Source organism: Ovis canadensis, chromosome 2, assembly GCF_042477335.2.
Source record: "Ovis canadensis isolate MfBH-ARS-UI-01 breed Bighorn chromosome 2, ARS-UI_OviCan_v2, whole genome shotgun sequence".
Taxonomy (NCBI): Eukaryota; Metazoa; Chordata; class Mammalia; order Artiodactyla; family Bovidae; genus Ovis; species Ovis canadensis.
In genome coordinates this window covers 37,815,663-38,018,774 of record NC_091246.1, presented here as the reverse complement: position 1 = coordinate 38,018,774, position 203,112 = coordinate 37,815,663, and the positions used below count along the sequence as shown (strand labels likewise).

The 203,112-nt window shown below is 45.1% G+C and overlaps 5 protein-coding genes and 2 long non-coding RNA genes across 16 annotated transcripts; 3 read left to right on the top strand and 4 right to left on the bottom strand.

Annotated features, from left to right (window-relative positions):
• Window positions 1–21,196: 21,196 nt before the first annotated feature.
• On the bottom strand, window positions 21,197–28,199 carry LOC138433368 (uncharacterized). Its single transcript, XR_011254285.1, has 2 exons — window positions 28,087–28,199; window positions 21,197–24,525 (listed from the first exon to the last, which is right to left on the bottom strand). It is a non-coding gene; the product is annotated as an uncharacterized lncRNA (long non-coding RNA).
• A 25,827-nt stretch (window positions 28,200–54,026) lies between these two features.
• On the top strand, window positions 54,027–61,450 carry SPINK4 (serine peptidase inhibitor Kazal type 4). The gene is made up of 4 exons (XM_069573696.1): window positions 54,027–54,087; window positions 58,809–58,849; window positions 59,661–59,773; window positions 61,343–61,450. The coding sequence occupies exons 1-4, from the start codon at window positions 54,027–54,029 to the stop codon at window positions 61,386–61,388; spliced, it is 261 nt and encodes an 86-aa protein (XP_069429797.1). The 3' UTR covers window positions 61,389–61,450.
• An 8,169-nt stretch (window positions 61,451–69,619) lies between these two features.
• BAG1 (BAG cochaperone 1) lies at window positions 69,620–80,647 on the bottom strand. Of its 3 annotated transcripts, none has more exons than XM_069575905.1 (8): window positions 80,557–80,647; window positions 79,892–80,174; window positions 77,908–78,036; window positions 76,559–76,641; window positions 74,925–75,038; window positions 72,235–72,342; window positions 71,110–71,172; window positions 69,620–70,622 (listed from the first exon to the last, which is right to left on the bottom strand). In XM_069575905.1, exons 2-8 carry the CDS (start codon window positions 79,926–79,928, stop codon window positions 70,533–70,535), a joined length of 624 nt encoding a protein of 207 aa, XP_069432006.1. In that variant the 5' UTR covers window positions 79,929–80,174; window positions 80,557–80,647; the 3' UTR covers window positions 69,620–70,532. The 3 variants fall into 3 exon arrangements, with proteins under 3 accessions (XP_069432006.1, XP_069432005.1, XP_069432004.1); XM_069575904.1 differs by lacking the exon at window positions 80,557–80,647 and adding an exon at window positions 80,398–80,468; XM_069575903.1 differs by lacking the exon at window positions 80,557–80,647 and having other exon boundaries at window positions 79,892–80,466.
• CHMP5 (charged multivesicular body protein 5) lies at window positions 80,399–94,274 on the top strand. Its single transcript, XM_069575902.1, has 8 exons — window positions 80,399–80,812; window positions 81,610–81,714; window positions 83,127–83,173; window positions 85,526–85,619; window positions 85,754–85,825; window positions 90,418–90,526; window positions 92,327–92,439; window positions 93,574–94,274. The coding sequence occupies exons 1-8, from the start codon at window positions 80,744–80,746 to the stop codon at window positions 93,622–93,624; spliced, it is 660 nt and encodes a 219-aa protein (XP_069432003.1). The 5' UTR covers window positions 80,399–80,743; the 3' UTR covers window positions 93,625–94,274.
• Window positions 89,405–105,208, bottom strand: LOC138433364 (uncharacterized). 2 transcript variants are annotated; one of them, XR_011254281.1, is made up of 3 exons: window positions 104,459–105,208; window positions 98,299–98,641; window positions 89,405–90,168 (listed from the first exon to the last, which is right to left on the bottom strand). It is a non-coding gene; the product is annotated as an uncharacterized lncRNA (long non-coding RNA). The 2 variants fall into 2 exon arrangements; XR_011254282.1 differs by lacking the exon at window positions 89,405–90,168 and adding an exon at window positions 91,791–92,512 and having other exon boundaries at window positions 104,459–104,803.
• NFX1 (nuclear transcription factor, X-box binding 1) lies at window positions 104,518–168,293 on the top strand. Of its 7 annotated transcripts, none has more exons than XM_069575896.1 (25): window positions 104,531–104,717; window positions 107,477–107,557; window positions 108,228–109,226; window positions 118,406–118,564; window positions 119,916–119,993; window positions 123,568–123,673; window positions 126,398–126,469; window positions 128,047–128,186; window positions 131,441–131,540; window positions 131,624–131,841; window positions 137,206–137,303; window positions 140,801–140,831; window positions 145,227–145,306; window positions 146,321–146,429; window positions 151,168–151,287; window positions 153,523–153,602; window positions 155,878–156,108; window positions 156,970–157,043; window positions 157,828–157,929; window positions 158,634–158,675; window positions 163,882–163,980; window positions 164,572–164,638; window positions 166,020–166,165; window positions 166,844–166,945; window positions 167,993–168,293. In XM_069575896.1, exons 1-25 carry the CDS (start codon window positions 104,693–104,695, stop codon window positions 168,063–168,065), a joined length of 3,432 nt encoding a protein of 1,143 aa, XP_069431997.1. In that variant the 5' UTR covers window positions 104,531–104,692; the 3' UTR covers window positions 168,066–168,293. The 7 variants fall into 7 exon arrangements, with proteins under 7 accessions (XP_069432001.1, XP_069432002.1, XP_069431997.1 ...); XM_069575895.1 differs by having other exon boundaries at window positions 145,224–145,306; XM_069575894.1 differs by having other exon boundaries at window positions 140,801–140,873.
• A 12,219-nt stretch (window positions 168,294–180,512) lies between these two features.
• Window positions 180,513–196,755, bottom strand: AQP7 (aquaporin 7). The gene is given in 9 exon segments (XM_069575893.1): window positions 180,513–180,606; window positions 180,609–180,841; window positions 181,230–181,447; window positions 181,647–181,765; window positions 181,973–182,110; window positions 182,482–182,605; window positions 190,630–190,747; window positions 195,427–195,475; window positions 196,593–196,755. Coding segments are annotated over 8 exon segments (1,020 nt in total). The 5' UTR covers window positions 195,453–195,475; window positions 196,593–196,755; the 3' UTR covers window positions 180,513–180,562.
• Window positions 196,756–203,112: the final 6,357 nt, after the last annotated feature.

Sequence of the window (203,112 nt, the reverse complement as noted above, 5' to 3'; positions counted from 1 at the left end):
CAGTCCAAGGGAATCAAGAGTCTTCTCCACGATTCAAAGGCATCAGTTCTTCAGTGCTCAGCCTTCTTTATGGTCCAACTCTCACATCCATACATGACTTCTGGAAAAACCACAGCTTTGACTATATGGACTTTTGTCGTTAAAGTGAGGTCTTTGCTTTTTAATACGCCGTCTAGGTTGGTCGTAGCTCTCCTTCCAAGGAGCAAGTGTCTTTTAATTTCATGGTTGCTGTCACCATATGCAGTGATTTTGGAGCCCAAGGAAATAAAATATGTCACTGTTTTGACTTTTTCCCCATCTATTTGCCATGAAGTGATGGGACTGGATGCCATGATCTTAGTTTTTTGAATTTTGAGTTTTAAGTTAGCTTTTTCACTCTCCTCTTTCACCTTCATCAAGAGACTCTTTAGTTCTTCGTTTTCTGCCATTAGAATGGTATCATCTGCATATCTGAGGTTGTTGATATTTCTCCCAGCAATCTTGATTCTAGCTTGTGATTCATCCAGCCTAGCATTTTGCATAATGTACTCTGCATATAAGTTAAAAAATGCAGCCTTGTATTGGGAAATACTCCTTTTCCAATATGGAACCAGTCTGTTCTTCCATGTAAGGTTCTAACTGTTGCTTCTTGACCTACATACAAGTTTCTCAGAAGGCAGGTAAGATGGCCTGGTAGTCCCATCTCTTTAAGAATTTTCCACAGTTTGTTGTGATCCACACAAACAAATGCTTTAGTTAGTCAATGATGCGTAATTAGATGTTTTTCTGAAATTCCCTTGCTTTCTCTATGATCCAACAGATCTTAGCAATTTGATCTCTGGTTCCTCTGCCTTTTCTAAACTCAGCCTGCACATCTGGAAGTTCTCGGTTCACATGCTGCTGAAGTCTAGCTTGAAGGATTTTGAGCATAACATTACTAGCAAGTGAAATGACTGCAACTGTATAGTAGCTTGTACATTCTTTGGCACTGCCCTTCTTTGGGATTGGAACGAAAACTGACCTTTTCCAGTCCACTAGCTTTGTCTGTAGTAATGTTTTCTAAGACCCACTTGACTTCAGATTACAGGATGTCTGGCTTTAGGTGAGTGACCACACCATCATGATTATCTGGGTCATTTTTGTACATTTTCTCTGTGTATTCTTGCATCTTTTCAATCTCTTAAAAAGTTTGGAAAATGTACCAAAAACCAAATTCTAAATGAAGTCTTTTTGACCTTGAACTAACTTTGGGATTTCCCAGAGGGCGCCCGATTATTTAACTTATATGCAGAGTACATCATGTGAAATTCTGAACTGTGATGCTAGAGAAGACTCTTGAGAGTTCCTTGGACTGCAAGGAAATCAAACCAGTCAATCCTAAAGGAAATCAGCCCTGAATATTCATTGGAAGGACTGGTGCTTAAACTGAAGCTCCAATACTTTGGGCACCAGATGTGAAGAGCCGAGTCATTAGAAAAGACTCTGATGCTAGGAAAGATTAAAGTCAGGAGGAGAAGGGGACAACAGAGGGCGAGCTAGTATTCTTGCCTAGAGAATCCCATGGTCAGAGGAGCCTGGTGGGCTGCTGTCCATAGGGTCACACAGTCAGACATGACTGAAGCGACTTAGCATGCATGCATGCATTGGAGAAGGAAATGGCAACCCACTCCAGTGTTCTTGCCTGGAGAATCCCAGGATGGGGGAGGCTGGTAGGCTGCCATCTATGGGGTCGCACAGAGTCGGACACAACTGAAGCGATTTAGCAGAAGCAGCAGGATACATGTATGTGTATGGCTCAGTCCTTTTGCTGTTCATCTGAAACTCACAACATATTAATTGGCTATATGCCAGTACAAAATAGAGTTCTTCTCTTTTTTTAAGGAAGTAATGTTTAACCCTCCTAAGTTATATTTGTAAGGATGTATATTATTATTGTGTGTTCCAGAAAGTATATGAAATTCCTAGAATCTGATACATCCTCATACAATGTTATCAGTCATAACTCTAGTTATCATCCTAAACTGTGTACAACGCAGAAATAACCAAATTTCCTTGTCAGTTATTCTTAAATGAACTTTCATCAAGTTTTTAACCACGGTCATTTTGTCAGTCACAGACAGTTATTGTTTTACTCTGATGTTTCCTGAAAGCTTTTGCAAGTACCTATGATGCAAAAACTCTTTGTCTTCAGATTCATGGAAAGGACTTATAAGTATGCTAGGATACCAGTTTCCAATAACTTTAAGATCATATCATTAAACTGGGTCAGAATTTCCAAAACTGTAATGGAAAAACAGAATGAGTCATAAAACTGGTAGCTCAAGATCAAGCAAAATAAGATTTAATCATAGGGGACTGAATAAACTGATGAGCACAGCTACAGTTTGTATTACTTTTTGTTTGAAATTTTGCTAGTTCTTTCATGCTTTGTTTTCTAGATTTAAGAAAGCTCTTTTCTCTTAAGCTTTTTTCTCTTAAGCTATCTATGACTTACTGCAGTTTGGTTTAGTATACCTTCATAAACAGAATTGAAGCATTTATCTTTTCTCCCTATCTGATCCCTCCAGAATTCATACTCTTAATGTGTATTCTTATTTTCACAGCAATATAGCTATTTGCATAAGTTGTAGAAGAATCTGTTGTTCTTGTGACAGGACACAGTTGGAAACAGTTATATTACTAAGGCTTGACTAGGATATCAAATTGGAGAATGATGTACGTAGAATAAGATATGACCAGACAGCTTTAAGGAAGTAAGCTTGACTTTACAGTGAAAGTGAAAGTGAAGTTGCTCAGTTGTGTCCGACTCTTTGTGACCCCATGGACTATACCTTGCCAGGCTCTGCTTTACCATCTGAGCCATTAAGCCCCTTCTAAGAAACTTCCTGGTTCCTTGACTTTAGGTTTTCCAGCCTTACCAAGTGAGTAAGGAAGATCACTTCCTACCAGTCCCAGGAATCTCAGTATATTTCGGGGGGGGGGGGGGGGGGACTTTGAGAAGAGAGGAATTAACCCAAATGTATAGATATGCATGTGAACTCTGACAATGAGTTCTTGGTTTGGCTTCCTAGCCTTGAAAGTCTTTTAAAAGTCCAATCTGAGATTCCTTATGAAAGTTCTAACAAAGCAGATTTTAAAAGCACCTACATGCTCAATTGCTATTCTTGCTGCTCTTATGTAAATAATCAGGTCAAGTTTTGCGAGCCCAAACTTGTTTTGTGAACAAATTTGCTTTTCTGTGATTATATTTTCTAGAAATGGGGGTGATTGTACAGCAAAAGATTGTTTCAGTAGAAAATTATAACAATCTTTGTGGATATGAGGTTCTAGCAAACTGGACTGGATCTTAAATTCTAGTTTTCTCTAATATCTGATTAAAATTCTCCAAACTAATGCTTGCAATTTTCTTTCACCCTTCTGACTGAAATCCCTAAAAACAAACCTGCCCTTTTCCCAAAGCCCTGGAAGCTGAAGCTGGACAACTTGATATAAACCTCAGAGAAATCACCACAACGGATCATGTATGGACAACCTTCATGTCTGTTGCTGTCTAGGTCACTCAGAAAGTTCACCAGAACACCCAATGACATCATCAAAAATATTAATATTAAACTTCAAAAGGTACTTCCAGCCCAATATATAGAAATCTTCTCAGGGCTGCTCTCTGGACTCAGACACTGACTTACAGTGTGCTCCAACCATTGTTTGTTTTGTTTCCAGAGAAATGCCTCTTATCAAATACCTGCTTACTTGTACCATATCAATTCTAACTTTGGGAGGATCCCACCTGCAATATCACTTCCTGGAATGAGACACAGTTGTTTAACTGAACTGACCTATTCTCAAGATTAAGAGACTGGTTGAGTGAGATCTACCAACTCAGCTTCTAGACCATGAAACTTGGGGAGTTTTCAAAGGTGGGTCATGAGGGTAGCAGAATATGCCACCCCAAAAGATGACTGCAGGAGTTCAAGACATGCTATCCCAAAATATGCTGCTTTGGTGTACTAACTATTTGGAGCTGTAGGCACTTGAAAAGTGGCAAATGCAGGTAGAGCTTTCTTTGAACCCTACTTATCTGCCTAAAGATAGATCCTCCAAAAAGAACTCGTTTATCATAAATATCCTCCCTAGAGGTATCATTAACCCAAGGAGATTGACTTATCACAGGAGAGGAGGCTAGAGGTTGACACAACACACAGACAAACTTGGTCACAAACTATCATTTCTTCCATCTAGTCTTTGAAGAGCCTATTCATCTTTCCTAAAAATCATTTCCTCTTCCCTGAAAGTCCTAAATGGAGAAGGCAATGGCACCCTACTCCAGTACTCTTGCTTGGAAAATCCCATGGACAGAGGGGCCTGGTAGGCTGCAGCCCATGGGGTCACTAAGACTTGGACACGACTGAGCGACTTCACTTTCACTTTTCGCTTTTATGCATTGGAGAAAGAAATGGCAACCCACTCCAGTGTTCTTGCCTGGAGAATCCCAGGGATGGGGGAGCCTGGTGGGCTGCCATCTATGGGGTCGCACAGAGTCGGACACGACTGAAGCAACTTAGCAGCAGCAGCAGAGCGTCCTAACATCCTCACTCTTCTTTCTCTACTAAGATGGTATTTAATCCTGAATTCTAAGTCAACTCAGAGTTACTCATTTTCTCTTGGACATCTCCCACATATGCACAAGGTATACATGTTAGTAGACTTCTCTTTGCTTTTCTCTTGTTAATCTGTGTTTTACTGAAGAGATCTCCCCAAAGAACTCAGAAAGGTAAAGGGGAAATTATTTTTCTTCCTTTGGAAGGCTTACAAATTGGAGTCCTCTTTCTCCCTCCTGCCTCATCCACTCCCACGCATGCGTATGTGCTAAGTTGCTTCAATTGTGTCCAACTCTTTGTGACCCTATGAACCATGGCCTGCCAGACTCCTCTGTCCGTGGGATTCCCAAGCAAGAATACTGGAGTGGGTTGCTATGCCCTTCAGGGCATCTTCCCAGCTTAGGGATCAAACCCATGAATCCTGCGTTGCAAGCAGATTCTTTACTGCTGAGCCACTGGGAAAGTCCTCACCCACTCCCATCTATCAATAAATCAGTAAGTTTTCTATCCTAGGTGCTAGGGATTAAGAATTGAATAAGATACCAAAGATGGTGGTGAGGGGAGACAGATTCATTTGAAAAGATCAATTACCACACAGTGTGATAAGTGCTGTAAGAGAGACAATTTCAGAGGCTTCTGAGAACTCAGAGTGGTACATCACCCAGACCCCACCAAACTGAGGAGACAGGGTAAGAAGATGGTACCTACACTGTCTCTTTAAGAACAAGGAGTAATTGTTGGACTTCCTGCTGGTCCAGTGGTTATGGAGTGTACACAGTTTCCATCCCTGGTTCCAGAAGATTCCACATGTCTTGGGGAAACTAAGCCCTACAACTACCGAAGCCCTCACCCTCTAGGGTTTGTGCTCTGCAACAAGAGAAGCCACTGGAGCTGGCACACTGCAGTTGCGGAGTAGTCCCTGCTCTCTGCAACTAGAGAAAGCCTGTACACAGGAATGAAGACCCAGCACAACCAAAAATAAACAGATGAATAATTTTTAAAAGGGACAAATAATCATTCATTAGCCAGATGAGAAGAAAGGAGGAAGCAAGAGAGGGTGAACAGATTGGACGGAAGAGGAAAAGAAGTCAAGAGCAACACCCAGGTTACTTGCATGGTGGGCAAATGTGGTGCAATCACTAAAACAGAAAAGACCAGATGAGAAACAGATATAAAGGAAAACAGATCAATTCAGACTAGGACATGCTGAGTCTCAGGTGCCTGTAGATATTCAGGGAAAGATAACTAAGTTGAATTTCCAAAGTGTGTTCTAGGAACCCAAGTTCTGGGAGATATTAATATTCCAAGAAAAAGGGTGGGGGTCTGTTGCAAGTTGTACTGGCCCAAGTTCCCTAGAAAACAGAGCCTGAGGCAAAGATTATGTGCTCAGGCTTTTTATGAAGGCACAAACCCAAAACCTTTAGAATGATATAAAAGGGAAGGGGCGTGGGATGGAAAACAATGCAAGATGCCAAGAGGAGTGGCTGGTTGGCCACACAACTACACTTGGTTACAGTGAAATAGTTAAGGAAAGCAAAAGGTCATGTGTTCAGGGCTCAGGCAGGACTGGGAGAATCTGAGGAAATGTACTGCTTATGTCCTATACAGACCTAATAAGTTTAAGAAATACAGAGTATTACATCAGTTCAGTTCAGTCACTCAGTTGTATCCGACTCTTTGCGACCCCATGAATCACAGCATGCCAGGCCTCCCTGTCCATCACCAACTCCCGGAGTTCACTCAGATTCATGTCCATCGAGTCATTGATGCCATCCAGCCATCTCATCCTCTGTTGTCCCCTTTTCCTCCTGCCCCCAATCCCTCCGAGCATCAGTCTTTTCCAATGAGTCAACTCTTCACATAAGGTGGCCAAAGTACTGGAGCTTCAGCTTTAGCATCATTCCTTCCAAAGAAATCCCAGGGTTGATCTCCTTCAGAATGGACTGGTTGGATCTCCTTGCAGTCCAAGGGACTCTCAAGAATCTTCTCCAACACCACAGTTCAAAAGCATCAATTCTTCAGTGCTCAGCCTTCTTCACAGTCCAACTTTCACATCCATACATGACTACTGGAAAAACCATAGCCTTGACTAGACGGACCTTAGTCGGCAAAGTAATGTCTCTGCTTTTCAATAGGCTATCTAGGTTGGTCATACTTCCTCTTAAATGTTTGCAATACCTTTTAGCACATTAACTGTTCTAGGAGCACTTCAGCAAAATAGTCAATTTCATTTTATTTAATCCAGTATTTTCCAAGGAGAAGGCAATGGCGACCCACTCCAGTACTCTTGCCTGGAAAATCCCATCGGTGGAGGAGCCTCATAGGCTGCAGTCCATGGGGTCTCTAAGAGTTGGACACGACTGAGCGACTTAACTTTTACTCTTCACTTTCATGCATTGGAGAAGGACATGGCAACCCACTCCAGTGTTCTTGCCTGGAGAATCGCAGGGACGGAGGAGCCTGGTGGGCTGCCATCTACGGGGTCACACAGAGTTGGACACGACTGAAGCGACTTAGCAGTAGCAGCAGCAGTATTTTCCAAACTTATTTGACCATGGAGGCTTTCTTTCATGTCCTATTTGTCTGTAGAACTCAATTTTGGTAAGCTGTGGGTACTGGAATCTGGACTCAGGGGAGAGTATTAATTGGAAATAAAGATTTGAGAAACATACAGATATTTATTGAAGTCTGGAGAATGAAGGGGATCATGCAGAAGGAGTTTGTAAGATGCCCTCTAAGCCAGAGTCTTCAGTTCAGTCGCTCGGTCATGTCCGACTCTTTGCGACCCCATGAATCGCAGCACGCCAGGCCTCCCTGTTCATCACCATCTCCCGGAGTTCACTCAGACTCACGTCCATCAAGTCCGTGATGCCATCCAGCCATCTCATCCTGGGTCGTCCCCTTCTCCTCCTGCCCCCAATCCCTCCCAGCATCAGAGTCTTTTCCAATGAGTCAACTCTTCACATGAGGTGGCCAAAGTACTGGAGGTTCAGCTTTAGCATCATTCCTTCCAAAGAAATCCCAGGGTTGATCTCCTTCAGAATGGACTGGTTGGATCTCCTTGTAGTCCAAGGGACTCTCAAGAGTCTTCGCCAACACCACAGTTCAAAAGCATCAATTCTTCGGCGCTCAGCCTTCTTCACAGTCCAACTCTCACATCCATACATGACTACTGGAAAAACCATAGCCTTGACTAGATGGACCTTAGTCGGCAAAGTAATGTCTCTGCTTTTGAATATACTCTCTAGGTTGGTCATAACTTTTCTTCCAAGGAGTAAGCGTCTTTTAATTTCATGGCTGCAGGCACCATCTGCAGTGATTTTGGAGCCCCCAAAAATAAAGTCTGACACTGTTTCCACTGTTTCCCCATCTATTTCCCAGGAAATGGTGGGACCAGATGCCATGATCTTCGTTTTCTGAATGTTGAGCTTTAAGCCAACTTTTTCGCTCTCCTCTTTCACTTTCATCAAGAGGCTTTTTAGCGCCTCTTCACTTTCTGCCATAAGGGTTTTGGGAAATACCAATATAAAGGGACAAACAGAGCAAGAAGATCCTCTAAAAGAAACAAGGAAGAATCAGAAACCATCATTCAGCAGACAAAGAAGAAAGGAATTTATGATCAGATGTAGGTTATCAGAGGACACGTTCGGACTGAGCTACTAAAAGTCCATCCTAGTTCCCTGGCAGTCCAGTGGTTAGGATTCTTCGCTTTCACTGCTGAGGGCCCGGTTTCAATCCATAGTCAGGAGTTAAAACTCATGCAGCCAAAAAAAAAAAAAAAAAAAAATTCATCCTAACCATCAGACATTACATAGGAGCTTGTTAAGAATGCAGAATCTGAGATCTCACTCCAGATCTACTGAATCAGACTCTACTCTTTAGCTGTACCCTCACGCCAATATGAACATTGAAATTTGAGATGCTTCAGCTCACAATGTTGCTGGTGGAGGGCCTGGAAGAGTAGACTTGAATGGAGCTTCCAGAGATGACTGTAAGCCCTCAAGATCACCATGCCTCTGTCTTCAAGATCAAGAAAGAAGCCACTACAGGAAGCTGCTGACCCAGGAAGATGGTGACCGTGAAACAAGTTTGCCATCATCCACTTCTGCAAAATTGATACCTCATTGGCTCCTTCCCCCCACTTAGCTTGGTTCCAGGTTCAAGTCTTGTGCAAGTCCATTTAATTGGCAATTCCTAAATCACATTTGGAATGCCAGCTTTAAAGGAGTCTAGGTAGTGTGGCTTCCCAGCTTTAATGTGTGAATCAGTCCACAGTATCAACACTGGCGATGTCACAGAAGCTCTGACAGGGGCTGATATCTGCCTCTCGATATCTTTTCTCCCCTTCATCCATGGCAAGAGACTGCTCAGAATAACATTTCCCAGCCTCTCTACAGATAAATATGACTCATGTAATTAAGTTTGGGCCAATAATACAAAAGTGAAAGGATCATACAGTCGCTCCTGGGACTCTTTGAGAGACAGCAGATGCATGTCCTTTATGTTCTTCTTTGTCCCTCCCTCCAACATGCTGTTTGGAGCACCACCTTGGACTTTTACACCTGATGTTGGGAGAGCTAGGAAGAGTCACTCCTCCAACTCTGATAACTGACTCTGTTTGCAAGAAGATCAAATCGATCTTTGCTATCTTGGATCACTCCCGGCAGAACCTAGTTCTAACCACTACAGATTTCAAGGCCACTGGTTCTTAACATTTTGGCAGATCATTGATCATTTTTGAGAATTCAATGAATGCCCTGGACCATCTTCCCTAGAAAAAATGCCATTGTGTGCAAACTTTGTGTAAAAATTGTAGGGACTGCACATTGTTTCTTCCTAAAGACAATCTAGGGACTCATGGATCCCTAATTAGGAAGCACTAGGGTTGAGATTTCTCAAGCAGAAATGATTTTAATCAAGTAAATGAGAAGTCAAAGAAAAATTAAGAGCTGGGAAGTGGCCCCTGGATTTGGCCTCAGATTGCTGTTGCCATTGGTAGGAGCAGTTGCAGTGGGTTGGGGTAAGGTGGGACAGAGCTACCCTGTAGAGTGCTGGAAGAATGAGAATCAAGAAAGTGGAGGCAGCAAGCACTGTCAACCATGTAGAGTAGCCTGGCCCCAAAGATAGTGGTGACCAGGAGACAGCAGAGGCCAGGGGCTCCAGGGAGGGTTTTCCTGGCCTTCCTCTGTTTCTAGGACTAGACCAGCCAGCAGGAGGGTAATCTGGGATCTCCACTACCCCTCAGTGTTGCGGCCTAACTGACCTTCACCGCTCTGGTGATGCTGATGCTGTGTCAGAAATGAGCATTGAGAGGGAGCCTGGAAGGAGGAAACATCCGTAAAGGAATAAGGCTGGAGGATGGTTTGGGCTCAGCAAGAGTAGATGCTTCCCCTTCAGACACTCCGCACTAGGGTGCCTCTGGGTGTCCTTCAGTGAGAAGACTGTCCCCTCTGCATCCAGAAGGCTGGATTCCAGACCTGACACCAGTGCATCCAACATCCTTGGCACATCCGTGGAGCTAATGTCCAAGCAGACAACTGCTTGTCTTCAAGGGGAGAGGAGCCCACACTACATGTCCTGGTTTCTCTTCTCACTGGAAGCTCTTCCACATTCTTCTGCAATCAGACCTTAGGTGGATGTTCCTGGCATGCCTCCATGACTCTCCATCCACACCTCCTCAACTCTGCTCTGTGATCCCAGGCTTATCCCTTTCTTGTCACCTTGAGCCCTTCCTTTTCATCATACATTTGCCACTTACATCCTCTCTTTTTTTTTTTTTTAATTTTATTAATTTATTCGGCTGTGTTGGGTCTTCATTGCTTTGTGCAGGCTTTCTCTAGCTACAGCAAGCAAGGGCTATTATGCTTCATTGCGGCGCTTGGGTTTCTCTCTGTGTTGGCTTCTCTTGTTGCGGAGCACAGCCTAGGGCGTTGGGCTTCAGTAGTTTCCGCACATGGGCTTAGTTGCTTCTCGGCATGTGGAAATCTTCCCAGATCAGGGATTGAACCTGTGTCCCCAGCACTGGCACACAGATTCTTATCCACTGCACCACCAGGGAAGTCCCGTTCTTCTTTTAGCATTGTCCTCTCTAATGATAAAACCACTGTGCTGGTGAAAGATTTATTGTGCAGGAAACCCTCCCCAGCCCCCCCGACGGTGGTGAAATTAGACAAAGGCTAGTCACTGTGGGAAACTGGAGAAGGAAATGGCTGGGATTTATGCCCAAGTCCTGGGGGACAGCAGTGTGAGGGGCAGCCTATAACAGAAGTTCCACACTGCATGGTGGGACCTTTATGGCGACACAAACTGCCCATTTACCTCCTCTCTTGGGAGGACACAAAGCTCCTTACTGGGGCCTGGCATTTGCTGGCTTGCTGATTGCTCAGCTAAGTTGTCAGGTTTATTCATCCCTCAAAGATATCCAGAAAGAAAGCAAGGGTCCCATGGGTCAGAACCAGAGGTGGGTTTGCTCTCACCTCTGTGGCCTCCTCCTCCCAGGACTTATTCCTGCTGCTCTGGATCATGGCAGCCTCCAGAAAGGAGACCGGGCTTATGAAATGGAAACTGTCTGGCAGAACTTATAAACATCCTACCGGACCCTCACCCCACTGCCCTTCCCACTACCAAGACCCCAGTGTTCAAAAAATACACAGCTTAGCTGCCACAAAAGCCTTTTAGATAGATTAGAGCCAAGCCAAATGTACAAATACTGGGGGACTGGTTCCCTAGGGCAGCAGTGTCTTCCTCCCCTCTTCTCTGGGTGAGGAGAAAGAATTTAGCAAAAGGAAGAAACCCGCTCCCCAACCCTGGAATTTTATCACAGAGCCTGGAAAGAAACTTGGGCTCTGGCCTCTGAAAAACTTCTGTGGCAATCCCATCCCTGCCACTACCTGCTTTGTGGCTTTGATCACATCCCTTAATTTCTCTGAGCTTCCTCTCAACTGCAGACTAAGAATTAGAATTCCTCTTATACATGGTTTTAAGACTTCAGTGAAATAAGGTCTGCACAGTTCCTAGCTTTTATTAAGTTACCAATCTGCTTGAAAATAAAGCCTCTAAGAGAACCTGTTCCCCATTTTCTGAAATGCTGTCTTCTCTGCTCTCATTTTTCCTTTCTCCTCTCTCATCATTTCTTTCCCCACCATGGAGAAAGATCTCCTGCGTGCGTGCTAAGTTGCTTCTGTCGTGTCCGACTCTTTGAGACTCTGTGTCCATGGGATTCTCCAGGCAAGAACACTGGAGTGGGTTGCCATGCCCTCCTCCAGGGTATCTTCCCAATCCAGGGATCAAACCCATGTATCTTGCATCTCCCGCATTGGCACACAGGTTTTTGTTTTGTTTTGTTTTGTTTTTTACCATTAGTGCCACCTGGGAAGCCCAAAGATCTCCCAGGTCCCTGCTATTCAAAGGTCCAGGGCAGTAGGTGGCCTCATCAGGAGCTTATGAGAAATGCAGAATCTCATGCCTCACCCCAAGCCCCTCTGAGTCTGAATCAGCATTTTAATAAGATTCTCAAGTATTTCTTATGTGATTTAAGGTGTGAGAAGCACTTGCATTAGGTTTCCCCTTGCATTTTTTATGGACTTCCCTGGTGGCTCAGCTGGTAAAGAATCTGCCTGCAATGCAGGAGTCCTGGGTTTGATTCCTGGGTTGGGAAGATCCCCTTGAGAAGGGAAAGGCTACCCACTCCAGTATTCTGGCCTGGAGAATTCCATGGATCATAGAAAAAGCAAGAGAATTCCAGAAAAACATCTACTTCTGTTTTATTGACTATGCCAAATCCTTTGACTGTGTGGATCACAACAAACTGGAAAATTCTTAAAGAGGTCAGAATACTAGACCACCTTACCTGCCTCCTGAGAAATCTGTATGCAGGTCAAGAAGCAACACTTAGAACTGGTATGGAACAACAGACTGGTTCCAAATAGAAAAAGGAATATGTCAAGGCTGTATATTTAACTTAAGTGCAGAGTACATCATGCGAAATGCTGGGCTGGATGAAGCACAAGCTGGAATCAAGATTTCTTGGAGAAATATCTTAGCAGAAAGCGAAGAGGAACTGAAGAGCCTCTTGATGAACGTGAAAGAGGAGAGTGAAAGAGTTGGCTTAAGACTGAACATTCAAAAAATGAAGATCATGGCATCTGGTCTCATCACTTCATGGCAAATAGATGGGGAAACAGTGGAAACAGTGAGAGACTTTATTTTTTTGGGCTCCAAAATCACTGCAGATGGTGACTGCAGCCATGAAATTAAAAGACACTTGCTCCTTGGAAGAAAAGCTATGACCAACCTAGACAGCATATTAAAAAGCAGAGACATTGCTTTTCCAACAAAGGTCCATCTAGTCAAAGCTATGGTTTTTCCAGTAGTCATATATGGATGTGAGAACTGGACCATAAAAAAAGCTGAGCACCGAAGAATTGATGCTTTTGAAATGTGGTATTGGAGAAGATTCTTGACTTGGACTGTGGGGAGATCAAACCAGTAATCCTAAAGGAAATCAATCCTGAATATTCATTGGAAGGACTGATGCTGAAGCTGAAGCTCCAAGACTTTGGCCACCTGATGGGAAGAACTGACTCATTGGAAAAGACCCTGATATTGGGAAAGATTAAAGGCAGGAGGAGAAGGGGACGGCAGAAGATGAAATGATTAGATGGCATCAGTGACTTGATGGACATGAGTTTGAGCAAGTTCCAGGAGTTGGTGATTGACAGGGAAGCCTGGCGTGCTGCAGTCCATGGGGTCGCAAAGAGTCGGACACGAGTGAGCGACTCAACTGAACTGCTTCTTTTATTGACACGAGTGAGCGACTCAACTGAACTGCTTCTTTTATTTACAACATGAAATAGCACTGAATTTCACACCACTTAATGGGAGTTTCCCATCACTTAACAATGGGAGTTTCCCTCTAGTAAATTGCTACACACTAGAATTAGTGTGTAGCAGTCTCCAAATTCGGAGAAGGCAATGACACCCTACTCCAGTACTCCTGCCTGGAAAATCCCATGGATGGAGGAGTCTGGTAGGCTGCAGTCCATGGGGTCGCTGAGGGTCGGACACAACTGAGCGACTTCACTTTCACTTTTCACTTTCATGCATTGGAGAAGGAAATGGCAACCCACTCCAGTGTTCTTGCCTGGAGAATCCCAGGGATGGTGGAGCCTGGTGGGCTGCCGTCTGTGGGGTCGCATAGAGTCGGACACCACTGAAGTGTCTTAGCAGCAGCAGCAGTCTCCAAATTGCTATACACTAGAATCTCCCTAATTGAGCAACAACAAATCACAATATTAAATAAATATTTACTATGTTTAATGCTTTGGTATTTACAATGCCCTTTTATATCCATATGGTGTATTCCCAGTTGGTTCAGTGGTAAAGAATCCACCTGCAATTCGGAAGACACAGGAGATGAGAGCTCAATCCCTGGGTCAGGAAGATCCCCTGAAGGAGAAAATGCCAATCCACTTCAGTATTCTTGCCTGGAGAATCCCACAGACAGAGGAGCCTGATGGGCTAAAGTCCATAGGGTCGCTAAGAGTCGGACACGACTGAGCACACACATGCTCACATTTATACCTACATAAATCTCATCTGATTCTAGAAGATGGGGTTATTTTCAACCAGAGAGTGTTTGAGTGAATAAATGAATGGATGACTTGACTATTTAGTGGAGAAAAATTGAATTATGAGAGGGCTTTCAGAGTTACACCAATGAAGAATTTTGTCCAGTCACTGGTGAAAGTGAAAGAAAGTGAAGTCGCTCAGTCGTGTCCGACTTTTTGTGACCCCATGGACTGTAGCCCGCCTGGCTCCTCCATCCATGGGATTCTCTAGGCAAGAGTACTGGAGTGGGTTGCTATTTCCTTCTCCAGGGGATCTTCCCGACCCAGGGATTGAACCTGGGTCTCCCGCATTGTAGGCAGACACTTTGCCATCTGAGCCACCAGGGAAATCCAGTCACTGGTAAGAGATTCAAAATAGCAATGGCCTATATAAGATGTATTCCCAGGTGGCTCAGTGATAAAGAATCCGCCTGCCAATGTAGGAGATACAGGAGACTTGTGTTCAATCCCTGGGTCAGGAAGATCCCTTGGAGGAGGGAATGGCAATATACTCCAGTATTCTTGCTGGAAAATCCTACAGACATAGGAGCTTGGCTGGCTACAATCCATAGGGCTGCAAAAAGTAGAACACGACTGAGCATGCAGGCATGCGTATAAGATAGGCACTTATTTTCCTCTTACGTGCTAAACTGTCTTCAGGCAGGTCAAGCTAGTATGGGGACTGTAGAAGGTCTCAGAAGCTGAAATCAGTCATCTGCTCTGCCATCCTTGGTACATGACATCAATCTTCAAGATCACATCATGCATGAAAAATGGCTGTCAGAGCCCCACCCCTCAAATTCATGTCCCAGGGACAAAAAAGGAAGAATAGGGGGAAAGTGAAAAGGAGAGCTTGCTAAGTTTACTCCTTTGAATAGCTTTCTCAAAACTCCACCCAGTCACCTCCACTGACTTCTCATTAGCCATTCCCATTTGCAAGGAAGGTTGGGAAATGTGTTTTTATTACCCAGATACATGCTGCCCCCAACACAGGAGTAAGGAAGGTGGGCATAAAGGCTATTAGGATAAAAGTTATATTCTCTGCCAAAAGGGGCATGAATGAAAGGGAAGAATGCATATACAGATCATATTCAGTGTCAAGCCTTCTTGGAACTGTTTTGTGTTTCTCCCTGTACAATAGTTCAATAAGGAGTAGAAGAATCTGGACAGGAGGGAATGGTCCCTGGTAGGCTGCTTCCAGGGAAAGGAAAGAGCCTCTTTCTAATGTAATAGCTAGGGCCCATGGAGAAGGCAATGGCACCCCACTCCAGTACTCTTGCCTGGAAAACCCCATGGACAGAGGAGCCTGGTAGGCTACAGTCCATGAGGTCGCACAGAGTCAGACACAACTGAAGTGACTCAGCAGCAGCAGCAGCAGCAGCAGCTAGGGCCCAAAATGGGGAGAGGTTAGATACCAGGCCCCTCAGCTGGTCTAACTCAGCTGGAGCTTTGCTTTAGGCAAGGAGCTTTCCTTTGTTCCAGAGGATGCTGCTTCATGATAGTGTTGGCATCACTCAATGCTCTTCTTCCTGCCTGGGACGCTTTCCCTCCTCAACATCCTAATTCCCCTCTTCTTCTACCCGACTCCTGCCCCATCCTTCAGTTCTCAGCTTTATGTTCTCACAACCCTGTGATATGTTCTGTAGGGGAGCAAAATTTGCCACCCCAGAATATGTCTCTTTGGCAAGAGGAAGAAACAAAAGACTTGAGAAGTGTTTTCTTTTCACCTCCCTGCTAACTGTCTAAAAAGAATTCAGAGAGAGAGCCTTCTCTAGGAAGAGAACTACCACCAGAGATATCTACTGCTGCTGCTGCTGAGTCACTTCAGTCGTGTCCAACTCTGTGAGACCCCATAGACAGCAGCCCACTAGGTTCCTCTGTCCCTGGGATTCTCCAGGCAAGAATACTGGAGTGGGTTGCCATTTCCTTCTCCAAAGCATGAAAAGTTAAAAGGGAAAGGGAAGTCGCTCAGTCGTGTCTGACTCTTAGCGACCCCATGGACTGCAGCCTACCAGGCTCCTCTGTCCATGGGATTTTCCAGGCAAGAGTACTGGAGTGGGGTGCCATTGCCTTCTCCAAGAGATATCTACAGTATAATACAAACTAGGTGTGGTACGTGGGGCGGAAACTAGCAAAGTCTGTTAAAATTCTTCTTCTCTGTGTCCCATTGTTTCTACATGGCCCAGCAAACATTTGTTTACTAAACATTTGCTCTTTTTTCATCTCCTATAAATTGCCTTCCTTCCCTTTGAAGTCCTGGGCAGCGCCCCCTTCTCTTTAGCCCAGAATGACTTATATATGCTATTTTTATGTGTCTTTGGAATCTCTCATGTTAATGTGGATTTCTTGAACCTAAGTGATTACATTTGATTTTTTCCTGTTAGTCTGTCTCATGTCAATTTAACTTTTAGACCAGTCAGAGGAGCTGAGAAGGGTAGAGGAACAATTTTTTTTTCTTTCTTGGCAGTTCTCATAAGGGCTTCCCTTGTGGCTCAGCTGGTAAAGAATCCGCCTGCAATGCAGGAGACCTGGGTTCAATCCCTGGGTTGGGAAGACGCCCTGGAGAAGGGAAAAGCCACCCACTCCGGTATTCTGGCCTAGAGAATTCCATGGACTGTATGTATAGTCCATGGGGTCATAAAGAGTTGGACACAACTGCGCGACTTTCACTGGTGGCTCAGATGGTAAAGAATCTGCCTACAATGCAGGAGACCTGGGTTCGATCCCTGGGTCAGGAAGATCCCCTGGAGAAGGTAATGGCCACCCACTCCAGTATTCTTGCCTGGAGAAATCCATGGCACACATAGGGGCTGATGGGCTATAGTCCATGGGGTTGCAAAGGGTTGGACACAAATAAGCAACACTTTCACTTTCACTTACACTAACTGTGGCATTTTATGGTTTAATATTAGGAAACTGCCATGTAAGTTGGTTACATTATCTATGAATGCTGAGTGACACTTAAAAGTATTATAAGAAACCGGCACTGGTTGGCATAAAGTTGAGAACTACAAGGAGTAGGTGACTCACTGCCAGCAGTCTAAGTGCTCGGTAAACAGTCAGTACCGATTGTTAAGAAGCTGTTATCACCCTTCATCACCTCCAAGCATCTTGTGTTGAGGGCTTAGGAGAACAGACCCGCTGGGAGTCACCAGCTCGGTAGGTCAGGGAGAAGAGGGCGCAGTCTGGGAGCCAATTCCCCAGGCTGTGGTGCTGAGTGACCTGAGTGACTTCAGCCTGGGTCTTGAGCAACCGACACTGACATCATAGACCTCTCCCTCAGAAACAGGGTGTCTCCAGAGGTAGGCACTTTCTCTTCAGCCCTGAAAGCCCCACTGCGTCCTTCAGCAGGTGCGCCTGCGCGGCACCCTGCCCACAGACCCTCACCCTGGCCTTTCCCCCAAAGCCGGGAGGCCCGGCCAGGCCAGCCTCCAAAACCGCAAGCCAGACACGCCCGGCCTGGCTGACGTCAGCGAGTTGGCCGGATGGGGGCGGAGAGCGGGGGTGGGGTTGGCCTGGATACCCGACCGTCCCACCCCCAGGGGAAGGGAGGAGGTGAGAGAATTGGGAGAAGAGCTAGGAGAAAGGCAGGCGGGGACGGGAAATGGGTCCACCAAAGTCTGACTCAGGCCAGTCTGGACAGCTGTGGGGAGGGGAAATGGGTACCGTGTTACCTCGCCGCTTGAAACGTGATATTCAAGGCCCCTGCCTGCCTCTGCATGCTCATCTCTCTGCCTTGCCTGGGACCATCCCACAGAACGACTGGTAGATCCCTTCAAAGGCCAGGCTAATCCATGCCTGTGTGCCTTTGGGTACACAGTACTTTGCCTGAATTGCTTTTCGCTTATCTAGCCTGGGGCTTCCTATAAAATGTCACTGTCTCCATGAAGAATTTCCCAGTCCAGACATAATTCCTCTTGTCTCTGTGTATAGATGTCTAAGATAGATGAGAATGTCCATTTATCACTTTGGTACAGTGTTTGAAAACTTCAGCAGGCATCAGAATCACCCAGAAGGCCTGTTAAAGCACAGACTGCTGATTCCAGAGTTTCTGCCTCTATACTGGTCTGGAGTGGTGTTGGAGGAGGAATGGAGAGGGCATGACCCCTGATTGACCTTCCAGCTGGACCCAAAGCAGTCGCAGGCTTCTCCCCCACCCTCTATCTTTGGAATGTTCGCTGGGCCTACTTTCCCACAGTGGGAGCTGTTTCAAGGTCACAGCCTTGAGAGAGAAAGGTGGTGTTGAGACTTTTGTGCTGAATATAGGACTGAATCCAGTTACGGTCTCTTTAACTTGAAGGCTTTGGAGCTTTGGTGCACGGATCTACTCTTCTTGCAGCTGCCCCACTACTAAGACAGGAGGTAGATCCACTCCCCCCACACCCTCCCCAGGGAAAGCAATTTGAGTTCATTCCCTGTGGACAGAAATTCCAAAATATCAGTAGCAGGACAATCCAGAGGGGAGGCTGGGCCCCGCCCAGGTAGAAGATAAGAGACCACATATTTCTCATTCTTGAAGTCAAGGAAACCTTCACCAGTAGAAAGCTCCTTGGACATCAAAAGGGGAGTGACACCTAATCTACCCATAGGCCTCTTGGGTGGAATCCATCTTGGCTGAGAGAAGTGTACACACACACACACACACACACACACACGAGAGAATCCTGCTGCTGCTAAAAGTCGCTTCAGTCGTGTCCGACTTCCACGGTAGGCCACCAGGATCCCCCGTCCCTGGGATTCTCTAGGCAAGAACACTGGAGTGGGTTGCATCCTGAGAAGTACCAAATATGGACTCAGAACCAGGCAAATCAGAATGATTGGCCAAAGGAAACCTGGAACACATGCCCCATAAACGTAATTCAAACTACCAGGAGGCCACGACTTTCTCTCTGAGTCCCTCCCTCCCCCCCACCCCCCCACCCCCCCACCCCCCCACCCCCCCACCCCCGCCCCGTGGGTCTATCCACATGTACTGTACTCTTTCTCTCCTGATAAACACTTTGCTTGCTTCACTACTTTTCATTTTTGTGGGAATTCTTTTCTGCAAAACCGAGGAACCAAGGCCTTGTCAATGACCAATGGTCTAGTGCCTAGAAAGTGGCGCTCTCACTGCTGAGACTCATCCTTAACCTCTGGCCCGGACACCCTGCTTCAAACCTCTGCAGGCCAAGGCCACCTGAGATCACTATCACAAATTATGCAACTGGGTTTCCCAGTGTTGCAGGGAAGAAGCAATTCTGACTCCATAATGAATCTGTTTCTTTGACTTTTAAAAAAATTTATTTATTTATTTATTTGGCTGTGCTGAGTCTTCACTGGGGCACTTGAGATCCTCGATCTTTATTATGGCATGTAGAATCTTTTAGTTGTGACATGTGGGCTATAGTTCCCTGACCAGGGATCGAACTCTGGCCCCCTGCATCAGGAGTGTGGAATCTTCGCCACCGGACTACCAGGGAAGTCCCTGTTTGCTTGACTTTAACCTTTGTTTTTCGTCGCTTTTTTAATTGTAATCATACATAGTGACCTGCCTCAGGAAACCCTGTTCCACATCCCCTCCTTTTCCTCTCTGAGTCTGACACAAAGAACATGGCCTGCCCTGAGTGCAAACAGGTGGTGAGTAAGTGGCAAGCCTAAGACAGTTGTGTTGAAGTAAGAGTGGCGATTCCGGGAGAAGTAAGAGATTGGCCGTTCCAGGAGATATCTACAAGATAACGATTTTTACTTCCTCAATTCCTCCTCTTCTCTGTCCTATAAAAAACTTTGGTATCCAGATCCCAACAAGATGGTTATTTTGAGACATCAGTTTGGCATCTTCTCAGTCAGCCAGGCTCTCAGTTAATTGGCCTGTCGAGGGGCAAGTAGACCAAGCTTGGACTTGGTAACATCACGTTTGTGGAAATCTCAACAACCAACATACCCAGAGTGCAATAGACGAACCTCTTCCTGAGAAATACCATCTTCTTGGCTATGGTAGTTCCCCTGGGCTGGTAAGTATACAAGAACCTATTTTAGACTGAATGGTCTGGTAAGGCTTTACAGGGAAAAGGGATGTATACAGGCGTATTTTAAACAAACTCCTATAGCATGGACTTATTGTACAATATTATGATCTATTTTTAAGTTGTCCAGCTAAATACTAGACTGCGTTCGCCTTGAAAGCTAAAATCTTTTCTTAATATTTGTGCCTTCAGCATGCTGCAGAGAGTAAGGCCTCCATAGATAATGTAAGAAGGGACAGAAAGGGACTTCCCTGGTGGTCCAGTGGTGAAGACTTCACCTTCCAATGCAGGGAGTGTGGGTTCAATCTCTGGTCAGGGAGCTAAGACACCACATGCCTCATGGCAAAAAACAAAACAGAAGCAATATTGTGACAAATTCAATAAAGACTTTCAAAATGAGCCACATTAAAAAAAAAAAAAAGGATGGAAGGACCATTGGAAGAAAGAATACATGAAGGAATAAAATGTCAGATGATGTATGCATGCAGGCATGGGTGGACGAATAATGGATGGATGGTGGATGGATGAATGGATAACTCTCTCTGGCACCAACACAGAGAACCAGCTTCCTGGTGGTACCAGTGAAGCCAGAGTAGAAACTGATAGAAACTTAGTTGACTCTTTTACCATATTCCCAAACCCTATTTATCATTTAAGGTGGCCACAAATGACCCCTCCTCCCCAAAGCTCCCTTAATGATCATTGCTCAGCCTCACTCCCCGTGTGAATGAATTGCTATCACCTCTCACACTCCCACACAGGCCACTTCAACACAACTATCTTAGGCTTGCCACATACTCACCACCTGTGTGCACTCAGGGCAGGCCTTGTTCTCTGTGTCAGACTCAGAGAGGAAAAGGGGCAGGAGGAGGAAGAAGAGAAAGTTTTTCTCCTGCCTCTGTGCTAAAGAAGGCGCAGAGCTCAGAAGGTGGTGAGGACATTCTTGCTCTGATAGTTCCTCACATGACTTCACAAAAAAGCACCCCAAATGACATGTTTCCTCTAAATATGTCTTAGGCTCCTAAGAGGGATATAGTTTATTTAGAGATTCAATTTGCAGGAAGAAGCAAAATCACCCAGGGCCCCTCTGGAGTGTTTAAAAATGGAAAGTGAAAAGAAGATTACATAGAGACCAGTTCTTTCTCTTTGAAAACTCTCCAAATGGGGATGAAAGTTCAGCAGGCTCTGCAGGCTTCAGACTTCCATACACTTGTTTCCAGCCCCAAAGAAGCTCTTAGCCACCCAAGCACATCCTCCTATGCCAAAGGAACTTGAATTCAGAGAGGAATTTCCAAAGGATTTACAGGTGGGAAAAGAGGACAAGATGGAGAATCTGGGACATGAAATTCCCCCAAGATTGCAATAAAATACTTTTCAATTGTGAACAACTTGAACAGAATGCTCTCAAAAGAGGACAAATGTGGGATGAATATCCAACCCCAGTAATAACTAAAGAAAGGTGAAGAAAGCAAGATTTCTTATGTATGTGCACATACAGTTCAGTTCAGTTCAGTTCAGTCACTCAGTCGTATCCAACTCTTTGCGACCCCATGAATCACAGCATGCCAGGCCTCCCTGTCCATCACCAACTCCCGAGTTCACTCAGACTCATGTCCATCGAGTCATTGATGCCATCCTGCCATCTCTTCCTCTGTCGTCCCCTTCTCCTCCTGCCCCCAATCCCTCCCAGCATCAGAGTCTTTTCCAATGAGTCAACTCGTCGCATGAGGTGGCCAAAGTACTGGAGTTTCAGCTTCAGCATCATTCCTTCCAAAGAAACCCCAGAGCTGATCTCCTTCAGAATGGACTGGTTGGACCTCCTTGCAGTCCAAGGGACTCTCAAGAGTCTTTTCCAATACCGCAATTCAAAAGCATCAATTCTTTGGTGCTCAGCTTTCTTCACAGTCCAACTCTCACATCCATACATGACCACTGGGAAAAAAAAATAGCCTTGACTAGACAGACCTTTGTTGGCAAACTAATGTCTCTGCTTTTGAATATGCTGTCTAGGTTGGTCATAACTTTTCTTCCAAGGAGTAAGCGTCTTTTAATTTCATGGCTGCAATCACCATCTGCAGTGATTTTGGAGCACAAAAAAATAATGTCTGACACTGTTTCCACTGTTTCCCCATCTATTTCTCATGAAATGATGGGACCAGATGCTATGATCTTCGTTTTCTGAATGTTGAGCTTTAAGCCAACTTTTTCGCTCTCCTCTTTCACTTTCATCAAGAGGCCTTTTAGTTCCTCTTCACTTTCTGCCATAATGGTGGTGTCATCTGCATATCTGAGGTTATTGATATTTCTCCTGGCAATCTTGATTCCAGCTTGTGCTTCTTCCAGCCCAGCATTTCTCATGATGTACTCTGCATATAAGTTAAATAAACACAGTGACAATATACAGCCTTGATGTACTCCTTTTCCTATTTGGAACCAGTCTATTGTTCCATGTCCAGTTCTAACAGTTGCTTCCTGACCTGCATACAGTTTTCTCAAGAGGCAGGTTAGGTGGTCTGGTATTCCCACCTCTTTCAGAATTTCCCACTGTTTATTGTGATCCACAGAGTCTAAGGCTTTGGCATAGTCAATAAAGCAGAAATAGATGTTTTTCTGGAACTCTCTTGCTTTTTCCATGATCCACCGGATGTTGGCAATTTGATCTTTGGTTCCTCTGCCTTTTCTAAAACCAGCTTGAACATCTGGAAGTTCACGGTTCACGTATTGCTGAAGCCTGGCTTGGAGAATTTTGAGCATTACTTTGCTAGCGGGTGAGATGAGTGCAATTGTGCAGCAGTTTGAGCATTCTTTGGCATTGCCTTTCTTTGGGATTGGAATGAAAACTGACCTTTTCCAGTCCTGTGGCCACTGCTGAGTTGTTGCACACACACATACACACATTTCAAAATGTAATCCTCCAAGTCAGGATGTCCTGAAATGGCCTCTGGTGGGACTGTATTTGGTACATTTCTGAAATCATTGGGCAGTATGTAAGTCTCAAGTGTCTGTAAAACATTCATGCTATCTCTCCCAAAAGAGGAAGATGCAATTTGATACAAATTTATTTCCAATTCTGACCATCTATCCTAAAGGAATCACTTGAAATACAAAAATAAAACAATAATAGCAAAAAGAACACTGAATATAAGGACATTTATCCCTGGGTTACATATATCAGTGAAAGACTGGAAACAGCTCAAAAGTCCAGGAACTAAAGAATGATTGTTGGTTGGGTATTTATATTAATAGAATATGATTTATCCATACACAATTATATGTTCTGCAGGGTTTCTAGCAGCGATGTTGTCTAGGGCGTAGGCTGCAGGTCCTTTAGGAGAACACCCTGATTCAGTCCCTTGAGTCCAAAACCTGGTTCTTAGCTCCTCAGGGTGAGAACCTAACTTCTTACTGTACCGCATGAAAGCAGAATCTTGGTCTGTCAACTTTCTCTAATGACACCCATGCGGTTAACATCAGACACTGATTTATTAGATTATGGTGGATGATATCCCTTTTCAAACAGCAGAATATGTAGCCACCACCCAAGTCTATCTCTCACCCAAGTCTAACTCTATCTCTTGGTTAGGCGGGAAGAGACATCAGGTTTCTTGGTGTGCTACATGTTTGAATAAAAGAAAACGGGTAGTCTTGAGGAAATGGCAACCCACTCCAGTATTCTTGCCTGGAGAATCCCAGGGACGAGGGAGCCTGGTGGGCTGCTGTCTGTGCGGTCGCCCAGAGTTGGACACGACTGAAGCGACTTCGCAGCAGTCTTAAAGAGTACTTTTTCAAACCATGGTGAGGCTTGATGAAATGTCCCTGATGTGTTGGACAGACAATTTCTCTAGCAACTGAGATGGTTGTTTCTCTCCCCTGGAGAGCCAAGGCTGCTTGGTGATCAGTTAGCTTTCTTGCACCTGCCTGTCCATGCTTACTGCTTCTCTTTTTATGAATGCAGTTCCATTCTCAGCACAGGTGACTGACCAACCCAGGGGTAGCACCGGCTAGACCAGTCATCGTTCCTCCTCTGGGCATATGGACCTGCGATCGTGCTACTTCTCAATCTATTGTCTCTCAACTTCAAATTCAATCTTCATTGTGCTGCAAAAATGTAGTGGATCATCTTAATTATTTTCCCCTGACCGCTGATGGGTGTTAAACTTTGTCTTTGTCCAGTAGAGGGCACTGGAGAGACACTGTGGAAGGGAATTTTCCTTCCTGATTCCGATGTGCTCTGCTCAGTAGGCCCCTGTGGCAAGCAGCGCCTGGTTCGTGCAACCTAGACTGTTTCTCCGGGTATCCAGCGCCGGCGATGCAAGCAACTTCTCCTGTATCAGCTTCCTGCAGGACAGATGGTTTCTTTAGCATCCAGCTCCTACAGCACCTAGTGGCCAGCATCATCCAAACGCCCCAACTTCCCCTGGCGCTACTGCTGCAGGCGGTTTTGTAGAGGAGGGACCCGCGTGAATGCAATCCACGCACTCTAGAGGGCGGATTTCCAGCACATTCTGCCATTACAGCACCATAGTGACATCTCTACCATCCCGTGAACCCAGCTCCACAAAGTCTGGATCTACAAAGTCTGGATCTTAGCTTTGAGCGTGGGATGGGAGTGGGGACCTGCCTCAGATGCAATCCCTCAGCCCTAGGCAGAGCAGCTGCTCTTTGGAGCTGTTGTTCCTTTACTCCTGAAGTCCACTGGGACTCGGAAGACTCCCTAGTATCCTAATAGTCCTGATAATTAAGGTTGTCCTTTTCTTCCACTTTTTTTTCCAAAGAAGATTTATCTGTTGCCTAGAGTGGGTTTCCGTTGCTGTGCCGGCTTTCTCTGGTTGGAGCTTGCGGGCTCTAGAGTACTGACTCAGTAGTTGTAGCCCCCGGGCTTGATCACTCTGAGGCTTGTGAGATCTTTCCAGACCAGGGATCAAACCGGTGTCCCTTGCATGGCAAGGCAGATTCTTAACTACTGGGCCACCAGGGAAGCACCTCTTTTTTTTTTTTTTTCACTTTAATCTAGCTCTAGTTTTTTTCTGTAGCTTATAAACAAAAGAGACTTAACTTGGGAATTCTTGACGAGGACTCTGTTCTCACTGCCAAGGGCCCCAGGTTCAATCACTGGTTAGGGAACTAAGATTCCATAAGCCTTGTGGGCAGCCCCCATCTCCCACAAAAAAAAAAAAAAAAAGATTGAGCAAGAAAGACTTAACAATAGAGTCTGACTCTGAGAGACTCTGCACCTCTTCTCATCATATATTAACTTCAATAGAAGATTTAGAGTTTGAGAGATGTCCCTGTTTGAGACAACATTATTTATAAAAGTGAAATAAGAAGCAACTTGGAAGTCCAATAATAGATATGATTTGGAAAGTGTTAATGTGCTTGTTTCTTTTGTGTTTTCCTCTTCGGCGCAAATCATGCAGGCTGGTTATAGTTCATTTGCCCTTTCAAATCCATTGTTCACTGTGTGCCACACCCTCTGTGCACTGGGAGGTTGACCTCTGCAGAATACCTGTTGCCCTGTCTTCCCGTTCAGTCGGGTTAATGGGAGGCACGGGAAACAGGTGGAAGGCAGGTGGAGGGAGATGTCAGAGTCTTTACTCCCCTAGGTCCCTCTCAGCCAGACCATAGGGAGGCTATGCCTGTATCCTTCCACCTCGCCAAGCTTCAGATTGTGCTGTTGCTCCTTCAGAACTAAGGGTGTTAATACCCTCGCACATCTCTGGTCTGGGCGCTTCACCATTTCTTATGCGTTAAACTAGCCTTGCTGGCACCTTTCTGGATAGTCTGCCTTGAGTAAGCTATCAGTTTTCTGCTGAGACCCTGGATGATTCTATATCAATGAGAAGACAAAAGAAGCAGGAGTTAGAATTTGTTACAGAAAAGATGCAGAGTGGGAATTCCCCAGTGGTTAGGACACTGCACTTTCACAGCCAGGGGCCTGGGTTCCATCCTTGGTTGGGGAACTAACATCCCACAAGCTATATGATATGGCCAAAAGAAAGAAAGAGAGAGAAAGAAGGACGCAAAGAGAAAGAATGAGGTTTCTGACATGCAAAATGGGATCACATAGAAGGATGGAAGCCTTAAAGGCAGGCTATTCAAATTATTTCTTCAGATTATTCTTTAGTTAGACTCATTGCTAATTTTGCCTATTAAGTGTGTAGGAAGTAGTGCAGGAGACTAGATCAGCTAGAGACAAAAAGTATAGAAATCACATTTTTATAATCAAATTTTCTGTACATTCCCAACTGAAGTGTGATATAAGTCTGTAACCACTACAGGGATGTGGCTAACTAAATTATAAAAGGGTAGGATGGAATATTAATGATGATCACAGCAAGCAAGAGCTTATAATGTACTGCCAAGTGAAAAAGGAAGGCAAGAAACTCATAGAAAGTATGATCTCAGCTATGTTAAACATGTATGTATATGCACGTATGTGTGTGTGTGTTCAGTCATGTCTGACTCTTCGTGACCCCATGGACTATATAGCCTGCCAGGCTCCTCTGTCCATGGGATTCTCCAGGCAAGAATACTGGAGTGGGTTGCCATGCCCTCCTCCAGGGGATTTTCCCAACCCAGGGATCGAACCCAGGTCTCCTGCATTGCAGTCATATTCTTTACCATCTGAGCCACCAGGGAAGCCCAATGGTGTCCCAGAGAGTGGAAAACACAATAAGGCCAGCTTCATCAGGACTGAATGAAGACATGTAAGTTGACCCCTCTTTCCACCCAGGGCCTTTTGGGCCTTTGGGGCTTTGTGTGGGTCCTTCCCTCTGCTTCAAATGCTACCTCCATGTCCAGTCTTGGTCTATTGCTGCCTGACTCACCTTTGGAGTATTTCTGTAGAATAGCAAACAGTCTTGGGGTTTCCCTGGTAGTCTAGTGGTAAAAAAATCTACTTGTCAATGCAGGAGACACGGGTTCAATCCCTGGTCCAAGAGGATCCCACATGCCTAGAGCCTGGACTCCAAAACAAGAGAAGGTATCACACCACAACTAGAGAACCCTGAGAACCCTTCTTAAAAGTCTTAATTGACTTTGTTACAATATTACTTCTGGTTTTGTTTGTGGTTTTTTTTATGTTTTGGTTTTTTGGCCCCAAAGCATGTGGGATTTTAGCTCCCTGACCAGGGATCAAACCCGTATCCCCTGCATTAGAAGGCAGAGTCTTAACCCCTGGACTGCCAAGGAAGTTGCTGGAAGGTCTATCTTTAGGCAATAAAGAGAGTTCAGAGAAAGCCTCTCCTTGTTTTGCTATTTCTCAAATGCTTACAATTCAAAATAATCAATTTATCAAAGCGTTCATTTTGGGATGGCGTATTCTGCTACCCTTCATTGTGGTTATCAATGTTGTGATTTTCAGTTTCCTCTGCCTTAGTTAACCGACATCTGGGCTAGTTAACCTCCACCCATCACAAGCCTAGTCTGTGGGAAGAGCCTCCCCCAGGCCCTCACCCTGCCTGCCTACAGTCTCACTGCAGCCCACAGAGCTCACTCCACCAGGGCCCAGGGCGACACCCAGACATGCGCATGACCTGCAGAAGGAAAGAGATTTCAAAACTAGGCCATCTGCTCAGCATCTAGGTGCACTCGTCCGGAAACTTCTTTGCTTGCTTATGGGTCAGGCTGCTGTGAACCCTCCCTGTATCTCCTCCACTAACCAAGGTTGCGGATCAAGAGGAAGAAGCTGAAAGTTCTCCATACAGAGCCCTGAATCCTGGGCTCTCTGGCTGGCCATTTATCTGGTCCAGAGCAGAGACGGTGTCTCTGGGAGGGTAATGGGAAGTATCTGCTTCCCCTCCAAACCTTGCTGTTTCCCTTCCTCCCAGTCAGACCCATTATGCCTCCCAGTCATGGCAGGTATCTAAGCAGGAAGGACCCCAGGTATGGCCTCATTACCTGTCCTCACTCCTGGATGACATGCCTGCAGCCTGGCCTTCTGAGTCAGCCATTGCTGGGTGAGGAGAGAAGCCACTTGCTTCCTCCACCAGCCTTCCCTTCCTGTTCTGTCTGACTGGCCTGGCCTGAAGGCTGCTGGGTCAGCTCTTCAGCTGAGACACACACAGAACTGCGTTTGTTTTTGTTTACATGCTTGTCAGAGAGTGCGCTCATTTCAAGGCAGTGCTTCTCAAACAGTAATGGACAGAGGAGCATACATACATACACTTCTGAAGAGCTTTTCAAAGCCTTTAATAAACTAATGGTCATTGCTAGTGTCCAAGAGCGAGAGATTCAATAGGCAGTGTTGTTCTCACTTATTTGACCACAGAGAACTTTCCAGAGACTTATCTTATAGTGCTGAGAAATATAGGTGACAGTTATCACTCCAGGTGCTCATCCAAGGACTGTAGATAAAAATTAAGTTTCAAAGGAGATCTAGAGAGATGAGGGGAGTGGAGGTGAGAATTGAAAAAACAGACACCACTTTTCTGTTCCCTTTGCAGACTGGTGTCACCAGGCTTTTAAAATCTTATCAGGCACTGTGGGGTTCTTCCTGCTCCTCTGGATTCCTCAGGGAAGGGAACACAGGAGAATTCTGACTCCTTCTTCCCCCCTCTGGTGCGCTGTAGTGTCTGAGAGAGGGAGGCCAGGAAACCTAGAGAAGACTGCCTGGTGTTCAGTCCACTAACAGACTAAAAGTTCTGGTACATTTCTCCAGGCAGAGCTTTATTCCAGCTGGAAAGTAGAGGCGGACATTTTTAAAAGGACCATGTAATACAGTCTGTAGCTGAGATGATCATTGTTCTTTGTCGCTAAGTCACGTCTGACTCTTTTTGTGATCCCGTGGACTGCAACCCTCCAGACTCCTCTGTCCGTGGGATTTTCCAGGCAGGAATACTGGAGTGGGTTGACATTTTCTTCAGGGGATCGTCCTGACCCAGGGATCGAAATAGCCTCTCTTGCTTGGCAGGCAGATTCTTTACCACTGAGCCACTTGGAAGCCGATAGTTGAGATTAGGGTTGAAATAAACTAACAAAAAGGAAGGCAGAGTCTAGCCAAAGGGTCCCAAGTGAATTCCAGAGTTTGTTTACCACAAATCAGTGCTTCTCAACTGGAGGTGTTTGTGCCCCCATCATTGGACATTTGACAACGTTTGGAAGCATTTTTGGTTGTCACAACCAGGGAGAAGGGATGTTACTGGCATCTAGTGGGCAGTGCCCAAGGACACTGTCAAACATTCTATAATGCACAGGACAGCTCCCTACAACAAAGAATTATCAGGCTCAAAATGTCAACAGAGACACAGTTGAAAAACCTTCAAAGTTTTCCTAGGACATCACCTGTAATAAACCTTTAGGATGTTACATAAATTCAGCTCTCTTACCACAAAGAATCAGGAGAAATTTATTCAGTAGAAGAAAATCCAGGATTATAAATTTGGACATCCAAATCTTAGTCAACAGTACTATTTTGTATATTTAAACATCACAAAGAGCACTACACACTTTGTAAGGAGACATACAAATAAAACAACTCACATTATATAGTTCCTTTCATTTAAAAGCTTATGGCTGTATGTCCCGGAACTTTTTTAGTAAGTTTCAGTAATATTAACTATATTTTCTCGCTTGTTCAGATTATTTCTGGTGAATCTTTGTCCACAGTTCCTTTTCAATACAGGTCAATAAAAAAAGTTTATGGACTTCCCTGGTTCAATCCCTGCTCCAGGAAGATTCCACACGCTGTGGAGCAACTAAGCCTGTGTGCCACAACTACTGAACCTGTGCTCTAGAGCCTGAGAGCCTCAACTACTGAAATCCTTGCACCTAGAGCCAGCCCTCTGCAACAAGTGTAGCCCCCTCTTGCTGAAACTAGAGAAAGTCCACTTACATCAAAGACCCAGTGCAGCAAAATATAAATAAATACATAATAAAAGTTTTGGATGATACCTGGATTCAGCTGTTTTAGCACAAAGAACTTAGGGAAAATTTATGAAGCAGAGGGGATAAGGAGGTAAAATAAATATTATGAGTGGAGTTGGGAAGGACCCTACTCCTGGCTATGTCATTAGAGAAATTCTCACACAGGTGCATAAAAAACATATAAGAGGATATTTTATCACAAAATTATTTGTGATGATTGAAGGGATGGACACAATGAGGCATCCATCATTGGAGTGTTATATCGAATAAAGAGCAATGAAGTAGATATACACACAATAATGTAAACAGATCTTTAAAACAACATGCTAAGTGGGTGGGGGCAGGGAAGAGTAAGGAACAGGAAGAGACCTCCAGCACAATACTATTGATTGAAATTAAAAATTCATGCTTATAAAATTGTGCCTCATGCTCTTAAGAACACTCATGGATAGCATGATTTACAAATGTTAGGCACTGCACGCACTTTACAGTCAAAGAAATTAGTTTCCACTGCCACCTGGTGATCAGTGCAGTTCAGTTCAGTCACTCAGTCGTGTCCGACTCTTTGTGACCCCATGGAGTGCAGCACGCCAGAACTCCCTGTCCATCACCAACTCCCGGAGTTTACTCAAACTCATGTCCATTGAGTCGGTGATGCCATCCAGCAGTCTCATCCTCTGTTGTTCCCTTCTCCTCCTGCCTTCAATCTTTCCCAGCATCAGGGTCTTTTACAGTGACTCAGTTCTTCCCATCAGGTGGCCAAAGTATTGGAGTTTCAGCTTCAGCATCAGTCCTTCCAATGAACATTCAAGACTGATTTCCTTTAGGATGGACTGGTTGGATCTCCTTGAAGTCCAACAAACTCTCAAGAGTCTTCTCCAACACCACAGTTCAAAAGCATCAGTTCTTTGGTGCTCAGCTTTCTTTATAGTCCAATTCTCACATCCATACATGACTACTGGAAAAACCATAGCTTTAACTAGATGGACCTTGTTGGCAGAGTAATATCTCTGCTTTTTAATATGCTGTCTAGGATGGTCATAACTTTCCTTCCAAGGAGCAAGCGTCTTTTAATTTCATGGCTGCAGTTACCATCCACAGTGATTTTGGAGCCCCCCAAAATAAAGTCTGTCACTGTTTGCACTGTTTCCCCATCTATTTGCCATGAAGTGCTGGGACTGGATGCCATGATCTTAGTTTTCTGAATGTTGAGCTTTAAACCAACTTTTTCACTCTCTTCTTTCACTTTCATCAAGAGATGATAGCAATCCAAAATTGAGACATAAATCCATTTTTTAAGAGATATAATTTATATACTATGAAATGCACATTTTAAAAAATTATTTTATTTGTTTTTGTCTGCACTGGATCTTTATTGTTGTGCATGGGCTTTCTCCAGTTGCGGAGAGCAGGGGCTACTCTTTGGAGAACAGGCTCTAGAGCATGGGCTCACTAGTTGTGTTGCATGGGTTTAGCTGTATGTGCAATCTTCCTGGAGCAGGGATAGAACCTGTGTCCCCTGCATTGGCAGGCAGATTCTCAACCACTGGACCCCCAGGAAAGTCCAAAATGCACAGATCTTAAATGTTTAATTTGATTAATTTTAACCACTCTATTCAGTGTAATCACTCTAAACAATATATAGAACATTGCCCCATGACCCTGGAAAATTCCCTTTTGCCTTCCCCAGGAAATCCTCCCCACACCCTTCCCTCAAAGAAAACACTGATCCTTTCTGTTATTATAAATAAGTTGTGCTTATTGTAGAACTTCATACCCATGGAATTATATGTCTGCCCTCTTTTGTGTTTGCCTTCTCTTTGAAATTATATCATGTTTTTGGTTCATTCATGTTATAGCACATACTGAGTTAGTTCATTTTTATTGCTGAGTAGTATTCCGTTGTATGAATGTTTGACATTTGTTTCACATTTTGTCCATCAATGTATGTTTCACATTTTGTCTATCAATTTACCAGTTGACGGACATTTGGGTTGTTTCCACTTTGTGGCCATTACAAATGAAGCTGCTGTGAATATTCATTCTTTAGCCACTTTTAATATTTATTAACTTTATTTGGCTGCATCTGGTCTTGGTTTCTGTACAGAGGATCTTTATTGTGGCATATGGGATCCTTCGCTGAGGCACGCCGGCTTCTCTCTAGTTGTGGTGTGAAAGCTCAGTAGCTACAACATGAGGGCTTAGTTGCCTGATCAGAGATCAAACCCGCATCCCCTGCATTAGCAGGTAGATTCTTTATCACTGAGCCACCGGGGAAGTCTAATAGTGGCTATACTGCAACATAAAATAAAAAGCTTAAAAAAAAAAAAGCTGCCCCCTCCCAAACAATTATATAAGGGTAATTTCTGAGGTTTAGTTTAAAATGCTTCAGGAAAAAAAAAAGATTGTTGGTTGAGCTGTGGCAAAATCTGGATAATTGTGGAGAACGGATACTACTTTGGGAATTTATAAAATGATTATTTCTACTCTTGAGTATGTTTGGAAATTTAAAAACCTTTTATTAGAGTAAAAAAATGTATAATGACATCTGCATATCCTAATTGTTCACTCATAGCCCTGTCTGAAACAACTTTATAAACTATAGTACAAATCCTTTTGCCTTTAATCTTTCAAGTTCTATTTATTTCCAAAGTTACTTAGGTCAGCATTTTTCCCCATTACCATCAGTGAGGTTGTTTTATATGTATGTCAAGGCTGTATATTGTCACCCTGCTTACTTAACTTATATGCAGAGTACATCATGAGAAACGCTGGCTGGAAGAAACACAAGCTGGAATCAAGATTGCCGGAAGAAATATCAATAATCTCAGATATGCAGATGATACCACCCTTATGGCAGAAAGTGAAGAGAAACTAAAAAGCCTCTTGATGAAAGTGAAAGAGGAGAGCGAAAAAGTTGGCTTAAAGCTCAACATTCAGAAGACGAAGATCATGGCATCCGGTCCCATCATTTCATGGGAAATAGATGGGAAAACAGTGGAAACAGTGTCAGACTTTATTTTTGGGGGCTCCGAAATCACTGCAGATGGTGACTGCAGCCAGGAAATTAAAAGATGCTTACTCCTTGGAAGAAAAGTTATGACCAACCCAGATAGCATATTGAAAAGCAGAGACATTACTTTGCCGACTAAGGTCCGTCTAGTCAAGGCTATGGTTTTTCCTGTGGTCAGGTATGGATGTGAGAGTTGAAGTATGAAGAAAGCTGAGTGCCAAAGAATTGCTGCTTTTGAACTGTGGTGTTGGAGAAGACTCTTGAGAGTCCCTTGGACTGCAAGGAGATCCAATCAGTCCATTCTGAAGGAGATCAGCCTGGGATTTCTTTGGAAGGAATGATGCTGAAGCTGAAACTCCAGTACTTTGGCTACCTCATGCGAAGAGTTGACTCATTGGAAAAGACTCTGATGCTGGGAGGGATTGGGGGCAGGAGGAGAAGGGGTCGACCCAGGATGAGATGGCTGGATGGCATCACCGACTCGATGGACATGAATCTGAGTGAACTCCGGGAGTTGGTGATGGACAGGGAGGCCTGGCGTGCTGCGATTCATGGGGTCGCAAAGAGTCAGACACAACTGAGCGACTGAACTGAACTGAAGACAGTTAAATTGTTTTATTAGCAGCCTTGACTTTTCCAAAATATTATATCATTGGAAACATATCGGAAAAAAAAAAGAAGAAACACATAGGATATAGCCTTTTCAGACAGTTTATTTCATTAGCAATATATACTTGAAAATTCATTAATGTCTTTTAATGGATTGATAGCTCTTTCTTTTTATCCCTGATAAAAGTTCACTGTGTGGACGTATCACAGTTTACCCATTCACCTACTGAACAGCAAGACAGTTGTGTCCAAGTTTCAACATTTATGAATGAAACTGCTGTAAACATTCATGTGAAGGTTTTTCTGTGGACATAAGTTTTAAAATTGAATAAATACCTAGGAGCACTATCATTTGATTGTATAAGACTATGTTTACCTATATAAGAAATGAATAAACTGCTAAACCGGTCAGTTGTGCCATTTTGCATCCGTCACTGTGTATCCTCACCAGTGGCAATTGATATATAATCAGTTTCATTTGTTTGGTTGAATTTTTTTTAGCCCATTGAGCAATGTAGCTTGCTTGGCCCTGCAACAAATCCTGTGTTCCATGGGTGTGGGCGTGCTCAGTCCTTCTGACTATGTGACTCCATAGACTCTAGCCTGCCAGACTCAACTGTCCACGGGATTTTCCAGGCAAAAATACTGGAGTGGGTTGCCATTCCCTTCTCCAGGGGATCTTCCTGACTCAAGGATCTATCCCTTGTCTCTTGCATGTGCATTGGTAAGCAGATACCCTAACTTAGCTGCAAATACCCACTGTCAGAGTTTGGCTTTTGGTGCTGTGGGCACAAAGGCCCATTGTTTTGTTTCATGAAAAAAGAGGAAAATAGGACTTCCTTTGTGGTCTAGTGATTAAGAATTTGCCTGCCAATGCGAGGGACATGGGTTTGATCCCTGATCCAGGAAGATCCCACATGCCACAGGGCAGCTAAGCCCATGTGTGACAGCTACTGAGCCTGTGCTCTAGAGCCCAAGAGCCATAACTACGGAAGGCTTTGCAAGTAGAGCCTGTGATCTGCAACAAGAGAAGCCACACAGTGAGTAGCCCCTGCTTACCACAACTAGAGAAACCTATGCACAGCAGTGAAGACCCTGTGCAGCCAAAAATAAATAAGTAATTTTTTTAATAAAGAAATACATTTTTAAAAAGAAAACAATAGAATTATTTAAAAAAAAAAGAGGAAAGTAGACCTCAGAGAGGTTTAGGAATTTAGTCAATGTTACACAGCAGCTAAATGTTCGTACCTTAATCAAACAAGGCTTCCTTTGTAGTTCAGTTGGTAAAGAATTTGTCTTCAGTGCAGGAGACCCAGGTTCGATTCCTGGGTTGGGAAGATCCCCTGAAGAAGGAAATGGTAACCCACTCCACTATTCTTGCCTGGAAAATCTCATGGACAGAGGAACCTGGTGGGCTGCAGTCCATGGGATTGCAAAGAGTTGGGCATGACTGAGCGACTAACACTTACTTAATCAAAGGTGGGCTTGCTCCAGAGCCCTGCTATTTACATCTTGCCAGTGTCTGTGCCTAGCCTCTTGCAGGAGCTCAGAATCCCAGAAAATCAGGGACAGAATTGGCTGGACAGTATCAAGAAGAGGATGTCCCCGTGAGAGTCCAGGACCCTCCCTCCTCAGGCTGGGGAGGAAGAGGTAGTCAAGAGGCTATGCACAGGAGACTGGACCACACCCCCCACGGAGGGAGGGCAGTGGGGATCTTTGGGTGCTGGCAGAGCTAGGGAGGAGACAATCCCTAGGGAAGGGCAGAAAAGACCTGAGGCAACATTGCCCACACTCAGTTCATTTCAGTTCAGTCACTCAGTCATGTCCGACTCTTTTCGACCCTATGAACTGCAGCATGCCAGGCTTCTCTGCCCATCACCAACTCCCGGAGCTTGATCAAACTCATGTCCATTGAGTTGGTGATGCCATCCAACCATCTCATCCTTTGTCGTCCCATTCTCCTCCTACCTTCAATGTTTCCCAGCATCAGGGTCTTTTCCAATGAATCAGTTCTTCTCATCAAGTGGCCAAAGTATTGGAGTTTCAGCTTCAATATCAGTCCTTCCAATGAACATTCAGGACTGATTTCCTTTAGGATGGACTGGTTGGATCTCCTTGCAGTCCCAGGGACTCTCAAGAGTCTTCTCCAATACCACAGTTCAAAAGCATCAGTTCTTCGATGCTCAGCTTTCTTTATAGTCCAACTCTCACATCCATACATGACTACTGGAAAAACCATAGCCTTGACTAGACGGACCTTAGTCGGCAAAGTAATGTCTCTGCTTTTTAATATGCTGTTTAGGTTGGTCATAGTTTTTCTTCCAAGGAACAAGCATCTTTTAATTTCATGGCTGCAGTTACCATCCACAGTGATTTTAGAGCCCAAGAAAATAAAGTCTATCATTGTTTCCATTGGTTCCCCATCTCTTTGCCATGAATTGATGGGATTGGATGCCATGATCTTGGTTTTCTGAATGTTGAGTCTCAAGCCTACTTTTTCACTCTCCTCTTTCACTTTCATCAAGAGGCTCTTTAGTTTTTCTTCACTTTCTGCCATAAGGGTGCTGTCATCTGCATATCTGAGGTTACTGATATTTCTCTCAGCAATCTTGATTCCAACTTATGCTTCATCCAGCCCAGCGTTTCTCATGATGTACTTTGCATACAAGTTAAATAAACACAGTGACAATATACAGTCTTGACGTACTCCTTTCCCAATTTGCAATCAGTCTGTTGTTCCACGTCCAGTTCTAACTGTTGCTTCTTGACCTGCATACAGATTTCTCAAGAGGCAGGTCAGGTGCTCTGGTATTCCCATCTCTTTCAGAATTTTCTGGTTTGTTGTGATCCACACAGTCAAAGACTTTGGCATAGTCAATAAAGCAGAAATAGATGTTTTTCTGGAACTCTCTTGCTTTATCAATGATCCAGCAGATGTTGGCAATTTGATCTCTGGTTCCTCTGCCTTTTCTAAAACCAGCTTGAACATCTGGAAGTTAATGGTTCATGTATTGTTGAAACCTGGCTTGGAGAATTTTGAGTGTTACTTTGCTAGCGTGTGAGATGAATGCAATTGTGTGGTAGTTTGAGCATTCTTTGGCATTGCCTTTCTTTGGGATTGGAATGAAAACTGACCTTTTCCAGTCCTGTGCCCACTGCTGAGTTTTCCAAATTTGCTGGCATATTGAGTGCAACACTTTCACAGCATCATCTTTCAGGATTTGAAACAGCTCAACTGGAATTCCGTCACCTCCACTAGCTTTGTTCGTAGTGATGCTTTCTAAGGCCCACTTGACTTCCCATTCCAGGATGTCTGGCTCTAGATGAGTGATCACACCATCGTGATTATCTTGGCCGCAAAGATCTGTTTTGTACAGTTCTTCTGTGTATTCTTGCCACCTCATCTTGATATCTTCTGCTTCTGTTAGGTCCCTATCATGTCTGTCCTTTATTGTGCCCATCTTTGCATGAAAAGTTCCCTTGGTATCTCTAATTTTCTTGAAGAGATCTCTAGTTTTTACCATTCTATTGTTTTCCTCTATTTCTTTGCACTGGTCACTGAGGAAGTCTTTCTTATCTCTCCTTGCTATTCTTTGGAACTTTTGAAATGCATACATTACCGTATGTTAAATAGATAACCACTGGGAATTTGCTGAATAGCACAAGGAGCTCAGCCTGGTGCTCTGTGACAACATAGAGGGGTGGGAGGGGTGGGAAGTGGGAGGAAGGCTCAAGAGGGAGGGGACATATGTATACCCGTGACTGACTCATGCTGATGTATGACAGAAACCAACACAACATTGTAAAGCAATTATCCTCTAATTAAAAATAAATACATCATAAAAAATATAGCTGTTCTCTTGCTTTCTGCACATCCCCTGCTCAACCAGTGTCTGTTTCACCTACACATGCTCACATGACTGACCTTCCTAAGTACTTGCCTCCAGGCCCCTACTAGTGATTGTTCTAAACTTTCCTTTTTTAAGTTTGTTTTATTAAAGTATAGTCATATAGAATGTTGTTTTACCTTCTGGTGAACAGCAAAGTGATACATAATAGTTAGCATTTGCTAATCTCAGACTCCAATCCATCCTTTCCCCAGCTCCCTGTAGCTCAAAGCATCTCCATCACAATAGTTTATCAAAAGGATGGTGGGGTGCATCCTCTTAGGCTGGTTTCCCTAGTAACCAATGAGCCAATCTGTCTTCAATTCCCCCTCTAACTCGTAATCTCTCTCTCTTTTCCCGCTCTAACTCGTAATCTCTCTCTCTTTCCTGGCACGAAGACTGCTTGGTGACATGTCTTGCCACATTCACACTTGGGGTGTTGCTCCAGGACTTGGCTTCAGACATATAAGCTCTCCCTGTCCCTTAAACCATTGACAGCTCTGTCACTGACTCCAGACTCTTTCTTCAGTCTTGATGCTGTAAGAAGATGGGATGTGAGACGATGGTCACATCCCAGATCTTGAGTGAGTCCGCCAAGTGAGGATCCTTGGCTTCACACAGGAAAAATTTCAAGAGTGAGCCATAGTAAAGTGAAAGCAGGTTTATTTAGGAAGATACACAATCCATAGATGGAGTGTGGGCCTTCTCAGAAGACGAGAGGCAGCCCTGGGTCTTGGGGTCAGCTTGGAAAGTGAGAGCAGCCCCAAAATATGGGGTGGTTAGTTTTTATGGGTTGGGTAATTTCATATGCTAATGAGAGAGAGGAATATTCTAACTATCTTAGAGGAGGGTGGGGATTTCCAGGAGTTTGAGCACCACCAACTTTTTATCCTTTGTGGTCAGCCCCAGAACTGTCATGGTGCCTATGGATGTATCATTTAACAGATGCTAATGTACTACAATGAGCATATAATGAGACTCAAGGTCTACTGGAAGTCAGATCTTCTGCCACCTTGGGCCTAGTAGGTTTCAGCCAGTTTTGTTTTGTTTTTTTTTTTTTTTTAATTGGAGTGTACTTGATTTGCAATGTTGTGTTAGTTTCAGGTGTAGAACAAAGTGAATCATTTATACATATACATATGCCTACTCTTTTTTAGATTCTTTACCCATAAAGGCCATTACAGACTATTGAGTAGAATTCCCTGTGCTATACAATAGGTCCTTATTAGTTATCTGCTTTTTTTTTCTTATGTAGACCATCTTTTTGTCTTTATTGAATTTGTTACAATATTGCTTCTGTTTTATGTAGTTTTTTTTTTTTTTTTGGCCCTGAAGCATTTAGCTCCCTGATCAAGAAGGATTGAACCCTTACCCCCTGCATTGGAAAAATGAAATCTTAACCACTAGACTGCCAGGGAAAACCCTGATTATCTATTTTATGTATGGTAATGTGTATATGTCAATCCCAATCTTCCAGTTTATCTCTCCCTAGACTTAACCCCTGGTAACAAGAAGTTTGTTTTCTACATCTGTAGAAATAGAGACGTCTATTTCTGTTTTGTGTTTGTACCTTATTATAGATAAGTTCATTGGTACCATTTTTTTGGATTCCATATATAAGCAATATCATATAATATTTGTCCTCTGTCTGACTTCACTCAGTATGACGATCTCTGGTGCATCTATGTTGCTGCAAATGGAATTGTTTCATTCCTTTTCATGGCTGAGTAATACTCCATTGTGTACATATACCACATCTTTTTAATCCACTCCTCTGCTGATGGACATCTAGGTTTCTTCTGTGTCTTGGCTATTGTAAATGGTGCTGCAGTGAATATTAGGGTACAAGTATCTTTTTGAATTATGGTTTTCTCTGGCTGTATGCCCAGGAGTGGGATTGCTGGATCATATAGTAGCTCTATTTTTAGCCTTTTAAAGAACTTCCATACTGTTCTCCATGGTGGCTGCACCAACTTACATTACCACCAGCAATACGAGAGGATTCCTTTTCTCTACACCCTCTCTAGCATTTATTGTTTGTAGATTTTTTTGATGATGCCATTCCAGCCCATGTGAGGAGATGATATTTCACTGTAGTTTTGAATTGCATTTCTGTAATAGTTAGTGTTGTTAAGCATCTTTTCATGTGCTTTTTAGCTATCTGTATGTCTTCTTTGGAGAAAAGTCTATTTAGATCTCCCACCCATTTTTTTGATTGAGTTTTTTTTTTTTTAATTAAGCTGCATGTTGCTGCTGCTACTGCTAAGTCACTTCAGTCGTGTCTGACTCTGTGCGACCCCATAGATGGCAGCCCACCAGGCTCCCCCGTCCCTGGGATTCTCCAGGCAAGAACACTGGAGTGGGTTGCCATTTCCTTCTCCAGTGCATGAAAGTGAAATGTGAGAGTGAAGTCGCTCAGTCGTGGCCGACTCTTAGCGATCTCATGGACTGCAGCCTACCAGGCTCCTCCATCCATGGAATTTTCCAGGCAAGAGTACTGGAGTGGGTTGCCATTGCCTTCTCCGTAAGCTGCACAAACTGTTTGTAATATTTTGGAGATTAATTCCTTGTCAGCTGGTTTATTTGCCAATATGTTCTCCCACTCTGAGAGTTGTCTTTTCATTCTGTTTATGATTTCCTTTGCTGTGCAAAAACTTTTCAGTTTAATCAGATCCCATTTGTTTATTTTTGTGTTTTATTTTCATTACTCTAGGAGATGGATTAGAGTTGACTCATTGGAAAAGACTCTGATGCTGGGAGGGATTGGGGGCAGGAGGAGAAGGGGACGATAGAGGATGAGATGGCCGGATGGCATCACCAACTCTATGGACGTGAGTCTGAGTGAACTCCGGGAGTTGGTGATGGACAGGGAGGCCTGGCGTGCTGTGATTCATGGGGTCACAAAGAGTCAGACATGACTGACTGAACTGAACTGAACTGAACTGAGGAGATGGATTGAAAAAGAGCTTTCTGTGGTTGGTGTCAAAGAGTGTTCTGCCTGTGTTTTCTTCTAAGAGTTTTTTAGTTTCTGGTCTTACACTTAGGTCTTCAATCTGTTTTGAGTTTATTTTTGTGTACGGTGTTAGGGAATGTTCTAATTTCATTCTTTTACATGTAGCTGTCCAGGTTTCGCAGCACTACTTATTGAAGAGACTATCTTTTCTCCATTGTTATATTCTTGCCTACTTTGTCATAGGTCAGTTGACCATAGGTTTGTCTCTGGACTTTTTGTGCCATCCCATTGATCTATATTTCTGTGTTTGTCTTGATTATCGTATCTTCATAGTATAGTCTGAAGTCTGTTAGCCTAATTCCTCCAGCTCCATTTTTGTTTTTCAAGACTACTTTGGCTATTTGGGATCTTTTATGTTTTCATACAGATTGTAGAATTTTTGTCCTAATTCTGTGAAAAATGCAATTGGTAATTTCATAAGGATTGCATTGAATCTACAGATTGCTTTAGATAGTATAGTCATTTTCACAATATTTATTCTTCCTGTCCAAGAGCAAGGTAATTAGTTTGTCTTATCCCATTCTCCTTAATGGCTATGTCATTTTTTTAATGGTTGTGCCCTGCCCGCTTCCTTCCTATCTCATCAAGGCTGGGTAAGTACAGGGCTTGCAGGCCTGTGGGGTACAGCCCAACATAGCTCCTGACTAGAAGCGAGCACACTGCCTCCAGAGAGTGTGCACCATCACCAGGGGCCACTGGACATGGAAGATAAGGTCTCTCAAAGGAAAGGATTCCCAGGGCTCCCAGGATCCACATTGAGGACTTTAGCCATTTGGACTCAGCTCCTGGTGTTTTGCCAGGCCAAAAGATCTATTGCTAATGACTTTATCCCACTCCTTTGGCAAAAACCCAGTGCATGTGACCCCAGCCTGGACAATCTAAGAAGCCCAACCCCCTGGCTGCATTGATTGGTCTAAGAAAAAAGCTCATGACTTGTCCAGTCCAGTCAGAGTCTTCTCTTGGGTTTTTATAGATTAAAGGAGACTGTGCAGAGAGGCCCTCTCAATACTTTTAGTCCACAAAGTTGGATGATGTAAATTCACTGAAGTCTGACTATGTAGAGTAAACCTCTCTATAGCAGGAGAGTATATGAATTTATATCTGGGCGTGAATGTAACCTCAGGAGAGCACGATTACAGCCCCCAAAGAGAAACATGGCCGTAGGAGATTGTAAGTGAAGCTCTGGAGTGCCCCAGCATGCTCCAGCGTCCGGGAGCTCCCTCCCCCTTCAGTGAGAATAACTGAGATGTGGGCTACACACTGTCCCAGCCATCTTGGGAGGATTGAGGCCTGGTTTCCCACGATGGAACCTCACCAGTGCATATTGCTGATTCCCTTCCTTATCATACCTTGCATATGCTCACACCCCTAACAGTGATTTCTAAGATCACCTCCCAGCTAACAACTTGGAATCTACAATCTCAGGGTGATATACTTCTGAGTCCAACCTAAGACTCATGCTGTCTGGAAAATCCTTATTTTCTGGTCTGTTTCTGTGGCTTGCAACCCATGGACGCTGTCAGAATTAATAGTGATCTGGAGTGGTCACATTGCACCTGGCCATAATAACCTGTGGTCTTCTTTCTAAAGATAATCAGAGCTCTGGAAGGGGAGGAGAGTCTCCTGAACCTTTGTTCCAAGTTCTTCTCTATGTAAGCTCACAGGACTTGAGCTATGCCTGTGAATGGAACTGCTTGAAGTGACACCTGATCCCAGAACATCAGTCTCTTGTGACCCCAGGTCATCTTAGGGTGAGGCCTGGCCTAAAATTTATTCTAGGTGATGATGATCAAGCCAGGATTCCACATACCAGGAGAGAAGACACATCCTGAAGCTGCTGTCTGTGAGCCCTGAAGATGAACTTAGGAAGGCTTTTGAAATGAAGCGCCACATCTCAGAATGGAGGAGATTCTGAGTTCTTAGGGGTCCAACTACCTGAGCCAAGAAGGAGAAAAATGTGGACCTTGGAATAGAGTGACACTTCAGTTCCCATATGGACATAGCATAGGGTGATCAGTGGCTGGAACCACTGGGCCAACTAGTGTTCAGCCTGGTCCTCAGAGCTCTCTGAAGCCCTCAAGTCCAGCTGATTGAGAATCTGGAGTTGGGATCCTTGTTGTCCTGAAGTTGTATTCAGTCCTGGATGTATTCATATAGTCACATATGACATATTCATATGTCAGGCCCCGTACAGGGCATTGGGGATAGGAAGCAAATTAGATATCCTCTATTCCTAACATCTTAGGAGTTGTTGGAGACAGTCACATAAGCAAGAAAGGGCCAGGGAACATTACAAGTGCTACTGGGACAAATGTATAGATGAGGGGCCCAAGTTGGGGAGGGCTGTGAGCTTGGGTGTGAGGGGCCCAAGCTTGGGAGAGGTATCACAAGGGAGGTGATAGAGGGGCATCTGGGCAGAGGGTGCCGCATGAGCAAAGGCTTGGAGGCATTAAAAACTTGATGGGTGGTTCTGTCTGATGCATAAAGGATTAAGTGACCAGAGATGAAGTTGGAGAGGCCAGTAAAGGCTCAGTCATAGAGGAACATACATGCTATGCCAAAGGGTCTGATTTCCATCCTCAAGTCAATAGAGATTGAATCATTTAAATTGAACTAACAATAATAATTGAATAATATCAAGAAAGAGATCATGTGCTCATTTTTGTATTTCAGAAAGATTGCTCAGGAAGCAGACTGGAGGGTGAGCTGAAGGAGGTAAGAGTGGAAGCAGGGAGACAATATGAGTCATGAAGGCAAAATGTAGAGGAGGAATGGATGAGTGATGAGGAGGAGATAAAACTGGCAAGACCTGATTCCCTGATTTCAGAGGCAAGGAAAAAGTTCAGGGTGATGCCCAGGTCTGCCTGGGGCACCTGGATGTTGTTGGTGCCCTCTACCCAGATTGGGGAAACTGGAGGTAGGACATCTCTGGATAGAGAGGAAATGGTAAGCGGACTTTTGGACAGATTGAGTGAGAGGCCCATGAAATATCTCTCTCACTATTTTTATCAATGCCCTAACCACAGAATTTTATAAATACATGCTCTGGTGTCTACAGGTCCATTCCACTTATCCCCACTTTTGAACTGCAAGCCTTCTGAGCATAGCCAGCCATGTCCCACTTATCTCTGTGGCTCCAGGACCAGGCACAACAACTGGTACCCAAACATAGGTGCTCAATAAGTATCCATTAAATGGCAGAGTGGGTGTTCCCATGGAGAGATGAGTTCAGCCATTTCCCATCACTGAGTTCTCCTTGGAGTCAGATCCCAAACAAGTAGATGAAATACCTCCTTAAAGAATTAGAGGGGTTGGACTTTCCTGGCAGTTCAGTGGTTAAGATTCTGCACTCCCAATGCAGAGGGCATGGGTTTGATTCCTGGTTGGGCAACATCCTACATGTCACATGATATGGCCAAAAATTGTTTTGAAATGAATAAAGGTAAAGAATCTGCCTGCAATGTGGGAGACATTGGTTCTATCCCTAGGCTGGGAAGATCCCCTGGAGGAGGACATGGCAACCCACCCCAGTATTCTTGCCTGAAGAACCCCCATGGGCAGAGGAGCCTGGAGGGCTACACTCCATGGTGTCGCAAAGAGACTAACACTTTCACTTTCAGAGGGGTTTGCTTTCCTCCCACTGCTGTCATGTGAAGGCCCTGCAACTTTAGACCAAGCAGAATGGGAAGTGGCTAGGCATGGAACAAGTTGGGTGGCTGAGGAGCCCATGATAAGACAGGCTGTGGAGCTAGCTGTGTACTGACTGGGCCTCCCTGGAATACATGCCCACACCCATTCCTGCTGCTCACAACAACTAGATGGGCTGGTAGAGGCACTTGAGGCTGGTGAAGGGTGGAGCAGGATGTGGGCTGAGGGGCCAGGTAAGATGGCCCAGGAAAAGCTGGGTGGGTTAGCCATGCCATCTGGCAGGCCCAAGGCCTGACTGAGTTCGGTTTATTTGCCTGAAGCCAAGCAAGGCATCTGTCCCCTCCACCCATGATCAGGGCTCATAACTCAGACCTAATGGATCCTGTGTCGCCATCATCAAGGACAGGTTGTTTTCCTAGAAGAGCTGGGCGCCAGTCCATGTCTCATAGTTGGGGTGAAGTCAGCTGGGTGAGGCTGGGGAGTGTCTGTTGGCTCAGCCAGTGCACACACCCCAGGCCTGCACCTCACCCTGGAGCAGGTGTTGGAGGAGGCACCCGCTCCCTGATCTGAGCCCAGATCTGTCCTTACCATGTTATTCCCAGCGCTTGTGTAGGTGCCTAGGTTTGAGGATTAGGGGTCTGTTCTGCTCCCAGGAATCCCCACTCAAGGTGCTTCCATGGCATCACAGTGGCCATACACATCTCAACTCACACTTTCCTCCTTGGGGCCCTCACTTGGAGTCAGGCTGGTGGTAGTACATACCAGTGGGCCCATTTCTCAGATGGGAACACGTGCAAGCCCAAAGAGAAGAAGTGAGGCACCCAAGTTCACCCAGCAAGTTAGTGGCTGGGCTGAGCCCCAAGTACAAGCTGGCCCTCCCCTCCGGGCACTCACTTCCTTGTTCACTCCTCTCCTGCCACAGTGTACTCCTGGGACTTCCTGAGTGTGCCAAGCTTACTCCCAGGACCTTTGCACTTGCTGCCGCTCCTCTTGGCAGGTTCTTCCCCCAGATCTCTACAGGACCCATTCCTTCTTGCTCACACGTCATTATCTCAAAGAGCTGCCTCCTTTCCTTCTGTCACTTTCTCCCCTCACACCATAATTTCTCTGCTATATAGCATATCATGTGCTTATTGTGTATTTCTTTGTTTTCTGTCACTCCATTAATGTAAGCACCTGGAAGGCAGGGACTTTCCCCACCTTATTCACAGCTGAATCCCTGGTAGCGAGAATAGTGCATAAAATATACTAGGCACTTAATACATATTTGCTGAAGGAATGGACATTCTCAGATCACCTCCTTTCTAGTCCAGAACTTTCTCCTTGTACATCTCTGCACCCCAGAGAAGCCAGAACAGTGGACAATGAAGGTGGGGTTGGCTCAGGCTGGAGGGAGGCAGTATTGCCCCATTGCCAGAGACACACAAGGCACTGTGACCCACCCAGGCTGTGCCTTCTGGGGTCTGACGTGTGTCAGCAGGCTTTCTAGAGTCCTCATGACCTCCCGGAAGCATGGAGGGACGAGTGGGGATGGCAATTGCCTTCACTGAAAACTGCCCCCTCTTTCTTGAAACTTGGACCATCTTAGTCCTTGGACCCACTGTCCTCTGCCCCTCTTGGAAGTGCCATTCAGTATTTACTGGGCACCTACTGTGTGTTGGGCTCAGGATTGGGCATTCAGAGAGCTCTTTACGAGTAAAATAGACAAGCAAACTCCACCAGAGCACCGAGCGGAGACTGATGGAGATGGGGGGAGCGGTGAGAGTAGGATGTTCAGGGAGGATGGCAATGACCTTGCCTAGGTGGGTAGAGGGCAGCAGGAAAGTTTCAGAAGAGGGGGTATTTGAGCTGGTTTTTATAGGATCGGGGTAACAGGGATAGAGACAGGAGACCCAGCGTTGCTGGTAGAGAGGATAACCTGTGCAAAGGGTTCAGAAGATCTGAAGAAATGTGGGTCCAGAGTGGGGCTGGGCAATGGTGAGGCTGAAAATGTGGGTTGGAATCACATGTTGAAGGGCCTTGAACAGCAGGTGGAGGAGCCAGCTTCATCCTGCTGGCAGTGGGCACCGTTACAGCATTTTGGGCAGGGATGACTTAGTGTGAGATGAGTGCAATGTGGGAGACCTGGGTTCGATCCTTGGGTTGGGTCCTCACATGCTAGCAAACTAATGCTCAACATTCTCCAAGCCAGGCTTCAACAGTACTTGAACCAAGAACTTCCAGATGTTAAAGCTGGATTTAGAAAAGGTAGAGGAACCAGACATCAAATTGCCAACATCCGCTGGATCACAGAAAAAGCAAGAGAGTTCCAGAGAAACATCTACATCTGCTTTATTGATTACACCAAAGCCTTTGACTATAGATAACAACAAACTGTGGAAAATTCTTAAACAGATGGGAATACCAGACCACCTGACCTGCCGCCTGAGTGTTCTGTATGCAGGTCAGGAAGAAACAGTTAGAACCGGACATGGAACAATGGACTAATTCCAAACCAGGAAAGGAGTACATCAAGGCTGTATATTGTCACCCTGTTCATTTATGAAAAAGTTGGCTTACAACTCAACATTCAAAAAACTAAGATCATGGCATCCGGTCCCATCACTTCATGGCAAATAGATAGGGAAACAATGGAAACAGTGACAGACTTTATTTTGTTGGGCTCCAAAATCACTGCAGATGGTGACTGCAGCCATGAAATTAAATGATGCTTGCTCCTTGGAAGAAAAGCTATGACCAATCTAGACAGTATATTTTTTTAATATATTAAAAGAGATATATTTAATTATATATATTTAATATATTAAAAGAGACGTTACTTTGCCAAAAAAGGTCCATCTAGTCAAAGCTATGGTTTTTCCATTAGTCATGTATGGATGTGAGGGTTGGACTATAAAGAAAGCTGAATGCCGAAGAATTGATGCTTTTGAACTGTGGTGTTGGAGAAGACTGTGAAAGTCCCTTGGACTGCATGGAGATCGAACCAGTCCATCCTAAAGGAAATCAGTCCTGAATATTCATTGGAAGGACTGATGCTGAAGCTGAAACTCTAATACTTTGGCCACCTGATGCAAAGAACTGACTCACTGGAAAAAACCCTGATGCTGGGAAAGATTGAAGGCAGGAGGAGAAGGGGATGACAAAAAAGATGAGATGGTTGGATGGTATCACCAACTCAACGGACGTGAGTTTGAGAAAGCTCCGGGTGTTGGTGATGGCAGCCTGGTGTGCTGCACTCCATGGGGTCGCAAAGAGTCGGACACAAATGAGCAACTGAACTGAACTGACTTAGTCCAGTTTGCCTTTTAGGAAGCTTGTCCAGCTGCTATGTGCAGTGGTCTGGACGAGGAGCCAGGGATGTGAGCTGGGAGAACGCTTGAGGTGGCCATAGATAGTCTAGGTGAGAGATGAGGGTGGTTAGAGTGTGGCAGGGGCAGAGAGGGACAGAGTCAAGAGCTGTTTGGGAGGGGACTTCCCTGGTGGTCCACTGCACTAACACTTTTTAGTGCAGGGGATGCAGCTTCAATCCCTGGCCAGGGAACTAAGATCCCACAAGCCTCAGAACTAAGCCTGTGAGTCACAACTAGAGAAACCTGTGCATTACAATGAAGATCCAGCACAGCCCCACCTCCAAAAAATTTTTTAATTAAAAAAATTAGAGCTGTTTGGGAAGCTGAATCTATACACTCAGTGGGAAGGTAGAGAAGGCCACAGGCTTGGCTTCCAGAATCCACAGATGGGAGGATGTGGGATGTGGGATGGGGGGCAGTCATTCACCCCCTGATTCATTCTGAGCTGATCTCAGGCCCCTCTCTACTCACTGACCCCACCGTGACTGCACTAGCCTCTATGTTGCCTGCTAGTGCCAAGCCTCTTCCTGCCTCAGGGCTCATTCATGTTCTGTTTTCCTCTGCCTCCAACGCTGCTACAGTCTGTTACATCCTGCCCCACGCACTCACCCATGACCTCCTCTGACTTCCCAGAAGGATAGGTTAGTCTTGCTACTGCTGCTGCTGCTAAGTCACTTCAGTCATGTCCGACTCTGTGCGACCCCATAGATGGCAGCCCACCAGGCTCCCCCGTCCCTGGGATTCTCCAGGCAAGAATACTGGAGTGGGGTGCCATTGCCTTCTCTGAGGTTAGTCTTGCTGCTGCTGCTGCTAAGTCGCTTCAGTCGTGTCCGACTCTGTGCGACCCCATAGACGGCAGCCCACCAGGCTTTGCCATTCCTGGGATTCTCCAGGCAAAACACTGGAGTGGGTTGCCATTTCCTTCTCCAATGCATGAAAGTGAAAAGTGAAAGTGAAGTCACTGAGTTATGTCCAACTCTCAGCAACCCCATGGACTGCAGCCTACCAGGCTCCGTCCATGGGATTTTCCAGGCAAGAGTACTGGAGGTTAGTCTTGGATCCCTCTAAAACACTGAGCATGTTTCATTCATGGGACTCACCCCAATGGTGATAATACAGTTCTATTGCTCAGTTAGTACCAATCACTCACTCAATCACAAGCTGCTTGCAGCCATTCCTGCCGCATTCATAAAGGTCTAAGGTCCAAAACAAGGGAGGTGAGAAGCTCTTTTGCTCCATTCTGTCCCCTTTTAATTCTAACCTGGGACACTGGCAGACAGGCCTGGGGACCAGGTGAGAAATGAAGAGAGGCCCAGGAGCTTCACCATACGCAAGGGTCGGGGGCAGGCAAGGAACTGGCCCTGCTCAGCCTGGAGGTTCATTTAGGGTTCAGGAAGGTGCAGGAGGCTGAAGACAGGGAAGCACTCCTTCTGTGTGACAAAGGGCTCTGTTCAAAACCAAATGAAGACAAATACTGTATGATTTCATTTATATATGGAATCTAAAAAGTAAAAGAAACTAACGAATATAACAAAACAGAAACAGACTCACAGATATAGAGAACAAACTAATGGTTATCAGTGGAGAGAGGGAAAGTGGGGGTAGGGCATCAAGGGGTACAAACTACTTGGATAAAATAAATTGGCTGTGAGGATATATTATATAGCACAGGGAAGATAGCCAACATTTTATAATAACTGTAAGTGAAGTATAGACTAAAAATTATGAAGCACTAAGTTGTACACCTGCAACTTATATAACATTCTACATCATCTATACCTCAATAAAAAAATAAATTAAAAAAATCAAACCTTAAAAAAAATCCAACAGTGAAACTTCTCCCCATCACTGGAGGATGAATGACTTCTTTGTAAGGCTGCTGAAGGAAGGCCTGAGTGGAAAAGCGGAGCGGACCCAGATGACCTTTAAAAGTTTCTCTTTTTTTACGAGATGACGTTCTTACATTAGGACAGGAAATCGTGGTTAAATATTTGCTCTGCCCAGCTAGTGATGGACGAACAGCTGCCACCTGTCCCTCCATCTCTGAGACATACCTGAGAAGGGGCAGTAGGAGCTCAAAGCTGAGTTATGGACCTCGGGTTGGGCTTAGTTGCAGATGGAGGCTTCCATCAGTCTGTAGAGGTGACTGTCTGGCTGCCTGTGACCCCCAAAGGGGCTATTCTTGAACAAGAGTCCTTCGCATTGGTTCACTTAACTATTTTTTCATCAGATTGGGTTAATTTTAATAGAAATACAATTAATAATACAATAGTAGCCATTTTAAATTTGTTTCTGAACTTATAGTACTGCTATGTTAGGATGAAAGACTATGGGCATAATAAATATGTTTGAAGCATCCCTACCATATCAGACTTACTATGGGGAAATATTTCTTTAACATTAGGATTCCTTCTTGGTATCTTCTCTCACAGGACTTGTTCTTTCATTGGAGTTACTCGCTATAATTAAGAATTATAAGACGACACAGTGGGTATCATCACACTGAGATGAAAATGACCAAAGTTTTTATAGACTTTTGTGTGGTAGGATGATGATGGCAAGCTCTAGCTTAATTTAATAGATAAAACAGTTCTATTTCTTAATCATTTAATTTTTTGCAACCTATCTGTAGGATTAAAACCATTCAAAATAAAAAGGTCTTTAAAAAAAAAAAAACCTAAAACTTTGATTCATGTATTTCAGGTTGGGGCTCCACACGCATAGCTTAAAGTTCTCCCCAGGGACATTTATCTGGCAGATGGAGCTGAAATCACTGATCTAAATGAATTAGAGGAATGTATATGTAAATAAAATTTAGTTATTCTTTTTATAAATCAGAAATTCCTTGAAAACAGATAACCAAATATCTTATTCATATATCCTGTATTGGGCTGGCCAACAAGTCCCTTTGGTTTTTAAGTAAAAATAAAAGACACATTGTTCATTTCACCAAGAACTTTATCGGACAACATATTCACTGTTTTGTTCCACTAGCTTCTGTCATTTTTTTAGGCAACTTCGTAATTTCATCTTCCCAAAACTTTTATCTTTTTGATCAAAGAACTGTTCCCGGTGCCTTTTACAATCTTTCAGGAAATTGACACTTTTTTCTATTAAAAGAATTTTGTAAAGACCAAAATAAATAGAAATTCAAAGTTGCAATGTCTGGTGAATATGGCAGATGAACCAGAACTTTTCCACCAGGCTGTGACAGTTTTTGCCTGATCATCAAAGCGATATGCAGTCTTGCAGTACCCTGATGGAAGATTATGCTTTTTCTCCTGATGAATTCCGGATGCTTTCCATCCAGTGCTGTTTTCAGTTGGTCTAATTGTATGTGCTCAGTCTCTCAGTCGTGTCCAACTCTCTGTGGCCCTGTGGACTGTAGCCCACCAGGCTCCTCTGTCCATGGAATTTTCCAGGCAAGAAGACTGGAGTGGGGTAACACTTCCTACTCCAGGGGATCTCCTTGACTCAGGGATCAAACCTGAGTCTCTTGTGTCTTCTGCAGTTGTTGGAATTAATCATTTGGTCTTCCGGAAGAAGCTCATTATAGAGGACTCCCTTCCAATCCCACCATATATACAACATCACCTGCTTTGAATGAAGACAGGCCTTTGGTGTGGTTGGTGGTGGTTCATTTCGCTTGCTGAATGATCTCTTCCATTCCACATTATTGTACAGTATCCACTTTTAATTGCCTGTCACAATTTGTTTTAAAAACAGAACGTTTTCCTGATGTTTAAGTAAAGAGAGCTGCATGGGGAAATACCGTCAAGAAGGTTTTTTCTCTTAACTAACGTATGTGGAACCCAAACATCAAAGCAGTTAACATAACCAAGCTGGTGCAAATTATTTTCATCACTTGATTTGGATATTTTGAGTATACTGGCTATCTGCCTTGTGGCACAAGATGACTTCAATTAATGTCTCGATTTAATTGCTATCAACTTCTACCCTTGCTGTGGAGGGGTAAATTTCCAGTGAGAAATCTCCAGCATGGAACTTCCCAAACTACTTTTGTTTGATAAGTCACAATACCCTCTCCATACAAATCTTTTTTGCATTTCAGTTGCATTTTTATCTTTCTTGAAATAATAAAGCAAATAGTATGCCAAAAATGTTCCTATTTTTCTCCATCTTCAATATTAAAATGGCTGCACAAAAACTCACCTATTTGATAAGTTACTTTTTTAATGCAGGTTGATATGACAGCTGTCACAATACAATCTAACAAAATTGTTTTGAATGAAATTAAAGACAACTAGGCACTACTAAAGCTGGCTGGTGACTCAAGATGGTAAAGAATCTGCCTGCAATGCAGGAGACCCAGGTTCAATTCCTGGGTTGGGAAGATCCCCTGGAGAAGGGAATGGCAACCCACTCCAGTATTCTTGCCTGGAGAATTCAATGGACAGAAAAGCCTGGCAGGTTACAATCCATGCATGGGTCACAGAGAGTTGCACATGACTGAGCGACTAGCAGTGAAGTGAATGAAAGCCAGCTTAAGAGAAAACTGGAACAAATGTTTTGACCAACCCAATATAAGTATGGAGAACTTATAGGGGAATTCCCTGGTGGTTCAGTGGTTAGAAATGGGCTTCCTGGGAAGAAATCTCAGTGGTAAAGAATCTGCCTGCCAATGCAGAAGGCTTGGGTTTGATTCCTGGTCTGGGAAGATCCCCTGGGGAAGGAAATGCCAACCCACTACGGTATTTTTGCTTGGGAAATCCCATGGACAGAGGAGGCTGGCAGGCTACAGTGCACGGGGTCACAAAAGCCTTAGCGACATGGACAACAACAACCGGTGGTTAGGACTCTGTGCTTTCACTGCCCAGGGTCTGGGGTTCCATCCCAGGTTGGGGAACTAACATTCCATGGGTCACAGTCACACGACCAAAGGAAAAAAGTATGGGGAACTTTTAGATATTGATTTTTCTTGAACAGAAGCTTATCTGATTTAAATGTAAATGTATGTAGACTACATGAGAAGCATGAGGTCATCTTCCTTATGTTTTATTTTGCCTTTTTCCCTCTGTCAGTTGTGCCCTCTTTATGGTGCAAAATAAATAAATAAAAAGAATAATTTCTGTTTACATTTATTCCCCATTTCATACTCTACAAAATGTTTCCCCATCTGCTATCTCCAGTCTCATCTTCACAGCAGCCTGGGGAGGGAGACAGAGCCAGACTTATCATCTCCATTTTGTGGTGTGGCCCAGTTTAAGGAAAGTGTCTTTTCTGAGCTCACAAAGTTGACACTGGCAAAGGAACCCCTGACTCCAGCCCCTTTTCTCTGCCTCTGACCAACTTCCAGTTGCTGCTTTTTTTTTTTTTCATTAATTAACTTATTTATTTAGCTTCCCTGATAGCTCAGTTGGTAAAGAATCCGCCTGCAATGAAGGAGATCTCAGTTCAATCCCTGTGTCAGGAAGATCCGCTGGAGAAGGGATAGGCTACTCACTCCAGTATTCTTGGGCTTCCCTGGTGGCTCAGCTGGTAAAGAATCCACCTGCAGTGTGGGAGACCTGGGTTCAATCTCTGTGTTGGGAAGATCTCCTGGGGAAAGGAAAGGCCTACCCACTCCAGTATTCTGGCCTGGAGAATTCCATGAACTGTATAGTCCATGGGGTCACAAAGAGTCACACACGACTGAGCGACTTTCACAACTTATTTATTTGACTGCAACGCGTCTTAGTTGCAGCCATCGGGATCTTCAGTCTTCATTGGGGCATACAGGATCTTTAGTTTAGACATGTGGGACCTAGTTCCTTGACCAGGGATTGAACCTGGACCCCCTGCACTGGGAATACAGACATTTAGCCACTGGACCTCCAGGGAAGTCCTGAGGATTTTTCATTCTCTTTTTTTGTCTTTTAAACAAATGAATTTTTTTAAACAAATTTTTTTTTTTGGCTGTTCTGAATCTTCATTGCAGCACTTCTCTCATTGTGACACATAGACTTAGCTGCCCTGTGGCATGTGGGGTCTTAATTCCAAGACCAGGGATGGAACCTAGGCCCACTGCATTGGGCACTCAGAGTCTTAGCCACTGGACCACTTTGGAAAGTCCCAAAGTTGCAGCTTTTTGTTTTCATTTTGATCTCTCTCTCTTTCAGTATTTCTGAATTAGTTTCTCTCTGTTTTCCTCTATTTCAATTTTCCTCTCCCTCTTGCCTCAGACTAGAGTCAGCTTTGCAAGTCCAGACTTTTTCTCATTTCCAAAATCCACCATCAATAGCCCAACCCCTGCCCCAGGCCACTTGGAGCTCAGCGTCTCTGTAGAAAACAAACCCTTTCTTGATGCCAGGGTACAGATATTACCTCCGGGTGACACCTCCAGCTCTCCACCTGGCCTCAGATAAGATAAGGGTGGGGATCGGCACTATAAACAGGCCCCCATCAATCCCTGGCCCAGGCCCCAGCTCCCTCAGGCCACACAGCCCAGGATCAGCATGGCTGCCCGCCTGTGGATAGTTGCCCTGGCCTTGGCTGTTCTCTTCCTTGTGGACAGGGGTGAGTAGATGGAGCCTGGATTCTCTGTGGCTTGGTGTTGGTAGGTGAGCTTGGAATAGGGCAGAGGCAGGGCTTGGGTCACCCCGTGAGGCCTTGGCTTTTTGCATAAACCTTCTTTCTGCACCCTGGGCTAGGAGAAAAGAAATCCGAGTTCCAATCCTACCTCTGGCTCAGAATTGCAAAAATCCTCTGCCCTCATGGCTCAGATGGTAAAGAATCCACTTGCAATATGGGAAACCTGGGTTCTATCCCTGGATTGGGAAGATCTCCTGGAGGAGGGCATGGCAACCCACTCCAGTATTCTTGATGGGAGAATCCCATGGACAGAGGAGCCTGAAGGGCTATAGCCCATAAGATTGCAAAGAGTTGGACATAACTGAGCAACTAAGCACACACACACACACACACACACACACACACCCTCCTCTCTTGGGGCCTCTGTTTCTCCAGTTGTGACATAGGAGGTTGTTCTAGTTCAAAGCGACCCCGAGCAGCTACTGGGCTAGAGATTGGGGAGGCAGAGGGAGACAGTCTGTCTCTAGGGAGATTGACAAGTCTACTGGCTGCAGGGTGCTGGGTGCTGAAGGAAGCCTGGCCGGGTCGTCTGGGCTCCCATCTGCTCTGATAGGCTGTGGCTGTGGGGCTGAAGCAGTCATGTGAGTGCAAGGGAGCCCTTGCTCTGGGCTGAACACATGCTCCTGGAGTGGGGCCTGCTCAGAGGCTGGGTACCTCTGCAGTCTCACTTCTGCTGGGTATCAGGCCTTGTTCTGGGCCCTTAAAACTTATCAGCAAGCAAAACAGAAAAAAGAGCTGCCCTGATAGATATTAAGTTTAATGGGGTAGGATGGGGAGAATCAACAACCTATAAGATAGGTGCAATGTATGTTAAACAATATATATTAAACAGTATTTAGATGGTGATAAAGACTAAGATATGCAGATAACACCAGCCTTATGGCAGAAAGTGAAGAGGAGCTAAAAAGGCTCTTGATGAAAGTGAAAGAGGAGGGTGAAAAAGTTGGCTTAAAGCGCAACATTCAGAAAACTAACATCATGGCATCCGGTCCCATCACTTCATGGGAAATAGATGGGGAAACAGTGGAAACAGTGTCAGACTTTATTTTTTGGGGGGCTCCAAAATCACCGCAGATGGTGACTGCTGCCATGAAATTGAAAGATGCTTACTCCTTGGGAGAAAAGTTATGACCAACCTAGATAGTATATTCAAAAGCAGGGACATTACTTTGCAGACTAAGGTCCGTCTAGTCAAGGCTATGGTTTTTCCTGTGGTCATGTATGGATGTGAGAGTTGGACTGTGAAGAAGGCTGAGCACTGAAGAATTGATGCTTTTGAACTGTGGTGTTGGAGAAGACTCTTGAGAGTCCTTTGGACTGCAAGGAGATCCAACCAGTCCATTCTGAAGGAGATCAACCCTGGGATTTCTTTGGAGGGAATGATGCTGAAGCTGAAACTCCAGTACTTTGGCCACCTCATGCGAAGAGTTGACTCATTGGAAAAGACTCTGATGCTGGGAGGGATTGGGGGCAGTAGAAGGGGACGACCGAGGATGGGATGGCTGGATGGCATCACGGACTCGATGGACATGAGTCTGAGTGAACTCCGGGAGATGGTGATGGACAGGGAGGCCTGGCGTGCTGCGATTCATGGGGTCACAAAGAGTTGGACACAACTGAGCGACTGAACTGAAACTGAAAGGCTAAGAAAAAAAATATTGGGCAGGGTGATAGGGATTGAGAGGGGGTTGCAATGTTAGTGCAGGGGACTTCTCTCTGAGAGGCTGATATCTGAGCAATACTTGAAGGAGGTGGAGGCGTGAGCCATGGGTATATTTGAGAGAAGTGGTTTCCAGGCAGAGGCAACAGGCAGTGCAAAGGCCCTGAGGTAGAAGCATGTGTGGAATGTGGAGTATGGCAAGGAAGCCAGTGGGACTCGAAAGGAGTGAGGGGCAAGGTGCAGAGAGACAGGAGATGAGATGACATAGGCAACTGTGAACTATAATGGATAAAGCCTTGAAAGTCAGTGTAAGAACTTGGATCTTCCTGTGAGTGAAATGGGAGGTACTAAAGGGTGATGAGCAGAGTCATATGTTAAAAGGATTGCTTAGGTTGCTACCCTAAGAACAGAGTCAGAGAAGCAGGGAGACTCCTTAGGACATACCCAGACAAAGTCATGATGTTACAGGGTGGGTCTGAGCAGGACATCAGGAACACTGACCTCACGGTCAGTCTCACAGCCACTTCCCTGGCTGGGGACATAGACTAGAGACTGAAGCAATAGAGAATGGATCCGGAGACTCTGGCCCAGCACAGCCAGGTTACTCCCAGCCTGGCATCAATTCCCTGAGCAGTTCTCTTGTTGGGAACACCGAAGAGGCTGCCCTAAAGGGAGTCCTTTTGCCGATTTCAGATTCCTGCCTGGGCTATATGAGGAAGGGAGAAGGAAACTTGGGCCAAGGTCAAGGGCAGTTAGGGGTAAATGCAACTTTCACATCATCCAGAAAGAAACTGACACCACAGAGGGACCAGCATAAGCTGAGAGAGCCTGTTCCAGAAGAGTGAGCAGAGAGGAATGGCGGGGGCAGAGGGGCACAACAAGGAGGTGGATGAGGAAGTGGCCCAGGGGAAGTTTGGGATCATCTCACACAGTGCCGTCAACATAAGATGAAGAGTCTCAGTGGTCATGACACGGAGCCCTGGAAGGGCTTTATTCATTTTTTAAAATGCTTTCCCCTACCAACAATTAGGTACCATGAAATGCACACATCTTATCACTCAGCAAATCCTATTCAATGAGTTTTGATGAGGCATATACCTGTGTAACCCAGACCCCTATCAACAAACAGAACATTCCATCACTCCAGAAATTTCCCTCATGCCAGTTCATCCCTGCCCCCACCCTACTCCCACCCTGGAGGCAACCCTGGCTCTGACATTTTTCCACCATAGATTAGTTTGCCTCCTCTAGAATGTCACACAGATGAAACCATACAGGATGCTGTCTTTTGTGTCTGGCTTCTTTGGCTCAGCGAGTTTTTGAGATTCAGCCATGTTGTTGCATGTTATCAGTTATTGCTTTGTTTTTACTGTTGAGTTGAGTCACACTCTATGTGTGTATCAGGGTTTATTCACTCTGCTGTTGGAGGACATTTGGACAATTTCCAGATTGGGTAATTATGACCGGGAGGCTTTTGAGCAGTGTGATGACAAGACTGGATTTGCATGTTGATGCCTAAACAGTGTACCAGTGGTGTTCCCTTCTTCCTCTCCACCTTGGAAATCTCTTGTAATAGCATCTCCAGAAAAACCTAAAACCAAGGGATGGTCACCCACCTCCAGGGATGGAGAACTCTCCACTTCTGGAGACAGCTTCTTTCGTTAATGCACAGCTCTCATTGAGAGAACATTCTGGAATCCACACCTGCCTCTTTGCAGCCTCTTCGTGCAGATGGGCTCTGCCTTGTGAAGTTAAGAAGAGTTCCTCTCTCCTTGGGCCTCAGGACAGCCCTTCAGAGACTTCAGGAAGCAGCCTGCCCTTCTTGAGTTTTTATGGACCCTTTCCCTACACCTGTGGCCTTAGATCCAGCTCCATTCCATTCCCTCCTCCACTCGTCACACTCACCAGTCACTCAGCAATTTGCTGAGGTCTTGTAAACAGTTCATCCAGACCTCAAAGGGCTGTGGGGCACAGCTGCATGTGTGGAGTGATAGAGCCATGGGAAAACCCAGCTCTGCCCTTAACAAACTGTGCTGCCTTACCTATGAACCTTTTGCACAGATTGGCCGAGTTCTCCGGGAAGCAGACCCTGGGATCTGCGTATAGTTTGCAGGAGAGGGCTCAGGGGGAAACACCTGGGAGGGGAGAGGGACAGTGACTGCCATGCAGAGGAGCTGGGGTGGCCCTGGACATTGTTCTGAGATGAGGACTTCAGACCATTGTACCCAAATCACCCTGACATTGGATGTGGGTTGTTCCTGGGTAGGAATGCCACTTTGGGCAAGGCAGCTCCATTCTCCGAGGGTAATTCCTAGAAAAGCACTCACTGTGAGCAGCCCATGCTCCTGGCAGCTGAGGAAATGTGTGCCTCAGTCCTGTGGTGGGATCTGGGTCACAGACCTTGGCCTCCTCTCCTCCCTGTTACACAGCAGTGAGAAAGTTCTGAACAGTAGTCAAGATCGTGTATTATCAAGGCCTGGTACATAGTAACTGAATTATTTTCTTTTTCTTCTTCTTTTCAATATTTGTCCTTCGGTTAATTTATTTTTGGCTGTGCTGGGTTTTCATTGCTGTGCGTGGGTTTTCTCTAGGGAGGCCACTCTTTGTTGTGGTGGGCAGGCTTCTTGTTGCAGTAGCTTCTCTTGTTGCAGAGCACAGGCTCTAGGCGCGGGGCTCGGTAGCATCAGCTTGCAGGCTCTGGGGTGCACGGACTTTAGTAGTTATGGTCCTCGGACAAGCCCAGTGGGATCTTACTAATGAGAAACAGACTAGATTTTAATCTCCCTAATTCTAGGCTTTCTGTCCCAGTTCTGACAATGTCATGTGAGCTTTCTGGGAGCCCTGTCTGTGACTCACTCACTACCTTTCCCTGAGGAATTCCAGATTGGGTGGTGGCTGGGATAGGTCCCTGAAGAAAGTGTCCTCAGACTCTGGTACCTGGGGCCTAGAGCCAACATCCCCTAATTTTTGCTTCTTTGCCTTTCAGAGGTGTCCGTGTCGGCAGAAAAGTTGGTTTTCTGGAGAATGGTAAGGCAGCTGCTCTTTCTGGCCTCAGGGCTGCTGTCCCGGCCTTCCTTCTCAAAGGGGAGCCCTCTCATCCATACTGGGAGACAAGGGATTTTCTTCTTTATGCTCCTTCTCAGACACCTTCAATGGTGCCACAGTGGCCAGGGCGGCCTCCTGAGGCTGCATGCTCCCTAGCTTAGCTCTTCCAGGCTGAGCAGGCCCAGTCAAAGTCTACACAGCTAATCAGTGCAGAATACACGTCTCTCGGGCCTGGGGCCTTCACTGATGCACAGCACTGCCCCCCTCACTCCCCACCCCTACCCCAGGCCCCCATCCTAGTCCTGACCCTCAGGGCTAGCCTGAAACCCTTTTAGACAGAGCCTCAATTAGGCCTCCAGCCTCCTCATACCAGGGGCCTGATAGTCATGCAGGCCAGGGTGAGTTCAGGAGCCTCCAGGGAGGCAGGCTTCCTAGGAATGATGGCTGGTTCTCTTCTTGGGTCCTCAATAAGACCAGAATTTCTGTTAGACCCTGTGAAGAGTTGTGAGCCCATGAAGACAGGTATTCACCTGGTAGCCCGCATACTTGGGCTCAGCAGATATAGGTACATCCTTATGCACACAGCCACAGCCACACATGGTCAGGCACACACACACATACACACACAAGCAAACGTGCCATGGGGCCCTGCATGCTTGGTTTCATGTTCTTCGGACCCATACTGGGGCCTTCTTGAATCTGGCTCCTCCCTGGAGCCCCCTCAGCCCTTTTCCAAGCAGAGCCCCTTGGTACTTCCTGCCTCCGAATCCCTGAGTGTTTCTCTCTCCCACAGCCCATCTGTGAACACATGGTAGAGTCTCCAGTCTGCCCCCAGACATATGACCCGGTCTGTGGCACTGATGGGGTCACGTATGAGAGTGAATGCAAGCTCTGCTTGGCTCGGATGTAAGTCCACCCCTGCATTCCCCCGGGCTATCTTGGGTGGGCTCCATCTGTGGTGCATACGAGTATGAAAGGAGCAGGACCTGACCTGTCTCCTCCTTTACTCATACTTGGCCTGGGACAAGTCCTCCAACATTTGCTCGTAACAGAATGAGTGCAAGTAAAATCAAAAGAAGGCACGTGGTTCCAAGCAGAAAGCCCACTAGTGGGGTACTGGGGGTGAGGGCAGAAACCCTGAGTCCTTTTCCTTGTTCTGCCCCCTGACTACATGACCTTACTTGTTCATTTATTCCTCCAGCCAACAATTATTTATTGAACACTTACTCTGCTCTAGGCACTGGGGATACAATAGGATATAAAAAGCTAGACAGCATTACCAGCTCCTGGGGGCAATGGTCAGTCTAAGACAGAAGCCAAGCTGACAGTCAGCCAGTTGCAGCACAGAACGCTAAAGGCTCAGATAGGGGTGCACAGGGCACTGTGGGTGCCAGGCCAGGGCAGGGAAGACTTCCCAGGACAAGGGACATCTCAGCTTAGCCCTGAGGGATAAGTAGGAACTAGGTTGGAGAAAGAATCAACAAGGAAAGGTAATTCCAAGTAGAAAAATGAGTTTGGAAAGATCTAGAAGAAAGTTTATATTGGAGGAAAAATAAGAAGTTGGATATGCTAGAGTATAAAGTGTAAAGGAGAATGGGGGAGAGACAAGAAATGAGTCTAGAGTGAGAAGGCCAGAACATGACCTTGGTCATCAGATCTCCTATTTGGTTTCATTTCTTCATTCATTGGAGAAGGCAACAGCAAACTACTCCAGTATTCTTTCTTTGAGAATCCCATGGACAGAGGAGCCTGGCCAGCTACAGTCCGTGGGATTGCAAAGAGTCAGACATGACTGAGCGACTAACGCACTTCATTCATAAGATCTTGCGCTGTCCAGCACTAAGTGAGATCACAGAAGAGAAGTTGCTGACAGTTGCAACACTCTAGAGAGATGGGCAGGAGAGCAGCAAGGACACTGTCCTAACTTAGAAAAAGATCATGATAATTAAGGACTCATGCTTCCATTGGGAGTAGAACCCACAGGCTGTGAGATTGGATGTGAGGGGTTGGGGTGGGTGGTGGGCAGGAAGGAAGCAAGAGCAACATGCTGGTTTCTAACTTGTAGGCTGGGGCAGCTGGGGATGCCATGTTGGTGGGGGCTGGGGGTGTGCAGCAGGCTGTGGGGCAATGATGTTTGTGGACAGTGGAGCCTCTGGGACATCCCAGAGGTGATACACAGTCAACAATTGCATGAACAGGCCTGAAGTTGAAGACAGAGGTCCAGGCCAGACAGATATGCAGCCAGTAGCACATAGAGGTGGCTGAAAGCCCAGGCAGCTGCAACCTCCCAGGGGGAGGGTTTACATAGTGAGAAACAGTAGAAGGATATGCCCAGGGAGACCTGGGATCTCCCCTGCACTGTACACTGAGTGGGCAGAGCTCAGCAGGGAGTCGGGACAGACTGGGCCGGGGTTCCTGAAGGGTATGTTACACATCCTGAGGAGCTGACCTCATTCTCGTCTGCTGTGACCCTAGAAAAAACAGACAGGACATCCAGATCCTGAAGGATGGGAAATGCTGACCCCTCCAGAGCCTCTTAAGCCGTGAAGCTTCAGGCTAGAGAACCGTGGTGGGCGCGCAGGATGAGACATGAAATAAAGATTCAGTTCAACCCAGCCAATGGCTCAGTGTTTTGGGGAAGTGTTTTGGGGGATTCTGGGAAGGCAGAATTCTGGGGATTCTGGGAAGGCGGATTCTGGAGGATGGGGGAATTTGGCCCTGTCTTCCCTACTCTGAATCTGATGTCCTCTCTATCACTCTGAGGGCTCCTCAGCCTTGTCACATGTTCCCCTGGAAGTCCCAGGTATCTTCTGCCTTCTTGAGGGGGCCAATCTGGCCTGTCACTTAGGTCAAGAACCTAACTGAAATCTGTACTCTCTGCCACTGCAAGGCCCAGCCTCAGCCTTTGAGAGGCTCCCACCCCCCTCACAGCTTTCTCCCTGGGCTATACCAGCACCCCGAATCTCACTCACACACATGCATACAGACCCGCACACGTCAACACTACCATGGCTGACATTCGGGGGGTGTTCACCATACATCTGACTGCTCATTACAGTATTGCTCTAGGTCTATGACTGATGACAACAGATGCTCCCCAGGCCCTGGGGTGCCCTCCTGCTCCCTGGCCAACCACAGCAAGAGGGCTTCCAGACCCTGTCTGCTCTCTTGGTCAACACCCACTCTGGTTGTTAAACATGTTGACACTGGACACACTGCACACAGGGCTCACAGGGACACACAGCTTTCAGGAATCCACCATAGACAGAGATCCTGTGGGACATGTCAGGGACCCCCACTCTCTTGGCCAAGGCTTATAGGAGGAGCCTCTCTGGTAGAGGTGGTGGTGGTGGAAGAAGGCTCGAAAGGGGCTTGGTCAGGCAGGAGTAGCATCACACAGACCCTGACTCCTGCTCTAGGGTAGGCAGCAAGAGCAGGAAACGCTCAGTGGGAAAATCCACACTGCGAGGAGAGTGGGGGCAGGGAAGACGGGACCCATCAATTCCTGGACCACTAAAACGGGAACCTAGGCAGGAATTGTTGACAGGTCTGCAGGGGCCGGGGCCCCAAGAGGCCATCTGTAAGGTTCTTCTACTGCTGGTGACATAAACTTGTTTTCTACCTGCATAGGGACGGTACAGGATGAAGTTTGGCTGTGACAGACCAAAAAGCCAAAATAACAGTGGTTTCAACAGCTAGAAGTTTTCTCTCACACACAGACCTAGGTAGTATGCTGATTTCATGTTGCTTGTATACTGTGACTCTGCCATCCGTATCAGTTTCCACCCCACTGCTCCAATTCCAGTAGTCATGTCTACACACAGGCTGGAGGGGTGGGGAAGGGCACTGTATGCCTCTGACAATGCTTCCCATAAGATGCATGCTGGGGACTTCCCTGGTGGTCCAGTGGTTAAGACTCCACACTTCCAAAGCAGGCAGAGCAGGTTTGACCCCTGGTTGGCAAAATAAGATCCCTCGTGTCAAGTGGTGCAGCCAAAAGATTATTAAGAAAACAAAAAAAAAGATGCACACACTGTCTACAACCCACTGGGTCAAATGTACCCTCTTGGCCATACTAGTGCAAAAAAGACTGGGAATACTATTTTCTCTGGCTGGCCACGTGCTAAGCTGAAAATTAGTTCCCTCAGTGTAGGAAGAGAGTGGATAATTTAAGTCTCTACCCTAAGTGGCATGTAAGTCTCTACCCTAAGTGGGAAGCCCCTCTTACACTCAGGTGATGGATCTCAGCCAAGTTTCTCCCTAGTGACCCTCTCCTCCCTTAGGTTTCCACTCACAGGATGAGGAATCACAAAGGTTAAGCAATGTGCCAGGACATCACACAGAAAGACCTAACTCCCCGCTTTCAGTTCAGTTCAGTTCAGTCACTCAGTCGTGTCCGACTCTTTGTGACCCCATGAATCGCAGCACGCCAGGCCTCCCTGTCCATCACCAACTCCCGGAGTTTACTCAGACTCACGTCCATTGAGTCAGTGATGCCATCCAGCCATCTCATCCTCTGTCGTCCCCTTCTCCTCCTGCCCCCAATCCCTCCCAGCATCAGAGTCTTTTCCAGTGAGTCAATTCTTCACATGAGGTAGCCAAAGTACTGGAGTTTCAGCTTCAGCATCATTCCTTCCAAAGAAATCCCACAGCTGATCCCCTTCAGAATGGACTGGTTGGATCTCCTTGCAGTCCAAGGGACTCTCAAGAGTCTTCTCCAACACCACAGTTCAAAAGCATCAATTCTTCAGTGCTCAGCCTTCTTCACAGTCCAACTCTCACATCCATACATGACCACAGGAAAAACCATAGCCTTGACTAGATGGACCTTTGTTGGCAAAGTAATGTCTCTGTTTTTCAATATGCTATCTAGGTTGGTCATAACTTTTCTTCCAAGGAGTAAGCGTCTTTTAATTTCATGGTTGCAGTCACCATCTGCGGCGATTTTGGAGCCCCAAAAAATAAAGTCTGACACTGTTTCCACTGTTTCCCCATCTATTTCCCATGAAGTGATAGGACCAGATGCCACAATCTTCATTTTCTGAATGTTGGGCTTTAAGCCAACTTTTTCACTCTCCACTTACACTTTCATCAAGAGGCTTTTTAGTTCCTCTTCACTTTCTGCCATAAAGGTGGTATCATCTGCATATCTGAGGTTATTGATATTTCTCCCGGCAATCTTGATTCCAGCTTGTGCTTCATCCAGCCCAGCGTTTCTCATGATGTATTCTGCATATAAGTTAAATAAGCAGGGTGACAATATACAGCCTTGACCTACTCCTTTTCCTATTTGGAACCAGTCTGTTGTTCCATGTCCAGATCTAACTGTTGCTTCCTGACCTGTATATAGGTTTCTCAAGAGGCAGGTCAGGTGCTCTGGTATTCCCATCTCTTTCAGAATTTTCCAGTTTATTGTGATCCACACAGTCAAAGGCTTTGGCATAGTCAATAAAGCAGAAATAGATGTTTTTCTGGAACTCTCTTGCTTTATCAATGATCCAGCGGATGTTGGCAATTTGATCTCTGGTTCCTCTGCCTTCTCTAAAACCAGCTTGAACATCTGGAAGTTCACGGTTTACGTATTGCTGAAGCCTGGCTTGTAGAATTTTGACCATTACTTCACTACCATGTGAGATGTGTGCAATTGTGTGGTAGTTTGAGCATTCTTTGGCATTGCCTTTCTTTGGGATTGGAATGAAAACTGACCTTTTCCAGTCCTGTGCCCACTGCTGAGTTTTCCAAATTTGCTGGCATATTGAGTGCAGCACTTTCACAGCATCATCGTTCAGGATTTGAAATAGCTCAATTGGAATTCCGTCACCTCTACTAGCTTTGTTTGTAGCGATGCTTTCTAAGGCCCACTTGACTTCACATTCCAGGATGTCTGGCTCTAGGTGAGTGATCACACCATCGTGAATATCTTGGTCATGAAGATCTTTTTTGTACAGTTCTTCTGTGTATTCTTGCCACCTCTTCTTAATATCTTCTGCTTCTGTTAGGTCCATACCATTTCTATCCTTTATCGAGCCCATCTTTGCATGAAAAGTTCCCTTGGTATCTCTAATTTTCTTGAAGAGATCTCTAGTCCTTCCCATTCTGTTGTTTTCCTCTATTTCTTTGCATTGATCGCTGAGGAAGGCTTTCTTATCTCTTCTTGGTATTCTTTGGAACACTGCATTCAGATGCTTATATCTTTCCTTTTCTCCTTTGCTTTTCACTTCTCTTCCTTTCACAGCTATTTGTAAGGCCTCCTCAGACAGCCATTTCGCTTTTTTTGCATTTCTTTTCCATACGGATGGTCTTGATCTCTGTCTCCTGTACAATGTCAGGAACCTCCATCCATAGTTCATCAGGCACTCTAATCAGATCTAGGGCCTTAAATCTATTTCTCACTTCCACTGTATAATCATAAGGGATTTGATTTAGATCATACCTGAATGGTCTAGTGGTTTTCCCTACTTTCTTCCATTTCAGTCTGAATTTGGCAATAAGGAGTTCATGATCTGAGCCACAGTCAGCTCCTGGTCTTGTTTTTGTTGACTGTATAGAGCTTCTCCATCTTTGGCTGTGAAGAATATAATCAATCTGATTTCGGTGTTGACCATCTGGTGATGTCCATGTGGAGAGTCTTCTCTTGTGTTGTTGGAAGAGGGTGTTTGCTATGACTAGTACATTTTCTTGGCAAAACTCTATTAGTCTTTGCCCTGCTTCATTCCGCATTCCAAGGCCAAATTTGCCTGTTACTCCAGGTGTTTCTTGACTTCCTACTTTTGTGTTCCAGTCCCCTATAATGAAAAGGATATCTTTTGTGGGAGTTAGTTCTAAAAGGTCTTGTAGGTCTTCACAGAACCGTTCAATTTCAGCTTCTTTAGCGTTACTGGTTGGGGCATAGACTTGGATTACGGTGATATTGAATGGTTTGCCTTGGAAACAAAGAGATCATTCTGTCTTTTCTGAGATTGCATCCAAGTACTGCATTTCGGACTCTTTTGTTGACCATGATGGCTACTCCATTTCTTCTAAGGGATTCCTGCCTGCAGTAGTAGATATAATGGTCATCTGAGTTAAATTCACCCATTCCAGTCCATTTTAGTTCGCTGATTCCTAGAATGTCGACATTCACTCTTGCCATCTCCTGTTAGAACACTGCCAATTTGCCTTGATTCATGGACCTGACATTCCAGGTTCCTATGCAATATTTCTCTTTACAGCATCGGACCTTGCTTCTATCACGTCACATCCACAACTGGGTATTGTTTTTGCTTTGGCTCCACCCCTTCATTCCTTCTGGAGTTATTTCTCCACTGATCTCCAGTAGTATATTGGGCACCTACTGACCTGGGGAGTTCCTCTTTCAGTATCCTATCATTTTGCCTTTTCATACTGTTCACAGGGTTCTCAAGGCAAGAATACTGAAGTGGTTTGACATTCCCTTCTCCAATGGACCACATTCTGTCAGACCTCTCCACCATGCCCGCCCGTCTTGGGTGGCCCCACAGGGCATGGCTTAGTTTCATTGAGTTAGACAAGGCTGTGGTCCTAGTGTGATTAGATTGACTAGTTTTCTGTGATTATGGTTTTAGTATGTCTGGCCTCTGATGCCCTCTTGCAACACCTACTGTCTTGGATTTCTCTTACTTGGACGTGGGGTATCTCTTCACGGCTGCTCCAGCAAAGCGCAGCCGTTGCTCCTTACCTTGGACGAGGGTTATCTCCTCACCGCCGCCCCTCCCCTCCTCTAGGCCCTCCAGCACCCTCGCAGCCACCGCTCCTGACGTGGGGTTGCTCCTCCCGGCCGCCGCCCCTGGCCTCGTGCGAGGGTAGCTCCTCTCGGCTGCTCTTGCGCTGTCGCAGCCTGGCACTCTCGGCCGCTGCCCCTGACCTCCGACAGAGGATAACTCCTCTTGGCTGCCGCCCCTGACCTCGGACGTGGGGTAGCTCCTCTTGGCCGCCGCCCCTCGGGCATGGGGTTCTCCCGGCTTCTGCTTTACAGGTGTGGAAACTGTGGGCCCGTCTCTGGGAACCACCCTGAAACCTAAGTGTGGACTCCCAAAGCCCCGTTTGCAGCATGTGACCCTGCTGCCCTGGCCACTGGCCAGATTCTTCTCCAGGTTTTTAAAGTCAGAAATCAGGGAACAGAGGCAGTTCCTCTCTGGTAGCAAAGTTGTAAAATACGCCAAGTGGGGACTGCTGGCAGCCATGTTTCCTACTTTGTGGGAGAAGCAGGACTGAGCGAATGATGCTAACGTGCAGAGGGATACAGACAGGGATTTCAGGCAGCATTTGTATTCCTACAGTCCAACTGCCCTTGAATTTTCCAAAGTTACATGAGATAACATCCTACCAACAAATTTTCTATTTTGACAATCTCTTTGGAATAGGTTTCTGGTATTTTCAACTATGGCTTCCCTGTGGGCTCAGTCAAGAATCCACCTGCCAATGCCAGAGACACAGGTTCGATCTCTGGGTCGGGAAGATTCCCCTGGAGAAGGAAATGGCAATCCACTTCAGTATTCCCTGATAGCTCAGTTGGTAAAGAACCCGTCTGCAATGCAGGAGACCCAGGTTCAATTCCTGAGTTGGGAAGATCTGCTGGAGAAGGGAAAGACTACTCACTCTAGTATTCTGGCCTAGAGAATTTCATGGACTGTATAGTCCATGGGGTCGCAAAGAGTCGGACATGACTGACTGACTGAACAACAACAGTTTTCAACTAAAAGCGTCCTGACTACCAGATGAAGGGCTTCTCACAGGGAGTAGCCTTTAAACTGTGCCTTAAAGGATAAGTAGAAATAACTGACTGAACAATGTACAGGAGAATCCTTCCAACTCTGTGAGGCTGAACAATGTCCATGGGATCACAGAGCTGCATCTGTTTCCCTGCAGCAGGACTGATCATGTCCTGGGGAAATGGGCAACTGACAAGTACTCTCCCTAGGCAGAGATGCCCTGCAGATGTGCAGGTCTATGTGAGTGGGCCATGTCACTATCCTGCATGTCTGCTGGGCAGCTCATCCTCAAAGAATACAAGGACTCTGTATATACAAGGATGCTGTAAATCCCTGTGCTGACGGAGCCTCAGTGGGCGAGTGCAGCAGTGGAAATTTCACTATTAATATGTGTGGTCAACATTCATTCAGTCTCCAAATATTTACTGAACACCTAATATAAGCCTTGGAGAAGGCAATGGCACCCCACTCTAGTACTCTTGCCTGGAAAATCCCATGGACGACGGAGCCTGGTGGGCTGCAGTCCATGGGGTTGTTAAGAGTCAGACACGACTGAGCGACTTCCCTTTCACTTTTCACTTTCACGCATTGGAGAAGGAAATGGCAACCCACTCCAGTGTTCTTGCCTAGAGAATCCCAGGACTGGGGAGCCTGGTGGGCTGCCGTCTATGGGGTCGCACAGAATCGGACATGACTGAAGCGACTTAGCAGCAATATAAGCCTAACAATGTGCTTGAAATACAGAGTTAAAAGGCAAATATTAATCAAATAATCCCACAAATAAATCATCATAGACCATGATAAACGCTGTTTAAATAGTCACAAGCTGTGAGAGGACATCACCTGGGGGCTTAACATTCTCAGACAATCAGAAACATCAGTAGGTGAGGTTTCTCTATGGAAGAGAGATTTACGTTCTGAAGGATAAACAGCAGTCGCCTAGGACAGCGGCAGGGGTAGGGGTAGGGGAAGGATGGTGGGGAAATGTCCAAGCAGAAGAACGTGTGCGAAGGCCCCAGGGCGAGAAAAGGGCTCAGAGCACCTGAGGACCTGAACTAGCCCAGAGTGGCTAATGGCACAGAGTAACAGGATAGCGGGTCAAGATGAAAAGGGCAAGGACCTTGGCTTTTATCCTAAGAGAATGGGGGCCACTGAGATTTTTAGGCACAGGACTGACATGACGAGATCATGATCATGATCACTCAGCTGCTCTATAGAGAATGAATAGAGAGGACCAGAGAGGAAGTACACAGACCAACTCAGGAGATAAACAAAAAGAGAAGAGAAAATGAGAAGGTGTGAGCAACCCCATGTCATTTGGGACAAAAATCAGTAAAGAACATTGGCTTGGAATCAAGCCGCCTAGTTTGTGTCCTGGCTTCGTCACTTATTCTATGATCCTGAGCAAATCACCTAAGCTCATCTCTAAAACAGGGCGAGTATCTATCTACCTCCTGGACTGTGTGAGGATTAAATGACTAACACACCTGAAGAACTTAGAATGGTATCTGGCACACAGGAACTTGCTGTGGCCCAAGACCACACAGCTACTACTTATAAACAAACAGGTAAATACTGAACTACTCTGGTCAAAGTTGGGGGTGGGCCAATGGGACCTTGAGCCTCGGCCACTTGCCACCACTTTGTCCTAGGCCCCATCCACACAGCCCTCAATTCCTGGGGTTTCACCGACTCCCTCTCTGCCAGATAAGACTGGCCTCAGAGTGGCCTTTAGGAGTTATTCTCCTGGGCACTGTGTGAAAAAATGGGGGTAACATCAGCTGACCCATTTAGGAGGCCATTGAAGTACACAGACCACTCCTGACTTCTAGACTAGAATCTCAGAAGGCTTCTGTTTTTCATACTTGATCAACAAAAAAAAGTTTAAACACTCTTCCGGGATTTCCTGGTGGAGCAGTGGTTACAACTCCATGCAGGAGCATGGGTTAGATCCCTGGTTAGGAACTAAGATCCCACATGCTGTATGGCAAGTCCCAAAAAAAAAGTTTTAACACTCTTCTGCTTGCTGATGTGTATATAAACTGCTTTATTTTTTAAATAACAAATGAAGGGGGAAAGGACCACAAAACAGACAGAAACAACCTCAAAGTAACTTGAAGAAAATGTAGATCTCAGAAGGGGATGGCTCGTAACAACGCCTCTGAAGGAACTCCTGAGAGGTTTATGGCTGCCCTCACTACCGGCCTGCTGCATTCACTCTGGCCCCTCACTGCCCCTCGTAAGCCAGGGTCTGACCTGGTTGCAAGCAGAGACTTAGTCAACTCTGGATTCTAACCTTCTAGAGATGTGCTTGGGAGCAAGGTAGTCCATATATAAACCACAGGCCCCACTCCAGGAATGAACCAGAGATCTCATGACCTATGGCTGATCAGGGTCACTGGGAGCTGAGGACAGGGTCATGAACCCACAACCAGCCAGCTGTTTCAGAATCAGGTCACGACAGACACTCGGGCTACCTGTTCTGACCCATTCCCGACTTTCCTCACCAGACATGGGCTCCTGGTGATTCTGGTTTACACAGACAGGTTATGGGATCATAAGAACAAAAAGGCCTCATGGATCTGAAGACCAAAATGGCCGATAAACTGAGAACTACCTCAGGATACATAAGAGCTCTCACCAGCCCAAAGAAAGCACCCAAAGGTCCACAGCTGGGAAGACTTGGTCATGGGGGCACTCTCCAGACAAGGTGGGCTGTTGGACAGCACAGATCCACAGAGACAGAACGAGAAGCTGACAGGAGGCTAAAGACTGTACGGACGACACTTGTTCATTGAGAGCGGGTTGTAAGAGAAGGAAAAGGCAATGGGCCGATTGCCCCCAGCAGTCCTGAGGAAGGCAGGTAACTTCTGTTCCAGAGATGGCAGAGCTGGTGGGGCTGTTCCTCAGCGTAGCACGGCCTTCTCCGCCTCACCTCAGTCAGCGAGGGCCAAGTTTGTGGACTGCAGTCGCTCTGTCTCCTGGCAGATGTTCTGCTCCACTGTGTCACACTCAGCTAGGAAGGCCTGAAAGACACATGCAGAGTAGTTAGGGTGACTGGAGGCCAGCCAACCCATGCCAACCTTGGCCACAAGAGGTTCTCTGCCAAGCCACTCTGGGGAACCCCTGGGTGACTGACTCAAGCTAAACGGGTGTGTGGGGATGAAGACAGCCCAGGCCCCAGACGCAGGAGAGGGAAGTGACAGTGCTCTCGGTTAACAACCTCCAAAGGGCACTGAGGAGAGGAAGCCCTGCCACTGAAACAGCATGATTTCAGGGGACCCTGTTCTACAGGAATGGTACCTCCTAGAACTGCCCTGTCTGCTCCCCAGCAAACTTCTTTACCGATCAGGTTAATCCAAATTCAATTACAGGGACATGAAAGGAGCTCTTGTGTTCTGGGTTCATACTGAGAAGTAACAACTAAAGAGAGCCACCCCTGGCCCCGCCCTACTTTGAAGAGATACATGCACTGATGCACGACACTTTGTGATGCCCTACCACACAACTCACCTGAATCCTTCTCACCAAACCCTTCCTTTTCATTCTACTGTCTTTGAAATTTTCTGGCAGAATCTATGGAAGAATAAGTTGACATATAAATAGTCCGAGTAAGTGAAAATGACATAGGAACACGTCAGAAACACCCATAGCACACCAAGCTGGCCACAGGTCACCAATGTGGATGAAAGGCATTTTCAGGAGTCACTTCCCTGGATCTCTGTCCTACACATCCCTTTCCATGGCTCTCACTCCATAAACACTCCTTAGCTCTCGAGGTCTGGACCATAGACCTATAGCATGGACTTTGTCCTTTCATCGTTTTCTGTGCATGGATACTGTGTCCTGGCTGGGCCACGAGCTCACTGTGGCATGAAAAGCATAGTGCTTTTCTGCTCTTCTTTACCACCCCCTATACCACCTCCCCTCAAGAATCCCAAGCAGAATAGTTCACCCTAAGAATGAGGTATCAGGGGAGAGACATTATCTCTCAAAGGGAACATGGCATCAATGATTCCTAACCTTATAGGAAACCTAATAGGAAACATCAATGATTCCTTTTCCTAGCCTCCCAAGAGCTGGGTCTGACTGTCTTCTGTACAGATAATGGACCCAGTGGAATGTCAGACACAAGAGTGTCAGGAAAGTGACACTCTGTACTTCTCTGACCCTGAGACCATGGATCACTTCCGTCCCTGCTTTGTGAGGATTAGATGCTACTGTACGTGTGTGCTCAGTCATGCCCGGCTCTTTGTGTGCAACCCCATGGATTGTAGTCTACCAGGCTCCTCAGTCCATGGGATTTTCCAGGTAAGAATACTGGCATGGCTTGCTGTTTCCTAGAAAACTTGTCTCCTGCATTGGCAGGCAGATTCTTTACCACTGCACCACTTGGGAAGCCCCCTTAGATGCTACTATTACACATAAATAAAAATGACAAAAGCCCCATGTCAGTGAGATAGGGGAAATCAGGAACTGTCTTATCTTTCTGCGTATTCACCAAAGACCTAGCAGTGTCCGGTACACTGCTCAATAGGTGCCCAGTACCCTCAGGCAATGAGTGTGATACCGAGAAAGTGAAACTGACTAAAAAGCCATCAAAGGAAACTAGCTCTTCTCAGCTGAGTATTTACTTACTAGTGTGTCAATCTCCTCCAAGATCTTCATAAACTGCTCGATCGTGGCTTTTACTCTCCTATCAAGTTTGCAGAGAGCTTCAGCTTGCAAATCTTTGGCCAGAAAACCCTGTGGAGGAATGATGCATTATTCCAAGTGTTTCTTTGAGGCTGACAGAAAACTCCAAGCCAGGCACTGATGAAGCAGCCACACCCTGAGTCCACGTTCCCCAACAGGCTGGGCCAAATTACAGGCCCACAACTCCACCTTTTGGGAAAACAGAAAAGCCAGCCCTGGGCCTCCTCAAGCACTGTAATAGGCTGCAGGCCCCTCTATCTCACGTGGCCTACTGGGGCCACAAATGCCTCCAGAGGCCTGGCTCTGCTAAAGCCCCCAGTTACCAGTGAATACCTGTATACAAGAGGCAGATATTAAGAGCACAGGGTTTAGAGTTTGATAGGCCTGGGCTTCAATTCTGACTGCTGTGTACTGGCTGGTGAGCTTGAGCAAGTCCCTTAACCTATCCGTGCCTTGCTGTCCTCATTTTTTAAATGGAGATCAAGGCTTTTCCTTGGCAGTGCAGTAGTTAAGATTCCATGCTTCTGTGCAGGGGGCACGGCGTCCATCCCACATTGGGGAATAAGATCCTACATGCTGAGCAGGCTGGCCAAATTAAATAAATAAAACAATACAATGGAAGACTTCCCTGGCGGTCCAATGGTTAAGAATCTGCCTTGGGGGGGGGGGAAAAAAAGAATCCACCTTGGGCTTCCCTATTGGCTCAGTGGCAAAGAATCCACCTGCCAATGCAGGAGACACAGGTTTGATCCCCGATCCCAGAAGATCCCATATGCCGGGGAGCAACGAAGCCCACGTGCCACAACTACTGAGACTGTGCTCTGGAGCTCGGGAGCCACAGCTACTGAAGCCTGCACTCCCTAGAGCCTGTGCTCTGCAGCAAGAGAAGCCACTGCAATGAGAAGCCCAAGTACCGCAGCTAGAGAGCCGCCTCCACACGCCCAACTAGACAAAAGCCCACACAGCAACGAAGACCCAGCACAGACAAAAATAAATACATAAAAAGAAATGTATATGTATATATGAAAAAGAATCCGCCTTGCAATGCAGGGGACGAGGATTCAATTCCTGGTCAGGGAACTAAGATCCCACATGCTGCTGGGCAACAAAGCCCATGTGCTGTAACTACTGAGCCTTTGCACTCCAATTAGAGAGTCCATGCGCCCCAATGATAGATCCCACATGATACAATGAGGATCCTGCGTGAGGCAACTAAGACCCAAATAAACAAGCAGCCAAATAAACAAAGGCAAAAAGAAAAAAACAAAGAAAATAAAATAAAATGGAGACCATGACACACACATCCCAGAGGGTTACCATGAGGATAAAGGGAAATATAAGACCTTTAATACGAGTCCTGACACAGACATACTGATAACAAATGGCAGCACTTACTTAATTGTTTTATTAAATTATCTGTTTATTCCTGTTACTTAGCCTAATGATCAGTTAGCTGGTGACAACAGGTGGACAGCAGGGATCTCTGAGGATGTTTTCATCAAAGTCAAAAGCTACAGATGCAGATTTCACAACAAGTAATAAAATAAGCTACTGATTCCAACTGAAAGAATTTACTCTTCCAAAAAATGAGAAATGGCCAAAAAAGATTTAAGCCCAAGGACATTCAAAAAAGCATTATACATGATGTTAAATAACATTAGGTGATAAATAATAAATAATTGGTTAGGTAAACCATGATCCACTCATGTGATGCAATATTATACGAGTTTTGAAAAGGATGATCTTTTCTTTTTTCTAGTCAAGACATTTTTTCTTTATTGAAGTATAGTTGATTTTTAATACTATGTTAGTTTTAGGTATACTAAGTATGATCATTTTTAATGACATGGGAAAGTGTTCAATTCCTTAAACCAAAGAAAGAACTATTTACAAAGTATACCTAACATTATACCAATTTTTTTAAGATTAAAAAAAACAGATTCCAGGTTTTAGTAATGGTCATCTTTGAGTTGGAGGTCTTAAAGGTAATTATTATTTTTCATATTGGTGCCCACACATCTTCTTAAAAATTGTGTACAATCAGTATGCAGTACTTTAGTAATTAAAACACAATCATATATCCATTAATGTTATAAAATGAAGAGATCAAAAATAAATACATGGTTTGAGGCCATAAGTGATTCTAATTTGGTTTCAGTACTATAAGGAATTGAATAGGTTGACCCCTTGCCAATATCATGCTCAACTTGGACATTCTATCAATCAGTGTTCTTTGCCTTGCCAAATACATTATAACTGACTAGACTGAGAGCAGCTATTTATTCTATTTAAGACAACACATTATCCTAGCATGGCAGGTGTTCTCATAGGAACACAAATGGATGCTGGCTGGGGTCTGTAAATAACAATGATGTGCTTACAAAGCACTTAGAATGTGTCAGCCTTAAACTATGTAACTGAATCCTCACAGCAGCCCAAGAGGGAGTTACCATCATCACTCCCTTTTTTACAGAAGAATTTGAGACAAAGGCAAACTTGCCCAGTTACAGAATGGGAAGTCAGGGTCTGAACCCAGCGGGGGCTGAAGACAAAGTTTGCCCTCAAAACCACACATTTGTGTCTCTAGAGAATTCTTACAGAAGGCAGAAAGTCAAGTCTACCAGGAGAGTTACCTGCTGGATTCCAGCAAGGTCTTTATTCAGTTCTTCCAGCTGGTTAGCTATCTTCTCCACAGATTTCTCCAAATCTTTCAGCTTCTTTAGTTCAGCTTCTTCCTCTGGACTGTTCTAAAATGTTAAGAATAAAAATAAGTGAATAATCACCAAAAATAGTAGCTTCTGTCAGGAAAAAAAAAAAAAAAAATCTGACCATAAGTAGCCAAACCACTCCCCTAGGAAAACATCATCTTAAACTTGCTGCTTCTTGGAAAGCAAGCTGGAGGATTATACACTAACGTTTTCTATCTACAAAGATACTAGACGAGATAGAAGGTACCAGGTACATGTTCTGGTGAGAGAGCCTGACGGCTTGGGTTCAGAGAACAAAGCTGATCCATGAGCCATATCTGAACTTAGGCTGGGGCTGATCACCAACTGCCTCCAGACTGAAGCCCAGAGTGTTAACTAATTATAGTGAACGCCTAGCATGTGAGGAGTCCAGAAAGGTGAGACAGGCGGAATTTTATCCTTTCCTTAAATGGAATTCCTGAGCTCTCTCATTCAGTATGACCATGATGACGATGCATACTTTCATTGAGCATCCCCTTTATGCCGGGCATCATCCTAAGCACTCTACCTGCATTATTATTTAAGCCTTACCACAATCCAATGATGAAACTGAGGTAACTGTAAAGTAACCTAAGGTCACACAGCCCAAAGAGGTAAAGCTGAGACCTGAATGGGATTTGGCTTCTCACACCCCAGGACAACTCCAGCTGAGGGTCCTAAAGTTTCTTCAAACTCAACCCTTGGGTTGTGCTCCTTTTTCCATCACCGTTCTTCCTGACCCTTGAGCAAGAAATCTAGACTATTTCCCTTTCTTTCAACTTCATTGGTAGCTAGCAGCTTTCTGCTTTTACACTGTCTCCCATTGTTCCCACTGTCTCCCCTTGGTGACCAAATCCTAAGTGCCAGTCTCCTGGCAGTTCCAAGTCTGCACTACTTTCCTTGCCTCCACATTACTAACCTCTGCCCTCTCTCCACTCTTGAATCAGCCACACCCAGCTTGAAGTAAGAGAACTTCATTTGACCAACAACTCCACTGTGTCACAATGTATTGCTGGCCCCAGGGTCTACTGTCCTCAACCTTTTTTGTCATCAACTGACTCTTTTTCTCCCTCACTTCTAGTCTGAACCTTTCTTTCCAGCCAAAGAGGATTTAACCTCACGGGAGATTTTAGCAAAAAGAATGGTTAAAGGAAGAGAGGCTCCTGAAATTTGCAAAGTACTTATTTTTAAAATTTACAGGTTTGACAGTCTCTTGCAAATTCCTCTCCAAGTGAGCAGCGACTGCTTCAGACACCATTTTATCCAGACTGAAATTCCACCACCAGCACAAAACCCACATAATTGAGGCAATACAACCACTCCTAATTCCCAGGGTGAAAACCCTAAAGAACAGAAGCTGAAGGAAATGAGAACAATAAAACTGGTAACTCCACTAAACAAACAGTAACTACATTTGTGTGGCAAGCACTACTTCACCAGTGCCAAATTTGAGCCCCCAGTTTGGCCTTCTAAACAGACACTCATGTATAACACCTTAGTCATTTGGCTCTGAGGTATTTCTGGTAGAAAACACAATCTACCTTTTTCCCAATTAACATAACCCGGCAACCATTTTGTATTCCAAGTGCTGACAATGGCATCTCCATTTCCTTCAGAGATTTTCCTGAAAAAAGAAGACAGTTATGTCAAATGTAACTTGTACAACAGTGAAAATAGACTTCAGCAAGGGTATAGGAAATAGTATGTTCACTATTGAGAAGAGGATGAGTTGGTGTAACATTTTTAGAAGGTTTCTTGACCCAATAACTTCACTTCAGATATTGATCCTAACAAATAACTGGACATGTGCCTGAACAATAACTATTACACAATTATTATTATTCATAACAGTGAGAAACTGGAAAGTCAAAAACTCAGGAATAGGGGACTGATTACATCATAACAATGGAAGACTTTGTAGGCACTAAAGCTCATTTTTCAGGCAACTCTAATGCCACAATATGTGCTGATGACCGAGTGTTATAAGAAGATCACAAGAAATGATCCAGTTTTATCCACTACAGAAACAAACAAAAAAAAAGCCACAAATGAGAACCCACATTTCAGGATGCCAGGACAAACAAACAAAGGCTGGACAGAAATATACTGAATTGTTATGAGGGGTTTTATCCAAGAGAACATTTTCTTTTTTGTTTTCCTCTATTTAGAAACATGAATTTCTATTGCCTTTATAATTGTAAAATGAAATGCTTTTAAAAAGAAAAGACAAGGAGTTACAATATGAAGTATAAAAGTAAATGCTTCCCATCACTAAATTCTTTATGATTGGCACCAAATGGGATGAATTTAGCTTCATCAGATACAAAATAATGGGTTCTCATGGGAATGAGAAGACCAGAGAATGGGGATGGGAGTAGGTGTGTCCTGGCAGAAATCACCATATTCCACTGGGCCTGCTACATCCAGGTCCTTTAAACTAGTCTGTTCAGTACCTTCTCTGTGTCAGAACTAGGCCAAGCACTGAAAACAAAGAAGTATCTCTGCCCTCATGTATTGTACCAGAGAAACCGGATGTTTGGTGACTATGCAAACAATTATTTAATAGTAGTTTCAATACAAGCTGTGCAGAAGTGGAGGGAGTGCCACAAGAACACACACTGGGAAGAGGATCTAACTTAGCCAGGGAAGACTGCCCATGTGCCTCATCAAAAATGGTGAGGTTTCCACCACCCTCATACGACTTCAACTCTAATACCTGTGCATGTGTTTGCAAGTGTCCACTACATAGTAGGTACTCAACAAATATTTGTTGAAGGAATGACAGAATTAACAAGCAAATAAGAACTGTCCTAGATTGAAAACCTAACCTTACTGTTAGGTAAGGTTAAATAGTTTTAAATAGGCTCAGAGCTGGAAGAGAAAGGCTTACCCTTAAATATGAGTTTCTGAAAAGGCAGCGGAACCCCTGTAGCCTCTTCAACAACCTGGGCCAGGTCTTGGACAATTGGCTCACTATTGCCTTCTTGTGGGGTAACTTGAAGATCGTGTTTCTCATTGCCTGGGAAGAGAGAAAAGTGTTGAAGAAAACACAAACCAATAAACAGAGGCTGACACTTCATTTTCCCAGCCTTTAAGACCTGCTCAAGGATTTTTGTCTCCTTGGGAATTGTTACAGGAACTAATAATATCAGTGATATCAGCTAACATTTTAAGCATTTAACATGTGTAAGGGGCTGACTAGACTTATTTTGGAGAAGGAAATGGCAACCCACTCCAGTATTCTTGCCTAGAGAATCCTGTGGACGGACGAACCTAGTGGGCTGTTGCCTATAGGGTCGCACAGATTCAGACACAACTGAAGCAACTTAGCGTGCATGCATGCACTGGAGAAGGGAATGGCAACCCACTCCAGTATTCTTACCTGGAGAATCTCAGGGACAGAGGAGCCTGGTGGGCTGCTGTCTATGGGGTCGCACAGAGTCAGACATGACTGAAAGGATTTAGCAGTAGCAGCAGCAGCATGCTTATTTTATGCATAACCTTAATTAATCCTCAGAACAACCCCATGAAGTACCCATGAAGCTGGTATTACCTATTATTCCTCATTTCACAAATAAGGAAAATGTGAGATCAGTCCAGTTAAGACTTGCCTAGTGGGACCCATCTCTACAATCAGAACTTAACCTCAGATCTATCTGATTTCAAATTCTGTGCTTTTCTTTAAAGCCATTTGCCTCCTCTGACCTGACTGTCCTCTCCTCTGTGTTGTACTGGGTGAGGAACTGTTTCTATCTCCTTTGCTATAATGCGCAAGGAACTGCTTTTCTTCCAGGTCTCTCCCACTGGGCACACCTGGACACATATGGTTGGTGCCCAGAAAATAAATGAGGGGGACTTCCCCGGTGGTGCTATGGATAAGAATCTGCCTGCCAAGGCAGGGGACACAGGTCCAGTCCCCAGTCCTGGATGATTCCACATGCCATGGAGCAACTAAGCCTGTGTGCCACAACTACTGATGCCCGCATGCCTAGAGCCACCCCAGTGAGAAGCCCGCACATCTCAAGGAAGAGTAGCCCCTGCACGCTGCAACTAGAAAAAGCCCGAGCAAAGCAACGAAGACCTAGTGTGGCCAATAAATAAACAAATGAGTGGAAAAACTCAAACAGCAGAAATTTCTTTTTGGAGCAGAGGTGCCGATTCTTTTCTGGATATGTGGACAGCAAGGGCGTAGCCTGTGTCCAGTGCATCACGCCAAGCCTTAAGCCTACTTAACAGCCATGAAGTCAGCGGGACAGGTGTTACCAACTCTATTTTGCATAGAAGAAACCAGATGCCTAGAAAGGAGACATCCCAAGGTCACCCAAATGTGCAGAATCCTGGTCTCCAGGTTCTTGAGGCCCTGGGGTCTCCCCTAGTTGGTTCTGAGGAAACCTTATGTACTCAGCTCCCTGGAGAACCGTCTTTGCCTAGTTCTGTGTCAACTCCAACAGTAAACAGACCCCAAGGGTGCCCAGAGAGTACGCTGGAACCCACGCCTCACTTAAACAGCACACATGAGTTTTGACTCCTGCACACAAGTAGGTGTCCAGATACACAGACATAGACAACATGGCTAAATACAAGCCAGGCACAAAGGCCCACAACAACTGTGCAGGCACACCCTAAGACATACAACTAGGACCACGACGTGAAGCATCAAGGATCTAACAAATGGCCTGAGACAAAATACACCTGCCACGTGGAAAGGTGTGTTGACAGACCAGTAAAAAAAAAAAAAGCCGGTCCCACAAGATCCCACTCTTCTGGACTCCAAAGACAAGGACACACACTTCGGGAGGGCACGCGACCAAACCCAGAGACCACGCCGGACTTTCGCGGCCCAGCACGGAGCCCACCCGGCAGCCCACGCTCACTGTGGGTGACGGTCACGCTGAGCCCGGCTGCCGCCATTTCCTCGCTCCCGGCCACCTCTTCGCTCCGGGCCACCTCTTCGCTCAGGGCCACCTCTTCGCTCCGGGCCACCTCTTCGCTCAGGACCACCTCTTCGCTCGGGGCCACCTCTTCGCTCCGGGCCACCTCTTCGCTCCGGGCCGAGCGAGGCCGTGCTTTCTTTTTCACCCGCGGCCTGCGAGCGCAGGCGGCGGCGCCTCTGGTGGATCCCGCATGCCCCCTGGTCACGCTCCGGACGGCTGATTTCTGGGAGGGAGGCGGACCTCGCTCGGCTGGGGGCACCGACTGGCGCGGCTCCCGGCCCGGCCGAGGCGCGCGCCGCCGGGGACCCAGCCGCTCCCGGTCGCCTCGCGGTCTTCGCGCGCCCCCGCGCTCCGCCAGACCCGCGATGGTCGCCCGCCCAGCGATGGTAGCTAGCGTGGGGCCCTCCACCCCAGTTCGGCTACTTCCCCGCCCCTCCCGGGCGTACCGGCTCCACCCCTCGGAGCAGCCCCGCTGCAGCCGGGCTCTATTCCTCTGAAGCCGCCCCCTACCCCACCCACTCAGCCGAGGCCCCGCCTGGCTTATCTGGGGCCACGCCCACGCCCGCCACCGGAGCCACGCCCCCTGCCGACTCTCTGTCCCTCACCTCCAACTTCCCGGAGCTCCCCTTCCCCGGAAGATCAGGCTGAAAATCCGGAAAAAGGATCGGGAAACGCCAATAGGCACATTGCGCTTGCGCATGGGGGGCCGGAAGTCAAGTTGGAGAGGGAGGTGACTCTGCTTCCGTTTCTGGTTTTGCTCCAGTGTTTAGGTTTTCTTAGCGGCCGCCCAAGATGAACCGATTCTTCGGGAAAGCGAAACCCAAGGCTCCGCCGCCCAGCTTGACTGACTGCATTGGCACGGTGGGCACTTAGACTTGCTAACTAGGCTCAGGAACCCTGACACCCCTTAACCCGTCCACCCCCGACTTCGGCGTCGACTCCTGGCTCCCGGGCCCATTACAGCTTAGCTCTCTCCATCCCACTTTCGTTCCTGTTACCCAAGTCATTTCTGACGCCACAAACCAGGGACCCCTAACCCATCATTGTTTAACCCTACTTGCGCCCCACCCCCTCTGGTGCTCAGTGCCGCGTCCACTCGGCCTAGACACCCTTACCACCTCATCCAGCCCTACTCCTCCCTCCTCTTCCGTCCCTCATCCTTCTCCGACGTCAGGAATCTCGGCTTGATATCCTAGCTCAGTATATCTGTAACCCAATCCTGGATCTGTTACACAAAATTCAGAACTCTAGCCCCTATCATTAGGCCACCACCTTCTATCCAAGTGAATGGCGTTAGCTCTACAGCCCTAGCCGAGGTCCATTGGGCAGTAACTCGTTTCATACACTTTCTTATTGAGCCCTCTGCTGGCCTAGTCACCAATTCTTGGGAAATTTCGACTCAGTCGAGTGATTCTCAAATTCTTTTTCTGCTCAAACACTTGAAGATGCCCCTGGAATATGAGAATCTAGGGGGGTGGAATACAGTTTAAACCCCACCCCCCAGGATTTCGGAGAATCCCGCCTCCCCACAGTTAGGAATTGCTGTTTTCAACCTTCACCATATGCTCTTTGTTTTTCCTTTCTTCCTCTATTCATTCCTCTCCTACCACTTTTGTATTGCAATAACTTCCACTGCCTATAATGTTTTTCCGCTGAAGGTGGACAGCAGAGCAGAATCCATTGACAAGAAGATTTCTCGGCTGGATGCTGAACTAGTGAAGTATAAGGATCAGATCAAGAAGATGAGGGAGGGACCTGCAAAGGTAAGGTAGACAGCTCCTGCAGAAGTTGTGACACCTTGATTTGAGTACCTGTGGAAGTAGGGCCTGTGGTAAGGGCTGGTGAGAAATATAGAAGAGATGCTCAACAGTCTGGTAAAGCGAAAACATATGTGATGTTGTGTCCTTCAGGGAGGAGAGTTTGCAGCAGGATATGAGAGGAAAACTGGGCCTTGACCTGGTGGAGAGATGTTGATCACACATCCAGAAACATGTATCTGGGAATTAGCATACTCTACTGAGAAGGCGGCAATCTGGACAGGACAGGCTGGGCCTGCTCAGACTAATGAGTTTCTTGGCTGGTCAGGTTAGGTAAATATAATAGACTGGTTAAGGAATAGAATGTTGGGGAAAAGTACTAGTGTTCTGTTAATACCATCACTACCTACTAGCTGTGACCTTTATAAAGTCACTTAATTCCTTACTTTCCTCTTCTGTTAGGAAGAAACATAGAGTGGTGTATGTATGTGCATGGATTTGAGCTGCTTTTTTTCTCCCACCCCATCTCTGTAACTTATTAGGCATTTAAGTGAGAGCAAGTTACTTAGCATCACTGAACCTCAGTTTTCCAATCTGTGAAATGATAATATCTACTTTATAGGGTGAGATTAAACAAGGTAATTCATGCGACCTATGTCAAGATAATTCATAGCACTATGTCTAGTACATAGAAGGAGTCAGTAAGTGTTAGGTATTATTATCATCTGTGAAGTAATAATACCTGCTTTTCTGTCTTCATTGGAGGAGACAAAGTGATTTATGAAACAGTATAGAAAGCGAAGTGACCAGAGGATTTTCTCTGCCATCGTAGTTGGGTGGCATGGAGTGAAGAGTGACCAGAGGCAGGACAGCCCACCTAGACTTGAGGAGATGAAAGCCTAAACCGTGGTGGTAGTCATGAGAATGACATGAGAGGAATCAATTTGAAAGTGAGTTCTGAAAAGCTAACACGATGACAGTGCATGAGGAGACAACAGAGAGAGGAAAGGTAAGGTTGGTGTAACAGTGTTCAGCCTAGAGAACTGAGAGACTGGTGGGGCCGTTGTTAGTCATCTCCAAGGTGATAGCAGGTTGAAGAGATTGGGCGTGGTGAGTTTGAGTGGAGAGCAGACTGTCCAAATTTGGAATCTCTCTAAGGCACCTGAATATACAAAACTGGCCCTCTTGGAGTAGAAATAATATGCCCTAGAAAAGGAAATGTACTGAGATGTGGGATGAAAAGACTGAGATGGGCTGGAGCTTAGAGCCCGCTTGGGAGGTAAACCGTCCGGGAGCCACCATGTCTACTGCTTTGAAGATGAGAGGAAGTAGGTATGTGAGTTTGAGGATACGGGAGGTTTCTTTTACCATTTGTATATTTTCTACTTCCTTTCATTAAAATCTATTTTTCTTCCTAGAATATGGTCAAGCAGAAAGCCTTGCGGGTTTTAAAGCAAAAGCGGATGTAAGTTACCTAAGTATAATCTTTCCTCTAACAGGTTTAACCAAAAGGGAAATGGTCTTCCATTCCTTTAGATTTTCATACTGTGTTTTTAAGGGCTTCCCAAGTGGCACGATAGTAAAGGACCCACCTGCCAGAGAGGTAGACATAAGAGATGGGGGTTCGATCCCTGGGTTGGGAAGATCCCCTGGAGGAGGGCACAGCAACTCACTGCGGTATCCTTGTCTGGAGGATCCCAGGTACAGAGGAGCCTGGCAGGCTATAGTCCATAAGGTCGCAAAGAGTTGGACACAGCTGAAGCGACTTAGCACGTATGCAGCACTTTATAAGCATTCTTCAGTTAACTGCAGTTTTCATTTACACAGTTAACTAGAATTTCTCCCCCTGCATGTTCAGCAACATCTGTTGCACCACTGTCCATTTAAATAGAACTTTTTGCTGTGATAGGAGATGTTTTCTGTCAGTGCTCGTCAGTACAATAGCTGTTAGCCACGTGTGCCTATTGAGCACTTGAAACGTGGCTAGTATGACTAAGGAACTCAAGGTCCAGTTTTATTTAATTTTAACAATTTAAGTAGCCATGTATGTCTAGTGACTTCTGTATAGACTTCCCAGATCTGTAGAGTTTGATTCTCCCATTTATGTAATTAGAATGTGCCTTTTAAAATTTCATTTGTTTGCCTATAAAATTGGGAAACTTAAATATTTGTTCCCTCCCTTCAGAAGATTTAGCAGTCCTTAATTTGTTTTAGGTGACTATGTCCCAGTGTTTGAGCAGAAATCCAGCATTATCTTTGGTTCTTAACCTTGTGGGCTCTCCAGCTGATGAGACCTTCTGCAGGAGTGCAGAGGTCAGGTGGAATCAGCTGATAAAGAGCAGAAAGATTGTTGGTATCTCTATTCTTGTTTACAAAATGACTTCGTATAAAACATCAGATACCATCTTACTCCTTTCAGATTAGACAGAGTTAGAAAATTATGATGCCTAGAGCAATGAGAGTGTGTAGTAAAACTGTTAACCTCCTAAATTGGTAGCATCGCAATTTTTTAATTTAAAAATTTTTATTAAAAAAATAAAATTTATTTATTTTTGGCTGCACCAAAAATAAATAATAAGACAAACACCAGAGAGGTCTTTGTTACTTTGTGTGGGCTTTCTCTAGTTGCGGAGAGTGGGGGCTGCTTTTCTGTGCAGCGCGTGGGCTTCTCATTGCAGTGGCTTCTCTTGTTGTGGAGCACAGGCTCTAGGCATGAAGACTCAGTAGTTTCAGCTCACAGGTTCTAGAGAGTGGCTCAGTACTTGTGATGCATGGGCTTAGCTGCTCCACAGCATGTGGGATCTTCCTGGATCAGAGTTTAAACCCAAGTCCCCTGCATTGGCAGGTGGATTCTTATCCACTGGGCCACCAGGGAAGTCCAGCATTGCAGTTTTTAAGTAGCTTTTTTTTTTTTAAATAAAAGAATACATGTTCATTGTGGAAATTTGGCAAGTACATAAACATAAATAGAAGAGAAAATTCACCAAGATTCCTATTGCCAGAAATAACCACCTTTAAAATGCTAATGTCTTACAATTTCTTTCTCTGCTTGTGCATACATGGCATATGTGCATATGATCTTTTAGAAGAAAACAAATGGCATGTATTATATCAGTTATCCTTTTCTACTTAATGTTGAATCACAAGTATTTTTGTGTTTTTGGAAACATATTTTTTTAATGGTGTGATAATATTCCACCACCATTTGCCTACATCATTGACCATTTTTCTTCTGGTTGAATGGTTAGATGGTTTTCAAAGACTGTATAAAGACTATTGTGATGTAAGTCTTTGAGACAGTATTATCAGTTGGTGTAAAACTTCATTAAAAAAAATAGTTGGAGTGCCAAACAATATATTAGTTTTAGATAAATTAACTATTTATGGATACAAGATTAATAAAATACCAGTCCTCAAGCAGTTCAGTCTACTGGAAAAAGTTTCACCTTATATATGACAAACCTTAAATATAGTCTTGCTCCTTCCTCCTAAGAATTCTACTTCTGAGAATTTAGCATTCAAAATAATCTAAAATATAAAAACATATATTAAGACTTCTTAGCAATGTAGAAAACAGCAGTAATAATGTTAAGTGGAAAACAGTGTTATAGTTACAGTACATTCCAAGGAAGAAGATTGGAGGAACGTCAAATGATATTTGTTTAAGATGGATTAAGTTGTTTTTCTCATTTTTTCTGTGTGTTTGTTAAGGTTTGTTGTTGTCTTTAAGGAGATTGTTTTATCTAGCATTAAACATACTTTCTTCCTGAGGAGTTCTATCTGCTTCACATTACCGTTTTCATTTGACTCTGAAAAGGTACGAGCAACAGCGGGACAATCTCGCCCAACAGTCATTTAATATGGAGCAAGCCAACTACACCATCCAGTCATTGAAGGACACCAAGACCACGGTACTCCCAAAGCACTTTTTCCCATGGTTTCATTTTATTTTTGTACTCCTGTGCTCTTTTTCCTATAGTTTTTAAAAGACAGTTTAACCATCATGGCTTCTTAAGAAATGATATGTTCTCTTTCCTTTTTTTAGGTTGATGCTATGAAATTGGGAGTAAAGGAAATGAAGAAGGCATACAAGCAAGTGAAAATTGACCAGATTGAGGTGAGATGTGTGCTGATTTCTATAAGAATGTACACTGGTTTCTCAAAGCATCCAAATGAATGTGTATGTGATGGGGAGAGCCCAGGAGAGGGACGGAATCTTGGGCCTCCCGTTTACTAATGGAGTAACTTTGGGAAAGAGCGTCAGAAGTCCTCACTGTTAACCTAAGGATCCTAATACCACATGCAGTTATTAGGTTGCTGCTGCTAAGTCACTTCAGTCATGTCCAACTCTGTGCGACCCCATAGACGGCAGCCCACCAGGGTCCTCCGTCCCTGGGATTCTCCAGCCAAGAATACTGGAGTGGGTTGCCATTCCCTTCTCCAACGTACACATGCATGCTAAGTCTCTTCAGTCGTGTCCAACTCTATGCGACCCTATGGACAGCAGCCCACCAGGCTCCTCTGTCCACAGGATTCTCTAGTCATTATGAAGGTGAAATAAATGAGCTGGTGTATCTGAATGCACAATGACTGGCACATAATAAACACCCAGTGAATAAACGCCCAGTTTCCTTTTACTACTAACTCATTTAATGATTTTCAGTCTTGTTGCCTCAATTATAAAGTAGTGATGTTGCTGCTCATCTCCCAGGATTGCCCCCAAGTAACACTTGGGACAATATATATATTGATAATATATATAAAGTGTTTAGCATGGTTCCTGGTATAGAATTGGTTCCCTTTTCTAGTAATTCTCTCTAGATTCCCTGCCCACCCCCACCCCAAGTTTTATTGAGATACACTTGGTATAGAATATAGTGTAAGTTGAATGTGTACAGTGGGGTGATTTGAAATATATAGTGAAATGGTTACCACTGTAAAATCACCTCACATAATTACTATTACTTTTGTGATGAGAATATTTAAGGTTTACTCTCCTAGCAACTTTCAAGTATTATTAAATATAGCCACCATACTGTACTTTAGATCCCCAGAACTTAGTCATCTTCTTTTTTAAGGTTATATTTCATTTATAGTTATAAAATATTGACTGTGTTCCCTGTGTTGTGCAATATATCCTGATAGCTTATTTATTTTATACATAGTAGTTTGTGCCTCTTGATCACCTCCCCCCCCCATCTCTTCAGGTTTTTAATAATAATGTCCCTAAAATTAGCATTTCTTTTTTGAGATCATGTTTTAGCTGGGGTGGTGAGCCCTAGGAGCTCGGCATCTCTTAACTCTGTCAGTTGAGCAGCCCAGATGGCAGACAGGATTAGCAGAGGGAGTGGTGATGGTCAGAGAAGGCGTCTCTGCACATATGATAGTGGTTTTTCCCCCTAAACACTAAGTAGAATGTCTCTTTCTAAGAGGGCAGGGATTCAGCTTTGTTCAGTATTCCCAAGTGCCCCAAACAGTACCTGGCTTCAGTTTATTTAATGATTGGTGAACAAATGAAGGAGAGGCTATTCAGTGCCATAAAGCAGTTCTGCCCCATTTAATCAGGGTTTGTTAGTTGAGTTCTTAGTGTGTCTCCAGCATCTTACTGATTCTGCACTGTGTTCCCTGATAGTTCCAGTCTTCAGTAAGTGAAGGTGTTCTTCCCATCTTGCTGTTTTCCAGCACCCCTCCTTATACTGCTGGGACCCTCTCTAATCCTCCACCAGTTTTTGCTTCTAAGAATTCAGGCTTTGTGATAGAGATTCACTGAGAAAAATGTTCTGAGTATGCTTGCCTTATTTGTATCATATTATTTGATAATCAAACACAATGAACTGAATTTTATTTTCTACTTTCAGGGTTCCTTGTGTTTTAATTAGTGCTGTTTAATGAAAACAGAAATTTTGGTATTTCTGGTTTTCTCTGTGTTTCTTCGTCTTTCACTTGTGGTTGTCTGGCTGTCTCGCCACCTGATTTTCCTTCTCCTGTCCCCTACTACAGCAGTCCCCAACCTTTTTGGCACCAGGGACTGGTTTTGTGGAAGACAGTTTTTCTACAGACTGGGTGGTGGGCAGTGGTTTCAGGATGATACAAGCACATGACATTTATTGTGCACTTTATTTCTATTATTATTACATTGTGATCTATGATGAAATAATTATACAGCTCACCATAATGCAGAATCCATGGGAGCCCTGTGCTTGTTTTCTGCAACTAGATGGTCCCATCTGGGGGTTTTGATATGAGTCTGCAAGCAATTGATTTATTATGGTCTCTGTGCAGTCAAACTTCTCTGCTAATGATACTCTGTATCTGAAGCCACTCGCCAGCCCTAGCATCACCACCTTGGCTCTACCTCAGATCATCAGGCATTAGATTGTCATAAGGAGCGTGCAACCTAGATCCCTTGCATGCACGGTTCACAGTAGGGTTCATGCTCCTATGGGAATCTAATGCTGCTGCCACTGATCTGACAGGAGGTGGAGCTCAGGCAATAAAGTGAGTGATGGGGAACAACTAAAACTACAGATGAAACGTTGCTTACTCACAGCTCACCTACTGTGAGGCCCAGTTCCTAACAGGCCATGGACCAGTACTAGTCTGTAGCCTGAGGGTTGGGGACCCCTGCCCTAATAGACTTGCTTGCATAATAGGTGGAGAGCCCGTTTCTTAACTTCTTTGATGTGTATGGGTGTGTGTTTTTGACTGGGCTGGATAGTTTGAATCCCATTTGTTTTCCTAAAATATTTCACTTGAAAAGCATTTTTATTGTTTTCTAGTGCTCATTTTGGAGAAGGAAATGGCAACCCACTCCAGTATTCTTGCCTGGAGAATCCCAGGGATGGAGGAGCCTGGTGGGCTGCTGTCCATGGGGTCGCACAGAGTCGGACATGACTAACGCGACTTAGCAGCAGCAGCAGCAGCAGCAGCAGTGCTCATTTTAAAACTTTGCCTCTACATGTGTGTTCTCCTATTTCTTTTTTATTTCCCAATTTCTGTGGTCCAGTCTAGTGCTTGTATTTGTTTTGTATTGCTTTTGTTTTTGCAGAATTGAACCTGCTAATTCTTTGTGATGATTTTTTTCCTGTGCCTATCCTGGAGTCTTGCTAGAAATCCTACTCTTTCTAATAGGATTATAAGATCCTATTAGATATAAAAAAATTTCAGATCACTCTGAAATTTTGGGTGACTTATCTTGATATGTAAAAGTCTAAAATAAGTTCAACTTGATTAGTTGTGTTATTTTCACCCTCTTAGTTATTGTTTCAGCCTGTGCTTCTCTGTGTAGCAGACTGTTAAAGTATATGCAATGTGGTAGTTTGGTACTTGGAAACAGAAAGCATTTTCTTTTTAAAAAAGTATTTTCCTCCATTTTATTTTCTATCCCTTATATGGAAAAACAAACCTCTAATTTGGGGGTGAAGAAGGAGTTTTAAAAATGTTTCGCATTGCTCTGGAAATTCTGAAGAATAAGCAATGTTGATTTAGAACCTCTGCATTATCAGCAAGAGTCCATTCCCCTCTGTGTGGAATTTTCAGCATATGAAAAAAAGATTGTTCTGCACATCCTAAACATAAGAGACAATATATAATATGAAGTGTTTAGTGTTTGACACATATTATGACATATGTTATTACAATAAATCATTACCTATGAAGAATGGCTATTAATAACCTCATTTTATAGATGAGCAAATTAAGCCTAAGAGACATTACTTTTTATTGAATATTAAATAAAACTTTTGAATATTGAATAAAACTTTAGCTTGGTTATGTTTAACCACAGTCTGCTCTTCTTACCATTGTACTAATTGCCCTTTATTACGTTGGACCACTTCTCAAATGGGTTTTACATTCTTTGTGGCCCTTTAGTTGGAGAAGGCAATGGCACCCCACTCCAGTATTCTTGCCTGGAAAATCCCATGGATGGAGGAGCCTGGAAGGCTGCAGTCCATGGGGTCGCTGAGGGTCGGACACGACTGAGTGACTTCACTTTCACTTTTCACTTTCATGCATTGGAGAAGGAAATGGCAACCCACTCCAGTGTTCTTGCCTGGAGAATCCCAGGGACGGAGGAGCCTGGAAGGCTGCAGTCCATGGGGTTGCACAGAATCGGACACGACCGAGTGACTTAGCAGCGGCCCTTTAGTAGTTTCCTAGTTAAGTACAGACAGATTATTCCCAGGTGATTTATGCCCTCTGTCCATTTTTTTCACCATCCTTGTCTCAGATATCAAGCCTATCCTGGCCCATTTCTGTTTCGCCATGCAGGGTGGGCCCAGCACAACTTGTTGCACTATCCAGTTGTTTCTGCTACTGCTTCTTTACCCTCCACACTGCAGTCAGTTTTTGGCTGACTCGAGAAGCATAATTTGCTTGTCTCAGTTACCTTCTTTTCTTTTAACTTGAAGATTTTTGATAATGTAGATGTTGCTTGATTTCCTGTTTCAAGCAAACTTTCTGTAAAGAGAGAGATGGGCATCTCTTTTTACAATAGCAGTTTGATTTTCCACGAAGCATCTTAAATTCAAATGCAAGGTTAGTAATTCTGTTCTTTATTTTTCAAGTTTACATTTTTACCACCAAAAATAGGGGAAGATTATGTGGTCCATGGCTTGTTTCTAAGATTCAGGGGAGAGAATAGAGACGGGGTAGTTAGAGAAAAATGGTAAGAATTGAATAAAAATCTTGTCATCTATATTTTTGTAGGATCTACAAGACCAGCTAGAGGATATGATGGAAGATGCAAATGAAATCCAAGAAGCACTGAGTCGTAGTTACGGCACCCCAGAATTAGATGAAGATGACCTCGAAGCAGGTAAGTTATAGGAAAAGCAACGTATATGTAGCCTAGCATCTGAAAGGAACAACTGTCAGGGATTTTTTTTCCCCAAGCTTTAGAGAAAGTTTCTGTGAGGGTTCCCTGGAAGTTCGTCTGTGGTACAGGCTCTGGGTACAGAGCTTGGGCGGCAGCCACATCAGACCGGCATACCTCACCAACTCTGAGGGGGACAAGCTCTGAAGAAACATCCGGGCAAAGGCCTCCGCTGACCTGGTGCTTGGTAACCAAACACTGTCATTCCTTGCCATTTCCCTTTTGATTTTTTTCTCTTCATTTTCCTGCTTGAGTCCTCTTCCTCCAAACAGTAAAGCCGATCAAGAAACAGTAGTTGGCAGATACTGATACTTAGTGTGCACCAGTTAATATGCCAGGCCCTGTGTTAGATGCTAGGGATTCAGCATTGAAGAAAACAAACACCATCCCTGCACTCTTGGACCTTCTCCTCTAGTTTCTAGTAAGAAACTGCATGAGTCATAAGAGCACAGACTGACGGAAAGTAGTAGTATGGGGTACCATAGGAACATAGAGGAATCCAACCTAGTTGGAGTCAGGGGTAGGCCTAGGACCCGAAGGATTAGCAGAGGTTAGCCAGATGAAATGGAAGGGGTTGTTAAGAAGTGGCCTCATGGAGAGTTGTTTAGAAACTGTTGCTGTAGTCCATTTAAGACATAATGGTGCCTGAGACTAAGGCGGTGGCAGCAAAGACAGGGAGAGGTGGACATACTGAAGACATTTTAGAAGGTTGAATGGACAGGACCTAATGATTGATTGATTGATTGGATGTGGAGATAGAGGGAGATGTCAAAGATGTTTGTCAGTTTCTAGCACGAGTAACTGGGTTTTCTGTTGGATGATTGCCCTGTGCCATTACTACCAATCTCCGTGTTCTTATTTTGACTAGACCTCCCCTGCCCCTTCTCTCCCCCGATCCTGTTTATTTCTGTTTCCTTATTTCTCATCTTGGGTTTCCTCTGATGAGTTTCTGCCTGCTGTTGCTATTCCCCTGGTCACTTCTGACTTTGCCATAGACTTAGTTTTAAAGCCTGATCTCATGGCATGGTCACTCCCTTTACAGCAATCTCATGCCTTCTCTCACTGGCTGTTTTCAAGTTCATCAGTAAATGGAAAAGAATTTTTTACATTTGTTATTGTCAGGATTTTCTCATTTGAATTGGCCTACTAATAACTATACAGTCTTCTCATGAATATTAGGGCCTTATAAACCTGTGGGAAATAGTTGTTTTATTTTTGTTTTTCATGGACTTTTTTACCACCCCAGTTTCCTTGAAATAGCCATCTTTTATTTTGAAAATAGAAATTAATAATCCCTTCTGTTTTTAAATTTTTATCTTATTTCAGATAATTTGGCTGACTTTCTTAACATTAACTGCCAGTTTTCTTTTTTTCTTTTTCTTAAATTATTTATTTTTTCAATTAAATTTATTTTTGGCTGCACTGGGTCTTCATTGCTGCGCACAGGCTCTTTATTGCTGAGTGCGGGCTTTCTCATTGTAGTGAACAGGAGCTACTCTGGTTGTGGTGCATGGGCTTCTCATTGTGGGGGCTTCTCGTTGCCAGCCACGTGGGCTCAGTGGTTGTGGCGCATTGGCTTAGTTGCCCTGTGGCGTGTGGACTCTTAGTTCTGAGACCAGGGATCAAACCCGCATCCTCTGCATTGGCAGATGAATTCTTAACCACTGGGCCACCAGGGAAGTCATCCCAAGCCTCCAATTTTTTTGCTTACATTTTTTTGAAATGTTGACTGTTTTAACTTAGAGTTGGATGCACTGGGTGATGAGCTTCTGGCTGATGAAGACAGTTCTTATTTGGATGAAGCAGCAGCTGCGCCCGCAATTCCAGAAGGTGTTCCCACTGACACGAAGAACAAGGTGAAAGCTTTTTCTGTTCCTATTTTCTATGCAAAATGGTAAAGACTTTATGCTTAATCATCAGCCTGGGAATCTAAAAGGTATTAAGAACAAGGAAAGACTCTGTCATTATTTTGGGAACCCTTTAAAGCCCAGTTTTCTATGTTGGACTGTGGTTAGTCTTCCCCTACTTTACCCCCCGTTCCTCCTTTGAGCCTGGAGTTGTCTTAATCTTTTTCTCCTGCCCATGCCATCCACACCACTCTGACCACTTCAAGGTGCCAGTGCATAGGTTGTTTTTTCTCAGCGTTCCTGAAATCATTTTTATTAACACTACCATAGCTCATCTTTTTAAATCCCTGGTAGCAGGTTCCTGAAGCATGCATGTTATTTCCATGTTTAGAAGATCACAGATTCCTGATTTAAATGTGCTACTGAGCTATGGTTTCTGAATTGATAGTCACTGCCTGTGGGTGCATGCTTAGTCGCTCAGTCATGTTTGACTCTTTGCGACCCCATGGACTATGGCCCACCAGACTCCTCTGTCCATGGGATTCTCCAGGCAAGAATACTGGAGTTGGGTTGCCATTCCCTTCTCCAGAGGATCTTCCTGACCCAGGGGTCAAACCTGGGTCTCCTGCATTGCAGGCCGATTCTGTCTGAGCTACCAGGGATGCCCAGTCACTGCCTAGAAGTCTGTAGTAAAAGTATGATATGGCAGTGACTCCTGTCCTAGGGCACCACTCCTTCGAGGATTGGTGAGGCTACAAAAGGTATTGGTTCACTTTAGGGACCAGAGTGAAAGTGGGAATCTGGAGGCAAGTGCTCACTCCACAGCCTTTACTCGACACTCCTTAACTCCTGGATACTCGCAGCCCCCTCTCCCCTTTCAAAGTTTACTCTAAAGTTTCTCTCTCTCTCTTCCCTTACTCTGCAGTCATCCCTTTTGATCCCTTTCATTTCTTTTCCTGGTTTATCACTTGCTACTTTACCTCTCTTGAAAAAAAGGTTGTTCTCATCTTCTCAGTGAGATTTTTGTTTTCATTGATTAACCACTTGGAAATGAATTTTGACTACTAAATGTTTGAAATCAGTTTTTTTTTTTTTTAAGTCAGTTGGAAAGTAGTGACACTGAACAATTCTTTCTTTTCACAGGATGGAGTCCTGGTGGATGAATTTGGATTGCCACAGATCCCTGCTTCGTAGACTTTCATCATTCAAGTATATCGTGTAAAATAAATGCGTATTCTGGGACTGGGGAATATTTATCTTTCCAAGTTTGCCATAACAGATTTAGGTTTCTTTCCTTTCCTTGGAGGAAAAGTTAATTATTTTGCTTTTTTTTTTTTTCCTATAAGACACTCATTGCTTGGAGGAGGCTTTCTTGATACTAAATTTTTATTCCTTTTCTCTTATGAAAGACTAACTTAAAATTATCATTGGATATGTCCATCTTAATTCCTTAATAATAATAATTTTGAAATAAAACCAAGGAAATGGAAATCTTTTAAGTTCTGTGACAGCATATCTCCATAATCTCAAACTGACCTGATAAATCGATGGCAAAGATGAGAATGGTGGGACTGTCCATATTATGATTCAAAACCGTTTTCTCTTGTGGTGTTATAGGTTGGTTATAGTGATGGCCTTTTTAGGTGAGTTTTCTGTCTTGTGAGTATATCATTACTGTGTCCAGTATTGGAATGGAATTATCACTACTGTACCATGGGTGGATATTTTGATTCTGTGGTTTGTTCAGTATTACAGCTGACTGGTAATCAATAATGAATATTTCTTGATATTTAATGTATAGGACATTTATTTATACTCAATAAATATTTTTCAAAAGGATATTATTTTAATAATATTACCTCAGCTTGAAACCTCCACTACAGAAACCAAGTTTAATATAATTTTAATGTCAATTCCTCTTAAAAACTACAGAAATCAAATTTAGCTGGCAGCATTGTGGTGCTGTGGTTGATCCGCAGCCTTTTTGACACCAGGGGTTGGTTTGGTGGAAGACAGTTTCCCGTGGGGGCTGGGGTGCTGGGGTGGGGTGGTCTCAGGAGGACTCAAGTGCTTTATATTTATTGTGCATGTGTACTCAGTCGTGTCTGACTCTTTGCAACCCCATGAACTGTAGCCCAACAGGCTCCTCTGTCTATGGAATTTTCCAGGCAAAGAATACTGGAATGGGTTGCCATTTCCTCCTACTCCAGGGGCTCTTCCACACCAGGATTTGAACCCGAGTCTCGAGCATCTCCTGCCTTGGCAGGTGGATTCTTTACCACTGCATCACCATTTATTGTGCCCTTTATTTTTTATTATTAGTAAAGCAACTCCAGATCATCAAGCATTGGATCCCAGAGGTTTAGGACCCCTGGTATAGAGGAAAGAGTAAGGAGCAATCCAGGCTTGGGCCCGGGGTCTGCATCTAATAACTCTTAAGTAGCCTACTCACACCTCTCAACTTCTATTTCCTTACTAGTAAAATCATGCTTACTTCATGAGGCTTTTGTGAGTAATAATTGAGTTAATTGTCTTGAGTACTTTGTTAACTGCCAAAGGTATTATTAATAGTATGAGGGAATTATTAATAATAAATTAATAATTATTAACATTAAAAACAGGGGTTGGGAGTTCCCTGGTAGTCCAGTGGTTAGCACTCAGAGCTTTCACTACCACAGCCTTTGATATAGTCCCTGGTCAGAGAACTAAGATCCTATGCAGCCAAAAAAAAAAAAAAAAACCCAGGGGGCCTCATTCCTGTTTTGGGAGGTGCCTGGAGTGCTGCAGCAAGTCCAAATTCTCGCCAGATTTCAGGATCTTAAATGACCCATCCTCCCTTCTGCCAGCCTTGCTGGGGGCCTCACAGTGTCACTTGCACCAGCCTTTCGTGTGTCAGCAAAATCAATAAACATTTCTTGAACACCAGCTCCGCAGAGTATACCAACCCAAGGGATGCCAAGAACAGTCACAGCTCCTTTCTCACAACTTTACTGTCTTGTTATAGGTGAGAATGGAACACGGATGTAACCCTTTCCCACCCCCACCAACCTCACACTTGCAGAAAGCTTCCAGTGGCACAGACATTACACTATTCATTGTTACCTTCTTGAAACCTTCCTTGGCTTCCTGACAAGTTCTCACTCAGCCCTTTAGATATTTCTTCCATTGTCGTTCCTGTCTTGGACTTCTCAGTCTTCATAGTTTCCCTGAGATACCTCATGCCCATGATTTTAACTATTACCTATGAACTAATGACTCAAAATAACTCACTAACCCAGACCCCTTTACTTATTATTTTCAATTCTGGGTATTCCTAATTAAATGTCCGACCACTACCTAGAACCTAACATCCAAGTTAAGCTCATTACCTTGAGCTCACAGTCAGCATTCCTGCTGTGTTTCATATCTTGGTACTGTTCAATCTCTGACCCATATATTGCCAGTTTTAATAAGTGATATTTAGTCCTCCAGCTAGACTTCTTTAGTACACTGGATACCAGTGAACAATCATTCTATCAAAATCACTATTCCCTTGGCTTTTGTGATGGTACTCTCTCTGGTTCTCCTGTTCTGACTATTCCACTATTCCTTCTAAGACTGCTGGCTGAAATCCTCATCTCTCCAGCCCTGTAATGTTAGTGTTCCTCAGGAGTCTAGCCTTTATCCACCATACTTCTTTGTTTGCTCACTTATATTTAATAATAATCTCAATTATTCTCATGGCTTTAACTGTGGACTTAGAAGGCTATACAAATCTATACTTGTATCCCTGGTCTTGCCCCGGAGTTTCAGAATCCTATTTATATCCAGCTATCGCCTGACAGTTATTTGGATGTTCTAGAAGCCCACAGACACTTTACATTCAAATGGCCAAGACACCCATTGTCTCTCCCCCAGACCTGACTCTCCTGTTTTGTGTGCCTCAGCTAATGGAACCATTATTCTCCATCATTCAAAACAGAAAGCTCTTGAGTTGTCCTTGATGCCTACATTTTGCCTCATCCTACATATTTGATTATAATTATTAAACTCTGCTTTTAACCCCTTAATGTTTCTCATCCAACACCTCCTTTCCTCTCACAGCTGTCTTTGGCTTGGACACCCCTCACGTAGTCTTCCCAGATAAATGACCTGCTTTCTCCTCTTGCATGACTTCACTTCCTTGAGTTCATTCATCACACATAGCTGTACTAATCTTTCTAAAATATGATTCTGACCATATCATTCTCTTACTTAAAGTCATGGTTCCTGACACCTCCAACAAGATGTAAAAAGCTGAGTTGGCCCCCGTCTCTCTGTAATGGTTTATTGCATAATCTCTTCAGAAGAGAATTCTCTTTCATATAGAGCAGTAGTCTCCAACCTTTTTGGCACCAGAAACCAGTTTCATGGAAGACTATATCAGCTCCACATCAGATCATCAGGCGTTATATCCCAAAGGTTGGGGAACCCTGATTTAAAGAACTGCTTCCCTGATTACAAATGAGTGATTATTGTGAAAATACCAATTAGAGTAGCCCTACTTTTATTTCTCTCCTATGGGAGTGGGCTTGTAACCAGGCTGTGCCTATTGAAGTTCGTATCCCAAATTTTATAAATGGAAACTAGGGGAAATGTTTCCTTTTAAATGTATATCTATCTACCTACCTACATATATATATATATATATATATATATATATATCTGATAAGTTTGAGATATTGAGTCTAGAGAGTAGCCAAGAGGCAGAATGAAAGAATCCTCATGCCACTGAGCCCTGACTTCTTGAGATTCTCAGATGGCTCCAAGTCTCTGCAGCTCTTCCTTTAGCTCTGTGAGCTGAGAATTCTGCCAACAAACCCCCTTTTCTATTTAAACTGATTGGACATGGGTTCCTGTCACTTGCTAGTAAGAGTCCTGAAAATTTTCTCCGTAGCATCTGCTTGTTAGGCTCTTAATAACTGTTTCCAGTTCCCCTGCATCTGCCATACAGTCATGATTCTCTGCCTCTGCTCAGTTTCCCCTCCCTGGAGCTGTACGTGAGCAATGGGTTCATGTGCCCTTGGCACAGAAAGTCAAACTGACAGCAGGTATCGGCAGCAAAATCAGGGTTTATTGCAGGGCCAAGCAAGGGAGTGGGAGACGAGTCTCAGATCCACTCCAGCTTGATCTTTGAGTTCCTTTTTAAAGGAGAAGAACAAAGGAGCTGGGGTTAATCATCATTTTGTGACTTTTTTTGGCTGTCCTGCACAGCATGTGGGATCTAGGAAGCATGATCTTAAGCACTGGACCACCAGGGAAGTCCCTTGTGACAGGTCTTAACTGTAGTTTCAAAAGTCAGGATACCTATGGTTTAGGAGTCTCTGGTCTGGTGGTCCATGACCTGGGGGGTTGGGGCGGTTGGGGTCTATTAGTTCATTTCGCCCTGGAAAAACAACCTGAGTCTGTATGTTAATGATGTTTTCGACAACATCAATTTTAGTCATCTGACTCTGGTTGAATAGTGTTCAGTTAGCACGGGATTGAGGTCAGAGGGAACAATACAGCAACAAGGTTTTGGATAGAGAGGTTAATCATAAACTCAGTAGGGTAACTGGACTCGGTTTCAGAGGTTCCTTAACACCTTTGTCATTCTGCTAATTCTTGCAGTACTGGAAAAGACCAAAAGTGAGGCCCTGGTCTTTGTCAATCCCAGTGAATTTATCTAAGTGGAGAGGATAAATGCTGTGGTGAGAATCCCAGGGATGGGGGAGGCTGGTGGGCTGCCGTCTGTGGGGTCGTACAGAGTCGGACACGCCTGAAGCGATTTGGCAGCAGCAGCAGCAGCAGAGGCCCTCTGGTGGTCACTGCTGTAGTTCCCACCAATTAGCATCGCTGTCAGTATCTTACCTGTTAACCATTACAAGCAGAATTGAGGGCAGATGGTCTCCTTACATTGTAATCTAGCAGCTCTGGGAGTTTAACAATGGTGGAGGAGATTGGAAGATCCAACAGAGACAAGTTTGGCTCTTCTACCTTTTTTATCCGTATCCCTTAGTTTTCTTTTTCTACATTCTAGTATCACCGAAGGCAGGCTTCCACGGTGGCTCAGTGGTAAACGGTCCGCTTGGCAAGCAGGAGACTCGGGTTCAGTCCCTGGGTTGGGAAGATCCCCTGGAGAAGGAAATGGCAACCCGCTCCAGTATTTTCGCCTGGAGAATTCCATGGACAGAGGAGCCTGGCAGGTTATAGTCTGTAGGGGTGCAAAGAATCAGACATGACAGTGAGTAAATAGCAGCAGCAGCATATCACCTACAGCAGTGGTCCCCAACCTTTCTGGCACCAGGGACTGGTTTTATGGGAGACAGTTTTTCTGGGGAGGGGGTTTGGGGGAGGTGGAATAGTTCTGGTTTTAACCTGCTGCTTACCTCCTTCTGTGTGGCCTGGTTCCTGACAGGCCATGGACCAGTGGCGACTGGGGACCCAACCTAGGGAGCTTGTCTGTATGTTTGTTTTATAGATTCTCATGTAATACATCTAGATACATTGTGGGCACTTGAATTTTTAAAAGCTCCCCAGGTGTTCTCGTGTGTAGTCAGTGAACCACTGCCCAAGGGTGCCTGATTAGGCTGAACCTGTTTTCAGCAGTCTGATGCCATAAATTTCTGCAACAAAGAAAGCTAAGTCGCTCAGTCGTGTCCGACTCTTTGAGACCCCATGGACTGTAGCCTACCAGGCTTCTTGGTCCATCAGATTTTCCAGGCAAGTGTACTGGAGTGGGTTGCCATTTCCTTCTCCAGGAGATCTTCCCAACCCAGGGACTGAACCCAGGTCTCCTAGCATTGTAAGTAGACGCTTTACCGTCTGAGCCACCAGGGAACTTGTTAACAAAGAGATAGCCAGTAAATGATTGCCTTAAGGCAGAGTTTTCATCCGAAGGATGAGTTGGGAAGTATTATGTTCTCCTCTGTTCTTTGGAAGTTTTTGAAGGATTGGTATCAATATTTTGAACATTTAGTAGAATTTACCTGTGAAGCCATCCAGGGATAGCTTTTGTGGGACATTTTTAAAATTATTACCAACTCAATCTCTGTGTCTCTTTTGCTGTCTCGCATACAGGGTTATCATTACCATCTTTCTAAATTCCATATATATGTGTTAGTATACTGTATTGGTATTTTTCGTTGTGGCTTAGTTCACTCTGTATAATAGGCTCCAGTTTCATCCACCTCATTAGAACTGATTCAAATGTATTCTTTTTAATGGCTGAGTAATACTCCATTGTGTATATGTACCACAGCTTTCTTATCCATTCATCTGCTGATGGACATCTAGGTTGTTTCCATGTCCTGGCTATTATAAACAGTGCTGTGATGAACATTGGGGTACATGTGTCTCTTTCAATTCTGGTTTCCTTGGTGTGTATGCCCAGCAGTGGGATTGCTGGGTCATAAGGCAGTTCTCTTTGCAATTTTTTAAGGAATCTCCACACTGTTCTCCACAGTGGCTGTACTAGTTTGCATTCCCACCAACAGTGTAAGAGAGTTCTATAGGTATCTTTAGATTTTTTATGAGTCTGTTTTGATAGTTTGTGTATTTCTAGGAATTTTTCTGCTTCATCTAGGTGATCTGATTAGCTAGTGTGTGTGCGTGTGCGTGCCTGTGTTTGTGTGTGTAAGTCACTCAATCGTGTTTCTGTCAGTGGGGTTTCCCAGGCAAGAATACTGGAGTGGGTTGCCATTCCCTTCTCCTGGGGTTCTTCCCCACCCAGGGACCAAACCTGGGTCTCCTGCATTGCAGGTGGATTCTTGACCATCTGAGCCACAAGGGAAGCCCATTAGCTAGCCTACACTTGTTCATAGTATTACCTATGCTTCTTTTATTTTCATAAGCTGGGGAATAATGTCCCTTCTTTCATTCCTAATTTTAGTAATTTGAATTTTCTTTTTTTGTTTTTCTTGGTCAATCTAGCTAAAAGTTGGTCAATTTTTATGTTTTTGGTTAATGAGTCAACTTTGTTGATTTTTTGCTATTGTTTTTTGTATTTATTTCATTAATTCCTGCTCTTTTATTATTTCTTTCCTTGTACTTGTTTTGGTTTAGTTTGCTCTTCTTTTCCTAGATCCTTAAGGTAGAAGATTAGGCTTCTGATTTGAGATCTAATTTATTAATAAATTTTTTCAGAGCAGTTTAGGTTCACAACAGAATTGAGCAGGGAGTATAGACAGTTCCAGTATATGCCCCTGTCCCCCCCCCCCCCACACAAACACCCCCCCCTTCCCACTATAGACATCCTGCACCAGAGTGGTTGGTACATTTGTCCACCCATGGACCTACATTGACTCCTCATCACCCTCAGTCCATGGTTTACATTAGAGTTTACTTTTGGTGTGTACCCTCTGTTGGTTTTGATAACGTATCTACTATTATAGTACCATGCAGAATTATTTCTCTTCTCTAAACATTCTCTGTGCTTTGTTTCTTCATCCTTTCCTGCCCTCTAATCCCTGGAAACCACTGCTTTTTTTTTCACTGTCTCCATAATTTTGTCTTTTCCAGAATGTCATATGTAGTAGTGGAAAACTACAGTATGTGCTTTTTCACATTGCCTTCTTTCACTTATTATTTGCATTTAAGTTTCCTCTATGTGTTTTTCATGGCGTGATTGCTCAATTTCTATTTGGTGCAGAATAATTTCCCATTGTTTGGATTTCTTTTTTAATGTAAGTATTTATAGCTATAAATTTCCATCTGAGTACTGCTTTCGTTGCTTGTCCTAACTTTGTATGTTGTGTGAAGCAGTGTCTGTATAGGAAAGGCAAGATAAATGCTTGCTTACTTCCATTTGTTTTTGAGTTTGGGGAATAATGAGTGGGTTCTCTAGTATGCCAGTTATGAATTACTGACCTTCAGTTCCAAATTTATCCTTTTTGCCTGCTCTGTGAAATGGATTTGGGCACTTTAAATCTTTATCCTTTACCAGCTGGCAAGTATTAAGCTTTGTCAGTAGAGGGCAATAGAGAGATACTGCAGGAGGAAAGGCTTTCTCTTCCTGTTCTAGTGTTTGGGTTGGACAGGCTAAGGTGCTGTGGGCAGCTTCCCCAGCGTCTGGTTCCTGTACCTGGTTTCTTCAGTGTATAGTGGCCAAAAGCCAGCAACTTCTCCTGGCACCCTCCTCAAGTGGCTTCTAGGAGAGTGCCTCTTGTGAGACACCTCCCCATGAGTGGCTTTCCCCATCTAAGGTAGATTTCCAACCACTTCCATGCAGCACCACAGTAGCTTCCCTATCTAGGCATCACAGGCACATCCCTTCTAACAAAGTCCACACCTCAGCTCTGGGATGATCTTCACTGGACAAAGTCTTCAAAAAAAATTAAATAAAACTTTCCCTGTTCAAATTACTGTATGATTCCTTTTCTTCTACTTGATTCAGACTAATACAACTGGTAATTTCTGTAGGAGACAGTAAGGTTTTTTGTTTGACAAGCTGTCAAAATTAAGGATTTATGTTCAGTAAAGGAATAAATTAATGGATTAAGAGAAGACAATTGAAATGTCTAAAACTGACAAAACATACAAGTCTTGTATTACTACAAAGTACAGAAAACCATCAGCAAGAAAAATCGAGCAACCCCAACAGAGAAACGGCAAAGGATGTGACTAAGCAACCTAAAAAGAGACACTCAAAAAGTCACTAAGAAATGTTCGGACTCAGTAATCAGATAAACTCAAATCAACAAAACAATGAGATAGCACGTCATGCCTTTTGGTTTAGAAAACATCTGGAAGCTGGATAAAGGTTGTCTCAAGTATATCTTAGATCTGCTCTCTCCTCTCAATCACATTTGCTGTCGCTCTAGTTCAAAGCCACCATCATCTTCCATATTAGCATAATAGAAAAATGTAAATTTTCTCCCCACTTCTAGTTTTGCTCCCCTACTGTTCACTCTTCCCCTGAGAGTATGAGAAATCTTTAAGGGTAATTCAGATACTGAAACTGAGTGCCCCTAAAACCAAGTTCCCTTACCCAGTTTATGATTAATCTATCCAAAACTCTAGTTTCTTGTGTCCCCTCTGACCTCAGTCCTGTGCTAACTGAACACTAATTAGCCAGAATCAGAGGACTAAAATTGCTGTTGTCAATATCATTGTTAATGAACTAAAATTGCTATTATATAACATTAACATACAAACTCAGGACAAGCTGAGCTTCCCAAGCCGTGGACCACCAAGCCAGACACTTGTAAACCAGAAATGTCTTTGACTCTGGAAACTATGATTAAGAAATGTCACAAGATGATGATTAATTCCACCGTCTTTTATCTTTCCCTTTAAAAAACAAAAACTAACTCAAAGACCAAGTTGGAGTGGATCTAAGGCTTGTCCCTCACTCTTGCTTGGGCACCCTGCAGTAAGCACTGTACTTCACCAAAGCCTGGTGTCAGTGGACTGACTGCTTTACATTGCGTGAGCAGACCGGTGTTCAGTTTGTTAACTACCATTTCTTTGCTTAGAACCTTTTAACTTCCTGTTGCTCTTGGAATAAAATCCATTATCACATGATCTAATTACCTACCTCCAGTTTCATATTGTGCCACTCTCCTTGCTCATTGCTCTCCAGCAAATATTTCAATAACTTTTAACACTTCGATGGAGAAGGCAATGGCACCCCACTCCAGTATTCTTGCCTGGAAAATCCCAGGGACGGAGGAGCCTGGTAGGCTTCAGTCCTGAGAGGCTTCACTTTCACTTTTCACTTTCATGCATTGGAGAAGGAAATGGTAACCCACTCCAGTGTTCTTGCCTGGAGGATCCCAGAGACGGGGGGGGCCTGGTCGGCTGCCGTCTGGGGTCGCACAGAGTCGGACACGACTGACATGACTTAGCAGCAACACTTCGAGCCCTTTCCTTCCTCCATAGCTTTCGCACCTGCTTCCTTCTGCTATTCCCTCTGAATTTTCACATAGTTGATCATTCTCATCTATCCTTCTACTCAAAGAAGGCTGGCCACCTTTTACGGAGCAGATCCTAATCAGTCACTGTTACCCTGCTTATTTCTTTGACAACCCAAATCACCAGTTTGTAAATAAACTTAGTTTTAAAATAATTTTTGTTGTTATTTTTGGCCACAAGGGCATCTTTCCTTTCGGCACCTTCCATTGCCACACCTGGGCTTTCTGTTTGGGGGAGGGTGGGGCTGGTCTCTTACTTCATTTGCTTGGGCTTCTCTTTGCAGTGGCTTCTCTAGTTGCGGAGCACAGGCGAGTAGGGCACACCAGCTTCAGTGGGTGCCAGCACTCTGGTTCAGTAGTTGTGATGCATCAGCTAAGTAGCCCAGAAGCATGTGGGATCTTCCTAGACCAGGGATCAAACCCATGTCCCCTGTGTTGGCAGGTGGATACTTAGGCACTGAACCACCAGGTAAGTACCACATTACTTAGTTTTAACCTTCCCTACTAGTCAATGCACTTCACTGAAGGCAGGGACCTTGTCTGTCTTTTTCACATTAACCTCCAGCAGTTAAAGCAATGCCTAAAAGTATGTGAATGAATGACTATTATTTTGTGTTCTTGGGGAAGTCTAGAGCAGTGAATTACTTTACAAATGCAGATGCTTCACACTTAAGTACTGTGTTCTCTTTAGTAGAGCAACAGCAAAACACACAAATGAAAAAATTCCACACACTCAAAACATTTTGTACTTTAAAAATGATCGGTGCCCCCAAACTTACCCCCTTTCACATTGAGTCCCTCTGTATCTACTTTAGTATTATCATCTGCTCTTTCAAGTCCTTTATCATTTCTAATAAATGGATTTTTGTTTCTAAACTGATTTGTAAGAGCCTTTTATCGTTTGTTTTGCAGACATCTTTTCCCCTGCCTTTTGACTACTTCGTCTTTGTTTTAATCCTAAATCTGATCCACTCTAGTAAGGAGGTGCGGTCTGACCTGACTCCAGAAAATCAGGCAAGGCTGGTTGGGTGGGAGGGTTAAAGGACACGGTAGCAGGAGAGAACAGTGACTCTCAAAAGGAAAACAACTATTGATTGTGCAAGACCGAGCATGCTTACCCTCCCGGGATGTTGGCTACCTACAGCTACTAGTACCCTGCTTCAGCCCGGCGCCGGGCGCGTCTGTTTGACGTCACCGACGCTCCGCACAGTTGACTCAGGCCGCGCAAACTCCGTGGCCGTCTACCGCGCGCGCAGAAGCGAATTTTCTCGCGGCGCCGGAAGTCCAGAGCACATGACCGGGTGACAGCGCTCGCTGGCCTGCAGGGCTCGCTTTAGGTGTTGCGGCACGGGATGGCGGAGGCGCCTCCTGTCTCAGGTACTGTACTGGCCCTCGCAGGACTGGGCCCCTCTCGGGGAGCGGAAATTGAGTCAGTGACGAATCCTAAGGCACCGGCCATTCGTATCGCGAGAGTGGCACGTACAGAGGTTGGGGATAGTGGCTCGGAAGGGCCAAGCCACGCGCGTCGTGCGTACAGAGGTCTTAACCATCCGTGGCTGGTGGCGAAGCCCGGCAGCTGGGTTTCCAAGGAGAGTCGGTTTGTCCCGCTGAGTCGATGCGGGTGTCCCGCCCTTTCCAGGGCTCATCCCGGCCTTCCTGGGGCAGTGATATCCGACAGGCGGGCGTCGGCCCGTGACGGTGGCTAGCTCTCGACGCGCGGCGGGATTGCTCGCTGCGCTTGAGATGTATTCGTGCGTCCTAGGGCAGCAGCGCGGGCGCGAGCCGAACACTCGTGGTTTCCAGTCTCAGCTTGCCATGAGCTCGCAATGTGAAGGCTCGTTTTCCTCATCTGTGACTTGGGAGTAAATAAATCAATTACTGTGAAGGTTCCCGCCGCTACTGTACGTGTTACACAATTGTTAGCTTACTTCCCCTCCCAGAGTTGTCTCTATATGTAGAGACAACTGCACATAGAGACAACCTCATCTGGCTGTTAATGTAACACAATTTCCAGTTACTTCAGGGTACCTTGGATCTTTGTTTTCCCAACTCTTTGGACAGTGACGGAAAAGGAGCATTTAACATAGTGATCTCAGCGCACACGAATATAAAAACGAACCAAAAATTTCAGGAAGCAGTGGTTTTCCTTATTATCTCCAATATACTCTATACTGCATATTTCGTTTGAAAATATTCTTGTCACAACCCACTACATAATTTGATTTCATGATCCACTCTTTCTGAAAAACAGGGCAGCAATTTGCAGCATGAGGGTCGTGAACAGTCATTAATTTGAGTCTTAGTTCTGCTGCCTACCAGCTGTTGGGGCACCAAGAAGCCTATATATGTATTTGTGTACTTGGTGGCAGGTAAAATGTATTTGTTACCGTGGATCTTGGTCAAAAACGTTGGCTAACACACTGCATTGGTGTACCCTAGTCCATTTTTTGTTTGTTTACCCTAGTCCTGATTTAGGTATTAATTCATCTTGGAGGTAGGGACCACATTTAGCCTGGTGTTTTGTTTTTCTCCCACTCACTCTTTCCCCAGATCCCCTTAATTGGATCCCTTGGTCTTCCTATCCTGCATCTGGCCCATTTCTGCACCATTCAGTGTTTGAAGCAGAAATGAGTGGGGCTAGTTATGAATCTTATTTTTGGCCTCTGGTGTTGCTCTCCAGGTTACAACCTCTGTCTCATCTATTGAGGCAAAGTCTGGTAATCCAAAGACCTCCCCACTTTTTCTTCTCTGCCTTAGTTTGCTTTGGCCTTAGTTCCTATTCCATGTTCTTATTTCAGCATTATCTCTAGCCCACACCTCCATCCTCACTCCAGTGTAATTCTCTTACCTGCTGTTTTCCTGAAACACCAAGGGGTATCTTTTTACCCCTGGATAGACTCTCCAGTGCCAACTTTGTCTCTGGACTTTATAATCTGCAGTTGGATTTTCCCTTACTCTGCTCCACCCACCTGTAGGTCACCCACCATGTTATTATCTTGGATCTCTAGTACCACTTGCACTGTAGCCAAGCCTTGGGGATGAGATATCCTATTTAGTAATTTCAGCTGCTCAAAATAGTGAAAAAATAAAGGTGTCTCAGATTTTTGTGTCCATTTTCCTGTGCCCTTTTCCCCTTCCTCGTATCCCTGAATGATCTGAGGGCTTTGTCCACTACTTCACATTTGGTGGAACACAGACTTTATATGAATAGATGCTGCTCTGTCTAGATTCTCAAGTTGAGTCAACTCTTTGCTGGTTAACATGAAAACACCCTCTTTGTATCCTTTAACATGGCTATTCTGGACCACTTTACTGACCTTTTTCTGCCCCTCTTACAACCTTGCTTCTTAGAGCAGGAGAAAACTACACAATACCTACTTGGTCTAATTTACCCATTCCCCCCTTAAGTTCTCTCTTATGTATCCAGAACACCTTCTCTGCCAGCTTCTGAATTTGTCTAATCCTCTTGCCATTTTGTAAGGCTCTCCAACCCCATCCTCAGAATCCTGCCTGTGTGAAAGCTTTGCGGACAAATCCTGGATTGAGTGAGAGGTTACCTTTATGATCTCGCTCAGTTCTTAAGTATATGTTTCTATGGTACCTGCTACCCAACTTCTGTCAATGGAGTGTAATTTAAGAGCGTGGTCTCTAGGGTCACATGGCCTGAATTCTGAATCTGCTCTGGAATACCCCTTTGGCCTTGGGGAAGTTACTGTTTACCGAGTCTCAGTTTTCTCATCGGGAATGTAAGGATTAAATGAATTAACGTATGCAGAGTGCTTAGAATAGTGCAAGTACCTAATAAATGTTAGGGCTTATTATTAAACCTGAAACTCGCAGGCTGTGCACTGAAGCCTTTTGTGGTCAGATCTGTTTCAGATAGTCTGTAATCTTAACGGCAATAATAAAGCACTATTTTAGCCACTTTATACTTGTTACTAACCTTGCTTTAATTTTCATAGCAATTCTTTGATGTAGGGATTCTTACTATTCCATAACTGGGATTAAATAAATTGCATAAAAACACAAGTGATGGACGGGGACTTAAATCCATCTCCCAGGCCCTGCTGATTCAGAGAATATTTTATATACTAGGCATAGTCTGACTTTGCTGCTATCTGGTTTTGTATCCTTAGGCGAATTGTTTCATCTTTGGACTTCAGGGACAAACTTGACTACAAGGAAGCATGTGGCCTGCGGAGGTGGGGGATGGATGAGTAGGTTGAAGGGGCATAGGCTTAATTTTTGAGACTCTGGGATTCTGACTGTATTAACAGAGGTTATGTATGGAAAACCTAAAATACATTTCAGGGGGGATGAGGTGGGATGTATTCTTCCTGCTAAGTACATCTATGTGAAGTCTTCACTTAAATTCCACAATGACCCTTTGAAATAGTATTATTAGCTTTTGTCATGTATGTGGAAACTCAGGCTAAAAGCGAGCAAATGATTTTCCTGAGCTAATACTATAAACTGGAGGGTCAGGCTTTAAACTAATTTTCGCTGACTCCAAAGCCTGTTAACTTAATATTACGCAATGCTACCTTAGAGTTTTGAAAGACCACATGGAACCTACCGATTGATGTCTCATCCCTGAACTGTTCGCTGACCTTACATTTCTCAATAGAAATAAACACATTTATAACTAATGCCTGATAGCCCAGGTGAACAGTTTTACTTAGCAGTTCAGCAGTGGCCGTCGGTAAGGCTGCCAGTCAGTCTTCCACAAGCAACTTGAACCCACCACCTTCACAGAAAACACAGGCCTTGTGCGGAGACTATTTTATACAAAGTCCTTAGGAAGAGAACTCTTAGGTCTGGCTTACAGTCTCTGGGGCTTCATGAGTGACCAATTAATTACTTATGTGTCTATTTCTTATGTCCTAGGTGCTTTTAAGTTCAATACGGATGCTGCTGAGTTCATTCCTCAGGAGAGAAAAAATTCTGGTCTGTACTGTGGGAGTCAAAGGAGACTAGATTCTAATAGAATTGGTAGAAGAAATTACAGTTCACCACCTCCCTGTCACCTTTCCAGGCAAATCTCTTATGATGACATCTCTGCTGTTCATCAGCACAGTTTTCATCCTTCGGGAGGCAAACCTAAGAGTCAGCAGACTTCTTTCCAGTCCTCTGTTACTAACAAATCTCTCAAGAACCATGGCCTTCAGAATCAACCTTGGCAGAAATTGAGGAGTGAAAAGCAGCATATCAGAGTCAAGAGAGCACAGGGCCTCACTGACCAGACCTCAGATGCACCTGGCCTAGAAAGCGTGGCCAAGTCAGAGAGTGGGACAAACCTCAGAGAGCACAGTCCTTCCGAGAGTGAGAAGGAAATTGTCGGTGCAGATCCAAGGGGAGCAAAACCCAAGAAAGCAACCCAATTTATATACAGCTATGGGAGAGGACCAAAAGTCAAGGGGAAACTCAAAAGTGAGTGGGTTCACAGAATGACTCCCAAACCTGAGGAGGCAGGACCTGAAAACACCAAACCAGCAGGGGTTATCCACCCTGACTCTTTGGATGCTTCCTCTAGAAAAGTAGTAGCAGATGGGGCCAGACGCGGCGAGCAGAGAAGACACCCACAGAAAAGGTCTCCCTGGGAAGTGGAGGGAGCCAGGCCACGACCAGGCAGGAATCCACCAAAACAGGAGAGCCAACGACATACAAACACAGGGTCCAGAGACAACATGGCCTCCATTCCAAAGGATGATCTTAATGAAAGGCCAGCAAAGTCCGCCTGTGACAGTGGGAACTTGGCAGTCGTCAGCAGGTCTTCTAGAAGGGCTGACCCAGAGAAATGTGCTGTAAGGAGGCAGGATCCTCAGGTAGCATCTTTTCCCCGAGGCAAACAGAACCACATGCTAAAGAATGTGGAAACACACACAGGTAAGCCTACCTAAACGGGTGGAAATGTTTTCTTTCTTCCTTTTTTTAATTTTAATTTATGAATTGGTAATACACTCATACAATTTAGAAACCAGAAAATATAAAAAGGTACACAGTAGAAAGTCTTTCTGTTCTTGTTCATCGTCTGCTTGGGTCCTGCCACCACCTGCTCCTCTTCCCAGGAGATAGCCACTTACTTAGTTTTTACATATCAAAAAAGTGAAAGTGTTAGTTACTCCATTGTGTCCAACTCTTTGTGACCCCATGGATTGTAGCCCACTAGGCTCCTCTGTCCATGGGATTGCCCAGGCAAGAATACTGGAGTGGATTACCATTTCTTTCTCCATTATATATTATAAGCAAATACAAATAAGGAATGTTTTTCTTAACAAATAAGGAAATTAGTAAGGGTTTTAAAAAGCACAGATATGGGTGATATAGATGTTTGGCTACAAGATTTTTTTGAATTGTCAAAAAACAAGTAGGGATGGTAATGTCTCTACTACTTCTAGTTCCAGCCTGTGCATCATCTCTTGTCTGCTTGGTCGGAACAGTTCCTGACTAATCTTGCCATCTCCAGTTTCTCTCTTTTAGTTCACTTCTTACATTAGCATCAGAAAGTGGTATTTCTGGGACTTTCCTGTTGGTCCAGTGGTTAAGACTTTGAGTTTCCACTGCAAGGGGCATGGGTTTGCTCCCTGGTTGGGGAACTAAGATCCTGGATGCCATGCTACACACCCCCCAAAAGTGATATTTATAAAACACTTATGGAGCTGGGTCACTCCCCTGCTTGATTCTGTTCACTTTTTCTCATCACCTACAAATTCTGCCTTACATAACAGCCTCTGCTGCTGCTGCTTCAGCCCCCACCACACTTTATTCCCTGGACTCTGGTACTGTCATCTTTCCACACGGTTACATATGTGGTCCCTTCTGTCTACACTGGCTACTAACTACTCAACTCACTGGGGAATTCATACTCATTATCCCCTTATTTACTTATGGCTGTACTGGGTCTTTGCTGCTGCTCAGGCTTTTCTCTGGCTGTGGAGAGCTGGGGCTGTGCTCCAGTTGCAGTGTGCAGGCTTCTCATTGCGGTGGCTTCTCTTGTGGAGCACGGGCTCTGAGGTGTGCAGGCTTCAGTAACTGCAGCTTCTGAGCTCTAGAGCACAGGCTCAGCGGCTGTGGCACCTGGGCTTAGTTGCTCCAAGGCATGTGATGGCTTCCCAGACCAGGGATTGAACCCACGTCTCTTGCACTGACAGGCGAATTCTTTACCACTGAGCCATCAGGGAAGCCCCATACTCATTTTTCAAAGGCTATAGTTTAGTCACATGTCCAGAAAACGTTTTCTCACCTCCGCAGATAGCACTGATCTTTGCTTGCCTGGTGACATGTCTTCCCCATCCACATACATGCTTCTGTTGGAGCACTTAGCGTCACCACTGGAAACCATCATTTGTTCACATATCAGTGCCCTCCACCAGTTGACATGTTCCTTGAAGGCAAAGACTAGCTTTCTTTTCATTGTTATATCTCTGTTGCCCAGCACAGGTCTTAGAACACAGTAGTTACTCAGCTCTGACTGTTAGAGAGTTCTTCTTTACATTAAGCTGAAAACTTCTTTCTGGTAAATCCTTCCTGTCCCCTCGTTCAGCTTCTGTCCTCTGGAGCTGCACAGCAACTAGTCTCTCTCCTCTCAGCTTCCCTCCCACTCATGGCAAGTCAGTTCTTTGCAGTATTGAAGACCCTTCTCATTTGCCCTGAGTATATATTTTATCCAGGATAAGTAGGTTCATTCCTCCAGCTCTTCCTTACGGACCATGCTGGTCTCCCTCCAGTTTAATGTAACATACAGCCTAACACATGAAGCCGCCCCCTGCCCAGGCCTGTTTTTACACAAGCCTAGTGATCTAGTTCTCATCTGCTTCACCAGGCACTCCTTCTTGGGACTTTGATGAGTATGAACCAAGGCAGTATTATACCAGATTTGTTTTTGAATTCTCAAGGCTGGTTAGTAGTTTCCTATTGCTTCATAATGAGTTGCCACAAATGTCATGGCCTAAGGTAACACAGCTTTACTGTGTCACGGTGTCCATGGACCAGAAGTCTGGATGCGGGTTAGCTGAGTTTCTACTCAGGGTCTTAGAGGACTGCAGTTTGGCTAGGGATGCAGTGTTTTCTGAGGGATGGAGTCTTCTTTGATGCTCACTGGTTGTTGATAGGATTTAGTTCTTTTTTAAAAATGTATATTTTTTTATTTATTTGACTGCATCATGTCTTGGTTGCAGCACATGGGATCTAGTTCCCTAAACAGGGATCAAACTCCAGACCCCTGCATTGGGAGTGTGGTATCTTAGCCACTGGACCATGAGGGAAGTCCCAATAGGATTTAGTTCTTTATGGGTACAGAATTGAGGTCCACATTTCTCTTTTTTTTTGGCAGCACCACATGGCATGCAGGATCTTAGTTCCCTGACCAGGGATCAAATCTGTGTGCCTCCTTCAGTGGAAGTACAGAGTCTTAACGCTGGACTGCCAGGGAAGTCCCAAGGTCCCCATTTTCTTGCTGACTGTTGGCTGGGGGTCACTCTCAGCTCTGAGGGCCGACCTGCAGTTCCTTACCACATGGTTCTTTTCACAACATGGTAGTTTATTTCTTCAGGGCCTGCAGGAAACCATCTGCTCCAGATTCTTTACATGATTTCTGTCTTTGATCACTAGACTCTTTAAAAAGCATTCAGTTGATTAGATCAGTTCCTCCCGTGCTCAAGGGGAGATTATCCAGGGCATGCACACCAGGGCTGGGAGTCTTGGAGGCCATCTCAAGTTCTGCCTAACGAATCTCTTGTGGCGTCACATACCGTCATTCTCTTGAGACCTCTTTATTCATTTTTATTGAGTAAATGCTTTGTGCCAAGCACTGTTCTAGGTACTAGGAATACAGCACTGATGGCATTTACATTCCTGGCAGGGGAGACAGGCAGAAGCACTTAAATATTTTAGCCAGTCAGGTGATGATAAGAACTAAAATACAAGGCAGATTAAGAGGACAGAGTAACAGGGGTGCCAGTTTACATAGGTTGGTCTCTTTCATGAGGAGGCATTTGAACAGAGACGGGAAGGAAGTGCAGAAGTGCGCCACATGGCTTTCTGGAGAAGAACATTTTAAGTAGAGAAGCAAGTGTAAATCGGGGTGGGAGGGACAGCGTTGTGAGCAGTGAAGAGGTGGGTAGGAGAGGAGGTCAGAGAGACTGCAGAGGCAGGGTTGTGTGAGGCTCTTAGATTTGGTTCTGAGTCAGAAGATGAGATGCAGCTAGGAGGCTGGGAGACTTTGCGGGGAAGAGATGATCTGAAATGATCACCCAGCTTGCTGTATAGGGAGTGGGCTCTAAGGATGCAAATGGATGAGTTAGGAGGCTTTTGCAGCAATTCAGGTACTTGATGGAGACATGGATTAAGGTAGTAGTGGTAGAAGAGGTAAGAATTGGTTAGATCCTGGGTGTGTTTGGAAGATGAAGTGGACAGGATTTACAGATAGATTGGATGTTGGATGGAGAAAAACGAGAGGAGTCCAGGATGTGCTTGAGCAGTTCAGAAGGCGAGATACCACTCACTGCGGTGGTAACGCTTGGGAGAGAAAGTGGTGTTTTGTTTTTAAAGTTTTTAGTTTGGAATAATTATAAACCTACAGAAAGATTGCAAAAGTAGTACAGAGTATTCCCATATATTCTTCACCTAGCTTCCTCTAATGTTAACATCTTTGTCGAAACAAGAAATTAACACTAGTACCATGGTGTTAAGTAAACTTCACACTTTGTGGGTGGTGGTTTTTTTTTCTTTGCAAGGCTTGCAGGAGCTTAGTTCCCCAACCAGGGATTGAACCCAAGCCTTGGACTCTAACCACTGGACTGCCAGGGGTTCCCCCAGACTTTATTTGGATTTCACCAGTTTTTCCTTTAATATCCTTTTTCTGCTCCAGGATCCAATCCAGGATACCACATTGCATTTAATCAGCATGTGTCCTTAGCCTCCTCCAATCTATGACAGTTTCTTGTTGGAAAAGGTGTTTTTGCGTATCTTTTGCTTTGTCTCCTCCTTGTTCAGGAAAGATAAAGAATTTGCTTAAATTTGTTAGAATTCAGTTGTCTACTGGACAATAGATCTGTTAAGTAGAGAGTCGGATATAAAATTCAGGGAAGAGATATGGACTAGAGACTTAAATTTGGGCATTGTCAGTGTACAGATGGTGTTTAACGGACTAGAGGAGGTCACCTAAGGTGTGAGTGCAGTTAGAAAAAGAGTGAGGATGGAGCCTACTTCATCCTGGCTGTAAAATGAGCATCCAGTAAGGGAAGTGGAAAAAGAGTAAACTGAACTAGGAGGTGAAACGTTCTAAACACCAAAGAAAGAAACTCAAAGAGGAGGGAGTGATCAGTTGTGCCAAATGCTGTTGATCAGCGCAGAAGGATGGCTGCATACTGACCGTTGTATTTGGCCATCTGAAGGTTGTTGGTCTTGCTAAGAGCGGTTCTAGTGGAGCAGTAAAGATGAAAGCTTGATTGGAATGGAGAGAGGCTCACCCTAGATACGCCTCCATGGCTCTCTGAGAGCCGCCTTTGTTCACCCTCACTCTGTACTGAGGGACCAGCACTGCCTGGTCCTCCCAGCTGTCTGGATTCCTCATTCTGCGGTAATGAAATCCCCTACATCCTTAAATTGTTTCAGCTGTGCCCCCTCTTAAATGACCCGTGGCCTCCTCTCTGGTCACCCCTTTCCTTACAACTTTAGAGTCTGCTCTTTTCACTTATCCCACTCACCTTAGATTCTGGAAGATGGGAAGAGCACACTCCTTCCCCAGGGTCATTTCTACACTATTTTTGTTCTACCTTTGTATCATTTGAAGCTAATGCTACAGAACCTTTTCTCTCCACCTTCATGTCTCATCTTTGTCATCTATTAGCCTCCAAACCTCCCAACCCTCATTTATTAATGCATCTAGCCTCTTATCTTTTCTCTGCCCCAGTGGTTTTCAAGGTATAGTCCAGATCAGCAGGCATCAGCAACACCTGGGAACTTCTTAGAAATGCACATTTTTAGGCCTCACCTCAGACTTCGTAAACAAAAATTGTGGGTATGGGGCCCAGTAATCTCTTCTTTTAAGAAGCCTCCAGGTGATTCTCATGCAGTTTCAAGTTTGAGAACTACTGATTTACCATAAATCCTGCTGTTGTTCTGGGTGACTTGAATGGTCATATGGGTTTTTTGGTCTTGCCAACTGCAGTGACCTGCACATCATTCCTCCTCCACATCCACTACCAGGGAAATGACCCTGGGGATGCCCCGTCTCTGCAATCCCAACGTCCTGTGTGCTGCCTTCTGACCACAGCCTCCTGTCCTTTTGGCTCTCCCAGTCTCTTCCACCCACTGCCAGTTCTGTCAGTCTCCTTCCCTTCTTCATTCCCTGCTTCAGGCTGGGCCTTGCTGTATGTCATTTGAAGTGTTGACCCTTCTGCCAGGACATTTTGAGGAATCCCAACCCTGGATGGTTGCTGCATCCAGCTTTTCTACCCTGTCTGGGTGACAGAAGGCCATTCCAGGAAATTGTGTAACAGTACAGACTCGGTGTTCATTCACCCTCTGAGGGAAGCCTTCCTGATCACCCTATTTCAAACTCTTAATACTTCCCCCACCCGCCTCTCACTAATCTCTGCCTGGCTTATTTTTCTCCATAGCACTTGTCACTATTTGTTGATACTGCTTATTTTCAATATTCATTTGTTTATTGGCTACCTTCCACCATAAGATGGCAAACTCCCTAAGGGGAGAAGATTCTTTTCTGTTTTGTTCACTGTATATCCTTAGTATCTAGTATTGGGTTGGCCAAAAAGTTCATTTGGGTTTTTCATAAGATGTTACAGAAAAACCCAAGCAAACTTTTTGGCCACCCCAATACATTGTTGCTTCTCAGTGAATATTTTTAAATAGTGGTCTCCAGTTTGGGCCTCCCCCAGTGGCTTGGTGATAAAGAATTCATCTGCAGTGCGGCAGCCACAGGAGATGTGGGTTCCATCGCTGGGTCAGGAAGATCCCCTATAGGAGGGCACGGCAACCCACTCCAGTATTCTTGCCTCGAGAATCCCATGGACAGAGGAGCCTTGCAGGCTACAGTCCATTTGGTTGCAAAGAGTCAGACACCAGTGAAGTGAAGGAGCATGCATGTACGCTCGCTCACTCCATCCAGCTCAGTTGGCTTTCATTGCCCACTTCCCCTTAAATGACCTTGGGCAGCTGTCCTTCCCATTTTCATTTAAGACTACTACAAACCCTTCCCACACTTATTCAGACCTTCCTGACATTCACTGATCTCCCGACCTCAGCAGACCTCCTTGCCTTTTACTTCGCTGAGGAAGGGGAGGTCATCACTTAAGAAAGGACATACTTTTCTCAACTTTTTGCAACTTCAGAGACATCTATGCCTGTTCTTCCTTTTCTTTCATTCTGAGATCTCCTTATTTCCTTTCATCAACCTTTTTACATCTGCTCCTCCAAATTCTCTTCCTGAAGCTCTTCCCGAGTCTGGGGAGATTCCCAGGGAATCTTCCTGACCCAGCAGTCGAACCCATGTCTCCTGCATTAGCACACAGATTCTTTATCACTGAGCCACCTGAGAAGTCCACCTCTGTGCTGTACTAACTTAAAAACCTTTACCTGCAGCCCCTAAACTCTGCCACAGGCCTTAGACTGACACAAATAAACGTGATGCCTGACATATACTTCAGACTCAGCAAGACCATCGTAAACACATTGATCATGCTTACATTGCTTTTTAAAAACAGCTGCTTTAAATAAGGTGGCTTACTAAAGTTGATAGGTAAGTAATTTTACTTTTCTTTCCACCATCCAGATGTAATCAGCTTTGACCTTTTAATCTGTTTCCTTAAAGAATTTTTCAGTGCTCAGTTTTACATAGTTGAAATCATATAATAAACATAAGTTTTATCCTTTTTTGCTTATTATAAATATTTCCCACTCATTAAGTAATTTTGGTAAACTTTAAATTAATGTATATATGCCGTAAATAGATATGCATTAATATTTAAACAGTCTCCCCCCCTTTTTTCTGATATATTTTAAATTAAATTCCAGATATCAGATTATTTCACCTTCATGTATTTTAGGTTACATCTCTTTTAATAATATGGCCATTTTCTTACATAATCACAGTGCCATTATTGTGCTTAACAAAGTTAGTGATAATTAATTCCTTGAAATCATCTAATACCCAGTCTACAACTGAATTTCCCTGTTTGCCTCAAAAAATGTCTTTTTACAATTGGATTTTTCAAGTTAGGATTGTTTTAGGTATTTTGTTTTTAATAATTTATTGGTGTATCTGAAAAGTTTGTAGGCACTTCTACAGAGAGGTCTCTCTTCTTCTGATGACTTCACTGGGTTGTTACTCTCTTTACTGGCGTGCTGTCAAAGTCTAAGCATAAAGTAGACAGGAGCCGTGACTGAGGGATGGTGGAGGAGCTCTAGTGGGATGGGGCTTGGGAGTGAAGAAGGGCCAGTGTCAGGATGGGCTGCACCCAGCCCGGACGAGAGTCTTACACCTGAAATGTGATAGTTCACTGGCACAGAGCTATTCTTGGTTAGTGCCCTGTTTTACATGTGTTACACATTTTGATAAAACTGAAATGTTGGTGAAAGAATTATACTGTCTCCCTTTCTAGTGTCTTGCTAGAACCTTTTACTGTCATTTATTACTTTCTTTTATTCATACAGCAAGTATGATTGAGTGCCTTCTATGTATAGTTAGGAAGTAAGGTAAAATAAGTGAAATATATGATATTAGACCTAAGTGATGGGAAGAAGACGAGAGAGATATGGCATGCTTAGGGGAGTGGGTTCCAGGTTTTAAAGTGTGGCCAGAGACTGTCCTGTTGAGAAGATCATATTCTGAGTAAACACCTGAAGGGGCTGAGGAGCTGAGTTGTGCAAATGGCTAGGCAGAGAGAAGGACAAATTGTAAAAATCTCCCTGCAGGAACCTGCCTGCCAGTTTGGGGCTAGGAAGGAGGCTGGTGTTGTCTCAGAGTAGTGGCCTAAGGAAAGAGGAGTCACAGGTGAGGCCTGGAAGATGGTAAAGGGCCTTGTAAAGATTTTGGCTTCCAGAGGCACCTGATGGAGGAACCTTTGACAAGTTCTGAACGGAAGAGTGTATCTTCTAATTTTCATTTGATGGGCTCCCTCTGGTGGCTGTGGTGAGAATAGCCTGAAGTGGGCAAGGGCAGAAGTAGACTAGTTGGGAGGCCATTGTAATAATCCAGGTGAGTGGATAGTGGCTTAGACCAGAGTGTTAGCAGCAGAGGTTGGATTCTGGATCTGTTTTGAAGGTATAACCATCAGGATTTGTGAACATACTGAACATGGGATGAAAGAGACACGGGAAAGGCTGGAATTTGTAGGATATTCAAAGTTGGCAACTGTCACCACTTAACTAAATGTATGTGTATCCTAGTGGTCAGATTTCACTGTGACTGGACTTAGAAGCATCACAGTAGTGATTTCTTAACAAGCAATAAATTTAATGAATAAGAGAAACAGTAAAATAAAAAGACAGTCTTCAGGGTAAAAATTGTAGTGTTCTCAGGTATGTTCCATACTTCACTTAACCTTTCTGCGTGCTTTAATTCTAACTCAGTGCTGTTCTGGAATGGTCAGTAGGCATTTTCTATAAAATTCACCCTAAGTATAAGTCTCACTGACCATTCCTATGCCCCAATCAGCTTCGTATATGAATGTCTCAAACTTAAATCTTGCTCTTTTATGGGCTTCCTCTTACCTCCAGAATCTTCCAAATGTAGCATGGTAACTGGTAGGAAATATAATTAACTTTGTTATTCAGAAATATTAACCTATGCAAGGTAGGATATCCCTACTTTTAAGAAAGAATCTGATTCCTTGGTTTTTGTAATAGAATTCAGTTTTATAATGTATCCATCTGTGTCTACAGCAGATCAGTTTCCCTTTCATCAGTCACTTGCAGTATCTTCATTCCAGGCTTTCTCCAGAGGAAAAGCACTAACTCAGAAACTTTACAGATGCCTTGCTGATCCTTGGTTGACTAAGGACTGTTTTTCTGTGTTTGAGTTTCTCTGTTTTGTTTTTAAACAGGTTCTCTAATTGAACAGCTCACCACAGAAAACTATGAGTGCATGGTGTGCTGTGAGCTGGTCCGTGTCACCGCCCCAGTGTGGAGCTGTCAGAGCTGTTACCATGTGTTTCATCTGAGCTGCATAAAGAAATGGGCCAGGTCTCCAGCATCTCAGGCAGGTCAGTCATTTCTGTCTTCTGAGTAGTTTTCCTCATCCATTTGGTATGTTCAGGTTTAATTCTCCTTGAGTATTTTATCTGCAGGGAGAGTATGTTGTCCTGAGCACATATTTTGGATGACCATTATTAAGCTATAAATCTTAAACCAGCTAAAAATAACACATTAAAATATACTTAAGGTACAACATAATCAGTGGCTTTTACTGAAAATGTTTGTTTTATCCAAATAGCAGCTATAGAGAACAGCTTTTTAAAAATTGAGGTATAGTTTGTATACAATGTTACGTAACTTTCAGGGGTACAGCATAGCTATTCGCAATTTTTAAGGTTATATTCCGTTTATAGTTACTATGAAATATTGGCTATATTTCTTGTGTTGTACTGTAGATTCTTGTGTTGTACTATAGATCCTTGTAGCTTATTCATTAGAAAAGATTTCTTGTACAGTTTGCTTTAAAAAATTTATAGAAAGCAATATTTAATTTACTCTTAGGATTTTGAATTTGCTATAGCTTTAACAAATCTTCTCCATAGTATTTTGTGGGCTTTTCCTGCAGTTATAGTAATATTAAGGGATAATGCAAATATTATTAATTATATATGCTTTCTGAACTTTGGCTCTCCTAATTTAAAACATTTGGGTTTTCCTGCATGTGCGCAAGTTTTCTGGGGCTTCCCTGGTAGCTCAGCTGGTAAAGAATCACCTGCAATGCAAGAGATCCCAGTTTGATTCCTGGGTTGGGAAGATCCCCTGGAAAAGGGATAGGCTACCCACTCTAGTATTCTTGGGCAGGATAATGCGAGTATTATTAATAATATATGCTTTCTGAACTTCGGTGCTTCTAATTGAAAACATTTGGGTTTTCCTGCATGTACTCAAGTATTTTATCCTACCTTTTTTTTCAAACCAAGGTTCAGATGATTACTTTGCTACTGAAAGTAATAGAACATTCTCCCGCAAAATAAAAAGTCAATTTTATGAAATGCTGGAAATGTTAACTAAGACCATGGTGATAATCATACTGTAATATATAAATGAGTCACATCAATGCGCTGTGCACCTTAAGCTCACACAGTGTTATGTGCTGATTCTATCTCAATTTTTAAAAGTAGGATGAAATGCATACCTACTTTATTCACAGTATTTGAAGTCCTTATAAATATAAGCCTAAATCCAATATTTAAGCAAAGCATTCGGTATTGTGAATTTGTTTCTTTAAAGTCTGATCGTTAACATGGAAACTACTACCACTGCTTAGGTATCAATGGCTTTCTATAGATTTAAAATGTTTTAAATTACATGTGCTTTTGTAAGGAATTTATTTTGATTTCCTCTCATTTTTCTTGACAGATGGCCAGAGCGGTTGGAGATGCCCTGCATGTCAGAATGTTTCTGCACATGTTCCTAACACCTATACTTGCTTCTGTGGTGAGTTTTTTTGTTTTTTTTTTTTTTAACATACAGTGATGTGTTTTGCTTTCACTTTGTGCATTGCACCTTATTTCCCAGCACAGGAGAGGCGGTGTGCTGGGCATGCTTCAGAAGTTACTAACGAGACTTCAGAGCTACAGCGTCTGTAAGACATCGCATGCATGTGGTCTGCACACAGCCAGAGTCACAGACCTTTGTGTTCTTGGCACACTGTTCTGGAGATAGGCCTTCTCATCATGCCCACCAGATCTCCTTGGTCCTCTCTTTAGATCAGAGCTGATCAGATGGCAGAAGTGGGTACAGGTTGCTTCTCACCTCTAACTGTAACTCACTTTGAAATTCTAGATTTGAATAACATGAATGAAGAGTAGTGTGAAGTGTACTTTATTTAATCCAAGAAATCAGTCTTTGGCCTTTATAATAAAGAGAGATTTTCTGTAAGCCAGCATTACAAAGTCTGTATCCTTCTGCTCTTCCTCTTTATGGAATACTTTTTCCTGTTTTGGAATAGTTTGGTTCTTCCATGTGTTAGGAAAAGCACTTTTTGTGGTCTAGATACTTGTATCTGTTGCTAACATATTTCCTACATGTCTTTTCTCTCTCTCTCTTTCCTGCCTGTCTTTTAATGGCTAGACTTTACCACCTGATGGATAGGGAAGCCCAGTGTGCTACAGTCCATGGGGTCGCAAAGAGTCAGACACAACTGAGCGACTGAACTGAACTTACCATCTGGCTGTTGATTTCTCAGATTATATTTCTTAACCATTTTTCTCCCTCCTTAAACTACTTCATTTTTACTTCTGTCCTCATTACCTCTCTGAAACTGTATTCAGAAGTCATCGATGACTCCCTTCCTAACCAAATTCAGGGCTGATTTTATAAATTCTTAAATTTTTTGGCCACTCAGCAGCCCTTTTTACTTTTGACCATTTGCTTCTTGAAATGACTAGCTCTGTTTCTTTTCTGCTTGCCCTCCTTTTTCTGATTAATTTACTCACATTTCTCTTCTTGTTAGTTAACTGCCAGCTTCCACCAAGAGTTGGTCACTGACCATCAACAGTTTTTAACTTCTAGACTCAACCTCTTTGTGAACTCAGCTATCTTCTTTTCTTTAAATCCGCATCCACTGTTTCATTCAAGATCTTACCCCAACCATCCTCTTCCAAAGAAAACCTCCCTTTCTTATCTCCACTCCCACTTTGGCCACTCTTATCCAGTTCTGCTGGTCTCATTTTTCATTGCGAAAATCTGAGGCTTAGTAGATACTGAATTAGTATTAGTTGAAGGAATGAATATTCTTGGATGTACTCCCAGAAAGGCAGCAAGAGATCAATTGTAAATTGGGCAATTAAGACCAATACCAAGGCTTAATTATTTTAAAGGATTTTTAAGCATGAAGCACCATGATGAAATTTAAAATCTTGTTAAAGCCTTCACTGACACACTGTATATGAGAACCTAAGAAGGTAAAAGAATGTAAGGGTGAAGGTCAAGATGACCTGAGTGACTTTATTGAGAACTTATTAACGTACCAGGCACCATGAAGAAACAGAGGAATGAGACTATTAATTGACTTCCCAGAGGTTAGAGGCTAAGATTTAAGACACAATTAACTTGCTGTTCTACTTGAAGTACAGAGCCTGTGACTTCTGGCTGGATGATAAAGGGGGCCTTCATGAAGGAGGTGATATTAAAGGGGCTTAGAAATGGGCTTGGAAACTAGGTTTAAAACCAACAAGGCTTAGAGTCTGTTGTGAGGAGTCATCCAGTTATGGAGCCCAGGGTCTATGAAGGTGGAGGAGTAAGAGATGACTGGAAAGGTAGGGGTGACTTCTTCATGCCAGGCCTAGATGTTGGGACTTCATTTATCAGGCTGTGGGAAGCCACTGAGGACATTAAAGTGATTCTTTATGAAGATCAGTCTGGCGGCAATGAGTAAAGTATTTTGGGACCTAAAGAGTTTGGGGACTTATAATAACTCAGGTGAAGAATGGTGAAAGTCTGGAATGGGTTTTAGAGTGGGACAGAAAGGAAAGAGTGTAAAATTTCAAAGGTAAACAGGAATTAACAACAGTGGGAAAGGAAGGAACCCAAACGTGGCTCCAGAGTTTCACGCTTTTGGAAATGGTGATACCGAGAACAGAAACGGGCAGGTCAAGAGAACCAGGTTTGGTGGAGACAAGTGAATTCAATTTAGAAATGTTTAGTTGGAGGAGTAAGACAACCAGTGAAAGGTGTTCTACAGGAAGTGAGGAATATTTGAAGAAAGATCAGGATTTAGGGATGATAGTCGCACTTGAGAGCAATAGATGAGACGCTAGTAGGTGAAAGGGTAATGAGGGAAAAGAAGTCGATAATGCAGAACCCTGGCAGATGAAGGGGAAAGAACCACCTTTTAGAGTCAGGGAAGGAGGTGGGGCCATTGGAAGATGTAGGAGAAAACCTGGGCACCATGTTGAAGCAAGAAAGCACAGAGTCAGGGAGGTTTTTCTGATAGTGTGGAGATGAGGTTCTGGCCAGTAGAGGAGGAGCAGGAGTTGAGGTGGAGGGAGACGCAGTGGGAGGTACACTGTGCAGGAAAATTGACAAGATTTGGTGATTAAACAGAATATAGAAGAAAAAGGAGGATGACTCTAGTTTTTGAGTTTGTGAGACTCTTGACCGTGATGGTGTCACTAACAGAAGCAGGGACCCCTGAAGAGGTTGGGGCCTAAGAAGAAAGATGCCGACTTAGTAGATACATAGGCAGTTTGAAGTGACTGAAACCTCAAGCATGGATGTTCAGCAGACAGACAGACATGTGGGGCTGAAACTGCAGATTCAGGGCAATGTAGAAAACAAAGATTTAGGACTCATTGGCCTTTAGGTGTATTGAACCTCACAGAAATGAACAAGATTTCTGAAAGAGACTGGCAAGAGAGAAAAGCAGAGGCCAAGGATCAGGAATTGGCTTCATTTAGGGTGTAAATTGCCCAAGTGAGAATGAATTCCTCAAGGTCGAGGGGCAGTCCCATGCCTCTCAGTTTTACTCTTCTACCCATGCACTGAGTTCGTGAAAGAGGCTTACTAAAGATTTTTTGAGTGATTTGATTATAAAACTGTAACCCTTTCATGCCTGTATTACAACTTTAGAATAGGCAAGTTCCTGCTACGCAGGGGAGCCTCCGTTCTTTCCATCACTGCTGCCTCCCCGCCAGTGCTGTCTTCGCCTATTTCTTCTCTCTGATTCTTAAAGTAGATACTCCGCTGTCAATTCAAAGACCCATTTATAGAAGGACTTATTTTAAAGGATTGTTTTTAAAATCTTAGATTAAATTAGTGAAAGTGACATATTCATAAGTAAAAATGACTAGTTTGTCTTTTCCAGGTAATCCCAACTTTATCATACTCGGTAAAGCTTTTGACAAGTAACATTACATTCAACTTTTTATTTGAGGATAATGTGTTTATTGAACTAATGAAAACCTCACTTACGTTTCATACTGTCTGGTTATATTGTGTGATTTCACTGAAGTCTGCGGGATAACAGTTGAAATTAATACCAGTAACTCTCTGATCCGATATGTTTTAGGCAAGGTAAAGAATCCTGAATGGAGCAGAAATGAAATTCCACATAGTTGTGGTGAAGTCTGTAGAAAGAAACAGCCTGGCCAGGACTGCCCACATTCCTGTAACCTGTAAGTTGGAACTCTAGACTCCTGGGGATGAGCACTTGCTGTGTGCCAGGTACTCTACAAAAGTTGACTTGCTGAATCCTAACCATAGCCCAGTGATGTATAGATGTTTATCATCTCCATTTTACAGATGAGAAAAGAAGTGAACCATAATAAACAGTTGATCAGTTACAAATAAATTTCTACAGGCTGACTTCAGATGTAGGTTTAATTCCTGTGTTCATCACTTAACAGTTATGTGATGTTGGACAAATTACTTCTCTGAGCCTCAGTGTCTGAACCTGCAAGGTAATAATGATATGATCAAAACTAGTTGCAGAGTTCTGTGAATATTAAATTAACACACTTAAGAGACTTGGCCCAGAGCCTGGCACATGGTAAGTGGTCAAAAATGGTAACACTTGCTTTTATCACCCAAATCTAAGAGTAATACAGACACCAGAGTGTTGCTTCTGCTGTTATCTAGTTTTCTGTTGCAGGAACAGGAGTTGGTTCAGAGGTCTTGTGATCACCATGTGGGGGTGGTGCTGGGGACCGTCAGTGGGAGAGCTGTTCAGACTGGTCTAAAGGGCATGGTCTGCCATCTGCTGGGCAGTCAGCCCCTCCTCTTCCTTTGACTGCTTTCCTAGATCAGAATCCAGAGACTCATCTATTCCTTCCCTCAATTGACATTTTGAGTAAATTCAGTAATAAAAAATTAACCCTTGCATGAATTATCTTCCCGAAGCCTTCAATAGAAATGGGCCCCTGTTGTGACTATCAGAGGACACCAACTGTGATGCAGACCAGATGGTCAGTCATTAAAGGAGCATTTTAAAACACAAGCGCCCAGTCTCTGCCTCAGAGCAGTTAAACCAGAATCTCCCAGGGTTGGGTCTAAGCTTTGTAGTATTTTTGTTTGGTTTTTTAAAAATTTTATTTAATTGAAGGATAATTGCTTTACAATATTGTGTTGGTTTCTGCCATACATCAACATGCATCAGTCATAGGTACACATGTCCCCTCCCTCTTGAACCTCCCTCCCTCCTCCCAACCCATCTGACCCCTCTAGATTGTGACGGAGCACTGGTGTGAGCTCCCTGGGTCATACAGCAAATTCCCGCTGGCTGGCTGTTTCTCTTGTGGTAGTGTATATATTTCCATGTCACCTTCTCTGTTTGTTCCACCCTCTCCTTCCCCCTCTGTCCACAAGTCTGGTCTCTGTCTGCATCTCCATTGCTGCCCTCTAAATAGGTTCATCAGTACCATCTTTCTAGATTCCATATATGCATTAATATACAGTATTTGTTTCTCTCTCTCTAACTTACTTCACTCTGTGTAACAGGCTCTAGGGTCATCCATCTCACTGGAACTGACTCAAATGCATTCTAAGCATTGTAGTTGTAAAAGCTTTCCAAGTGATTTTAATACGGAGCAGTGTTGTGAACCATTAAGTCCAGGGATTAAGTCCAGGCCTCAGATGTTTGAAATAACCTGGAATCGTCCACACCTGACCAACAGTTTGTCTCTCAGTGTAAAGTTATGTAAATGTCCAGCCATGAAAATAATTTCATCTGAAAGTGTTGAGGCATATCATATGGAATGTAGCTATTGAATAATGATACTCATCCTTAAAGAACCATGCTTAATCTTAGTCTTCTGTGGTTCAGTCTGTCCAAATGGGTCACCTAAGGAGACTGGGCACATGTTTCTAGATTGTTTTCAGTGTTTAAAACTGATTTAGTAATTATTATTACTGATTTAGGAGTTACATTAAAAAATCCACTCAGGCACACCTGATGTTTATAGCAAATTCTGATACCTACTTGATGAATTCAACTCGTCTCTGATTGGCTTGTAACTCCCAAAGGATTGTCATTTGCCATCACGTAGATGCTACCTCCTCCCACCTCCCCTGCCAAGTTCCCAAAATGTTTTAAATAGTGATATTTCTGTGTAATTACCAGGGGTGTCTGCTTTGAAGAGGGTAGTAGTTGTTTAAATATATCCATTTTGTTATTTTTTTCCTTTGGTCTCTTTTATCATAGCTCCTATTAAAAAAAGTTCTGTTCAGAGGCCTGATTCTGACCTACAGCATATCATTGAGCCCAGTCCTTTCCACGAGTTCCTCTCCCCTTTGCTACTCACCAGCAGGCCTCCCCTCACCCTTGCCTTCTTTTCACTGTTTGCATTGTTAGCCTATCACCTGTTAGCACTTCACTAGCGGATGAGAACATGTCTGTACTTCTCATGGACCTAGCAGATTTGAGGTCTATTACGCTGAACTGGGAAGCCTGCCATGCTGCAGTCCATGGGGCCGCAAAGAGTTGGACACGACTGAGTGACTAAACTGAACGGAACTGAACATTGATTGAGTTCTGATCTTCTAAAGGACTCTATTAACCATCCTGAGTGGCCACCTCTTTATCCCTACACATTGCACTAAGTGGGCCAAGACCATATTTAGAAATGCTTTCTTTGACTGGTCAGACCCAAATAAGACCAATATTTTGACCTGGGCTTTTCTTTTCTGGTTAAATATTCTAAAATGGTACTGCTATCAATCCTTTCTATATAAAAACATTCTTGGTGTCTTTGTTTAAATAGTTCATCAACTTTAGGTAAATACTAAAACATTTCATAGTAAGTTTATTTGCTGCCATATTCACAGTCAGGCTCAGTTGGGGCAGCTTTGTTCAGGGTTGGATACATAAATGTGATTTATTCATTAAAACTTTTCTTTTTTAGTCTGTGCCATCCAGGACCTTGCCCACCCTGCCCTGCCTTTATGACTAAAACATGTGAATGTGGACGGACCAGGTAAAGTTAGACTTGTACTCCAAAAGAAGACTTCCGTTTCCACACTGATGGTTTATGTATGAATTTCTAAAATGAAAGATTAGTAGGTAGGTGCAGATAGTATTTATTTACTATCATTAATACATGGTAGGTGTAAATAGTACTTTTCTGTGAATAGTAAATCCTGTGCTGCCTTAATCCTGTTTTGCGCTCTTTTAAGTGATTAAAAAGTTATAAAAAGTGAGATTATCATTTTAAGTGAAATACTATGGGACTTTTTTCTTAACATCTTCAGTGGATGAAAGAACCAGGAGTTGAACCCCAGCCTGCTAAGGTTCAGCAGGCAAGGATCATTTATCTGTGCCTACCGTAATATCTGGTGTCTAGGGGGTTTTCAGTGAATATTGTTGAAAGAAAGAATAAGTGGCCCCCAGAGCCTGCCCTCTTTCCATTACAGTGCAAGTTATGCTCTATCAGAGCAGGGACCATTGGTAGCTGCATAGCTGTGGAGTGCCTCTGAGGTCCAATGAAGACCGTACAGTGATTCCTGAACCACAAGATGAGATGGAATAGTGCAGATTTTTCAGTGATAAACATAAGTGTTTACTGAACTTATAAAAGTAGCAGTGTAGCCTGAGAGTCACATGCAAGGCCTTCTGGTCAGAAAGCCCAGGTCAGATTTGGGCTCTGCCACTAACTAGTTGTTGACCTGGGCAAGTTGGCTGTCTCCTGCTGAGCCTCATTTTTCTTATCTTCTTATGGTAGAAATAATAATGTCTTCCTCAAGGGGTTGATATTAGCTGTGATGCTGAGCACTGGAAACTGACCATCTATGTATGTAACAGTGACTTTTTAAAACAAAATACATAGCTGAAGTGAGAGTAGTGGAATAGAATAGAACTTTTTGTGGGAGAGTAGATTGCAAGCTCTAAACCATTGCCCTGAAAAGAAACCTGAAGACAATTGTGTAAGAGCAGTGGCCTCATATCCTTCTCTGGCTAATAGGTCAGTGAAATCAGGATGTTTATTAGAACAAAGCCAGAATTATTTCCCTTCCTGAATCAAAGTCACATACAGTATGTTCTTAAGTACAATATTAACAGCTGCCGAAAATGCCAGAGTGCAGGGTCCCAGGAGAATGCCATTGTGCTTGCATTCCAGGAATATTCGTTAGAACTACATCTTCCAACTTCTCCACCCAGATCTGTAAGATATTGTGGGAGCTCCAGGCTCTTTACTGTCCTGCATGCTGCTTCAACTCAGAGGAGAAATCACAGTGTAACACATACTTAGGCCCTCAATTCCTCTCTGGCCAGAAAATAGGGGACAGAGAAGCAAAGGAGGAAAAAGAAAGTGGAGAAAGGAAGAGTCATTGAGGGAGTGGTTGGAGGAGGGAAACAGAAGTCGGAGAAATGGGGCCCAGCGAGGTTTAGTAGGTTTTGGGGAAGGGTTAGTTTAGCTGTCAAACAGGACCTCAGTGTCCAACATTAGGCTGCTGCTGCTGCTGCTGAGTCACTTCAGTCATGCCCGACTCTGTGCGACCCCATAGACAGCAGCCCACCAGGCTAATGCCGTCTTTATGTTTTCTCTTTCTATAGGCACACAGTTCGCTGCGGTCAGGCTGTCTCAGTTCACTGTTCTAACCCTTGTGACAATATTTTGAATTGTGGTCAGCACCACTGTGCTGAGCTGTGCCATGGGGGTCCATGCCAGCCTTGTCGGGTCATATTGAACCAGGGTAAGTGGTGAGCACACCAGCCAGCCCTACTTAGGGACTTTTTTGGAACCTTATTTACAGTTGTATTGATGACATGGATTTTTCTCAAGCCTGTACTCACGAAGACTCTATTAGGTCTGTTATCTTGGGTAGGAAGAACTGGAGATACATGAATGAATGGATGGTTTTCATTATTTTGGTCACATAATACTAGTATAGGTCATTGTCCTATAGAATTTGGACAGTAGGTTTTTTTTAATGCTGTTTAAAAGTAACTGCTTGAGAAATCTTTTTGCAGTAACTACTTGAAAAGGGCGCAGAAAAGGCCAAAGCAATCTTGAAAGAGAACAAATTTGAAAGACCTGATTTTAAGGCTGATAAAGTATTAGTAATAATGACATTGTGGTTATTGGTATAAAGGTAGACTAGTAGATTCTAACAATAGAGTCCAGAAATAGACCTCAGTATATTATAGTCAGTTTATTTCAGCCAAGATATTAAGTTAATTCAGTGGGAAAAGGAGTCTTTTTACAAATGGTCCTAGGACAACTGGATGTTTATATGGGAAAAAAGTGACCCTCAACCCCAGTCTCACTCTTTACACAGACATTAATTCTATATGGATCTTGGACTTAAATGTAAAACCCAGGAACAGTTTCCAGAAGAAACTATAAAAGAATATTTTCATGACTTTGGGATCAGGCAAAGATTTCCTAGAGCAACAAAAAATGTTAAATTGAACTTTATCATATTAAGAAATTTCTGTTCAACAAAAGACAACATTAAGAAAATGAATAGATAAATCACAGATTGTATGCAGAATATTTAAGGTACCCCTTCTAAAGAAAAATAGAAAGATAGTCTCCTACAAATCAACTTGAAGAGGTACTTCACAAAAGAAAATAATTATAAATGGTCAGTAAACACATAGAAGATGCTTGATACCTTTGAACACTAGGAAACTGTAAATTAAAGGCACAGTAAGAGTAGAATAGTATAACCACTTTAAAAAACAGTCTAAGGAATCTCCCCAGTGGCCTAGTGGTTAGGATTCTGCGCTTTCACTGCCGTGGCCCAGGTTTAGTCCCTGGTCAGGGAACCTAGGTCTCACAAGCTGTGTGGTGCAGCCAAAAGGAAAAAGAGAATAGTGTAGTAGTTCCTTTAAAGGTTAAACATAGAGTTGCCATGTGACTGCAATTCTACTCTTTGGCATCTACCCAAGGGAAATGAAAGTATATGTCTATGCAAAACTTCTAAATGAATGTTCATGGCAGCATTATTCATAATAGTCAAAATGTGGCAATAACGCAAATACTTATCAACTGATAAATGAAATAACGTGATATATCCATAAAAAGGTGTATTATTCAGCCATGAAAAGGAATAAAATATTGATACATGCTATGAAGTAGATGAACCTCCAAAATATTATACTAAGTGAAAGAAGTGAGTCTCAAAAGACCACTTACTATATGCAGTGTTTTGTTTATCGGTCCTCTGGGAAGAAGGTCCTGTTTGTTCTTAGTTCAAAGAATAGTTGTTTGCCCTCAAAAATAATATCTTAGGAAGCTGGTAAACTGACCTAATGTCCATCTTTATAGTGTGTGCTTTTTAGCTATGATTCATTCTGTATCCTTACCATTATTTTCCTTTTTATTTTCACATCTTTTATGTTCTCTTCATTTATCTCATATATTCTTATATGCTGCATTAAACCTATTTTGAGATAAGGCAGGAGTAAATGTATACTGGCAGTTTGGTCTTAGCAGTATAGATTGTCTTTGATCTGGACCATTTTTAGCTCTTGATTCATATTGGACTAAATGACACTTTTTTGTCAGATTTGTATGGATCCCAGTCTCTTCCTTTCTGTTTTTGTGTATGTAGCTGATTTTTTCAAAGCCAGTTGAAGACTTTTTGTTTGGCCATATTATATATCTGGCGAAGTATTTAGGCCATCAGCATAGTGGCTGTATCAACTTATATTCCCACCAACAGTGTAGATGGGTTCCATTTTCTCCACACCCTCTCCAGTATTTATCTGTAGACTTTTTGTCTCAAGGTGTTTTTTAGTTTCTGTTTTGTTGAGGTTTATTTTGTTCCCTAGTATTGTCATCAGTCCTCGAGAATGTTCGTGTGTGCTTGAAAAGAATTGTCAGTTTTCTGACCCTTGATTCTTTGGTTCATAGCTATCTTATACCTCTAGAAAAAAAGAAGTCTGTTCTATTTGAGCAGACACTTAGCAAAAAAAAAAAAAAAAGCCTGCTTGCACAGTCTCCCTGTTGCTAGGGTTTTGTTTACCAATTTGTTGATTCTGCCAATCTTGATTGCATATCCTGCACCTATAATTCATCTAATAAGTAAATCTTTATTTAATGAGTTTTAGAACAGGGAATGAAACTGCCCATGTATTTACTGGGAGAGTAAATATATATTTTAAAAATCACGCATCTTGGTTAATATCTTTATTGATAAAGTTTTCATTATAAACTAAAAATGTAAAGTGACCCTTATCAGAAAAATTATCTAAATTGATGAAATTTAGTCCTTACCAGACTTTGTTACATATTAGTTAGAAACCAACTCTTTTCTTGTTTGCTTTGAAAATAACTCCTTAAGGGCAGCACATAAAGCAACCCATTATTTCTTCAACCGACAGAAAAATCTATAGATATTAGGCTGAGTTCTCTGTATAGTCAATAAAAGTCTCACGTTCTTTGAAACACTTTTTACTCAGTATCAGGACTCAGACATGTTTACTTCAAATTTAAGTAATCTGTAATCTGTAGAATACAGATTAGTAAGGATTTATATTGTATCTATCTTAAAGTTTCTTTTTAGCAGCAGACACTTTTCCTAAGCACCTTATGTGAACCCCAAGATACGAAGTATTAAATCTATGCTGCTTGGTTGAAATGAGGGTGGAATCCAGTCATCAATGCCTCCATAATTATCCCGTTTAGCTTCCATCTTCTGTGACATCTCCATAGGACCCCAGGCCTTATGGAGCAGTCTGTTTCACTTTAATGCTCATGTTGAGGTGTGCTACAGGTGTACCATGAGATGTGTTAAAATTAACAAAACCTTCTAAATTTTTTTCCTATGGTAGAGCTGTTAGGTGGGGCTTAGAGCTGCTGTATAAGCCGCATTTACTTCTGTGCCAGGTCTGATCAATAGTAGTGAGTAGGATTTTGTGTCTTCTTATAGATTGCTTAGAGTATTTTAAGCACTTGTGCAGATTACTAATCTTTCATTTTTGAAATTGTGTCTTCAAGTATGCTACTGTGGCAGCACTTCCCGAGATGTGTTATGTGGAACAGACATAGGAAAGTCTGATGGATTTGGGGACTTTGGCTGTTTAAAGATATGTGGCAAGTAAGGTTTTACGTTTTTCTCAGTTACAATAAAGCTGTATTTAATGCAACAGTTATGTAATAATGTGTTGTTTTTCTTAACAGGGACTTGAAATGTGGGAACCATACGTGTTCTCAAGTGTGTCACCCTCAGCCCTGCCAGCCATGCCCACGGCTTCCCCAGCTGGTGCGCTATTGCCCTTGTGGGCAAACTCCTCTCAGCCAGTTGCTGGAACTTGGAAGTAGTGGTCGGAAGACATGCATGGATCCTGTGCCTTCATGTGGAAAAGTGTGCGGCAAGCCTCTGCCTTGTGGTTCCCTAGGTAACTATTGGGCGGAAAGTTTCTTTAAAATGTAAACGTAAATATTTGGCAGCAGTGACTACTTAAACAAAATAGTATTTAATTCTAATTACAGTATCAGAGGTTTTTCTAAATAATATGATCAGATTTGTGTGGTTACTTTTTCTTTCCTTCTCAAAATATACTTGTGAAAGCTCACATTTGCCCGAATGATCTTTCTATTAGTAATTCAGGTATTGCCAACTCAGGACAGTTGTGGTTAGATACTGTTTTGTTGGGGGGGTGGGAGGGGGAGGTTGGGGTGTTTATGATTTCTCTTAGCAGCCTATACTAGTATGAATGCCAGGTATCCTTTTAGTAATTTAGGGTTTGGCAAGTGTTTAGAAGCATTTTCATATAATAGAAACATTTTAACTGGGTGAGGTGTTTTAAGAACTGAAATTTTAAGTGCACTTAAACTTTATTCATTTGAACCACTCAAGAAACATCTTTCTCTTCAGATAGGTTTCCCGTCTAACTGAGAATAACACCTCCTGAAACTCATTCTGAAGAGACGTTTTTTTTAAATTTACATTACCTTCTTTCTTTGAATAGAGGTTACTGAAGATAATTTCTTTCCCCTTATTTGACTGAATCATCATTTCCCTGAACCTCAGTTATTGTATTCTACTGAATACACTGATTCCCTCTGGGCTTGCTGAGTTTTTTCAGGTATTTCCCCATAGCAAGGTGCAGTTTGACTGTTTTACTTAATTGTTAAACCTTTTGGTTGTTTATTTTCTTGTGAATGCTTTCAGTATGCCCATCTGCCTACCTTTAGTGACTGTCCGCTTCTTCTGACTTGTGGGCTTCTGATTACTTAGATATAGAAACCAGAAAAGTTTTGTTGAGATTAGCTATAAAGCAATAGTCTGAACTTTTGACTGATACTTTCTGAGGCAGTCCTTGGGATGTCCTTGGGATATATGCATGTACAGTTTTACAGTGAGTTGGCAAAAAGCTGCGTATTTAGAAAAATGAACCTGAGCAATTGGGTCTGTGTAAAAGAGGTGTTCCTGTAACTATCTGTGGTAAAGATAGACTCTTTTGTTTGGCTTCCATTTTTCCAAGAAGAAAGATTTCACATTTCTTCCAAGTACCAGTAGGAGCACCCTACCTAATTCCTTTTCTCAATCTGACTTTAAAATTATGTAGAGAGAAGAAATGCCCTTTTCTCTTATTTTAATACATTTTAACCTCGTCAGGAAAATCGGTTGTCTATTGCTTCTCTGTGCCTACCAGGAAAATGTATCTTCAGATAAGCCCTGTGAAACAGATCAAATGATTTGCAAATCCAGAGAGACGGTACAGATCTTCCCATTTCAGAAAGCACATGGGTCAGTTTCGTAAGAGCTTCGTATATGACTAGATACCCTGCCCTGATGCTCAGATAGCTCGTTGGCATGGAGAGAAAGAGGAAATGTGAAATGGGTACTGCAGAGGGCCTTGAGCAAGAGGAGGGCAGTAACTGTCAGTATGAGCAGACCTGGGGGTGGGACAAGACCCGCTCAGGAGTTTCAAGAGTAACTGCTAAACTTCGGCAGAGTTTTAATCATGGAAAGCTTTTAAGGAGCTAGGTGAGTTGGATTGAGAAGCTCAAAGAAAAGCCTATAACTAGTGGTAACAGTGGATCTCATGTTTATTCAGGCCTGGCTTATCTACAGAAATCTTGTTTAGGTCCATTAGTATCTCACCCAGTAGGAAATTTCCATCCTAGTCACATAGCTTTAGTACAAAAGACTAGGTGGTATTCTGCTTTCAGGATGGTAGCCTGAGGAGCAAAAAAGCAAAGCTGGGGAAAACAATTTTTAAAAAAAGCAAGCAACCATTTAACGTCTCTGGAAACTATCCTGTACATGTAACTCCAATGAAAAAATTTATATTGAAGAAAACCTACTAAAACTGAGTTAAGAACAGCAAGAGTCTGTGTTGTCTGAATCACAACCTACTCCCTCCTTCCCTGCCCCTTCCCAAATCAGCTCAACTAAAGGATGGGTGTGCCCAAGAAACCAGGGCTTCATCCACCCTCCGTTCCCAGTCAAGGGTTACTTGCTAGGAGGAGCAGACCATCAGCATTTCTTATCCCCCCAACTCCAAGTTGAAAAGGCTAAACTTCTAGTAAGCACAACTGCCAGGTTTGGGGTTCCCTTCCTCCATACTGGGCAATGGCACCCCACTCCAGTACTCTTGCCTAGAAAATCCCATGGACGGAGGAGCCTGGTAGGCTGCAGTCCATGGGGTCGCTAAGAGTCGGGCACAACTGAGCGACTTCACTTTCACTTTCACTCCTCCATACTGGTCACACATAGATTGGAAGCCCTATTCCAGTCACAACAGGCAGGAGTACTGGGGCCTCAGTCACCATCACCCGTGTTCATTTGCAGGGCAGAGGTTTCACAGCGTGAGACACGAGCCAAGAAAACTAGAGGCTGTTGTCACACCCAGCACCCAGTGACTGAGTGACCTTTTCCAGCAGGAGAGACAGTCCGTAAGGAAAGAGAGCTCCAAAATATGCCCTAAAGGAACTGAGTTTAATTTGAAAGAGAGTGTGGAGAAGTCAGACCTAACGGCCCTTTCGCAAACAATAGTTCCTCTTAATTAAGAGCAACAAGCTCAACTATAGGCCACCTAGTTCACCAGAGAGAAGCAGGGAAGGAGATACCAAGAGGAACCATCCTGGGGTCAGAACAAACTTCATAGACTTGCCTCAAAGACTACCTCTGCCCAAATTTTATTGGATCAGACTGCTGAGCAATTTATGCCCCGGGACGCTGCAGTCAGCCAGCAATTAGTGAAGCCTCAGAACTGAATGTAATACTAAGAGAGGCGGCCAGCTTATCAGAAGGATCAGAGAAAGAGACGGTCAAAGAGAGTCCTGCTGACACCATTGTCTTCCCAAGGTGACAGTACACATGCCTAGGGTTGTGCCATCAAAAGAATGACACCAGTGTCTTTGTACTGTGATAGACATAGACTTCACTAAAATAGCCTAGTGAGCAAGCAGACAGGCTGTGAAAAGAGGACGCAGTATCCAGAGTTACTGCAAACAGCAGATTGCCAAAAATGTTCGGTTTCCAACAAAAAAATCACAAAGTATGCAAACAGAAAAAAAATCCCATGGGTAACAGAAACTTTCAGTTTTCTGTGAGAGTGATCAGTGTCAGATTTAAAGCTGTCAAGGTAGCCGTTATGAATACATTCAAAGAACTAAAGGAAACCATGCTTGAAGAGTTAAAGGAAGGTACAAAGGCAGTGTTTCATCAAACAGAGTATCAGTAAAGAGATAGATATTATAAAAATAGAACCCAAAGGAAAATCTGGAGTTGAAAAGTCCAGTAATTAAAATTAAAAATTCATCGAAGGTACTCAGCAGTAAATTTGAGCTGGCAGAAGAAAGGATCAATAAATGTGAAGATAGATCTGTGTTACAGAGATAATATAATCCCAAAAACATAGAGAAAATGAATAAAAATGAATAGTGCCTCGAAGAAACATGGGACACCTTTAAGCACATCAGGACAATGGTGAAGCACCAGGAGAGGAGAAAGGAGCAGACAGATATTCAAATGCTGGTGGGAAACTTTTCACATTTATTGAAAGACATTAATTTGCACATCCAAGAAACTCAGAAACTCCATAGGATAAATTCCAAGGCACATGGTGAAAGTGCTGAAGGCCAAAGACAAAAAGCAGGTTTGAAAGCAGCAAGAGAAAAATGACACATTACATACTAGGGAACCACTATAAGATTCACAGGTGACTGCTCATCAGAAACGGTGGAGAACACTATCACAAGAGGGAGACAGTGAGACGTCCTATTCAAAGTGCTGAAAGAAAAAAATTACCAACCAAGAGTCTTATATGCAGCAAGTCTTTCAAAAGTGAAAAAATCGAGAGTTCTCTGCTAGCAGATCTACTCCACAGTAAATACTAAAGAGAGGCCTTCAGGCTGATACATGTAAATCCACAAGGAAAAACAAAGAGTAAAGTTAATTCCATAATCATAAAAGAAGGTATAAGTGCATATTTCTTCTTTCTCAGGTGATTTTAAAAGCGATAGTATAAAATAATATATATATATAATTGTGTCATTAGGTCTATAATATACAGAAATATATCTGACAATAACAGCACAAAGGGAGTAGGTGGAATTAAGGTTGTATTGCAGTTAAAGAAGTGATATCAGATGGTAACTCAGATCTTCAGGAACAAATAAAACCGGTAACAGTAAATAAGATAAATAGAACAAATTATGTTATATACTTGCTCTCCTTTCTTTTTCAGCTTCTTTACTAGGCATAACATTATATAAAGCAATAATTTTAACATTGTACTGTTAAGTTTAGATGTAATATGTATAGCAGTAATAGCACAAAAGAGAAGAGAAAATAGAGCTATATGGGTATAAGGCTTCTATATCTCACAGGAATTAGGTTTGTACCACTGATAAGCTCTAGAGCAACCATTAAGAAGATAACTCACAATATAGTAGAAAATGCCACTATTGGGGGAAAATGTTACAGTGGAGAATATTCACTTAATGTAAAAGAAAACAATGAAGGAAGATTATATTAACAAACAAGCCATGAGACATAAAACTAAAAGTAAAATGGCAGATATATATCCAGCTATATCAATAATAACATTTCGGTAAATGGATTAAGCAATTAGATAAAAAGACATTATCAAAATGAATTTTAAAAAGAAGCAACTATAATGCCATCTTCAGGAAACAGACTTCAGAGTCAGAGATACAGTTAGGCTGAAGGTAAAGGGATGGAAAAAAAGCATCATGTAAACAGCAGCCATGGAGAGAGACTATGGGTGATCCCTGGGGAGTCCACGAAACAGGACTTGTTCTGAAGCCTAGCTTAACAGAACAAGTGGCAGGCCGCCTATCACCATTCATTCATAGAACTTAGTCAGTGAGGTTATGGATTATGGTTTCTGGTTATTTATGATCCCTAGATGATTTTGACTCCCTAGAGTCAAGAGTACTTCAGCAAGTCACCCATGGCTACAATTTTAAGGAGATCCAAGTCTAATTTGGAGACTTGAGGTCTCAATAAAGAGTCAGAAGATCTCTTCTTTGACATACACAGAGTACCTTGTGCCCCAAAGCATATTCCTGTGACTAATGCTGGGGCCTTTCCTTGCTGGAAAAGGCCCAGCTGGCCAGACGGGGGGAAGATAAGGCGAGAAACATTACCAGCATCCATCTTCCCTCAGCTCTGGTGATGGAGTTACAGGGCACAGAGGTGGAGAACCATTGTGGCTAGTGAATTTGGGAATCTGAAAATGAGCAGTTGCAATTTTCATCCCCAGCTCTTTTCATTTTTATTAAAGATTTCATTCATACCTGTGAAAAGCTCTGTCATGAAGGAGACTGTGGACCATGCTCTCGCACATCAGTTATTTCCTGCAGATGCTCTTTCAGAACAAAGGTAAATCCTACACAATGCTAGAGTTGTTGCCACCAGTGCTTTTTATTAATCAGTTGGTGATGATGGGAGGGAAGGAATCAAAATAACCTCAGGCTTATTCCTGTTACACTGTTTTTGATTCATTCAATCCAACCAGTATATACCCACATCTACTATGGATCAGTTGTAGAATACGGATGAAGGGGTCCAGCGTGCAAGACTCAGAGGCCACTGATAGGCTTAGGGCCCATATACAAGTAGCTCGACTGAATACGAGTGTGACAGTACTAGATGCCAGAAGAGAAGAGCAGTAGCACCACTGCGAGCAGTCAGCTCACGGAGAAGTTAGAGGGGACACAGTCCACAAGATCTCCCTCACTTCTGACTCACTGCAGGAGTGTAGACAGTTGCCAAATGAGTCCACATGACCACCTTCACCTCTGATACCGGCTGCAGTCCAGTGGTCCCCAAGGCTACCCTCAAGGTTTATTTGCTGCAAGAACTCACAGAACTCATTGAAAACTGGTATATGCTTGATTACAGTTTACTACAGGGAAAGAATACAGATTAACATCAATCAAAGGAAGAAGTATGTAGGGCTGAATGCAAGACAGCACCAAATATGAAGCTTCCAGTTGTCCTCTCCCTGTGGAGTTGGAACAGTGTTACTTTGTCACCACCAGTGTGTGGCTGTATGTGTGGAGTATTGCCAACCAAGGAAGCTCACCCACCCAAGCATGGGTGTTCAGTTTTTATTGGGGCTCCATCGTGTAGGTATGGTTGACCGTCCATGTAGCTAGTTTCAGCCTCCAGTCCCTCCAGAAGTCTGCTAACACTGTGTGGCCCAAAGCCTACACCTGAAACCACATCATTGGTCTTATGGTATGGCCAGCCTGCACCCTAACTCATATCAGACTTTGTGGTGACCCAAGGCCCCAGGCAAACAGTGAGACTCCTGTCAAGCATGATATTCCAAGATTATCTCCCAGAAGCCAGTAGCAAAAGCCAAACCTCTCTTCAGGTAAAGTTAATTCTTCACCATACAACTGTTTTGTCAGTTTCTGCTTTCTGCCTGGGGCAACCTTGATTGGACCATGTGTTATAAAAAAGTCATCTTACCGTTTTGGAATTGATGCACATTTCTGTTTCTGTAACCAGAAGAGGCAGGAAACTTTGCTGTGGAAGTCTTTGGGTACTTTTACTCATGGAACATACTGAGTGTTGATCTGCCTGGCTCTCTGACATACTTCTGGTCATTTCAGTGCATAATTAGCACCTGTCCCAGCAGAGCACAGGCTGGAGTAGAGACAGAATTCTGAGTCATTGATACTATTTGTTAAATACAGCCCACGGTCTGGATAGCAGCTGACTTGCAAATTGATTCTGAGGATATTGTCCATAAATTAGGAGCTAGCTTAATAGATAAGTTTCCGAATTAAAGGAAAGAATGTCAGAGTAATTAGTGCCATTTACATGAGACTAAAGTTGTGTGAAGATGCATGGGGTTTTTTTCTGAATGAAATCATATAATACGTAGGATAGTAAAGATATGTTGAATGTCAGGTACAGGACCACTTTATGCTTTGTAGATACCAGCTTGAAGGCTGTGAGATACTTTGATTTAGGAATCAAACATTTACTAATGTCTTGAGGTGCTCTTTGTGACCAAGAATTACAAACAGGATGCGGATACACGACCTAGACATGACTCCTGCCAGTTTGCTTTTTTCCCAGCAATCTCTTTCTCTGTCTGTGTGCTTTTTAGCTTCTCATTCACTCTGTGACCTCACTCCCTCGAATAGTGGACCCCGTGGCAGTGAGTGTACTTTTGAAAGTTATGTGTAAATTAAATTTTTGCAAATAAAAGTCTTATTTTAAAATTGCTGGAGGAGCTCATCTGTTAAACAGTTTGACAAAGTGAAAGATCTCTTTGAAACACTAATAATCACCTCATTATTCAGCCAGATTTTTCCTGAAGTGTCCTTTGTAATGGAATGGGCTTTTCCATGGAAGTGAGTTTTCTAGGTAAATAAAAACTTAATTTCTTAAAGCTTCAAAGGTTGTTCTCTTTTAACCCCTTTGGTAGGAGTCTTTAAGAAATGTATGCTGTATCTTACTACCTCTTAACAAAGAATGCTGTGTTTACGTTTTTATTGAAATTCATACATATTATAGGGAATTATGGGAGCTCTGCTTTGCCCACAGGTGTAGATACCGCTCCAGCATATCATTTCTTTTTTTCTCTCAGCTCTAAAGAGCCTCATATCTTGCGGCGGCTAGCACCTGTCAGGGAGAATCCCTTCCCATTCCCTGGAATGAATGAGCTCTGGCAGCTGCTGGGGTCTCAGGGTGGGGGCTACCTCTGGCCAGGGTCATCGCGCACCAGCACAGACTCCTAGGCTGGCTTCACCAAAATTGTTACCAAACACAAATTCACGTACCTGAGGCACACTGAGACCAAACAAATGAAACTTTGCAGTATGGAGCAGAGGGAGGTTTATTGTAGGGTCAAGCAAGAAGGATGGCCTGTGCTCAAAAATCTCCCAACTCCTAGCGTGTCATTTCTTAACGTTTTTCGGTGTTCATGTTAACTAAAAGCAATCGCTCAAGCAGTTTCCTGAGTCATCTTTGCTTTATATCTCTAGAGAGCGTATGAGGAGTTTCTTTTTATCTTAGAACCCAGCCAACTCACTAATTTACTGGAAACGTTTTTCTAGCCAAGAAGCTTCAGTTTCTTAGACAGCTTTATGTCTGTTATCAACTCTAGCAGCTGCTCCTTTTCTTCGAGGTCATTTTCACAAAGAAGAAATGTTTTTATCGTGTAACTCATTTCTGGGTATATTGCAGCCTGTCCGTGACATCAAAGCCCAAATTTGGACAGAGATGCTTGGCAGCCAGCCAGACACCCTCTCTCCCAAGTGACTGACTCGCTCGTCACACAGCAGCCTCACCATGCATGTTATTCAGGAACGTGCATCAGTAAAATTACATGTGATAGACTTTTGAGGCTGTTCACACATAATTCAAACCAGGGTAATAAAATTTTGAATGGCCAAGGAGTTCTGCATCCCACTTTGTTACAGTTCAGCAGCATTGCTGTGGTACTCCTGAGTGTGTAGAGCTGTTTGCCCCTGCATCATATGGTACTGATGGTTACATATTTTCAATCCTTATATCTTCTTTTTCTGTCAATACCCTTGCCAGACAGTTATTTCTCTTTGCTCTGCATACCCTTAGTAGTTTTTGTTTCCATTCAGATTTTATAATATGTAATCTACTTGTGAGTTTGGAGGTCAGACCACAAAGAGTTTTACAATTATATTTTCATGAAAAGTTGTTAGACCTGGGGACCTGTTGTGAGTAAAGAATGCAGGGACTGGGCTGACCCAGCTCCAGATAGTGACTGCCAGAGAGGTCCTGGGTATTTGGGATATGCATGTTAGATTCAGCATTGTACTGCAGTTGTGTTGTTTTGTTTATTCCTAAAATAGTTACTATTCCCTTTTCTTTTTCTGTAGGAGCTTCCATGTACCAGTCTCAAAAGTGAAGGTATGACTGGGAAGGGGTGTGATGGAACTTCTTGGGGTGAAGGTAATTTTTGCATCTTGACAGGGAGATGGGTTATGTGTTTGTTAGAATTCAGTGAAGGTACTTTGTACATGTATGTAACTTGTTGTTATTGTTGTTGTTTAGTCACTAAATCCTGTGGGACTCTTTGCAACTCCATGGACTATAGCCCACCAGGCTTCTCTGTCCATGGGATTTCCCAGGCAAGAATACTGGGTTGAGTTGCCATTTCTTTCTCTAAGAGATCTTCCCAGCCCAGGGATCAAACCTGCATCTCCTGCTTGGCAGGGACATATCCTTACCACTGAGCCACCAGGGAAGCCTGTAGAACTTATCTCAAAAAAAAACCAACAACAAACAAACATGAGCTCTAGTTAAAGAAATGCTATAAAATATAAGGGAAATATATTCATGTATGTAGCTTGCTTTGAAAAACATCCAAAATTAAGATAAACTGATAGTTGAATAGAAGAATAAATGTAGAAAACTACGTGTAACTACTGGTAGAATCTAGGTAATAATCATATATATATAGGTGTTCACTATAAATTTGTTTCAACTTTCTTATATGTTTGAAAGTTTTCATAATAAAATGTTGGTATAGGAAGAGAAGGTAAATAGCACCTAATGAACCAAGCTTTGTAAAAGCTGACTCTGATGCTTGATCTTCTTGTGGTTTGATAGGCCTGTTGGATACTTAGAACAGGGTGACTCAGCCAGCAGCCTTCTCAACCTTCAGACCTAGAATATTGTTTCTTCCTTTGTCTTTGATCCTGTTATTCCACTTTATTATGGTTCTACCCTTGTTTTACTAACCATCATGTAATTTTTGTTTAAACCACCTTAGAACTGTTTTGGAAGTGATAGAAGATAAACTTACACAAAATAAAAGCTCTTTTTCTGGTCAAGAAGAAAGCTGTACTGGTTAGGGTGCTCCTGGCTATAGGTATCATAAAACCCAAGGAAAAATGACTTTAGCTCTAAGGAGGTTTTACTGTTTCTCGTAATAGGAAGTGTGGAGGCAGAACAAGTCCAAGGTTGGTTAATTCCAAACCCAGTGATTCTAGGACTCTAGTTCAGCTTCCTGTGATTTTCTTGGTTTTCCCCTCATAGATATAAGTGAGCTACAGCAATTTCACACATTGTGTCCTCTCCCAATGCATCTAAAGGAAAGAAAGAGAGATTCTTAACCTTCTTTTCATTCTTGAGAGCAAAGAAGACAGCCCCGAAAGACCCTCAGTGTACTTTATCACATGTTTCTGCCTAAACCCTTCTGTCACAAAGGGAATAGAATTACCATGATAGGCTAGACTCTTCAGTATAATAGAGGAACACATAGGTGCCTAGTTTCTAAACAAAATTAAGTATCTGTTAGCCTGGAGAAGGTGGACAAGGCTGAATATCTGCCTCAAATATCTGAATACTTGAAGTAACCAAAAGTAACTTCCTCAAAACCACAGTCAAAATTTTGGTGATTAAAAGGCATAATTTGAAAACTTACTGTATTAGTACACTTTTTAGTAATTTAAAATATTTAATAAGATGTTAAATATATGAAGAAGGAATACACCCTCACCCCCATTTTCCCCTCCTAGTTCTACTCCCCTAATAAAACTACCTCATTAATTTGTCAAGGATGGGTTCAGATCTTTTCTATATTCATACCAATGTATACATGCGTTGGTATGGTTTTATTTTTCCCCTAAACTTAAGTTCTTAGTAAACATACTGTCTGGAACTTGCTCTTTTCCCCCTCCGCAATATATCAAAGATACTCTTCCATGTCAGTATGTATAGCTCTCCCTCTTGAGGGCATTCTCTATGTGGATATGCCATTTAAACAGTTGAGCGCCTGCACCTCCTTTATTAAGATAAAATTCACAAAGCATACAGTGAAACATTTTAAAGTGTATTATACAATTCAGTGGCATTTAGTGCCTTCACAGTGTTGTAAAACCATCAACTCTATCAATTCTAGTGTGTTCAGTATCCCAAACGGAAACCCTTGATTTTCACTCCCCCTTACCCCAACCCCAGCTCCAGGCAATTGCTAATCTGCTTCCTGTCTCTGGATTTAATTCTGAATTTTTGAAATAATATGTAACCTTTACATGTTCTCTCTAGCTTCTTTCGCTTAGCATGTTTTTTAGGTTCATCTGCCTTGTAGCACATATCAATACTTCATTCCTCTTTATGACTGAATAATATTCTGTTGTATGTATATACCATAGTTTGTTTATCCATTCATCTGTTAATGGATGCTTAATTTTGTTTCCTTCTTTTGAGTATTGCAACTAGTACTATGCACATTTGTACATATACTTTTATTTGAGTTGTTACTGTTGTTCAGTCACTAAGTCTTTGCGACCTCATGGACTGTAGCACGCCAGGCTCCTCTGTCCTCCACTCTCTCCCAGAGTTTGCTCAAATTCATGTTCATTGAGTCGGTGATGCTACCTAACCATCTGTTTCTCTGCTGCCCCCTTTACTTGAGTACCTGTTGTAAATTCTTTTGGGTATGTACCTGGGAGTGGAATTGCTGGGTTAAATGTTGATTGGAGGTAGAATTTTTAAAAGAACTGCCATCACACTGTTTCACATTCCCACCAGTAATGTGTGAGGGTTTGTTTCTCCACATCCTCTCCAACACTTGGTATTTTCTGTTTTTTGTTTTTTTTTTTTTACTATTATTATTATTACTGTTACTGTCGTCATAAGTGGGTATGAAATGATAAATCATTGAGGTTCTGATTTGCATTCCCTAATAGCTAATGATGTTGGACATCATTTCATGTATTTGGCCACTGGTATATCTTCTTTGGAAAAGTATGTTCCTTTATTCCCTGTTTTTATTGAGTTGTCTTTTTGTTATTCACTTGAAAGAGTTCTTGATACATTTTGGACCCTAGACCCTTGTGAGATAACTGATTTGCAAATATTTTTTCCCATTATGTTGTTGTCTTTCCTTGATGGTGTCCTTTGATGCACAGTAGCTTTTAATTTTGGTCAAGTTTAATTTATTTTTCTTTTGTTGCTTGTGCTTTTGGTGTCCTAGCTACTTTCAGAAGTGTATCTGTAGGGAGGACTCCTTAAAGTGGAATTACCACTTAAATTTTTTTTTGGCTGCACCCAGCAGCCCGTGGGATCTGACCAGAAATTGAACCTGTGGCCCCTGCAGTGGAAGACAGAGTCTTAACCACTGGACCAGCAGGGAAGTCCCACCATTTAAATTTTTGCTAGATACATATGTAGTCCAAAAGTTTATCCTCCCATCCACTGCATGTACCTTTTCTCTACACCTTCACCCAGTCTTCCTATTTCCTTTTTTTCTTCCAATTTTATTAAGATATAATTGACATATAGCACTCTATAAATTTTAAGTATACAGCACAATAATTTGACTTACATACATCATGAAGTGATTATTATAATAAGTTTAATGAATATCCATCATCTCATAGTTGCAAAATGAAAGAAATAGAGAACATTTTTTGTCTATGATGAATAGAACTCTTAGGATTTACTCTTTAACAACTTTCGTATATAATATACAGCAGTGTTAATTCTGTTTATCATGTTGTACATCACATCCCTAATGTATCTTGTAACTGGCAGTTTGTACCTTTTGACTCCCTTCATCCAATTCCGCCTCCCTCACCTCCTGCTTCTGATAACCACTAATAGGATCTTCTTTATGAGTTTGTTTTTGAAATATAATTTACCTACAACACTATATTAGTGCCCATTACACACAACGTAGTGTTTTTTTCTATACGTTTCAAAATGATTGCCACAATAAGTTTAGTTTCAGTGTGCCCCCATACAAAGATATTACTTAGTTACTGACTGTGTTCCCTGCACTATACATTTAATACCCGTGAATCATTGGTTTTGAAACTGGAAGTTTCTCTTAACCTCACTCACCTGGTTTCTTTCTTCCCCCTACCCCTCTCTCGCCACCATCTGCTTTCTCTCTGTATCTAGACTATTCCTGTTTTGTTATGTTTGTCCATTAGTTTCCACATATAAGTGAAATCATACAGTATTTGTCTTATTTCACTTAGTATAGCTATGTTCTAGAATCATCCATGTTGTCAAAAATGGCAAGATTTTTTTAATGACTGAGTAATATTCCACTGCATATATTCCATATCTTCTTTATCCATTCATCTATCAATGGACACTTGAATAGTCTTCCTGTTTTCTATTTTTTTGACTGACAAGTGAAAAATTATCTTTTTTAAATATGCACTTTCACCATAACTAATTTGCTTACATTGTTACATTTGTATTTCTTCAGCTTGTAGTCACACAGGTACTTGTTGAATGAATGTTCATATCCTTTGACTTTTTTTTCTTCTTAATTGTTCATAGCAGATGCTACATTTATGTGCGACAAGAGGTGTAACAAGAAACGGTTATGTGGACGGCATAAATGTAATGAGATATGCTGTGTGGTAAGTGGATCGATCATTAGGTACAGTCAGATTGCATTCATCTAGGGACTGGGCTTCTGGAAGCCTCAGCCGTCTAAGAATGCAGCCCAGATTTGGAAATCACTGGGAGAGGCCCCTGAGCAGCAGTCAGAATGCTGCCAGAGAGACAGGCTGGGCCTTTTTGGTTCTCAGCCAGGTCAGGAAGTCGGCCTGTGGCACCATGGAGGAAGAAGAAAGAGGGCCTCAGGCCCCAGAGCCCAAGACCGCTGGATGAGTGTGTAGGCATCTGCTAGAGACTGTGTACTGCTGCCGCACACAGACTCGCCTGGTCTTAGCAACTCAGGATTCAAGTTTTGTATATTCCTTGGGTCAGATCAGTGGGCACAATGAGAGTGGCAGTTTTTAAAGGAACAAGTTTCAGTTATCTGAAATATTCACGTCTGTGCAACTAAATAGAGGAAGCATTACCTGGCAGTGGGTGCTGTGTTATTTTGGGTGTGTGAACAAGGTAACACAGTATACTAATAGTAAAGTACATATATACACACATATGTATATATATGTAATACTTAATTGTTATTTTTGGCATTTATATTGACAGTGTGAAGAGTGATAAAGACCTATTTATAAGCCAGTGTTTGAAAGTTTAAAGACTTCTTATTGAATACTTCAGGCATATATAAAAACTGAGAGAAGTATGTGTCATATATGCCCAACATTTGTCTTCAGTAGTGATCCGCTTATGACTAATCTTGTTTCATCCACATCCCCACCTACTACCCCTCCCCTGATTATTTTGAAGCTAATTGCAGACCTCATGCAATCTGTAATTGTGGAGAGCTTCTTTGTTAATCTTGTTGATGGAAAATATAAAATGGAGATAATTTTGTAAGCAAATATAAATAAATCTCTTAGGAATTCCCTGACAGTCTAGTGGTTAGGACTCCACTTCAGGGGGCACAGGTTCTATCCCTGGTCGAGGAACTAAGATTCCAGCATGCAAAAAATTATATATGTATAAACCTCTCTTCCTAGGATAAGGAGCACAAGTGTCCTTTGATTTGTGGGAGGAAACTCCGCTGTGGCCTTCATAGATGTGAAGAACCTTGTCATCGTGGAAACTGCCAGACGTGCTGGCAAGCTAGTGAGTGTCTTCACTGTATACTTTATCATAAGAGTTTTCTAGATAGTCAGGCATGATAGATCCTGGGCAGTTGACTTTCTTAGATTCCTGAATTAATAAGCCTTAGTATTTCAGGACCTTGGTTTTTTTTAAAAAGGAGTATTAAATCTTTTATTGATTGCTCATGATAATGGATGATACACAAGCTTCATTCCCATCTAGAACTATCTGGTGCTATCTAATTCAGTTTAGACATATTACATTGGCTGTGCCAACAATCATATTAATAACAAAAAAATTCCGTTACTAACTCCAGGTCACAAAACAGTAACTGTCAGCTCACCTACACCAACGTTTCTGAAGATAATGGCTTCTCCACCCAAGCCAGTTGCAAATAGATTTCTAATGAAACCTGGCATCACCCTAAAGGAATTCTAACTTCACGCTGTTTGGGAACTTTACCAAAATGGCTTCAGAATAGACTAACTTTACACACAGCATATTTTTTAAAAAGACATTTATTCAGCATCACAATCAGACTGTTATATTTAGCAATCAACAGCATGGGTGCAAAAAAAAAAAATCTGCATTAAAATCCTTTGTTGGGGAAAACAAATCTTTTGTTGGGATGCTTTACAGTTTCCACAGAACAGAAACTAAAATAACCTGTTATACAATTAGTCACAAATACAGTCCTTAGGGGTTTTTGCCCATATACATGAGTAGCATCTAAAACATGTTTTCTTTGTTGCAGCTAGGCCCTGTCACCACTGTGCGTGGCTGAGCTCACAAACCTGTTGTAACTTGTAGCTTTCCTCTCACTTCTTTGGCTCTGGCTCTCCTCCCCTGCTAAGGTTTGTTTCCTGGCAGTAATTAAAACCTCCTGCCACTGTTATAGCTCCTGCTGCTGTTGAAACCGTGGTTTCATGGTTTGGCTAAGTATTGACTGCCACCACCATAGGGGCCAGAACTTCTGCCTCCAAAGTTTCCTTTTCTCATGGGTCCAAACTTTGAAGATTGAACCTTGTAATTGCCCAAATCGCTGTAGCCTCTACCGCCTCCAGAATTGCTTCCGTCATTATCAAATCTATTATAGCCATCCGCACTGCCACCATATCCACCACCGACACAGTTGCCACCAAAGCCACCTCCGCCACTAAAGTTTTCTCCATGACCAGAGTTGTTCCCACCAAAACTGCCCCCAAAACCACCACCAAAGGCTCCAGAACCACATCAACCTTTGACTGGATGAGACGCTAGCCATCTCTTGCTTAGATAGGGCTTTCCATACTTCACAGATGTGACCATTCACAGTGTAGTATTTCTCAATGACTGTCTTGTCTACAGAGTCATGGTTATCAAAGGTTATAAAAGCAAAGCCTCTCTTTTTGCCACTGCCTCGGTCAGTCATGATTTCAGTCACTTCAGTTTTCCCATACTGTTCAAAATAATCTCTCAGGTGATGTTCTTCAGTGTCTTCTTCAGTGCCACCAACAAAAATCTTTTTCACAGTTGAGTGGGCGCCAGGTCTTTGAGAATCCTCTCTCAAGACGGCCCTCTTGGGTTCCACAGCTCACCCACCCACCTTGTGCAGCCTTGCACTCATGGCTGCACCACCCCCTCCACAGGCAAATGTGACAAACCAAAGCCTCTGGAGTGCTTGGTATTTGGATCCCTCATTACCACACAGTCTGTGAGCGTTCCCTGTTGCTCAGAATGGCTCCTCAGTCATTGGTTGTTTCAAAGCTCAAACCAGCTGCTCAGGCTCTTTGGGAGACTCTGACTGAGAGTGATGGCAGTAGAAGGGGAGACTTCAGTAGTGCTGACTCGTGGAATCTATGGGCAGAAAAGCTATTGAGACTTCAAAACAAGTAATTGCTCGGTTGTCCCTTAATCTTGGGTTGTAGGCAGTGATTCTAAGATGGGTCTGTTTGTGTTATATTAAAAACTCAGATTCCTTAATATACTACCAATCTCATCAGAAAAGCCTTGGGAAAAGTATTAGGAAGTTGTCAAGCTCTTAGTGGTAAGTGCATATTTTCCAAAATTCTGTTTTCACTTGAAAGCTTGAGTGTTATCATTGGCAACAAAGTTGGTTTTCTTGAAATGACAGGCTCACTGTTAATTTCTTATTAAGTATCTGCCAAAATAACCGAGTCTAAATAATCATAGTTTGTTGGTTACTTTTTCAGGCAAAATGGTGTGTTATGAAAAAAAGTTAATTGAGCTCAGAACTCAAAAAAGTGCAATTCATCTCTGGGCTCCACGTCCATAGACTCAACCAACCATGGGTTGAAAACATTCAAGGGGAAGAAATTCTAGAATGTTCTAAAAACAAAACTTGAATTTGTTTTCTGCTGGCAGCTGTTTGCATAGCATTTATATTGTATTGGATATTATAAGTAACCTAGAGATGATTTAAAATATACAGGGGAGCCATTATGCAACCTAAAAACTTAAATGTTAATGTGAATTTCATCTACCTGTTTACACTTGACTATCCCGTGCTTTCTCCTGGAAAAAACTGGTAGAACATTTAAGTAGCTTTATAGTAGTAGTTTCTACACTACTATAGAAAACCATATATGTCATTATTCTGACATACGTGTGTAAGCCAAAAGCAGTATATAATCCATTGTGCTTATGTTGAAATCCATAAAAATAATTCTGTGTTTATCTAGTCTTATAGGACATTTCTATTCAAGATTATACTTTAAGATGCATCCATATTTTTGTAAACAGCTGGGTTTCATACATCTTCACTGCTTTGTAATATTTGATTCAGTAAATATAACATCATTTATTGATCTGTTCCTTTGTCAAAGGACATTTGTGTAGTTTCCAGCATTTTTTTACTGTTAGTGTTGCTGTTATGAACCTTTTACATGTGTCTTCTTGTACACTTATGTAATAATTTTTCTAAAATTTGTTCATAAGGGTAGAATTTTTGCTTTTCAGGGCATGTAGGCATTTAACTTTACAAGATAATGTCAACAGCCTTTCTGAAATAAATCCAAAATTATAGCCCCCCAAAAAAAGTATACAGGAGGATGTGCATAGGTCGTATGCAAATACTGTACCATATTATATAAGGGACTTGAGCATTCTTAGATTTTGGTATCCATGGGAGTCCTGGAACCAGCCCCTCCCCACCCAGGACACTGAGGGATGACTGTATTTTTGTGTGCAACAAAAGTGCTTTAAGCAGATATCCTACTTTGTTCCACAGAATATTAGAAAGACATGTATATAAGGGTTAAGATTTTTTTACTTCTTCATCAAGGACTTAAGTGAACCTTGCATTTTTTGTCTACTATAAAGTGGTTACAGTTTGGTGCTACTGCCTTGATTTGCATGAATGCCTTTGGCAGTATTTCCAGCAGTTGCTTTTGTACCATCAGTGCAAATGTCAGCACAGTGAAAAAAGCAAATAGTATCTGAGTATTATTATGAAAATAACTGACCTCCTGGACTCCCTGAAAGGATCTCAGGGAGTCGTAGGGGTCAACAGAACACACTTTGAGAACTGCTCCATTAAAAGATCAGCCTGGATCACGGTTCCCCAACATACCTTCTCTGGAAAATACTAGATCTACCATATTTCAAAAAGGAGTTGAGTCAGTGCTTTGTTATAAATCCCACACATGGAGTTCCATAAAGATAAGTTATGTAGCCTCTTACTCTTTACCTGTTTCACATATATTAGCCCTTGCCCACAATATGCTTTCCAAATAGGTAGGTCAAAGGTTGGTATCCCCTTTTGACCAAAAGGAAGAAATCTCAGAGGTATTAAGTTACCTGCCTACAGTCCTTGTGCAAGTAAGAAGTAGATTCGGGTCTGCTGCTGCTGCTGCTAAGTCGTTTCAGTCGTGTCTGACTCTGTGTGACCCCATAGATGGCAGCCCACCAGGCTCCCCTATCCCTGGGATTCTCCAGGCAAGAACACTGGAGTGGGTTGCCATTTCCTTCTCCAATGCATGAAAGTGAAAAGTGAAAGTGAAGTCGCTCAGTCATGCCCGACTCTTAGCGACCCCATGGACTGCAGCCTACCAGGCTCCTCCATCCATGGGATTTTCCAGGCAAGAGTACTGGAGTGGGGTGCCATCACCTTCTCCAGGTTCGGGTCTAGAAGTCTCAACTTCCCACTGTATTTACAGGACCCTTTCCATCACATTATATAGCCTCTGTTTGTTGGAGGTATTGACTGGAGAAAAGTATTGAATGGAGGAGTCCTGGAGGGCCTGGGCTTCTGACTCTTGGTCCCTAGTTGAGAACCATGGCTAAAGACCCGGCCTCCAGCTTAGACCAGAGTTGAACTAACTTCCCTATGGGTCTGAGGCTTAGGAGAGCTCACGACGCAGTCAGCTGCTTGTTGGCAGTCCCCTGTGAATTTGCTGAACTTAACTAGTTATCTGTGGCTTTCATAATCTCTATCCATTTTCCTAACCAAAAAGTTAGGGGAAAAAAAGGATCTGTATCTCTAGTGGAAGTCTTCTGTAGGTCATTTGTTTATAAAATACATGTAAAACTGTCTCGGATTACTCATGGACTTAAAAGTTTGTTGCAAGTAAAAATTGAATGCTTTGCTACCAGACAACTTGAATAAAAGAAAAACTTTTTTTTTTTTTTTAGAAAAGGCAGCCCCTAAAAATTAGCCTCTAAAAATACAAGCCCCCTCCCCCACAAAAAAGTGTGTTTGTAGTTATCTGTGTGCAAATCTCAGACTCATGAAGGTTTGTTTTACCTGCTGCTTCACCAGGTTTTGATGAATTAACCTGCCACTGTGGTGCATCAGTGATCTACCCTCCAGTTCCCTGTGGCACCAGGCCCCCTGAGTGTACCCAGACCTGTGCCAGAGTCCATGAATGTGACCATCCAGGTGGGTCCCATCTGCTTGCCTCCACACCTCATAGCCTGCTCACACTGTATCATTTAGGATGTTGCATGATGGTCTTCTGGGCTTCCCTGGTGGCTCAGCAGTAAAGAATCTATCTGCAATGCAGGAGCCACGGGTTCGATCCCTGGGTGGGGAAGATTCCCTGGAGGGGAGCATGGCAACCCACTCCAGTATTCTTGCCTGGAGAATCCCACAGACAGAAGAGCCTGGCAGGCTGCGGTCCCTGGGGTCACAGAGTCAGACACGACTGAGGGACTGAGCAAGCGCATGATAGCTTTCACTGCTTTCAGGTCACACCGTCGTGGCTGCTGCTTGTTCCCTGGGCTCAGGCTGCTTCTGTGAAGAGGGGTCTGTGATCTGGGCCACAGCTGGGAATGACAGTGCTTTTCATTGCTTTACCATGTGGGTGTCAAACACACCCAGAGTGTCGGGAGAAGCCCCAGCTGGTCTTGTCTTCCTTTTTGTGGCCTCCACTTTTGGTGCATATTTCAAAGTGAAGCATCTTTTTATAAAATTAAAAGTAACTTCAGTTTTGTTGTAGATGCAACATATATAGAAAGAAAGAAAAGTAAAATCAAAAGATTGAAATTAAATCTTATGTAACCTTTTAAGAATTATGCCATCCTGTGTATTTTTCAGACTTCCCTGGTGGCTCAGACAGCAAAGAATCTGCAATGCGGTAAATCCGCCTGCAGTGCGGGAGACCTGGGTTCAGTCTCTGGGTCGGGAAGATCCCCTGGAGAAAGGGCATGGCAACCCACTCTAGTATTCTTGCCTGGTGATTTTTCAGGGCCTTTTTCCATGGACAAAAATATATATTTGCATTTTTTCCCTAAAATAAAAGTGGAATTTTATTGAACTTATTTTAAGTAATAGATTTTTTTCTCTCATTACTGTAATTTTAATCTGTCTCCTTATCAATAAATATTTTTCTAGATGATAGTGGGGTGTCCTGTTACATGGATAGGCCATAACTGATTCAATCAGTCTCATATTGCTGGACATTTGTTTCCAGTTTTCCTGTGATAGACTGCTGTAGACACCAGACCAGTAGCTACTTGACATCACCCACTTTCCTTCCAGTCTAGTCACTGGCTTTCCCCTCGGACTGTATCTGGCCCATCATTTCCTTTTTTGTCACGTCCCAGAGGCAAACCTGATATAACTTAAGTCATCAGATTTGATCCTTAGAGTAAATCTGGCCATATGATTGAGACTGATGAAACAACCAGTTCTTAATTTTTTTAAGAGTGAAGAAGAATTAAGTAAATTCCTTATGAAGTGAGAAGGTCTCTCCTTCCCTGGAGACCTTAAGATGACCCTCCCAGCTTAGCTTGTGAGTGGTGTCCATGCCACTGTGAAGTTAATATTCAAGCAGACACTCAGCACACTCACTCGCACTCACTTCTTTATAGTCACTTGTAGATGTTAAGATTTAGTCCAGATCCTGCTGATGAATGTCCATAGTGAGAACTTAGCCATTTGTGATTTGTTTTGTTTTAGCCTGCTTTCATTCAGCATTCACTTTTCCTGAGCATTTGTTGTATATCCAGCATGCTGTCAGACATAGAGGGAAGTTCAGAGGAAGAAAACAATAACCCAGGACCTGGAGGGGGCTCTGTTGTTTCTGGGAGGAAGAAGATGGTAGTTGAGTACATTTGCCACAACCAGCCATTGCAGGAAGATGGGGCAGATAGCATTGCAGCAAGCCATCTGCCTCAGAACCAAGAGGTCAGGGAGAGCAAGAGAGCTCAGGGCAGGGAGGAGTCAGCCACAGAAGGCTTCGTTGTAGGGGATGAGTTTGAATGAACTGCCTCTTTCAGGCAGTAAAGACATCGAAAGAAGTCAGAGGAAGCATGTTAGATGAGGTAAGTAACCAAGATGTCTGAGCAGAGGGGAGCTGTGTACGGTAGGACCACAAGCATGACTGAGTAATGTGTACAGACCATGTGGCCATGCCTCAGGACACGGGGTGGGCCAGCTGCCCCCTTCTCTGCTTCCGTGTTTCTCTCTCCTCAGCTGGGTTTCTTTTTCCCATGCTCATCTTTCAGCCCTTTAATATAAAGCCAACTACTTTTACTTTCCAGTGACCATTTTTAAAAGTACTTTTAGCTCCTAAATATAAAAGTTCCATGTCAAGTGCTATTATAATATGTATAATAGTTTGTGTGGTGTTATTTGAACATAATTCCTGATTTTTCCTTTCTCTTTCTCCAGTGTATCATTCTTGTCATAGTGAGGACAAGTGCCCTCCTTGTACTTTCCTCACTCAGAAGTGGTGCATGGGTAAACATGAGGTAAGCTTTCTCTCAAGTGGTTCATTGTTCCAACCAGAGATTTATGGTTGGATTTCGTTAAGAGGATTAGCCTCATTGTTTCTCAAAGTAAATATGCTCCAAAGAAGCAGAGATTTGCTATTGCCACTTTTTTTTTCTTTTTTTATCATTGAGGTATAGTTTGCATAAAATAAAATTTACCCTTTTTAGCATGCAAGTCTATGAGTTTTGACACAAGCAGTCATACAGTCATGTCACCACCACCACAGTCAAGATGTGGAACAGGTCATTCACCCCCACATACTCCTTCATGTCCCTTTAGAATTACTCTCCCCTTTGCTCCAGCGCTGGTAATCAGTTATCTGTTACTTGTCCTAACAAAGTCTGTTGCCTTTCCATGAGGTCACATAAATGGAACCATGCAGTCAGTAGCATTCTTAAACTATTCTGCTCTCATTTTTAATCTGGTTACAGTGAAATGAGACTCAGCTAGTAGGCCCTGAGAACATGAGCTGTATTCAGAGACAGCGTCCCAAGTTAGCTAGCATGGAGAGGGATTGCCAGTCTGGGAAAAGTGTTACAGTGAGAACATCCCAAGAGTGCAGGTGGGCTCCCTGCCAGTTACCACCAATCCTTCTCTCTACTCTCTTCACAAATTTCCATCCTGCTTACGGGCCAAATGCCTTCCTCCCCACTAACCTCCCCCTCCCCACTGCCACTACCATGAAGGATTTTCATGCTTATTCTTAGCATCTAAGCTGTATTTGGCACTGCTGACTATAGACCCTTTGAAACAATTTTTAAATTTCTTTAATTTTAAAAAGGCATATTCATTGTAGACTGTTAATATAGTTTTGCTACCCAGAAATACTCTTAAACATTCTGGTGTGTAGACTTCAGGCATGTGTATCACATATTATCCTCTACTGTATGAAGATTATACTGTTTTGTAACCTGCTTTTTTTACTTCATAACATGTTGGCCAACATTTCTTGAAACTCTTGACAACTGTGACAACATGCTTTCAGTATTCTTATCTTGATGGACATTTTTCTCCACTTATTTCCTGTCAGAGGTTCTCAAGTCATAATCCTTAGTATTTATTCTTCCTCTGAAAAATCTTACTTCCTCTAAGAGTAACCATTATGAGAGATCCATGTGTTACTGTTGTGTTGTTGGACTTCAGTCAGCAAATATTTACTGCATGCCTGCTCTGTACTAGGCATCTGGCTGGGTTCACGTGACTGAGAAATGAACCACGGGGGCTGGCCCTGCCCTGGTGGAGCCTTCATTGTGGGGCAGAAAGCAGATGAATGAGCAGTCGATTATAGGTACAGCCATGTGGGAAGTACAGAGTACTGAAGGGACCCCTACCCAGGGAAGGTCTTCCTGGAGGAAGTGACATAAGTAACCTGAAGGACGATAAGAAGATAGGCAGGTGATGTGGGCAGGAGCCGCACAGGGCACAGCGTGCACGGATTAGCCCAGTGGTAAAGTAGCGGAGCGTTAAGTGACTGGGAATGCCTTCCACCAAAATACTGAATCCACAGCAAGGATGTGCTAGACTCTGGGGCCCTCTTCAAGATTACAGGTTATGCCTCATCAGAGTCAAAGTATACTTCTCTCTTTGAGGTTCTTAAAAGACTTTGAGCGGATACATGAGAGTAATCTTTGGTCCCGCAGGAGTAAAATCCCAGCATCTTTTTCCTAGAGTGGGGAATCCTGGGTGAAGGCAATTTCTCAAGAAAAAATGACTTGTGGTTCCATGGCCTGTTGCCTCTAAATTTTTTTTAATGACGGAGCTATTTAAAACTATGGAGACCAGGGGTTGGGAGATGTGAGGAGAGCTGACTGTTTAATTACATAAAACTGCCCTGCCAGCAGTCCGGAAACCATGAGCCAAGGATGCCCCCACCCCCGGGGTTTCTGTCAACTCAGTACCCTAGCTGTTTACGGAGTTAGAAGATCCCCTGACCCTCCCAGTTAGTCATAGCATTTTCAGATACTCCCTAGTTATCTGGTTGCACATGCCTGTTACTCACCTTGGGAAGTTTATGTTGCAAGTCACACTCAGCTGCTAAAACAAATCCTTTCAAACCATAACAAGCATTATTAAATAAAGCTCAGGTTTATTTTCTTTTCAAACTAACCTTTCAGACTTTGAAAGTCAGCCTGATTTAAAAAAAAAAAATTTTTTTAATATACTGATTGTGAACGTTCAGAAATGTTTAAGTAGGAAGTTAAAACCCACCCCAGATCCTGAATGGAGATGAGAACCCGGCTACTTCTCTCCTAGTTACGAAGCAACATTCCCTGTCACCTGGTTGATATCTCTTGTGGACTACCCTGCGGTGCCGCGCTGCCGTGTGGGATGCACAAGTGTCAGAGGCTCTGTCACAAAGGAGGATGCCTGGGGGACGAGATCTGCAAGCAGCCCTGCACCGCCTCCAGAGCCGACTGTGGCCACCCGTGCATGGCGCCCTGCCACCGCAGCCTGCCCTGCCCGGTGACCGCCTGCAAGGCCAAGGTGCGGAGTCCTGGCTCCAGGTGGGGTGTTGGCTGTTGTCCTGGCGCTGCTAGTGAGTCCAGAACTGCCTGCAGAGACACCTTGGTACACATCCTAATTGGGGGTCATTGGTTACAAGGAACTGCAGGTTAACAAAGAGAAAGGTGGACTTCTGTCTCCCAAGCTTGAGATGGCCTTTTAGTTCAGAAAGTACCCACTGCCACCTGACCAGTCTCTGCCTCCCTTCGATCGAATTCTCAAGAGAGACTCTGATTGCCCACTCCATTCATTCAGCAACTATTTAAGTGTCTGTTTTATATACGATGTTATGCTATATAGATGCTGGAGCTCTACCAGTGAACAGGAGACACATGGTTCCATTAGTCAGATGGATAGATACTAACTAGTTACTCAGGTAATTACCCGTGACTCTGCTAAGGATTGTGAAGTAGTTACACCCTTGCAGGGGTTGCGCAGGAACATGTGAGTGGGGGACTTAACTGTTCTGAGGGATGAAGCAAGGTCTCCCCTGAGGAAGTGAAAGTGGAGGGATGAAGTGGAGTCGATCAGACGTCGGCTGGTCCTGGGTCAAGTGTCTGGTTTGGTGGTAGAAACTCCATTCTAGGCCTGCCCCTTCAGGCAGGATTAAGGACAGGAATAATTCCCAATAAGGGGCACTGTAAACCTGGCACTTCCTCCTAGCATGTCAGCCACCGCGTTGTCAGTTTGCATGTGTGGTTAGCTCCTCCATCCTGGAGAGGAGCCTTTCCTTGTCTCTCTGTTCTCTGCCAAGGTTTGATTCGAGAGAGGCTTTAAAAACAAACCTGCCCATTCACATGTTTTCCGTGGGCTGAAAGCTGCTCCATGTTCATCTTATTTCAGATAGAGCTGCAGTGTGAATGTGGACGAAGAAAAGAAATCATGGTTTGCTCAGAAGCATCCAGTACTTATCAAAGGTTAGTGCTACTTAAATGTTAACAATTGGTAGGTCTAGGTAAAGGATATACAGGAGTTTAGGATCTTTGCAACTTTTAAGGAAAGTTTTTAAAATAAATTTTGAGTCTAGTTTTTCAGGTTCAAAGAAAAAGTACTGCTTTTTGTACCTTATTACCTTCCCTAACCTGAATTTGTAAACCATTTTATTTCTCCTCCTCCTTCCTCTCTCTCTACCTCTGGTCTTATTTCACCATGAGATCAGAAGGGAAGATGTCCTGAGGTTGCATGAATTGCTTTCATGTCCCACCATTTGTGGTGGCACAGCCAGGCCCTGTGTTCCTACTGGAGTGTGGGGTTTCTGGCTGTTCTGTGGGTTGTCTTTACAGCCTCCTGAAATCTTGGGATCTGTGTGGTCACATAGGGATCTGAATACAGGGGTGGAGATGATAGGATGGATGGATGAACAGGTGCAGAGATATCATCTTGGAGATGCAGAGATGTGTCATAGAGGTGGGACTTCCGGAGTATGCAACATCAGATTGACTGTGAATACCCACTGAGTGCCTGGCATTGGCCCAGATCTTCAAGGGGGTGCTAAGGAGTTGATTACCTCATTTCCTGTGGAGCTGTTTAGACTGAGTGAGATACCACGTAAATGTGTGAATAGTTACAATAAATGGGCTTCCAAGGCTACACAGATTGTCAAGAGGTAGATTTTTCTTGAAAGACATATTTTGTGTTCTGGTGTGAGGAGAGTCTTGTGAAACTGCAGTGCCTTTCTTCCCTTTCTTTTTTGTACTTCAGAATAGCTGCTATTTCCATGGCCTCCAAAATAACAGACATGCAGCTTGGAGATTCAGTGGAGATCAGCAAGTTGATTACTAAAAAGGAAATTCACCAAGCCAGGTAATTTAAAAAATGTGTAGCTGTGCCTTCTTTCTCGCATTAGACTTAATTTCCAGAGGACAGGAACCATTCACTTGTGTCAGTCCCTACAGTAAAGCCTTGCACACACAGTATTCAACAGACCTCTGACATTAAGAGGCCACACCCACTCCAGTGCAGTGAATCCTACTCAGGACACAGCTAAGACCAGAGGAAACATTTCTGGGCCTCACTCCAGATAGTAGCCAGAGAAAGTAGAGACCTGGGCATGTACATTTTAACCTGCAAGAGAACAGAAAGGTGGCTGTGTCAAGAGAGGGAGAGGGGGCTGTCAGAGGGCTGCAGGGAGCATGTGGGGAGCTGAGCAGCCTTGAGACACTGAAGTCCTTCGAAGGCCTGCCCGCCTGTCCTTGAGAGGGACCTCATCCAGCCATTGTTTGACCATCCAAGAGCTTATTGCTGACTGGTGACGGTGGTTTAGTCACTAAGTTGCGTCCCACTCTTGTGACCCCATGGACTGTAGCCTGCCAGGCTCCTCTGTCCTTGGGATTCATCAGGCAAGAATATTGGAGTGGATTGCCATTTCCTTCTCCAGGGGATCTTTCTGACCCGGGAATCGAACCCCAGTCTCCTGCATTGCAGGCAGATTCTTTACCAACTGAGCTACTCAGAGTAGGAGCTGTGAAACCTGCCCTCTCACTTAATTTTTTTCTTTGTTTCTCAAGGCTGGAGTGTGATGAGGAATGTTCAGCCTTGGAAAGGAAAAAGTAAGTAGTTTGAACTATGATTTATCTAATTGTCTTTGAGCTCTGTGAAGTTAGTGGGAGGGAGCAACCCTTCAAGCATTCATTCAGCACCTGCTCTGAGTCTTTTGCTGCTGTTGGGGAGCAGAAGAAATTCAATCATCAAGAATTGAAGTGCCTAAGGATAAACCAGTTGGGTGATCTCAGCATGTTTCTGAAACATGAGCTTAAGTGGTTTCGGGCAAGTATAAACATTACATGCCCCACAGCATACTAATTCAGGGACTGGCAGACTTCCTGATTCCAGTGGAGATAAGAGGCTTAAAATTTTTTAATGAACCTTTATGTTGAAGTATAACATACATATAGACCAAAACTATCCAGATCAGTGAGTCATCACAAATTAAATACATTGGTGTAATCAGCAATGAGGTCAAGATATAGAAAGTTTCCAGAAGCTGTTCTTACACTCCACTGAGATATAACCTGTATCCTGACTTCTGACAGTTTAGATTATTTTGTCTGTTTTTGGACTTTAAATAATGAAATCATGTGGGTGGTATTTTTGTCGGGTTTCTTTCATTATATTTGTGATACTCCTTTTGTTGCATATAGCAGTATTTTGTTGGTTTTCATTCCTGAACAATATTTATTTTATTTTAATATATCATCACTTACCTATTCTATAGTTAATAGATTACGTGTTGTTATTGGTATTGGGCTCTGTAAAGAACATCCTTGTACTAGCTTTGCTGTATATATGTACTCATTCCTATTGGATAATAAACTCAGGAGTAGAATTGCTGATTAATAAGGTACGTGTATTTTCAGCTTCTGTTGATTCAGCCAGTGTTAAAAATGGTTGTACCAAGTATACTGCCATGAACAGGGTCGTATTTCCCATGGCTCTCGGCTTGTGTCAGCACTTGGAATTGTCAGTCTTTTAAACTTTAATCCATTTTTGTAGATGTATAACTGGATATCACTGAGCTTTTAATTTATGTTTCTCTGATGACTGGTGAGGTTGAACACCTTTACGTATGTTTATTGGCCATTTGGATATCCTCTTTTGTGAAGTACCAGTTCAAGTCTTTGCTTATTTTTTAATTGTATCATCTGTCTTTTTCATGTCGATTACTAGGAATTCTTTATAAATTTTGGATATGAGTCCTTTGTTTTATTTGAGAAGGAAATGGCAACCCTCTCCAGTATTCTCACTTGGGAAATCCCATGGGCAGAGGAGCCTGGTGGGCTACAGTCCGTGGGGTCGCAAGAGTCAGTCGTGACTTAGCAACTAACCACCACCTTTATATTTTTAAGACCCAGCACAACCAAAAATAAATAAATTTTTTAAAGGAGAATAAATTTATTTTTGGTTGTGCTGGGTCTTCATTGTTGCTTGTGAGCTTTGAGCTGTGGCTAGCAGGGGCCACTCTACATTGAGTAAGAATAAGTTTGTTGCAGTGCATATATTTCTCATTGCACTAGCTTCTCTTGTTACGGAACACAGGCTCTAGCACATGGCTTCAGTAGTTGCAGCTCACAGGCTTTAGAGCATAGGCTTGATAATTGTGGCTCAAGGGCTTAGTTGCTCTGACACATGTGGAATCTTCCCAGACCAAGGATTGAACCCATGTCCCCTGCATTATCAGGCAAATTCCTATCTTCTGTACCACCAGGGAAGTCCTGTTTTGTATATTGTTGTTTCTCACACTCTGTACATTCACTTTTCACTTCCCAAATGGTGTCTTAATAAATAGAAATTTCTAATTTTAATGTAGTTCAGTTTATCAATCTTTTCCTTAGTTAATAGTACATTTTATAGCTTGTTCAAGAAGTATTTGTCTATCCTGAGGTCATATTGGTATTCTGTGTTATTGTCTAGGAACCTTATTTTACCTTTCACATTTAGAACTATAGTTGACTTGGACCGATTTTTTTTTTTTCTACTCATAGTATAAGGAGGGTTCATGATTCCATTTTTTTTTTTTTCAAACAAATGTTCACTTGACCAATATCGTTTATCAAGAAATCCTTTTCTCAGTTTGCTGCAGTGCCACCTTTGTCTTAAAGCAAGTAGTCATGTTGCATATGGGTTATTTCTGAGTTCATTCTGTTCCATCATGTTAGTATCACGTTATCTGAATTATTGTACCTTTATAACAGGTCTTAAAAAGTGGTAGCTTATCTCTTCAAACATGGTCCTTCTTCAAGATTGTCTTGGCTATTCTCGGCCATTTGCATTTCCATTTAAATTTTAGAAATAGGTTATCAATATCTGCAAAAAAAAAAACAAACTGGGATTTTGATTGAGCTGGTATTTATAAATCAGTCTGGGAAGATTTGGTACTTTGTAATATTGAGGCCTCTCGTCCTTGAGCAAAGTATATCCTTACATTTAGTCATGTTTTCTTTTAATGATATTTTTATAGTTTTCTGTATATATATAGATTTTGTACATCTTTAAGTAGATATGTTCTTTGCTGTTTGATGTTTTTTGATGCTATTATAAATGGTATTTTTTTCTTGTTATCACTTTAAAATTTTAATTCTCTAATTGCTTGTTGCTGGCATGTAGGAATACAGTTGATATTTGTTGACCAGTGTTCACAACCTTGCTAAATTACTTATTTCTAATAGTTTATCTGTAGCTTCTTTTGGATTTTGCATGTGCACAATCATGTCCTCTTCTAATTTATTTCTAATTCTTAACTTTTTTCTTTTTCTTGGCATATCACACTGGCTAGGCCTCCAGTACAGTATTGAATAGAAGGTAGTGATAATAGATATTTCACTACTGTCTATGATGTTTGTTGTAAGTTATTTGAGTATATTCTTTATCAGATTAAGGGGCATTTATTCAGTGCCTGACAAACTTTCTAGTTCCAACAGAGATTAAAGGTATAGTTCTGTGAAAATGTTTATATTTGGAGAATTTAGGTGAAGAGTATGTAGGAGTTTATTGTAATTTTTTTTTTGGCTGCACTGGATCTTTGTTGCTGTCTGTGGGCTTTCTCTAGTTGCTGTCTGTGGGCTTTCTCTAGTTGTGGTATAGTTCTGTGAAAATGTTTATATTTGGAGAATTTAGGTGAAGAGTATGTAGGAGTTTACTGTAATTTTTTTTGGCTGCACTGGGTCTTTGTCTGTGGGCTTTCTCTAGTTGTGGCAAGCAGTGGCCTCTCTTGTTGCAGAGCATGGACTCCAGAGTGTGCAGGCTTCAGTAGTTGTGGTCCACAAGCTTAGTTGCCCCACAATGGCATCTTCCCAGACCAGATTCGAAGCTGCTCTGGACCAGTAAGGAAGTCCCATTGTAATATTCTTGTAACTTAACCATTCTTTGAAATTTTTTCAAGATAGAGTTAAGCAGAAACAGATAAATGCAAACAAGTGCAGTCTTGTTTTACCTAGAAGTGCAACCTTGAACAATTGTTAACAATACCTTTTTAGATGATTAAATGTGTAGATGGTAATATGATTAATAGCACCCCCCAAATTTCCTTTGGTTTGACCCTTATGGTAACTTTGTAATAATTTCTATTCAAAACTCTTGTCCTTTAAGAACTGTCGCATTGTTCTCTGCTGCAGTCCAGAGATTTCAGAAATGCTGTAGTGAATGCATAGAGGGCCTCCAAAACACGGAGATGCACCTTTGTGTAGTTGAGACAGGATTGTACAGCAGTTAGAGCCAACCATAGCTCTAGAGTTAGACTGCCCAGAATTGAATCTTAGTTTCACTCACATAGCTGTGTGACCTTGGACAAAACACACTATCCCTCTAAGCTTTCATTTTCCCATGTATCTGTGAATAGTGAGTGATAATAATAGTATCTACCTCCCTGAGTTGTTATGAGGGTTAATACATTAAAACTAATGATATACATAAAACTCTTGGCACAAGCCTAACACATAGTAGATGCTCAGTAAATGAAAGTTATTGATTAGAACTAGCTATTTCTGAAAGCCTTTTGAATTTCTCCTCAATCTTCGAACAATGACATAATGACCCTCACTATATAAGGATTCTTTCTTACTCACAGACCTGAAAAAAACAAAAAAAAAGACATGTGGATTTGAAAAGGAAAATGCCATCTAAAGTTGCAAATACATGCTCCATTGCAGAAATGGAAAACTGGCAGACCAGATTCATCCCACAGTTATGTTTTATTGGTGTATACATTTGAATTAGTGGCCAACTAATCAAAACATTAAAAGATCTCCCCCTCTAGGAATTCTCTTGAAAATATGAAAACTAAACCGCTGGTAAAAAATTAGAAAACCTAACAACAATAAACCAAATTCTTATGGGCATTAAGCTTGTAAGAGATCCCTGTCTCTTTGTAAAGGAAAACTGTATAAATGCTAAACTGAATTTTAACTATCTTAAAAAAAAAAAAAAGGACATAACCAGGTGTTGGTGAGATGGCATAACACTCATACAACTGCCAGTCAAAGCACAAACAGCGTTGTGGACCCCTTGGACCATGATGATCTGGGTCTCAGGTCCATACTATTTAATGCAGTTATTGCCACACCTGGAAACATTTTCCAGAGAAATAATCTTAAAAGATTTTTGCTCAGAGATATTGTGTTACTTATCATATTGAAAAACTGGGGGAGTGTTACAGGAACCTAAATGGGGAATGCTTATGTAAATTGTGGGACGTATAAAATTAGAAGATTATGCAGCTGTTAATACAGGGAGTGTGAAAATCAGACAGTAATATGAGAAATGCTAGAAAAGATTCAGAGTTTCATGTGCTGTTTAAAATTACAGAAGGAAAGTATGAAACGGAGTGCATTAAAATTAACGCAGCACTTACGTTGTTAATGGAATTCTTTATTTTGTAGACTTTCTGTAGAGTGATGTTAATTTTAGTATTCTCTTTCTACTTTATTCATCTGATGTTCAGGTGAAACCTCAGGAAATCTTTCCCACTGACCATCCCCAGTGCGTGCCCTCCCTCACCCTTCTCTTCACCAGACGATGAGTCTCCAGTGTCAGCCTACAGCTTGCTCAGAACCATCTAGATATATCTTACTTATTTTGCTCTGTGAAGACAATTCAATATCTTGTCCCAAGTTGTTCTTATTCTCCTGAATAATCAGATTTACTGAAATGAGATGATTAATGTATAAAAAATATAGAACCTGGTGGGCACTCTGTTACTGTGAGATAATTTTCCTCCCCCTCCTTTCCTTTCCTTTCACTTCACACTTCACTCTCTTTCAGGAGGTTAGCAGAAGCATTTCATATCAGTGATGATTCTGATCCTTTCAACGTACGTTCTTCGGGATCAAAATTCAGTGACAGTTTGAAAGAAGATGCTAGGTATGTGACTTGATACCTACTTTCTTAGGTGTGGCTTACCAGTTGTTTCCTCTTTTAAGATATGCAGTCCTCTGTGGTTGAGCCAGTTTATATATTTCTATATCTATTATAAGAAATTATATGGTATTTAATAAGTCATTCTCTTGGTTTCTCAAAATGTCCCATTGGAGAGTTGAACTCGGGAGGTGTGTGTGTGTGTTTGGCCCCTGTGATAGGAGCTGGGGCCCTTCAAAGGTTGGACTAGCTTGCAGTGAAGGGCCTCTGGCCACATTCCACCTCTGCCCATCCAGGTCTCTGTCACACGGTGGTACTCTCTTGGGTGGTAACAGGTCTTATTTTCCGCTTGTCTCCTGGCCCTCTGATGACTGTTTCTCTTTCTGTCTTCTCTCTGCTCATAATTGTTTTCTTATTACTTTCTCTTCCTTTGTTCCATCACATTCAGCCTTCTGTTATCTGACAGTTCCTGCCTGGCCTCTGCAATTTTCCTGCCCACATTTTCCATTTTCTGCACTGTATAGGCAGAGGGTGGATGGAAGGGATCTCAAAAGAGCAGAAACAAATGAAATTAACTGTGGCTGTTTCTCATTTCAGGAAGGACTTAAAGTTTGTCAGCGACATTGAGAAGGAAATGGAAGCCCTCGTGGAGGCCGTGAATAAGGTTGAAATCAAAATATCCAACTCTACATGTTTCTAAGGCCAACTTGACTTAAAAAAAAGAAAAAAACAAGTCTTAGAAACACTGTCAGTGTAAAGTAGTTGTAGGAAAAAGTCACAGCTGCCTTGAGGATCCTTACCTTTCTCCAAAGCCCAGCCATTATAGCATTCATGGAAGCTCTAGCCTGGTTCAAGAAAGATACCTGCAATAATATTAAATGTAAATACACATCCTAGCCCTGTGCCTAAGAATGGGAGGAGACACTCTGGATGAAGGGGATTCAGTAGGGATACTTAGGAAGACATGCTAACTCCTCAGATCTCTGATGAGCTTTCCTGGTGGCTCAGTGGTAAAGAGCCCGCCTGCCAGTGCAGGAGATGCAGGTTCTCCCTGGGTCGGGCAGAACCCCTGGAGGAGGAAATGGCAACCCATTTTATTCTTGCCTGGGAAATCCTATGGACTGAGGATCCTGGTGGGCTATAGTCCATGGGGTTACAAAAGAGTCCGACATGACTGAGTGACTGAGTACGCACACACAGAGATCTCTGAAGGACTGTTGTGTGATTGGACTCACTGGTTCTTATTACCCCAAAGGCAGGAAAGAATATGTTGGGCAAAGATATAAAGTTGAAGGAGTAGAGTTGAACAGTAATGGTATCAGTTCCTTCAAGAGAGGGAAGCCTGTCCTGGAGACAGCCGGAGATGTCGAGGAGGTGGCTTTAAGCGAAAAAGCCCCTCATATAGTCAGCAGCAGCCAGCCCTGCGGTGACTGCGTCTTCATTCAGAGGGCATGTGAGTGAGGCAGAGATGGCTTCTTTGGCTCCACATCTAATGAAAATAGGTTTCCTTCCCGCTGTCTACTCGCCCTCTGCCCTGCCTCCCTTCTGTTCTCACTTCCCAGCAGGATACTAGCACAAGGGAGAAAATGGAATCATTGTTCCCCTCCTAATTCCGAAACCTGAGCAGATGCAGTTCTCTGCTAGCATGTCTCTGTAAATTCAGAATTTTTAGTGTGGAGTGTACAAGTGTTTTGTAACTCTTCGGTTTACTTAGTCGCTTCTTGAGAACATCACTCCCCAGTTAGAGGCCCTGTGGGGGCAACTGTTGCGCTGCCCATGCTCAGTTCACTTGCCCGCTGTCCCCCGGTCCCAACCAGCTGCTGCCACATGGCTCACAGAGGAGATGGAGGAGTACATCCCGTGCCCTTCCCCGCCCCTGACCCTTTCCCTGCAGGCAGTGAATTGCTGTGTGCTATGGGCCTCCCATCCCAGACTCAGTCACCTCTTTATTGACCCAGGCTGTTCCAGGACAGTGGGAAGGACCTCTATAGGCATAGCCTGTTTTCAAAATGCTGTTTACCAGTCAGTCTTTTCCCTCCATACAGGGGAAAAATAGTAAGAAGAGCCACTGCTTCCCTCCCATGAACAGAGACCACCGCCGGATCATCCACGACCTGGCCCAGGTGTACGGCCTGGAGAGCGTGAGCTATGACAGTGAGCCGAAGCGCAACGTCGTGGTCACTGCGGTCAGGTGGGTGGATCTCGCCGTCACAGGGGAAACTGCTTGGTGGGGGACACTGGACCTGAGAAGCTGGGCTGGTCAGTGACGAGTGCAGGAGGGCTGCACTAGTCATTGGTGCCTCCTTGGTCTTGGCCTTGGGCTGTTTTTTCTTACTTCCTTCTTTGGAAGATTAGGTGAAAAGTCTGCTTCTGGGCCAGCCATTCTGACTGATCTAAGGCTCTGAACCAGAGAGTAAAGCCCATGCCTCAGACCTCAGAGCAGACATACCTAGAGCATATTTCACATCAGATCCATCCCTTGTTCCCTTGTGTCCTCCTGGCATCGTGGAAATAGAACGAGTGCTGGCCTGGGACTCAGGGCATCCTCTGTGTAGAGTGTTTGCCATTAGAGGAGACTGAAGCAGAGGCAAGGAGGGGACTGCAGGACCTAGAATCACTATCCGAATCTGGAGGAGTTGGAAGAACCTCCCAATAAAGAAGACTCAAGTGAGATCAGAGGAAGAAGGTAGTGGGCCCAGCAGAGGTAGATGAAAAGGATGAGGATTAATCAAAGGTGACAGGTCATATCAGAGAGAGCCCTGCAGCGTCACATTAAGAGTCATGGATTCAAGACAGCTGGATTTCTAGCTGTCTGCCTGTCTCCACAAACAGTTCTCACTTTTCACTGCTTTGTGTTCTGACTTCACAGAGGGAAGTCCATTTGTCCTCCTACCACACTGACAGGTGTACTCGAAAAGGAGAATCAGTCTCGGCCTCCGCCACCGATTGCTCATCACAGACAGACAGACAAGTAAGGATTCTTTAGCTGCTTCCCAAAGGGCCCTGTCCAGAGATGCCAGCGAGGCGTGAATTGCCCTGGGCTGCACTAGTCATTGCTGCCTCCTTGGGTCTGGCCTTGGGGTGTTGCTTTCAGATATATGATGTTAGACTGGGATGCTGGACACATTTGTTCATGCCAGAGGGGTCCCAGGTTTGCTGTTTGTAATGCGTGCTTGCCCTCCAGGGAGCAAAGTCACTAGCCGTAATTTCCATGGTATAGATGGTGACACTGGGGAATGGATTCAGTCTGCCATACCAGGTGATGTGGGAACATCTCACAGTTCACAACAGTTACTCTGGAGATAGAAGTGGGATTCTAGGGGGGCGTTGGCAGTGAAGGGGGAAACTTTCGTGTTTTGCTCTGCTTACATATGGTTTGAACCATTTTTCCGTATGCTCGTGATTAAAGAGAAAAGAAAACCGCATGAGCAAGCAGCAGGTCTGGTAGGTGTTTTCTCAGCCAGGAGCAGAGAGGGGTGGTCATCCTGCCTTCCCTTCCCAGGAGGGGACTAGCTGCCCTACGGGACAAGGCCACCGAGCTGGAAGCTGTTGGGAACCTAGTGAGGTCTCTCCTCCTGCTCTGGCCTTCCACACAGAAGCTCTCCAGAGCCTCCTACACCTCTGGGAGGGTGGGTAGGGAAGTATAAAAGGTCACCAGGAGGGTCCTAGCCATGTCTGTTCCCTTGGAACTGATCGGGACAGCTCAGTGTTGCCCACTGGGCACAGCGTCAGCCAGGAGCTCCTGGGGCCAAGTAGCTCTCAGGACCAGCCCCACTCCCACCCTGGGGAAAGACTTTATTATGGAAAGATTTTAGAATAGAAAGAATAGTGTTAATATATTAATATAAACTCCTGTGTGCCCTTCACCAAATTCCAACAGTTACTTGCTCATGTGGACCGCACTGTCTTAACAGAGTCTCACACATGGTAAAGAAGCTGACCCTTCACTTTCTGAAACCTGCCTGAATCGGTCTCCCTCAAGCAAGAAAAGGTTGCTCATTCTGTGTTTGCTTTTCAGGAATCCTGGGAGCAGCAATTTACAGAAGATAGCGAAGGAGCCAGTAATTGACTACTTTGATGTCCAGGACTGAGGAGATCATGACACACTTCGGAAAAAAAAAATGATTGGGTGTGATGGAGATTTTTTCCCCGCAGATAAATCATGCTTGTTCCCAACTGCCTGGTGGACTCACAGCTCACCTACTGTCTTGACCTTGATACATGCAAACCATGATTGTGTCAGAAATCCCCTTGTCCTCTCTGCTGTGTGTAAAGTGTCTCACTGTCTCACTATTGCCAGATCTCTGACTGGATGATCACTAGCGATTCAGTTGAATTTGCACAGGCTCCTCACACCATCGCCATGATTGCTCTGAGGGTTGGGGGAACATAGGACTTGATTTTAGTCAAACCGGAATTTTAACCTGAAATGTCACTTAGTCATGGCCTCAGATGTCCATCCAGTTACCCATCCTCCTCCTGACAATGCCTTGCATTTTTAATCCAAAGTGATCACTATCTTCGGAAAGACAAAAGCTAACTTCTGAGTCCAAAATCCCAAACAGTGGCTTGGTACGCCATATCTGAAGTCAGGTGTGCGGTTAAACCCAGCTGTCTTAGCTGAGTCTTTTGCCAAAAGCTCTGCCTGGTCTACCTAGCTAAACTTATCTGAGTGGTGTTCAGCAGCATCAGTTCAGACCTAGGAGAGGGCTCGGGGGACCTGTCTTCCGGAATCTACAGGGGCCTCTTCGCATTGAGCCTGTGCGGTGACAGGTTCCCTCTCTACCATGATGATGGAGGACATAGCATGAGCTCCTCCTCCCACTGGTTCACACCGCGGCCTCTGTGCGCTGACCTGTGCAGGCATAACCCCTCCTCTCTGGTTGAGGAGGAGTCTCCTGGGCACCTACCTTTACCATGTCGCTTTCTCCTAGGCCTGCAGCAACTGCATTGGTTTTCCCTGTCTCTGAGCTCTGAACTTCTGTTTGCATATTCAGAAAACTATGTGAATGGTCCAGGGCTTACGCCAGCACGCCCCCAGAGGCGTTCTTCAGGCTCCTATAAGGCAGGTGTGGCGACAGTCACGTTAGTTCAGTCCTCTTTGCGTTGGTACCTCTTCAACATGGAGGCCAGACTTCCAGCAACTTCGTTCTGCTCCAGAAAACCCCAGAGCAGCAGAGGGAGAAATGAGAAGTGATGTCACAAAACCGGCACTTAGTTTTACTGGGAAAAGCAGGGCTGCCCTTCGGTGCTGACCCAGGCACTCTGCCTTGAGAGACATCAGGTCCAGCGGGAGGGGTGGAGGGTGGGGACAGGTGACTGGAGGGAGGAGACAGAGCCACACCTCTCCCTGAGCCCGTTTGGCAGAGTCAGTGGCCCCGCACCCAACAGGGGCCTCATGAGCATCTGTTTCATCTTTCGAGCAGTGGGTTGAGTGGGTGAGCTGTGCTGCGAGAGCAGCTCCACACCAGCAGGAGGTGGAGACCTGATCTCAGCTTCCAGCTCTGCCATGGGACACCCTGCTGCCGCCTGATGGAGTGGAGCTACTGCCTTCCTCACCAGAGTCCTGAGGATTAAATGAGATAATGTACATGGAGGTGCCTGAGCTGTTACACGAGCTGAAACTACAGTATTCGGAAAATATGTAGGCCTCTTTCTCCATCATTACAGCCAAGTAAAGGATTAGAATGCTAGCCACCCACTTAGGGTGAACACATGTGTCCCTGCCCATGCCGGGCTGTGCTTGGCTGTGGGGAACAGACATGGCCTGCTCTTTTGCACTTGGTAATCCAGAGGGAGCCACATACCAGAAGAAATAGAGTGAGAGTGTTTGGTCTGGCACAGATTGGTCATCAGTCTGTTTATTAAAGGCTGAGGAGCCGTGCAAGGAGTTTCTCGTGGCATGTTAGGAGGGAGTCAGCCCTCATGTCTGGAGGAGCGACCTCTGGATGGGGAAGGAAAACAGAAGAAAGCATTTGAGCTGAGTCTTGAGATGGCAGACTGCCATTTGGAGGAGAGGCATTCCAAGTGAAGGTAAAGGGCCTGAGACAAGACCAGGGCTGTGGTTTGTGGGAGTTTTGAGGAAGGGTTGGTTGTCCAGAGTGGGCAGACGACTGGAAGGACAGGTGATGAAGCTGGAGAGGTGGATGGGAGTCAGTTTGTGGGGAGCCATTGAGGGATTCTCAACAGAGCATCACAGCTGGACTTAAAACTGAGGGCAGGAGGCGGCAGAGGTCTTTTGTAAAGGCCCGGATCCTGCAGGCTTTGTGAGTTTCTGGTGTGGCTACCCCAAGTCTGCCCCAGTAGTGTGGACTAGCCCCAGACAGTAAATATGGGCATGAGTATGACCCTGGTCTTGACACTTCATAGACACTAAGTCAGAACTTAATAGAATTCTAATATGTCAGAAAATGATATTTTTATATTTTTCCAACCATTTAGAAATGAAAGAACTATAACTCGTGGGTTGTATTCAGTATAGAAGTAGGCAGCAGGCTGGCTTTGGCCAGGACCTTAGTTTGTCCACCCTGTTCTGGAGCAGCCACTCAGAGGGTGTCAAAGGGTTTAGTGGGCTGAAGCAAGAAAGCAGCCCAAAGCTGCTAGAGTGATGCAGATGAGAGGAGGAGGTGGTGGGAGCTGGTGCTGCAGAGGGGAGAAGTCAGGAGATCTAGGAGGGAGCACAGGCTGCTGGTTAGCAGGGAGCCAGACCCCCTCAGCATAGGGGGGCTGGTTCTGATGGGTTTGGTGGATTCCCCACTAAGCAGTGCCCTTAGACCAAATCTTGCAAATCTAAGTAAATTACACTGTGTGGGCTAAAAGGAAAAACACCTCTGCCTCTTACATGAAGGAGGGGACTGTGGGCATCAGGACCCCACTTTTGCTCCCTGAGAATCCAATGGTATCTTCCTGCCCCTCCAGCTCCAGTCTCCAATGGGAGTTTGCTCTTAGGATCAGAGCTTTCCAGAGGCCAAGTTCTTAACTCTGGAATTCGTCTGGCAGGGCTGGTTCCACTCAGCAGTGGTACCGATCTGGTGTGCTGTGAGAGGCTGTGTGCAGAATGGAGATGAAAGCAGTCCTGATGCAGGGTCTGGGATTGCTCCTGGCCGGGCCAGAGCAGGACAGGCCAGGGGAAGAAGGAATGTCAGTCTTAGGGGTGCTGCTGCTGCTGCTGCTGCTAAGTCTCTTCAGTCGTGTCCAACTATGCGACCCGATAGACTGCAGCTCCGCCGTCCCTGGGATTCTCCAAACACTGGAGTGGACTGCCATTTCCTTCTCCAATGCATGGGGGAGGCTGAAACAGTGGCCCTGAGGTTTAGGTTCGGGGGGTCCAAGTGGTACCAGCGTTGCTTCATGCCTGGAGACCTTCTTTAAAGAAAGCCTGCCAGTTTGCCCTCTCTTCCAGAACTGGTGGGGCAAGGAGGGACAGGCCAGAACTGTCACAGACCTGCCTGCCTTCCTCAGTCCCCTCAGCGCCCTGCCACACCCATTGGGAAAGTTCCGCAGATGCCCCATAGTGTCTCCCGTGGCCTTTTAGCACTCACATCTCCCAGGGTGTTCTCCAAGCCAGACCCACCCCAGTCTGAAAAGACCCAGCCAGGAGGGACAGGGCTCCAAGGGCTGTGTGCCAGGCCAAGACAGGAATCCAGGCCTGGGGTTCCCCAAGCCAGGCCAGCAGAGGGGGCTAGTCCTCAGAGGATCTCTTTCCGGAACAGAGTTGCCGTGGAGTCCTGCCCTCAGCCCCAGCTTCACGTGCACAGCCTCCCGGGACACACGCTGCAGAGAACTCGGCTGGACCACCAGACCCAATTGTCTCCCTCCGCTCACTCTGTTCCTGGGCAGTTTGCTTCCAGTGTCCAGGCACTGACTTTCCCACCTGTCGGCTGAGTAGTAGTAGTTCCTGCCCACGTACTGCCCTGGGCCTTTGGGAGGAGAGTGGGTTGGGAGGGTCTGAGGGGTCGGAGGGGTTGGAAGGGTCTCCCAGTGTCATGTGGCAGCTCAACACGGTCAAGCTTCTGGAGCCTGTCCCGGGACTGTCTCTCGGGCATAGGGAGGGAAGGGACAGCCGTCGTGAGGCTGCTCTGGCAAGGGCTGGGGTTTTCAGTCACCTGCCCCCTATACCACTACCACCGCCTGCCACATGGGTGAGGGAATCGGGAGTCTTTACCTACCCACACTTTCCCAAGAATCTCTTCTAATAGTGAAGAACTATTAGCTTCTAATAGCAGAAGCTTCTAAGTGAAAGCTGCTAATAGCTATTGAGCACTTGTAATAGCTTTCAAGCACTTTTGATACACCAGGCTCTATGCTCATATCTTTTACTCCTCAAAGCCCCATGAAGTGTGTATCGTTATTTTCTGTTTTACCTATGAGGAAACTGAAGGTTGGAGAAATTAGGTTGCTTGTCCAAGATCACTCAGTGAATTGGAGATCTGAAATTCCTACTAGCTCTGACCCCAAAACCTGTGTCTCCCGGTTCCACGGACAGAACAGCGGCTGTTCACACAGCTCAGTCTGAAGTCCCTGAGACTGTACAGCCCAGCAGATCAGGACAAGTGGGAGGGAAGCTTAGACCACATCCCAGGGTAGAGACTACCTGGGGGCAGTGTGTGTCCCCAAACCGGGGCCAGGGGATTACTTACACTTTGCCTTAGGAAAACACTAAAACTTTTTAGATGAGTTTATAACTGGTATCTTTTAAGTTAATCACCTTTTCGTTTCTCTTTTTAAAATGCTGTTTCTCTCTGCTTATTGGTATACATAGTATAAGCACAGGAGAAAAAAACATATCTAAAGTTTCAAACACCTGAAGGGAGACCCTCCCACACAGAGAACAGCCAAGGCAAATGCTCAGTGGTAGAAAGATGCCATGTACCTTGAAGGGAACAGCAAAGCCGCCAGGCAGTAGCAGGATGAGTAAAGGAGAGAGTAGCAGGAGCCTTTAAGTCACTGGAGACTTAAGGCCGAGGTGTGAATTATAAGATCTGGTTCGTTTCTGGAAAATGTTCTCCTAGCTGCTGTATTGAGACTAGACTGTATGAATGTTCACAGTCGCTCAGTCGTGTCCGACTCTTTGCAACCCCATGGACTGTAGCCCGCCAGGCTCCTCAGTCCATAGAAATTTCCAGGCAAGAGTACTGGAGTGGGTTGCCATTTCCTACTCCAGGAGAATCTTCCTGACCCAGGGATTGAACCCATGTCTCTTGCATCTCCTGTATTGGCATTGGGATTCTTTACCACTGCACCACCTGGGACTTGGAGAAGGCAATGACAACCCACTCCAGTACTCTTGCCTGGAAAATCCCATGGACGGAGGAGCCTGGTAGGCTGCAGTCCATGGGGTCGCTAAGAGTCAGACATGACTGAGTGACTTCACTCTCAATTTTCACTTTCCTGCATTGGAGAAGGAAATGGCAACCCACTCCAGTATTCTTGCCTGGAGAATCCCAGGGACGCAGGAGCCTGGTGGGCTGCTGTCTATGGGGTCGCATAGAGTTGGACACAACTGAAGCGACTTAGCAGCAGGAGCAGCACCTGGGACTAGACTGTAGGGCTGAGTCAGAACCAGAGAAGGGGCTGGGAAAAGTCAGAAGGCCACTGCTGTAATCCAAGAGCAAGGTGACAGTGGCTCAAACCGAGGACTCTGAGAGGTGGTTGGATTCTAGACACAATTTGCAGGTCACACCTAAAGGATCTGTGGACAGATGGGATGTGGAGTATGAGAGGAGGAGCCGAGATGACTTCAAAGTTTGGGACCTGAGAAATGGAAAGATTGAATGTGCCTTTTACTGGGATAGGAAAGTCTAGGAGGAGCAGGCTTATGAGAGGAAAATCTGACTGGGAGGCAGTTGTCCATGAGACTTTGAAATCTGGAGCAGGATTGAGCTGGAGATCTAATTTGGGGAGCTGTTGGCATCCAGTGGTATTTAAAAAGCCGGTGAAGTCATTTTGGGAGGGAAAGTGAAACAGAAGAGTCCAAGGATTTTGCCCTGGGCACTCTGTCATCTGGAGGGCAGGGAGCTGAGGACAGGGTGAGAAGCAGAGACTGCCAGAGCCAGAGCTGGGCCTGAGCTGTGTGACTCAGTGCTACAGGGCAGTCCTGTAAGGCGAGCATCTCTGGGACATTTTTCCACGTTGCCCAGGAGGGTATGGGCTTCCCTCATTTGCCCTTACTTGTTTGAACTGCCTGAGGGAAGGGACTGGCCCCAAAGCACAAGTCAGGTAAGGCCCCATAGAGTTCAAGTTCCTGGAGTTAGGGGAGATCACAGACCTTGGCCGCCTCCTCCCCTTCAGCCATCTCTGAAACACCGTTTTCAGAGGGGCTCCACAGTCTCTCCCTGGGCCACCTCGTCCACCTGCAAGCTCTTACCTGCCTGCCTCGGTTTAAAAGACCCTCTCTAGCCCGGGACCAGGCCTTTCCCTAGATATCCCACAAGTACCTCTAATTCAGCACACCCCACCTCCAGACTGCCCCCTGCTGTCTCCACCAACCAGTCTCCCCAAGCCAGTCTCCCCTGCCCTGGCGCTGGGCCTCCATTAGGAGTTCATCTTCTCGTTAATGTCCCCTGACCTGGGACCAGAGGAACCAGGGCATATGTGGAGGAAGGTGGGGGGCAGCAAGGGCAAGAACACGTCCTTCCAACAGGAACCCCCGTCTGAGGAATCCTCTTTATCAGCCAGCAAGGGTTTTGCCGGGTCCCTGGAGGACTCAAAGGCTCAGCCTTGGACATATGACCTCAGCTATGTGCCTGGGTGTACCTGCCTCTGAACTGTATGTCTCAGCCTCTGAGCCTCCACCACTCACTCAGGCGCTCCCCCACCCCTGAGCCAGAGCTTCCCCTCACACACCCTCCAGTATCCGCCCGCAGCCACCTTGGCTTCTGAACACAGACACGGGGGGAGACCATGAACTCTGGTCAACTCTGCTCCAACAATGCCAGTGGCAAACCTGAAACCTAAAGCATCTCACTCCTCTGGGCCACATGATCCCCATTTTGCAGGTAAGGAAACTGAGACCCAGAGAGTTTCAATAATCTGCCAGAGCTTGGTAAGGGCACTTGAATGTTTGGGCTTTTCGCTTATATACACTGTACTTGTTTGTTTTTCAATGCTTCACTGTTATTTTAATTGTGTTTTAAAAATAATTTTATTTTTGGCTGTTCTGGGTCTTTGCTGCTTGGCTTTTCCCTGGTTGCGGTGAGTGGGGACTCACTCTCTAGTTGTGGTGGCATGCTTCTCATTGTGGTGGCTTCTCGTGGCTCCCGGGCTCCAGAGCAGAGGAACTCAATAGCTGGGGCTCACAGGCTTAGCTCCTCTGCAGCATGTGGGATCTTCCCAGATCAGGCATCTAACCCTTGTTTCTTGCATTGGCAGGCAGATTCTTGACCACTGAGCCACCAGGGAAGCCCTTAACTGTATGTTCTATTCACACATCTACAGAATATATTTCACAGTTTAAAGACCAAACAAAGCCCAGTAGAGATCATATCAACAAAGGACTGGAATCGCTACTCTGTGCCCCTTGCTGAGCCAGCCTCCCCAGGCCCCAGATTCCTCGGGTGTCAGATGGGTGTGATGACATGAGGACCGCGAGACAGTGTGGAGTGGTGACAGCATGCTCCCTCCCCACGTGCCAGGCTGAGCTCATTCCATCATCCCAGCAGCCTGGGAGGTGAGTGCCGTTACATCCTGTCCTACCTAAGCTCATACAGCCAGTGAGCGGCAGAGCAGCCGTTTGGACCAGGAGGGCTGGCCTCATTGTCTGTGTTCTTAGATGCCATAGTTATGAGTCCTGCACATGGGAGGGTGGGTACAGAGCTCTAGACCCGCTCTGGGTTCAGCACAAGGGTGGGTACGGAGCCAGGGCAGGCTGTGTGGCCACAGCCTTCTCTCTCTGCAGTTGCCAGCATCAAGGTTCAGCCCAAGATGGCTCCTCCCACCTCTCCCAGGTGTGCAGAACCTCATCTGAGGAGGAGACAGTGAGACCAGGCAGACCGAGGTGCCACCTGAGTGCGAGTGGGAGAGCGGCAGGCCAGGCAAGGAGTAAGAAGAGCCTCTTCCCAAAGCCACCAAACTGAGGACCAGACCTTCATTGGCAAAGCCCTGGAGAAGCTTGGCATGGAGCTGACAGCGTTGCAGGGGGGCGGGGGGGGGGTGGTGTTCCTCCTTGTCCCATCCCTGTGTCCCTCTCAAACAGCCTCAGCCAGCCTGAGGCAGGGGGCAGTAATGGGGTTGTGATATGAAGCTTTAAGTGCTGTAAGAAGTCAGAGCAGGTAGGCTCCTCAGATGCCAGGAGGTCCCAGCCTCACTATACAGACAGGGAAGCCAAGGCCCAGAGCAGGGAAGGGTCCTGTGTGGGTCACACAGCCAGTCCATGCCGGCCTGGGACTAGAAGAATGGGAGAGGAGCTAGAGCTCCTATAGCTCACATCCCAGCCTGGCTCCCAGAGCTGAACGTATGTCCCTTGGAAGTCCAGCCAGGGAATGCTTACAGGAGGGGCTGTGTGAGCAAAGCCAAGAGCAGGGATAAGGCACCATGGCACCTGCCCCACTTCATCTTCCTTCTTCCCTCCCTCCCTCCCTCCCTTCTTTCCCTCCTGCCGTGTCACCTGCCTCGCTCCTCCAGAGACCTCCCTCACCTCTGGCGCGAGCCTTGGCCTCACTTCTCTCCAGGCATGGGCTCCATTCACCCTCCCCACTCACTTCTCTGGCCTTGTCTTCTGCTGCTCCCCTACTCTTCCCATCCCAGCAATGGCCCGACCATGCTTGAACCTTCAGACCTTGGTGCTGGCCATTCCCTCAGCCAACACGTCCGCATGGCTCACTCCTTCCCCGTCTTCAAGTCTCTACTCATTTACCTCCAGTCTTCACACCCACACACACTTCCTATCCTCCTTTTCCACTTTTCCTGCTTAGCATGTATCACAAACACACATTTTGCACAGAATATCAGCTCCAGGAGGACAAAGACTGTTTTAAATGCTTATATCCTTAGCTCTAGGATGGTGTCTGGTTCTCTGCCAAGAGAACGAAGGGGTCTGCGCCGTGTGTCCAGAAGTGCTGTGACCAGGTCACCTGAGCCTGACACTGGGCTCAGCATCAGCAGGAGGTTCCAGGCAGTGGGCCGAGTATAGGTCTGAGGCATAGCTCCAGACTGCTGGAGGGGTTCTGGGGGGATCCTCTAGCTGGCCTGCCTCCAAAGCCACCTCCCGGACACCTGAGGATGCCAGAAGGCTGCAGTGGTCAGTGGGGCAGAGGAGGGTCTGTATATGCCCCTCTCATCTGTGGCTGAGGTCTTAGGGTCACACTGCTCTGGAAGGAACACCAGGGAAGAAAGTGGCCACCCTCCTTGTGTTTACGGGGTCACCGAGGCTGAGAGGGGAAGAGATGGGTCCAGGGTCACAGAGGGAGGCAGCTGACTAACACTTCCAGCTGTGGGGTCCTCCCTAGACGATCCCAGGCCCAGTCCCTGGCTCGGTTCCTCCCACGTGGAATGTCAGACTCACTCACGTCTCTCCTCCACCCTGTGCCCCCAGCCCACTAATCTCAGTGACCCTCATACCTGGCACTCTTCCTATCACCTGTTCTCATGCTGTTGCTATTTCTTCATCTTTTAAAATAAATGATACATTTGAATGAATATGTATCACAGTTGTATAAGCACAATCACATAATGAACCCCCAAATTTACCCCAGCCCCAGAACTGGAAAATCATTACTAGCTTTCCCTACTCCCATGCTCCTCCCCATCTTAGCAATGTTTCTGTCTCCATGAAGGAATTGTGCCTTTTCTTTTCAGTGAAAAGTTGGTCCCTTCTCTCAAGGAGTTTACTATCTTTTTAAAAAATCTTGGCTGTGCTGGGTCTTCGTTGCTGCATGTAGGCTTCCTACAGTTGCGGCGAGCAGGACTACTCTTCAGTTGCAGTGTGCGGCCTTCTCTTTGCGATGGCTTCTCTTGTTGCGGAGCCTGGGCTTCAGGGCGCTCGGGCTTCAGTAGTTGCGCCTGCCTACGGGCTTAGCTGCCCCACAGCATTCGGAATCTTCTTGAACCAGGGATTGAACCCATGTTCTCTGCATTGGCAGGTGGATTCTCAACCATTGCCCCACCAGGAAAGCCCCTTTCTTTTTTTTTAAAGTAGTTTCATCACATGCGTGCATGCTCAGGTGTGTCCAACTCTTTGAGACCCCATGGACTGTAGCCCACCAGGCTCCTCTGTTCATGGGATTCTCCAGGCAAGAACACTGGAGTAGGTTGCCATTCCCTTCTCCAGTGGATCTTCCCAACCCAGGGATCAAACCTGGGAGTTTTATCACATATGTACATCCAAAGAATATATTGCTGTTTGCTTGTTTTTAATGGTATAATGTACGACATCACTATGCCTGCACGCTTTCTCCGTGTCATTACAGGTAGCTCCTGTACCTCACTTTTCACTTATGTATTGTATTCTGCCCTATGTGACTGGACTGCAATGTAAGTATGTCCCCTGTTGATGGACATCTGGGGTGTTTCCAGTGTCCCCTGACCTTGTGCCCCTCGTCAGCCAAACCTCTTGCAAGGCCCATTCCACCTCACCAGGACCCTGCTCGCTGGCCCTTCCTTCCCTCTTCCTCTGCCCCAGCTCTGTCCACACGACTGCAGTTTCCCCAGTCTCTACTTCAGCTCTTCTGAGCTCTAGACCACACGAAAGGCGTAATCATTTATTGAGCACTGACTCTGTGCCAAGCACCATCCTCAGCATTGTACATGTTTTGTTTCATCTGATATTCACATCAACACAAATGGTAGGTATTTTGATAGTATTAGACCAACTTTACAAATGAGAAAACCGAGGCCCGGCAAGGCAGAGTAACTTGCCCAGGACTACACATCTATTGCCCACGTCCCATAGGCAACTCAAAGTCGATGTGTCTCCAGTATAAATTATCATCTTCCTCTTCAGACCAGTGCCTTCCCATTCTCCATGTTCAGTGGGGACATCTCCAACACCCCAAGCCCAAGCCAGAAACTGGAAGGCAATCCTGGGCCTGGCCGGTCCTCACCCACTCCTCCCTCCAGTCTGAGCTTAGCCTGAGGCTTTTACCTCCTTGGTGTCAGGCGAATCCTTTCTCTTCTGTCCACCCTCCAGTGCTGACCTGAGCTGTCCCGCTGCCCCTCCTGGAACAGCCTTGCCCCACACTTCCTTACAGGCCCCAGTCTCCCCCTTTCCCAGCATCCTGCAAACTGCAGCTCAGGTGGGCTTTCTAAACCTCATCTTACCAGGTCCCCACCTCCAGAAGGAAAACCAGCGTCCTCTACCCACCCCCATCCCGCCCCGCCCTGTCTCCTCAAACCATGAAGTTCGGCATCCAGCCCCAGAAAGGACCACCCCCCGACCCTTTGCTCTGTCTCGTTCTCTAGGAAGCCATCTGTGGCCTCAGATCAAGACTGAGCTGTGAGGCCCCTCTGAGCCTTGCATGCAGCCCCTTCTTCACCCCTCAGCTCTTTCCTGTGATCACCTGTTCCCAGTAGGGGCTGTGCCCCTTGAAGACAGAGACCCAAACTTACCCGCGTAGCCTGTACACAGGAGGTGCTCAGTGGCTGTTGAAAGGCTAAAAGCAGAAGCAGGGACAAAAGCCATGGGTGTTGCTGCCTTCTGAGTCCCAGAAGCAGGATGATCCTCCCAGCCTGGGATCGGTGGACCCTGGCCGCCCTGCCTCTGCACCTGTTCCCCGGAACCTCATGAGACCATTTCCTGCCCCTTGCCTTTTGACAGGATTTTCCTCTCTGCTTCTTCCTTTCCAACTCTGGAATTCCCCACGATGGGAGAGCTCTGCCCTCACGAAGAAGGCAGAGCCTACATCTTACCTCCTCTCAGTCTACTTCAGGCATTTTCAGGGGTGGGGTGATTATGCTCCCATGGGGGAAAAAATTGGATCCTTGAAAGGGAGAGATTTTTTAAAATCTTACTTTTTTTGTATAAAGCAAAGATATATGTACAGTACACAAACAGATATACAGTATATCTGTGGTATTAAAATATCATGCAAGTAAGGGGAAAAAATGCCTAAAAGTCTCCTGAGGAGGGGAGACTAAGAGAAAAAAAAATGTTGAGAAACTCTGATCCAAAAAAAAAACCAAACAAACGAAAAAAAAAGAAACTCTGATCCACACACTGGGGCCTTGCCTTGCCTGGTCCAAGGACTGGCCAGGACTGAAGGAGAGTCCAGAGTCTTCTCCCAGGGCAGCTCAAGGTTCCGCCAGGGCTGACCCCCCCCATCTGCCAGCTGGAATCCCCCCCCCATGCCATCCCCTCCCTGCCCTGTGCCTGGCAGCGCACCCTTCTGTGTCCGGACTCCTCTAATCTAGTCCTGTCTTTACTGAGGCCACAGATCGGCCCTTCCACTCACTCGCCTGGGGGCCACCCAGCTCCCAGGACTTGCAGGAGTTGGAGGCCCCTCAGCTCCTGCCCAGCCTTGGGCTATAGCATAACCTGGGAGCTTCTGAGAGAACCCAGGAGGTAAGCCCCACCACAGGAGGCCCCCAAGAAGCGGGGTTGCCACTGTGGGACAAGGCTTTCTTTATTGGGGTGGATGCAGGGTCACAAATAGTCTTAGAGGGGCTCTAGGAAGATGGAGTCACTTAAGGGTGGTACAAGACTGAGGATCTATCTTCAGGGTACACAGAGACAGGGGTGAGGGAAGCGACCCCGTGCTGGTGAGACACGGTCTTGGGCAACACAGATACTCTGTGGTCTTCAATCGTCGAGGGATTCTCCAGGACTTGGGGCTCCTCTGGCTTGTTGGAGCCAATGAAGAACAAGTAGATGATGGCACCACAGTAGGCACCCAGGGGTGGTGCCACCACCGGCACCCACCACCAGTCCTTGGTTCTGCAGGCAAAAGGCAGAGACCTGCTTAGGGGGCCAGCACCCAGCATGGCAGCTGTGTCTACCTCAGGCCAAGATGGGGGAAGGGGTGGCAGGGGGTGGAGAGTAGAGGAGGAACCCCCATCCTAGCCCAGGAGTTGGCCCTGAACCTGGGACACTGATCAGCTTCAGCCTGATTCAGGGACAGCAGTGGGTCTGGGGCAGGGCTGACATTCAGTCTAGGAGCAGGGTCTGGAGGAAGGTCAGGACCCATTCCTGCCTCCCAGGCCACTGTGAGGGGTGGCAGGGTAGTGGAGGGGGCGGATCTCCAGGATGCTTCCGGGGCTGTTCCACCCTCCACATGCAGGGAACCCGCAGGAAACTCCCAGGAGTGAGCTGGACCATGCAGTACCTAAAGACCTGTGAGCCCCAGCCAGCAAGGAAGGTGAAGAAGCGGGGAGGCAGGTCCCGGGATGGGTTGATGGCATATCCCGAGTTCATGCCCAGGGATACTCCGATGATAACAATAAGGATGCCGGTCACAATGGCCTGTGTCCCCAACAGTGTTGGGTTGTTCCCCTTGTCTGTGATGGCTAAGAGACATAGCTGAAGCATCCCAGTCACCACCACCTGGGGAGAGACACCATGGCAGCACCTGGGCCCCCAGCCAAGCCCAAGGGCCTCAGCAGCGCCCCCTGCCCCCACCCGTGGCAGAGCCATGACTCTGTATTGTCCCATCCAGGGTTCTTGTCCGCTCCACCACAGGGGGCTGCCTGCTGGCCCCTTCTTGAGTGGCCTGAGGAGGACCACCTGTGCCTGGACCACTGACCTCATCCAGGAAGCCCCTCCAAAGTGTCATGTGGTCAGGAAGGTAGGTGGCAAAAATGTTAGCAGTGGCTGTGGGGCCGGTCACCATCAGCTTTCCCCCCGAGAAGTCGATAATAGCGGCTGTGGGAATACAGACTGAGTGTGAACGTGCCCCTTGACTGAACCCCACCACTGTCCCAGAGATGAGGCTGTAGGATGGAGGGCAAGGAGTGCCTCTGAGACTCTTCTATCCCAGCATTTTCACAGGGGAGGACACGCTCAGATCTGCCCATATTTCAGGGGAGGAGGCCGAGGCCAGAGGTGGGCTGCCCGGAGCAGGTCACTCACTGTAGAAGAGGCTGTAGATGGTGGCCGCTGCCACGAAGGAGCCCAGGAACTGACCCAGAACATACACAGGAAACTTCTTCCAGGACATGCGGCCTAGTGCACAGCTGGTGAAGGTCACGGCCGCATTCATGTGGGCCCCTGCAGGGAGGGCCAAGGGTGTCGGCAAAGAAACAAACAACAATCAGTAATACCAGGAGCAATGACAGCTGCGATGATAATAGCGAGCATCTGTGAAGGGACGGTCCTCACAGGGACCCTGAGAGGCAGAAACCGCCGTCTCCATCTCCCCATGAAGCAAAGCAATGGGTGGAGAGTTCAGTCGCTTGCCTGAGAGGACCCAGCTTGTAAAAATGGTGGGTCAAGGGGGCTCGTGAAGCGTCTGGGCAGAGGAAAGTGGCCCATGAGGGCAAGGCACCAGCTGACTTAGAGAAGGGGCTGGCTGGCAGGGGGCCGGAGAAGCCCATGGGGGACACCCCCCGGGCTTGTCGGCTGGGGCCCAGCCTACTCACCAGAGATGTTCCCCGCCATGTGTATTCCTATGGTGACTCCGAAGCCAAAACCCAAATTGACAGCGAGGTAGCTCCCCATTTTACCTCCTAGAACCATGTGGGCCACAGCACCGAGACCAAACACCTGTAGGAGAGGGCCTTGAGGGGACCACCCACCAAGACAGCCCTCAGAGGAGGGCTCAGAGCTCAGCTGGGGCTCCGTGCCTCCACACGCTAGGTCTCCCTGGCATTGCCCTTGGGGACCCCCTTCTGCCATACCTCCCTCCTCCAGAGATATGCCTCCTCGTGACCTCGTCCCATTGCCCCTGCCAAGGCCTGTCACAACTGACCAGTGGGAGCTGGGTGTGTGCTAGAGAAGGAGTCGGGTGAGGAGAGACAGTCAGGCTCCCATGGACCTAGCCAAGTACCTAGACTCCAAGTCCACCTGAAGGGCTTCCAGAAGGACAGGGCTGGTGTGGATTGGACCCCTCAGAGCTTCTCAATTGTCAGCGTAGTCCAAAGGAAATTTTTTCAGGGACTCTGCAAACTTCCTTCTGGACTCTGCCAGGACCCACTGCCAACCCTCACCATGTCCACACGCATCAGCCCTGGAAGCTCACCCTCAGGCATCACCTCTGAACTTCTCACCCATCCCTAACCACCAGATCTCAGAAGACTCTCCCCACTGGGCCCCTTCACAGGGAGGTTAGAGACCTAAAAGGAGGCCCTTACTCAACCTCCCCCTAGCCACTGACACCCCCTCCCACTGCGTCTGTGCTTCCTTCCCCTCCAGCTGTGGCTCCTGTGCCCTCCTCTGGCTCCTCCTGCAGAGGCCTTCCTCCCTCTTGCCTGTGTCTTCTACCCTCCCCTTGACTGGCTCCTGCAGACTTGGGTCTCTTCTTTCCTTAAAGTAGAGCTTCCACCTCATCCCGGCCTCCCTGTCCAGCTGTGGACTCCTGGATGCCTCCTCCCATGTCAGTCAGGCTCTAGGAAGGACCCGCTCAGTTCCAGTTTAGTTGCTAAGTCATGTCTGACTCTTTGCAACCCCATAGACTGCAGTCACCAGGCTTCCCTGGCCTTCACCATCTCCCGGAGTTGACTGATACTCATGTCCGTTGAGTTGGTGATGCCATCCCACAATCTCAGGTCCTCTGCCCCTTCCCCGTCCTCCCTCCCAGCCTGGCTTCTGCTTCCCCCGTCACAGACACCAGTTCCCTTCTCCGAGGGCTCCAGCCTCTGGATTTCCCAGTGGTCCCTTCAGGCATCGGCTCACTTGACTTTGCTGACTTTTACTCTCCTCACCACTCTGCTTCCAGAAAGGACCTCCTCGTTGGCTTCCGTGACATGTCTCTCTCCTGGTTTCCCTCTTTGCTCTGTAGCCTTTCCCTCCCCACAGTTCCTTCCCACGTTCTTCTTCATTCATCTGCCTCATAAATACAGATGATCCCTGTGTTCTATCCCTGGCCCTTTTCATAACCCACCTCAGTCACTCCTGGGTTTTCTTACCAGCTTCAGATACACCTGATGGACTAATTCCTAAAACCTGCACTTGAGAGCCAGATCTCTTTTTCCAAATACCTCCAAGAAGTCTCCAGAGTGTTCCACAGGCATCTCAAGCTCTAAAGCTCACCATCTCTCAGAAAATGTGATCTTCGTTCCATATTCCCCCATCCCAGCAAAGTCAGAAACTTGTATGTTCTCCACCGCACACGGTCAACTCTGGTTATAGTCCCCCCAGATCTTACCCAGTCTCCTTGCAGCCAGAGTGACCTAACACAAAAATCTGACCATGTCTGTCTGCCTTTGGTCCAAACATTCCTGGCTCCCTTCCATTTCTAGGATAAAGTCCAAACTCAGTAAGTCACCATTTAAGATCCTTGATTTTCATGCCTTCTGCCTCTCAGTTTCATATTGGGTCTAGTATTCTCTATGTTGAACACTAGTGTTACCAATAATAGCATTATATGTGTTCTCAGTCACTCAGTGATGTCCGATTCTTTGCGACCCCATGGACCGTAGCCTGCCAGGCTCCTCTGTCCATGGAATTTTTCAGGCAAAAATACTGGAGCAAGTTGCGATTTCCTACTCCAGGGGATCTTCCCTATCCGGGGATTGAATCTGCATCTCTCACACCTCTTGCATTGGCAGGTAGATTCTTTACCACTGTGCCACCTGGGAAATCAAATAAATTACTACTATAAAAATAATAACCATTTGGGCTTCCTCGGCTGTCGGTTAAGACTCTGCACTTCCATGGCAGAGGGCATGGGTTCCATCCTTGGTCAGAGAACTAAGGTCCCACATGTCACGTGGTGGGCCAAAAATAAACAAAGAAGAAAAGTATAATAACCATTTATTGAGCACTTACTATGTGCCAGGCACTGGTAAGCAAGTTCTACCTCTCACCTCCTTTAACCCTTAAACCTGTTTACACATTAGGTATTATTATTCTCCCCATCTGACGGATGCGCAACCATAGGTTTAGAGAAGTTGAATGGCTTGTCTCAAGTACACATCTTGGGGCTTCCCTGGTGGTCTAGTGGTTAGGAATCCACCTGCCAATGCAGGGGACAGGGGTTCGATCCCTGGGTTGGGAATATCCCACATGCTGCAGAGCAACTAAGCCTGTGTGCTACAACTACTGAGCCCACACGCAGCAACGACCAAAGCCCATGTGCCCTAGAGTCTGCTCCCCTGAGAACACCTCGCCTGCCTCAACTAGAGAAAGCAATGAGGACTCAGTGCGCCAAAAATAATAAATAAATAAATAAATAAATAAATCTTCTAGAAACGAAATAAAACCTAAAAACAACACACACATCTTGCACATGGGAAGCCAGTTTTTGAATCTAGGCAGTTGCCTATGCCACTCTCGGAGAAAACGACTGGATTGCTCCCTTCATGCCTGGCTTTCTTGTGCCTCGGTGTTTTGCGTATGCCACTCCCTCCCTCCGGAATACCTGATCCTAGATCCTGAAAAATTGATACTCTACTTTAAGGCCACATTCAGATGGCACCACCTCTGAGTACTCTATGTTTTGGATGTGTTGTCTTTGAGAGACCTCTAGATGTCCAGACTGCTGGAAGTCAGAGTCTAGATCCATCATCCTATATGATGGCCATGAGCCACACGTGGCTATTATGTGCTTGAAGCTGAGATCTGTAAGTGTAAGGTACACAGCAGATTTCAAAGGCTCAGGAGGAAAAAGAAAATGTAAATCTTAAATAATTGTATATTGATTACATGTTGAACTGGTAACATTATGGACATGTGGGTTAAATACAGTAACTATTAAAACTAATTTCACCTGTCACTTTTTACCTTTTTAATATGGCTACTAGAAAATTTTTACATTACATATGAGGTTCATGTTGTATTTCCCTTGAAGAGTTCTGGAGTTTTTGAAAAAAGAAATACCTGAAGAATTGTGGACATGAGGTGAAGCCATCAGGGAGGATATGAAGATCCCTAGGAGAGGATGAACCTAGGGCTGAACGTCAGGTCAGCTCTCAGGGGTGGGCATTAGAAACCCCAGCAGGAGCCGCCGTTGAAATGGAAGAACAAGATTTCCCTGGTGGCACAGTGGACAGGAATCCGCCTGCTAATGCAGGGGACGGGGGTTCGATCCCTGGTCCAGGAAGATTCCACATGCCTTGGGGCAACTAAGCCCATGCCCCACAACTACTGAGCCTGTTTGCTGCAATTACTGAAGTCCAAGCGCCTAGAGCCCATGTTCTGCAACAAGAGAAGTCTCCGCAATGAGAAGCCTATTCACCACAACTAGAGAAAGCCCATACACAGCAGCAAAGACCCAGCACAATCAAAAATTAATAAGTCTTAAAAAATAAAGAAATGGGAGAACAAAGAGACAATGTGCCCTGTACCCCAGAAAGAAGCAGTTTCCCAAGGAGAGTGTGGCCCACATGGTCACGTGCTGCCTCTGGGTCAAGCGGGAGAAGGCCTGGAAAGCATCCCATTGGATGTGACAACCCAGGGTTCTTGAGTAGGTGGGGAACACTGTCTCATCAGGGCGTGGGGTCAGAAGTCAGGTGCAGAGAGCAGGAGGGGAGGAGGTGGTAAGAAACAGCTCAAGAGACCAGTGGAGACATCTCTTCGAGAACTTGCCTGAGAAGGGAGGTAAAGTGGTAAATGTGGTAAATGAAGGGGCTCGCAGAGAGAAGTGGGGAGTGTTCTGTGTTCTGCTGTTTTAGGAAGGGAGTCTTGAGTGTGCTAAGGTCAAGAGAGGGAGGAATAGGAGGTACAGAAGAGAGGAAAGAAGCGAAGTGCCTGAGGAGCCTGGGAGGTGGGGGATGAAAAGGAGTGGAGGCTCCTGCCTGGGGGAGGGGGCACTTGTGGACCCACAGGGAGGGGAGGTCTGATGGGTGAGGAGCCAGACACACCTGACAGTTCTCTGCCAGGCTGGAGACCAAGCCATTTGCTGATGACAAATGGCCGGTGAGTACATTAGATCTGGGACAGTCTGAGAACCAGTGCACTAGCCTAGATAGGGGAAGGGAGAGGCCGCTGAGCAGGGCCTGCTGGGTCCCACAGGAGCCCCAGGACAGGTGCAGGGGAGCCCAGACACAGGCCGGCTTCGGGCCAAGGGTGGGGTGAGGATAGAGGACAGGGGCAGAGGGGGCATGGAGGTGGGGAGCGAGGCCAGGCCAGGCTGACAGATTCGGGGTAAAGAGATCCAGGCGCTGGAGCAGCCATGGAGGGTTTGAAGAGCAAGGTCCCCATTTACAAGCAGGAGCTCAAACCATTTACTAAAAACAATGAATGAGTGAATAAACCCCCTGTGCTCCCCTGTGTGTTAAGGTTGCCAGCTGGCAGCCCCTGGACCTCATCTGTTCAGCAAATGTTTTGTTTGATTAATTTGGTTTTGATGCACAGAAGTTTCAGCTTCTCTTGCAAAATCAGAATCTCTGTCAACAGCAGCCTGCATTCCAGGTGATGTGGCGATAGTCAGCCAAAGTGGTGGCAGCCACGTCCTCACACAGGTCAGCACTCTGCCGTTAGCCACAGTCCCCACCTCCCTCGATGATTCTCTCAGGCTCCGACAACGTGAGTTTTGCAGCCCCTGCCCTATTGCTCACAACCCCAGCTGGGTTTCCAGGGCACTGATAGCCCAGCTCCTCCCCTCCCTGGTCAGTGAATGTGGCCCAGCCTGTCCAGGTGCCTCCAATAGCCAGAGGCCCAGCCTGGAGGACAACACCCCGAGGCTACAGAGTGGAACAGAGTAGAACAGTCTGCTTCCTTCATGTTGCTGCAATAAATGGGGCCCAAGGTCACTCTAGCTTTTCTGGCGAAACCTTCACACTGATGACTCATTGAGCTTCCTATCACCTGCGAAAGCCCCTACTTCTTGGCACAGGCCTGACACCTAAAAATAACAACAACACAATGTCCCCTGTGAGCTTAAATCTCACAAAGTTCTTTTACATGTTACTTCCCTTCAATCCTCACGGCAACTGAGTGGCAAATGTTTCTGTTCCCAGGGAAAACAAAGGCCTAGAGAGGGGTCTTGAATTTTCCAAAGCCTGGACCTGAGGGCCTTCCCTCGGCTGGGAGAGAGTTAGAAATCCAGCTAAGGTAAGAGACAGAGCATGGAGATCAAAGGTTAAGACCAGGATATTAGGCTAGACTGGATTTAATCTTAACTTAAAATGTGACCTTGGACAAGTGACTTTGTCTCACAAAGCCTCGGTTTCCCCATCTGTGAAATGGGGATAATAATAGCATCTCCCTTATAGGGCTGTTATTAGGATTTGGGAAGAAGCTGCACAGGAGGGCTTAGCATTATAGTGCCTGATATGCAGTAGGTGCTCAATAACCACCTCAATAAAAGAAGGAGAACCGCCAACATGGGCAGTGGGCAGGCAGGAATGCATGTGGGTGGTGCCTGCTTTCCCTAGGAGCTCTCCCAGGAGGCACCCTCCCACCTCCATAGTGCCAAGGTCTAACAACCCTCATGGGGCTGGAATGTCTTGTCAGCAATTAATTACTTTGCCCTGGATTAAGGCAAGAGAGGGTCCAGATGCTGTCTTCGTGGCTCAGGAGGGCAGGTAATGGAGGAGAGGGAGACGGCGAGAGGCAAGGAGGGGAGGGCAGCTGAGAGAGTTTGTCAGCTTGAGAATCAACCAACACATATGAGCCAGGTGTGTGCTGGGTGTCCAGCTCCAAATCTTCTTCACACAAGTCAGCCAGCTCAATATTAGCATTGCACTCATCAGTGAGAAAGGTTAAGTTCTGAACAGTTAAGATATTTATGTAAGATCATACAGCTAGAAGACAGCAGAGCCAGCATTCAGACCCAGCTCCAAAGCTCATGGAGGCCCAGTGTCACACTGTTAATAATGTCTGGGGCCAGACTGGACATCAAACCAGTCAATCCTAAAGGAAATCAACCCTGAATATTCATGGGAAGGACTGATGCTGAAGCTGAAGCTCCAGTATTTTGGCCACCTGATGCGAAGAGCTGACTCACTGGAAACAACCCTGATGCTGGGAATGAGTGTGTGGAAGACTGGAGGAGAAGAGGGTGACAGAGGATGAGATGGTTGGATGGTATCACCGACGCGATGGACGTGAGTTTGAGCAAACTCGGGGAGATGGTGAAGGCCAGGGAAGCCTGGTGTGCTGCAGCCCATGGGTTGCAAAGAGTCAGACACAACTGAGCGACCAAAAGCAACAACAATAATGTCTGAGAAGACAGGCTCTGAGCGCAGGGAGACCTGCCCACAGCCAGCTGATGACTCAGTGGCAGAATGATCAGGGTACGAACCCAGGTGTCCAGAGTCCCTGGGGCAATGTGGGTCCCACTATCTCTCCTACACTGTGACTCAGTGCACAGACACTCACTCGCACACACACGCTCATCCTCTCCCCTCCCCCCACCACCACCTCTGTTGTGCCCCCGAAGTCATTGTTCCCCTTCCCAGAGGCCAACCCTTCTTGTCACAGACCCAGGCCTTCAGAAGGTACAAATAAGAGTGGCCACAGCTCAAGGCAGAGGCTAGATGGGTGAGTGACTGGGCTGAGGCGGGACAGGGAGTCCCCAAGAAAACCCACATCCCACTTGCATCTGGATTCTCCCCTGTCATCCCCTTAAAGAGACCTCCCCAGTTCCCCCAGGACCTCCCAGGTTGCTATTCCCTACTACTCTGGGCCATCCGCAGCCCCTCACCCTGCTGACTGCTCCCCTTTCTTCCATAACCTGGTCTCCCCCCACCTTCTCCTCTCACCTCTCTGGTCACCCAGGCCCTTCTGTGTGCGCTCCTCATTCTTCAAGCTCTGTCCTCAACTCAGTTCATTTTTCTTTCTATACGTTCTCATTGTACAAATTTTATAACCACTATTCATGTTCTGATGAAGTCTAACTATTTATGTCAGCCCAGACCACATTGCAGATTTCCAGGCCTCTATACCCAGCCATCCCCACCCTTGAGATTCCCCCCACCCCCAGCAGCTCACCTGATCGCAGGAAAGCTGACCTCACGCTGAAATGGCCCCCTCAGCATCTACCCCACATCTGTTGCTCGCAGTCTTCTTTGTTCCGTCTTCTCTAACTCCCCTGGATGTGTGCTTTCTTCTCCATCCCTGGACTAGACTGACCCTGGACTGATCCCTGGACCTCCACACTCTCTCTCTGTCCTAGGCCATCCCAACGGCTTCTTCTTGGGCTCCCCTCCCTCCAGCATTGCCCACTCTGCTTAGGCTCCACAGGGAGCCCAGAATTTCTTCCTAAAACCCACCACTGGCCATATCACTCCCCTCCTGGAAAACCTTCAGTGTCTCCCCATCACCCTCAGGATTAATTCTCAAAGCCTCCACATCCTCTCCAATCTCTTTACTATTTGTTTCCCTTCTCCTCACTCCCAGTCATGCCCACAATGCACCCAGCCACCTGTAACTCAGGATTTCACTTTGCCCCACATATTGTGAGCCCTTTCTCTCCCAAAAAGACTTGGTGAGAAAGACAAGTCCTTGTTTTCCTATGCTTCTCCCTCAGAGGCTGGGGAAGGGACAGTGTGATCCAGCTCCCAGAGGTGGGGAGCAGGTCATGGGTTGCCCTTATGGAGCCCCACCTTTCTGAGGCCCCACTTTCCTGAGACCTTTTCCTCAGAGTCTGCTCACCCTGTACCCGCCCCCCGCCCCCACCCACTCACCATCATGACATATGTGCTGATGAACTCTGCCAGGAACTCTCGAACATTCTCATTCTGCCATATGACTTTCATCTTTGTTGCTGTAGGTGTCGAGACCACCTTGGACATGCGGGTGGACCTGAAACAGCAGCCGGAGGAGCCCATGGGCAGAAATGATCAGGTGCACTTATTGTCATGGCTGAGTTAATGGGTAACCCAGTGGCCTCCCCACACATGACTGCTCTTGCCCAGGGCAGCCGGTACCTCGGGGGTCAGAGGCATATGAGAGCCCAGGGACGTGGAGAGGGACTAGGGTTGGACATCCAGGTCACGTCCCTTCTTCCTCCTGCCAGAGACTAGACCACTGGGAAGGTGCACCCATGAGGTCAGGGTGCAGAAGGGGGCAGTTGGGGAGCCTGTAAGTGCCGTCTATGGTGCCAAAGAGCCTTGAGGGAGAAGCAGGTGGGAGAGAGCAGGCGGGAGAGTAGAGCTCAGATGTCTGCCTGCCTGCCTGCCTGCCTGCCCATTTGCTGGGGCCAGAGCTCTGGGGACACAGGCAAGGCATCAGGCAAGATCTGGCAACTGCGAGGCTCTGCGAACAGCACAGGGTGTGGCAGAGTTGGCTCCCGGGCTCCGTGAACAGCACTGAGTCCCGAAGCACACACCAGGTTCTGTCTCTGCAGCAAGGTCAGCATGAACAGATGCTTGTGAGTGAATGAGTGAGTAGTAGATGTGCAGAGTACACTCAAATGAAAAAACTGAGACTTCGTCTGTTCAGTTCAGTTCAGCTCAGTTGCTCAGTCATGTCTGACTCTTTGTGACCCCATGAACTGCAGCAGGCCTGTTACTCTCCCCTAGATCCCCAGCACTCCCACAGTGCCTGACGCACGGTAGAATGTTGATAAACATTTGTTTGGTAAATGAATGATTGGATGGACAAGTGAAAGAGTGAGTTAGAGGCTCTATCTTCTGTTGGGGCTGAGGGAACAAGACTTGAGCTTGGGGAAGGAGACAGCCCGGAGGCTCTGGAGGAGGAGGAAGAGATACCTGTTTGCAGCCTTAGTGCTTATTCAGACTGGTGACCCTCCCCTCTGCCATGCTGCCTGTCCCTCGACTTCCTCACCCTGCTGGGGACTGCCACAGCACCCCCACCCCGCCACAGCTTCCTGGCTTTCCCCAGCCTCACAGCAGCAAAGAGTGAGCCCTGAGAGTGAGAAATGTAAGCCGGGCATGGACAAAGCACAATCTACGTTTCTGGCTGAGAACCCACGTTCATTTCTCACCCACCCTAGTCCTTGTTCTGTCCTTACTTCAGGGAAACAAACCCAGGACTGAGCATATGGAGGGGGATGCAGCGCTGCCTGGACAGTCAGTCCACTAGTGCCCACCCAACTGCCGCTGCCACGCAGCATCCCATAGGTGTTCCCATGCCCCTGTGACTGTCCTCCTTGGCGCTGAGGAAGAGCCTGAGGCAGCAGGAATTCAAGAACAGTCCTGCGGGCTTCCCTGGTGGCTCAGTGGTAGAGAATCCACCTGCCAATGCAGAAGACACGGGTTCGATTCCTGGTCTGGAAGATCCCACATGCTGCTGAGCAGCTAAGCCCATGTGCTCTAGAGCCCAGGAGCCACAGCTACTGAAGGCTTTGTATCATACAGTCCATGCTCTGCAGCAAGAGAAGCCACCACCGTGAGAAGCCCACAGACCACAGCTAGAGAGTAGCCCCCCGCTCGCTGCAACTAGAGAAGAGCCTGTGCAGCCACGAAGACCCAGCACAACCAAAAGTGAATACATAAACAAATATTATTTTAAAAAAATAGAACAGTCCCAGAAGGTTACACAGGAGGCAGCGAAGAGGCAGACAAAGCAGGAAGTCAGTGACACCAAGGGAGCCCTGGGACCCTGGCCTCCTCCTCCTCACCACACAGCAAGCACCAACAAACCAACGACCAAAGATGCAATGAGTGCCTAGAGTGCCAACTGTGTTCAGCGCACGCACGCTCAGTCACTCACTCTTGTCCAGCTCTGCAACCCCATGGACTGTTACCCGTCAGGCTCTTCTGTCCATGGGATTTCCCAGGCAGGAACATGGGATTGGGCTGCCATTTCCTTCTCCAATGTGTTTGGGGACTGTAGTAAAGAACATTGGCATGATCCCTGCTCTTAGAAAGATGAACAATTTACTAAGCAATTACTGACAGTGTAAGGAGTGTTGCAACGCAAGGACGACAGAGAAGCCTGGTGGGCTACAGTCCATGTGGTCACAAAGAGCTGGACATGACTTAACAGCTGAACAACAAGGAGTGCTGCCACAAGTGAATGCTGGACACTATGGGGTTGCAGGGAGGAAGCAAATGACCCAGCAGCGGGAGTAGGAGGCTCTCCCAGAGAAAGGGAGATCTAGGAGAATAGATGGCTGGTCAGATGAAGGAGCATCAGGGAGGTGGGGGAAAGTCCTGGGTATTGGAATGGTTTGGACAAAGGCTTGCAGTGATGACAATGTGTGAAGTGTAGAGGAATTCTGCAAGGAGGGGCTGCAGAGAGAGGAGGCAAAGCAGCGTGAGAGGGGCAGAGAGGGCAGATGGCCTCATAGCCCACGCTAGGGAGTCTGACCCCAGAGGGTCTTGGGGTGGAGGAGTTAGGCAGGAGCACTGCCTCCTGCTTGGAGGCGGAAATCAGGGAGCGGGAGTGGAGGACATGTGAGCAATCACACGTTCAGCCCAGACAGGCTGAATGATAATGGCAGCCAGAGCCAAGAAAGTGCATGGAGGTGGCCAGGGGAAGGCAGTCCTACGAACAGATGTGTGTCTCATTAGAGAGGAGGATGGAGAGGGGAGAGTCCTGGATGCCCCAGCTCTGGATGGAGCAGCACAATGGTGTGTGAGGCGCATGAGAGAAGCAGTAGGCTTAGGCAGAGAATGAGGAGTCACCTCTGGGTGTGCCGAGTTTGAGAAGCCCGCTAGGCAGCTAAGTGGAGGTGACCAGGAAGGAGCCTGCTGGTAACGATATCCATTTGGAGGTCACCCAATCAGAGATGGTCATTTCATCCAGGGGCAAAAATGAGAGAGCTCACAGCAGGGGAGTCGAAGAAAACTTAGCCTACAAACCAAGAAACCAACCATCAACCAGGTAACTACCTAAATGCATGCATGCTCAGTTGCTTCAGTCATGTCCAACTCTTGGGATCCTATGGACTGTAGCCCACCAGACTCCTCTGTCCATGAGATTCTCCAAGCAAGAGTACTGGAGTGGGTTGCCATGCCCTCCTCCAGAGGATCTTCCCAACCCAGGGATTGAACCCACATCTTTTATGTCTCCTGCACTGGCAGGCGGGTTCTTTATCACTCTGGGAAGCCCCAACTACCTAGATCCTTGCTAATTAAGGAACTAAATATCTGACCACTTAGCAATCAACCCTTCAACTAATCAACCTAGCAACTTAACCAACTAACTGGTTCTCCTATTAGCCAACTCATTTAATTATCTAAGCAACCAACCAGCTGCAAACTACTCAACTAACCTCAAGCCAACCATTCAAGCTGCTAACTCGTATTCATCCATTTAACAAACATTTGGTGAGCATCTACTTAGGAGTCAGGAACAAGGGTTACAAGTAAACCCTGCCCTCGGATGGGTTCTTCCATAAGGAGATGGGTAACTCCCTCAGAGCAAGCAGCCCCTGGGGGTGGGAGGAGGGCAGGTCAGCAGAGCCTTTGGGAGAATGGGCAGGTGGTGGCTGTGAGGGAGTAGGGAGGTGGAAGTGAGCACCTCTTATACTTTTTAGGAGATTGGTGGTTAAATGTGAGGCATGGGGGACAGATGTGTAAGGACAAGGCTGTGACTTCTGGCTGGAGCGCTGGGGGAGACCGGGATCCTTGACTGAGCTGAGACCACAGGAGGCAGGAGGGTTGGTGGGAAGAAGTCTGTCCTCAACTGGGGCTAAGCTAGAGGGTCTGGGCCACTAGAGGGTTTTTGCAAACAGGGTCCAAAGCCCTGGGAGAGTCTCCAGTGGGCACAGTGACGTCGACAGCACAGAGGCGACCCATGCGTTCAGTCTATCCTGGAGCACACAAGCAGACCAACACCCATGCTCGTGTGGAGCTGGCAGGCAGCAAGGAAAGGAAGCAAATAGTACATACATTTGTGTGGTATTGATATGTTTTACCTACTGTCCTACCTACCTGCCGGGAGCTAGAGCAGGGAAAAGGGAGAGGGAAGGACTTGGAACAGGGCAGCCAGGTCCCCTCATTGAGAAAGAGGCATTTAAGCCAAGACAGGAAGGAGGTGAGGGAGCAAGCCACGCGGGAAACGGCGGGGAGAATGTTTCAGGCAGAGAGGACGGTCACTGAAGGACTCTGAGCATGTTTGAAGGGAAGGAAAGGAGGGGAGAGTGGGTGGGTGGGATGGGCGAAGGTCAGAGAGGAAACAAGCACTGAATAGGCAGGGCCTTAGCCATTGTAAGGACTTTGGGTTTCATTTCACCTCGAAGAGACCTGAGCCTGAGCAGGTGGGAAGTAGTGAGTTCAGTTCAATTGAGCACAACCTGCGTAGGGGTAGCTGGAACCCCCTGCCCAGCCCCTTGACCCTCATCTGGGTCTTTCTGAGCCTCTCCTCACCCCAGGGCCCAGCCCATGCTTGGCTATGGGTGCAGGTGGAAGAGGCTCTTCTTCCGGGCCCCATGGCTGGAGCAGGGTGGGAAGGAGGGAGTCTTGGTCCATCAGCTGCCATGAGGGAGGAGCTAGGATGGGTCAGGGAGGGCCCTGGGGTGTGTTGGGTGCCGGACAGGAGGGCTGAGGCAGGGGAACATGTGGGATGCTTACCGCCTCTTCCTGTCTAAGTGAGTCATGTTGTCTTTGAGATTTTTAGATGCTGTAAAGCCAAAGAGAGGTCACTGGGGCTGGGGGCCACAGAACTTGGCCCCTCATTCCCATCAGACCTCAGTCCCCCAGGGGAGAAGCCACAGGGACAGCCCCTGCCAGTGCCAACACCTCAACCCAGCCAAGCTGGCAAGAAGGGAGAATGAGGGGTGTGTGTGCTTCAGCCAATAGGGAGAGGCACTGGAGCCCCACCCCCACCCCTGCTGGCTTCAGGACCCTTGGCCCCCCAGGCCAGGGCCCTGCCAAGGTCCTCCTGACCTTCCCAAGCCTGCAGCTCTGGACAATGGAGATGCCCCAGGCTCCCTGCAGCATTTCCACCCTCGCACAGGCCGGTATTACTGCCTTCAGTCCAACCTCAAACCCTCCTGTTGCTGACTTAAACTCTGGCTTTCCAGGGCCTCATCTGTCTCCTCCTTGCACACACACACACAGACACACACACAGGCACACACGCACACACACATACACCCCACATAGGATGAGGTCCTGAAAATTCACTTAGTCCATATCCCCACCTCAGAACAAAGTCTACCGTCTCACCTTTCCTGAAGACACCCACCCCTTTTATTCCCATTTTCCTTCAAAATGACAGCATGAAGGTGAACCTAGACCTCCCCACCTTGCATGCTCCCTATTCTCCAGCCCCCTTTCTTCCAACTGCCATACAAGCTCCCGCACCTCACCTTGACTGCAGAAACCCTCACTGGGCCCAGGAGGGACTCCAGAGGAAGAAACCACCCCAGCAAAGCCGGGAATCTGCCCCCTACTCTGATCCACATTCTTCCCGCTTTGGTCCCTTGTCGCCGGTCTATTCGCTCCCCACCCCGACCCGACTCCAGGCCCTCCTGGCTGCCTAGCCCCACGCATCCTCCCAATCTCTGCTCCACCACTGGTCCTCCAGTCAATTTACAGGTAAGCCCAGAAAGAACGTGTGACATGCCTATATGAGGCAGCCACTCAGGACTAAACCAGAACAGATATCCAGGCCTTCAGCTCCCAGCTGGGTCCCTTCCCCCGCCACTCCCATGGGTGTCCCGTGCCCATGTGGTCCCCAGGAATGGCATCCCCGAAGCCTGAATCCCAGGGGAGGCCCCCTGTCCCAGCCCTACCTGGGGCCCAACTCACTCTGCTGAAGGGCCTTATGCTCCCAGTTGCCTGCCTTGGGGCCTCTCAGTCACAGCAGCCCCTGGACAGCTTCCTCCATGACCGTCTCGGGCTCTGGCTGCAGCCTCGGCTAGGGCTCTGCGGTCCCTATGTGCCCAGCCAGAGCCCGCCTCTCAGCCCTCCTCAAGGCAACCCGAGTGCTACTCTGCTCTGCTCCTCTAGGGAAGAGGTCAGTGGAGCAGGGGTTTGGCCCTTGTCACTCGAGCCAAGTGCAGACACACTGCCCAAAATAGCACCCCTTCTCCTGCCAGCAGTGCCGTGGAGACAGGGTTCTGAGGCAGCCATTGTGAGGTCAGAGGCGGAGCTCCCAGTGGGTGCTCTGGGCCTCTCGGTTTCAGAGGAAGGGCCTGTTGTACCAAGCCAAGTGTCCAGCACAGAGCCAGAGGAAGTCCCCCCCCCCGTTCCCCGGGTCCCAGAGCTGGGGGAGACTCCGGAGGCCCCTGAATCCCCCTGTGTGGGGAGAACTGCACAGAATGGGGATGTGAGGTGGAAGATTCTGAAGATCAACAGCCAGGTGGAAGGGCTGGGAAGAAGCCCCTGAGTCAGTCCTGAGGAAGCCTCCATCCCGAAGGAGGAAGAGGAGACTCAGGCCCTGGACTCTGAGGGGAAGAGACAAGAGCCGTATCAGCAGGAACCCTCAGTCCAAGAAGGGAGGTAGAGGCCAGCCTGGCTCTCTGGAGGCCCTTAGTCTGGTAGGGAGGAGAACAAGCCTGGGCCTCGTCCTCCGGGAGCCCCCATTTTATTTTAGTGAGGAGAGGGGAAAGCTAGGCCTAGCCCTCAGGATAACACTTCCCATGGGAACAGTAGGCAAGGCCTCTGGGAAGGAGCCAGGCTGGACCAGAGGGCATGCCCACGGGTGGGTGGCCAGGGTGGGTCAGGAGCCAGCCAAGGGACCATCCACCGTCTATGAGAGGACCTCCGGAGCCGGGGCATGCTGCTAAGTCGCTTCAGTCATGTCCAACTCTGTGCGACCCCACAGACGGCAGCCCACCAGGCTCCCCAGTCCCTGGGATTCTCCAGGCAAGAACACTGGAGTGGGTTGCCACTTCCTTCTCCAATGCATGAAAGTGAAGAGTGAAAGTGAAGCCGCTCAGTCATGTCCAACTCTTCACGACCCCATGGACTGCAGCCTACCAGGCTCCTCCATCCATGGGATTTTCCAGGCAAAAGTACTGGAGCTGGAGCATGGGTGAGCCTCCAAAGACAGGCAGTCTGGGATCTGAGCAGATGACTTGGTGCTGAGGAACAAAGGAGGGGTTGCTGGTCTGCAGACTAAAAGGAGACCTGCCAGGTGGAGTCGTGGAGGCTGGGCAGTGGGTCCAGAAGGTTCTGAGGCAGCCCCTTATTGTGGAGAGGGGTTGTAGGGTTTGGTTGCAAAGCCAACTCAGGTAATAGCATTGTCCTCTAGAGGGTGCCAATAGAATGGATCTGGTCTGGAACTTGCCTTGCCCAGCCAAGCCACAACTCCCCACCGCTCCCTGGCCCCTCCCCACCACCCCCACCCCAACCCCACTTCTGCCACTTTGGTTCAGTGGGTTACGAATCTGCCTGCAATGCAGGAAATGCAGAAAATGCAGGTTCGATCCCTGGGTAGGCAAGATCCCCTGGAGGAGGGCATGGCTACTCACTCAAGTATTCTTGCCTAGAGAATCCCATGGACAGAAGAGCCTGACAGTCTACAGTCCATGGGGTCACAGAGTCAAACATGACTGAGTTGACTTAGCATGCACTTGCCCACACACCACCCCTCCTAGACCAGCAGGTCACTCACTCTGTAAGGAGAGGCAGAGGCAGAGACCATCGTTAAGGAATGGACTCTACCACAGCAGCCCTGTGGCTGAGGCTCTGTCCCTCACTGCCTCTGCAGACTTGAATCCTTCCTTCAGGGAGGTAGAGATGCACCCCTGGTAGTGGTGGACATCTGCCTTTTTTTTTTTTATAGAGTTTTTTATTTATTTCATTTTTTGGTTGCACTGGGTCTTCATTGCTGAGAGCAGGCTTTCTCTAGTTGCAGCTAGCAGGGACTAGTCTTCATTGCTGTGTGCAGGTTTCTGATTGTGGTGGCTTCTCTTGCTGCAAAGCACAGGCTCTAGGCACATGAGCTTCAGTCACTGTGGTGCACGGGATTAGTTGTTCCACAAAGCATGTGGGATCTTCCCTGACCAGGGATTGAAACTTTGTCCCCTGTATGGGCAGGCATATTCCTATCCACTGTACCACCAGGGAAGTCTTGACACCTGCTTTTATTCCTGTGTGTGCTATTGAGGCCAGGGTGAGGTAAGAGTCATAAGTGGAGCTCTGGGGTCTTGGATGAGATCGGGATCATGGGCAGAGTTGGAGTGGGCTGGGGTAGGGCTGGTGAGGGAGGGAGACCGGGATCCATGCTGGAGTCAGGGATCAAGCCCTGAGCTCATTTACTGGGCTGTTCGCTGAGACGCATAAATGGCAGGTGACTTAGGATACACCACGATAAAGTGAAGGGAATACAGGAACCACTAAGCCAGCCTGGAGGTGGACAAGAATCTTCCAGAAGACATAAGATGGACACTGAGTCCTCTAAGGTGAGGAAGGGAGGATGGGGCAGTAATGGTCCTATTAAGTCATTTGAAGCCCAGTGGGACTGTGAGAAAACCTAACACATTCTGGGAATTGTCAGTGGTTTACAGAGGGCTGGAGAAGTGAGCAGGGGCAGACCATGAAGAGTTTTGTCTGCCAGGGCATGCAGTCAGACTTTATCCCAAGGGCCTGAGGCCCTCAGTGGGTTCTTTTCCTTGTGTGCTTAGTCATGTCCAACTCTTGGAAATCCTTTGGACTGTAGCCCATCAGGTTCCTCCGTCCATGGGATCTTTCAGGCAAGAATACTGGAATGGGTTGCCATTTCCTTCTCCAGGGGATCTTCCCCACCCAGAGATCAAACCAGGCTTTCCTGTGTCTCCTGCATTGCAAGTGGATTCTTACCTGCTGAGCCATCTGGGAAGCCCCTCCAAGGCTTCTAACCAAAGAGAAGCATGAGGTAGTCAGTCTGGGGTCCCTGAGGCCTCGGAGCCGCCAGCAGGCAGGGGCATGATTGGGCCTGGGCTCAGGCTGGAGAGAGAGAACCGATGTCAGCCCCTGGGCATCTACTTTGGAGTCCATGGGACTGTCGGGAAACATGAGGGTTGGGGCAAGGGGCAGGGCAGGATGCTGGGGACAGGAGGGTGACTAAGAAGGAGCAGGTGGTAAGAGGAGGGAGGAGATAGAAACTCAGATACCAGCCTACCAAGAGAACGCACAAAGCTCGAGGAGGCTATGGCCCCAGAGGCACGTGGAGGAGAGGCCAGCCTCAGTGAACTGATGGGATGGAGGTTGGCCTCAGCTGAAGAGATGGAGGCTGAGGCGGCAGAAAGTTCAACTGTGGAGAGAACAGAGGCAGTAAGGTGGGCTCTGAGGCTGGGCAAACTCTTTTTGCAAACTCTGATGTATCTTTGGGCACTTAGTCCCTCTTTCAGAAATTGCTCCGATATTCTAATTTTGCCTGCAGTACAATACTTTTGCAGAATTATGAATCAGTGAATTATATATCACTATTAGCTGGGAAAGATTGAGGGCAAGAGGAGAAGGGGGCGACAGAGGATGAGATGGTTGGATGGTATCACTGACTCAATGGACATGAGTTTGAGCAAACTCCAGGAGACAGTGAAGGACAGGGAGGCCTGGTGTGCTGCAGTTTACGGGGTCACAAAGAGTCGGACATGACTTAGTGATTGAACAACAATTAATGTTAAGGTTGGAAATAACCCAGTGCTCATCAGCCTCCCATTTCTCATTCATTACACTAAACAGTTTTCAGTGTAAACTAGTAAGTGGGGACATTAATGTTCAACCTAACTGAAAATTTAAATATTTATGAACACATAGCCAAGCAAGTCAAGCAAATATAATTGTCCATCATTGGAGTGGAAATTTTTGAAAAATAGAAAGCAAATAAAAAAATCTCAGCTCCTTTTAAGTCTTTTATTACCTAAAATACAAAGAAGTCAAAAGAACATTTTTCCCTCCATGACAACTACTACAGACATTTTGGTAGGGTTCTTTCTAATCCTTTTTTTAAAAATATACACATCCACCGCAATTTGTGAACAATAAGTAGAATGAAACTTGCATAAAATTTTGTAAAGTACTTTCTTCACTCAAATATTAAGAATTATCTTTTCCATGCCAGTAAGTCCATATCCATGTCATATATGTGGCTGGACAGCAGAGAATTGTCTCCAATTTTAAATGTATCCAACTATTCTCTATTATGAATAGCACGGGTCAGGCACAACTGGCTGAAACCTAGTTAGGAATAAAAATACAAATAGAAAATTTTTAAAATCAGAATGAAGAAAGAAAAATGCCCAAATATACTAAAACTAATCTGAACTTCCAAGAGCCCCTATAAAAAAATGAATCAACTATTTATTTCCACTGACGTGTCATTTGATTAATATATTGTGTAAACTGCTTTCAGTCAAATTGTTTTCCAGACTTTTTTTTTTAATGGTGCCACGCAGCATGTGGGAACTTAGTTCTCCAATCAGAGATCAAACCTGTGCCCCCTTGCACTGGAAGCATGGAATCCGAACTCTCTTGAGCCACAGAATCCTTTGTATAAACTCAGGTGTGCCATCATATCAATCAGTAAGAAATGAGCAGCTTTGGTTGAGAGAGTAAAGAGGGGAATTGGAGAACCGTATAGGTGCCTTGATGAACTCTGGTCTCTGAAATCTTAGACTGCTCAAAAAAGAAAAAACCCTCCTCCCCAAAAAAGACCCTTAAGACTCACCCAGGTGAGTGTTCCTTTTCAAACTCATTTTTCAAGTAGGGAAACTGAAATTCAGAGCAAGGAAGCAACTTACCTAAGATCACCCAGGCCTTGAACATCTGGATCTTCCCAGGAGACCAGGGACCCAAGCTAGAAGAACTGAGGTTCTAGCAGGTGGCTAGAACCTAGCAAGTGGCTGGGCTGGGGAGGGCTGGAGACACATGCAGGAGCCAAGATGGTCTTTAACCCTGACACTCTGTAATGACCAGATCCTCCCAGCAGCCCAGGCTCTCGTCCTTCCTTCCCAGAGTCATAGGTGGGCCTCCAGAAAGTGGACAGAGACGAAGCAGACAGGGTCCAGAGACACTGACGTTAGCCCAAGGGCAAACATCCATTCAAACCCAGGTCTACTCCACTCTAAAACCTTCATCAGGCTACCTAACTTGGCATCAGAAATCAGGCATGGAGCTCAGACCTGTCACTTTGTAGTATGAGCTGAATCTATCAGGTCCTGGAGGATGGTGTCTCATTGACAGAAAGAAGTTGGGAGATGACGCTGAAGAAATCTGCTTGTGTGAGAATCATTTCTGTATATGTATGTGTGTATATGTGTTTGTATATTGTGTGTATGTATACATATTTGTGTATATGAATGTGTGTATGTATGTGAATGTACATGTGAATGAGCTGATATGTGTGTTCATGTCTGTGTCTGATCTTGAATGTAAAAATCTCACTGTGGACACTTTCTCTGTCTCTTTCACACACACAGACACCCACAGAATCACTGCACACATAAGCAGGCACCCATTCCTCTGGGTTAATATTTTCCTGCCTGCGTCAGCATAGTGCCTGTCGGCAGGCAGCTCACTGAAGATATGTGCTTTATCTGATCTGGAACAGGGGCTCAGGGTGGGCAAAGAGCCCATCTCAGCACTCCTAGGGCAAGCTACTCTCTCTCCACTCTCTTGCTCAACCTGAAAATGGAGGCACGCCCAGAGGCCCTGGCAACCCCGTGTGATGTGACTACCCGTCTCCCCACTCACTCTAGGGACTCCCCAAATGGTGCAGGCTCCCTCCAGATGGGCAAGAGCAGTTGCTCCCAGAGGTATCGCCTCACTCCCAACATCGCTACCCAAATCCTGAGGCCCCCAACACATATACTTTCCACTGAGGAGAAACAGGGAATAGAGGCCCTGAGGAAATGATCACAAAGCGCCCCTCTTCAGCAGGAAAGCAGCTTTGAAATGACCGTGCTAGCCTGTGGGAAGGTGGAGTCTGATTTACAGCCTTCCAGGAACACAGTGATAGCCCACGGGGCCAGTGCAGAGGTCTCCATGGGCAGGGACTTGGGTCCAGGCAGGCATAGGCATTGAGCCCAGGAAGGCTTGATGGAACACAGGGGTTCCCCTGGTGGGATGGGGCCTCCTTAGTTTCTGGGCCTCTCCCAGAATCAAAGGAGGGTCCTTCCATGCCCATGCTGGCCCCCTGGGGGGCAGGCTGAGCCAGACTGGACTGAGCAGGCAGACACAGTGTCTTCTGCTGTTGGCATAGCCTAGGGTTCAGGGTGAGTCAAGTCCAGATGCCCTGGCTCCCTGCCCAGCCTGAGGATGCCCTAATGCATCTCTGCATGGGAGAGACAAGGATGGGGAGACAAGGATGGAAGACCACCCCCGGCA

Excerpts from the sequence above, each read along its gene's own strand:
- SPINK4 (XM_069573696.1), top strand. The coding sequence starts at position 54,027 with ATGGCTGCCCGCCTGTGGATAGTTGCCCTGGCCTTGGCTGTTCTCTTC. Across the intron at positions 58,850-59,660 it reads AGTTGGTTTTCTGGAGAATG|CCCATCTGTGAACACATGGT; the intron begins GTAAGGCAGCTG and ends TCTCTCCCACAG. Across the intron at positions 59,774-61,342 it reads AAGCTCTGCTTGGCTCGGAT|AAAAAACAGACAGGACATCC; the intron begins GTAAGTCCACCC and ends CTGTGACCCTAG.
- BAG1 (XM_069575905.1), bottom strand. The coding sequence starts at position 79,928 with ATGGCGGCAGCCGGGCTCAGCGTGACCGTCACCCACA. Across the intron at positions 76,642-77,907 it reads TCAGAAACTCATATTTAAGG|GAAAATCTCTGAAGGAAATG; the intron begins GTAAGCCTTTCT and ends TTCTTTTTTCAG. Across the intron at positions 75,039-76,558 it reads TTATGTTAATTGGGAAAAAG|AACAGTCCAGAGGAAGAAGC; the intron begins GTAGATTGTGTT and ends TTAACATTTTAG.
- CHMP5 (XM_069575902.1), top strand. The coding sequence starts at position 80,744 with ATGAACCGATTCTTCGGGAAAGCGAAACCCAAGGCTCCGCCGCCCAGC. Across the intron at positions 85,620-85,753 it reads TGAAGGACACCAAGACCACG|GTTGATGCTATGAAATTGGG; the intron begins GTACTCCCAAAG and ends TCCTTTTTTTAG. Across the intron at positions 90,527-92,326 it reads TGAAGATGACCTCGAAGCAG|AGTTGGATGCACTGGGTGAT; the intron begins GTAAGTTATAGG and ends GTTTTAACTTAG.
- NFX1 (XM_069575894.1), top strand. The coding sequence starts at position 104,693 with ATGGCGGAGGCGCCTCCTGTCTCAG. Across the intron at positions 131,842-137,205 it reads TCTGCCTTGTGGTTCCCTAG|ATTTCATTCATACCTGTGAA; the intron begins GTAACTATTGGG and ends TTTTTATTAAAG. Across the intron at positions 158,676-163,881 it reads TCAGCCTTGGAAAGGAAAAA|GAGGTTAGCAGAAGCATTTC; the intron begins GTAAGTAGTTTG and ends ACTCTCTTTCAG.